The 282,907-nt window shown below is 54.0% G+C and overlaps 7 protein-coding genes across 9 annotated transcripts; 5 read left to right on the top strand and 2 right to left on the bottom strand.

The window, feature by feature from the left end:
* Positions 1 to 81,179: 81,179 nt before the first annotated feature.
* On the top strand, positions 81,180 to 94,192 carry MLN (motilin; the record flags this gene model as incomplete). The annotated part of the gene is made up of 4 exons (XM_079712631.1): positions 81,180 to 81,296; positions 83,262 to 83,378; positions 86,690 to 86,798; positions 94,179 to 94,192. 4 exons carry the CDS (start codon positions 81,180 to 81,182, stop codon positions 94,190 to 94,192), a joined length of 357 nt encoding a protein of 118 aa, XP_079568757.1.
* A 279-nt stretch (positions 94,193 to 94,471) lies between these two features.
* LEMD2 (LEM domain nuclear envelope protein 2) lies at positions 94,472 to 112,209 on the top strand (the record flags this gene model as incomplete). Of its 3 annotated transcripts, XM_079713642.1 has the most annotated exons (10): positions 94,472 to 94,594; positions 94,703 to 95,243; positions 96,963 to 97,003; positions 100,214 to 100,289; positions 103,389 to 103,465; positions 104,366 to 104,445; positions 106,107 to 106,252; positions 107,233 to 107,334; positions 107,412 to 107,514; positions 110,690 to 112,209. In XM_079713642.1, 10 exons carry the CDS (start codon positions 94,472 to 94,474, stop codon positions 110,838 to 110,840), a joined length of 1,440 nt encoding a protein of 479 aa, XP_079569768.1. In that variant the 3' UTR covers positions 110,841 to 112,209. The 3 variants fall into 3 exon arrangements, with proteins under 3 accessions (XP_079569768.1, XP_079569769.1, XP_079569767.1); XM_079713643.1 differs by having other exon boundaries at positions 94,472 to 94,862; XM_079713641.1 differs by having other exon boundaries at positions 94,472 to 95,243.
* A 31,175-nt stretch (positions 112,210 to 143,384) lies between these two features.
* On the top strand, positions 143,385 to 155,963 carry IP6K3 (inositol hexakisphosphate kinase 3; the record flags this gene model as incomplete). Its single annotated transcript, XM_079713673.1, has 5 exons — positions 143,385 to 143,571; positions 150,170 to 150,380; positions 151,518 to 151,693; positions 152,704 to 152,879; positions 155,544 to 155,963. 5 exons carry the CDS (start codon positions 143,385 to 143,387, stop codon positions 155,961 to 155,963), a joined length of 1,170 nt encoding a protein of 389 aa, XP_079569799.1.
* Positions 155,964 to 166,879: 10,916 nt separating this feature from the next.
* On the top strand, positions 166,880 to 187,741 carry UQCC2 (ubiquinol-cytochrome c reductase complex assembly factor 2; the record flags this gene model as incomplete). The annotated part of the gene is made up of 4 exons (XM_079712986.1): positions 166,880 to 167,017; positions 183,799 to 183,873; positions 184,716 to 184,785; positions 187,562 to 187,741. The coding sequence occupies 4 exons, from the start codon at positions 166,880 to 166,882 to the stop codon at positions 187,687 to 187,689; spliced, it is 411 nt and encodes a 136-aa protein (XP_079569112.1). The 3' UTR covers positions 187,690 to 187,741.
* A 1,808-nt stretch (positions 187,742 to 189,549) lies between these two features.
* Positions 189,550 to 256,659, bottom strand: ITPR3 (inositol 1,4,5-trisphosphate receptor type 3; the record flags this gene model as incomplete). The annotated part of the gene is made up of 58 exons (XM_079712515.1): positions 189,550 to 189,618; positions 190,200 to 190,361; positions 191,486 to 191,646; positions 192,289 to 192,454; positions 193,217 to 193,344; positions 193,432 to 193,536; positions 194,002 to 194,194; positions 194,865 to 195,029; positions 195,711 to 195,883; positions 196,275 to 196,400; positions 196,646 to 196,838; positions 196,930 to 197,040; positions 197,578 to 197,664; positions 197,754 to 197,855; positions 197,978 to 198,073; positions 198,545 to 198,655; positions 198,801 to 199,001; positions 199,256 to 199,440; positions 199,606 to 199,780; positions 200,988 to 201,157; positions 201,265 to 201,355; positions 201,485 to 201,593; positions 201,746 to 201,894; positions 202,437 to 202,627; positions 203,192 to 203,312; positions 205,138 to 205,263; positions 205,375 to 205,500; positions 205,751 to 206,002; positions 207,066 to 207,266; positions 207,349 to 207,471; positions 208,257 to 208,382; positions 208,769 to 208,843; positions 208,919 to 209,083; positions 210,066 to 210,231; positions 211,674 to 211,731; positions 212,254 to 212,383; positions 214,305 to 214,504; positions 215,174 to 215,315; positions 215,828 to 215,972; positions 216,060 to 216,311; positions 217,235 to 217,417; positions 217,810 to 217,929; positions 218,473 to 218,645; positions 221,001 to 221,162; positions 222,904 to 223,045; positions 223,661 to 223,821; positions 223,914 to 224,013; positions 225,271 to 225,413; positions 225,613 to 225,663; positions 226,224 to 226,319; positions 226,573 to 226,719; positions 227,331 to 227,414; positions 228,684 to 228,782; positions 228,969 to 229,127; positions 229,645 to 229,731; positions 231,587 to 231,708; positions 241,634 to 241,704; positions 256,571 to 256,659. The coding sequence occupies 58 exons, from the start codon at positions 256,657 to 256,659 to the stop codon at positions 189,550 to 189,552; spliced, it is 8,016 nt and encodes a 2,671-aa protein (XP_079568641.1).
* Positions 233,266 to 234,190, top strand: LOC307058624 (ubiquitin carboxyl-terminal hydrolase MINDY-1-like; the record flags this gene model as incomplete). The annotated part of the gene is given in 3 exon segments (XM_079712163.1): positions 233,266 to 233,639; positions 233,641 to 233,980; positions 233,984 to 234,190. Coding segments are annotated over 3 exon segments (891 nt in total). The 5' UTR covers positions 233,266 to 233,295.
* A 19,769-nt stretch (positions 256,660 to 276,428) lies between the features above and the next one.
* Positions 276,429 to 281,339, bottom strand: LOC307059605 (gametogenetin-binding protein 1-like; the record flags this gene model as incomplete). Its single annotated transcript, XM_079713684.1, has 6 exons — positions 276,429 to 276,479; positions 278,128 to 278,267; positions 279,274 to 279,421; positions 279,604 to 279,698; positions 280,100 to 280,218; positions 280,888 to 281,339. 6 exons carry the CDS (start codon positions 281,337 to 281,339, stop codon positions 276,429 to 276,431), a joined length of 1,005 nt encoding a protein of 334 aa, XP_079569810.1.
* Positions 281,340 to 282,907: the final 1,568 nt, after the last annotated feature.

The raw sequence follows: 282,907 nt of genomic DNA, 5'->3' as shown, positions 1-282,907 counted from the left end.
GGGGCCGCCACCTTGTGGGAGGGCTAACCAAGTATCAGTACTGGATAACCAGGCTTGGGGAGCTGGGATGGTGAGGTCCCAGCAGGAGGATTTCAGAATGCAGGGAGCATTTGCAGTTCACCATGATTCCCTCCAAAGCCCTCTGCTGGCTTCCTGGAGGGACAGGGTCAGGAAAGCCTCTGTAGAGGGGCAGCTTTGTGTCTTGGTTGGTACACCCTTGGCGTTAAAAGCAGAAGGCAGAGCTTCGATGGTGCTTCCAGAAGGGAATCAGAAGCTATAAACTAGGGACCAGAACTGATGGAATCTTTGAAGAGCCTGTATCTTATCACTTCTGAATGTTTCTATTTTAGTCAACTCCTATATTTCTCTGTAGATAAACACTTAATACAGCAAGGAAGTGGGGAGCACGAAGACCACCCTTCTAGCTGCTAGTCTTGAGTGGAGCCAGATCCCTCTCTAAGAAAACGGGAGGGACTGAACCCTGGGGGCTTGCTGTATAAAGAAGGAAAGGTGGGTTGGAGGAATGTAGGCAGAAATGGGTGGTCTGCCCCTGTGGATATCACTGGCGGCCGGCGGCAAGTCACAATGGAGAAACCTGGGAACGGAAGATTTCGCAAAGAGGTCTGGGCACCAAGTGTGACAAGGGAAGGAATGAGTGGGTCCGAGCAAGGCAGAAGCAGGGTCGTAATGGAGTGTAGTTTGATCTCTCCCTCCTCTGATTTGTCCCGTGAATTTGCAGACAGTCTGACTGATGCCCCAGGTAGACCGTTTGCCCCTTGGGAGTTGGGGCTTGGTCTTATTTTCCATTCCTGGTAGCCCTTTAGCTCAGTGCCTGTCACACTAAGTTAAATTTTATTTAAAACATTGAATTTGCCTTCAGTGGTATATTTGCAAGCTCATTCTTTCAGATCTCAGTTTATTCTTTTTTTCCAGTCTTTTAAAGGGATTCTCTCAGACCCTCTGTTGGCTAAGGGAATTGATCTCACAGCCCTTGAAACTTCCTTCCAGAATTCTCAGGAAATGGAGCTGACTGGCTTATGAGCTGTTTAATTCTATTCAGAATTAACATTGTCTCATAAGATGTGTGTATACACTCTGAGAGTGGGTGAAGTGCTCCACATGTGAACGATGGTACACAAAGTGGCTTTGATTATAATAGATTATTCTTTGCCAGACCCAGAAGGGTTAAATCAAGGCAAGTAGCTGGAAAGGGAGGTCCAAATCGAAGAACTAGAGTTTTACCAGAAGTTTACAGCTGGGCTCATAGCCTGGCAACAGGAAACTCACCTACTGAGTTGGGGCTGACTGGGGCCAAGATTTGCTAAGGCCAGCGGGTTCTGAAACATTACCCCAGTCTCTATCCTAGCCCCCACTGCACCCCAGGCATGCTATCTGTCTAGAAGCTGCACCCCGGGGTGGCTCAAACTCCAGACTCAGCCAGCATTGGAGCCACCTGAGCCTGCTTTCTGTTAATAATTCAGATTGCTCTTTTCTAGCTGTAACCTTGCTTCGAGGTGGTCCTTAAGAACATTACTTCCTAATTTAAGCTCAACGTGGAATTCTTTGGGGGTTTAAACACAGAGGGACCTGTACTCAAATCTTGATAAATTGTAAAACGTCTCCACCACATTTCACTGTCTCACTTCTACCCCCTCCTTTCTACCATTGCAACCTCTGGCACATAGCTTTTCAAAGTAAACATAGTAAAAACAAAGAAGAAAAGAAGAAAATGAAAAGCGTATTCTTTCTAATGTCCCCGAATGTTAAACACACACACACACACACACAATTATACACTTAGTGTATTTTACTTTTTCAGGGAGGTGGTATCCTAAGGGGTCACACGTTGGTGTGTGATTTTGTGACCTACACTTGGACTGGGAATATGGATTTATTTGAACAGACTTTGAAAAGGTGACCCTGAAAAGAACTGCTCTGACATTCGACTGGCCGGAGAGTGGAATAGAGGGCTCTCTGTAGCCCCAGGACTCACCTTGGAAACTGTACCTGTTATTTTTTGGTGGGGGGAGGGGGTTACTTTTTATCAACAAAAGTCCAGATAGCACAGTTTCAACATTTATCAGTTTATCAATAAGGTTGAGTGCAAATTCTACCAAAGTTGCCATCATCCGGGGCTCTCTCTGAGATGCAGCTGAGCCAGGAAGAGCCCATTCTGATGCACCCCGGTCTCCTCCCCATCCCCCAACCCCCAGCTTGACTTCCCTCCTCCCTCCTCTCCGCTCTGAGCTAGACAATGAGGTGAAGCACAGAGCCTACCTGGTACAATGCCCTTATTTTCCAGATGAGGAAACCGAGGCCTAGAGAGGGATCACCTTCACCCAGTCCTGCATCCTCTACACTTTTCCCTCCTGCCTTCACTCCGTATACCTTCCGGTATGAGTGACACCAACCTTGCCTCTCTCTGGTGCCATGCCACCCTCTTTTATTTGGCGTGGTAGAAAGTAGGCCTCTTTCCTTCCCCCCAGAGGCCCCCTTACCCCACCACTGTGAGTTCTGCAATGCTGGGCCCCATCTGTGTCCTTCCATTTATCACAAACTCAGCACGTGATGCTTTATCTTTTACCACCTCGTATCCACAAAATCATGGCATGAGAAAGTCATGCCAGAGAAATGGATCAGGAAAATGGTAATTGACAATTTACTATAAGAATTATATGGAACAAAAATTCTCCTCTGTTGGAATAATGACAGGAGAGACAACGTTGCTGCTGTTTTGCCTTTCCTTTGATCAGGATACAAAAAACTCAGTAAAAATATTATACCAAAGGCTCATGAGCGTCATTCAAATCTTCCCTAATCCACTGCCTTCATTTGAAAGCCAGCATTTCCTTAAAAACAGCAGTGTTGTGTGTGACACTGACAGTACATTAATTTGTTGTGTGGATCTGTTACTTTGCAAACAAATGCTTGGGTGTCCTATGTGTGAGAAGTAACCTTTCTCGAGTTACAGCTTGGCAGCCCTGGAAGGAACTCGGGAAGGCATCTGCTTTGTCCTCTTGACTTACAGATGAGGAAACTGGCCCCCAGTGAGAGGGAGAGACTTACCTAGGGCCACTAACCAGTAGTAGAACCGGGACTAGTTCCACAAAGTCAAATGCAAAGTCAGGACCCTCCTCCAACTCACCCCACTCCCAGCCCAGCCTCTCACAGTGGTAGAACCACCAGATGTTGACAATGGAAAGTATGGTGGAGGTCTTCCTAACACTTTTCTTCCAAATACAAAAAGGCTGGACCATCCACACTGAGAGGAAGCTGGCTCCCCTGAAGAGTCTGTCTTCATCAGACAGCTGCCTGAATTAGAGGCCCAGGTTCCAGGAAGAGAGCCTCTCTCTTCCAGAAGCAGGCTTGACAAGCCCAAGCACACAGTGTGGAATCAGAACATTACTTTCCTCTGGCTCATCCAAGCTACTCTAGGGCAGGCAGTAGGCTGCCCAACTTTGGTGTCACCTGCAGCAACCAGTGCCAATGCTTCCCTAGCCAACTAACAGGTGGTCACAGAAGCCTCCCAGTTGCTGGGTCAGTTACCAGGAATTTGAGGTGTTGACAGAGAAAGATAAAGACCAGGAAACTGTTTCTAATACCATTGGCCCAGAGCAGAGAATAAGTTGCCAGAAATGGCCTGGAAGAGGCTATAAAACGAGAATAAAACAGGATGATAATTTATGATGCGCAGTAAAAAGATCAGGGGAAGCCGAGCAGCCAGTGACGGTTCATTTCTCTCTGCTTGGTGGCCCTTTAAGCATGTTGAGCATTTCCTGCCCACCTCGGAAGCCCCCACATTTTGGAGAGTCCCTGTCCCTCCCCCATAGCATCCAACCCCTCCCCCCCAGCCCCCAAGTCCCAACAATAAAGCCCGCTTCCTGGTACAGCACCTGACAGATAGCAACGCGCTTTCCCACCCATCACCTCATTTGATCCTTACAGACACTCTGTGAGGGGCCTTTTACAGAGATATCAAAGGACTGGCTCAAGGACACACAGCTAGTCAGTGGCAAATTTAAGGCCTGGACCCAGGACTACCTATTTCAAGATCAAAGTCTTTTTCAAATCCACCCTATTTTCCTTTCCAGGAACAGAAGACTTGAATTTCAAGATCTAAGTGAAGGCTCTTCTCCTCTTCCAATGTTCTCCCCACCCAGAAAGATCCAGAGGCCAGAGCCCAGGCCCAGGGGGCACCCACTTTAACCGCCATTGAGCCTCGCAGTGGACTGGGGCAGCCCCAGTGGGAGGCCAGCCAACCTCCCTGGTGGCAGATCCTACAGGCTGCAATGGGGCAAGCTGCTTCTCTGCCTTGCCCACCACGCCCCCATGGATTTGGATCACCCACAAGTCAATGAGTTGGTGGAGCCCCTGGGCAGCCCCTGTTCCTAGAGGCTCTGTTGGATTTCCACAAGGGCTAACCAGGTACCCGAAGGGGCTCAGGCAGCCCTCTCCCCACTTACTGCCAGCTGTGAATTGTTCTAAGTGTTCTGATGAGTGGGAACACTTCTTGTCCCATGTAGCAACCAGCAACAGTGCCTCTGTCGCATCCTTCCAGGGTGGATTTGCAAAGCGCCTGAATGTGGAGGGAGGTGACCGGAAGCAGAGAGAGTGCTGGACTGCCTTTCATTCTAGTGACTCTCCCTTGGGGTGACTTGGAGACTCCCCATGGGACCAGCCCTTTGCAGCTGGGTAGAGGTGGGGTGGGCAGGAGGGCAAAGGGCCAGAAACGAGAACTCTGAGCGTGGAGTCTAGCGCTGACTCCATCACTAATCCATCATGTGACATCTCTTTGGAGACGTCACCTCTCTGAGACCCAGTTGCCTCTCCTTGCCCATCTCAAAGTACCCTTGGAAAGCTCCAGTGAGGTAATGGATGTGATGGGACTTTGTAAATCTCCAAGCCCTTGAGTTGTAGGATGCTGTAACTATCATTGGCTGAGTGAAGAGGTCACCAACAGGCCGAACCAGCCACCATCAGTCTTGAGGCCATTATGGTCCGTCCCCAGGGCTGTTGCTGTCTCCGTATGCCTGCCACATCAGGGACCTGCACCTTCTTGCGTACCTCACCACCAAGGCAAGTCTCAAATTTAGAGGAAGCAAATGCAACTCCACCTGAGGCCAATGTGGAGACCCTGAGGGTCACTGATCCAGAGTATCCCCCCAAGAGCCACCCCCCCACCATCCTTTCTTTTTACTCATCCTTTTCCCCATGATCCCTCAGGGGAGGAAGGAGGCCATCGGCTCTCAGGCTGGCTCTCTACCCTGCCTACCTACCTTAAGCTCAAATTGTCCTGAACCCCACTCATTCTTAAGAATGGGTGTCTGCAAGGACCCCAGCCTCCTTAGCAAGGGGCCTGTTGGCTCTGGTTGAGGCTCCTCAGCCTGGAAGCTGCCCACAGGCATTCCTGAGTTCCTGAAGACCTTCTAGGTACCAGGCTGGGGCAGCAGCTGCCCTAAACCTCTCTCCAGTGATAACTTCCTAATCCATCCCAAGAACCCCAGATTCTTCTGCCTAGCTGGCTCCCCTTATTTAACCCAACGAACCCTTGAATCCGTTGATACTTAAGGGGACAATTCTTTGTCAACCCAGAGCACAGAATTTCCAAAGTGATTTTTCAGGGGTGTGTGCAGATGCCACCACCAGGGGCTCGGGCAGCAGCCTCCCCTTGCTCTGCAGGCACACAAGTCCCCCCTCCTGCTGAACTCTTGGGTGTCCAACCCTGCCCTGCTGGTTTCCAAGAATTGCTTCTCTTTCCTCTCTCTCACTCTGCACCCCGCCTCCCTCACAAAACTTCTGTTCTTTGAGTGGGTTGGCATAGCAAGGTAACAGTTGTAAAGGAATCAAGTTTTAAAGTAATTTTACTCAGGGAATTTGGGGACCAGGGGCACTTCCCAGAGAAATGAAAATTAGCAGTGTGGTGACCTCTTTGAAAAAGCCCTGCCATGTTTAATAAACCCTAGAATGTTCACCAGGCCTGTCAGCTTCCTCCTGTTTCCTTTAAAAAACATGATCAAGGGATGCATGAGGGAGAATCCCCCCGAAATCCATCCACCTCCACAGAGGAGCCATGCTATAAGAAACCCCCAAACCGTTTCCCCTTGGTCTGGGCATATTTTTCCATACTCTCCAAGGGGAAGGACAGGGGTTTCTGTGGCCGTGTCCAGAAATGAACTCCCTGGAGTTTCCAGCCGACTGGTTATTTGGCATCCTGACAAGTTGCCCGTTCCTTTCCATCCCCTGAAGCTCTGCAAACAGGACCATCCAGGGTCATCCCAGGTGCTCCCCCAGCAGTGTGGGCCGCAGGCAGATGCCTCTCCAGGTGGATGCCTTTGGAGATGGACCATGGCTGCTTCAAGCCACAGGTGGTTCCCATCACTCATCTCCACGAGAACTGCTGGCCTCCTGCTCGAAGCCAGGGAGCTCTGACTCATTCCTTCCCTGCTGACTGCTGCCTGGCTGGGCTGCTCCCAGTCAGCCAAGGTGGGGTCCTGGCTATTTGCTGGGTGCTTGCGGCACAGTGGCACAGTGTGCTGGGCAGAGGGGGCAGGGGGGTGGCTCCTGGGGCTCCCTGTCCCAGTCTCTGTCCTCATGGAACTTACAATCTGGCCTGTGAGGTCAAAGTGGGAAGGCCTGCCTGCAGGGGACCCAGCTCAGCAAGCTCTGCAGACCCTTCTCCCCAGACCTAGACCAGAGGCAAACTTGACTCTGTGCTGGATCTCAGGCATGGCGGGTTCCTAATTAGTGGGGCCTGAATTCATGAGTCTTTCTCTCTTTGTTGACAATGCAGGTGAGGTGCTTCCTGGATGGAGCTCAGCTGCTCCCCAGACAGGGCTGTCTGGCTCTTTCCCTCCCAGAGCCCACTCAGCCCCCTGCCCCTGGCCCCGTCACCCTCCCTCTGTTTATGTTCGGCCTGACATTTCTATTGATGTATTGATCTCCGCTGGGCTGAGGAGCATTGCCACTGAAGATGCTCACTGCTTGGTCCGGGGGCCCAAGGGGCAGGTTCTGGTTGGGGAGCGGGGACAGCAGCCTCCTGCCTGGGGCAGGGACCGGAACTGGGTTGGAGATTTTGGTGGGAAGCAGAGTGATTACTCAGAGGGACAAAAGTGGGCAAAGCAGCTTCCTTTGAACACTGGGGCTGTGGCTCTCCTTAGGGGAAAGGGGACACGGGGTGGCACTGAGACGCAGGTCCACCTGACGTCTTTCTGCCCCACCCCGGAACTGAGTGCGCATTGTTGGAAGCCATCCTGGAGCCATTGCACCATGACAAAGTCATGAAGCAACGGAAGGCGAAACTGCAAGGCAGCGCCATGCCAGGAAGGTGGACTACAGCTCTGTTGTTACGTTTTATGATAATAAATTTACATACAGGGGCAATTTTCGGGGATGTTGCTCCACGTGAAAGAAAAATTCCTCTAAGGACTCCCCCTCCTGAAACTACCACAGAATGGGAAGTACCCACTAAAGCCCTGGGGAAATGGGTAAAGAATTAAGAGCCTGGAACTAAGGAGATGTTTTTATGAAAAACACCCTCTAGTATGGAGTTATGGCCATGGGCCGGAGTTCCTGATGACATAGGAAATTTATGGTTCTATTATAAAGGAAGATTAATTATAGAAAAGCAAATGCCTAGAGCAGAATTGGTTGCTAGGATAGGGAGAAAACACTCTCTCAGTTGGAGGAAACAACAAGAAAGGGCATGCAGGGTATATTGTAAATATTTTCGTGGAAACATTGTAAAAGGTTGCCCATGCAAGAAGAGAAATAGGAACAAGTAGCTCCAACTTCTACAATTAAAATAATTATATAACTGGTTGGCTTGATTACTAAGAAATAACCTGTGATTAATGGGAACTTGGGGAAATATTTTAATAGGACACCTAGAAACTAGGGGATATTTTTAAAAAAAATCTTTATAGAATATTTTGAGGTTTGATTGTGCTAAGATTGTTTGGTCATGTACCTGGTAATGTAATCAACTACAATATATAAACCTGTGATTGTAAACAATAAAGAGAGAGAGAAACATGCGATGCTGATACTTTAAGAAGTATAATAGATTTATTTCCTTCGCCGACGCTATCCATCCCTTGGGTATCCCTGGACTCGCTGGAGCTGGACTCCGGCAGCGCATGTGTCAATCTCACCATCTGCAGCGGGAGGCTTTTTTTCTCCTTGCTCATCATCCATGGTGAAGAGGAGACTTATAATATGGGAATGTGCTTTAAAACCTGTAAAACGCCAAAGGAATAACTGTAGGCTAGGATTCCTTGTTGCCACCTCCCGAGGACCCGTGAGGTGTTTAGCCAAGCATGGCCTTGAGAGCACAGTTCTCTCTGTGGCACCCAGTCAGGCCGGCAGCCGCAGGTTCAAAAAGTGGGTCCTTCAGGTGTCCAGACGGGATGCGCTGTCTCAGTTCCATGGTTCACATAGCAGCTCCAGAACCATTTCCTCCCGACTGCCAGAGTTGCCTCCTACCCTCCATCCAGTGGAATTTGGAGTCACCTGGCAAATTTTTGCACAAATCCCAAACAGGCATTGAACCAAAGGCAACATTCAGGCTGAGCGCAGAGAGAAGAAAAGGGAGCTGCTTCTTGGTCTTTATTTGTCTTTGCTCCCTTGAAACATTTCCTTTCTTTGGCTTTTTCCAGCTCTAGGCTGCTGCTTGCATGACCCCAGTCTTTCCACTCAAGGGGACCTCAGCTGATCTCGGGTGGGATAGTCTGAGACACTCCTTGGTCATTACGTGTAACAGAGTGAGGTGTTACATGAATTCTGGTGGTCAGGCACATTCATGTGCCCAGCCCTGCAAGATGTTAGCAGACTGCATGTCAGGAAATGCATGTTCTCATCTTAGTGGTGTGGGAAGGAAGCAGGGCCCTGGTCCCACTTCCAACTCTGCCATTGCTGAGTGGGTGTGCAGTCACTGATTGCCTGTGAGGCTTGGTTTCCTCCAGGGTTGGATTCCAGACCTTTCCTAGAGTCTCTTCTTTGGCTCTGACAGTCTAGGCTGTAAGAACACTGGCGATCCAGCCATCAACTTTCAAGTCAACTCCATAAAGAATCATCTAGCTGGAATTATCCACAGAGGCCCCACCTCAGCCCCCAAGTGAGCAGGGTCAGAATGAAATTTGAATTCACCTAGGCTGCCTCTCCTTTCCAAAGAGCCTTGCGCCGATGCCTGTACACACCCATGGCGGAGAACTGGGTCAACCATCAGATACTTATGATCACTGTCTGCCTCCTTGTGGCCTCTACCCCAGGCCTCGTAGAAAGAGCTGGGCTCCCCTCCACACACTGGCGTCCATCAGGCACATCTTCACACACTGTACCCCCCACCCCTTCTCCACGTGGAATGTCCTCAGGGTAACCTGGTCCAGCCACCTGGGAAGGAGACCACCCTACTTGGCACCACTGCAATCCCCATATCTGGGTGTTAATTTCTCCGAACACTTACTTCCTGGTGGGTCTAGTGTAAAGCTGTAGAAGAAGCCCAAGGGAGGTGCATCTGATCAGCAAGGGGGCAGGAAAGCGAGCCATCCCATTTCTTATTCCCCTGCATGCCCCCTACCGTGGCACCCAAGGCCCTGCTTCCTAGACCTGGCCCAGCAACACATCTGGGCCTCTTGCACCCCACCTCACCCCACCCCACGTCACGCTCATCAGCAGCAGCAAGGGAAGCCCTTATTAGACATGAATGTTGTCACCACAGAGGTGAATAGGACTAAGATTTCTGCAGAGGACAGACCTGAAAACAATTTAAAATGAGAGCATGTGATACACATTTCTTAGGGGTCAGAGTGTTCTGCAGACAAAGAGAGGCCCGTGGGTTCCGGGAAGAGTTCACAGAGGTGATGCTCGAGCTGGGTCAGAGCAGCAGGATTGGAAGGGCAGCTCCATGGACTGGCTCAGCAAAGGGGGAGGCTCTGTCTAGGAACCCTCAGCAGAAAGCCCCCAGTGGGGACAGGAGCCTAAGAGGAGGCTGGAGAGAGAGCAGCTGCTCTGGTCAGGGAAACGGATGTGCCTGGAGTTTAGCACGGTGTGGCGTATGGCAGTGACCAGGCTGTGAACCAGTGTAAGTGAGGATCAGAGGGGGACAATCGGTTTTGCCTGGGGAGGCCAGCAAAGCTTCACAAGATGCTTCATGGAGCTGGCCTGGCCAGAGGGGTCAGCCAGCGTAGGAGAGGAAGAGCGTGGGAGAGGAGCAGATCGTGGGCGACCAAATTTGAGGTTTAGATGACTGTGAGGCTCTCCCTGTAGTCTCTTCTTCCTTCCCCGGTGCCCTGATGTCGCCGTAGTGAAAAAACTCCCCTGGGGTGGGCTGGGGACCAGCACTGCAGGCTGGGGGAGTGCGGGGGGAGGTCGGGGCCCCAGTGAGCTCAGGGTGGGAAACCACCCCAGAGGAGGTGAGGGCGGGCCTGGGAGAGACTGGATGTGAGAGGTCAAACTGGCCCTGCGGGGGTGAGGGGGCCGGGGGGCGGCAGGGGGCAGGGAGGCTGAAGGAGTGAGCTTCTGGTCAGGGTGCGGGGGGCTAGAAATGATAAGCACCCACAAGAGTGAGCAAGAAATGGGCTTCCTCCCGTGCTCTGCATCCCCAGTACCTGGTGTGGTGTCATGGCTGAGGACAACTACTGTCCTTAAGAGCAGCAGGGAACACGGTCTGAGACCCCAGCCTGACCGCAACTGCGCCTACGGGAAGTGAACGAGCCTTCGCCTCTGTGGGGAGGCCAGAGCTCCAAGCCTTTTGCAGCAGTCCCCGCACTGGCACTGACCGCCCCCTCACCGGGCCTTCCTCCTGCCCTTCCTAGCTGTCCCCTGCCCCAGTGGAGAAATCCCAGCAGCCCCGTGCAGCAGAGTCTGGTCCTCTCGAGGGTCTTCTGAGGAATGAGTCAGGACAGAAGGGGGAGAAGTGCTACCTGACCCAGGTGGCCCTGAACTGTGGCTGGGGTGCAGGTTGGGGAGGGGGATTGTCCACTCCACGACGATGGCCTTTAGCCGCGAGGCAGCTTCCTCTCCGCTGCCGCCCCTTCCTGGGGAGGACTAGATTGGGGGGATGGGGTCTGTGACAGAGGCTGTATCCATGGTTGAAAGTCACCTGGGAGAGGGCCCTGTTGCCTGGGCCCCTGGAGCAGAAGTGGAGTCAGCAGAAGAGCCCCCCCTCTTGTTCTCTGCCCCAGGTCGAGTTTCGTTTCTGCTTTCCTTTCTCCTTAGCCTTCCTGGCCATGTGTTTGAAGAAGTTCTTTCTCTGATGGTAAAAAGCCAAGTGGGTGGCTCCTAATCCACCAAGGTGAGAGAGACCCAGTGTTTCTTTCAGTGTTGCCTTGTTCGGCAAAAATCTCGAGAAGCCATGTCGTCGTGCCAGTGCAAGTGGAGTTCTCAGTCACCTCTGGATTCCCCTCCTGCCTGTCCCCACCTCCCCACACGGCTTCCTCACCCAGCCCCATGCCAGCACTGGGGAAACTATAGAAACTATACCTGGTGATTATCTGTTCATGCTCCTACTGGAGCCCTACAAGTCCTTCTCAGAGCTTCTCGCTGAATCCCAGCTAGGGTAAACGATCCCCTTACCTGTCCCCAAATGATCATTCTGCCTTTGGAGCTGCTCAGGTTCTGATATCTGGGTCCTGGTTTTGAGAAGGTGCATCTACTTCTTGCCTCCATCCCTTTGAGCTTTCCTTCTCAAGGCCTTCCCTGAAGCTAACGGAAGTTGCAGCGGAAGGTTGAGCAGGGGAGGAGGGTTACACAGAAGGACAGGAAGCCGTGAGGGACACCGAGAGGGGTGGGTATTGGAGGGCAGGAGGAAGTTCCCCCTCACCTCAGGATGGCCGCGCACACACCTGTTTCCTCCTCCTCCATCATTTCCATGGTCTAGCTCCCTGTTTCCCCAGGTGACCTCTTCCTTCCAACGATTCTTTTCACCTTCAACTCCCGTTGCTATTCACCTCCTGCCTTGAGCACTTCCCAGATCAGCCTTCTGAGAAGCAGAATCCTATTGCCCTGTGTTCTCTCTTCACCCTGCCAGCCACATATCAAGTTGACTTGTCTCCATGGGCTGCCCTTAGGTCAGCTGGGACTGGGCATGCCACACAAAACTATGGCTCTCTCTCTGGGGCAGGGCAGTTGTCTTTACAAGTAACCGTGAGTACGGCAAAGCAGCAACTGGCGGGTCTATTAAATTTTCATTGACTTGACAGACGCTTATTGAGCCCTTATCACAGGCCAGGCACTGTCCCAGGCTCAGGTATACCACGAGGTCAGGGAGCCCAACCTGGCCTCTGTGCTTCTTTCTCCAGCCCCAGACCCCTCTGGAGTCTGGCAGACTCTTCCCTAAGAGATAGGAGATGGGGGTGTGTCTGCAGAGCCCAGAGAACTCATCCTGCCCCTGCCGCTCGATGCAGTCAAGGAAATGGATGTCCTGGGAAGAGGAGCCACCAAGGGCTCCCAGTGTGGTGCTGGCCGTGGCCTGTCTGTCTTCATTTCAGGGAAGTGTCCGTCAGCTTTCTCCCTCAACTTGTAGGGATTAAGGGAAGCCCTGATCTCCTGATTCTGCAATTCTTCTGTCCTTGCGGCTTCTCCTTTCCTCCCACCCATCACCCCCAGCCCTCTCCAGACTGCACCCAGTTTCAGTTAATGTTGGTGGGTGTGGTGGGGAGGGTGCTCAAGGACGGAGGGCCCCAGGAACCCCCTCCCTTGCTGGCTGAGGAGCTCAGAGCCAGCCCTTGGCCCTCTGAGAAACCACAAAGGCCTCCTCCGTGGTGACTCAGACTCCGCCACCATCAGCTCGGGTTGCAGGGGCAGGGGGTGGGGGGGGGGTGGGGAGCGTAGGGGGCTCTTCTGTCACTGCGAGTTGATAACTGAGTTTGGAACTCTGAAGGAGGTTCACTAAAATAGGACACACCCCCCAACACACACACATACTGATGCTTCCAGAAGACACCCACGCTAGAGACCTGGGCTTCCCGGCCCTCAGGTCACATGGGACTGTAGGCAGAAATGCTTCCAGGGGAATCCAGTCACTTCTTTTTAAGCCCCCAGTCATGGGTCTGGCTTCAGCCTACCAAATGCCCTCCAATTTGCTACTTCTTGTGCTTCTGTTCAAAGTTGTCTTGCTTTTCGTGCTCAGCTCCCCAGCACTGCCTACGTCCTTACTCTGAGGCAGGAGTGTCTCCTGCCCCACTCCCCCAGCACCCACCCTGTCCTTACCACCCCAGCCCGGCCACACCCACTGTGCCGGATTGACCAATAGGGTGAGAAGGAGGCAGGATTGTCTCCTGCCCCACTCCCCCAGCACCCACCCTGTCCTTACCACCCCAGCCCGGCCACACCCACTGTGCCGGATTGACCAATAGGGTGAGAAGGAGACAGAATGTGATGAGGGATCACCTCAACCGCCCACCCAGCGAGAGGGAGGCCCAGGCCTGGGCTCCGGGTCTGGACTGCAGGTCAGCACCACAGGAAACTCTTTCTAGAAACACAGGTGCCCAGACTGCCTCCCCGAGCTTTCGGCCAGCAAGTTTGGAGTGGGCCAAGTTGAGCTTGAAGGCCCTAAGCAGGGGCCTCGAGGAGAAAAGAGGAAGCTCTCCTCTTACCCCACTGCCAGGCTCCAAACGGGGGAAAGAAAAGAAAAAAGAGGTGCAGAAATTGCACGCGGGAACAGTCGTCTGTAATTGTTACCAAACTTTTGAAAAACAAGAAACAACAAAGAAATAAAAGCAGGAGATAATTAAGTACATCATTGTACGCACCACTTGTTAATTAAGCTTTTACTCCGAGAACCTGACAGAATCTGCTTATAAGGTGATAGCATGCAGGAAGGTGGCATATGGCGAGCCATCTGCAATGTGCACGCTCTGTCAAGGAGAACTTCCCTGCCCCACAAAGAGCAGGAGATGCTAAATGTGGTTTTCCGGAGCGAAGTGATTTATCTTCATTCTGTGCAGAAGATGAGTTGATGGTTCAGAGGGAGGATGAAAGAATGTTGTGAAGGGCAAGGGCGGAGGGGGCTCCGTCTGTCTGTCCATAAGGGCTGCGGTGCCGCCTCCTCCCCGCAGACCACATGCCTCCGTGCTGCGTGGCCCAGACCAGGAGCCTTCCGGGGACCCTTTGGGTTTACTTATCTGTCTGAGGGCCGATCCTTTAAGGACACATGACCCGCAGAGGAGAGGAGGCATAGCCATGGGCTCCAATCAGCTCCTCTCTGAAATGCTCCTGCCCTGGGGGTGCAGGGGGCACAGAAGGCGCAGACCTGCGGAAGGTCTTGAGAAAAGTGAATGGGTGGTTCCCTTATTTCTCAACTGTCAACCCGCTGCCTGCCATCCCACCATTAGAGCTCCTGCTCGGGGAGGTCCTTAACCTCTTCAAGCCTGGTTTCTCAGCTGTAAAATGGAGATAAATTACCTACCCTGGTCACCGCCCTGGGTTGATGTAAAACCTGGTAAGATGATGCAAAAGGTGTGAGGTTTACCTATGAATGGAATTATCATTATTAACAGTCAGCCTGGAGGCCTGCGAGCTCACACCTCTGCTTTCGGTTAACCCCTGACCCGCACGTCCAGAGCCGCACAGCGCACCAGGCCCTCGGTCCTCGGGCGGTGCCCAGGGCTCCCTTCATCCTAAGGGCCTGCCCAGCTCTGCTGCTCGAGCTCTAGGAATCTGACACAAGCAGCCCTGCAGAAACCAGCTGCTGGAAGATGGGGGGCCACCTGGGGGATGGGGCTCTTGGGGGTCAACGGGTGGCTGGCCTCTGGGAGACAGGCTTGTCGTGGATACAGCAAGGCTGGGGAGTGGATGCAGGCACAGCCCTGCCAGGTTCCTGGCTCACGTCACCTCCTTGGACTCTCCCTCCTACCCCCTCCATCCTCAGAACACATCACCACCCCAGCAGAGAGGGGCTGCTTTGGCCTCATGCTCACCCCTGGCCCTGTCACAGTGGGGTCACATAGTACAAAGCATGGTGACCTGTGTGTGTGGAAGCCTCCCACCCTTCCCCCATGGGCCCCCTAGCTCAGAACTGCCCTCTGCCCAGATTCAGGCCAGAACCGCAGCCTTTTGCTTCTAGACCCAAAAGTGGGGGGCGTATTCCCCTCCACTTCTGCTGGCGTGCATCCACTGTACTCATCAAAGAATTTTCCTCCCCACAAGGACTCTGGGAAAGTCCCTATCGGGCTGAGGAGATGTGGTTGCCCTGCTTCTGGGGTCCTCACCTCCCACCCCCTACCTGCCTCTCCACAGGGCTCCGTGGTGGGCTCACTGTCCCACATCTGCGACTGCCCTGGCCTTTTCACCAGTAGTTAATTCTTCCACACTCCTGGGAGACCCCTGCTCCTGTCACATGAGAAAAGGACCCTGTGCAGACCCAAGTCTGCTCCCTAGAAGGTAGGGCCGTGCCTGGTCGTCATGACTGAACTGAACAGACACTAATCTCCGCACTATCTGCCTGAGCCTTTGCTGACAGGGCACCTGGACACAGAGCATCTCATTCCTTTATTCCCTAGAGGGAGGTGGGCAGCAGGAGGGATGTGAGGGAGGGGGATCGGGAGCCCCGGGTTCTGGGCTGGGCTGACACATGCGTTGGTCTGGCCCCTCCCTTCTTTGAAGGTAGATGACAGTGTTGATCCCAGAAGACAGAGGTAGCAGCCTTCATACTCAACATCTCACGTCTCCATGGATTTATTGTTCTCTGCATTTTATCAACAAAGGAAACTACAACATCATCACAGAAACAGACTCTTAGCTGCAAGGAATCTTGGAGATGGTGGAGTCCGCAAACCCTCATTTTACAGAGGAGAAGAATCAGGCCCTCTGGGCAGGAGGGACTTGCCCAAGGTCACCGAGGTGCTGGGAGAACTCCCTGCCCCGGGACCCCACAGAGAGCAGCAGTGCAGGGCCCGAGCAGTGAGCACCAAGCAGGTGAAGGTGCCTTCAGTACGGAGGTGGCAGAGAGGAAAAGCCACTTTGGGAAGGTGGTGTATCAGGACAGAACAGAAGGGTCTCCGGGAGCAGGCAAATGGCTGCTGTATTTCTGAGAAAGGACCCCTGTTTATATGGCTAAGGGCCAGAGCTCCCTTCGGATATACTTTTTCTGACCAGTTGGGATGTCTTAGGAGAAAAAAGGTGGAATTAGGGCTTGGGGTGGGGTGGGAGGTGGGAAGTGGAGGCCAGAGGGCCGAGCTGGAAGGGAAGCTCAGTTCTAAGCCCAGATCCAGACGGTGGTGCAGAAGGACAGCTGAGCAGAGCCATCTGGGGGCCCCAAAGCCCATGCTCAGCTCTTGGCTGGGTAGGGTTTGCCCGTGCGGCATCCATCTCAGAGTTCTGCCCAGCTATGGGGTAGAGCTGAATCTGCACAGATCCTGGGCCGAAGTACCCAGGACATTCACAGGAGGACCCCAGGGACCACGTACCCCTCTCGGGTCCAGAACCATGGTATCTCTTGGCTGAAGGGGTGGAGGAGAAGAGCCCTTTTGCTGGCTTTGAAATGAAGGCAGTGGTTGAGAGGCGAAGATGGTGGTGGGGTAGGTGCCTCCATTCTGGGAAGGTGCCTCCAACCAAGGGAGCGAGGGATCGACAGGTGAGGGGCCCTTGCTCCAGGCTTGAGACCCTCTCCCCTCCCACCTCACCCCTGCAGACAGTTGCAGAGTCCCTCCGCAGAGGAAGGGGGAGTCTGGGGTGGCAGACAGCAGCACAGAATCTCCACTGGCCCAACCAGCACCTCGTCTCCACCCCATCCCCCCTGCAGTCCCCAAGGGACATCTCTCCAGCCAGCACTAAAGCCCCCGGAAGGCTCAGACAGCCTGCCAGAATCCCATTTTGAGCTGCCACAGGTCCTGCAGGGGCCACCCTAAAGAGAGACGGCCCTCGCCCAGGAGCTCCAGGGAGCCGGGCCACTCTCCTGGGGGTCTGCACCCCCCAGGCTCCTCTTCAGGCACTTGCCCCAGAGGCCCTCCAAGCCAGGCCTGATGGGGTGAGTTCTGTCCCTGGCAGGGCCCCCCTGGCTGTCCCACAGCTTTTCTCTGCTCGGCCAACAGGAAAGGCTCAGGTAAGAGCCCAGGGTCTGGTCCTCAAGACCTCAGCTGAGCACCACCCACCTGGTCAGCCCTTCCCAGATTCCTCCTATTCCTACTCCCCAGGTGGCTTCTTTCTCAGGCCAGCTCCAGAAAAAAGAAACACACTTATAGCCCTACTGATCCCTCTGAGCCTCCGAAAGCCTGCTGATCCGCACTGGCCACGGTCCTGCCTCGGTTCTCTGTCTCTCGCATCACCCTCCGCTCTGTTGAAGCCGCAGTGCCATCCCACTGCTCCTTTTCATGGCGCGAGGAATCCCTGTTCGGGGGGCCTCCCTCCTGTAGGCTCTCCTCATTTGCAGCTGCTTGTCATGGAAAATCTGGGCAGGTGGGAGGCAGGGGAGAAGGGTGGTATGGGGGCAAAGGAGGTGAAGCTTTAAACAATGAAGCCATAGTGGCAAATATACTCCGCCACCCCTGGATGTCAGAGATAAGTGGCCTATGCGATGCAGAGTGAATCTCCGAAGATCTTGCTCGGGAATAATATGAATTGGTCGCCCTGGGTATAGCACTCAAATGGACAGCTCTAGTATAAATACTTGTATACTTTCTTTTTTTTTTTTAAATTTATTTATCTTATTTATTTTTTACTGCAAGGAGTCTGTTGCTGCACGCGGGCTTTCTCTAGTTGCAGCGAGCGGGGGCTACTCTTCGTTGCGGTGCGCGGGGTTCTCATTGCAGTGTCTTCTCTTGCTGCAGAGCACGGACTCTAGGCGCGTGGTCTTCAGCAGTTGTGGGGCAGCGGCTTAGTTGCTCTGCAGCATATGGGGTATTCCCCAACCAGGGCTCGAACCTGTGTCCCCTGCATTGGCAGGCGGATTCTTAACCACTGCACCTCCAGGGAAACCCTTGTATTCTTTCTTTATTAGAAGGAACACAGTTTGAAAGAAGAGCTTTCAAACTTCACTCCTTGCTTTCCATGCATGAAGGGAAGATTTTTTGATGCCTTTGTTAAATCCCTAAAGACAATGTGCATAGGGATACTGGTCCTGTCACCTTCTGCTCGCCCATTGCTTTTTATCAGGTCTTGACTCTTTGGGCGTCTTCAGAGAAAATTCCCAGAAAGGGACCCAGGAAATCATCTCACCCATCCCCCTACCTCTGCTTAGACCCCAACTCGCCCCCCCAACCATCCCAGACAAAAGAGGAATAATCTTGTGCTCAAAGCTTTTCACAGCTGAGACTCACCTGCTCCCAATCCTCCCTTCCCTGATGTCTTAGTATAGGATGGCAGGCTCTCCATCTGTCCATCCATCCATCCATCCATCCATCCATCCATCCATCCATCCTATAGCATGGAACCTGGAATTTCCCAGAGAGTCCCAATTGAATATAATTTCATTTTTTAAGGGAAGGTGATATTTCAATAAGACCCTTAATGGGCTTGATCTTTTTTAAACCTTTATGTGAGGGACTTCACAAAGGCTACAAGTGTGATTGCTGCTTCTGAAGGCATGGTGACCAAGGAAGGACACCGCCCAGTGCTTGTGTGAATGGGAAGGCACTGCTGGATCCGAGTCATGGGCAGGGCCAGCAGCTGTCCAGACAGCCCCATCCTGTTGCCAGGGACTGGGACCATGTCACCAGCCTTAGAAAAACGGACCCTCGATGGCTGGTGACTCAGAAGGGACTGGGGCACTGGTTCATAGGCTGTAATCTCACAAGGGATGAATTCTTAAAAATTAGAATGCCAATTATTTATTTACATTGAGAAATATAACTGTCATGGGGACCACAGCCTAAGGTTGGACCCGTCAGCGCATTTCCCCCTGGAGAATAGTCGCTGTGGGAAGGTAAATCATAACTGAAAGTTTGGGGCAGGAATCAGACTGGAGGGGGAGGCCCTTGGAGCTGCATTTGTGTAGTTCTTTACTGAGAAAATATCAACATCAAACAAAACAGCTATGGAGGGGCTTCAGCCATCGGGCAGAGGGATGTCTGTGGCCCCAGTGGGGTAGTTTGCCCTACTTCTTAGCTGCCCAGCTTCTGAACCCTCTTCTGATGCCTGTGGACCCCTCTTCCCCTACTAGGCAGAAAGTTTGCCTCCTTTTACAGAAATGCAAACTACCAGATACTCACTTTTCACCCTCCTTTGCAGCTTGGTTGTGGCATGAGCCCCAGGCCCACCAGTGGCGCACAGCATCCCAGGTCTTGAGTGGGAGGCTGGGAGTGGGAGAAGCTTCCGTTCCAGTGACAGTGGAGGCCTGGCTATTCTGATTTCCAAGGCCAGCTGTTCTTCCAAGAGCATCCAGCAGCCCCCAGCATCCAGGCCTGTCTGTCTACTGTGTAAACCGCAGGGGCTGGGACCTCAGGGGTGACAGTCGCGGCCTCCGGACCGGCTCTGCGGCTGAATTTCAGACATTGTTCCTAGTCGACTGCCTTGCAGAGTCTGAGCTTCCCCATGTCTTTTTAATAAATTCCATTTCTGCTCACATCCACCAGCGTCATTCTCTGTGACCTGCAAATAACCCTGCCTGATAGATGACCCCTTGGCACTGCTACCTGTCAGCTGTCCAGAGTCACACAGCTGGTGTGGCACACCTTGGACAAGTCCCGAGCTCCCCTGCTCTGCTGTCAGCCCGGGGAGTCATAGGGAGCCGTGAATGCCGCGTGTGTGCAGAAGAGGGACCCATCCTTGCCAGGCATGGTGGCCACAATAGGCTTCTTGGAGACGGTGGGCCAGAAGGGTGAGTAAACTAAATGGGCTGAGAGGAAAGGGGATGGTTTTCTGGGGAAAAAACATTAAACTAAGCCTGACCACTTGGACAGTAGTGTTAGGAACTGGCTCAGGATTGGGGACGTGGCCCTTGGGCCAATATGTCACCCCCCAGCCCCTGGGCACTGAGCTGACGGCAACAGGGAACGGAAAAATGAGCCCTTGGCAACAACTAATTGCTAAGATGTAAAGAAAAATTGTTTTGAATATTAAAATTATACATGTAAAGCTATTAGGAGCATGATTCAGAGTTTATGAAGACATTAGTTATATTGATTTATTCCCAGAGCCATCAAGACTCCTTGAAAATAATTAAAGTGGACATTTCCATCACTGAAGCTAAATGTTGATATCATATAATGAAAATTATATGCTTGGGATGGACAGCGCGTCTAGAAAGCTTTAAAAGAAACACCAGCATCTGCGGATCTCCGTCTACTGCCCCCCCGGCACCCCACTTATTATGTACCCAGCCACCGATGGACAGGCCTCTGAGGCTCTTTGCCCTCTGGCCTCTGGCCCAGCCCCCAGCCATCAGGCACCCCAGGGACTCTCAGAAATGAGGAGGAGGGCGAGGAGCACGCCCAGGGCCTTGAGCAAGGATGGGGCTCAGCCAGGGCCTTGAACCAGGCAGGGGCAGGGTCCAGACAGGGAGCCAGCTCAGCGAGGTCCTGGGCGGTGACTAAGCTGCTGAGTTCCTTTTGGCCTTGGAGGAAGAAAGGAAGTTAGGGAAGAGAAGGGAGAGAGGGGAAAGGCGGAGAGTGAGGAAGGCAGGGAGGCTGAAGGAAAGGGAGGGAGGGAAGGTCTTCCTCCCAGCCTTGGGAAATTGCCTACACTTCTATGACCTCCAGGCTGGCAGCTGAATGGCAGTCTCCACCGCGCTTGAGGCAGCCCATGGCCACTGGGTTCTTCATTTGCTGACGGCTTTATAAGAGCTGGTGGTCTCCTCTCAGGAGCCGCGTCCTATGTCATCACCCCATCCTCCAAGGGCCGTGGTGCTGTGTTATCCGCCCTCCTCTCTCCACCAACCACACGGACAGCTGGCTTCTCATGTCCACTTTTACCAGACCCTAGAGCAGAGGGAAGTGCCCTAAGATGGGAATTTCACACAGCAAGATGGGGACCCATCGGTGAGTAGTGAAATCAATTTCATGGGCTGTGACCAGAATTACCACACATACATACACACACATACACACACACAAAGTAGAATATATCAGCGGGTATGGCAAGCAGTGAAGAATAAATTTCTATGAAACCTTGTTTAAGTAAGTTATGTGCGTGCATGTATGGGTCCTGTGTAATATTTATTTTTCAAAAACAATGTGAAGCCTGTTTGTTGCTCTAGGATTTTGTCCAGATTTTAATATTTCCATATGAATGTGGGTGAAAATGAGTACCTTCAACCCTATCATCCCTGTTAATTTCTATTTTGATTCCAGGATGTGTTCCTGAGGGCTATGATGGGGTGCGGTGGGAAGTAGAATCAGGTTAAACTACACACGCTCACCTACACGTTCAAACACTCACACACACATACACGCACACACTACAGACCAGCAGAGACTCAGAATTTGTGCTCTGCCTGCACAGCCCGCACAGGAAAAGTTAGTCAAAGGGACCATCCAGTCACCTGGCTTTGTGCTCACTAAAAGCCCACAAACCTGTGGATTTGCTCTCATTGGTTATTTCCATAGGCAGCAAGTGCCAAAGCAGGAGCTCCGTGTTCCTGCCACGGAACCAGCAAATCCCCTTTCTCCTGAGGGTCACCCAGAGGGTTTTTGAATAGACTGAACCATCACTGTGCAATATGGTGTGCATTCGTTCATTTTTTCAACTAACCTTCCTGAAACATCCACTGTGTCCCATGCTCCATGTAAAGGGTTGGTGATTTTGAGACATAGGAGTTAAGTCCTAGCCTCGAGTTGTCTTCTCTGATGGGAGATAGAACTGGGCAACCGTGACAACGCAGGATCCTATGGGCCCTGGCAGCCATGAGTGCCAAGGTGGGGAGGGCGGGTGCCAGGATAGTCCTGGCAAAGGGCAGCACCCTATGCAAAGGCGCAGAAGCCTCAGAGACCTGGCCAAGGGTGGAGTATGAGGAGGTCCGGCTGACAGAGGCCTCAGGAGCCCAGAGTAGGAGTGAAGTTCGTGGAAAAGCTGAGTGGCTCTGAGGGTGGGTGGGTGCGGGAGGCTCCAGAGGGAGCAGATGCTCCCCAGCACTTGCAGGGAGGCTTGGTTTAGTTCTGACGAAAACAGGTGTCTGTGAGATGCTCAGACTGTGGGTCAAGTCACTGCCCTGATGTTTTAAGAAGGGCCTTTTCATGAATGAAGGTGCCCTGCCCCCCAGGGGGATGAGGTTCCAGGAAGGGAAAGGATCCACCACGGGAGATATGTGTCTCCTCAGATGCCTGTGTCTCTCCCTCAAGCTTCCTTACCTCCAAGTACTCAGACCTGCCCTCCGCCCCCAGCTCAGGCCCAAGAATTCTAGATAAGCCATGGGAGGTGGGACCTCGGGTGGCCTCCCGTCTGGGCAGGTGGGCAGAGGCTGATAGGGAAGGATGGGGGGTTAGTGGATGTGGAGACAACACAGGTTGCCTGAAGGGCCTTTTCCCTCAGATTCTGGGCCCCTCCCTTTAGCACGCTCCACCCCCTACCCCCCGCCCCACACAAGGAAAGGCCCAGAGAGGAGAGACCCTTGGGAGTGGCCCTTGGGCATCCATGGGGAACACTGGTTCTTCCCCTCTTCCCAAGAGCCTCTGATCTCTTTGGGCGGATCCTGTCCTCTGGGGAGGCACACGCTACCCCTGAGCTGGACCACATGACCTGGGCTGAGCCAATTGTATGTCTTCTACGGTGATTGGATCAGGGCTAGTCACGTGACCTGCATCTGTCCAGTCCAGTTGGAATGCAGCTTAGGACATTGGCTACTCTTTCTCACTTTCTTTCCTTCATAAATGAATTTGGAACCACACAGACCCTAGAGCTTCTGGAAGCCATCTTGGCAACTATGGAGTGGTATCAGGCTTGGAAACCAAGCTGTGGAGGACAGGGGAGCTATGGAAAAAAAGCCTGTCTGCTGGGCCCCTCCACAGTCCAGGAGAGGGTTGCCACTCTGCAATGGGTTCAGATCCCAGTTTTGCCGCTCACTAGATGTGTGACCTCATGCAACTCAGAAGAGATGCTAATGATGGAACTTAACAAACAGGTGCAAGGCTTAAAGGACCCAGTGCAAGCACTTAGCACTTCCCTGGGCACACAAAAGAAGAGCTACATCCTCTTGTGCCACACCCTGTTCTAAAGGCTTTTCTTGCTCTAACGTAAGCCTTACACACCAGGCAACCACTACGGCTGAGGTTTAAAAGGTGAGTAGGGGGGAAAATGAGCAGGAACTAAGAAAGGGAGATGGCAAAGGCCCAGAGAAGTATAAGGTCATTGTGATTGTAGGAAACTGTGAGCAGCTCCTTATTATTGGAGCCAAGGAGAAACCCAGGAGGAGCAGGTGATGGAGCAGAGCTGTGAGGAAGGGCCCATCACAGAAGACCTGGTGTACTTGGAGTTGAGACCATTCTCTGAACCAAGGATCACAAACCCAAACGCCAAAGTCAAACATGAGACCTAACTGAGGGAAGCAGGGCGTGTATGAGAGAACAGAGAAAGCCCAGAGGTACTGAGGGGCAATAGGGAGTGGTGAGGATGGTGGCCAACTAGAGAGCACTAGGGCTTTCATGGGAGCCTCCCCCACTCAGCCCCTTTGCACTGTTCCCTGCAGAGATTTGGCTCAATGGGGCCACATCCGGTTTTGTTTTTTCAAGTAAAGCCAGAACTCCAGATTCATGTGTGAAGTCCCCTGATTGTAAAAGATAATGCACTTAAATTTCTCAGAAATACTGGGCAGGCCAGTGCCAAGAAGGTCCTGACAAATCATGGCTGCAGGTTGTGTTCAACCCACGGGCTGCCAGTTTGAGGCTCTGATGTGGGCGATGGAGACGCCCTAACCAGGAGAGCAGTATGTTTAGCTTTGTCTTTTTTTTTTTTTTTTTTTTTGTGGTACGCGGGCCTCTCACTGTTGTGGCCTCTCCCGTTGCGGAGCACAGGCTCCGGATGCGCAGGCTCAGCAGCCATGGCTCACGGGCCCAGCCGCTCCGCGGCATATGGGATCCTCCCAGACCGGGGCACGAACCCGTATCCCCTGCATCGGCAGGCGGACTCTCAACCACTGCGCCACCAGGGAGGCCCTAGCTTTGTCTTTTATAACAGGGACTCTGGCAGCTGTGAGGATAACTGCTTTAAGGGGAGCTGCCTGGTGGCTGGGAGGATGCTGGAATATTCCAGATGGGAGATAATAAAGACGTGGACAGGGATAAGGAAATGGATCTGAATTTGAGGAAGGTGTAAAAAGCACAAGCAGCTGGGCATGGGGGCCCACACCTCCCGCAGGATCCTGCATCCTCTGTGAGCCCTGGTGTGGGTACCACTCCCCTGGCACATGACCTGCCAGGTCATCCACAGCACACAGGTGTGAGACACACCAGGCAGAGTGCAGTTCCTGAAGGGCAGGGGCTGTGCTTTCCTCCCCGCTTCTCAGGACCCACGCACACCACACAGAGCACCCGGCACATGGTGGACCTGCTCCAAACATTAACCCCCTTGGGAGCAACTGCCATAAATCTATCCCGAGAGAGCCGTGCACTCAGCCAGTCAAACATGCATGCCCGGAACACCTCCTCTGTGCCAGGCTCTGGTGGAGCGCCAGGACAGCCAGGAATGTGTCATCTCAGCGAGGTGAGTGACTTGGTCGCCCTGCCCTCCTGGAGCAATGCGGGAGAGGTGGACCAGGAGCAGATGATTTGTCCAACATAGAGGGGAAAGAGACGGTGATCAGCTCCGGGGGAAACAAATCCGGCGAGGCGGGGATGGAGATGGAGCGACCAGGGATGCAGAGAGGCCCTCCTGAGAAGGTGACTTGAAGGTACCAAGTGGGGGGAACCCTGGGGGGGAAGGTTCCAGAAAGAGAGAGCAGCACCTTCAAAGACGCAGAGGTGGGGTGTAGCTGTATTGTGGCTGGACCAGAGTGATCGAGGTGGGAGAGGCAGGAGAGGAAGCACAGGGCTGAGGGTGGAGCAGATCTTGTGGGGCCCTGTGGGCCATCAGGAGGACTCGGACTCTGATGGGAGGCACCGCAGGGCTTAGAGCAAAGGAGTGGCGTGATCCGACTTGGGGTTAACAAGATGGCCTAGCTGCTGTGTTGAGTGTGGCGTAAGGGCGGGAGCGGTGAGGCCAGGCTGTTGCAGTCCGTCCGGAGAGACAGGGAGGGAGCAGCCAGACCAGAGGGAGAAGGCGTGGAGGTGGTGAGACCCAGCTCACATCTGCAGGTGGAGCTGGTGGCCAGTTGATGGATTGGGTGTGGGCTGTGAGAGAGGAGTCGAGGACAGCTCCCAGGATGGGGTCTGACCGGAAGGCTGGAGCTGCCATTCAGTGAGATGGGGAAGCTTCAGGAGGAGCAGGTAGGGTTTTTTCCTTGGTGGGGGCGGGGGGGGAGCAAGGGGGTGCGGACAGGACAGCAGCACAGACATGATAGTTGCCGGCAGGAACGGAACACAGCACACGTGTGAGGCTCCCGCCCGAGTACTCTGCAGGCATGATCTCACTTAATCCTCACAACAACCCGGGGAGGGAGGTGCTGCTTTTGCCCCCGGTGGCAGGACAATTGCTTAAGATATTGTTCTGCATTCCTCCTGCTCATTCTTGCCTCCCTAGGCCCCCTCCCCATAACAAACCAAAACAAAATATGGGCAGCCAGGTCCCAGGTAGTGGAGGCAGAGAACAGAGAAGCTGCTTGAAGGGGCTTTTCTTGCCTTTGGTCAGAGCCTGAGCTCAGAGACGAGCTAGTATCTGGTGGGGCTTGGGGAGGGGAGGCAGAGCCACTGGTCAGGCTGTAGAGGGGCTGCGGGGGGCTCTCCGTCTCCCCCAGAGCCCCAAGCAGCAGAGCACAGTCCAAAGAAACCACAAATGCCCCCATGTTACAATGAATGGAGACACCAGATACTTGCATGACCTTTATGGGGAGCCCAAGCATAACTGAGGAGTTCCCTCCCAGAATAGCAAGACTGGGTATCCAGGTCAGATTTTTCTGGTCCGAAAACCTGGCCAGCGTGGCTTACACCCAGCCTTGCGCAGAAGCTGGTCTGCAGGGACTTGCAAGAGCCAATTGTGTGCCTCTCTTCCCAATTCCATGTTCAATGTCACCCAGTTGGTAGCTTGAATCAGCCACAGTAGGAGTATTTACACTGTGGGAATCGGCAAACACTACACATCAGGACTCTCCTCCAGAATGCGTGTTGGTAAGCATTTACTAACACACTACTGCTTAAACCCTTGTCCTTAAAGTGTATTGTGACTTGTACTGGCTAACGCCACTGGGACATCCAGGACTAGGACTGACTATGGGACACCCAAATGTCATCCCTAGGGCTCAGACTTTCTCTCCACATCATGTACCTCCCAGGGTGGCAAAGTGGAGCTGGTATCTAGCTCCAGATCCTAGAAGTCCCAGCTTATTAGAGACCCCAGTGGAGGCAAAAGCTTCTCTGTCCCACAAGTCCCAGCAGAAGCCCCATAACTGAGCCTCATGGGTCCCACCAGGCCACGTGCTCACCCTGAACCAATCATAATGACCAGGAAGAAGAAAATGCTGATGGGCCCGGCCTGGATCAGGAGGAATTTTGTGTGTGCTGAGGGGACTCCTACACAAACCAGCATACTGAGAAACGTGAAGGGCTGGTTCCTCAGAGGGAAACTGGAGGGCTCTTAGTGGTAGAAGGGGTAATGGATATTGGGCGGGCAACACCACCAGCGTCTATCACACCTGCCCTAGTGACTGGCCCAAGGTCACTCAGCCAGCTCAGGATTCCTGTCACCAGGACCCAGGCTCCTTCCATCGTCCTGCTCGGGGTCAGCCATGACTACTGAAGCTCTGAGCTGTCACCCGCCCACCGAGACAGCCAAAACCAGATTCAGGGGCACAGAGCTCCACCCCTGGGCCTTTCCTTGTCAGGTGAAACCTTTCCAGAAGCCCCTCGCAAGCTTCCCCTCACATCTCATTGGCCAGAACTGAGTCACGTGGCCACCCCTCCACCAATCACTGTTCACCTGTGGGGCTGGCACTTTAAAACCCACACAACATTGGGGGTTGGTCAGCCAGGAGGAGGGGACAGTGGCCAGCAGAGTCTGCAAGGGGAGAGAGATTGCCATGTGGTCAGCAACGGCGAGGTAGAAGATCGACGAGAGGCGTCTGCACTAAGGCTCATGCCTGCTTCCGAGCCTGGGGGTGGGGAGGGGGATGGGCCCCGCAGGGTCACCACTCTTCCTGGTTTGCCCAGACACCCTGGTTTATGCCTGTTGTCCCAGTGTAACTTCTAATTGCACCCCCCCTTTCCCTCTTGGAGCAGTCCTGGGCTGGTAGAGGGCAGCCATTGGGATCCCGGCAAGACTAGGGCATGGGCCGGCTGAGGTACCTCCAGGCCAGGACACAGGGCAGGAAGTGGAGTTTTCCAGAGGTCTCTTCACCAGGCTCCCAGCCAGGCTGAGGGCAGGAGCATGGGGTTTAGGGTGGGATTTAATTCCCCACTCTGCTCTGGGAGCCTGGCAGAGGTTCCTTTATTGTGAACTGAGGCACTCAGGCACAGCTTGGCTGAAATCTCCCCCAGACAGTTGGGGACTACGCCCTGGTCCCTCAAGCCTCATTCCTGAGAATGAAGCACACAGTTGCGGCCCTCAGTCTAGGTGGGATGTCTCAGGCCAGGACAAGGCTGAGGAAAGGGAACGTCAGTGGCATAAACGTGCTGCTGCCCCCGGGTCTTGGATGGTAAAATCCATGTCTTTGTTGGGGCATTAGGAAGGCTTTGGGGGAGCACCAAGCAACAGAGAAGCCTGGGACCATCAGGGAGTATTTTCCAGCTGTACATTACCACCCATGAGTGGGAGAGTCAGTTTATGGTTTGCAACCAGCCTTTTTTTTTAGGGCGGGGAGGAAATAGGAAAGAGAGCACAAAATATCGGAGTATAACACATATAGTATGAAAAAGCATCAGTTCACAAGATTTTGTGTCAGTTCATGAAATTTTGTCTCAGCTTTAGGTTTTGTAGATATTGTATATATTTTGTCCTGATATTAAAATGCATTTCAAAAAAGTTTAGAAAATAGTAGCTCCATCCGACCCTAAACGGAGAGGCCAAGTGATCTGCCCAAGGTCACACAGCAAACCGGTATGAGAACGATACCGTGGTTTTCTGGCCACCCATAGACTCAGCGGCTGATTTTTGGAGCAGCTGCTCTATGCGAGGCACCGTGCTAGATGCTGGGAGAGGGCTGCTTGGATGACACAGACACATGAGCCATTTTAATGCAAGAGGTGTGTTGGGAGCACAGAGGAGACATCTGGGCCAATCCCCAGGCAGGGACTGGGAGTGGGGAAGGGAAGGGATGAGGACCAGGAAAGGATTCCTAGAGGAGGGGCCTGCGTGGCCAGCTGTGGTCAGCTGTGCATTTGTTCCTGAGGTTCTTTTCTAGAGGGCACAGTTCAGACAGGACGAGGTGCAATGTGCCTTTAGAGGGGCTGGCGGGGATGTTACTCTGTCTGAGGCTGGGGGTTCGCTGCCTACACTGAACTCCACTTCAAGGCTCTGCCTCCAGACTCCATTGCCCATCTCTGGCTCCGGCCGGGGAGGGGATCCCCAAACAGCCAACAACTCCGGGATGGCGTGGGCCCTCGGCCAGGCTGAGAGAAGGCATCAGTGGCAGCTTCCGTCCTGGGCCTGACCTCTGGATCCCCTGGGCCCCTGTGCCCCCTCCGCCCTAGCTCTGGGCCTCTGAGCTGCCCAGCCCACCCAGGCCCCGCCAGCCTGGGTGCTCTGGAGGACAGGGATGGTGCCACAGAAGCTAGGAGGTGAGTGGTAAACGCTGAGTGGCTGAAACCAGGCCTGGAGGGGCCTGTGCCTCCCTGCACCCCAGGGTCCTCACCCCAGGCCAGACCCCCTTCCCAGGCACCCTAGGGGTGGGCGGCCTGGGCAGGGTGAACTAGGTCCCCCAGTACCCACCCTCCATGGAGGGGTGTCTCTGCTATTGAGGCAGGAGATAGATGGGCTTCAGGCTAAGCATTTACAACTGGCCTCCTGTTCACACCTCCTAGGGTGAGAAGAAGATGGGCTCCAGGCCGGACATTCATTCAGCACCCTGTTTACATATCCTGAAGCAAGAGACAAACGGACTCCAGGACTACATATTTATGACCGGACTCCTGTCTGTACTTCGAGATCTGCACCTCAATATTAAAACCAGCAACAGAAATAGGGTAAATAACCAGACACTGGACATTTTTATGGCGGGAACAGAGTGGGACTAAACCCTGTTAAAAGATCAAGAGGTCATACATTTCCCATCCTTGGGGCTAAGGAAGTATTGCACATGCACAGAAAGGCTCCTTGGGGGGTCAAAAAGGAGGGGGCACGACCCCATACATAATATGTGATGCTAAGGCCATCCCATAGGCCTCTGGGCTGTAATCCATCTTGGAAAAATAGTTGCGCACACACGTTGGGGAGGGTCCTAAGGCAGGTCAGGTATGGAAAAAGAAACCAGATAATTGGCCAGTGGTACACAAAGACCCGGAAGAACTGCCCTGTATAAATGATTTAACCGCCTCTTTACTCCTCTTCATTGGGGAGAACGCCCACACCCTTTCTCTCCGGGTGGGCATCTCTGCCTTGCTTCCATCTTAACAAACTGTTTCTCTGTGTGCTCTCCCACTTGTTGTTGTGCTATGTCTCATTAATAATAAACTTTGTACCTGTTTTTACAGTTTTGCCTCTGTGAGAAATGCATTTTTCACTGGGGCAAGAGTCAGGGGGTGTGGTGGCTAGGATTCCTAGTTTTATCCAGGCTACCCAGGTTCAATTCCTGGGCAGGGAATTAAGATCTCGCTTCACACCACCACTCACTGTTGCCTCTCTGAGATCACTCTCTCTCAGCGCCCCACTGGAGACAATCCTGGGCTTGGGGCAAGGCAGCAGGGAGGCCAGAAGCCTAATTAATGCAAAAGGCACTAAACTCGGGCTCCCCTGTCTGCCACGAGCAAGCCGTGAGGTTTAGAGCCAGCAATTCCCCCACACTGGACCCCGGGCCCCCAGCCACAAAAGGAGAACGATGTCCAAAGTTCCTGCCAGCCCCAGAGGCTGAAGACTCTCCTCAATCCCAGCCTCTTCCTCTGGAGGTCCTTCTAAGCATCTCACCTGCAACCCACTAGCTTGCGGCAATATCCATGAGCAACAGTTGTCTCCAGGCTGAGAAGCCAGGTGCTGGAACCCAAACCCCACCCAGCCTGGGCTCCACTCAGCCACCCAGCAGCCACTCCCCCCCAGGAAGCCTGGTCCAGGTGGGCAGGTTGATGGAAGAGCTGGGGACTGGGTACTCACAGGCTGATGATGAAGCTCCGCTGTGCTGGTACGAGTTCATTACCCTGGAGGCCAAGGACAGAGGAATACTTCACAAAGCCAGAGCCGCCTGTGACTTATTCATCTTCCATTGTTGTAAGAGAGAGCCATGGGGGCACCCAGCCTGGGGGGATGTTTCAGGTGCTGCCTCTTGCCCAGAAGGACATGTTCTTCTCACTCCCACCCCCAGCCCTGGCCTGAGCCCAAGGGGGACTTGGCCAGGGTCATTGGAGGGCCCTGGGTCCCTCCCTTGCCCTCTCTAGTCCTGGTAACGCCTCTGGACTAGGTGGCATGCTCTAACACGCTCCGTGCCATGTAACCTGGGGGTGGGGCCCGGATCAAGACCTCGGCCTGCCACAGGAGGCACTAGCCTGGGGGAGAGAGTAACCCCGGGCTCAGTACAGTCGCAACCAGACCACAAGCAGGCAGCCGCACAGCACTGGCCACTGTGGGCTAGAGAGACGGGCATGGGCGCGGTGTGACATTTGCCCAACTGTCACACACACACACATACAGAGTTGCAAGCAGTGGGGGTGGGTATCAGATGCCCTAGGGATCCACCCCCAGCACTTGTCCATGGCAGTTCCAGGACCCCCAAGGGCTTGGTCGTAGCAGAGGGAAGGGATGACTAGCCTTGTCCCGAAAGCCAGTGTCACGCCCACAACCTGAGCATCCTCCACTGCCTCTGAGCCCTCAGAACCTCCCATTCTTCCGCCTAAACAACCTCCTCCTTCCTTGCAACTTCCTAATAGGAAGCAGGTGGGCGTGCAGGTGAGGGCAGCCTCCTCCGTCCCCGAGTGGGCCCCGTGCCTGTTCCTGTGTGTTCTGACCTGCCCAGAGGGCTGGGGCAGGAGTCACTCTTGGGAATGCCGGGACCCCACCCCAGCCCCCAGCCCAGATGCCCTGGAGCAGACCTGCCTCTCTGGGGATGGTCCCTCTGGCCATCTTGGTCCAGGCTCAGCCCAGGGGGTGGTCTGAAGCCCAGGCCTTTCCTGCTTCTCACCACACACAGCTCAGCCCTGGCCCCAGAGGAACCTTCCTCCACAGCACAAAGCCACGCTGCACCCCAGCCTGGCCCTGGCACCCTGGGGCTGCCTTGGACAGGAGGGGGTGGGGGACCAGGAGGGAAATGCAAGCACAGGATACAGCCAGCCTGGGGCAGGGGGCGAGTGCCAGGCAGGGAGGGGAGGCTGTCCTGGGGAGGTCTCCCACTCCTCCCTCCCCTCCCACCCAGGTTACTGCCACTGCCATTTACACAGCTTCCCTAGACTCTACTAGCAAGCTTCATTTCCAGGAACTGAGGTCCCGAGGGGAGGACACTCGGAGGTAGGGGGTGGGCAGGCATCCACCCTCAGGCCTGCTGCCTGGGACCTCATCCCCATCTCCAGCACTGTCCTGCCCTTGGGCCAGTCTCTGCCCTTCTCAGGACCTCAGTCTTCTTATCTGTAAAAAGGATGCTTTGGACTTCATGGTCTCTAGGGCCCTTTCCTGATTCTCCCTTCCCTCCTGGTGAGCTGCATCCTCCCAGCCTCTGACCTGGATTCCCTTTGGCCTCTAGCCAGCTGTGCCGCCTCAGGCAGGATTTCAGCCTCTCTGAGCTTGTTTACTCCTTTGTACACTGGGCTCATATCCCTTGCCCTACTGACCTCGGAGCCTGTTGTGAGGGTCAAATGTTATCAAGGATGGGAATGTGCCTTTAAAAAAAATTTTTTTTTATTGAAGTATAGTTGATTTACAACATTGTGTTAATTTATGCTGTACAGCAAAGTGATTCAGTTATACATATATATATATATATATATACTTTTAAAAAATATTATTTTCCATTATGGTTTATCTCAGGGTATTGAATATAGTTCCCTGTGCTATACAGTAGGACCTTGTTTATCCATTCTATACATAATAGTTGGCATCTGCTAATCCCCAAATCCCAATACTTCCCTCCCCCACCCTCTTCCCCCTTGGCAACCACAAGTCTGTTCTCTATGTTTGTGAGTCTGTTTCTGTTTTGTAGATAGGTTTATTTGTGTCGTATTTTAGATTCCACATATAGGTGATATCATATGGTATTTATCTTTCTCTTTCTGACTTACTTCACTTCGTATGATAATCTCTAGTTGCATCCAAGTTGCCACAAATGGCATTATTTCGTTCTTTTTTATGGCTGAGTAGTATTCCATTGTATACATGTACCACATCTTCTTTATCCATTCATCTGTTGATGGACATTTAGGTCGTTTCCATGTCTAGACTATTGTGAATAGTACTGCTATGAACATAAGGGTGCATGTATCTTTTCAAATTATAGTTTTGTCTGGATATGGGCCCAGGAGTGGGATTGCTGGATCATATGGTAATTCTATTTTTTAAATTATTATTTATTTATTTATTTGGCTGCACTGGGTCTTAGTTGCGGCACACGGGATCTTCATTGTGGCATGCAGGATCTTTTAGTTGCGGCATGTGAACTCTTAGTTGTGGCATGCAGGACCTTTAGTTGCAGCATGTGGGATCTAGTTCCTTGACCAGGGATCGAACCTGGGCCCCCTGCATTGGGAGCACAGAGTCTTAGCCACTGGACCACCAGGGAAGTGCCCTCTATTTTTAGTTTTTTGAGGAAACCTCATACTGTTTTCCATAGCGGCTGCACCAACTTACATTCCCACCAACAATGTAGGAGTGTTTCCTTTTCTCCACAAGGGATGGGAATGTGCTTTGAAACCATGAAGCCCCCTGCAGATGTCTGGTAGAGGGGACTGCATAATTCTGAGGTCTCCAGGTGCCAACCTGGCTCTGTTTTGTTTGGCCGGCCTGGTGTCATCTCGTATTTGAATGCCATCAGGCAGAGCACACACTGTCCGGTATGAGCCAGGCCTCCCCACCGCCTGTTCTCTCAGAGCGGCCAGCTGCGTCATATGGCTGCCTTTGTGTCTGGCCCCAAGTTTGGTGGCATCAAGTCCTCGCTCCCAACTGGAGGCTTCTGGGGTCCTGTGGGTACCTCCCGACAGGAAGATCACACGCCTGGAACATACAGCTTGTGGAGGGCCCAGCAGGCTGCCTCTGCCTCCTGCCCCCCTCCCCACAACCTCCAATGCCTGGGGCCCCCCCAGCCTCCTGGGCCCGAGGGTAGGAAGGGGCTCACAGGTTCTCCCTTCAGCCGCGGCTTATGACAAATTGCTCCCACGGGTTCTGAAATGACCGCACAGTTTTCCCTTTTTCCGATTAGAAATTTGCCAAGTCTCTCCCAGCCTGGGCACTCCCCCACCCAGTCTACACCCTGCCTGTGCTCCTCAGACCTTAAAAAATATTTAACCACCTGTTAAATGATTTATCCCATTGAAGCTCTAGAGCTCAGGGCATCTCACGGGCCTCCTGGAGAATTAACTAGAGCCATAAATCAAAGCGACATTTGAGAAATTTCCAGCTGCCCCAGACAGTAGGCAGTGGCTCGGGCCCAGACAGGGGAAATGGCATTTAGATGGGGCCGGGTTGGGGGGAAATGGCATTTAGGATGGAGAGGCAAGAGCGCTGGTGGGAAGCGGCCTCCAGGCCGGCTCTGGAGGAGATGGTGGGCCAAGGCGTTCTGCTTCCACAGGGCTCGGTGAGGACTGCGGGCGCGTCCTCTTGGCTCTTTGTGTCATATGCACGCAGCACCTTAACCCCTCACACATCCAGAGCCTGCAAAGAGCTTTCCCACCTGTTGTCTTGCCTGATTTCAGAACAGCTCAGGGAGACTGGCATGGGGAATGAGGGCAGTTAGGCCTAATGGTGGGGTTCCCGGCAGCTGCCGTCCGGGGCAGGGCAGTCCTGACTTGTGGCAGCCCAAGAGTGACAAGTGTGGAGGGACGCAGGGATGAGACAGTGACTTGGGTCGAGGCCTGGTGGCAAAAGACGATCAGGTGAGGCATGTTCAGATTCTGGTTCAGGGTTCAAGGGCAGCAGAGGGAAGGAAGGTAGGAGAAGTTGATAATGAGCGCCAACTATGTGCTAAACCCAGAGGCAAGTTGCAGAGATGAACCCCTTAAAACCCACAAGAACCTAAGAAGGGGGGGTAGTTCTTTAAACCCCATTTTACAAATGGGTAAACTGAGGTTAGCAAGTATCAGAGCTAGGAATTGAACCCAGAATGGTCAGACTTCAAATTCTGTGCTTTTCTTCCCCACTAGGAGGTCTGCTAAAAAATGAAAACTAAAATGTACCGGTCACTTGACTGTGCCTGGCATTCCACTTACCTGCATTATCACCTGGAGTCCTTACAGCAACCCCGGGAGGTTGGGTCTCTTATTCTTTCCATTTACAGATGAGGAAGCTGAGGCCCCTAAGCCCCCAGTTCTAAGACCCCCAGCCAGTCTGACCCCAGAGTCCCTGGTCTGTACCCACCACACATACGGTCTCCAGTGTTTGGAGGCTCCGTGTGGAAGGCTTGGCGGCAGTACCTTCCAGGCAAGAGCAAGCCAACTGGACCATCAGGCCCCGTCTTGGAGGGAGAGGAGAGAATTCCACAGGGAGAGGGCCTCAAGCCAGATGCTCAAAGACCAGGCTGGGGCCAGCAGAGAGAGTGCTGAGGATGGAGGCTGCAAGGAGTCCCTGGGGGTTCCATGGGCACCTGTGCCAGAGCTCTTGTCAGCAGGCCTCAGTGGGCCCCAGACACCCAGCCATCATCGGCTCCAAGGCAGAGGGGCGGGGCCGAGGCCTGGGCTCATCTCCATTCAGGAGGGCACCCCCAGGGAGGTGGCGGCTGCACCCCGCTGTTTCTCTGCAGTGGGGAGGAGTCACTCTGAGCCACTGTCTCTTCCACCTCTGGAGAGTGAAGGCTAGCGGGGGAGGCCCTCACTGCTGGAGTCAGAATCTGCAAGGAACCTGACTGTGGTCGCTGAAGCTCAGAAAGATTGAATAACTCTCCCAAGGTCAACAGTCGGTAAGGGGTGGAGCTCTGAGAAGGCCACGCCCACCGTGGATATGGAAGAAGGAATCAAGCTGTCATAGGGAGCCAAGGACATTATCGAGAGGCTCCGGTGTCATTCCTACAGGCAGCAGGCCCTGGTACAGGGACCCAGCTGCTGGCCTTCCACTCCTCAGCCTGGCTGGTCAGCCCAGGATCATCCCACCCCAAAACGTGCCCCTCCCCCAACTACCCCTTCCCAGGGTGTAAGTTCAGCCAAGTTCCCAAAGAGACCGGCGCCCCCTAGTGTCTGCTCAGGACACAACCCAGGCTCCCCAGGCTGGGAGCCACTCACCCCCTCGGCAAAAGGGCGAGAGACCCAAAGAGTGGTGAGGAGGGTGGAGTCTGTTCCAGATCCCACCTGTCCCCTCTGCGGGCCTCATGCTGCCCTCTTACCAGACCCTTCCTCTCTGAGTCCCCAACCTTCCACCCAATCACCCTCTCCCCTCCCCCGCATCAGATCATTCCCGTTTTGTGTCTCTGTTTCTCAGGCCAGATCCCAGTGGCTCAGAATGCCGGGACCAGAAGGGGCTCAGGGACCCGCTGTCCTATCGCAGATGTGAGGTCTGAGGCAACAGGGCCAAATGACGCCAAGGTCTGCATTCCTGGCACATGGTGAATGCTCCCTTGGCAGACAGTCTGCTTTCCAGAGCCCCGGTCCTGCTGTCGCTGGAGCCACTGCTGTAGCTGGGCTCGCCTCACTCATCCAGGAACCAGCTCCAGCCCCGCCCCCAGCCACCTCCCTGTCCCCAAGCCACAGGCCAGGCGGGGGCTCCAAGGATTTAGGGAGGCCCGGTTCTGCCTTTGAGGTCCCTGAGAACAGCTTTAGTAATGGATTTGTGGAGCAACAGCATTCCAAGCCAAGGAAGCAGGAGTCACGTTCCAGGTAGCTGGAGTGGGGAGGGTGCTGGGCCCTGGAGAGTAGACTCTGAGAGCCGCCACTCTGAGTGACAATATCAAAACACCCCCAGCGGATGGAAACAATTCAGGAGCTTCTAGACAAGGGAAGGGGAGGCTCATTCCCGTGTTAGCCTGTGCACGGTCACCTGTCCCTGCCAGGAGAGGGGCAGGTCTAAAGCCTTGTGCAGAAGGGGGCATGGGGTCGAGGGTAGGCCTGATGCACCCCAGACCTCGGACTCAAGGCCAGAAAGAAAGGCCCTGTGCCTCTTCATGGCTCTGTGAGTGGAGCCCCAGGGTCACCTGCCCCCAAGAGTGGCTTTAAGAGGCTGATGGGCTCTGACACCAGAATGGTAGGAGTTCCCCACTGAGCACTTATACGAGTCAGAGCCAGACCCGCTGATGTTGGCCACCATGAAGATCCCATTCAACAGCTCGCACCGCAGCAGGAAGGGCCTCTAGGGCTCTGGCAGGGGCTGGGGGAGCTGGGAGCTGTTGGGGGTGGTTGGGGGTGCGTCCTCCCTGCCGCTCCTCGAGAGACTCAGAGGCAGCTCTGGTTCCCTCTTCCCAGACCCCGAGCTCAGGAGTGGAGGAGATGCAGAGTGCAGCCAGAATCTCATGAGGACAAACTTCTGTTATTTGGGGGTGCAATTGAAGGAGGCTCATCTCCGGAGCAGCCAGCCCTGGAGACCCCACGTGCCAACAGCAGGATGTTGATCAAGTGAGCTAACGGCCTGCACCCCCCTGTCCCCATCTGTACAATGGGACCTACAGGTGCCCCAAGATGCTGAGTGTTAGCACTGGATGAGGCCCGGTTCAATGCCTGGCTTGTTGTAGGAGTTCCCTGGCCTTAGTTCCTTCCTCTGTCCCCACCGCATCTCTGGGGAGTCACCTCTGGGCAGCCCTTTCTCTCCCCCACCTGCCTCTGTAGCCAGCAAGCCCCTCAGGACCACCCACTTACCTCTTGAATCTGGCCAGAGAGGATGCCTTGTTCACAGTGGTGAGGTGTGAAGATTGATACCCTGTGTCCTCAGGGATGACCTGGAAGGCCAGTAGAAAGTGCTCAGTCTGCCCACCTCTGGAACATCCCGGTGGACCACTCAGATGTGGCTGGTAAGGCCCCAGGGCCTGTGTGGAAACGCCCAAAGCTTGGGGTAACCCTGAAGGCCCAAGAATGAGGAGGGACCCTGGGGCACAGGACCTGGTAGAGGAGTCGAGGAAGGAGCTCTCTGGCGTGGAGAGCCCAGCTGGGAGCCCGCAGTTCTCAGGGCCCAGATGGAGGAGCAGTCAGCTCTCCCTGGGGAAGGCAGAGGGTGATCCCACCAGGAGAAGACAAACGGCCAGATGGCAGAGAGAAGGCACTGGCTGCAGCCTCCACTGGGAAAATTAATTAAGCCTTCAATTAGTGCAGGCCTGCCCCTGTTGGTTCCAAGGGGCGCCCAGGGCCCTGGCTGCCCTGCCCAAGCCAAGAGTTAACAACTCAGCCTCTAAGTGAACTCAGCAGAGACAGCCAGAACCACCGACCCTCCATGTGCCTGCCTGCCTGCCTGCCTGCCTGCCAGGGCTCCAGGCTGGAAGGAGGGGTGGCGGTGCCTCTTTGGATCCCCTTGGCGACCAGGAGTCAAGTCACCTCCTAGGCTAGCTGGTGGTGGGATGACATGGTGGATCCTCTTACCCCTGGGACCTGTGTGTCCTTGTACTACTCCCAGAAAGAACCCCAGCATGTCAGGGCAGGGAGGCCCTGAGAGGTTTCAATGCAACATTTACTGTGCCTGATATGGTGTGGGGTGCTAGAAACAAAGATGAATGAGACCAGGCCTGCCCTCCAGGAGCTCATGGTCAGCTGAAGGGGCGGGGCTATGGAGGAAATAGATATGAAACCGACGCTCGCCAGACTGTCCATGGCCAGTGCTGCGGACAGCAGCACCCTCCAAAAGGTATTCAGGGAGGGGTCTCAGCTTAAGAATAGGAGAGAGCTGCTTGCAGGTGGCAAGGTGAACACATGGTCCCACCCTTTGTATTATAGGTGAACAACCTAAGAGAGGGCAGGTGACTGTCCCAAGGGCACACAGTTATTCCAGGGCAGGACCAGAATTGGAACTCAAGCTAGAACCCACCTCTGAGGCTGTAAAGAGTTTGCCTCCCCACACCGCACAAGGAAAACTGAGGCCCAGAGTCACTTAATCAGGACCTTGAATGGAGCCCTCCTGGTACCCATGCCCCACCCTGAGAAAGGCTGGCCCTACAAGGGTCATGCCTGGGAGTCCACTCACTGTCTTTTCTACTGTGAGTGCTCCGGAGAGCAGCCGCTCCCTCGGGTACACAGGCTTTTCCTGCCCCTTCCACCTCCCCATCTCCTGCTCACACCCCAAAACATTCCCCCAGCACCTCAAGCTGATGGGGCAGGCCACCAAGAACAGCCAAGCTCCACTCAACCCTCCCAGCGCTGGCCAGGGCCAGGCTTAGAGCCTGCTGCTCAGGTTCACCCAGGGAGCTGGTCAAAATGCAGACTCCCAGGTCCCTCCCAGGACCCGATGAATCAGACTCTCTGGAAATGGGGCATAAGAATCTGCACTTTCACATAAGCCCTGCAGGGTTTTTTTTTCATAAATGTTATTAGTGGATACATAGATACAGAAAAGCGTATAAGCCATAAGTGAATTATTCAATGCATTCTCACAAACTGCTCATCTGTTTAATCTACACCAGATCAAGAAATAAAACATCAATAGCCCCTCAGAAACCCCCTCCTGCCCACTTCCCACCAACCTCCCCAGAGGGTGCCACTGCTCTTACTTCTAACAGCTTAGACCAGTCTTGCCTGCTTTTGAACTTCACATGTACGGAATTCTACAGACACTTGGGTCTGGCTTTTCCCCCCCAACATTGTTTATGAGCCTCATTGTTATTGTTACATGCAGAAGTGGTTTATTTCCCCTCACTGCCAAGTAGCTTTCCAACCTATGATTGTGCCACAATTTGTCTGCATTGGTGTGCATTGGGTTGTTTCTTAGCTTTAGGATAGCAAAAGAGGGTTGCTATGAAAATTCTACTACGTGTACCCCTGTGGACATTTGTATGCATTTCCGAAGAGTGCATATCTACGAGTGGAACGTTGCATCCTGGGGTTTGCTTGTGTGCAGGTTCAACAGATACCGCGAATGATTTTCCAAAGTAGCTGTACCAATTTAGACTTCCACCCGAAGCGTCTGGGAGTTTCAGTTGATCCACATCCTCCCCGACAGTTGGTACATGTCTCTCTTCATTTGAGCCATTCTGGTGGGTGTGTAGTGGGATCATTTTATGCTTCAGCTTGCATTTCCCTGATGACTAATGATGTTGAGCACATTTTCTTCTGTTTATTGGCCATTTGGGCATCCTCTTTCATGAAGTGCCTGTTCAGATCTTTTGCCAGTTTTTTAATCAGATTGTCTTTTTCTTTATCGATTTATAGGAGTTCTGTATATATTTGGAATTCCAGTCCTTTGTTGGAGATGTGTATTGTAAATATCTTCTTCAACTTGGTGTCTTGCCTTTTTACTCAATGATATCCTTTGAACAGAGTTTTTCATTTGAATATAGTCCAAATTATCCTTTGGGGGTTTTTTGGCGGGGAGGGGTAACATTTCTTGTGTTCTGTGTCCAGGTGATTTTATACACATGGAAGTTTGAGGGGTGTGAGTGGAGCTCCTCCAGATGGACAGCAGTCCTTGTTATTGCAACCCCCCACTTCCTTCTCAGCCAGAGACACAGAATTGCTTAATTATACCAGCTACACTTACTGAGTATTTACCCTGCTTTCAGGCACTTTACATGTTGTAGGACATCCTTGTGAGCATCTCCTCAGCCACTGTCCCTGTACCATGTGTGCTGAGAACCACTCCTGAGACAAAAGGGCCACGGGGTGTGGCACCAGGGTGACCCCGGCACCCTGGCCACAGATAATTGGACGGGAGCAGACACTTACGAGGCTGAGCCAATCAGGCTCTCTCTCTAGGGGGTCGGAATTTGTCTGAGGGGCAGTCCTCTCAGTCCAGACCACAGCAAGGAAGAGATGACGGCAACTCAGGAGCTGAGGCTGCCATGGGGGCTGCAGCTGAGCACATCCAGCCCTATACCCCTGGAAGCTACAAACACGGTCTGCAGAGGAAGACAGAGGAAGCAGATGTACAGAGAGGAGCAAGAGATGAAGGGTGGAGTGTGGACACTGGCACTCCTGCTGCACCCCCGCCCCGGGGTACCCAGAAAACTCTCAGCATCCTTCCAATAAATCCCCCTTTCTGTTTAACGTGAATCATGTTCTTGCAACCAAGAGTATCTTCACCTAGATATGATTATCACCTTGAATCCTCAGAGCAATGGATTCTTCCTTTTTTTAGAGATGAAACTGAGACTTGAAAGTTGGTAAATGCTTTTCCCCAGACCTGGTTGCCACTAAGAACCAGAGCCAGGACTCCAGCCTCATCTGCATGGCTCAAAGCCTGCTCTAAATAAGAAATACTCTACAGCACAGAACCACGCACACTGGGCCTGAGATCAAGGTTTCCCAAAGTGTGTTCGGTAGAACCCAGGGCTCAGGAAATGAGTCACTGGGGGTAAAAAAGCATTTCGGTTCCCAGATCCAGCCTGGGGGACACTGGGCCAAACATATACAGTATCAAACAAAATACTTTTTACTTCAGGGCATTTCAGAGCCTTTGCTAGAAAGAAACATATTGGAAATTTATAGAATGCAGAGTTTCTCTAATTTGATCATGGAACCCCCTTTTGTAAGGAGCATTTCATGAGATTAATGTTTTCTGGAAAATGCTGCAAGGAATCAAATTTCTCCTCCCTGCCCTTGATGGCCTGGAAGGGCACGTCCTGGGCAAATAACTGGAAATGTCCATCCCACTGGGTATGTGACCCCACATTAAATACATTGAGGGAAGGAGTCTGTTTTCTGAATCTGCTTCTTAAGGGTTTGACTAAATCTGAAGCAACTCCCCTGGGCCTGTGCGTGCTGGATGAATCAGTTATAACTGAATTTCAGAATCTTCCAAGTGGCTGAAGGGCCTCACCACACTCGCTGGAGACTCCAGACCCCACGGGGCCACCAGCCCCTTCCCAGCAGGAATGAGACCCAGGAGGGGCAAAAGAGCAAAGACAAGGACAGGAAAAGGACCAAAGAAAGGAGAGAGGACCAGAGAGGAAGGAGACAGTCCCTCAAACGGGCACATTCTGCCATAGGTGCAACACTGGACTCTGGAAACCAACAAGAGTGGTGCGTACTTGGGGGCTGGCGGCACGGGGAGCCACGACCACCCGTAGACCTGAAGAGGCACGGGGGACAGCAGCCCAGAAAGGGTGGGTGTGGAGGAGCTGACCCGCAGGAACTGGCAGGGCCTGATGCTGTCAACTATAGATGCCCCACCCTCTTGCCTGCACACTCTTTGAGCTCCTGCTAGTACCTCCCTATTGGCGAACCCCATCAGTCCCACAAGGCAGGATGCCCGCTGGTGCCAACAGCACTGGGCACGTGGAGAGGGTGAAGAGCTGGGCCGAGGGGCGAATGCAGACTGTGCAGTGGAGGGAGGATTGGGAGAAACCTGTGGGAAGCGGAGGACGGAGAGGGGAGATGAAAACCTGGACCGGAGCAAAACAGAGGGCCTTGAAAGGAGCAAGAGGGGAGGGGAGAGGGCCTGGAGGGTGGAAGCAGCTTTGCTCTGCCCCACCTAGAAGCACTGGTTTGTTGCCAGTGTCCAAAGCCCCAGATCTCTGTGTCAGAACAGCGCACCCTAGGAAGCTGATATGTGAGCACGTGGTTGAGGGGGGATGGGGAGGCGGAGGCACAGGGCCGCTCAGCTCAGCCTCCTGCGCACCCGGCGACAGCTCCCACATATCCGGTAGGCGGACGGATCTCCGCTGAGATCAGCTCCACAGACCCGCCTCTGATGTGCACGGTCCTCCGTTTATACAAGCCATGAGTGCCTGAAAGGTTGGGAGCATAAATCAATGACAGGCAGAAAAATCCTCGTTTAAATTCAACAGGAAAACGCATTGCTGAGGATCCTAGAGTGAGTTCCGCTGCGAGGAGAACAGTTGTCCCTCATTCGGCTTTTGTCTAAAAGCAGATGCTCATACATTGGAGCTATTGAAAGTGGGCCCGCTCTGTCTATACGATTTCATCATGGGGACATTCTGGCCCCACCAAGATGGGTGACAGCCCCCTCTGCCTCCCAGACCCCCAGGTTTGGGTAAAGCTTGCCAGCACTCTCACCTCTCTCTCTGCTTCACCCCTGCAAGTGTTAGTCCTTCCAAGAGAGAGAAGTGCCTCTACTGATTGTGCAGAGAGGTAAACAGATGGATCAGCACTGAGACACCACTCAAGCCTGCCAGTCAGCAGCCCTGCCATCAGTGGGGCCTGACTCCCTCACCGCCTGCTGCCTCCAGGACCTGGCTGGCCGGGGACACGGGGAGAGTCACCTTTCCTGTTTATTCCAAGCACAGCAACACCAGCTCCTTCAGCAAGATGAATCCAGGAACACCGTGACCAGTCCAGGGAAAATGATATGTGAGGCTGGGAAATCCACCATGGAGGAAGGCAGTTGCTGTAGATCAAAGCCTGTTCTCTGTGCCTCTACATCATCATTAGCAGAGGGCAGAGGTGGGGGGAGGCCAGGGTTGGGGGAGGGCAGGAGCAGAGCTGGAGGAGAGACCTTTGGAGCCCTGGGGTAAAGCTGGATGGCCCAGAGGTACCCAGTGGAGGTGAGTGGGGCAGCTCCAATGCCTTCTGAGCCCAGGGTGTGGCGGGGGCCAAAGGACGGGTTCCAGGCCCAAGACATGTGCCAAGGAAGGCTTCCTGGAGGAGGAAGCATCTGAACTGAGTCCTGAGAAGGCACTGCTGATATCCAGACCCTGCTTGAGTAGGCAGGCCTCTAACTGGGGGAGTCTTCACCCTTGGAGGCTAAACAGAAAGACAAACACCACCAGGAGAAGTCTTGAATCCAGAGACCCATCATGTAGTGCCCATTAATGGGAGTATATGGATGGGCAGGCAGGGAAGGCTTCCTGGAGGAGGTGAGCCTAAGCAGAGCTTTAAAGGAAGAGAGTGGAGAGAGATTGAGACCTGGCCGACCCACCATCTCCATGTCCTCCTCAGCTGTTGTCTCAGTTTGAGGTTGTGTACACTCCTCTAATTGTTCAATTAATGTCTGCCATCCATGGACTGTGCGCTCACAGTTTTGCTCACCATTGTGCCATAGTGAATGCTCAATCAGTGTTTTCAGAACGAATGAATGAGTGAATGAATGAATGAATAGCTCTAAGTCTCATGGTGGCCTGAAGGTGTAGTGGGTCTGTCCCGTGGAGGGGGCGGAAGGCAGCAGAAGGCCCTGGAGATTTCTAAGCATAGTGGAGCCAGTATGGTTGAGCTGGGTAAAGGACAGTTTGGGGCAGGAGGACAATAAACACAGTGTTCATTGTACTTATTTCAGGAGGACGAGGGAACACCTCAGCAGGGAACTGGGAAGGGGGTGCGAGGTTAGGACTGAATACAGAACAGGTCATCTGGAGCTGTTGGGTGGCTGAGCTTGCAGGCGGCAGGCTTGGAAGGAAAAGAGGGCCCAAGATGGAGCCAAACCTCACACCATCAGCACCCCAACCCCGTGGCACCCCTCCCCAGACTCCTCCGGGAGCCACTGTGTCCCGTCTCCCATCTCCCCCACCGCCTCCTTGGTCTGATTGCGCAGAGTGATTTGTGGCCCTGACAAGGTGAATTGTGGGTAAAGCGTCCGTCCAAATGGGGAGCAAATTGGAACTGCGGCTCCAGCCGGCAGGCCATCCCTCACGGGGGAACGGCTCCGTCAGCACCTCGCTGCCCCAGCCTGGCCAGACCCAGCCCCTCACCGTGCCTGCCCCAGGGGGTGCAGGGGGTGTCTCCTCTCTCTACCTCGGGTCTAAGGGTAGACTGGGGGAGGCCTGGGCTGGGGGCCTGGTTGGGGGAGAGACAGGGAAGAGGAGGACTGAGATCACCATTCCCCACAGGGTTTACATTTACAGGGTCTGCTTTGGGCTTCTTCATAGCATTTTTATGCTGGTAAATGTCACATCAGTCTCCCCAGAGGTGTCTGCATTTACACTTTGGGAAACTGAGGCACAGTGCACTTGGGTGACACCCCAAACTTGCTCGCCATTAGCAGAAACTGGGGCTGGGAATTTGCTGCTGGGATACCTGGAATTCTTAAACAAAGCAGTCGTTTCCTGCAACATGGAAAATTCAAAAGGAAATAAACATTCCATCTGGCCAAACTCCTAGATCCTGGAGATGACACGGCAGTGACTCCATTACGGACCAATGAGGTGAAGGAACCACAAAAGCCCGGTAACACACAGACCCTGCCTTAAGAGATTTGCCACCTGTGAAGGAAGCAGGGTGTTCTGGGACTAGGTGCATCTGCTGGGCCCCCACCTGCAGCCCCTGCTAACCCTCCGAGGTGCGGTACCCATGGCTCCATCCATGTGACTCAGCTCCTGGCCGAGGCTGCTCAGACCAGAGGTGGTCACTGGAGCCAAAGGCTGTTTCCTCAGAGGCTGGTCACTGACCTTGACTTGGGGCCTGGCTGGAAAAGATCAGCTAAGCCAATGAGATTGGAGGGATTTGGAATTGGGACGCTGAGCAACCCTATCAGGTAGCAGAGTGAGACAAGCTGAAAGGCCACATGTGACCTCAGGACTCATCTTTCTCAGGGACCCAAGTCCTGCTTGGTTTCCCTCTGCCTTTCCCTCAAGTCCTAGTACAGAAAACTGTGCTGGGGGAGAAGGCAGGGGTAGGAAGCGTGTTCTGTGTCATCCACCTGCCCTGATCTCCTGAACTGTTAACTACGTGAGCCGTTTCCGTCTCCTTTTGAGGGCTGTGATTTCGAACTCGGAAGTCAGGCCAGGACTGCTTGTTTCTTTATGCTGAGTCATCCCTTCCCTGAGACAGCAGCTGTCCTGCCAGCTACTGAAGGGGAGACAGTCAAGGTCAGGATGGGGGTTACCACAGAATACAAATGAACGTTTTGACGTGTCAACCTGCCACACGAGGCCACATGTGGCCAGGGGCCCCAAACACTGAAGCATCAGGAAGGGAGAAAGTGCCACTGTGCCTCCTCCCACTGGGTGGGTGGGGGGCATTTCTGCAGATTCTACTCCCGAATTCACTTTTTTTTGGCCTTTCACAGTTACCGTGGTCCTGGGGCCCCTCGTGACCTGCTAACTTCATGCTAAAAGTCCCAACTGTTAGCACAAAGTGCATTTGTGTCTGTTTCAATCAGGGTCCAGTGCAGGAAACAGAAGCAGCCTTGGGATTTTAAGCAGAGAGGGAATTAATACAGGGAATCAGATGCCTACAAAGCCATGGGAAGTACTGTAGGAGTTGGCTCCCAGCTGGGCGTCCAGGAATGACAGGACAACACTGCTGAACTGGCCCATCAGGAAGGTGGGGAGTCCAGAGCCACCACTGGGACACAGGGCTGCAGCTGCCATCCCAGGATCTGGAAGCTGCTGTCAGCAACCTACCTGCATCTGGGCTCCCACAGAGCTGGTGACTGGACATAGGAACGCTGCTGAAGGAAAATCCATGTGCCATCAGCAAATAGCAAAAGGACCAGGAAGCTGGCTGCGTTTCACTTCTGCCTTCCAAGTCTCATGCAGGTGCATCTATTTAGCAGAAGCTTACTCATGAACCCCTCAGTGCACAGGAGTCTGGGAAACATAGTCTTTAGCTTTGCAGCCTCTGCAGCACCAGGAGGGATAGAATACCATTGCGTCCAAGCACGGATCTCGGAGCCTAATTCCAGATTCCCCAGAGACCCCACAGGCTGACTTGGTCCATCTTTTACAGCCAGTGGGGGATGACTGCCCTTGGTTGAGGCCTGGCTCCAGGGGAAGCTGTGTAAACACAAGAGGGTTTATCTGTCCATGGAGGGCAGGGGGCTGGAGAGCTAGGTACATGTCTATGATTGTGTGTGTGTGTGTGTGTGTGTGTGTGTGTGTGTGTGTACACGCACATGCCCACGCCTATCTGGGAAAGAGGCGTAGAGGGCACCTTAGGGGCTGGGAGATGGAGCCCGGCTCTACCCACACTCTCATCAGGCCTCTGATAACTGGAGCAGTGAAGGCAGTTAAAATCGAGTGGCAAAGTCAGAGGTGGAGGCGGGGGATGGGGGGAGAACCTCACGAATTCCAGGGTCTCCCTCCAGCCCTCCTGTGTCATTATAGTCATTTCTGATAAGCCGAAGTCTTTATCTCTCCCTGACCTATATTTGTTGGGGATCTCAGCGTCTCCAATTCAAAATCCAGGCCACCCAGAGCATCCCTCTCTTCAAAATATAATTGCAATACAAACACTCTGGCTTCAGGTTTCCACAGGGGGAAACTTTGTGGGAATGGAGCACACCAGCATTGGGGCTCAGGTCACCCTCTCCTCCAACAGTGATAGTGGCCAGCTCTCTGCAGGTCACTGGCCCTGGGCAGGACAGAGAGGGCGAGAGATGCCAGACCCAGGAGCTGAGAGGCCTTGTGGCAGGGGCATCCTCTGCCAAAGCCCTTGGTGGCATTGCTCTCTCTCCTGCACTTATTAAATAGTTCAGCTGCTGCCACTCACTGCTCCCTGGGAAGATGAAGGGGCCGCAGCTCCAGAGGAGGGAGGGCACACTCCAGGCTGCTGGAGGATAGGGACGGGCCACCCAGGAATGCCACCCACTGTGAGGCAGAGACGACGCACTCTCTCTACCCTCCTCCCCTCAGAGAGGGCTCCAGCTCATCTGTGACGAGCCCCTGGCCCAGGGCCGCCAGAGGAGCCGCTCACTGTGTCCCGAATGGGAAAGCCCCTCCTCCCTCTGCCCCCAAACTGCTTCCTCCTACTTCCTCCTCCCAAATGCCCTGTCTGTGCCACGGGGGCTCCCAGGTCTCCAGTCTCTGAGGCCTGTGGCTCTGCCTTCCAGATATGTCCCCTCCTCACTCCCACCCTTGGACCCTCTTGCAGACCCTCCTCTCCTCTGTGCCGCCCCCATCCTCACTCAAGCCACATCACCCATCCCCCCTCAGCCCCCTCTCTCCCATCCCCCTTAAAGCCCTGTCTGGGTCCCGTGACTCCCCTGCTCTATCACCCCTGGGGCCCTGTGGTTTCTAAACAGAGCCCCAGCACCTCAGCCCGACCTCAGGCTCTCTACAGCCCACCCTCAACAAACCTGTTCTCAAGCTATCTCCCACACAGCCCCTACATTCTTGCCAAACAGGATCACTTACTACCTCTAGAATGGTGGTTAAGACTTGGGCACCTACCTCCTGGATTCAAATCCTGCCTCCATGCTTCTGAGCTGTGAGAAATTGGGAAGTTGCTTCATCTCTTTGTGCCTCAGTTTCCTCATCCGTAAAAATGGCAATAACAACAGTACATCTGTGTCATAAGGAATCGTAAGTCATCAATGAGTTAGTACAGGCAAAATGCTGAGAATAGTGTCTGGCACATTTAAGGACTCGGTAAATGTGGGCAGTTGTTATTATCACTCTTGATTCTCCCAGTTCTGAGCCTTTGCTCACGCTGTATCTCCATCTAGAATGCCCATCAGATCCCCTCCCATCCCTGGAGGACATGCATTTTGCCTGCCCAGCATCCCATTCTTTGGGGAGCTGCCCTTCCTCCATCCCACAGTGATACCACTCCGTCCATGTGATTAGGTGGAGCTGGCTGGCCCCACTCTCCAGCTGCAAGTTTAGGTGTGTAACCCAGGCCAGGCCAACTGGAAGTCCTCTGTGCTCCGGCCACAGTGATCAGTTTAGGAATGGGCATGTGACTCCAGCTGGCCAATCAGAGCCCTCCCCTGGGATCCTCTGGTATCCTGGGCAGTAGGGATGGTATGGTAGGCTGAAAATGCCTCCCTTCCAAAGATATATTTACTTCCTAATGTTTAGGAATGTTTACAGAGCCTGTAAGCGTTACATTATATGCCAAAAGGGTGAATATTAACTTAAGATGCCAAAAGGTATGATTAAGTTAAGGATCTTGAGAGGAAAAGCTTATCTTAGATTATCCAGGTGGGCCCTAAGTGCCATCACAAGTATCCTTATAAGAGAAATCAGACACACACAGAGGAGAGATTAAACACAGAAAGGAGAAGGTGATGCGAAAACCTAGCAGAGATGGCCACAAGCCAAGAAATGCCAACAGTCCACAGAAGCTGAGCAGACAAGGAATGGATTCTTCCCTAGAGCCTCCGGAGGGAGCACAGCCCTGGCGACACCTTGATTTCAGACTTCTGGCCTCCAAAACCGTGAAAGATTGCATTTCTGGTGCCTGAAGCCACCACGTTTGTTGTCATTTATTACAGCAGCCCTAGGAAACTAGACTGTGAGCCTATAGATGCTGGCGGCCATCCTGTGCCATGAGAAGAGGGGCTGCCTGCCTGCGAAGAGTCAGAGGAAAGCAGAAGTGAGGGATGGAGAGAGGGGGCACAAGTCCCTGAGGACTCTGGGTCACCCCTGAAGGCAGCCTTCCTTCCCCGACCTTTTCAGCAACATAAGCCAACACATGTCCCTTCTTAAGCCAGTTTGAACTGGTCTGTCACTAGTAATCCAAAGACTTCTGGCTAATGCTCCACCCAATAAATATCAAGAGCCTTAAAAATAGCTCAAATCTTTGTCCCAGCTTTCTGCCCTAAGGAAATAATTCGTATAAGGACACTCATTACCATGTGAAAAAAATAGAAAAAAAAACCTATATAGGTAACCACAGGACATGGCTTCATAAATTATGACACATCCCTTTGGGGGGGTATTATGCAGCCATTAAAAATCATGTTTTCATGCTCATTATAACACGTTAAGTGAACAGCAGGACATTAAAAAAATATAGAGAGACACAAAACACCCATATACCTACATTTATACATTTATATATATAAACAGAATGATCCCCATTTTATTTTTATTCTGCTTTAGATCATTTTAAAAGAGGTAAAGATTACACATGCAGCTGAAATCCTCTGTGTACCTCTCCCCAGTTCCTTATATAGCCCCCTTCTCTCTGTCCCTCTCAGCTGGTATCATTCCCATGCATGATTTTAAACATTTACTTCCTGGGAATGTATCCATAAGTGGTACATAATATTTGTACATGTTTTTACATATTAATAAATAGCGCAAGACTTTCTGCAACCTGCTTTTTTTTCAAAGAACAGTATGTTTGTGCACTTAATCCATCCTGATAACGCGTAACATTAATTTTAACTGCTGTCGAGAATTCCATTTCTGAGTATCCCACACTTTATTTATCCTTTCTCTGGTTAATAAACGCTGAGATTATCAACAATATTTTTTCCCATAAAATATTGCAGCTCTTAGGTTCCTTGTGCGTGCACGCGCGCGCACACACACACACACACACACACACACACACACACACACACACACGTGAGACTGTCTCTGGGGATTTACGTGCAGTAGCTGAGTAGCAGGGGGCTCATCATCTTTACAAGGACTGCTGAGTGCGCTGCTGAGTAGTAATACCAAGTCCAAGTGAAGAGTTCCCGTTTCCCACATCCTTGACGGAGAGACATTTTCATTTTCGTCAATCCAACAGGTAGGAAATTGTATCTCATTGTGGTTTTCAAGTGCGCTTCCCTGTTTACGGTGCTATCATCGTTCCACGTGTGTCCAATTCACTTTGCTCTTCTGTTAAATGCCTTCGCCTACTGAGACGTTTTGAACAGGAAATATATTAGCATGAACTATACCCCAGTGTTAACAGTGGTTTAACAAGTAATTTGTATATTCTTTATAGTAATAGGACACTTAATTTGGGGAGGTGTCCCTGTCTGCATTTCCCCACCCCCAATTTGGGCAACACCACCCCGCCCAGCCCCCAGTCTTCACCGTCCCACTCGCTACCGCCATGTGGACCAATGGGAACTGCTAGCCTCTTACCTGATTCTGCCCTGTGATTGGCCTGGGCTTAGGCATGTGACCCAAGCCAGACCAATCAGAGAGCTTCCCTGTGGTTTCCAGAACTGGAGCTGGGGGAGAGCGCTCCTCTCTTCCCTGAACCCTGAGGTTGTGAGGATGTGAGGCCGTCGTTCCAGCCTCACCGAGACAAGGAGCCTGAGACCAGGAGAGCTACATGCTGAAGAGAAAAGAAGCAGTGAAGGTGAAGTGGGCCCGCCAGACATGACTAACACACCTCAGCCCTCCGGTCACTACGGTGACCCCCCCTACCTCCTGCCCCAGGGATGGGCTCCAGTAGGCGCCTCCTCACGTGCACCCGGGAGGGCTTGCGTTAACATGGAAGACTTGTCTGCGTTTTTCATGTTTTCTACTGTAGGCACATATGTTACTATGTACCATCAGAAATTTAACGCTTACTATCACTGTTTAATCTTCCTCATCTTTCACAGTTAGATACAAACATCTGTCTTCCATGAAGGTTTTCTAATCACCCAGCCAGAAGCCCGGACCAACTGCCATCAGAGCTGAGGCCTGGCCTGGAGCGTGGGAAACAAGGTCAGTAGTGGCTCCTCCCCAGGAAGGGGTCCCGATGGAGATGGGGAGGGGAGAGACAGAGGAGGGGAAGGTCTGTTAGGGAAGTGGGGGCCCAAGTGGGCCTCTGATCTCCACTGAATGGCACGGATTTGGGAGATGAGGCCTGACCAGACACCTCTCCCTGCAGCCTAGGGTTGCCAGCCTTCCTCAGGGCACCCGCCAGGCTCTGACCCGCCTAGTGTTGCGGCAGACTGCGCAGACTCTGGCCCTTTAGCTAGAAGGATGGGGAGACGCCTGCTCCAGGGGCCGGGGCTTCTGGGCAGGACCTGGGCCCGCTGACCTGTGGGGAGATGCTTGCCGAGGTGACCCTCGACGCCCACCCCTGCCCCACGGGTCTTGACACTCTCCTTCTCAGTGAGTCTAGAGGCTTAAAATGAGAAGCGTGTTCCAAAAGATGGGGCTTATGAGAAGACTTCAGCCAAATCAATTAATGATAAAACCCTTGAGCAAACACAGCTACTTCTATCATTTTAGAATGTGGTGATTTGAGCGGCAAAAGAAATTAAAAACACAGAGGTCAGGATCAGAACCCCAGCCGCTCTCGTTGGTTTTTAATCTCCTGTTAAACAATATATCTTCTGATGGCTTTTGTCAGTTTATTCAATGTAAGAACCCAGGACATGTGGCCCGCTGACCCTCCTCATTCCTTCCACGTGGCTGAGGGAGAGGATGCTGCTGGCAGCCGGTCAACTAACAAGCTTAAAGTGGGGATGGGCAGGTGGGCCAGGGTCAGCATAAATGACAGGGGGCCGCACAGGACCCTGGAGACTGGATGTCACCAGAGCTGTGATGGCAAAGGGCAGGGCCATGAGGTCCCCTGGGGCCAACTAACCCCTCACATTACAGATGAGGTACCTGGGCCCCCAAAAGCAAACGTTTTCCTAAGTCACACTGAATCAAGACTGGAACTCAGATGTCCTAACGCCCGACCCACAGCTCATTCTGTTGGACACCCACACAGGTCACCAGGAAGGGCACTGGGCTTGGTACAGGGAGTGTGGTCCTCAGCTCTCTGTCTTCTCTCAGGGCATTATCAGTGGGGCTTATTGAGCTCAGTCTGGGAGACAGAGTTAGGCTCCATCTCTGGGAAGATCCTGGCCTGATGAGAGAGGCAGTTCTCAAGGTTGGGAACTTCAGTCTGATGAGGGAGACACAACCCTGCCCTCAGAAAGCGCTCAGTCTGATGGCGACACAGGCAAATACAGACAGCCAAGCCTATAAGTAAATCGTTTTGGTGAGAACACCCCGTGACAAGACAGGGTAGCCTAGAATTTTTGATGGCTTCACCAAAGAAGGCTTCCGGGAGGAGGCTGAGACACAAGGAAAAGAAGCTGTTCTCAGGACAGCTTAGGCAGAGAATCTGAGGCAAGAGAGAGGCTGGAGCTGGTGAGGGAGATGACACACAGAGTGAGTTGCCTCTGTGAGTTGTCTGTACCCACACACAGGCACACTGATAAACACGCAGTCCTGTTTGCACACACTCGCGCCTACTTACACAGACTCCTCCACATACACTCATAACCACATGCTTGCATGCCAGGTGTAAGTACATAGGAGCTTTCTCCTACCTCCATGTGCACACACATACATGCACACATGCATTTATGTACATGTACCCATACACGTGATCATCTACAGACCTACACACTGGCCAACCCCCGGCTTTGTGCATAGCTCAGATATGCTCTGTTGTGCACATAGGTGGGGAGCCTGCAGTTATATCACCTGGGGTGGCCACACTTGGGGTCCCCCAGCAGTTATATCACCTGCCAGATGTCCCTGAGTCCCCCTGCCTGGGCTCTGTCTGCATCCCCTGCCCCTGCCGTGGTCCGTGTATCTGCTGCCTCTCCTCCGGGTCGGTGGATGGGCAGGGAGCTGAGGTAGACCTGGAGGAAACTCCTGGGGAGTCCCCTAGAGCTCCCCCTGAGCCTAGAGGACCCACAGGCCAGGGAGGAGTCTCCAGGGCCTCAGAGCGGAACTGTCTGGTTCCCTCTTGTTTACTCAGGGTCTCTGTGACAGGTCAGGCTCCTGTGAAACAGACTCTGAAATGGAGATTCGTGTGTAGATTCCTGGGAGCAGCACCTGTGGAGAGTGAAGGAGGCAGGACTGGGCAGAGTGAGAAGCTGGGCTGCAATGCAGTCACAGCCGAGGCCTCAGCCACCCCTGGCCCTGAAGGTGGTCACACACGGTGCGAGAGGGGCCGTCCTTTATGCTGTCCATTTACCAGTCACTGGATGTGGGCTGCCTCCAGAAAATGGGGTAACCTTGAGGGAGGAGGCTCCCTTCAGCCAAGAACACTCGCAAGGAAGAGGGGCTCACCTTGGAGCAGTCCGCTGCCCACACTCCCCACTGCTGGGAGAACAGGCACTCAGGCCTTGAAGGGGGGGTGTGGGCAACATGGTGGTAACCGCCATAGGCTGCAAAGGCCTATGTCCACTGCCCACACTCCCTCCCTACTGCAGGTCTCACTCCAGTCCTTCCTGCTGCAAGCGGATGCTCCTCTCCTGAGTTTTTCTGGGCCCCACTCCCTTGTCTGTCCTTCCCACATCACCCCATCTCCCTGGACTTGTGTTGACAGCTCCAGGTTGCAGGCTTCTGTTTCCCTCTCAGAAAGCAGTGGACGAGGCTCCCTCCAGCGCCCTCCTCTGCTGGGGGCCGAGAGCCTCTCCGAACACAGAACACAGGGGGCTGCGTAATCCGGGGAGGGCTGAGGACAGTCCCTCCCACTCGCTAGTCCTCCGTGACTCAGATCAGTGGGACAGGGGCTGAGGCCACCCGTTTTGCTCTGGGTTCACAAGGCAGCAGCGTGGGCTTGTGACTTTGTCATTCAGCAGGCTCTGGGGGGCAGATGGCTTCCCACTTTCTGCTGACAGGACCCCCTTCTCCACTTGCCTGGGTCCTCTGTTCTATCACCCCCTTCACCGTCTCCTCTGACACACACAACCCCAGCAAGAGTGGGAGCCAAAAGCCTTTGGATCCAAGACAAACCTTTTTTTTTTTTTTTTTTTTTGCAGTACGCGGGCCTCTCACTGTTGTGGCCTCTCCCGTTGCGGAGCACAGGCTCCGGACGCGCAGGCTCAGCGGCCATGGCTCACGGGCCCAGCCGCTCCGCGGCATGTGGGATCCTCCCGGAACCGGGGCACGAACCCGCGTCCCCTGCATCGGCAGGCGGACTCTCAACCACTTGCGCCACCAGGGAAGCCCCAAGACAAACCTTTTATCCCTTCCTTTGCAGGGAAGATGTGAGCCAGAGAGTGTCGGTTTGGAGAGGAAAGGGCTCTACCCAGACTCCACCCAGACTAGGACTGTATTTCATCTAAGATACACATGTGTTTTCACATTTTAATACCCCTGAAACTGGAATATGTCTAACAATCGATGCTTTATTCTGGTTTAATCAGTAGCATTTTTTCCCCTTCGTGGTACCTAACGTAATGGTTACTTTTTCAAGGAATGGTATCTTAGGTTTGATGCAGCTGAGAGGTGACACCCGCTCTCCACCAGAGGTGGGGGAGGGGAGGGGACTGGAGCTGGACAACCTTTCAGCACCTCCTGCGTCAGCTTTTCATGGCACAACTTCAGGATCTAGGCCCTCCCAAGGCCTCCTGCAGGCAGATGAAGAGCAGAACCAGGTTCTGGAGCCAAATAGAAAATTATTTTTAGAGACTCGGGGCTGAGGTTTGCTTCCAGGGCCCTGCAGACCTCATCTGCCGGCGGCCACAATCCTCCTTCTGAAGCCTAAATAAAAGTAGCTGGAAGCAGTTTCCGCTGCCTCGCAGCTGGGAGGATGTCAGAGATATAAACGTGGGTGCAGAATTTCTGGGGAGGAAGGCTTGGGGCTCTCTTTTAAAAATGAGGCTTTTAAAGTGGTGATGGGCCTGGCACTGTCTCCAGGTAAGAGGATCAGCCCGCTGGGGGGCCAGATGTTAAAAGCCTGGGAATCAAGAAAGAGAACGCCATGTGGAGGAGAGGCGAGGCAGGGGGAGCTGAGGGCAGAGAAGCACATTCTGGACCTCATCTGGCCACCTGCAGCCAGGAGACCCCAGAGGCAGACTCCCTGGGGATGGCCTGCCTACCGGGCCACATCTGCACCCAGGCACTGGCTCTCTCTGCCCTCCACAGCCTTGGTGAACTCCCAAATGGCCATCTGAGCAGACTCCTGGGGAAGGAGGTGGCAGATGGATGACATTGAGATCCAAGCCTTGACAGCCAGGTGAAATTTCAATGAGCAGCAGAGACTGGAGGAAGCCATTCCAGGGGCAGGGTTGAGCAAGGCCCAGAGGGAGACACCAGGTGCTGAGGAGGCTGGAGGGCCGCTGAGCAGTGATGCTCCCTCCTCGCCCTCTAACCGGAGCCAGAAGCCCCTGGCAAGGAGCCCTGGGAAGTGTAGTTCCCAGGAGAAAGGCAGGAGGGCTCTGAAAGAGCTCTGGCAGCATCCCCGCCCCCTGCAAGGCTTCCCAGCCCAGGCCAGCCCACACTCGTTCCTCCACTCCACCAACTTGTACTGAGCACCCACTGCAGGCCAGGCACTGAGTTGGGTGCTGGGGATTCAAGAAAACAGGCAAAAATCCCTGCTCTCAAGAAGTCCGTGTTAGAGATATTATCTCTAATTGGGAGAGAGATAATAAAGTAAACATATAGAATGTCAGTGCTAAGTGTCTTGGAGAAAGATGCAGCAGGATAGGGGGGTGGGGGAGGGACAGGAATGCTACTTTCTGTAGTGTGGTCACGGAAGCCCCTCTGAAAAGATTTGACTACAGCCTAAATGAAATGAAGGAGTAGCCAGGAGGGTATCTGCAAGCAGTGTGCTTTAAGCTCAACAAGCAGTAGGTGCAAAGGCCCTGGGGTAGGAGTGAAGTTGGGATGGTCAAGAACTAACAGGAAGACCATTGGCCAGAGTGGAGAGTGTTGAGAGAGGAGAAGGAATCGAGGGCAGGGAGGAAAGCAGCATCAGAGCCCACAAGGCTTTATGGGCCGTGGAAAGGACCCTGGCTTTCACTGTGAGTGAAACGGGGAGCCTGTAGAGGTTTGAGCAGGAAGGTGAGATCTGACTTCGATTTTAGCAGGACAACAGACTGTAGGGGGCAAGGGGCCGGAGGCAGGGTTGGTTTCTTGCAATCTTTCAAGCAAAAGATGATGGAGGTTGGATTTAGGTATATTTAGAAGGCAGAGCTGACAAGATTTGCTGACAGACTGGATTCAGGGGTGTTCCAGTTTTATATTGCTACATAACAAACCACCCCCAATACTTGGTGACTTCAAACTGCCACAGTCATTTATTTTGCTCATGAGAATGCAATTTGGCAGGGCTCAACAAGGAAGGCTCGTCTGCTGCATGTGACATTGACTGGGGCAGCCTGGCGTGAGGCGCTGGAGCCACTGCCAAGGTGAGTCAGTGTCAGCAAGTGTGTGCTGACGGGGCTGGGAGCTTAGCCTGGGCTATTGGCCCGAGGTCTCAGTTCCTCTTCACACCGGCCTCTTTCGGGGCTTCTCATAACATAGCAGCTCAGTAGCAAGAGCAGGTGTGCCAGGAGACCAGTGTGCCTTGTGACCAAGGGTCAAGTCCCAGAACATAATTCCACCTTCTCCTTTGGTTAAACAGCTCGCCAAGCCCAGCCCTGATTCAGGGGAGGGAGATTTGATGCCACCTTCATCTTTCAGTGGCAGGAGGACAGAGAATTTTCAGCCATCATTGATCTCCGTAGGAGAGAAAGTCAGGGAGACTCCAGGATTTGGGGGCTGGGCCACTTACCTCCTTTTGGGGGATGCTGTTTACATCCCAGTTATCTTACCCTCCAGAGACAAAGTTGTGTGACCTTAGCCAAGTCCCCTCTCCTTGCTGGACCTGTCAAGTGAAGGGTTTGGATTAGAAGACAGCTGTCCCTTCCAGCCCAGGAACACCAGCTACAGAGGCTGGGAGCTGCCTTCCCTGAGAGCTCCCAGGAGGCAGATCACCTCTCCTCCCAGGGTTGCTCCCAGAATGTTGCTCAGGAGGCCTGAGACTGGGGCTGGGCAGCTCTTGGGAGGCACCACAGAGCAGGATCCCAGCTCTCAGCCCATCTCCCTGCTATCCTGACACTGCTTCTGGGCTGGGCTCAGGTGCACTCCTCCCCTGGCACAGGGGGGCTTGGCCCAGGCCACAGTCAGGAAAAAGGTAGAAGGGCCCAGCCAGGTTGTGGTCTCCAGACATCTGCAAGCCCTTATTCATCAGGGCATAATCAAGCATCAAGAGAGTGAGGAGGGGAATGAAGGGAATGAAGGTGGGGGGGTGGGCACTGGGGGCTCGGGGGACCAGGGTATAAGAGGAGGTGGGCAGGGGAGGGTGGGCCGGAGGGGCCGCAGTGTCTCTCATCTCATCCCAAGCTCTCAGGCACTAGGGAGAAATGAGATTCTAGCTGCAACCCTTCTGGGAAACATCTGCCTTTTCATTTATGAGAAAAAAGTAGAAAAATGACCGGAGGAAGTGCTGCTACTGTTTTTTTAAGCAACGCAGCAAAAATGTCACCGCTGGGAGCGTAAAGCCCATCAGGATGGTTAAGTAATAGCCTGGCCGCCTTCATCAGGCTTAGCTGCCCACAAGCCTCCCGTTCCCTGGGCCATATTTCACCCCGGGGCCCTGCGGCCCAGACTTGCCTATAAGCCCGTAATGAGCTGCAGGATGGATGTAAAATCCCCACCCCCGTCTCACTGGCAAGCCAGGCCCTTCTGATGCAAGATCCAGAGCTCGAAAGGCCTTGGCTTTCTCACCCCAGTTCCATAACACAACTCCAAGAAGGGAAACAGCACAGAAATATACCCGAGTCCTTTCTGGACCACCAGACCTGCTCATTGTTCTGGCTTTCCCAGCCCACTCGGGGACCTGCAGGGGACCAGAGTTGTCCTTGAGATCATGGAATGACAGTTTTGGGGTCTCCTTGAAGAAAAGAGAAATGATATCTGTGCCTTCCTGTAGTCCACCCCCCAGATGGAAACTTTCTGTTTGGATTTTGCTGGAAACAGCTCTTTGTTGGGTAAGGCTGGCAGTGGGGAGGGGAAGGTGAGGCCTGGGAGGAAACAAAGGAAGGTCATCAATGTCCTGCCAAGGGTAGAGGCTGGCATCACAGGCCTCTAAGAGGTGCCAGGGCAGGGAGGTCTCTGTGCCGGCAGTGTCTGCCAAGCTCAGGTCAGGGGCTGGGGCAGCCCATCCCCTCCTGCACGGGGGCCGGGGTGGGTGGAGCAGCCCTTGCCGCACCTTGGCTCACACTGTACCTTGGCCTGGGGTGCCCTCTCCCTCCTGTGCAATTGTGAGTTTACTCATCCTTCAAGGCCCAGCCCAGATGACACCTCCTCTAGGAAGCCCACTCTGAAGCCTCCAACCTCCTGACTCCCTCCTTCCCGACTTGTCTGAAGCCAGCTCGTGTAGGGAATCCTGTCCAGGGGAGAATCCCACAGGCCCCTGAGGCCAGTCTAGTGTATTTGTCTAAATACACCAGAAGCCCCTTAAGGGCAGAGCCTGACACTCACCATGGCTCGGGTGAGGAATGTTTGGAGATTGCCGCCTCCAGTTGCACAGGAGGGGCCTGGCCTGCTGGCTCTATGCTCGGAGAGCCGCTCCCACCCAGCCCACCCCGCCCACTCTCTTCCCCTCCTCCACCCTTCTCCCCCACACTCTCTCTACATAGTTCTTTATTTGTTTATTATCTGTTTCTCCAGACTAAAATGTAAACTCCCATCAGGACAGCTATTTTTGCCCATTTTTTTTTCACTGCTGTATCCATAGCATCTGCATTAGTGCCTGGCGCATAGTAGGTGCTGAAGAAATGTTTGTTACATCCTCTTCTTTCCAAAGAGTGAATTTATGTGGCGGAGTTTTTCTTTGCCTTGATCCAGGAACACGGGCACATGGGCTATGACGGGCAGGGTGTGTCCACACTGGGACAGCGCAGGGAAGAAGTAAGCCCTTTTGTGTCACTTCCGGGTCTTGCCCCTCCCCTTGAAAATCTGGAAACTGGTGGCATCTCCCCATAAAATTCCCTGTATCTGGACCGCAAGCACTCAGAGAGCTCAAAGCACAGATTTTTGTTGTTATCGTTCATGTATTTGCTTGGGCACGTGGGAGAATATCTAGAGAGTCGTTGCCTTTTTGAGATGAGGGGAGTACAATGATTTGCCAAATCAAGTTAGTGGCCCAGCCAGAGCCCCATCCCCGACCCCAACCTGGACCCCCAGGGGAGGGCGCTGGCCACCAGCCCACTGGCTCTCTTCTGCCACCCACTGAGGCTGAAGGAGGCAAAAGACAGGAAATTAGCTGACTTGGGGTTTTGCTCCAGACTCCTATGATGGGGTCTGTACCTGCCTCACCTCCACTCCTGCCTGGACCAGGACTCATGGAGCTTGTTCTCAGGCTGGGATTCCAGTACTTCTCTCGTACAGATAGAGTGCAGGGCCCCAAATCTGCACTTCCAACAAAGGCCCACGCAGCTGGAAGGGGCACCAGCTCTGAGAACTACCAGCCAGGCAAAAACTCTCCCCTCCGTTCACAGGCTCGAGCTAGGGGTTTAGATCTGGAGGGAGAGAAGGATGAGGGATCTCTGCTTTTTATTTATCCACTTCGGTACGGTCATGGATGTTTAAAAGCCCGTAGGGGACTTCCTTGGTGGTCCAATGGTTATGAGTCTGCGCTCCCAATGCAGGGGGCACGGTTTCAGTCCCTGGCTGGGGAAGATCCCACATGCCACATGGCATGGCCAAAAACAGAAAAAAGAAAAAAAAAAAGCCCGTAGGGATGATTTTTGTAATAACTTTTTCAAGGAAAAGAAGTGATTCATGCATGGTGAAATGGCATTTATCTGTTCAACCTAACAAGCATTTATTATGCGCTTACTGTGTGCCTGGCAAAATCTTAAAGAATAAGACCCAGAATCCCATTGTCTGGACACGGAAGGGTCACGATGGGGAGTGAGACACACAGAACAGCGCTAAGGAAAGAAGGAGGGACCTCGCTCGAGGCGTTGACAGGTACAGTGGGCATGCAGGTGGCAATGAATCCCACCTGAGGCAGCAGGGACGCTCCCAGAGGGAAGGTAGATTTTCGCTCAGCCTTGAAGGACCCCAGCCAAGGGGACCAGCATGAGCAGAGCCTGAAGAAACCGGTACCTGAGTTTTTAGGGAACTGGACCAAAAGGCTGGGGTGCCGGGAGGCCTCCAGGATGGGGGGGTAGGAGGCACTGGAGGCAAGCCAGAAAAAGTGGGATGGGGGGAGGCGGCAGAAGTCGCTGTCTATGGAGCTAAGTGGCTGTGACTTCACAGAGAGCCCTCCAAGGGCTGAAGTAGAAAGGTGAGCCCCTCAGCTCTTTCAGGAGGACGTCTCAGAGGCTGTGCGGGTAGATTGGATGGGAGGAGGCAGAAAAGAGAGGCTGGAGACCAGAGAGGGGTAATGGGGCCCTGGGCTGGGGGACAGTGTGGGTGTGGATGCCTGGCCTCGGGAAGGGAGAGCAAAAAGGAGGAGCAGACATGCTCTGAGGCTCCAGCTTGGACACAGGGCTGCAGTGGTGCCACAGTCTGTGTCCTGTGACCTGGCCCTATTTCCCCATAGCCACTCGGTCCACATCCAGGCATATGATCCAATTGGTGGGGGAAACACCTGGGGGGATGGAGACCTACTCCAGAATATTCCTTTGCAAAATATGTATAATTAAGGGCTCAGCCCTGATACCCCTGCCACCCTCCTGGTCCCAGCATAGGACTGGGCCCTCAGTATGATACTCATTGAAAAGGAGGGCAGAAAGGGCGGGCGCTATCAGGGAGGGCTTCCTGGAGGAGAGAGTTGGATTTAGATGGGCAGAGGGAAGGGCAGAAGCCATGGCAGGAGCACAGGGCCAGGCAGGTCCTTAAAGGCCATCTCTCCCTCTCCAGCCCTCTCAGGAGAGGAGCCCCAGTGCAGTCCTACACCTGGGAAGGAGCTCTGACTTCCCTGCCCCCTTTGCCCATGGGGCCTGGGCTCTCTTGAGAGCAGGTCCGGCAAGGAATGTGGCCTCCCTGCAGCTAAAGAAATGAGCCCAGGGGGAGCAGCAGTTGGCCTCAAGTCAAACTTTCAGTTAGTGGCCCTGCAGGGCCTCAAATCCAGGCCTCTTTCCCCTGCGGAGGTGGTCAGATCTGGCCCAGCAGCACCACCACCATGTGGTGAAATCTCCAGCCTGTATGGGACACCAAGGACTGGCCCAGAAATGCTGAATCAGAGTCCAGAGCCCCGGGGGGCTCTGCAGACCTGAGGCAAGGCTGCCCAGAAACCCCTTCAGGTCCAGCCGCAGGCCCCTGGAGGCCGGAAGAGGAGGCTGGGGCTGGGGTTGAGGTTAGGAGACCTCAGGAACCTCAGCCCTGCCTCCATACCCCCCATTCTAGCGACCACCCATCTGGCCTGGTGGTTCTCTGAACCCTCCCTCCAGAGCGTCAGCCACAAGCTGCCAGATGCTCTGCTGGCGGAGTGCGGGAGACCTCTCCTCGGTGGGCGGGGATCTGAGTGGAAGTAACAGCATGACAGGCACCAGGCGTCCAGACCTGCAGATAGATGCATCAACATCAGGTGGATACAGGCGTACTGCAGGAGCAGAAGTAGGATGCGGATGAGTCTCCCCAAAATCGGGATTAACCCCACCCAGGCCTGGGTGGCAGCAGAAAACACTGCCAGCTCCTCTGTTTTCTGCTTCCCTCTGTACCAAACTCTCTTCTCTCCCAAACCACACTCCCCATGCTGCTCCGACTCCATCCTTCTCTCACCAACCCTGCTCCCACCCCGACTCCCCACCCCCATGGGTCTTTGCCTTCTTTCTCCCTCCCCCTCCCGCCTGTCTCTCCCCTCCTTGCCTTCCTCCTCCCTCCTCCTCCCCGGAGATTATTCCTGTGGGTTAAGCCTCACCCTCCTCCTCTGACCTCCTTTTAAATACCCCTGGGGATGTTCTCAGGGAATATCAGCCACTGCCATTAATGACAGAAAGAGACCTTGGCAAGGCAGGTCCTGGAAGGAAGAAAGTGAAAACACAAAAGGTGTGGACAGGTGAAGAACACCCCCATTCTCAGCGGGGACTCCCATTGACCCCCTTGGACCTTGCTTTGTGAATTGCAAGGGCAAGAGGAGAAGGGACAGAGAAAGGGGAGGCTGGAAGCCGAGAAAGTGTCATCCCCAGCCCGCAGGGAAGAGTCAGGGTGGGCAGGGAGAGAACTGGGCTGACTCCAACTCTCAACCCCACAGCAAGCGCACCCAGAGTCCTGTCCTGGTTGGGGCAGGCACCTGGGAGAGCCATCTTCCTCCCTGTCCCTGGGCCTGGGGGAACCTTGTCGCCTGCCTAATGCGATGCAGCAGGTGGAGTTAGGTCACACGGTGCAAAGGTGGCCCCCACTACCCACCCCCACCACACATAGTAGCCACATGTGGCAGGTCCTCAGCAGGGTCTGGCCCAGCCCCCCACCACCACATCTCTGGGAGTGCCCGAGCCCCTGGGTTTCTGTCCTCCTCCTAGGGAGCCTTGGGTCACGTCACCCTCACCACTATCCATCCCCCAAGGCTCATCCTCAGCCTGCACATCCCAGCCCCCAGGAAGCTGTCAAATTATGTCAGAGATTTCCTGCATCGCACACCAGGCAAGCACAGCCTACAGTGACCCTAATGTCCCCCATGCTTGCACTACCATTTTGATGCTATTGTGATGAATAAAACCCAAATGCATCCAAAGCGCTGTGGTGGATTATTTCATCATCTTGAACTCCTACACAGTGACTGGAAAGTACAGTTGAAAGCTTTTGTTTTCAGACTAAGTGGTGCTGTTGGTTTTTCTTTTCTTTTTTTTATAACTTATGTGTTACGGAGAATTTTAAAAAATGCACAAAAGTGCAGAGAATAGTCTAATGAAGGCCCATGTACTCATCCTCCAGCATCGACTCAGTCTTTGCATCTATACCCCCCAGCCACGCCCCCCCCAGTTATTTTCAAGAGAATCCCAGCCATAGTATCATATCATCTGTCAATATTTCACTGTATATCCCTAGAAGATGAGGACCCTTCTTTGTTTTTTTTAAATTAATTAATTAATTAATTAATTAATGGCTGCGTTGGGTCTTTGTTGCTGCACGTGGGCTTTCTCTAGTTGCCGCTAGCGGAGGCTACTCTTCGTTGGGGTGCGTGGGCTTCTCATTGCGGTGGCTTCTCGTTGTGGAGCACGGGCTCCAGGCGCACGGGCTTCAGTAGTTGTGGTGCACGGGCTTAGTTGCTCCGCAGCATGTGGGATCTTCCTGGACCAGGGCTCGAACCCGTGTCCCCTGCATTGGCAGGCGGATTCTTAACCACCGCGCCACCAGGGAAGCCCCGACCCTTCATTTTTAAACAAAGTCAAAATACCGTCATCAAACTTAGTGGTAATTCTTTCGTATCCTAGTCCACGTTCAAAGCTGTTGGAAGGGCCTCCCTGGTGGCGCAGTGGTTGAGAGTCCGCCTGCCGATGCAGGGGATACGGGTTCGTGCCCCGGTCCGGGAGGATCCCATATGCCGCGGAGCGGCTGGGCCCGTGAGCCACGGCCGCTGAGCCTGCGCGTCCGGAGCCTGTGCTCCGCAGCGGGAGGGGCCACAACAGTGGGAGGCCCGCGTACCGCAAAAAAACAAAAACAAAACAAAAAAAAAAAAAAAAAAAAAGCTGTTGGAAGTTTTTTATGTCAAACATGGATCCTATACTTGTCAAGTCAGGTTGCCACAGCCATCATGTCTTCCTGTCACTTGATTCTAACTGGGCATGCCCCTTAGTCTCCACCCCACTCCACCCCCAACAACCTCAGGCCAGAAACCAGGTCAAAATCCTCTTCTCCCCCCAAACCCGCAGGGGAGAGGCAGGTCAGGACCACCACTGAGGGCTCCACGGTGGATGCTCCATAAACACATGTTCAATTGCATTGAGCTGCACTTTTATGCTGGAACACGGCTTGGTGGGCAGTGACAAGCAGTGGGCACCCCGCCTCTCATCAGGAGCACACCCACCAGGAGAGGATCCAGGTCCAGACACGGGGTGGGGGGACAGAGTCAGCTTCCCCCCTTGCTGTCCAGAATAGGGTCGCATCCCCAGCCACTGTCCTGGGGGCCCTCACCCATTTAACCTCTCCCCAACTCCCTCAGGCCTTGTGAGAAGCTATTCTCAAGAACCCTACTCTCCACTCTGCGTCTAAATGCCACCTTCTCCAGGGAGCCCTCCAGGAGCCCACCTACCACTAAAAGCCCACCAACCTTTGTCCTCTCATCCTCTGGACTCTGCCTGGCCCACCCTTTACTGTGGATCATTCGCTGTGAGCTCCTGCAGGGCAGGGGCTGTGCCTTGTCCATCTCCCTCTCCCCCACCGTAAGCTCTTGGTAACTACTTACAGCTGAACAAATAGCAGACCCACTTTCCACTCAGATATTACTTCTCCCTCCCACCCTTACTGATTCTCTCCACCCCTTTGGCCATTTTCTCACTTTTTAAACCAGGCTTCTCACCCAGAAATCTGTTTATTTCACAAACTCTAATTAAGCACCACTGTGTGCCTGGTGCAGGGCCAAGCCCTCGGGGCTCAGAGAGAGGAGGAGGCAAGGTCAGCGGGGTGCAGGGAGGAGGATAATGTCACACATCTGTAGGCACGACTGCCGGCAGCTTCTCCAACGATCCCCACAAGGCCTGGATCTGCCACACGTCTAGGCGTTGGAGAGTCAAAGCCAGATACTCAGGCCCATCCTGGAAGAGATGACACTTAAATTGGAAAAACATTTTCACTTCCACATCTCATTAAATCTCAGGCCAACCCGGGAGTAAAGTGGGGTTTGATGGGGTTAACAGGTCCAGCTGTCGATTGATGAAAGGGAAACGGAGGTTGTGCCTTGACCAAGGGGCACACAAGGCAGGGAGGGAGAAAGCCTGGACGTAAACCCAGGTGTCCACGCTTTTTCAGCGGCCTGCACTGTTGGCCTCCAGGGACCACACTGAGCAGAGACCTGGCTCCACATCCACCATGCTTGGTCCGGCCCCTCCTATGCCCGCCTGTCATCACCTGGAAAAGGCTTCCTCCTTCCTGTCTCTGGTATCAGAGAGTTGGGAGGGGCATCCAAAACCCTGCTGTATGGCCTTCTTTTCCCCCAACTCCTTATATTACAGTTGAAGTAACTGAGCCAAGATAGGGAAATGCCTTAGCCTTTATTGAGCACCTTCCATATACATCAGACTCTTTACATCCATCATCTAATTAATACAACGCCCCAGCAGGGCAGACCTTATGATCCCCATCATTCACATGAAAAGGCACTTTAACCAAGCTGAGCCCCAGTATTTCTGCAATCTGAATGGCCAGAAGTGGGACCAAACTTCTATGTCAAAGTTGTCACCAATTCTCCCATCCATGTTGTGGAAAGAGAGCTCTTTTGTTCTGTGGGAAATAATTTAGCAGGTTTTTGGTGTAAAAGTGCAGCCAAACTTCTCTTCTTGACTAGAGAGGATAGAGCTGATGAGAAGGACATGATTTTGGAAGCAATATGGCCTTTCTGCCTCCCTCTCTCTCTCTCTCCCCCTCCCTCTCTCCACCAGCCCAGCAGAGGTCAGGGCCTAGGCTCTGGATAACAGGGCTATGGCCAAAGGCACTCTCATTAAGGGTATGAGCAGACCCCAGGGCATCAAGTCCAAGCAAAGGTGAGAGCCGCTCAGAGGGAGAGGGCTTGGAGAGGTGCCCATGGAGGCATGGGACCTTCAGACCCCAGAATCGGGGCACCTGCTAACCCATTTTACTCTACCGCTGGCTAAGCCCCAAGGAAAGCTTGCTTAAACTCCAGAGCTTAATCTTAGCCAGGCTTTGCGAATCATAGGAATTAGGACCCCGTTCCAGCCTGGAGGGGCAGGATTTGGGAAGGAAGGAATTAGCCTGAAAATGCCCACAGTGGGGAGGTGGCGGGCAGAGCACCATCCGGTAAGTTGCTGGGGGACCTGCCGCCATGGATTTGGGGGACATGCAGGACACTTTGGAGGGGAACCTGGGAAAGATTGAGTTTCCTGTGCACAGGGGAAGGGGCTCAGAGTATCGTGTGGGTGTTGAAGGAAGCCCAGTTCCTGTGGATTCCCCACAGAAGCAGGAGGCATCTGGTTACTACAAGGCTCCTCAAAGCCCCTGCTCTCCTGGCTGAAATAAGAAGGCAGCTCTCCTGCCTCAGCCCTCCCTGTTCCTCATTGGAATCAGTTCTCCCACTGGGCCAAGTGAGTGGTTGGCCAAGTTCCCTTGGGTCCCTCCCTCCTTGCCTCTCAGTCAGAGGCTCCTCCACCTGGTGAGGGGATCCCTGGTTCCTAGCGGGGTGCAGCCTGCCCGGACACGTGTCTGCCTTCTCCCTCAGCTCTGATTGATTTTTTACTTCCCCGCTTGTCCAAGCAATAATTAGGATCCCTTTTTCCATATTAAGCAGCTGCTGTCATCACCACTTCACGGTTCTCCTAATCACATTTCTCCTCTTTATCCTGGAGGCAGGTTTCTGACAGGTCTGCTTTTTCCATTTCCCTGCACAAAAAGGCAGAAGGCCGTTGGAGAGGGAGACTGGGGGTTGCAGGGGTGTGGGGTGGCTTTCTTAGAATGTGACAGGGCCGGTGTGACTTCCAAGGTAGACCTGTCCAAGATGGAATAGAAGGTCACATCCAGTCTCTCGGCAGGGAAACTAGGAGAGACATTCATGACCCCACGGCCCACAACTCACCTGTCCCTGATGCCTGAATCCCCTCCTTAGAGATTTAGCCCTTTGAAAAGGGCATGTTAAAAATACAAATATTCCGGGAGGGAGACTAAACTACCCCTGTGATTTCCAGTAGGCACGTGTGTTGATCCCTGCCTGCTTTGCCTGCCCTCTCCTGCTCTGCTCTGTATCACAGCAGCTGCCCCCAGAAAACTACATTTCCCAGGCTCCTCACCTGCTGGCTTCCTGTCAGGTTCGGCCAGTGGAAGCCTCTGGCTGGAGACTGGTGGGAGGGAGATGAGGAGAAGCCAGGGTATTTCTTCCCTCTCTCTGATTGTGGTCCCTGCCTGTGGCTGCTTATCTGGCACTGGCCACATCTCTGCTGTGTCCTCCACAGTTCCAGTTCCAGCCTGGGAGGCCCCTTGCACAACCCCTTCCCCACATCCCAGCTCCCACCAAGCAGCCCCAGATCCTGGGCTGGTACCGTCGCCTCTTTCCCTTGTACCTCTATCCTAGGCTGGGGCAGATTCCTGCCATCGGCAGTCTCTGGGTTGTTTTCCTATCTCCTGTTTTAGCTCTTCCAATGCCTCTGTAACTTGTTCTGTATATTATATTCCCTCTATTGAAACTACCTGGGGAAAGTTCTCTTTTCCTGCCTGGACCCTGACTGACACAAAAACTCACACATAAAATGTTCAGCATGGAACTATTAATTCCACCTCCCCCAACACTTATCTCTTCCTTCCTCAGTCTTCTCCAGCTCTGTAAATACCACCACTGTCCACACAGCACCCAAGTCAGAAAACTAAACACCATCCTTGATTCTTTTTTCCATATATCCAGTCTATCACCAAATCCTTTTGCAAGTATGTATCTTGAATCCTTGGTTTCCATCACCGTCAAAATCTATCACCTGGCCTGGAGCCTCCCAACTGGTGTCCAGTCTTCTTTTCTTGCCTCCTCACAATCTTTTCTCCACCTAGCACCCTGAATGGCCTTTTAAAAACAAAACTCAGATCCTGTCCCCCACCCCCACCACTGCCCCCTGCCTAAAACATCTCAATGGATCCCATTTGAATCCAGACTCAATCAGGATGTGTCCATTCATATGTAATATCGCCTGTTTCTGGATGGCTTAAGAAAAAAAGGCTCTGCTGAAAGATATCTGGGCCCTCAGAATTGATGGCAGGAGACTCTAGGTTTGGAAAACAGGCAAGAAGCATCTTTTGGCAGGAACAACCAGGACAGAGCATGCCCAAGGCTGCTAGGCCCCACATCCCCCATCACTGCCCAGGAGGAGCCTGACTTTTTCCCATCTTTGGCTACTTGAGACTCAAAGTCCAGGGCAGGAGGGAGGTGTCAGACAAACCTGCTCAAGTGCCATATCCTAGCCAAGAGAGAAAGAATCTAACTCTCTGGCTTCCCTCTCTCAGCCCCAAACGAGAGGGAGGATGAATGCTGGGCAGCCAAAGCAAAGCATGATAAATATCCACAGGTGGACTTCAGGCACTGCATGATCCAGCTCCTGCTTCCTCTTCATCCCCAGCTCATCCACCCCTCACCACCTCCCCTCTGGGGTTCACTCCACACCATGCTGACCTGTCAGTTTCTAAAACATAGTCAAGCTCTTTCTTGTCTCTATATTCTCTAACAGGGCTGCCCCTCACAGAGGAGCGGTGCCCCATGACCCCTGGGGCTGCCCTGAAGCCCTCCTGCACCCCCCACTTTCCCTGCTGGAGGGTTGTGAGGGGTGAGGGAGCTAATCCTGTGTCTGGTAGGTGCCCAGGCCATGCTGCAGTCAGCTGTGGTGAGTGATCCTAATCCAGCCTCTGGGGCAGCACATTTTCTGAGATGGGGATGTTGTCAGGGCCACTTAGAGCCTCCTCCCTGGAAGGGAGCACCCTCAGGTGCCAGCCGCACCCTCCTCCAGGCCCAGCATTTTCTCCCAGAGGCAGGGCCCATCCTCAGTGGGCACAGAAATCCGGTCCCTCTGAGTCCCTTCTCCCCAGACGCGCCTCCTTCCGCCCCCCCCCACCTCTTCACCACCAACAGCTGCAAAATTTCAGCGGAGAGCATAAAAGACAGGTGCTTGTCTTTGGCTTTATTCTTTCAAGAAGAAAAACAACGAAGAGACAAACCCTCGGAAATCAAGTGGGGGTTGGGGCGGAACCCAGCCCTGCGTTCCGGGGAAATGTTAAATCAGCGAATTGAAATGCCGGAGATGAAAGTGGGACTGCTGGGTGGAGCCTGTCACACCCGCGCTGACAGTGACAGCGTGGTGATGGTGGGGGACGCAGGCAGTGCCAGGATGTGAGGCTTGACGTCAGCGCCCCCATTCTGCAGTCTCCTGAGCTCCCTCCCCTGTGGCTCGCCCTCCTCGTCGCGCCCTCCAGCTCATACAGGATGGGTTGGAGGAGCTCTCTTGTCAGCCCCTCCCACCACCGCGCCGTGTTTAAGCCCCCTGCACCCCTCGTCATTTAGGAGAGTGCTCCCTAATGGTGGTGTGATATTGATTTATGATAATACGTATTTGGTTCCCCACCCACCCACCATTTCTGGCGCAGATCTCCAAGAACCCTTGAAATTTCCTAAGTGATAAGAGAAAGGAGAGCATCGTTTGTTATAATATTTGGCCTTTTGTCCCCTGTTCCTAAACAGCCCCCGCCCTAGCCAGAAAGGAGAAGCGAGTCTTTTTTTTTTTTTTCCTGGAGTACAATCGCTTTACAATGTTGTGTTAGTTTCTGCTGTACAATGAAGTGAATCAGCTATATGTATACCTATATCCCCTCCCTCTTGGACCTCCCTCCCCCCATCCCACTCATCTAGATCGTCACAGAGCACCTAGCTGAGCTTCCTGTGCTTCATAGCATGTTCGCACTAGCTATGTATTTCACACGTGGTAGTGTATATATGTCAATCTTGATGTCCCAGTTCGTCCCACCCTTCCCTTCCCCCCATGTCCACATGTCCGTTCTCTACGTCTATGTCTCTATTCCTGCCCTGCAAACAGGTTCATCTGTACCATGTTATTCCTAACAAGCCACTTTCGACCAACCTGAGTTTATGTTAATGAAGTGACTTTTGGAAAACCCCTAAAGCCTGGGGGCTGGTTGCTGGTTGCCAGGGGAACCAGCCACGTGATTAGAGGGTTGGAAATTTCAGCCCCTCCCTGCCCCCACTCCAGGGAGGAGAGAAGGGCTGGAGATGGAGATCAATTGCCAGTGGCCAGTGATATAACCGATCATACCTATGTAAATGAAGCCTCCATAAAAACAATCAAAAGGACAGGGTTCGGGGAGCTTCTGGGTTGGTGAATGCACTCACACACTGAGAGGGTGGTGAACCCCAGTCCCCTGGGACAGAAGCTCCTGCACTCAGGACCCTCCCAGACCTCGCCCTATGTATCTCTTCATCTGGCTGTTCATCTGTATCCTTAGACATGGAATTGTTTGCTGGTGTTGGAAAAAATACAGCTGGTGCCAAGGTGGACTCAGCAAGAAATTGTGGCCTCCTTGGCTTTCTAGAAATCACCGCTTTCAGGACCCCCCTGGATGGGAAGTGGTCCTCCTGCCCTCCTCTGTCCCAGAGAGTGTTCAGCCCTCAGGAAGTGGACTGCATTCCTGTTTCCAGAGCACCGGATACATAGCCGCCTGGTCATTGACTATGACCATGGATCTACCGGACTCAGGAGGATTCCAAGTGGATTAAGTTCTCAGAGGAAAGAAAAGTAGAGAAAGAGATGTGTGACATCTATGGAGAGGGACCCATCAGATGTAGCTACTCACCGCTAGGCTGTGAGACGGGGTGTGAGGGAGGAAACAGAGAATGCTTGGAGAAGAGAGCAGAAACCCAGAGCAGCAGCCAGTGAGATGGAGCAGTACTCCTCCCTGGGTACCTCCAGGGTACCCCTCCCTTGAACCTGAGCTGGGCCCAGGCCGGAAGCTGTCATGCAGGACCTCTGGGCAGCAGCTTGTGAGTTTGAGGAAAGGCCTGCTGCCCACCCCACGCAGTTACCACCACACCCAGAATGTTTAATCCTCTAATGAGCTGTCTCATCCCCACGCAGCATCTGCCCGTGTGGATCCGTGGGAGCCTGGCCTCACTAAGCAGCTGTGAGTCGTTTAGGACAAAGTGGGAGCCTTCTCTTTGGCACAGTGCTGAGCCTGTTGTGACGAGCGTTGAGGGAAAATGATGAGGGGACAAATTGGACCCCCCCATATGGGCCTGACCAGGCCAGAGGCTGAGGGAAGGAGCTGGGCATGGCTGCCAGGCTGGGTCTTATTTTCAGGGCTCCTCTCCCTTGGGCCCCCACGCACAGCAGGAAGGTTGTAGCAGAGCCTGCCCACACTCCTCTCCCCATCCTTCCAAATCTCTTGCTCTCCCAGCTCCCGGCAGGGCCACTCAACCCCACTTTGCCGCTGAGTACCCTTGAATGAGGGGTAGTCATTCCGGAGACGCAGCAGGGAATGTTTTTCTGCCCTTAGGGGAAAAGGGAAGTATGTCCAAGTCCATTCATTTCAATTATTCGGCCCTCCAAGTTCTAAAGCTGCTTGAAGGTGTGCCCTGGGCTGGCCAGAGAACCTGGTTAACTGGGTACGGCCTGGACCGTCAGCACCACGGACAGTGCCTCAGTCCCGAGCCACCACCCGGTGCCTGCAGGTTGGAGGATGGGGGAGGGGGGGTGGCGGTGAGAGGCATAAGAAAACCCCATCCTCAAGGCCCTGAGAGTTCGTCCTTTTCACTGCAGCTTGAAGGGACATTGGATAAGGAATGTCATCACCAGGCCCAGATGCCTTGTAATCAACCATTCTCGGTGCCCTGCATGGAAAGGCAATTAAAGCAAGAATTAAAAAGCCACAGCATCATTTAAAATCCAATAACACGGCTGGCCTGAAATGTGTCCTCAGTCTCTGGGGAGGGTGGAGGTGGCGTGTGGGGAGGTGCTGAGGACAGAGGAATGCGGCGACGAGGGAAGAGAAAGAGTCGGAAAGGGAGAAAATGGTGGCATGGGAACGGAGGTTTCTGAGTCTCACATGCCTTCCCACCACATAGCCAAAGTCTGCTCACCCCACTCCCATCCCACCCTGCCTTGGAAGCCCTCCCTGATGACTGGCCTTAAGGAAGTCCTCTCCTCTGGAGTCCTCTAGAGCTGACTCCCCTCTCCTGGTATTCAGCATTGATTCCTGGCTATTCGTCTTCCTTGTCAACCAGAGCATGTGCTTCTGTGGATATGGACTGTGATTACTTTATCAGTCCACACCCAGTGTCTTTGGCTGAAACTTTTTTTTTTTTTTTTTTTTTTTTTTTTTAGCGGTACGCGGGCGTCTTACTGTTGTGGCCTCTCCCGTTGTGGAGCACAGGCTCCGGACGCGCAGGCTCAGCGGCCATGGCCCACAGGCCCAGCCGCTCCGCGGCATGTGGGATCTTCCCGGACCGGGGCACGGACCCGTGTCCCCTGCATCGGCAGGCGGACTCTCAGCCACTGCGCCACCAGGGAAGCCCTGGCTGAAGCTTTTAACACAGTCCCACCTTTGCACCCTATCACCTCCCCACAACCCAGCAAGTCCATCCCTAAGTTGAGAATAATAAAAACCGTGATCCTCACGAGCCTGTGTGTTAAAACACAAAGCAAGTCTGGCCATTTCCCCCGCTTTTGTTGCCAGTATCTAGAAAGGGCTCATGCACATCCCTTCATGTAAAAGCTCTGAATTTGCTTTTCACCCCTAAGAGACCCAGAGAATTTCTAATCTACTAAAATGACGTTAACCCTTTTCACATCAAATAAAGCCTTCCTGCAGGTAATCTTCCTGTCACAAGCTGACTGCCTTGATGTGACTTGGAAGTGAGTGGGGATACTCGGTTCCCTTTCATTTTCCCTCCTCCTCAGTAGAACCCTAAACCGGAAGGATTCAAGTTTGATAGGAGCTATTCTTGCAATTTATGCCTTCTGTCCCTTGGGAGCTTACTCGTGTCTATTTTAAATAAATTCCCTCTTTTTTCTCTCCTTTTTACAAAGAACAACTGCAAATCTTCTCTGAGGATAGCTTTTCTTTGGGGTGGAATTCAGTCTGACAGTCAAACATTCATGCGATAGGCCCTGGGTGAATAACGATTAAACGAATTATCTCTGTGATTGGGTCTTGCCTGAGACCTGGGGGGGTGTTCCCTCAAAGTCCTGCAGTGTTTTGGGCTGCAGTTTCCCAATAACTTGGTTGCTCTTTCAAGAAAAATCATATTCTAAGAAGTGGAAAAGGAAACAGACAGATGAGTGCTCCCAGGGGCGGTGAGGGTGAGCTCTAATGCCCCCGTCTTCAGGGCTGCTCTGGGCAGCTCTTTCTTGTGTTAGGTCTAGGGGAGAATAGTTAAGGCTTGCCACTATCTAAACTGCTCTCTCCAAATTCATCTTGCTGATGTCCTGGATCCTATGGTGTGAGCACAAGATCATGCCTCTGTCTTGCCTTGCTATCCCAGCTGGGATTTTAGGACCTGCCCATTTGGCACCTCCTTCACTTAGATGTGGTGCACGATAGACCACAATGGTTCAGGACCTGAGGACCACGCTTACTGTGGTGGGAGACCAGGTCTCTGCTCATCCAGACATTCATGAAGAGGCCAGAGCTGTGAATGGCCCCTTTAGCAGCAAACAAATGCCCCCGAATTCCTGGGTAAACTCACCCTCCTCCATTGCCCCCCCACGCTTGCCCAGACCCCACCTGGCCACCCAACCCTAGCGCTGGACCACAGAGGAAACAGAATCCTCCCCCTTTCCCTGCCACTCGCCTCCAGAGTGGGCTGGTGTGAAGGAGGCTGCGTGACTGCCACAGCTGTCAACGGCAGAGGCTGCATGTGGCCCGCTGCTCCCGTTAGGAGCCGTTGGCAGCCCCCCAGATCCAAAACGCGTCAGCCCAGCAAATGTGGGAAGGTCAGCGACTGAGGTTCAGTGATGCAATGGAAAAGAAGAAGTTGGGACAGCTAACGCCTTTTACCTGAATCTACCCTGGATTAGGCTGACATTTGAAATGACTTTGGCTCCCATCCACACAGCATAAAACCTCTACCAAGACTTCTCTCCTTCTTAAACATGAAAGCACGAATTTTTCTCAAGCACCAACTTCCCTGATCATTTATGAAGATGTGTCAGCTGTCTCTGCCTCCTTGTTCTAGCACCTCGTGCCCTGGGATCAGGGAGCTGGGAGCTGCCTGCCCCGAAGGGGTTGAAGAGAAAGGAGGTGCTTCAGCTTATGAGAGGCCAAACTTTCCTTAAAATTAATTCGTCACTTGCAAAGCCATCTGCTTTCTCTTCACACACATCTATCATCTCCATAAAAATAAACACATATAACTAAAATTCAATGAAAAGGAGACCCGGTGTCATCAGTTCAATTCACAGAAGGAACAGATCTCACCAAAGTCCGGGCCACAGACCCAGCTCTTAGCACCCGCGTCCTGTCCCTGGAAGAAAAGTTATGTGACCTCTTCTTCTTAAAGTTTTATAGCAGCAGCTTTCGTGATAAACCCCCATAAATAGAAAGGGAACCCAGAAGCAAGTTGGTGACTGGGACATTTCTAGGAGTATATTAACCACCCAGGGATGTATTGACCGGGAAGTCGGCAGGAATGCTATTGTGAAACTCAGCCGAGTCCCGAAGTTCTGTGCACACTGTCAACAGTCCAGGCGGCTTAACCGAATAGATCTTATCGGATTGTTTCGGGTCCAGGTTGTGGTCGAGTGTGGGATGGACTCTACAGGAAACCGGAGACACAGGAATGTTCATTGAACATGTAGCAGATGTAACACACAAACAAGAAGCTCAACAAATTGGAAGTTAATTCTGGGTGGACCCTCTGCATGTCTGTGTTCTCCTCTCCACTGGCACTGCTTCTCTACCAGGGGTTCTTGGGCTACAGTGGTGTCTGCTGTGTATCATTTCTCAATGAATCATTTGTGTTCTGAAAAAGGACCCTGAGCCATAGAAGGAAAAGAGTAAAAATACCCCACAGGTCACCGAAGCCTATGTCCCCTGGGCCAGGGCACAGTCATTGCCTAAAATACATCTCTCGGTGCTTTGCCTGCCCTAGTTTTAAATGCCGTCCCCATGGGCTAGGAGTTTTGCCTGTGAACCCAGTCGCACACCCCCAGCTCTGTGGGGGGCATCAAGGGCTTGGAACCGAAGGGGAAGCAACAGCTATCCCTCCCCCTCCCCCACAGCTCCCGCACTTGAGAAGCGGGTTCTTTGCCTCTCCTTGGCCTTGGCATAAGGTGAGCAGTGCACGTTTAATTCTTCCCAGAGTTCTGGGCAAGCTGACCTTTGGAAACCTTTCATTTTTCATTTTGATGCCATAAGCTTTGGCACTCCCAGCAATCCCGGGCTATTTTTGCTCATTTGAACTCCGTCATCCTCTAGACGCCCTCTGCCTCTTTGAGGGGAAACAAGACAGTGTTCAAGCCGCCACACCTCCCCCCAGGAGCCCCCAGTTGCAGTTTTCCTTCTCTGCCGGCCCCTCCCTGTCACCCACATCCTCCGTGCTGTGTCCTCGGGGCCTCGATGACATATGTCCAGCAGCTCACCTGCCCGTTTCCAGCTCATAGTTCTAACCTCCTGACGTCTTCTTGCATTAGGTCTCTGTCGATCCTGATGTTGGCTACATCTCCCAATTTAGTCTCAGCTGCAAATGTAATTAACATGCCGTTGCCTCCCTGTTCCAGGCCATTAATGGAGATGTTACCGCAGTACCCCGCAAACGATATTTTCAAGGTCATGAGGAGAGGAGAGCTAAGCTGCTAATACCTCTGCCCAACACGGGGGAAAGAGGCAATCAAGTGCCCACATGTGGTTTGAGTCATTTCCTCTGGGTTTTGGGAACTTCCTTTCTCTGACTTGCGTTAGGTTTTTATGTCTCCCCTCAGCTTCAGCCGCTGCACATCCAGGGCAATTCCCATTTGGAGAATGAAGAACATCAGATTATGTCTTCATCTTATTTTTGTCCATTTTCTAGCAGGAGAAACAGCCACTAAGTGAACATTTGGAGGGAGAGACGGTGTACATGATAAAGACAAAGTTGTCGTTATCAGGCTTGTTATCCGTCCACCTCTCCATTCCTGAAGGAGTAACCGTGACAGTGGAAAATACACATTGAGGCCAAGGCACCTGACAGCTAGGGTAAAACAGGCCTGTTCTTGCTGAGTCGGTTCCTAAAGGGCCGACCCACAAGATCTGCCACCAAGAGGGACATGTCCTTGTGGCTGGTGCCGCTAACCCTGTTTGTGACCCCATAGCAGACCTTGAGCCCCCCGCCCGCCCCCTCCCCCATAGTCTACATCCCTCTCTGCATTACGAGGAGTAGCCCTTTATGAACCCCGATTTGCCTTCCTTCCACACCAAACTGCAGATACCATAGCGTAGCACTGCAAACTGCTTGGATCAGAAGTACTGAATCACAGAAGCAACTCAGGATAATGCTATTTATGCCCAGAAAATTGATCCCAGGTTATTTACTGTTTCCAGCACTTCCCTTCTCCCCATCCCTCATTGCAGGGCTGTCTCCGGTTTCCAGGCTCCTAATCATTTCTCAGACAGAGTGTCTTGAAGGTGTCTCTAGACAAGAGCCCAGACTGGCCCAGCAGAGTGTGAAGGGGCGGGGGGCGGGAATAGCTTCGCATCTCCCCCGTGCTTGGCGGACAGGCTTGCCGCGCCCTCCCACCCCCCGCCAGCTGCAGTCCTTCTTGGGTCCAGATCTGGTCTCTCCAAACCTAAGAACATACGAGAACCACCTATGCGTGTCCCAGTTGGTCATCTGGGACTGCGTCACGGTCAGATGCCTTGCCAGGCAGATGGCTTAGGGAGAGAGCCACAGGTTTGGAGAATTTGTACCTGGCCTCTGTTGTGGGCCTTCCCCAGCTGTAAACATTCATGTGCTCACTCATCAGATACTGAGAGGCAAAAAAGCACAGTAGATTCTAAAGCCAGACTCCTGAGTTTGATCCCTGGTCCTGCCATTTTAATAGCTGTGTGATGTTAGGCCAGCTGTTTCAGCTCAGTTTTCCCACCTATAAAATGGGATAGTAGCCACACCAGCCTCATAGGATGGTTGTGAGATTTTTTAAAAACATATGATGTCTGGCTGATATTTATTACGTATCAAACAGCTTTCACACTCCAGACACTGTCGAGGTCAGGGGTCAGCAAACTTTTCCTATAAGGTCCAGATAATAAATATTTTTGGCCTTGTGGGCATTAATGTCTCAACTATTCAACCCTGCTGCTATAGCCCCAAAGCAGCCATAGACAATAAGCAAAGAATGAGCATGGCTGTGTTCCAATAAAACTTTATTTATAGACACGGAAATGTGAATTTCATATCAATTCACCTGTCACTAAATATTATTCTTCTTTTGATTGTTTTAATTATTAAAAATGTAAAAATTACTCTTAGCTCAAAGTCTATATAAAAATAGAGGGCGAGCTGGATTTGACCCACATTGGCTGACCCTTGGTCGAGGCGCTGGAGTTGCAGATACTATGTCCTGCCGTAGGAGCCCATGAGCTTCCCTGAGCCTGGGAAGGGCTCCTTCACAGCCCTCAGGCTACTATGCCCCCACCAAGCTCTCTGACCTTGTCTTAAAAGTCTCTCTCAAAACGGGGACACTGAGACTCTGATCAGGCCAGGGTTAAGAAATGGCAATTCAGTTCCAAGCCCTGGCATTTTGAGCTCTAATTCCTCTAAGATAGATAAATTTCAGACTCCAGAGACCCAATGCACAAGTGTGTCACCAATCCAGCGCACTGGAAGAGGTCTAACCTTGCATCTGGAATAGAACACGGAGCCCCAGCTGGTGGGAAGCCCTGCTGAGCAGGAAATTTAGAGGTTATCTGGGTTGGGTTTGAAGCACTGCAAACATTTGTTTCTTTCAGAAGGCAAAAGCCAGAGCTGATAGAAGGACGACAGGATAGGTGTTCCTGGATGAGGAGCAGGGGTTCTGAATGTTTGGGGCAGCCTCTCTGGAAGACACTAATGGCCAACAAGGTTCACCTGGGGAAAGGCCTCTGCCCACTAGACTCTCGGGACTTCACACCAGTCTGCCCAGCCACCTCCCCACTGGTCTCCCAGCCCCGCCTCTCCCTGCTCCAACGCCTACACCCAGACACTGAGTGATCTTCCACCATGACACATTTGTTGTATCCCCTTCAAGACACCGTGAGGACCCCCGGTTTCCTCCTCCATCAAATCTAAATCCTTCTGCTTGGTTTCTAAGGGTCCCAGACTGACCCTTTTCCAACCACACAGTGGACCTCCCAGAACACCACCATCCTCTGCACCTGTGTGTGTCCTGCATCCCAGAAGCCCCCGCTCCCAACCTCTGCCACACCTGGTCACATCCAGCCTTGGCCTTGATATGAAGAGATCTTGCAGTAGGGTCACAGAAGAGGGATTTAATTGTGCTTCAGTTTCCTTATCTGTAAAACGGGGAAAATAAGAGCACCAACCTCATGGGGTTGCTGAGATTTAATTAGAACACGTGTGTCGAGCGTTCCCTGAGTGGTGCCAGAGTCGCCACTGTATTTGGAAACGTCACCAGCCAGCAGCAGCCAGTCCTGTCTGAGTGCAGAATACATTCACCTCTTCCCTCTTTGAATATTTTTTAAGTTACCATTTGAATGACACAATTACACAAAAGATTTCCAGGGTAGGTGTCCCTTCTCCCCATTTAGGCTACAAACCTTTTGTACTGAAAGCATTACACCTTCCCTGGCGCTCCACGGAGACTCTGCCTCCACGGCCCTGGGTCTGGACAGTCATTTGCTTTTCCCTAATCTATTGAAATGCTGCCACACACTCTGGTGTCCTTTCTTTCGTGAGGAGCTTCAGGGGAAAAGGCTGAAGACAAGTTATCTTCCTAGTACAGCGCTTTGACAGGCCAACAGATAATCTGATCAATAGAGCGGCCTGGAGACGGTCAACATTATATATTTAAGTAACAAAAAGAAAGGGCTTTTGTTAAAATGACCCTCTGAGAGGCAGTCGAGCTCTAAGTGGACAGGAGAGTGCCATCTGGGCGGGGGCTGGCCTCCACCAAACGCTGACTTTCACTCAAGGAAAAGGCCTTCCAGGAAAGGCCCTGACGTCCACAGCGTGGCAGGCCCTGCCCATTGTTTCCACGAGCTTCAAGAATCCAGGCTCCCCACCCAGAGCCCCCAAAGGTATGGCCAAAGGTTAATGGGCTCCAAAGGGAGGGCAGGAGGTATATAAGGGACCATCAGACCAGTCAGACACCAGCGGACAAGCAGACAGAGGCTCTGCCTGATCCACTCAGACCTCACTCACACTGTGAGTAGCCAGAGAAGGTGGGTGGGGGAGGTATCAGCAGTAGCCCGAGGATGGGATGTGAGCCAAGCTAGCCCCATCCAGAGCTCTCTGGGGTGAGCTGACCCGCTCCTGTGGCCCTCTGCCACCTTCAAATACCCACCTGGGCTTCAGACTGAGTGCCCCGAGCTGGTTTCCAGCATACGGGTTAAAGCTGCACACAGTGGGCAAGCACAGGGCTGCCCGGAGGCATGCAGGCTGGAGGGAGCAGCAGGAGGTGCAAATCCTGGCAAAAGTGAAGCTGTCTGTGGTCGGTGGTGCCATCGACTGCAGGCCGGGAACCCAAGCCAGAGCCCAGCCTGGATGCAGGGCCATCCCACTTGGCATGGGATCTTGGCTCTGGGAAGTTAAGGGGAAAGGCTGGGCCCCTAGGGAGATGACATGGCAAGACTAGTGGGGCCCAGGGTTCCTAAAGGAGAGAGAGAGAAGAGACAGGTGTCCCCTCAGCCAGAGCCGAGCGCCTGAAGCCTGGAGCCCCACTCCCGGTAACGGAAAAGGAAAATCAACAGCTCATCATAGAGTTAAAAGCCCTCGCTCCTACTCTGAGCTCCCCAGAACGCAAATGAATGTAGGTGACAAGTCGGCTGCCAGTTGGAGCACGAAAATGAGCAGCAATTGGATTTTTGCCTTTTTTTAATTTAAAGTTTTTATTGATTCTTATGGAGTGAATTAAATGTGAACACCAGAATGAAAAGGGATCCATAGCATCTCCGTGAAGGAAATGGGACACCATTAATGTGACACAGCTGTCTCCTCTGAAAGGGAGCTGGGGCCCCAGAGACTCCACAGGGAAAGGAAAGGAGGAACAGTGATTCAGAGCACCCCACCCTCACCCGGGCTCTGTTACCTCAACAGAGCACAGGGCCTCAGTTTCTGAGACGTGGTCTTCAGTGGGTGGGTGGTCCTTCCCACCCTCCTGGGAATTTGTATGCAGCCGGCATAGGGGGCTTTGGCTGTCTGAGCTCTCGTGTTCTTTCTCATGGAGTTTTAGCGACATGGAGAGACCAAGTAGGACAGGGCAGTGGGAGAGCAAGAAGACAGAGGGGCCTTCACACAACCAAGGAGACAGGCCCTAGCAGAGAGGCAGGACGCAAGCCCACAGCCTTGGAAGATTCTCTCCAAAGGGAGAGTCGAAGTTGGACCTGTAGGGAAGCTTGGAGGCCAGTCTGGGGCAGGACCTTCTCCTCCCAATGGAATCCAGCTCTCCCAAGGGCTGTGGGAGCCCTGAGGTGACCCCCAGAAGCTCTTTATCTGAACCCTGTAATCCCCCCCCACCCACTGCAGCAGAGGCTGCTCCGGTCTCCCTTCCCTGCTCCAGGGTCCTGCCCCCTGTGGTGCCCTCCTCCCCTTTCTGTGGGCAGAGGCCACATGGAGAGGGTATTAGGACGAGCGCCGGGCCTCAGAAGGCCAGGCCTCCAGCCCACACTGCCTTCAAATGGGTCCCTTCACCTCCCCAGGCCTCCTCCACTCCCTAGATCACACCTGCTCCCAGGTGGGCATGAGGAGTGTGCGAGAGAGGGCTTGGAATGGTAAGGAATCGACCAAGGCCAGCGTCCAGCAGGCCACGCCCCCCTCCACAGGACCATCCTGCCCCGGCCCCTCTCTCAAGTCCCTGCACTCCTGAGGTCCTCACGCCCACCTGCTCCCTGGTGTCTTGGCAGCCCTCCTTCCCGCCAGCCATTCCTGACACACCCACTTCCAGGATGTGGGAGGGCCTCACACATGCTCACGCTGGCACCTCGCCAGCACTGGTGGCATTGGTGCGGGTTGTTACAGGGAGGAAGTTGTTTCTGGATGGCGGCCAGCAGGCAGCTGGACTCGCTGGAGCTGGGAAAGGGTTTGTTCCAGAGCCGGTGCTGGCCCAGAGGGGTGGGAACCCTGCTCTGCTCTTAGATGCTGCTCCAAGCTGAAGTCTTCCATCTGGCTCTGCCTCCGCATGGGCAGAGGGTCTCCGCCCTTCCTCTCTAGACCTGGGGTCTTGGCCCAGTGCTCCCAGGGCAGAGCTGGAATCAGCTGGGCCTGGGTGCATCCCTTTTATCATCCTAATCGGCTCAGGGAGCAGGCAGGGCTCTCTGGATCTTGGGGCTTGGTTCTGCTGACAATCTAAAAGTTTCTTAATCTGCAGCATGGGGTCCCTCCTGCTTCATCAGCCCAGCTGACCCCAGGAGACCTCGTCAGTAACAAAGGGAAGGGCCAAGTGGAATGATTCTTCCCCGGTGTGTGCAGGGGGCAGGGCAGCCTCTCCCAGGTGCTTAGGGCAGAGAGGGGGCTCTGAGTTCCTCTGGTACAGCCCCACACCAGACCCAAGTCCAGACAGGGTAAGTGGCTTGCTCAAGATCACACAGCTCCACGTGGGCCATGGACCAGAGCTGAGGGCTCCTGCCTCTAACGCAGCAGCGTGTCCCTGTACCCTACATTGGTGACAGGAGCTCCCTGTTTTCGTCCAGCTCCAGGATGCTGTCCCGCGAGACCGTGGCCTTTCTGCTGGTGGTGCATGCAGCCACCATGCTGGCTTCCCAGACGGAAGCCTACATTCCCATCTTCACCTACAGCGAAGTCCAGAGGATGCAGGTAAGATATTCCCAGGGTGCCCGCCTCCCCAGTGTGGCCGAGTTGACCCGCAGCCCTGCTCAGCACTGAAGTCACATTAGTTTCTCTGAGGCCTGTGTCCCTTCAATAAACCCATGTTTAATCAGCTATGCCAGGGACACTGAGGCGAATATGCAAAACCAGGACCCCAGATAACCCCAGGCCCCAGCCGTCTGCACGGCCACTTCCACTCTTACACTAGTAACACAAAGGTATCAGTGGCTCCTACAGGCGACATCTTTTCCCACCCCTGCCCATCCTTCAGGGGAAGTTTTCAATTAACAAGCCAATAAATATTTGTGGAGCATCTCTGCAGCACAAAGGGCCACCCCAGGTGAGAGGCCAGACACGCAAGGAAATCTCAGAACCTCCCGTCCTCAGGGAGCTGGTTCGGGAGCCAAGACACAAACATATGAAAGATTCACTAATAACAGAAAACAAAAGGGAGATGTCACAAGGCAGGACGTGATTAATTGTCCAGTAAGTAATGCTGCTGGTATGCGCTGAGTTCAGGGCAGGAGAAAACATGGTGGGCTGGTGCAGAAGAGGGGAACCTGAGCTGAGGGCCTCGAGAGAGAAGGATGGGGGACAGGTGGGCGCAAATGTCTGAGCAGGAAAGAAGGTGCCTTTCCAGGGAGTGGTGGCCAAAGCCTCCTTCTCTTTAGAGCCCAGAAGAAAACAGGGCAGGCTTAATGGAACTCAGGCAGCGGAGCCTAAGGAAAACTGGGCTGCTGGACCTGCCTCCCTGGGCCTTTTACTTTAGACATCAAGGGGTTCTGAGTGTCTCGCCACCTTTGTTTCTCTCTTTCTTTTTTTGGCCGCACTACACAGCTTGTGGGATTTTAGGTCCCCAACCAGGGATTGAACCCGGGCCCTCAGCAGTGAGAGCACAGAGTCCTAACCACTGGACCACCAGGGAATTCCCTGTTTCTCTTTAAATGGGATGAAGTAATGGACGTTCATGTCCCACGTGTCTGAGACCAAGGCTCCAACAGGGATCCATGACTGAGTCAGTTCTCTGGGAGGTCACGTGGCCCTGAGGCACAGCCTCTGTCCCGGGGTAGGTTTCCACACACCCAGTGAACAGCATCCTTTACAGAGGCCAGGCTGGACCCAGCTCCCCTTCTTCAGGGGTGGACATGCAAAGTGATGGAGGAGATACAGAGGATCCCCTAAACCTACCTTCTTCCACCACTTGGCTCCCTCTGCAGGAAAGATAACCAGATTACCAGCTGTTCCAGAATCACCATGTCCCAGGGCAGGCCCAGAGCTGAACCCCCAGAGTGTCCTCAGAGAAACCAAAGGAACGGGGGTGTATCTGAGCTCAGTGCTCAGGGACCTAGCAAGCAGGATGCCCGACAAGATGTGGGGCTGGACAGAAAGAGTCAAACTCAGTATTACACGAACTGGCAAAATGGCAACCAAAGGACGCTTGGCATTAATCTGCTCTGTGGTTTTCCTCCTCATAATTGCCAGGCACTGGCATTTTTATGAAGAAGCTGCAAACTCCTTCCTCCATAATTCATCTCCCTGTCTTGCCTCATAAATCACCTCCCAGGGACTCCAGTTTCGGGGGCCACCCCACGGCGCCCTCACCATCTCTTTTACAGGCTCTTTGCTAAGAAAAACACATTTTCACACTTAATACGCGAGAAGGGCGGCCATTATTTTCAGCATTTTAACTTAATTAACAGTAACAACCTGGGTGTAACGTTTGAACTACAAAGGAACGGATTCCTCTTCGAGTTGACTTGTTGCTGGGCAAATCGAGGGCCATTGTCAAGCCGCTGGGCGTCTGAGACACCCTGTGAGAGGTGCCTGGGAAAAGGGATTCTTTCGGCCTGAGCGGGAGCTCTGGCCACTTAGCACTCTGGGTAGGGACTCCAAGGGGCCATATGGGTGGTTGAGGGAGGGTGAGTTTTGTACTGTTTTGTGCTCGACCCCTAGGAAAAGGAGCAGTATGAAGGGCAAAAGAAATCCCTGAGTGTACAGCAGAGGTCCAAGGAGGTGGGCCCTCTGGACCCCGCAGAGCTCTCGGAGGAAGAAGAAAAGGAAGTTACCAAGGCAAGCAGACAGGGGGGCAATGCAGAGAAACCCAGTAGGGGGATGGTCCCCAGCCACCACAGAATGTTCTGTGAACCAGACACTGAGGCAACAAGCTCCATCCTAGGAGGGAGAAACAGATACCAAAGATGAGACAATAAACCATTTTAGGCACCAAATAAGGAGGTAGAATAGAGAGTGACGGTGGGGCTGGGGGCACTGCTTTGGCTGCGGGAGTGGAGGGAAGGCCTCTCAGAGGAGGTGACATTTGATGTGAAGCCTGAAGCATCAGGAGGAGCCACCCATGCAAAGAGCTGAGAAGGAACATCCCAGAAGAAGGAGCAGGGAGTGCAAAGGCCCGGCTCAGGAAGCCCCTGGTGGGTCGGAGGCCCTCGAGGCCCAGGGGGTGCTGAGAGAGGGCAAGAGGCCAGCAGGGCCTGGTGGGCCAGGCAAGACGCCTGGGAGGCTGTTGGGGTTTCAGAGCAGGGAGGTCATCTGCTCCGACTCAGAAAGAACAGGGGCGGCAGGAGTGGAGGCAGGAGGCCAGTCAGAAGGCAGCTGTGGTCCTCAGGGAGCAGGCGACGGGGGTGCCGTTTCCTGCCCTAGACTGGAGCCGGGAGACAGCTACTGCGTCAGGACCCAGGGTCCAGGCCTTGAGCGCCCAGTGAGGATGCACAGATTGTCAGGGCTGGAGAGAGCCTTGAGTTTGTCTAGTAGGACTCTTTAATTTCACAGACTCATTTATTCAGACGGAGAACACTTACTAAGCCTCCGTTACGTGCAAGGCACGCTTCTGGGCACTGGGGATAGAGTGACAAACAAAAGAGATAAATCCTCTGCCCTCATGGAGCTCATACTCCCGGGGAGAACAGAAACAAGGTACTGGAAGCATCAGCAACAGACCGCAAACAGGGTAAATAAGCAAACTTTACAGTAGGTCGCCTGGGGATAGGTGATGTGGAGGAAAATAAAACAGGGAAAGGACATGGGGTGGGTGGTAATTTTAAATAGGGTGATCAGAGCAGGTGTCATGAGTAGATTGGTGTTTGTGCAAAGACCTGAAGAGAGGGAGGGAGTGAACCATAAGGATATCTGGGGGAAGAGCTTTCCAGGCAGAAGAAACAGCCAGTGCAAAGGCCCTGAGGCAGGAGTGGGCCCAGAGGAGAGGGGGAGAGGGAGGGAGGGAGAGGAGAGGGGGAAGGAGAGAGAGAGAGAGAGCACTTCAGCCCAGGGTGGTCATGGGGGAGGCAGAGCAAAGTGGTCAGATTCTGGAAATATTTTGGAGGTACAAGCCCACAGGATTTGCTAAAAGAATGGATATAGGATGTGAAGAAAGAGAAAAGTAAAAACTGACTTCAAGGTTTTTGGCTGGAACACCTAGAAGGAAGGATTTGCCACTTACTGAGCTGGTGAAGCCTGTGGTTGGCTCAGGTTGGCAGGAAGATCAGGAGGTCAGACTGGACCTGTGAACTGTGAGATGCCTGTTGGGCACCCAGATGGAGATGTTGCACCGGCAGGTAGATATGCAAGTCTGGACTTTAGGAAAGGTTGGGGCTGGAGACATAAATGTGGGAGTCATCAGCGATTATATAGAATTTCAAGCCAGGACAAGGCGAGATCCTTGTGGGGGTGGTGGGTGGATGGAGAGAGAAGAAGTCCCAGGACTGAGTGTGGAACACTTTCCTGTAAAGGGGTCTGGAAGGGGGGTGGGGCAGACTGGCAGACTGATATCTAGAGAGAGTGGGGGCCTTGCCAAGGTCACACAGTGGTCAAGGCAGAACAGAGCTGGACTCCACACCTCCTGCCTCCCAGTGAACACTGGCCAGTGATCTTTGCACCCCCTTGGGTCCCCACAGCATGCTGTCCACAGACAGTGAGGTCACACATGTGGCACAGAGTGTGACCTCTGTGCTGTCACTGCAGCGGAGGAAGGGGGGGCACTCCTTTCCTTCCCGCATGCTCCCTGGGTTCTAGAGGAGGGAGCCTGGGAGGGAGTCATCCGCCTGGCAAAGGGGGAGCTCACTCAGAACTGCCCTCGAAAGGCACCTGAAACAGAGTTTATGGCACTGACTCTGAGGTTCCCACGGTACAGGTTATATCCGATGTAACATCTCAGGAGGCTTGGGGTGGATACCTCTTGTCCCCTCTCCTTATCCTTAGAACCATGACATGCAGGCCAGGAGGTCCTTTCTGGGTCATCCAGTCCAGCCTCTTCATTTTAAAAGTAAGGAAACTGGGGCTTCCCTGGTGGCGCAGTGGTTGAGAGTCCGCCTGCCGATGCAGGGGACACGGGTTCGTGCCCCGGTCCGGGAGGATCCCTCACGCCGCGGAGCGGCTGGGCCCGTGAGCCATGGCCACTGAGCCTGCGCGTCCGGAGCCTGTGCTCCGCAACGGGAGAGGCCACAGCAGTGAGAGGCCCGCGTACCGCAAAAAAAAATTTAAAAATTAAAATTAAAAAATAAAAAATAAAAGTAAGGAAACCATTCCCACAGCAAGGGAACAGCACAGGCAGGGCTGGAACCGCCAGCCTGCAGAGCCGCCCCTAAGGTTGTCCTTCAGGGCTCCTGAGTCCATTTCCCATCCCCGGTGTGTCGGGTGGGCGGGGGAGCAGGCCTGGGACTCCTCCATCGTGGGTCTCTGGAGAGTTAGGGGTTCTTGGCTTGTGCAGCAAGACCATTGAACCAGGAAGCTCTGAGGGGGGGAGATCAGTTGGTGCCCCTTGCTCTGCCCCAACAACCTCTCTTGGTGGAGAGCCTCCAGACAGCTCCTCCACGGTCTCACGTGTGTCCCCAAGGTGCTAGAGAAAGCGTAGCCTATGGGTCCCGGGAATGGACCCTGGAGCCAGGCCCTCTGGGTGCACTTCTCCCTCTGCTGTTTAGTACCTGTGTGGCCTTGAGCAAGTTACTTGACCTCTTTGTCCTCAGTTGCCTCATCTGCAAAATGGGGATACTAATCCCCATTAGTGTCTCTACATCATAGGGTCATTGAGAGGCTTAACCTATGGAAAGCATTTAGAGTGACACCTGGCACCTGCTACACTCCCACGTGTTAGCTATTATCATTCAGGAGAAGGGGAGGGGACTTTCCTCCTCTGATCCCAGCTTCCCCCACCAGGGTGAGGCTGGTTGATCCTCCTCCCTCCCTGCTGGTCTCAGCAACTTCCAGGATCCAGCCCCCAGGAGAGAATTGGGGAGAGGGGCCAGAATTCCCAGAGGACCCCAGAGGATCTGGAAGAGTGGCACGGCGCCCCCGCGGTCCCTCCAACCACCTGTAGGGCACCCAGGGGTCAACGGTGCACTCTGCCTTCCTGTTAACTCTGCCTTATTTCACAGCTGACTGCTCCCGTGGAAATTGGCATGAGGATGAACTCCAGGCAGCTGGAAAAGTACCGGGCCACCCTGAAAGGTCTGCTGCGTGAGGTGTTGCTGTCCAGCCAGAACGGTAAGCAGAGCCAGGGCGCCTCCGGGTTCCTATTCCTGCAGCGTAGCCAAGTAGGGTTTGGGGGCTGTGATTTGTTTTTCTGCTTTGCTCTTGAGAACCTGGAGCTGCCTTCTGCCTCAAGCTTCCACACCCTACCCCATCTCCGAGGGGAGCCTTAATCACAGATTTGGTGGGGGTACGGGGAGGAGGCGAGGGGGCGGGCCTCGGGTGGCTGCTGGTGGTTGGGGAGGCCCAATTCCCCAGCCAGTGGCATCTCCAGGCCCTGCCTCCAGGGCTCAGACCCCTTGCCCTAAGGCCTTTCTGGCAGAGGACCACAAATGACAGCAACCCCGACCCCTCCCCCTGCACAGATCTGTTCCTTCCCTCTCCAAACGCCACTGAGGCTGGTTGGTGACTCAAATGGAAACCCTGGCGCAGTCTGGCCACAAAAGCCTGCATTTCTTTTTCCCCCATCCATTCTGCAAATCGAAGTCCTGAGCCCCATTTGGCCTTCCCCGGGTCAAGGTCGGCCTGAGTTACTTGTGCAAAGCTAGGTCTTATGTGACAAACAGCCACCAATTTCTTCTCCTAGTCCACAGGAGGAGAGGAGAAAGGCCAGGGGAAAATGTTTGGGGCGGAGGAACTGAGAGGTTAAATTACTAGCCTCAGGCTATGGAAAAAGCTAGAGGGAGAGTCTGGCCAGACCTCCCCACGTTCCTCAGACCTGCAGGCAGGTTTAGAAGGTGGTTTCACAGATGGACCTGATGACACTTCTGAGCTGCAAATTTCCTTTGCTTTTCTCCAGCAGCCAAGTGACAGGTCACCTGGGGGAGAAGCTGGATGGAACTCGGATCCCCCCACCCCCCGGGAGGCCCCGGGAGCCCATCTGCATGGCCCATCTGCTGGGCTTGGAAGGAAAACACCTTCTCCCAAGCAAATCCCCCTCCAGCAAATAAATCATGAAATATACAGAAATGACTCTTTTATTTAATATTTTAATTTCCAAAGGTCAGAGTCAGGTCATGCCATAAAGGGGGAAATAATAAAGCTCAGAGAGAGTTTGGCCATAAATGGTGCGTATATTAGCAAAGCATGTGCCTTTTGTAAGTTCTGTGTGCAAATATTAATTGAGACCCACGGAATTGGAAGATTTGCGCTGGCCCTTCCGTTCTAGGTAAGGAAACAGTCCTGGAGAGATGGCATCTTTTGCCCATGTGCTGAGTCAGTGGCAGAGCAAGCACAGGAGCTCAGGCCTCCTGAATCCTGGTCCATTTTCTGTTTACTGACTCGAGGTCTAATGGACTAGAGCCTTTTAAGGCCTCTGCGCTCAACCCCTTGCTGGGTAACTTCCAGCTAGCCCTTTAACCTCAATGAGCCTTTGCAAAAGCAAGGTGGTAATATCTGCCTTGAGATCTGGGGACGGAGGCACCAGCAAAAAGCACATTACTATTATTATTATCACCTTGTGACTACATGCTCCAGCATCTATGGCAAAATTACACAGCCAACCCATTTATTTCTGCGTTCTAAACAAAACTTGATGGGAAATTTCATTCTAATTTAATTTTACGCTAATGACTGTTCATTTATTTATAAACTGGGGCCATTTAGGAACCCAAGCTCCATCTATAGGTTACCAACAATTAGACGACAGTGCCCATTCCGTATCTCCACCCGCCCCAGCCACTTCAAGGGCTTAGCCGTGGATAACAGTCAGAACAAGACGACTTCAGCCCTTAAAAAGGACCCTCGCTTGGAGTGCTCTGAATGCCCCTCGAGGAAGCTTACACGGGACCCAGAGCCTGCACACAGCATGTTCACAGTTTCCAGTGCACGTACTGATCAACCCAAGAACAGCTGCCGGATCCCGGGAGATGCTGCCCAGACACCCGCTAATAAACGGGGAGAGAGGGTTGCAGCAGGGCACGTGAAGGGAGGAAAAGCCACAGGAATCTAGCTATAAAGCGTGCGATTGGAGCAACTGGATCCAGAACTCCTCCTCGCCCTTCCGAGTTCACCAAGTTCCTCCGTTATCAGTAACGCTCTCCAAGAAGCAAAAAAATAAAATGTTCACTGTCTCTTTCCTTGTGGAAAACACAGATTTCGCGTCTTTTCCTTGCCCTCTGCTGAGATCTGCCACTACAGTGAGACCACCTTCCCCCACCCCCAGCAGGGGGCGCCCATTTCTGGGGCGGGTGGGGGGGGGGGTGTCCCAGCATCCTCTGGGGAATTTTCCCGAAGCTTCTGAGGATTGAAATGGGTGCTATGGAGGGAAATGAGACACCTAGGAGATTTCACCCCGGATGGTTTGCATCTTTTTCAATGGGAATTGCTTCAGCAAGGACAGCACCTAGGAAGCATGAGGATGCTGTCGGTTCCGCAGAACAGCCCGGTTCAAAGCTCAGCGCTGCAGCCGACTTGTCCCCCACCCTCACCCGGTGGCCTCTGAAGTTCTTCCCAGTAATGAGCCACAACGGGGACCCAGCCACCACCTGCTTCTTTATGCACAGCGCCCCGGCTGCCTGTTTAGATATGTCGGCCCCTTTCTTCTCTCGTTTTCCTCCTCCTCCTGCCACTGGTTCGATTTCTCATCATCGGCTCAAATAATTCTTTTTCTCCAATAAGCGCCTCCATTTCCAGGACAGCAGACTCGACTGCTTACAGGACATGCACAGCCCTGGAAGAAATTAAAACTGGATCAGGGGCAGGGGGGTAGCTTGGGGAGGTTCTGAGCTGAGCCAAGGAGAAAATGACCATGTTTTCACAAAACAGAAGTAAAGAGAGACACACTCTTGATTAAAGCTAGAGGATGCCTAGACCAGGACCCAGCCAGCATCAGAGACAGGGAAAGTGCCCAGAGGAACCAGTAGGGCGAGCATGCGGCTTCTCAACATCTGGCTGAGATTTATCCAGCAAAATCTACGAGTCTCTCCAGATACCTGGCAATTAGAGAGAGTTACAGATTACCCGTTTTCATCTGGAATGTACTTTTACACTTAGGACCACGGGTAATTATAGGGCGACCTGAGCCTAGTTTCACAAGATGGAGATGATGAGGTATTTTCTTTGTAACCACGTCGGTGTGATTTTATAATTACTGAGCTACGTGGATTTGCCATGAAATTGAATACTTAAAAGCAAAGAGTAATTGCCTGATATCTGTACTCTATAATTTAGTGTAATCTAATCATGGACAAAGCCCAAAAGAAAATGTTCTGAAAGCATTACATTTTTCTTCATACACAATTCATTATTGACATTGGGGAATGTATTCCATTCCTCTAAAGGAACTCTTACCCACAGATATCAAGGTGTGAAAGTGGCCAAAAGAGTGAGAGTTTTGTTTAATTTTCAGCTGCTGATGAAAAGCAGGTAACATAACTGCTCAATAAACCCATTCTGACACTTTTTTGTGACTCTATTTGCCCCTTCATTGACCTAGAGAGATAGGGCAGGGTACTGAGATGAGGCAGCAAGATGCTGGGCAGAGCTGGGGTCGTTCCAGTCCAAATCTGAGCCAAAAATTGCACCTACATCGTCCCCCTTTCCAACCATACTCTCCCAGTGCCCCCACCACGGTGTGACGCCACCCATGCTATGGTTCGAAGGAAGCCCAGAATAGCCAAGAGAGATGCACGAGGCCGGGGACAAGGTGGACCAAGGGCAAGTCCATGGTCTGGAGCATCTTTAAGGACCTGATAAATGTGTGCAGGGCTTTTCGCAGGAAGAGAATGAGAAAGGAACCCACTAAAAGATTTATGGCTGTTATTATTATAAGGCTCTGCCGAGACAGAGAGAGGTCGGCAGGACAGCAGGCAGCATGGCAGCCCCTTGGGAATCCAGAGCATCCTCCAAGCGGCCCCTCATCTCTACTAAATGTGTGGATGTGGTTATGAAGTAGATTTAGATATTGGAGCTTGTTTTCCCTCTTTTGACTTTAAGAAATCAGGAAGACCAACCGCAGCCTGAGGTGCTCACCTTAAAAAAAAAAACCACAACAAAGTGATGAGAAAGGAGGGCACACAGGACAGCCGTTGACTTTGCAATATTGCCCTCTTCTTGGAAATGTGTGTTCCCATACTCGACAGGCCCAGCGGCAGAACTAGAAGAGACACAGAAAGGCAGATCTGAGAAGGCCCAAAGGGGCCTCGTGGGCAGCTCCCAACAGGACACAGGCAATGGTGGCAAAGAAGCACTAAGATGGAGCCCTTCGGAGGGGAAGACCTAAGGGTCAGTGTCGGAAGTGTGGGGATGGTCACGTGGATAAAAGCTGATGGGCGGGGCTTCCCTGGTGGCGCAGTGGTTGAGAGTCCGCCTGCCGATGCAGGGAACACGGGTTTGTGCCCCGGTTTAGGAAGATCCCACGTGCCGCGGAGCTGCTGGGCCCATGAGCCATGGCCGCTGAGCCTGTGCGTCCGGAGCCTGTGCTCCGCAACGGGAGAGGCCACAACAGTGAGAGGCCCGTGTACCACAAAAAAAAAAAAAGCTGATGGGCAACAAACTGACTTCACTGAAGCTGGTAAAAGTGCTTTGAGGGTGGAGAATGTTGATGGAGGACCCTGAAGGGTTATCAATCCAGGGAAGGGGTGGACTGGATCGGGGAGTTCAGGAGGAAAATGTAGAGGCCCAAGACCTGGGAGGAATGATTGACTCATGAGGTTTTATTCTTTTTTTTTTTTTAATGAGGTTTTTTTTCTTTTCTTTTTTTTAAATTTTCCTTTTTTCTGATTTTATTTTTAATTTTAAAAATTTTTTGGCTGTGGCGTGCGGCATGAAGAATCTTAGTTGCCTGATGAGGGATCAAACCCGTGCCCCCTGCAGTGGAAGAGCGGAATCTTAACCACTGGACTGCCAGGGAGGTCCCTCATGAGGTTTTTTCTGACTGGATTTTCCAAACAGATTGTGAGGCTTCTTCTTGGAGGGATGGGGAAGGGAAGCATGACTGGCAAATATGCTGTAAGTGGTGGCACATTACCCCAAAGGCCTGCTAGACCCAGCGAGGCAGAGGTGGAGCGCTGGGGGATGGGGCGAGGAAAGGCACTGCTGCAAACATGATGGGTTGGAGGCTGAAGGGAAGACAACGGGGTTCGGGTGGGGCTGGGGGAGGGCTGGGGGTCATTTGTCCTTGGGTGTATGTAGCAGCAGCCGGGACCCCAAACACAAGGAAAGCTGACAAAGCCCACACTGGGGACCACCCCAGGGGTGGCCCCGTTTTGGTATTTTTTTAAATCGCCCGAGATCCACTGTGTGGAAATAGACTGTAACTCTGCGAAATGCTGTAACATTAGCTTTGTTTAAGCATCAGTTTCAAGCCGTCTTAGAATACATGGGGCCAGTATTGATGCTGAAAGGCTCATTCTTTATATATTGAACTGCACAGCTGCAAGGAGAAGCACAAATGTTACCAACTCATTTGTCATGCAAACAGTGCTTCAGAAAGAAAGAAAATACTATTATGTGGTATATGTGTTAGGCAATCACTATATCAAATTCATGGTATTCCATGCAAACACAGGCAGAGAAAAGGAAAACAACACTTGGTGAGAGAAATCGCACCACATGGGAGCAGCTAAGTCGGGGGAGATGGCGAGGCTAACTCGGAAGCCTGACCAAGCAGAGGTTGTCATTTCCCCCGCAATGTGGCCAGTGATAAATGCTCCGTGATAGAGCAAGTGGCAGGAATGCAAACGCTGGCAGAGGTGCCTTGTCCAGGGACCCAGGGTGGGGAGACAAGGTGGGGGTGGGCAACGGGACCATAGGGGAGGAGGCGAGATTGGGGGAAGGCGAGAACTGAATTGGAGGGTTAGAAAGAGAATGGGACTTATGAGACCAGCAATAAGTGTTTGGGAAGGGCAGTTGATGATTGATGTGGAAGGAATACAAAGAGGGAGTGGGAGGCAGAACGAAGACCACAGTGTTACTTCCATTTGTCACCACTCCCCATGCTTTCCTTAGGGGTTTCTCTGTCGGGTGGGAGGTTCTACACAGCACTGACGCTGCACACAAATGGGTTAAGTGCAAACACTATGGAGCATGTGTCCTGAGCACCTTATACAAATTACCTCTTCTAATCCTCAGAGCAATCCTATGAGGTTTACTGGCCAACAGGCTAGAACTGTTAGTTGGATATGATCGCACGTCTAATAGTGGTGGAGTTTGGATTCAAGAACCCCCTACTTGGGCTTCCCTGGTGGCGCAGTGGTTGAGAGTCCGCTTGCCGATGCAGGGGACACGGGTTCGTGCCCCGGTCCGGGAAGATCCCACATGCCGTGAGCCATGGCCGCTGAGCCTACGCGTCCAGAGCCTGTGCTCCGCAATGGGAGAGGCCACAACATTGAGAGGCCGCGTCCCGCAAAAAAAAAAAAAAAACCCTACCTAAATCCACAGGTGACACAAGACTATGTCTTGGGGTCTTCTCCTACCTATCTCTCCCTATGAAAATCCCACCATCCGGCCACACGGCCTCCTCGCACAGGCTCAAACTGCCCCTAAGAGCCCAAGGGCATTTGCCTCTTCTGCCCCCACGATGGGATGCAGTGTCCTCCTCTGGCGGGAGATCCTTTCCTGCCAGCATCTGGCCAAGGGCAGGCCCTGCAGCCCCTTGGGGCTCAATGTCAGTGAGTGAACAGCCAGGAAAACACAGAGGCCTGCCGACCATGACCTTAGTTCAGACCAGGTCCCAGAGCATGCCTGGGGTCTACGCCACAACCCAAACAAAGCCCTTCCCTGAACGCATTGGTCCCCAAGCGCAGAGAGAGGCAAAGGATTCCATCTCCCCACTCTCGGCAGTGCTTGTCTTTCACCATTGTCGACTAAAATGCACAACTTAAAAGTTGAGAGTTATGTTTTATTCAGCAGACATTCTTAGGACTTCAAGCCCGGGAGAGAGCCTCTCAGATAACACTGAGAAAACGGTTCTGACGGGGAAGAGGGGCAGTCAGGATATATAGGAGTTTTTGCAATAACACGAGGTAGTTGGAACAAAAGATAGCTGTCAATAAAAAGAAAACCAGATAACTCAAGTTAAGGAATTTAGCACTTTTCTATGTATGGGAAGATGCAAGAGTCTGGGCTCACTTAAACTATTCTTTCACATGCACCTCAGCTATCTGGGGCCAGTATCCTGTGTTTTCTCATCCAGTTTCCTCAAGCTGCACTGTGGGGAGTGGCTGCTAGATGGCGGGCATCCCTTGTTTCCTTCTTGAGTTCCCTCAGGGCTCATCATTGGGGTGACTGTAACGTGGTGGCTAGATCCCTAGTTTACTGATATGGCAGGCAATATTTTCTTACCATTGAGTAATTCATCCATCAAATCAACATGACTTTATCGAGTGCCTACCACGTGCCAGGGACTGTGCAAGGGGAGGAGGATTCAGAGGTAAACACCACTTGCTCTTACAGACGAGAAGGACTGAGCAAGGTGGGAAAGAAAAAAGGAAAACAAAAATAAAACGCCAATAACCCTCAGACCTCCCCAACATGGCAGCCTTGGAGGTTGATTCTGACCTCCTCATCATGGCCCGCCCATAGGGCGGTGCAGACCTTCTCAACATGGCGGTTAAGAACGACCTTCTCAACATGGCGCGAGCCCCGCCTGCTCCAGCGCGGGCCCCGCCTGCTCCGCCGCGGCCGCCGGCGGGAACAGTTCCGGGTGCGGTGTGCGCCGGGGGCAGGCGGGGGGTGGCGTCCTGGCCATGGCCGGTCTCTCGGACCTGGAGCTGCGGCGGGAGCTGCAGGCCCTGGGCTTCCAGCCAGGACCCATCACCGACACCACCCGGAACGTCTACCGCAACAAGCTGCGCCGCCTGCGGGGCGAGGTCCGGCTGCGCGGCGAGGAGCGGCTGCGGGAGGAGGCCCGGGCAAGGGGCGAGGAGCGGCTGCGCGAGGAGGCCCGGGCAAGGGGCGAGGAGCGGCTGCGCGAGGAGGCCCGGCTGCGCGAGGAGGCTCCGCTTCGCGCCCGGCCCGCTGCGTCCTCCCTGCGGTCGGAGCCCTGGCTCTCCCCGCTGGCCTCGGGCCCGGCCTGCGCGACCACTGGGGCCTACGGCGACATCGGGGCCTCCGCCGCTTCCTGGTCAAAGAGCCGCGGCCTCACCTACCCGCCCCGCCCCGCGCCGCTCAGACGCCGCGCCTCGGTCCGGGGCAGCTCCGAGGAGGACGAGGACTGCCGGCCACTCGACAGGGCCGCGCCGGGCCCCGGACACGGAGTCCGTCGGTGGTGGGCCTCGTCTCCGGCCCCGGTGCGGCCGTCCTCCGCCCTCCTCGGTCCCGACCCGCGCCCGGGCCTGCGGGCGACGAGAGCGGGCCATGCGGGCGCGGCGCGGGCCCGGCCCGAGGTGGGGCGGCGGCTGGAGCGCTACCTCTCCCGGCTCCTGCTCTGGGCCAGCCTGGGGCTGCTGCTCGTCTTCCTGGGCATCCTCTGGGTGAAGATGGGCAAGCCCTCGGCGCCGCAGGAGGCGGAGGACAACAGTACGTCCCGGGCCGGCGCAGGGGAGGGCCTTGAGCGCGCGTGTGTCCACCAGGATAATCCCCACCCCCCACCCCCACCCCGGTCCTCTCAGCACCAGGCTGAACAGTTCCGGGGTTTGTCAGATGTCTCTGGCCGTCTTCTTCCCTCCAGACTTTGACTTTCCTTCCTCCAGTTATGGGAGGAGAGGGCTGGGATTCCTGCATCTGCAATAATTTCTGTCTTCACTTCCTCCTATTCTCATTTTCTGCCCTAGCCCTCCCTACTAAGCTCCCTTTCAACCACGTGCTGGAAGCAATCTTTCTGTGGTCACTTTTATTCTCCCTCTCCAGAGAAAGCTCTCTAACACACCCCTGCAAAGGTCCACCCCCATTGCTTTTGAGTTCTTTCTTCCCTTTTGATTTCTTGCTCTTTCACACATTAGTGCCCGTTTGAAGGCACCCCAGGTGTCACTGCTCACAGATAGGCTCTGGTTGGGGTCCCAACTTCGCAGCACCAAAAAAGCCACATACTCCACTTCTTTGGACCACAGGACCCTCATTTGTCAAAAGATTATACTAGCCCTGCCTCTCAGACAGGTGTGGAAGAGCCTTTTAAAGAGTTTAAACTGATGTAAATGATGGCATTTATCACTGCAGCACCTTCTTGGGGTGTGTTAAAAGAGAGGGTCCCGTGACTCAAGGATGTTCCCAGCCATGCTTCTGTCCACAGATAGTTCCGTGATAAGACATGCCAACAAGAAGTCTGCAGGATACAGTATGTTAACGAATAGTTAAGGGTTTGTGTTTCCTAAAAGGAAAACTTGCTTCTTCCATAATTCTGGGCTCTAGGCTAATAGGAAACAGCACAGAGACCATTTCTTTATAAATTTAAGTATAAAATGACTCTAGTTCACTGACTTTTAATATTCTTTGCAAAGAATGATTGTGATTAATACTATTCCCAGCCTCTAGCCCAGGCCACATCTTTCCACACCTATCAGGAACAGCCAAAATGCAGGGAAAGGCGAAATTATGTCTTAGCTGTTGCAGCAGATGGATATTTGGGTGTATGAACACGTCTGTGGGCACGGGGATCCCAGGCTCGTGCACACACCCAAATAATTTCTTGTCTATGAGAGCAGTTTAATCCACCTGCTAGAGAAATTAAGCAGTCCCAGGAGTGTCATGGTACTGTACTGGTACTAACTATAACTGTTTACATTGGTGACGTCAAAAAACGGTATACTGTCGTATTCACTGCTGAGATGCTTTAAGACAATAGCTCCTGGATAAATACTGGGATTTACCTGGAATTCCCCTCCCATGATAGTGTTAATCCCTGTTTAACATAACGTGTACAATTTATAAAACCATCATATGTGTTGTCTTGTTTGAGACTAAGTCTGAGTTAAGCAAGGAAGGCTTTAGTGATCCCATGTTACGATGAAGAAACAGGTTCAGAGTGGTTAAGTGAATAGTTGCCTACTATCCTGTGGCTAATCATTTTCCCCTGGGATTAGAACACAGCTGTACTAATCCCTAATCCAAGACCGAGAAGCCCTTACGTTTTTTACTGTCCGCATTTTTAAAATGCCTCATTTCGATGACATCTTTTTATATCCCCCCACCCCCTTATGTTGGTAATGTTTTACTTACCCTGAATTTTGAGAGTGATCCCTTTTTGTACCCTTTCCCACAACCCGCACTTTTAATTTCCTCTGTTTCTTTTCTTGGTCTCAGTGAAATTATTGCCAGTGGACTGTGAGACAAAAACAGATGAGGTGAGTTCGAGTTTCTCTAGCTTTTGCTCTTCCTCCCAAGGATGTCGGCCTCCATCAGGAGGTAAACTTGCCCAGAAAAACATCATAATAGGATCGCTTTCAGGAGTGCTTCCTGTAATGTACCAGAATCATATTGTGTTTTGTGATGTATGTGTCAGACTCAATTGTCGCAGTGAAGGAGTACTTGAAACAGAGAGGATTGACCTTCCAAGATCCAACCCCCGGCTTGTTATGGGAACTCTCCCATCAATCGCAGCATTAAGGACTTTGGTCTTCTGCCTAAGTCGATCTGGGGGGATGCAGTAGGTTGTGGTCAAGGGACCTCTCACGCTCCCCTTGCTTCAGGAGGAAGGGCTGGCGGCTTTTTAAGCGTCAGGAGGCCAGGTTCTCAATTCCACCTTCTCCAGTTGTACGTCTGTGGCTCTGAAAATGCTGTTGTGATTTGAAACGTCATCGGGGAGTTGTTTTAAACACATCTGAAGTGGAGTTAGCCCTCTTAGTCTGTAGATTTGTTTTATGAAGCTTTAATGTTCCCTACAAATAATATTTGGGGAAGGTGAGCAGCCCCATCCATTTACGAGTCATGAAAACAGCATTACCGAGGAGCTGGGGTGCTCCGCTACAGGTGGTAATCTGGGGAAGATACGAGGCAGTACATTTTCAGGTCATAAATCCTGCCAGGAGGAGCCTTGTGCTGTCAGAGGGCATGATTTAGTAGTCTAATTATTAAGTGTGCAACGGCCTGGCCTCCCTGAGCCCTGAGTGCACATCTCTGGCAGCCTGGGGGCTGGGAACCACCCACGGTCATTTCCAGGCCCCTGTGTTGACTCTTTCCTGTGTTAACAAAGGGGCATCCTGATGCAGACAACCGGTTTTATTTCCCTTTGGCTTCTGCTGTGTCATATTTGGGGAGTGTTTTTAGTACACGTATTTATTGCTTTCATCCACCAGATGTCTGTGCTTCCCTATTGTTTTGTAAAAACAGACTCATAATAATTATAATCTGCCTTCTATCATAAAAACTGCAGTTGATGATTGAAGGAAGTGGCCCAGAAACATGGCCAGAAGGGGGAACTAGAATTTTGAAGAGTGAAAACAAAAACAGGGACCAAAAATACGTTTTCTGTAAGACTTCTCTGGTGATGTTAGTTTCATTTGTCTTTTATTTAGAAACGGGTTCCCTGGTTTCTGTCTCTTGGTCCTTCACACCTCTGAGTGTATCAGGCCCAAGACGAATGACAGATATGCTCCGGGGTGCTCCTCTGCGCTGGACGCACCCGGCCCCACCTGAGTGAGCCAGTCGGGCACCATCCAGGTCCTCACTAAAGACTTGCTCAGCGAGCACAGACAGGCAGGGCCTGTGCCACGACATCACAGGCTCCCTTCAGTTGCAATGTTGGGCTCGGTTGAGCTGGGGTACCCTTGGCCTTCATGGTGGGTGGACACAGGAACAGGCGTGTTGGGAGGTGCTTCTCAGCTTGGGTGAGTTTCTTGCTGAGTCTCATTCCTTGTGTGGCTCAAGCTCACCCAGAACCCAGAGGGGCATTTGGGTTTCAGATACCCGCATTCTTTCCCTTCTCAGCTGACTGTGACTCTGTTTTTCTTTCTGCCTTTGTCCTGCTGAAACCCTGGGGATGGGCTGGGAGTGGGTGTGTTGTCTTAATCAGGCCGTCTCAGTTGTCTGGTACCTTCTGTCCTTTAGGTGATATCAGCCCTGCTTTGCCTAAATGTCTGTGAGTTTGGAACAGTATTAATTGCTACTGCTTTTTTTTTTTTTTCCTGGTTGCGACAATAATAGATATTTAGAAAATTTGAAAAATGTTGACAAAAATCGCTCGTGCTTCTGAGACCTAGGGATAATCACCATTAACGTTTTGGGAGCATTTCCTTCTCGCCTTATCTCTCTGTGTATGTGTGTCTGTAGAATTGGGATCTCTGTATATTTAGTTACATTTGACACTTAATTATCAACTTTTCCCATATTGTTAAATAGCATTTAAAAAGTAGTTGGGGTTTCTAACTCTACTAGGAGGCATGTCAGTTGTTTCTGGACATTTATAGTCGTGTGCGTAAATCTTGGTCGCATCATTTCATACCTTGTAAAGGCATTAGGGTCTTTAGGCCATGTGAAGGGACGAATCTTGGCCTCTGAGACTGTTAGAGACCAAATTAGATCAGGGCAACAAATGAGCCCCAAGAAGGAAAACGACCTTGGTTCCTTCTGTAGCTACAGAGCCAGGTCCAGAACCCAGACCTTCAACTTCCAGTGCAGGACTCTGCCCGGTGACAACCCCCAAGAGGCCTGGAGTTCGAGGGGTGGGGGCTTGGAGTCGACTGGCCACACTCAAGTGGCTCCACCATCTATGAACTGTGGGTTCTTGGTGGCCCACTTAAGGTCTCTAAACCTTGGACCCCTCGCCTGAGAAATTGGGGTACAGTGAGGAGAGCAGCGAGGATGCAGTGCTCCCTTACATATAGACCACTCAGCATGGCACCCGGCCTGTCGTCCACTCTCAAGGAAGAGCGGTCTTTTTTAAATGTCCCAAATCCAGTAAGTCTAGCAAAACGGTGTCCCCACTGTTACAGGTGCTGAAGGAGTGAATGTGCAGATATTCTGATTTTTTCAGACAGGTGACATTTATTTTCTCCCTACAGTTGCAAGATTCCTCGAAATTTTCCATTTCCAGGGAAACACAGTCTAAGATTAAACATTTGCATCAGATAATCCACAAAGTAGACAATCCACAGGCAGGTTGTAGACACTTGGCTCTCCAAAAACGGACAGGAATGGCCCACGGGGGAGACCAGACTGCATCGTGCAGCGTTTGCTCTTCCCTCCAAGGAGGCTGGGCTCCTGCATTTCCCCACAACCACACCGCCCCTGCTCCACGGCCCCACCAATGGCCTTATTCCAATGGGGACCACGGGGCAGAGGCCCAGGAGCCTCCAGGATGGTGGACCCTTAGTTACTGTGTCTGCTGTCCATCTGCCTCTGCTTTTACAGTGTTCTTTTCAGTCAGTTAACCCAGTTATTTATCGGCCCTATCCCTGGGCCCACCCCTTTGCAGAATTTGTTGTCATTGTTGTTTTAAAGTATGAGGTGTACCTTGCTGTTGAGTCCTTGACGGTGTAGCTGAAGAGGTAAAATCAGACAGATAGGCCCCCCTCACGCACCCCTCCTTGCTGACCGCTTGTCCCGTGCCCTTCCAGTTCTGTCAGGCCAAGCAGAAGGCGGCCTTGCTGGAGGTGCTGCACGAGCTGTACAACTTCCTGGCCATCCAAGCCGGTGAGTAGGTCTCCCGAGGCCCAAGACTCCTCATGAGCGGGTTGTGGGCTGAGATGCCGTGTCATCTCCCAGAAGACACGCTCAGAAGCCCAGTCTCCCCTTCCCTGCCTCCCCACAGATGCATCTTGTTTAAGCCTTGCATCTGGGCAAAACGCATAGGTTCCTGAAGGATCCCAGGGGTCCTGGCACGTGCATAGGTCTTTCAGCAGATGTGCCTCCTTCTCTGGGATGCCCCCCACCTAATGTTCTGGGGGTCAGTGTTGCACTGGAAGGGCCCAGGCCTCAGGTCTTCTCAGAGTCTGGGTCCCCAAACCTGGAGGGCCTCCCTGTACCAGGTGGTTGGCCCAGCTCGGTGCAGAGGCCTCTGCAGGTGGAGCGGTCTGAGCGGTGGGCCAAGCACCTTCAGGCCCAGCCCGCCCTCCTGGGCCCTAGTGTCCCATGTCCCCATCTGGCTGTGGGACACCGGACAAGTCCCTGACATCTCAGGGCCTCAGTCTCCCCATCTGACTGAATGATCTTGGGTCTGTCTTAACCAAATGAAAGCCAAGTGCTGTTCTCTAGATGCCCCCCTGAAATCTCCTCCATCCAAAAGGCCCCCCCACTGTTTTCTTTGGTAAACATGTTCCTTGAGGCCAGAGATGGCACCTGCATTATACTGTGTCCTGCCCGACACCTGGCATCCAGGAGGCTCTCCAAATCACTGATGACCTGGGTGACAGCTCAGGGCTTGTGCCTGTGTTAAGTGTACTCGACGCGAGAACCAGACGTCAGTCTGTGGGAGGCTCAAGGGGCGCTTCTCACCTGTAGGGCCAACCCTTGTCTAAGGCTGTCGCCGGGAAGTCAAGGTTGGGTGGACCTGTACTGGGCCCTCAGTCCTCAGGGCCAGTCTTGTGGGCCTCAACTCTGCCACCTCCTCCCTCCTGACTGCTGGGAGACTGGGGTGGTCAGGGAGGCCTCTGTGAGCTCCTCGGAGGAGAGGTAGGAGTTGGGGGCTCACAGCATCACAGTCATCTGTGGCCCAGGTGCTTGGCATATAAATTCTGGCCTGAGGGGGTGTTTGAAACCTTTGTGACTCAATTGTGGTCCAAGGTCCAGCAACATCAGTGTCACCTGGGAGCTTACTGGAAAATGCAGAATCTTAGTCCCATCTCAAACCTATTGAATCAAAGTCTGAATTTTACTAAGACCCCCAGGATATAAAGTTGAGAAGCTCTGCTCTTAAACCGTGGATCCTAGTAGACAGTTCTCCATCCCACCCTCCTTGTGTGGTCCTGGCTCATGCCATCAAGGGGCCTAGTACCCACCGTCTTCCCACAAACCAGGCAGGGGCAGCCCTGAGGGTATGCATCTCAATGAGACAGGCCGCAGGGGCGTGCAGGCTCTGTATTCAGCCATACTCCCTCCCCCCACCTCCTGCTGGAGGTCAGCTATGGACAGGGCACTGGCTGGCCTTTGCGGGATACAAGGTGACTCAGCCCAGAATCCTGCCCACAGGCTGCCTGTGGTCTAGTAGAAGAAATAGGCCACCTACCCCCCGACCACTGAGTGGTATAAAATGCCATTGGATGAGAACCAAGAGGCCAGAACTTCTGGGAGGCACAATGCCTTTTAGCTAGAGTGGTCAGGAAAGCATCACAGGGGAGGTGGCATCTGTGCCAGGCCTTGAAGCCCAGGTGGGATTAGTTACATATTTGTGGGGGAAAGGTGGGGCCAGAGAGGCAGGAAATTATAGGGTCAGAGATTGAAGCAGCTTTACGAGGAAGGAGAAACAGAGGGAATGGAGTTTGGAAAGGCCAATTGAGTCCCACCCTAGCTGGCCATGGTTGCCAGGCCACCAGGAGTCCCTTCTGAAGGCAGTGAGGGCCGGGAAGGCTTTTGAGCAGGGGGCTGATGGACGGAGAGCCAGGTGCCAGGGAGGCAAATGGGGCAGCAGTTTGAGTGGAGCAGTGTCAATTTAAGCAGAATCATTTTAAAACTTTGTTGATCAAACATGGATGAGAAAGGGGAGAGGAGGAAACCAGGAGACCTTGGCAGTGGTCCTGGCAGGCCTAGGCAGGGCAGGGTGATCTGGGTGGGGCAGGAGCACAAGAGAAGCCAACTGACTCTCAGGGGACCCAGAAGGATGAGATCAACTTTGAAATAGGAGGATTTGGCTGTGTTAGGGGGTGAAGGGCAGGCTTCAGTTCATTCTCAAGATTTTTAAAATATTATCTTCAGCCACTCCCTCCCCAGCACACACACAGACTGGCCATCACAGCCCCCAGGCTGTGCCAGGTCAAGGGCAGTCAGGCCGTGTATGGGGGTTAAGGATCTTGTACGGGCCCAGCCCTGCACTGTCCCTGCTTCCAAGGGATCTAGTGGTGAAGCAGCACCTGGTGGGTGAGCCACTGTGGGTGATCAAGAGCCAAGGGCTGTGGCAGGGCCCCAAGTCCAGCCGATTTGGCTAAACGAGACCCCTAGGGCTGGGGGCTTTTCAGAGGGGCTGGGCCTTGGGCCGGGCCTGGGAGCCTGGGCAGGACTAAGGGGGAGGCTCCCAGCTCCATCCTAGGTGGGAGCCAGCCACCCAGGGTGCTCAGAAGAGAGCTTTGGAGCACCATATCGGGGGCCCCAGCACATAGACACCCCTTCTTCCATGGAGCATTTTGGACATCCCTCCCTAGGGCCCCTCAAAACCTGGCATTCTACGTCACCTGCCTGTGTCATGGGTCAAAATCCCTGCAATGCAACAGCCTCCCTGCCTTTCTTTTTTCCCAGGCTGCGTTTATTTATAGTGCCATCCCAGTGCCTTCTGAAGCTGTCTGTCTGATCCTTTTAGGGATCAGTTGCAAACAGACCTTGGTATTGGGCAGCTTTTTAGTCATTTAATGCAAATCGCTGCACTGCTTTGCAGGTCAGGTTTTAATGATCTGGAATCGATCCAAGCTAAGTGGCTTTTGATCTTGCTGCAGAGTGAAGATGCCCCACAGAAGCTGGAGCCGCCGGGCCACATGTTCCGCATCAGAGCTGATGGCTTGATTTTTGCTGCAGTTTTTAGTTGGTTTCAGGGTAAATTTTTTTCACCTCTTCTTTGTATTTGAATGTGTGTTTTTTCCCTCCTAGGTAATTTTGAATGTGGAAATCCAGAGAAGCTAAAAAGCAAATGCATTCCTGTAATGGAAGCCCAGGAATATATAGCAGTAAGTAGGCTGCAGTGCGCGTCCGTTCCCGGAAGGTCCTGGTGCTTTTGTATTGATCTTTCAAGCCCTGCGTTTTTTTTTCCCTTTTTGTTTTGTGTTTGCTTTCCCTTTAAAAAAAAATTTTTTTTTTAACTCAGTTGAGTGTTAGGTTACCTTAAGTTAAGGCAGTGATGGGGTGACTGGGCCCAAGGTGAGCTGTGAGCCAGAGCCAGGCCTGCCGCAGCTCGTTCCTGACCTGCTGCTCCCTGACCAGCCGGCGTGGGCTGCTGCCGCTGCCCCTTTTTTAAGTGGCCCTGTGACTTGCTCTTCCTTTGGCTCATTTTTCCCCCTTCTCAGCAGCCTTAAGACATTTAACCTGTCATTCTCTCCCCTCAGGATTACCGTCGGGGTTGCTCTGAGTCCATTTGATTTTCAATGTGGCCTCAGGGTGACAGAATTACAGATTTTTGGAACTGGCAGAAACCTAAGGGGTCACCTCGTCCAATTTTCATTTCACGGATGAGGAACCTGGAGCCTAGAGAGGGAAGGGACTTGCCCAAGGCCACACAGCCGGGACTGGCCGCAGGGCCCCCACCCCGACACTTTCTTTCATCTCACTGCAGATGAGCTGCCAGCTCTCTGGCCTGGTGCTTCAGTCCTTGAGAAAATTACATGCTTCTGCTGTCTCAGACCTGCATTGTTTTCCTGTGTGTGCTTCCGCATCACCTCCTCTGGCTATAGCCTCTTCCCTGGTATCATCAGCTACAGGCTTCCTTCCTGCCAGTTTGCTGGGCATTTAGCAGAACAGGGCTTTGGGGCAGGTGGAGGACATGGAGAGGGCTTCCTTAATCTAGCAGCAGAATAATGTCGCTCCAACTGCTCCGCCCAGATGGAAGACTAATCTCCCGCCCCCTCCCACAGAATGTGACCAGCAGCTCCTCCGCCAAGTTTGAAGCCGCACTGACCTGGATACTGAGCAGTAATAAGGACGTGGGCATCTGGTGAGTGTGGGCGGGGCGTCCGGAAGCACCTGAGGCCCTGTCATCACCCATCAAGGTGTCTCAGGATGGGAGGTAGAGGGCAGGTCTCCCAGCCAAGTCGTCTTGGGCCAGGCCTAAAGCTGGGCAGCAGAAGGAGAAGCATTAGGAATGCAGTGTACAGAGCAGTTTCAAAATGAGACACAAAAATCCAGGTGTCAGGGGGATCGCCTGGCAGTCCAGCTAAACCTGTTTCAGGTAACTCAGTCTGTGCCCCTTTCCTTCACGGGCCCCGCACAGTTTGCTGGAGATGGCATTTTTTTGCACTTCCTTTCCTTGGTGCTAGTTTTCATTTGTAGATGAAATGATTCTGTATGTTGGTTTCACTCAGTATGGAAATTGCAAAAGGAAAGACTGGGTTTTATTCCAGCTGGGCAGTTCCGCCTGTTTCTGTCTCTGGCGAGCACGGTTAGCAGAGACAGCGTGCCCTTCACCCTCCTGAAAGGCCCTATCTGGCTGCTCTGCCCAGGGGTGGGCGGGCACCAGCCACTGCCTGATACCGGAGTCCCCTGCTGGAGAGACACTCACTTCATCGCCCCGTCCCACCCTTCAGGGTTTGTCGGGGTCTCTGTTCAGGTTACAGCTGCTGATATTAAAGCACACTCTAGGGTTTTGTTCTCTTCCTCTCTAATCTACCCAAATTACTGATTCCATCAGCAGTGCATCCAGCAGAAGCCCCTCGGGCAGCTCAGCCTAAAGCTTGATAACTGGATGCATGGCACGATTAAAATTCGTTGGCTTAAAAAAAAAAAAAAGAAACTTCCCTGAGTGGCTGAGCGATTTTCCTGTGTGTTGGAAAGGCAAAAAACACGGATTTTATCCTTGGCAGCGTGCACTGAAGCTGCTAACGCAGAGGAATGATGACACTGCCTTTTCACATTGAGGAGGGTGGCCTGTGGGGAGCTGAGCCTGGCTCCCACGACCAGTGTTAGAAGTGGGTCGTGAGACTTTGCTGTACAGCAGAAATTAACAGAACGTTGTAAATCAACTATACTTCAATTTTAAAAAAAAGAAGTGGGTCATGAGAAATCCGGACAGTTTGGGCACCAGCCATTCGGCTGTGCAATCCAGAGCAGGAGGTTGTTGGCTCTCTGGGAGAAGGTGGAGTGTCGGCAGTGTCCCCACGCGTCCTGATGCCTCCTCGCTGGGGCTGGGGTCTGGCCTCCAGGAGCCTGGCGGTGTTCGTGCTCCTGAGTCTCGTGGCACCCCACGGTCTCTGCACGTAAACAGCTTATGTGCCTCCTCATCACCGAGGAAAGGCACCCCCTCCCAGATTCTGTTTCCATTCTTGCCGTGCTGCACAAAGCCGGTGATTCCGTAAACATTTCCGTTTCTCTGTGCTGGGAGGGGGGCATCCAATTTACACTTTAATCTTCCGCCCGACAGAGGGAGGCGTCACATCAGCGGCAGGGGTTCAAGCCTGCTGCCGTCTTTAAAGTTTTATTCTTTCTAAGTAGCCAACGTGGGAAATATCTGGAAAGAGTGCAACCAGGATAGCGAGTCCATTTTATAAGCAAGTGGAGACCTCAAAGCCCCGCCTTCCTCCTCCTTCTGCTGATAGTGAGGCTTATACAGCCGCTCCTCAGAGCTGTTGAACGTGTCTACAGGCCTGTGTCCTGTTTCAGGTTGAAAGGGGAAGACCCATCCGAGCTGGTGACCACGGTGGACAAGGTGGTCTGCCTGGAGTCCACCCGCCCCCGTATGGGTGTTGGCTGCCGCCTGAGCCGCGCCCTGCTCACGGCTGTCACCAATGTGCTCATCTTCTTCTGGTGTAAGTCCCGCCACCGTCTCACCCTGTCCCTCCCACTGCGCCTCCGGGGAGCCCAGCTCAGCAACACTTCTGGGCATGGGTGATGCGGTCTCTCGGAGTTCGTTTCTGTCTAGTGAACCTGAGGTCTGTCTCACGAAACTGAGGAGATGAACCAGTCAGCCTCTGCCCCGGGTCATCTTTCCCTTTGGAAACTGGGTGGCTGGAGCAGGAAGATAACTAGAAGACATCCTGGATTTGGGGCCGGGGGCCATCAGCATCCCCGAGAGGGTGCTGGCTTGGGCTGGAGGTGGGCATTGTCCTTTCTGGCACCCCAGACCGCAGGCCGCTCCGAGGGGGAGGCCCAGCAGGAGCTTGGCCTAATTTTACTCCCTGAACAATGTAAGCACCTCCTCAGGAGCTACAGACGCCCAGTGAAAGCAGGCAGGGCCCAGGGTGCTGAGTGGCAAAGCAGTCTCCCGACATGAGGGGCTGCCTTTGAGCAGAGGCCTCGGGGTGTCTCTGAAGGCCAAAGGCCGCGACACAGAAACCACCAGCTCTGCAGAGAGCTGGGTTACAAATCACAGGCCGTCTGGGCGTGCACACGGCTCCCTCCCCCACGCCGGCAGGCACAGACATCATTATCGGCAGCAGCATCTGGAATACAAAGGGCCCGGCATGTATATATGTATGAAACGCCATGTTCTGGTTCACAAGGGAAGAGATGAAAGCCCAGAATGAGGTTGGGAGGAGCCGAGATCCAGACGGCTGGGGAGGCCTCTGTGGTGACAGCCGGAGGGAGGAAGATGATCACTTAATAGCCTGTCCTCCCTCTGCATTTCCCAGTCCTTCATTACCTGCTTACTAGCCCTGGGTCTGACACACAGTAGGTACTCAGAACCCTCTCAACCTCCAGTGCAGTGACCTGCCCTAGTGAGACAGCCAGTGGGCGCCTGGCCGGGGAAGGTGGTGTGCACGATTAACAGTGCTTTGTTCCCTCCCAGGCTTGGCCTTTCTGTGGGGCCTCCTGATCCTCCTGAAATACCGGTGGCGGAAGTTGGAAGAGGAAGAGCAGGCCATGTATGAGATGGTGAAGAAGATTATAGGTGCGTGGCCCCCAGTGAAAGGGCTGCTGGCTCCCGCCAGAGGGTCCTCACCCTAAACAGTGCCCTCTGTCCTGCAGATGTGGTCCAGGACCACTACGTGGACTGGGAGCAGGACATGGAGCGCTACCCATACGTGGGCATCCTACACGTGCGTGACACCCTGATCCCGCCACAGAGCCGGTGAGACCCGGGTCGGACCCCACTGAGTGCCACGGAAGGAGGCCCAGAGCCTCGAGTCAGTCATGTGGGGAGGGGGGCAGTTCAGCCCCAGGATCGCTGGAGGCGGGGCACCATCCACACCTCTTGCCATCAGCTTATTAAGGCAGAGTGCAGACAAGAGGTACAGAAGCATGGTCCCGCTCCTCTGTAGAGATGGCGCTTTGGGGTGCTTTGGGGAGCAAGCCCTAGGACCCGACCCCTCCCCTCCCCGCGGGGCTTTGCAGGGAAGGACCTGATGGGTTTCCATGAATGGAAGTCCAGGCACAGAACAGTAAGGGCTCTGATTCCATTGCTCTGATTCTCATGGTCCTGCCCTCTGTGGATGTTGTTGGCTGGCTGGAGTTCCTGGTGACCACAAGATGGTGGCCAGCAGCTAGCCGGAGCAACACCTGCCTTGCAACAACCAGCAGGGGAGAGACGGGCTACTTGTTGCTCTCATGAGCAAGGGAAAACATTCCCAGAAGCCACCGGGGACACACCTCTTTGAGGCTCCACTGGCCAGAATTGGTTACTTGTCTATTCTTGAATCAGTCACTGGCAAGGAGGAAGAGATTGTTTTTCAAACATTTTTAACCATGGTGTACAGTCAGAAACATATCTTACCTAAGGTGTCATGGTCTAGTTCCCATGCACGAAGGCACACTCACGTAGTTGGAAACATGGTTTCCCAGCAGGGAATGGGGTCAGCTTCCAGGGTGCACCGCTCATGGGAGGGGGTGGCAGGCCGTTGTCATGCACGACTCCAGGACCACCTTCCAAGTGGGCTGCGGATGCTGGGTAGATCCCTGACAAAACCAGGAGTAGGGTAGATTTGGGGGACAGAGTCCCAGGAGGCAGCCAGCAGGGCCCACTGCGGTGTCACCTCAGACTTTGCTGCAGTCTCCGGCCAGATGCCATCCTCTCTCGGATGGTGCTAAGCACTCACCCTCGCTGGATGCTCGCTGTGAGCTGGGCACTGCTCTGAGCCCTGCACAGGTGCAGCTCGCTCACTCCACCCTCAGCATGGCCCTCGGAGGGAGTACATTGAGGGCACCACTTTATAGATGAGGACACTGAGGCACAGGGAGGTTAAGAACCTGCTCAGAGACCCAGGGCTGGTGCCACTTCTGTGTTCCCAGTGCCAGGCTCTGTGGTCGAGGTCACCCCGTTCTGTCAACCCAAGAGGAGCTGGAAGAGTAGAGCATCTAAGGGCCCCTTTTAAATGTGAAAATGCTTAATAACTCTCATGCCCACCCCACCCCCTGGACAGTGGCAGGCAGGAAGCTTAGAGGAGACCAGCCACGGTGTGGGGCTTGTGCTAGCTGTTGGTCCCCAGCATGAGTCTGCCACACAGCCCTCCAGCTCTCAGGGGAGGCCACTGGTAGATCCAGACTCCCCCCTAATTCCTGGACCTGCCAGAATTCATCATCATGTGACCATGGGTAACGCCATGTCTGAGCTGTAATACAGAGATAATCCCACTGCCTTGCAGAGGGCTGTGTTGAAGAGAGGCCATCATTCATTCATTTTCTCAACAAATGTTTATTGAGCACCTACTGCATGCCACACTCTACTGGGTCATGGGGAGACGGGGAGAGGAAGAAGCAAAAATCCCTGCCCTGCTGGAGCATTGGTTCTGGGGAGAAAGAAGACAAGACACGTAAGGAAAATGTGTTGCCACTAGGTAGTGGCAGGTCTTAAGGAAAGGGGAGCAGGGTGTCAGAGAGGTGGCCTCCCACCTCACCGAGGCAGCACGGAGCACTTGAGCCCTCATCAAAGGGCAGCACTCATGGTCATTTTAATAAGAGCAGGAAGTGGCACTGCAGCTTATCAGGGGTTTGAGCCACCACACCTCGGCTCCTGTGCATCAGCAGAGACTGCAGGCGGGCAGCTGCCCCGCAAGGTCTGGACCCCTGTCCGTGAACCCAGGAGGCTCAGCCGCCCGGTCAGTGTAGCCGAGCTCTCGACTCGTAAGGACCCATCAGCTCCTGTGGGCCCTGTGTGGGCACACTGTCCTGTGGATGAGGGCCCACTTGTGGGAGGTTGGGGGAGATCTGAAGAGCTTGTCCAGGGAGGCACACGGGGGTGGCTTGTACATCACCTGGTAATGGGCAGCCTGGGAAGGGGGCTGGGGATGAGGCCGTGGCCCCCACATGGTGCCAATACCCCCACCTCAGGGACCCGGTGTGAGGGGCTCAGCCCCCAGGGCCTGTGTGGCAGGGCTAGACCAGCCAAGTGGGGGCTGCTGAACAGCCGTGGAGTTTGGTTGGCAGCAGGACCTCACCACCCCGGGAAGAAAGCCCCACCACCCCACTCTGCCTCCTGACACACGGGCCACCCCGGGAGTTTCCCTCCATTTGCGCTCCCCCAGCTGAACCCCCTGCTTCCACACATACCCATATTCGCTCGGCACGTGTGGGGTGCTGGGGAGTGGTCTGCAGTCAGACAGGAGGCCGGGGCTCACCAAAGCATAGGTGTCAAAGCAGCCCTCCCCCACTGCCCTGGAATCTTCCTGTCTAGTTTGGAGGGGGAACGAGGAAATAGGGGGCTGTCCGAGGGGTCCAATGCCCCGGGGATCCGGCAGAGCAGGAACTCTGGTGTCTGCGGAGGGGCCCTACCTGGTGGCTCAGGTTCCTAAAGCAGCTCCAGCGTCTTGGCCTCCCTGGTTGGATGCCTAGTTCATCCCCATCCCGAAGTGCTGTGGAGTCTGGACTCAACAGCCCAGTGGCCACTCTTTAATTAGCCCACACGAGGCATTAAATTGCAGCCTGCACTGGAAGCGGGGGTTGGCGGGGGGCCGCCTGGCCGGGCTGTAGCAGTAATGGGTCCCAGCAAGAGTCTTCCCACTTGGACACCTGGTGGTGGGGGGGCAGCGCTGCAGCCCTTTTCAGCTCCCTTTAATTGAACGCTTTTGGAGCAGAGAATGTTAAGGAATCATTTCTCTGGGGCCCATGAAATTTCTCTCCTCTGCAGGAGTCCAGTTAGTACCTGACTGCTCTTCTTCCCACAGATAAATTCTGTGTGGGCTCTTGGAGCTTTGTGCCCCCTTTTGTACAGAGGGCATCCAGAGACCAGCTTGCCTCTCTTGGCAGCGCTGGGCACAGCGGCCAAGGGCGCCGCTTGCCTGCTGAGCCTGCACCCCCATCCCTCGTTGCAGGAGACGCATGAAGCGGGTCTGGGACCGGGCCGTGGAGTTCCTGGCCTCCAACGAATCCCGGATCCAGACAGAGTCCCACCGCGTGGCCGGAGAAGACATGCTGGTGTGGAGATGGACTAAGCCCTCTTCCTTCTCTGACTCAGAGCGATAAACCCTGGGCAGGGGCCTGTTCCCAATCGGCCTGTCCCCGGCCAGTCCCCTCCAGGGACGTGAGAGGGCCACCATCCTGCTGGTGCTGAGTTCACACTTGCCTTGACTTTCACCCTCCTCCTGACCCTGGTTCCAAAGGTGTCTCTGTGAGACTCTTCAGAGACAAGCTTTCAGAAGGAAAGCGTGGGCTTCCTCGAAAGGCCAGGGGAGAAGGCCAGGTGGGCAGCTGCCCTCTGCGTTGGTCCGCTCCTCTCTGCCCCATTTTGTTGGCAGAAAGGGGAGAAGGGTTTTTCATGAAAAGATAAAAGCTCAGCAGCCATGAGCCCCTGCAGAGCAAGTGTGCAGCTGGGTGTGCGGAGCACGCGGCAGGGAGGTGGGTCGGGGTGGCGGCTGGGACGGCAGGGGTTGGGGAGCAGCTCGGTCATGTGCCTTCGGGGGGTGTTACGTGGGAGCTCAAGGGTGAGGGGAGAAAGCCTGTCCTGTAGCTGGATTGGGCCTCTTATCCCGGAGGGGTAAGGTGCTAGAAATTAGAACAAGTATTGTAGGAGAACTGTCTAGACACGCGGCCCCGGGCACACGGGGCCTCAGGTCGGGAGGAATGAGCAGCTAGGGTGGCCCCGGAGGAACCTGGAGTCGGCGACGACGCGCCCCCCACCCCCCCCCCAGAGCAGAGAGGAGGGTCGAGCCGCCGCCAGTCCCTATCTGGGTGGCCCCGCCGGAGGCGGCCTCCCCAGCCCAGGCCTGCAGCCGCGGTACGTCACCCGATTGCGCTCCAGGACCTGGGGATCCGCGCACTTCTATGGGCGAAGATCGCCTCGTTTACGGCGACCACGCCTCCCCATCCCGCGCACTTTGGCGGGAACTTCAGCCAGCGGTTTCAGTGCGCGGGGTGCGGCCGCACCTCCTCCCCACGCTGGCCGCCGGGAGCGATCCCGCTGCGCGGACCTTTGCGCGCCCGCCAGTGCCTCCCCGCCAGGCGGAGCGACCTCCGGAAACCTCCGCGGGGACCTTATTAGTTAAGGGCCGAGAGCCTCTCCATCAGAGCAGCATCTCCACAAGTTCTCGTCCGCGGCGGGCGGGAGAGGGGGCGAGCCGAGAAGACGGAACAGCTGCCTCCAAAAGGCATTAAGCACCTCTCTCTGGTCTTATTGGTTTTTTGTTTCCCTAATAAAGCGCCAGTCTTTCTCATTTGAGCAATACTCTCTCTCATTTCCTCTGATGTCTGGGTGATCGGCGGGGCTGGAATCCGAGCGCCGGCGCCGTGGCAACGCAACAGTCTCATAATCAGGCTCCAGCCAGAAGAAGAAACTGCAACAGGCTTCACTGTCAGGGCTGAAACTGTTGGATAAATAAACTATTTATTAAAAATGGATGTGTTTCTCGTCCGTGGTTCTTTTCCTCTCCCCTCAAAGCAATGTGTAAGGAGAGGCAACGTCCTGAGTCATTAAGCGCTGGCCCAGGAGAGGTCAGCTGGGAGAGAAGGTGGGAGCGGCCTCCCTGTGACGGGTTCTCGGGCAAACCACATACCTCGGAGCCTTGGTTTCCATGTTTATAACACGGTGTGACGACCTACCCTGCAGGGTGAACTCGCAAGATGCATGCCTGGTTCCTGTGGGTGGCAAGGAGTGGGGGCCAATAGAGCCTCTTTCCTCCGGCCCCATTTCTGCCTCCCTCGAGGCCCCAGAGGCTCCTGGAGGTGCTCAGCACCAGCCCTGGGAGGGGGAGGAAGGAGGAGGCGGGTGAGGTTGGATGGGGCCTCTTGGCAGCTGATGGTGTCACTGGGGAGAACAGCACAGCCCGGGGGACACATGGGGGTCCCCCACCTGCAGTGGAGGCAGGGGTTTTCTGGGAGTGCTTTGGGGGTCCTGCCGCTTTCCACCAGCACTGCCTCTACCCTGGGGTCGCAGCGAGTGAGCTGCTGGCATTGGGGGTCCGCGCCCCATGTGGCGGGGCCTTCGTTTTCTCAGCCTGGGAGGAAGGCTGCTCCACCACCCTGACGGCCCGTCCACACAGGTCCGACTGGTACGTGAGCGCCATCCTGCTATCCTCCCATTAGCTGGAAACTCGGTGGGTAACTGGGTAGTCAAGGACCCAGAAACACAACTCAGAAAAAAATGAGCCCATCTTTCCTTTTTCTGGTTTTCAGTACAAGATTTTCGCGCTGCCGTGTTTCGTTTTAAGCTGAGAAGGGAGTTAACGCAAGGCTCTATTTCTGTGACGCTGTTTGGACAGCAGGAGGGAGATCAAAATAAAGAAATAACAAAAGGCCCCCAATGTCCAGCCTCTTCCTTTATGGTAGAGAGCTCCTGGCACAAAAGCCCTGAGCGAGGCATCTCGGCTCAACTCTGCACCCTTTCTCAGCTTTGAAGGGCCAAGCCCCCTTTTCAGCGACTCTGATTTCAGAAGGAACAGCGTGGGGTGGTGGGATTTGCCCGAGGAAGGGGTCTGAGGGCATCATTGGGTGGGGGCCACTGTTGAGAAGTTTCTGCTGCCCCGCCCAGTCCCTTCCAAGGCTCCCCAAGCTGCAGCCCTGTCTTCCTCGGTGACAAACGGCCCTCTCAGACTCGGGGGGCACCAATAAGAAGCTTGAGGGCTGAGGGAGGGAGAGGTATACCCCACAAATCTCGCCCGTGGACGTCCACCCAGGAGCTCCAGGCCACCTTCCGGAGTCTCTGCTTGGGAAAAAGGTAAACACGGCCATTTGTCACTGACTTATCATAAGAACTGCTGTAGCAGCTGTTCCCCCTTAATTAATACACCGTTGACTTTGAGCCTTAAAAAAAAAAAAAAAAAAAAAAAATCCTTTCGTTGAGGCAGGTGTGTGGACTCAGATCCATTATCCTGTCAGCCGCCCCCAAAGGGAGGGATCAGGGGAGCAGTTATGCAGGAAGTCAACCCAACTGCTCCAAAACAGCCCTCCTTGGGCAGCCAGGACAGCTTCTGCACCCCCATCCCCAGAGAAAGCTCAAGAGAGAAGAGAATCTGGACAGAGTGTCCCATGATGCGCCCGGGAAAAGACAGGCAGAGGGGTGAGTAGGGGGCACGATGCTGCCTGGTGCTGCCGTGTTTCCAGGGGGTGGGGGTGGGGACACGGCATCCTCAGGACCAACTCTGCCCTTTATTGGCAGGGGCCTTGGGCCAATCAACTTATCCCTGTAGCGGGGGAAGTTACTAAGAAGGGCATGATAGGGACTTCCCTGGCGGTCCAGTGGTTGGAACTCTGCGCTTCCAATGCAGGGAGCGCAGGTTCGATCCCTGGTCAGGGAATTAGGATTTTATATGCTGCGTGGCGCAGCCAAAAAATTTTTTTTAAAAAGATGATAAAATTATTCAACACAGGATAGCGTGCTCACCGTAGCCCACTGAAGCCTCAGGATGGCCCCATGCCGCAGGTGCTGTTGTTACCCCTCCTGGTTGGGGTTGGGGGGGGAACTGAGGCGTGGCGAGGTCAGGAAGGTAATGGAGCTGGGGTTTGAACCCAGACAGCCCAGCTCTCTTCCCTTCTCCAAAGAAAGGAAGAGGAAGCAGCTCTCAAATCTGTTGTGCTGCTGTGGGTTTGCCGGAACAGAATAAAACCACTTCATTCCAGACAAACAGCCAGGACCTCACAGAGCTCTGGGAGGCTCCTCTGACCTGCCCTCTCGCTCTCCCCCAACTCGGGCCACACACCTTGCCGCCCTCGCCCTGACCAGGCCCACTCCTGCCTCTGAGCCTCTGTGCTAGCTGTTCCACCCACCCTGCTGATCCCTCCCACCCCCAATCTACACGTGGCTCACTTCCTCCTCCAGACCACCATCCCCGTGGGGAGTTGTAGCTGCCCTCCCACCCTGCACACCCTCTAGGGCCCAGTCCTCCTGTATTTCTCTCTTAACACTAGACGTGCTACATATTTTACTTCTTCATGCACCTGCCCCCTGCAGGTTACCAGCCTGTTACCTGGCTCCCTGAAGGGTCCATAGCCCCACCCTAGGGAAACACTGGCCACAGTGGGAATCGGGCTGGACTATCAGAGCCAGGGTGGGGTTCTTGGGCAGAGAAGCAGGGAAGGAACCAACCTCCCCAGACAGGAGGGGGTCTGTTTGCTGGAGTTCCTCCTGGGGGACACCCAACAGAGCCCCAAGGACCTGCCAGTCCACAGCATCCTAGGACAGAAGGAGCTGTGGTGAAGATGGTCCAGGTCCCCTACTTTTTGCCAGGCACCAAAGCAGACAAGCCCCAGGATTTGTATAAGATATTGATTGGGGATGTCCTTCGTCCAAAATGTGACTTCTCTGCAGCCCTGGTGAGTGGAGGCTTGAAGCAGATTTCATGTGTTTTCGAAAGAAAGTGATGAGATGTTTCTTCCTGCCAAGAGTGTGGGCTGATCCCTGGCTGAGGCCCCTGTGACATCTCGGGCCATCCTCTCAACATCGCAGGGGTGAGGTGAGACTCCAGCCAAACTGGGGAGGTGCTACCCAGCACCAGGGCTGGAACCGGCTGCTCAGGCCAGGCAGACGGGCAAGAACAGCTCAGAGTAGGGTCTCAGGAGCACGGAATTACTGAGCAGGCTCTGAGAAGAAAGGGTAGAAGAGGTATCACTGGTGATTACAACCCGATTTCTAAGCTGCTTCTGTTTAGTAAGGAGACAGGGGAAAGTACAGTAATTTTCTTCAATGAAAACAAGCAACAGAATTCCCTTTGCCTCATTCCCCTTGCAATTAAGCCCTTCTCTGCAAATGAAATGATTTGGTTTGCATGGGGACTAATTTAAGCACACTGGAAGGGCCGCTGAACTTTCTGATTGCAAACACCAACATGTGCAAAGCAGAATCACAAGCAGCGATGCCAAACTGGTGAAGCGGCCCTGCATGAGGTTGGGGCTTCCCTGGGGTAACGTGGGGTGAGCCCTTGGTTGGGAGTCCATCTCTGCCCCTAAACCCATGACCCTCTCCGTGTGGCTGACCCCCTTCCCCTCTCCAGCCTCCATCCCCGCATCCCAAGTAAGGAGGTTGGACCAGGCCCCAGGGGCAAATCCAGAAGCTTCTGGCACATCAGTGGATCAGGAGCAAACACCTGGTGTTGTCTTAAGCTACTAAGTCTGTATGATTATTGTAACTTCTTCATTTGAAATATTTTGACTCAAGAAAAGAGGCTTAAATAGTACAGAGATTTCTCCTGTACCCTTCACCCACTTCCTCCAATGACCCCACAGAACCATGGTACATTGTCAAAACCAGGAAACTGATCTTGATACAATACTATTAACTCAGGCACAGACCTTATTTAGGTCTCACCAGTTTGACATGTGCTTCGTGTGTGTTTCTATGAAATTTTATCACACAAAATCACTAAGTTTCGGGTGGTTTGTTGCTTGTGATAGAACAGATACAGGTATGGACAAGATCTCCAGGAGTGTGTGTTACAGTTAGAAGTGACAGAAACACAGACAAACCTCAGCACAAGGTGCAAGCATTGGCTCAGGTAAGCCAGTCCCCTGAGAGGCAGGGGTAGGCGGGTCTCAGAGCAGCTCCACCCAGGTGCAGGCGGAGCATCAGGGCCTGGGTGTGGCCACATGTTCTCAGAGGTCTCCTCCACCTGGCTACTACCGCTCTGAGGACATCGAAGGCAAGGAGAGACGGGAAGGGCTCAGACGGACATGAGTGGGGGCCCGCCTCCCAGCCAGTCACTGGGGATGGAACCAGAGGCTGCTCAGAACTGAACCTGGGCCTCCCCTGGGCCAGGGCACATCCTGTACTGAAGGTAGGAGGTGGGAGGAGGGCCTCTCAAAGGAAGGGGTGGAACACTGAGGCTGGAAGAGGAGAGAAAATACACGCACTGTAGAGCAGAAATGTGAGAGACAAGGGCCAAACCCTGGGCACACAGACCTTAGGGAGGGAGGTGTACGAGCCCTCCACGCTGGGCTCAGAGAACCAGTATCCAAGTGGTACGGTGGGAACTCCAGGGACTGAGGGACAGGAACGGCTAGTATGCAGAGGTGTCACTGAGGCCATTTGCCAAAATTCCTGCCACAAGAAAAGATCACACTTCCCTACTCTCTTGAAAATTGGGCCTGGCCATGTGACTTGCTTTAGCCAATGAAATGGAAGTGGCAATGGCCCTAGGAGGCAGAGGCTTCGAGAGCTGGTACCGACCTGCCTCATTTCCTCTGCGGTGGGGCCGCCGCTGGGGCTGCCTCTGCAGCCTGGGCCCTGGAGCAACGACGGCTTGGATCGGAATCCCCAGCGGACCCACAGTGCAGTAGTGTGAGAAGTCACCGTATGTTGGCATAAGCCACCCAGAATCTGGGGGTGTTTGTTACTAACATCAGCTGACAGATACAGGCGACTAACTTTGGCCACCTGCCCAGAGGGAAGAACGAACGGCTGGTATTGCAGTAGGGGAGGAGGAGGAGCCTGCCTGAGTCCTGTACACGCTGGAGGCTGGGAATGGACTAGGAAGATTCTGGAAGATCAGTTTAGGCCCTGGGATTATTTTCATTCTGCTAAAGCAGTGTCTGGCAGGCTCTGTAGTGAGGATCTGGATCTTTCCAAGCTGGCTACCCCTGCTATGCAATTACTCCAAAGACAAGGTCTGGGGTCCCCTGAAGAGAAGGATCACAGAGACGTGCACAGCAGGCGCATGCGAGAAGGAGTCCTCACCCCAGGGAGTTGGGCTGGCTCTACACTGACAGCCACAACCTAGAGGAGGATGTGCTGCCTGATTAGCAGGGGAGGGAGGACCACACAGCCGTCCCAGAGAGCCGAGACCCAGGCTGGCTGGCCAGCCTTGCCCCGAGCTTGGTGGAAGAGGCTGATAGGGCGTGGCCAGGTCAGAGGCTGTTTAAACAGTGGCCAGTAGAGTGAGAAGGTGTGGATGTCCCCAGAGTGTCCCATCCCCCACAGGGACATGTGCACAGTGAGTGGCTGCCCTCTGGGGCACAGGTGCCCAGTGTCCCCACCAGGATCTTGAAGGTGGCTGGACAGGGCTGACAGGACCCAGACAGAGGGAAGTGTGTGTGTGTGTGTGTGTGTGTGTGTGTGTGTGTGGACAGGCGTGTATGCACGGCTGTGCTCCAGCCACCCAATGGGAGGAGGGGGCTTCATCTGAGACAGACACTCTCAGTGTACTTTATCAAATTTGCAGATGCCACACAGCTGGGGGGGACGATGGCAAATAGGTCAGATGACAGAGCTGGGATCTAAAGGGAAGATGACAGGCCGGAGCGATGGGGTGGATCTAACGAGATGAAACTTAACAGGGACAAACATGTTTATTTTGTTTTATTTATTGATTTGTGCCCTGCCTCCATGCACGAAGGAATCCGGGAGGAATAGTGGCTCACAGGAGGAAGGCAATGAAATGCCTGCACTCAGGGCCACAGACCTGACTGTGCAGACCTGGGGGTGGGGAAGGGGCCGGGGCTGAGCTCCAGCAGGGGACTGGGGGTTTAGGGATCATGGTCAGTTCTATGGGAATCAATGGGGAGGTCGGTCTGTGGCTGCATCAATAAAGGTATAGCACCCATGATTGAGGAGATTAGCAGGGACCGTGAGTCAGAGCACCTGAGTCTGAAGCTCCATGTGGTCAGGCCGTCCCATTGGGCAGGTACCTTTCAGGCAGCTCAAGCCCAACTGCCCTCCATGCTATCCACCTGGTAATCAGGCTCCCATGTCCGTCTCTCCTTCCTATGGCCAGGGCCCCCCCAGGCAGCCTCTGCCTTCAAACACGTCCCAGCAAGAGACAGGCCAGGGACTTCCCAAAGTGGTCAAAGTAGGGGTGGGGGCAGACTCAGGTCACTTCTTCCAAGAACTCTCTCCACCCTGCACCCCAAAGCTGACAGGGCCTGGCTCAGAGTTTTGGCAGCTCAGCTGAGGATTGGGAGTGACATGTCTTTCTCCTGTCTGGCCAGCACCTCCCAGTTTCTCTGAGGGGTCTCTTACTGGCCCCCTCTCTTGGCTGTGACTGGGAGAAGATTCAGCAGGAAAATGGTCCCTTGCTCCAAACATCATAAGGGAAGGGTTAGGCTAGTTCTGATGACCCCTGAGGGGCAGGGCTGGGCCTTGTGAGCAGAAGCCTCAAGGAGACAAACCTCGGCTCTGTAGGAGAAGGAAGGCCCTTGTTATTTTGAGCCTTGGGCTGCCTTGTAGGTAATGAGCCCCCCATCACTGGAGGTATGTAAGCAGAGGCTGCAGGGGCATTCAACAGAGATGCTAGCATGGAATAGATGGATGGAACTAGATGAGTTCGAAGGTCTTGCCCTACATGAGCTGGCATGACACTAGGGAAGCTCTTGGTTAAAGCTTAACCAAGGTTATTTTGTTTTTTTTTTTTTGCGGTACGCAGGCCTCTCACTGTTGTGGCCCCTCCCGTTGCGGAGCACAGGCTCCGGACGCACAGGCTCAGCGGCCATGGCTCACGGGCCCAGCCGCTCCGCGGCATGTGGGATCTTCCCGGACCAGGGCACGAACCCGCGTTCTCTGCATCGGCAGGCGGACTCTCAACCACTGCACCACCAGGGAAGCCCTACCCAAGGTTTTTGATCCATGGGAATCCTCCTGAACGTGACACCTCTCCTCCTCTCACTGTTAGAAGATACCTGGGGAAGAGGGCTCCCTCCATACCCCTTGTCTGTCTCGGGAGGGCTTCGTGGAAGAGGAGTTAATCCAGCTGCAGGGTCTGGGGGAGAAGGTGTGAGTTTATGTGGGGTAGCGGCACCTGGCAGAGAAGTAAGAACAGCTGGAGAGAGGGGCCAAGCGGACAGTGGGGGTGGGATGGGCACATCCCTAGCTGGCAAGGGCCTGGGCTCTGGATTGGAAACCCAGGTTCTGTGACTTCCTGGCTGTGTGACATACTTAGGTGACACACTTCCTCTGGACCTCAGGTTTCCCATCTATATAATGGGGATGACATAGACACCAACTTCACAGGTGTTGAAAGGATTAAATGACATTTTGCAATGTGTCTGGCGCATAGACAGTATTGATAATGATGAGGATGATGAAAATGTATAAACAGGTGGAATTCACCAGTATTCAGACTTCAGCTCATTACAAAGAACTTGTCCAAGAAGCAGAAACATCTCTGCCCTGGAGCAGGCTGCTGCCTGGGGTGATGAGCCCCCCGTCCCGGGAAGTATTCAAACCCTGCGCTTGATGCCTGTGCAGGGAGGGGAGGCCTCCCAGGTGTGTGAGGATGGCCAGCAGGGGTCAGCAGCACAGCAGGAATAAGGGAGGTCACCACTAACCCCCCCACTAGCTGTGGGGACAGCAGCAATACCCGAGTCAGGCAGCCTTGCTTCTGGCCCAGGCTGAGGCTTGTCCAGCAGGTCAGGCCAGAGTCCTGACACCCAGTGGTCTGGGCAGGGGTGATGGGAAAAGGAGGGCTCTAAGTTTTCCCATAAGGAGCCCCGTAGCTGAACACACAGTGGACCTTAGGGGGCTCTGGGCAGACTGGGGAGACCAGAACAGTGGTGCTGGCACCCCAGGAGACGAAGCTCTGGGTACAGCCACCAGAAGGGTCACTCGGGTAGCTGACCCGGCCATCTGTTCTGATCTCCACAGTGGGGGCTGCCAGGATCCGTCATGCCCGCCCTGTGTCGAGCCCTCCCTCAGCTCCACTGGGGGCCTCCCGGGGCCAGGAGACCGAGGATGAGGAGACCAGATCCAGGGAGGGGCAGGGACTCAGCCACGTACCCAAAGATGGCACATCTCCCTTCCTGACCTCCAGCCCGCGATTGGGCTGCTCTGAGAGCGGGTAGGGAGGGGGAGCCCAATACATCCCCTGCAGCCCGCTCTGGTGCACAGAGCCCCCGGGGGGGCTGCTGGGGGCTGAGGGTATGTGAGGGGTTCATTCCTTCACTGGCTCTGCTGAGGCCTCCCCCCTTAGAGAAGGCAGCTGCCGCCCCAGACCGAGGTAGGGAAGCCAGGCCCAGGTGTCACAGCTGTCAACCAGACTCAGAGGTGGCTGGGGTGCCCTCTGCCCAGCCCCTGCCTCTCGGGAGGGCGTGCAGGTCACTCCTGGCCCCCAGAGCCCCCTCACCTCCCTCTGGGGAGGGTGTCCCAGGGCAGAGCAGGAGGGAAAGGGGCGGGCTGAAGGTGGAGCAAAGGATCAGAGAGCAGACCCTCCCTGGCTGGGGGCCCACTTGGAGCCACAGGAAGCTAATGACTCCCACCCCAGGGAATGCTCTGGTAACTCGTGGGGAGAATGACCTGTCCAGCAGCATCCAAGAGGGAGCCTGGGGCTTCAGGGTGACTCCAGGGACACAGGGAAGCTTCCCTGGCAAAACCAAACCAAAGCCAAAACAAATAAAACCTCTCCTAAGAGGAAAAGGCCTAAAATTCCACCATTAAAAATTCATTCCTTTAGCTTAACACTTTGTCCTTTTTAAAAATGCAAACCCATCAGAGCCTCACTTAAGAGTAGGTTTGTCAAAGGAAAGAAGAGAGAGAATGCATAGCATCCTGGAGAAGAAAAAATGTGAGGAGGCCAAGGGAGAGAGCAGGGGAGTGGGTTTCTCAGGATTTACTTCCCTGCCTACACAGCATTGGGTGCGGGCCAGCTCTAGAGACACCGGCAGGGGAGGGAAGCTAAGCCTCCCAGTGCTGCTCCTGGGTTCAGGGAGTGAGAACAGACAGAACAGACTCACAGCCCTCCAGCCAGACACCATTCATATGTGCGCACGTCCGCACATCCGTGGGCTCTTGTGCACACCTGTGCGTGTATGAGAAACGACTTGTGCGGACATGCTCCCACCCCCAGCTCTCCCCCTCCAGCTCCTGTGCGTGACATGGAATACAGAACAGAGAAGGCTCTGGGCCCAGATGACCCTCCGGGGAAGGCAAGGATGGAATGGTCTCTACCGTCCCCTCCCAACACCTCTCCAGGGTGGCTGCCCTGAGCTGCATCCCCCAGGAGTTGCTTTCTGATTTAGAGTTACTGATTGCAGCCAGTGAATATTTTTGGAGCGTGTGCAGGAAGCTGCTGAAGGCCCTTGTGACATCTGAGAGGCGGAGCGATTAACCCATTAGCTAGGATTAGCTTCTCACGTTGACATCAGCCTGGGACCTCCCTCGTCCCTGCCCTCTGCATCCACAGCCCCGCCCCCCCTGCCCGGATCCACCTGCGGGCTTCAGCTGAGCAAGGGCATCCACCTTGGTGCATTAGGTCGTTATGCCGGGAGGCCTCTTCCTTTCCTTTCCTTTTCTCTTTTTTTTTTATTGTGGCAAAACATCCTCCCCTCCTTTTTAAGTAAATTTAACTTTTATCAAAGTAACACATGGACATAATTGTAAAAATCAAATAGTACTTCATGGCTGATGAAGAAAGCTGCCCCTGCCCTGCCCCCAGGCCTACTTTCACCTTTGTTGGCCATTTTCTTCTGCTTCTGTCTCATTTCTACACTATGTGCAGATATTACAAATTTGTGATTTTTCTTTCTTTCTTTCTTTCTTTTACTTTTGGCTGCGTTGGGTCCTCGTTGCTGCATGTGGGCTTTGTCTGGTTGCAGCGAGCAGCGGCTACTCTTCATTGTGGTGCACGGGCTTCTTATTTCAGTGGCTTCTCTTGTTGCGGAGCGTGGGCTCTAGGCTCGTGGGCTTCAGTAGTCGCAGCACGCAGGCTCAGTAGTTGTGGCTCGAGGGCTCTAGAGCACAGGTTCAGTAGTTGTGGCGCACGGGCTTAGTAGCTCCGCGGCATGTGGGATCTTCCCGGACCAGGGCTCGAACTCGTGTCCCCTGCATTGACAGGCGGATTCTTAACCAGTGCGCCACCGGGGAAGTCCGTGATTTTTCTATTTTAGGTTTTATCTATTGATTTCTTTTATTTATTTGTTTACTTATTTATTTTTGGCTGCGTTGGGTCTTCATTATGGTTCACAGGCTTCTCATTGTGGTGGCTTCTCTCATTGGGGAGCACAGGCTCTAGGTGCACAGGCTTCAGTAGTTGTGGCATGCAGGCTCAGTAGTTGTGGCACACGGGCTTAGTTGCTCCACAGCATGTGGGATCTTCCCGGACCAGTGCTCGAACCCGTGTCCCCTGCATTGGCAGGCGGATTCTTAACCACTGTGCCACCAGGGAAGTCCCTCTATTGATTTCTTACTGTAGATTAGAATTTTACTTCCCATTAAGATTTAACTAATCTATTGCTATTTCCCCTCCCCCTCCTGCCTCATACTTCTATTGCCATTTTTATTAAATCAGCATCTCCTGTTTACATTCCTGTCACAACATGTACATATGATTGAATCTGAGTCCTATAGTGCCTCAGGATTACATTTTCTCTCCTAGGAAACTTCTTGTTTCCTGAAGTTAATAAGTTGCCTTTTGAGGCTTTTTGTTTGTTTACTCCTTGAGATTTCTGTGTAACTGTCATCAATCTATGCCAGACTCTCTGACCAGACTTTAAACCTCCTCTCAGGGGAATTCCCTGGCAGTCCAGTGGTTAAGACTCGGCGCTTTCACTGCCAGGGCCTGGGTTCAATTCCTGGTCAGGGAACTAAGATCCTGAAAGCCATGCAGCACAGAACAAAACAAAACAAAACAAAACAAACAAACAGAAGAAACATCTCCTCTCAAGGTGGTCACATCCCTTTGGTAATCTGACCTGCAAGGCTCTCCAAGCTTGCAGAACCTTGAGGCCCTGGGCCTCCCCTCCACCACCTTCCAACATTAGATTCCCTGCTTGCCAGGTGCTGGGTTGCTCTCTTTCTTGGTTTCTTTCCTCATTTTGGTAGAGGTCATCTTTTAAGAGCTTTCTGACTCAGGCTGCATGGGAATTAGATTTTTTGACCCCTTTGTAGCAGACTGCTGGCAGCCACCAAGATCTGCTTTCCCTCCTTGCACGTGCTAGAGGGGCTACCTGGCTGGACTGTGTTTCTTGCCTTCCTTCACAGTTGAGTGGCATGAAACAAGAGGTTGTCACTGGAATACATGTGAAAATGATGACTGCTTCTTCTGGACTTGGCTTTGAGTCATTGGACCTCCTTGTATTGCCTCTCCCTTGTTCTGTCTGTGGGAGCCTTGACCCTGCAGGCAGGGCCTGGTCCAGAGCCCGGATCTAGAAGTAGGACATCGCCAGCCCCTGGAGCCCAGCTGGGGAGGGGATGTGGTCTTGCCACTGCTCAGCTTTCAGCCCATCCTCCTGCATCAGGTGTATAAGTTGCCTCGTTTCAGAGGCCCCCCGCCCTGTTCCTTGTTGAATCCCTTGACTGCGGGCCTTCCCCAAAGTGGAGAAAGCTGGACATTAGTTGGTTACCACTCGTCTGTCTCTCTCCATCTCCCAAAACTGATTCTCTCCCCTACAGCCCTCTCCTGGTTCATCCTCTCTGTCCTTGTGGCTCCTTCTTTTTGACCCCTTTGCTATCACTTAGTAGGGGTTGTGGACCTAGTGTTCACTCCACCATGTGGACCAACTGCAAGGACATCTTTGATTCGTTTTTGTAAACCCCCTGAGACCCAGCCCAATGCCTGGTATGTAGCAGGTGCCACCTGGATAAACGAATGAATGAAAGGCAGAGAGACACGACCCTCTACTCTCAAAAACCTCACAGCCCCATGGGGTGGGGGATGCAGGTTGGAGGGAGGGGAAAGCAGATAGACAAATCCCCGCACCAGAACTCAGAATGGGACGGATTCTGCAGGCGGCCGTGCAGCCAACAGGCTATGGGAATTCGGCTACCAGGTCGAGCACGCCACCTGCACCAGCGGGGAGGACAGAGGAGGCATGAGAGGAGGCTGGAGGGGGTGGCCGGTCAAGGCTATCTGGGCAGCCAAGCTCCAGGCACAGGCAGGGCGGCGGGGAGGTCCAGTGCAAGGCGGACAATCGGCCCTGCCCCACTGCTCGGCCCTGCTGCAGCCTGGGTGGAGGCGTGAGGACGGCTGTGCCCGAAGAAGGCCGGGTGCACAGAGAGGATGGGGATGCCCTCCACGTGAGACGTGAGGGCCAGTGCCAGTGTGGGAGTGGAGGGGAATGGAGGGGAAGACTGGGGCCAGAAGCAGGCAGGGTCGTCAGATAAAACGCAGGAAACGCAGGGACTTGCCTGGTCTAGCCCAGCCCCCAGCCCTGCTCTGGCCCCCCAGACAGCTGGGCTGGGCCTTCGTGGCATCGCCCTGGGGCCACTGTGGCTGCCCTGCCTGGGGAAGGTGAACTGGCTTCTCACATTTCAGGCCTAATTTTCTCTGCTTCCTCAGAAGGGCTGGAAAGGACACCAGAGGAACAAAGCCCAGAGGGCCAGAGCTTTGGGGATGAGCTGGCCCAGGCCTACAAGGGCCTCCTCCTGCCTCAGGACGTGGGGTCCAGTCTTCCGCCCTGGTCTTGCCCAGAGGGACAGGCAGTAGGTGGCCAGCCAGGCTGAAATAGGGCAAGAGGTGAGGGAGAGAAAGCTTACGGGGCCCTGTGGGATCCTCGTAGCCAGGCCCCTGCTACATCTCACCTGATCACTGCTGTAGCCCCCCATAGGGCCCCCCAGAATCTCAGAGCTTCTCAATCCAGGGCCAGGAGTCAGGAGCCAGAGCTTCAGTTTCCTTACCTGTGCAATTTGGGCATAACAATAGCACTTCCCTCATACGGTGATGGGAGGATTAACCGGAGTTGATAAAAATTAGTGGTTTGAACAGTGCCTGGCACTTAGCAAGGGCCTTACACGTGTCTGCTGACATTGCTGTGAAAATATCATGATTTGAACCCCTGTTCTTGCCACCAGGCCCCAGGCATTCAACCTGCCTTCCTGGGTTCTCCCAGGCCCCTCACTGTCTGTAGCAGCCTCCAGGGCCTTCCTGGGGCAGAGAAGCGGGCCTGGGGAGCGGCTGCCCAAAGAACAAACTCCCTGACCACCAGCCTCCCTGGGCCCTGCTGGCATGGGGTTGGCTGCCCAGGGACAGATGGGGGCAGGCCAAGGATGGATGGCTGCTCCAGCCTCACTTGCCCAGCTCAGCAGAAACCAGGGCCAACGGCAATGGGCTGGCGGCCCCCAGCTGCAACCAACTTCATTTTCTGCCACAATTAAATGATCGCCCACATTTGCTCATGCTCACTTATTCAATTACCTTTGCGGCCCTGAAGGACTCGCGGAGAAACAGCCATAAATAATGTGCGTCAGCCATAAATAATGTGTGTCAGTCGCCCCCCCAGCTGTCACCCCTGCCCATCACTCTTACAGGCCCAGCCTGGCCCTTCCTGCAAGTCCTGCACCATCACCCTGTGCATCCCAGTTCTCCAAGTAAATCCTCCCCAGCTCCCACCACCCACGTCTGCTAGTCAATCCCTGGCCTGAGAGCGGGTGGATCTGGGCTCCCACCTGGCTCTGCCCACCCAGCTGCGGGTCCCCAGGAGGCCACCCGCTCAGTGGGCCTCTGACTCCTTATCTGAGAAATGACAGAAAAAGTTCGTGTGAGCTATGAAGGGTTGCCTTTGCCAGGAACTATGGTCCTGGCTTCACAGTCAAAATGCAGCACCCCTCAAAGTGGGGAGAGACGAAGGGTCCTCTCTTCACTGTCCCCACCCCTACTCCAGCCACTCTGAAGGCTTCTGGGAACGCCATGCGCTTCTAGGCCTCTGAGCCTCCGTGGATGCTCTTCCCCTTGCTGTTCCCTTCATTCACTTCTCTGCCTGGGGACTCCTATGCACCCCTCAAGGTCCAGCTTGGATGCCTTGAAGTGCACCCCCCAACGGCAAGCCGACTAATCTCTCCCTCCTTACACTCCCACAGCACCTCGTATGTGCCTCTGTGGTACCCATGCACTGGGGGAGCAGCCTAAGATTCAACTATTCTGGGCCACTGTCCCCATATAACCATGTCAGGGCATGAGACTGAATTCAGGGTTGGAAAGTGTGGCCACTGTGGTTCCCCTCCCCAACTGAGGCCCAGTTCACACGAGGACTTGCTGGCATTTATAATAATAATAATAGTCAACATTTTGGGGGGGCCTTTTGTCAAACACTGTGCTAAACATTTTTTTACTTGTACTACGTCATTGCAATGTCACAATAACCCTAACAAAATTATCCCCACTTCACAGATGAGAAAACTGAGGCTCGGTGAGGTTAAGATGCTTGTCCAAGATCACATCACCAGGAAATGGCAGAGCTGGAACTCCGAACTGAGGTGTGTCCACATCTCAGTCCACACTCTTCACCAGCCCCCCATCGCGTGCAGCGCGGGCCGAGGGTTCAAGTCTGGCTCCTCCACTGGCCGCTGTGTGACTCTGGGCAAGTCCTTTCATCTCTCTGAAGCCTTGCTTTTTCTCTCCTCTCCTGTAAAATGAAAAGGTTGGCCGGTGACCTCTGAGGGTCCTGCCAGCTCAGATGTTCTGAGAGTTTATTTCTTTCTATAAAGCATTGCTCTGACCAGCGGAACCAACAAAGTTGTGAAAACTAAAGGCACGAATAGTGGGTTCACCTCCTGGGGAGCTGCTCTGGGGCAGGCCGCCCCCTGGTGCCCCTCCCCTCATGCCCAGAAAGCAGGTGGCAGCCTGTGCCCTCCAGGAGGGCAGTCCTCCACCCTAGAAACGGTGGCAAAGTCTCCGGGCTTCAGGGCAGGGCAGGGCATGGTCCTTCCTCTGATGGCCTTTGATGTCAGCCACCGGGGAGGCCTCATAAAAGTTAAAGGGCAAAGGAGGCAGATGCTGCAGTCCTGACGTGTAACCGGTTTCTCAGTGCTACTCATTGGCTCTTGCTCGGATTAACAGCCCACAAGAATCCGCCCCCCTGAGCACTGTCTGGCGAGGGCGTCCTCACAAAGTCCCAGCCAGATGTGAGCTGGGGACGTAACCAGCCCTGTGCCAGGTCCCCTCCCTGTGTCCCCATGGGGGGACCGGATGACACCTCCCTCCTTCCACTTCCCCAGCCCAGACCTGGCTCTGGGCTTGGCTGGGGAAGTGGGGGGATCACCCCGGGTATCCCCCCACCGACGGGGGATGAGTTCCTGCACCACGGGTGTGTGATTGTGGGGCTGCCTGGTGAATAAGATAGCGGTTGAGAGCGGGGGACCCCAGGTTCAAATCCCAGCTCTGCCACTTACCTGCTGTGTGCCATGAGGCCTCTCTGGGCCTCTGTTTCTCAGCTGTAAACTGCTGTTAATAATGGCCCCAACCTCACATTGGATGTGAGGGTCAAATGAGGTTACGTGTGCGTGTGAAGAGCGGGTGCCCACCGACTGCTCCTGCCCCTGCTGAATGGTGGCCGTGCTGGTGGCTCCCTCAACGCTCTCCCCTCCCACTGACATTACTCCCAGGACTGGTAGGTAACACCCCTGCTGTGTCCTGGTCAAGGGAGCCCAGCCTACTGACAGAGGGCTTAACACCTGCCCTCCTGTGTGCAGTCTCCTCAGATTCCAGGGTTCCCTGGGTCAAGTGGAGGCTGAGGAAGTGGAGTGGCTGCCATGGCCTGCGGCCCTCCACCCCCAGGGGTCATAGCTCATCAGCCATCTGGGAGCCCAATAGAAGCCCGGGCAGTCTCTGATGCAGAGCCCGGGATGGGATCCAGGCTACAAGTTCCCAGGTGGGGTCCAGGAGCTCAGTCAGGCCAGCACAGACCCAATCCAGGGGGAGTCACCAGCTGCCCAGCGTCCTCTGACAGCGAGAAGCTGCCAGTGACCGGTGACCTTTCTCAGCGTGTGGTCCATCCTGGGCTTTCTAGGGAGGGAGTGGCAGCTGATGGAGGAGGTGGCGGCCAAATCCCAGAGGGCCCAGCGGTGGTGGCGGGGGAGGGGCTCTGGACAACTCAGGGAGAACTGGGGAGGCAGGTGAGAGAGATCCACACGTCAACCACAAAGGAAGCCGAGGGGCTCCCTGCCTGGGACCTTGCTCTGCAGTTCCCTTTGGAGCACCCAGGGCCTATGTAATGTCCCTCAGGGCCCAAGCCTCTGGGCAGAATCCCATACCCCTGTCCTCCCCAGAGCAGCCTATCCCAAAGGCCCACTAATTAGGACATACCTGTTCAGCCCAGCGTGCTCCCCCACCATCGACGTGCTCACACACCCACATCTGGATGCTCACCTGCACCCGCCGGCATGCACACTCACACACATGCACACACAAATACACACATGCACACTCACACTACACTCACATACGGCCTGAACACAGCAGAATGAGAACAAGAAGTGTCAGCAGAAACAGAAAAGGTGGGGGCTTCCCTGGTGGCGCAGTGGTTGAGAGTCCGCCTGCCGATGCAGGGGACACGGGTTCGTGCCCCGGTCTGGGAAGATCCCACATGCCGCGGAGCGGCTGGGCCCGTGAGCCATGGCCGTTGGGCCTGCGCGTCCGGAGCCTGTGCTCCGCAACGGGAGAGGCCACAACAGTGAGAAGCCCACATACGAAAAAAAAAAAAAAAAAAAAAAAAAAAAAAAAAAAGAAACAGAAAAGGTAACAAGAGAATGCAAGAGAAAAAAAGAAAAACCAGAGACAGAAAAAGCCAAGACAGCCCAGGTAATAACCGACAGGCAGGAAAAGGAGGGAGACAGAGAGAGACTGTGGAGGGGATCACGCAACTGAGGGTGCTTCTGCTCTGAGCCTCGGCATCCTGGCCTGTAAAATGGGGCTCCTCACACAGAGCGGGGGCGGTGGGTAGAGGAGGTGGTCTGCACACTTGTCTTGGAGGCTCCCACACGACCAGGGAGGGGAAAGGGGAAGAAGGGGAGGGCGGTATGCCAAGCCTGGGTGCAGCAAGAGGGAGGAGGGGCTTTTGCTGGAACCTGGGCAGCTCGGCAGCATCTGTGGCCGCCATGATGTTTACCCTGTGGGAACGGGGTGGTGACATGTCCTGGAACACAGAGGGTTGTTGTCGTCTCTAGAACAAGAAACTGGGTCATGAGGGGAGCTGCTAAGGAAGGATGTCACAGTGACCAGGCCAAGGACTCCATGCCTGGGGCCAGGAAGAGAAGAGGAAATCCCCGAAAGCTCATGACTCCACACACCCCCAGCTGTGAAAGCCAGAGACGCAGAATGAGTTCATGCATTCATTCATTCATCAAACACATACTGGGAGGCTGGCACTGTGCCACATGCTGGGGACATAGTGTGAAACAAAATGAGCCAAGTCACTGTCCTCAAGGAAGGGAAACACACAGGAGCAAATAATCACACAAGTAAGAGTGAGACCACATCTGGGATAAGTGCTTCTAAAGAAAGGTACTGGGTGGGTGACGGTGTTGGAGAGGTCAGGGAGGGCTTCCTGGTGGAGGTGATGCTTGAGCTGGCATCCGAAGGGTGAAGAGGAGTTAACCAGGCAGAGAGGTGGAGGAAGGGCATCCCGGGCAGACGGGACAGCAGATGCAAAGGCCCTGTGCAAGGTGTGGTTGGACCACAGAGGCGAGATGGGGCTGGGGCCCTGGGCCCTGGGAGGCATTTGGACTTTATATCTTAGGACCAGGAGCCACTGAAGAGCATTAAGCAGGTAAATGACATGACCCAAATTGTTCCAAAACATCAGTCTGGAGAGAATGGCTTGTGAGAGTTGAGGAGAAGGGAGGACAGCACGAAGAGCTACTGAAGCCATCGTGCCGGAGACAGCAGGGTGGTGGCCACAGAGATGGAGCAAAGGGGACCAATTTGGGATATGAAATCCACAAGATGTGGAGCTGGATGAACTGGTGGGGAAGGGAGCAGTGCAGGGATGGGGGTGGGGGTGTCCTAAAAGGTCAGTCGAGTCTGTGGGGGGGGAAAGGTCAGGAAGGGACCAGCCCACCCCTTTGCCTTGAGGATGGGCCCCAAATAGTTGGAGTATGCTTATGAGCCCCAGGCATTTTCTGCCTTCAAATGGTGACATCTGAGAGCGAGTCTGGAACGTTCAGTGCACGGAAGAGCCTGGCTGCTGGTCAGGACTGATTTCCTGGAGGAGAGTTAAGAGCCAGACCCAGTGTCACAGGGTCCCAGATGGGGTGGCATTGGAAAAATGCGGAGCAGCAGGCATCTTGCAGGGGAAGCCAAGCTTCAGGGAAATGACCATGGAGAGAACTTGGATGCAGTCAGAAAACAGAAATAGAGCAGCGTATCCAATTGCGTAACAGAAAGGACAAGATCATGGGTGCTTTTGTTTACTGCTGTGTGTTTCGGATCATATACTGGGGGCTCAAAAATTGGGTGAATGAGAAGTCAGCATGGAATCTTGCTCTTTACAACAGCAAAACAAAAACAGAAACCAGGTACTGGCAGGTGAACCGACCCTCCTGAGGCCCTGGGTCCACCCAGCGTCTGCCCCTCACCAGCCATCTTGGGGGGAGGTCCCTTCCCCTCTGCCCCACTAAGGGCCTCCTGCTCAGCCTGTGGTGGCCCTAAGTTTCCCAGAACAGGGATCTGAGTCCAGCCAGCAGGGAGAGGGGAAGTGGGGGAGGGCTGGGAGGAAGGGAGGTCACGGCCAGGTAACCAGAGCCCGGAGCATAGCTGGGCAGTGAGGGGCCAAGCACGCTGGAGGCTCAAGAGGCAGCCTGACCGTCTGCTTTCCCTAGTGAAATGGGATCCGCCGGCCTGGGCTGGGCAGCAACTGGGGGTGCACGGGATCCTCACTCCACTTTAAACCAGGCCTCAGGGCGCCCTGGGAATCCCTGTTCTGTCCTGCCCTGTCAGGGGGAGGACCCGTGGCAGGAAGGGGAAAGGAGGCTGGCCACAGGAAAGGCAGCTGGGCTGTGGACAGCCAGCCCCACGCCCCTTCTTTTGCCTACAATACATCTATTGAGCAGCACGTGCTGTGCCAGGCCCCAGAGTGGGTGCGGTGGGCACTGAGTGGACAGTGACCTAGGGCACCTCTGGGACAGGGACCAGGAGACCAGGTTCTCGTCCTGCCTCCTCTCCGTGCTCACCTGCTGCGTGAGTGAGCAGTGAGGGAGAGACTGCCCCGAGTGCGTGCTCCACGGACGTGTGGAAACTCGGGGAGGGGCGGGGCAAGCCACGTGCCTCAGTGCTGCAGCAACAGATCTGTAGGGGGGCCGGGGGTCCTTGTTAGACCAGGGGGTGGGGGAGGGGACCCTGGGGAATGCGGCCCAGAATCAGAGAGAGGCCGGACGCCCCCAGGGGGAAGTTGGCAGAGGGGGCCGGGCAGAGCCTCTAGCCCCAAGGCTGCTGCGGAGCCTCTGAAAACCGAGCACCCGCACATGGAGAAGCCCCGAAGGGACAGGCTGGGGTCAGGGCAAGTGGGCTGCTCAGCGCCCAGAAGAACGGCGGCCAGAAGTGCGGGGTAGCTGGAGTCACCTGAAGGGCGGACGTCAGACCTTTCTAATACTTGGCCCAGGGTCACTTAGACCTGAAGCCTGTCCCTTGCTGAGTCTCTGCCCTTTGCCCCCACCCCACCCCATCTCTCACTCGTCATCAGACCTTATCAAGCCTGCCTTCTCAACACCTCAGGGACCTTCCCGCTCCCTTCCACCCCACTGCCCGCTCTCCGCACCAGGCTGGGACTCACCTGGAGGACAGCACCTGGGGTCTCATCACCTACCTGCCCACCTGTGATCCACTCGTCCCCAGTCCGCTCTTCTCAAAGCGGAGCGAGCCCTCTAAGCACACACCGGGGCCCGGCCCTCCTCCCAACCCCTGGCATAAAGCCCTTGAGGGCCTCCCAAGAAGCTGAGGACAGAGAACTGTGAGGCCCGCCTCCCCACCCCCTCCCACCCCCCAGCCTCATGTGTCATCACGCCCCACTCCCTGCCTGCTCCAGCCACCCTGAGTGACTCCACCTCCCCGCCCCCCACCTCCACCCTGGCTGCCTCTGGGCCTTTGCATGTGCTCTTCTCACCACCCTCCCCTGAACCAAACCTGGATGACCCTCCTTCTCCTTCAGGTCTGCACAGGTCACTTCTCCCAGGATGCCTTCCCTGCTTCCCCCAGGCTAGTGAGGGGCCTCCCCTAAGCCCACTGTCCTCCCACCAAACACTTAACCTGGAACTGCCCTTTGACTTGCTGAAGCCCCGGACTGTAATCTCCCAACAACAGGCACTGTTCTGGCAGGTTCCTGGGTCAGCCAAGCAGAGTATCTAGCACCCACAAGGGCCTCAAAAAAATGCTTGATTGTCCTCAAGCTGATTGTTGATTAAATGTCTTGCTGCGAGATTTTCCTACTCTCCAGCAGCCACTGCTTGGGTCAAACTGGCAGTGAGGTTGTAGGGAGTGGGGTGGGGGCAGGGAGACGGGGAAGGGAGAACATGACCCCCACCCCAGGCTTACCCCCTGAACAGGAAATCAAAAACTAACCAGGGGCCTGGGGCAATTGGCTCTTGGTGCACAGGGCCTGACATCCATCCAGACAGCGGGCAGAACCCTCCTCCTCTTCCTCCTCTTCCTCCCCACACCCTCCCACCCTCTGGCTCTGCCCCAGAGCCACCCAACACCAGCTGACAGTTGGCCATGCCAGCCAGCCCCTGCAGGCCCTTCCTGAGGGTCAGGTGACCTCTCCTCCCCAGGCCTCTGCAGCCCAGCCCTCTGGGCAGACCTCTCCACCAGTGCTATAGTGGATGGTGACTTCTCCACGCTGGGACCCTGGGAAGGGCTTTTGCCCAACACCACAGACGGCGGGCACTGAAAGAGGAGATTACTTTCCACCGGACCCCCTCTTCCACACATTCCCACAGCCCCGCCACTAGTGAGGCTCTGGTGAGTGCTGCCTCGGGGGATAGGGATGGGCAGGGAGGGCCCTGATGGCGCCTGAGTGAGGGGAGAGAGGGTCTCACGGCCACAGGGCCTGTTCAAACCATGGGGGACCGAAGGGATGGGCCTCATCTCTGTCCAGGACCCCATGACTAGAGGTCCGCTCTGTGGAGGTGCCAGTGTGTCTGTGTGTGTCTGTGCTTTGCGGTGGGGGTGGGGATGTTGGCACAGTTCAGCAACATAGAAATTCTGTCCTAGGCTCTTCCCCCATCTCTCTCCTCCTCTCTCTAGAATCATTCCTACCCTCTGCTTCCTAGGATGTTCTGGAGTCTGGAACTTTGGCTCCTGCATGAAGGTGGGAGGGCCTAGGCGAGCCGGGACTATAGGGGAAATTGTGGGGTCAGGTGCATAGGTTGCAGCCATCCTTTCCACACCACTCTGGGTTTAACCCTTCACAGAGGCAGCTGTCCCAGGAGAACTGGGCAGGATGGGCCCTGGGAACAGCATGTCTTGTCCCAGCAGCCCTACCCTTCCGCCTGAGAGGGGCCACAGGGCTAGATGATGTCAGCACCTACAGGCAGTGGCTGGGGCCTGGGTGCGGGCGCCCCCAGTGGAGGGAGAGTGTGGATGAAGGCCATCAGAGATGTGTAACCACCAGGGGCCCCCAGTGTCGTGGGCAGTGGCAGAGTCTTTAGGGTCACCCTCCCCATGGGCTCTTCTTCCCCCACTCCAGTAAAACAGACTTGAAATTGAGCCTGCCACGGTCCTCAGACTCTCTGGGGGCCTTGAAAACATCCATGGTGTGCCCCTCCCCAGGGATTCAGATCCCACAGGGCAAGACCTGGGCTTCTACAGTTTTTAAAAGCTACTGGTTTATTTTTTAGCCTTTTTATTGTGAAAGACTTTAAGCCTACAGGAAAAAATAGAGGGAATGACACATTGAAATGTGCATAACCTGAGTCTGGATTTTCACAGTTGTTTGAGTTTTGCCATATTTGCTTCACTGTATTCTCTAAGGCTAAAGTATTTTGAAGTAATCTATGGACATCACCTCACTCCCCTCAAAGACCTCAGTACAGGCCCTTACATAACCCCAGTGCCTTACCTCACTCACAAGATGATTGGCTCTCCAAAGACGGCCACATCCAGGCCACATTCCAATTTCCCCAATTGCCCCCTAAATAGTTTTTAATGCTTTGGACCAGGATCCAATCAGGGGGCATCAGGTCAGTGTGTCTTCTGAGCCTCTTTCAATCTGGTAGCATCTCTGCCAGCCTCCACTCTCCGCTCCCCCATTCTCCCCCCACCACAATGACTTGCTGAATTGAAAGGCCAGCTGTCCCATGGGAGGGTAAGAATAGGGCTGGGTCAGCAGCTCTCACTACAGAGAGGGAAACTGAGTCCTGGAGAGGAAGGGACGGGGAGTCTAGGCAGAACCGCGTCTCCTGCCCCCACTGTGCAGTTTTCCTGCACCCTTGCCCCGTAGTGCTCCCACAAGGCCGGCTGCTTATCAGGGATCTGAGAAACTCCTCTTCTGCAAAGGGGCTGTGGTCCCTGGGGCCGTCCCAGTGCTCTGTCCCAGGGCATCCTGGGGGCGGCAGGCCGGGCTGAGCCCACCCATGGCCGGCAGCCTGCCCCTGCTTTCTCCTGCTCTGAGCAGAGTCCCTAAAGAAATCCTTCCCATGCGGCTGCTATCTTGTTCATCAGCAGCCGCCAAGGGAACAGCAATCAACTTTGTGTGCATCAAGCATTGGCTTGTTCAGGGACCTGGGGGTAGGGGGATGCTGGCCCAGATGGCCAACGAAGGGGGTGTGGGGTCCACCCACCCTCAGGGGAGGAGCTGGTGGGTTGTAGATGCTGAAGACCACTTCCGCTCTGCTCGGATGGACCCTCCATCACCCTCGCCCCACCTCCTCGGCAAGCCCCTGTCTCCGGTTTTGGGGTCCCTCCCCTGTGAATCGAAACTGGCACCGCACTCCTCAAAGTGTGCCTCACCCATGTCAGGAAGCTCCCCGGCCCCTGCCAGACAACCTTTAGAAAAAGCAGGTAGGTGACAGGAAGAGACGGGAACGTGGGGGGACGTCCACCTTGATGGTAACTTCTAAGCTCTTTAAAAACAGCCATCTGGGACAGGCAGGGGCACTTCAGCCACCGTCCAGGCTCTCTGAAGACAGGCCTGGCAAACCCAGGGCAGTTGGGGAAAGTGGCCCCTGATGGCTGGGCCAAGGTGCTTGCTGGCCCAAGGGCCTCCTCTCTGGGAGGTTCTGGCCCGTCTGCTGCTGCCCTCTGCTGGGCAAAGGCTCACCCTTCAGACTTGACCAGCTCAGCCCTGTGGCCTGTGGTGACCACACACTCCCAGACACACACACACACACACACACACACACACACACGCCTCTCCACCCCACTATTGTGTTTTGACCTTAAAAAGCTGTTTCTTCTTAGAGTCCTAAAGATGCCATACTAACCACTGGCAAGACCGTCTATCTCTGGCTCATAAGGCAGGTGGCTGGTTATGTGACTTAGAGAAAGGTGTGGGGAAGGATATCAGAGGCTGGGAGATGTGCAGGTCTGGATGTTTAGCAGTATCCAAGACCCTGGGCACAGCTTCCAGGTGGAGAGGTCCCCAGGAGCCAAGCCTGCCTGGGAGGGGCCGTTGGAGTTGTTCCCAGCCATGGCCAGGGGGGCCCAAGGTCCCAAGGTCCCAAGGTGCCGTCATGAGGTCTGGCTCTGTCAGAGTTGGGAAGGGAGAAGCCCTCCCCCGGAGCAGCCCTTCCAGGGCCCTCGGCTTCTGAGTCATTTTTACACCATGCGTCTCCCGCCCTGACAGCAAGCTCAGAACATCACTGCTGCGGCTAAGGACATTTGTCAGGAGATGAAGGGCTTCTAAACTAATAATCGCTGTATTAAAATCGCATTTGGTCCTCAAGCTGGAGGAACATTGGAAAATTTTAAATGTTAAGAGAAAAGGAGAGGGGGGAAAAGAAACCTTCCCTCAAAGGATAACATCGGCTTGGAAATAAGTCAGGAATATGAAGTATTGCTCTGTGATTCTGGAAATCAAGCCTTCCCCAGGAAATAGATGCTCTCCAAAGCCTCATCTTTCAGCCATGGCTGAGAAGGTGATGTGTGAATTCCCCCAGCGTTCAGTATTGATCCTACTGGGCCGGGACTGTGCAGATGGAGGAGCTCACCACCCCACAGCCCTTGAGTCATTCATAGGATGGATTTTAAAACTTGATTTTTTCCCCCCCAGAAAATAATCTTGTGCCTTCCAGGCCCTGATGGCCCCAGATGATACACAGCCCTCTGCTGTATGAGAAACTCCAAAATTCTCCTGCCCGTTACGACCTCAGCAGTTTTAAATGGTTTTCTGGTCCTCTCGTCTCTAATAGATTAAAAAATGCTCCCTTGGGCATTACAGATACACTGAATGGTACTTGTACCAAACCTCTGGCTCTGAGCTACCTGCAAAACGTACCTTAGAGCTTCAGAGGCGAGAGGGCAGGCCATAAACCATGCTGCTTCTGAGTCTGCAGCCCAACACATTTTATTTTGCAGTCTTCTTTTGCTGCAAGCCGCTTCTCAATTATCTCCTCCCCAGAACGCACCCCTCCCCCTCGGATGTACTGGGATGCGGTCCCGAAGGCTTCCACACCTTGGCGATCTCAGGCAACCCCCCTCCTGCCTAGACTGATGAGGGGGCCAGACAGGCACCTCCAGTCCACGTGGCCCAACCTCCTCTGCACCCACTCCATGCCCAGACCCCCAGCAGCATTCACCTCGGCCTCCCCACTCAACCCTCCCTCTAGTCCCGTCTCCCTGTCTGTCCTTGCCTTTCCCTGTCGCTCCCTGCACACACACGCCCCCAAACAGGCCTTCCTCAAGTTCCCCCAGGCTGAGCCTCCATCTCTCCCGTATCAGACCCCTTCCTGGACTGCCCACTCCACCCCTGTCTTGGCCAACAGCAGTATCTCTTCTAACCTTTTCAACTAAGACTCACTTTTCAACATAATTTGTTCCCTATGAGTCCCCCTGCAATACTCATTAGACTTTTAGTATCTGTTGATTGAGAAAACAGATGATGATAAAAAAAAGTACTAGGAACTCAATAACGCCTTTAAATCAATTTGTATTTTGGTAAAAACCAAAGCATTTCGATACATTTGAGAAATGATCGAGCTCCGTGGGTATTACTTTTCTAGTCTGCAGATAATGCTGGTGGTGGTGACGTGGCTTTCGGTCAGGGCTCAAGAGACCCACGGATGGGAGCCCTCCACCCACGGCAGGTGAATCCACACTACCCCCCGAGGGTGGCGCTCCCGCCGCCCAGTCAAAGACAAGTCTCCCATTCCTGATGTGCACAGCTGAGACACACAGCGTAGAGAGGGCCTCAGACAGGACCCTGGCCCCCACTTAGGGCTCAGGACTCCCAGAGGGAGCCAGAGCAGCTGCCCCTCCCTTACAAGGGAGACTGCATGTTGGGGGCAGAGCAGTCATCGGCCTTAGAATGAGACAGACTCACTATGGCTGAATCCCAGCACCAGTGCTCACTGGCTCTGGACCCCGGGAAAGCTCTTCTACTTGTCTCCATCTGAAAATTATTCTCCTGAGAAACAGAGATGGGCATTGTAAGGCCAGTGGTCCATAGTAGATGCTTCATAGGAGTAACTATGATCATAGAGGATATATTTGTGCAGTGAAATATTTGAGTGCCTGAGGTTGCTCCATACAGGGCATCCGGCTGTGAGTTGGTGAATTAGTCAGGATGGACTAGGTTGAGCTGCATAACAAAATACCCCCAAACCTCAGTGCCTAATATAGCCCAGATTTTTTTCTCTGTCATGCATAGTCACTCAGGAAGTGACTGTGCTTCCAAAATCACCTTGGCCAGGGAAAGAGGATTTAGGACACTGCTTTCTCTAAAAGCTCCCACCAGAAGTGGCATATGTCACTCCCCTCCATGCGATGTCGGCCAAAGCAAATCACACTTTGGCCAACGTACCTTCAAAGGGAAGTGAAATCATACCACATTCCCGTAGGAAAAAACAGAATATTTGTGAACAGTCTTGCCAATAACCACAGTCAACCAACTAGTTTCCAGATATAAGGAGCTGACAGCCTCTGAAAAGATAGAGATCATGACTCATTTAGTCCAAGCTGAACCCTTACAAGTTTGATTTGTGGTTTCACCTGCCACCTTCCCTGAAATGGGAGAAGCAAGTTCTAAAAGAGGTGTATCTTCCGTAATTTTTAATGAACTCTGGTTTAGCCTGTGGGGAGAGGTTTTATATACAGAAAGGATCTCAGGAAGAGGAACTAAGATGTGCCGACTGGTGGTGACGAGCCACAGTGCCTTCATCCACCTCAGCTTGATGGGTGACATCTGTCACTGCGCCTGACATCCCTGGTACTGTCATCCGTCCCCACTCTGGGAGCCAAATACAACTGGAGGCCCTGCTGTCCGTGACCCTCCTTTCAAACCAGGGAGTGTCTTGCAACCCAGCGCAGGCTGGCTGTCACTCAGACCCCGCAGGGCTGCACTGACACAGATGGTCCAGGGCCTTATTTAACGACCAGCCTGATGGCCGGGCCCCATCAGAGAAATTAGCCCTTGAGTCTCCTGGGGTGATGCCCAGAGTCATTTCATTCAGGACATGACCCAATGACAGGGCAGGAGGACACAGGGATCTGGGGGCATTTGACAACTGTTCCCAGGGGAGGGGGCACTAGGCTGAGCTCCTCTGGCTGGGAGCATCTCATCCTCCTCCCTCCCTCCTTCATCCTTCCTCCCACTTCTCCCTCTCCAAGGAGCACTAGGGAAGGATGCTGGCCAAGAGGTCTGGGCTGTGGGTCTGCGGGAGGAGGCATGGGCTGGAGAGAGGGACATTTGTCTCCCTTCAAAGCACTAAAGGGGGCCCTTCAGTGTGTCAGAGGGGGTGTGAGATCCTGTCTCTGGTGACCGCCTCACCTGACTTCCCAGCACCCAAGCTGAGTCACAAGGGTCAGTCCTGAGAACAGCCCACACGGTGACAAAGCTCAAGTGGTAGAGATGCTTGGGAAGAGGACTCCACAAAGGAGGGCTGTGCATTCTGTCATCTGAGCGTCCTGACAAGGCTGTGGCAATGGGCGGTAAACCAAGACTCACTAAGACAGTTACCCACCTCATCCCAGGGGCCTCAGCAAGCTGGTGGGGACGCCTGGAACAGACCCAGGCACCTGACTCCTTGCCCAGTGTTCTTGGGAAACAGAACGGGGCCCAGAGGCATTGCTCAAAGGCCAAGGCTTGGGTCAATGACAGGAGTGCCTACGTGTGGCAAAAGGAAGGTCTGGGCTAAGAAATGTCTGTCAACCTGAATTATTCATTTGGGACTTGGCAGGAAGGATGGGATGAATGGAGGTCTTCTCTAGCTCAATCCCACAGCAACAGACAGGAAACCTCAGATTCCTTGGGAATCCAAGGTCAGCATCAGTGCCAAGGGGAAGCCGCAGAGTGCTTCTCCGAGCAGCAGCAAAACCCACCTGCCTGCCTCAGGCAGGTACCCCGGGGGCTGAAGCCACTGCCCACCCGTCCTCCTTCCGCCCTTTCCCACTACCTGCCTCAGAACCTCAGACCACACAGCTCTGGAGCTGAAGGACCTTCAGATATCCCCTAAGCTACACCCTAAGATGACCCTTGAGTGGAAGGGCCTCACTTTCCCCAGATTCAAGTCCAGCTTTTTTTTTTTTTTTTTTTTGCGGTATGCAGGCCTCTCACTGTTGTGGCCTTTCCCGTTGCGAAGCACAGGCTCTGGACGCGCAGGCTCGGCGGCCATGGTTCACGGGCCCAGCCGCTCCGCGGCATGTGGGATCTTCCCGGACTGGGGCACGAACCCATGTCCCCTGCATCGGCAGGTGGGCTCTCAACCACTGCATCACCAGGGAAGCCCTACCCCCAGCTTTTTTAAAAGTACAAACTGGTTACCCAGCAGACACCCCACCAATGCCAACCCACACCAAGTCTGGGGCAGGAGAGTTTACGTTGCTGTGTGTGAGCCGTCTCGGAGGCCTGGGGTCTTCTGGCTGATCCTGGCTCCCTGAGAAGGTTTGGCCAGGGCTCCTGAGAACATCCGACACTGGGGATGGCAGGGATGGGAGGCGGAGGCGCTAGGAATGACAGTGCCTCTTGGGTCTGGCTGACACCCCCCCAGGCAGAAAGCTCCAAGCAGGTCAATACCAAGGCCCAGCTCCAGGGGGGCCTCACCTGACCCCTCACGATGGCTTCTGCAGCAGTATGGATCCCAGCCACCACTAGGACATGCACTCACTGTCATCAGGTAGCGGGAGGGCAGGCCAGGGGGCATCAGGGTAGGAGAAACCAGGCCTGGGGACAAGAAAACCTGAGTCCCTGTCCCAGCACAGCCAGTGACTTGCGGGTGACTTTGGCCAAGCCCCAGCCTCCTTGAGGCTCAGTTTCCTGACTCTCAAAGTAGAGAAACAGCAGCCCCCAAACCCTCTGCATCATGGTAGGTAAGCATGCTCTGAGCTAGTGTGCCTGGGTTCAAATCCCTGTTCTCCCCCTAATAGCTGGGTACACACAGGCAAGTTACTTAAGCTCTTTGTGCCTCATTTTCCTCATCTGTAAAATGGGGCCGATAACTAATTACCTCATAGGGCAGTTGTGAGGCTTACATGGATTCATCTATGTAAAACTCCTGGAACACTGCCTGGCTGTGTGTTTATTACCATTTATTGTTATTTTCTCCCCATGCCACCACTGGTAGGTGACATCCATGTCCTTAGAGCTCCTCGGGGGGACAGGGGGTGTGGGGAAAGAAGGGCGGTGGGCCTCCCAGCACAGCAGCATGAGGGCCTGACTGGGACGCTGCCTGGACGCCGCCAGAGCTGGGCTTGCAAAGGTGAGGCCAGGCCTGGTTAGCGCCAGGCACTGGGGAGACAGCGTGGTGCATGGGGCCTCGGCTCCTTCCAGGAGTGGCTATAAATAAACTTTACAACCTGGCTGTCCCTCTGCTTACCAGAAGTGCCTCTTCCTCCCTGACCCGGGGACAGGTGAGCTGGCAAAGTCTGACACACAAGTGAGCCCGGTCAGAGGAGAGGTGTCGGGCTGCCTTGGTTTTTCTCTTCCTTCCTCCTTCCTGCTTCGGCCAAGTTTGCAAGGAGGATTGGGTTTGCCAAGGAACTGTGATGTCTTGTCTCATAACCAGACTGAAGGTATCAACTCATCTTAGGGCTGAATCCCGATTTTCCTCGCATCTAGATGCCTCCCAACTTCTTTCCTCAGCTCCTGGGGGCAGATCCCAAGCAGGGCTCACCTCTGGGTGGTCTCAGAGCAGGGCTGGGGGGAGCCCCTCACCATCAGGCTCCAGTCCTCCTCGCCCCAAGGCCGCACCCCAGCACCCCCAGCCTCCCCAGTCACGCTTCAGCCACGCATCCAGCAAAGCAAATGCACACACCAGGCAGAAGCCACCCCCTGTCCCTTCCTAAAGGGGGGCTCTATGGCCTGCCACAGAGTAGCCAATTCGGGAGCGGCACCGTGGAGGGCAGTGTCGGGCCGGGCTGAGGCTTTCAACTCCGCCTGGTGCTGGAGGTCCAGGTGGGTGGTGGGAGCTTCTCTGAGCTGGAGTCCTGAACCAATTGACAGGTACTGCTGTGTGTGGAGCCAGCCAGCCATGCCCATGGTCTGGACTGAAGGTCAACAGAGGGTTAATCACGCCCAGCACTGCCCAGCCTAGTTGCATCCTTGGCCGGCCAGGAGTCCAGCAGAGAAGAGAGTATTAATAACTCCATGGTGACAGGCACCACTGCGGGAATGTCCTCTCAAACAGGATGAATACAACAACAAGAGCCTCCCCTTGCAGTGTCTCCTTGGCACTCTCCTGAGACAAAGTCAGGATGTTGTTAGGGGCCATGTTTCCAGCCCAGAGTTCCAGCATTTGCCTGAGGTCTGGCAGGCCCTCTCTTAGGGAGGGTGAAGGATGCACACGTGGTGGGGGACCAGACGAGGAGCCCCCGCTTAACTTCTGCCTGTGCTCCTGGCCTGAGGTGGGCCCCAGCAAGCCATCGAAGGCCTTGCTTTCCTCATTTGCAAGCAGCAGGGATAAAGTCGGCCCTCCCAGGGCCAGTAGGAAAATATGACCACCATGGCAATAATGCTAGAAATAATCATGATAAATCACATTTATTGAGCACTTAGCTCCGGGCACTGGGCTAACCTTTTCATGGGCTTATATCTCAGTTCTGAACCCTAAGTCCATGAGATGGGTATCATAATTATCCTGTTCTACAGATGGGGAAACTGAGGCCCAGAGAGGTTTAGTAACTTCCCCAGGTCACACAGCAATGATGTTGTGGAGCCATGATGGTGCACAGCAGATGTATATGCAATATTAAAATGAAGCATTCCTGTACCCCTCCAGCCCCTGCAGGATGGTGAGTCCCCACCAGCAGGGACTCTGTTCTCATTGGGTTGGGATCAAAGTTCCCAAAGGAAGGCAGGCAACGGGACATGAGAAGTTCAGACACATTCACTGCACTCTGAAAGCTTACAGTTTCAGGTATTGTTTTTTTGTTTTTTGAACGTTTTAATATTAAATTTCAAAAGGCACAAAATGGTGTTTAGTGAAAAATCTCCATCTCAGCCTTGCTCCCCAGAGGCAGTAACTGTTACCAGTTGCTTGTAACAGATTATTCCAGAAGAAATCGATGCCTATTTACAGTCTTGTTTAACTACCTGGGGGTCGTGGCTGGCGACTTCAAGTGCTGCCCCCACCAGCACACCACCTCCCTCACATCTTTCCCCTTCCTCCTCTGCTTTCCAGGGAACCCCGCCAAGAGCCCTCAGCCAGGAAGACACCTGTGCTATGACAGTGATAAAGGCCAAGAAGGAGAAAGTTGAGGACTGCTGACAGCCCCGCCTTCTGTCCGGGAGCTGCTACCTCGACCTCGGGCCCTCCCTCCTCTTGTGGATTTGCGAGTTGCCCCCTTCCCACGCTGAAGCATGGTGGTGCAGGACAGCATGGACACCCCTGGCGTGCCACTGGAGCCCTTCCTGCACCAGGTCGGAGGTCACCTGAGTGTACTGAAGTATGATGAGCACACGGTGTGCAAGCCCCTCATCTCCCAGGAGCAGAGGTTCTACGAGTCCCTGCCACTGGCCATGAAGCGCTTCACTCCGCAGTACAAAGGTGAGTGTCTGGGCAGTCCCCTGTGCTCAGTATCCCCGCATGGGGCCAGCACGGGGGCGGGCGCCCACACCTGCCACCTCCTCAAGCACAGTGGTGTGTTGAAGTGTTGCCGTGGAGACCTGCCCCTCTCCACAGCCCAGCTGGCCTTCACAGCCCCAGTTTCTCTGAACTGTTTGAGGCTCCAGGCCTGGAGTGTTATGCCATTTGGCGTCCTACAAATTAGCTCAAGCCACCAGGCTTCGAGGAATTGAGAATGGGATAAAGTGATTCCCCAGCCCCACCCCGCCTTGATGGGGCATCCTGGTCTGTGCTTTGGGAGTGCCATGGCTGGGTCCTGTGACTGTGGTTGGTAAACATAGGACAGGTGGAGACCTCCTTCACCTCCCTCAGGTGACCCAGGTGCATGGCAGGAGCCTCGGGTCTGAGACAGGTTATGGAGGGGCTGGTTCACAGTGTGTTTGGGAAACCAGAATTCCCACCCTCATCGAGGGGCAAAGCCGGGGCGTTTCCGCGGTGTAGCTGGCGAAACGGTGCACGGAGCAGTGTGTGTTCTGGATCTGAGCACAGAGTGGGTTCTGGGCAGAGAAGGCCGGTGGGGGGAGGGCTGCTGTTTGCTGGCCTCCGGACAGGGGCACTCTGTGGGCTGCCAGCATCCGCGGGGCAGGCTGTTTTGTTTACATCCAGCCTTCGGTAAAAGCGGTTCACAGGGCTCAGGGCAGGACTCTGCCAGCCGCGGGCCCATAAAGGGATACATACTCAGAGAAAAGACCTCTTTTAGAGGATTTTAGACCTCTAATAAGTCAGTAAAAAACTTACCTGCATTTCAGTGATGTGGATAACTGGGAAGGATGGGGCCTGTCTTCATCGTTGTTTCTCAAAGTGGGATGCAGGATCAATCAACTTTACCAGAATTGCTGGTGTGTGTGTGTGTGTGTGTGTGTATGTGTGTGTGTGTTTAAATGCAGGCTCCCAGGCCCCATTCAAGACCTCTGAATCAGAATCCCTGGGGTCAGGGCCCTGGAATCTGTATTCAGCATGCTCCAGATTCAGACCCACTGAGAGGGGCCGAAGACCTTGAGCCCTGGGCATTGCTTCAGTCATGGGTTGCCAGCACCTCTGAGAGTCTGAGATAAGACAAATGAGAGACAGGAGTGGATGGCTGGTGTACAGCCTTTGCAGGCCTCTCCGGGGGGCCTTCTGGGGCCACAGGCCAGTGCTGTCCATCAGCTGTGGATCACTGCCCATCTTGTCTGAGCACCCGCTGGAACTAACATCTGGCCCTCCACAACTGAACTCAAGCCAGCAAAGGGGCAGCAGGATCTCGGGTGGGGTGGCCTCCTGCCCACAGCATTTCACGCTGGTTCAACACAGCTCTGGAGCTGAGACAGGCTGCCAGGGCAGCCCCAGGCAGAGTGGGGAAGTGAAAGAGGCCGGTGGGTTTCCAGGACCACATCCCGGTGCCCTCCCCGTTCCCTGTCTGCACGAACCATCCTCCATTTTGGGGGGGTGGGGCGTGGGTGGGTTAGGACCCCACCACTCTGGGGAGTCTTGGGCACTGTCGACTCTCCAGACCCCTCCTCTGCCCTGCTTCCCTCTCAGGTTGGGCCCATCCTGGTACCACCCGCCTTGGGGCCCTGCTAACTTGCTAGATTAATTTGAGTCATCACTTCCTGCATCAGTCTTTGCCTTGGGGCTTCATTCAGGAGATGATGTTTGCAAACAAAGTCGGGAGGGGCCGGGTCAGGGAACCACAGGACATCTCTCAGGTGAGACCACATAGCCTGGCCGAGGGTGAGGGTGAGGCTGGCGTGACAGGAGGTTTCGATGATGCAGAAACGCTGATTCCCTCACCTGCCCGAACACGATCCACGTGGTGCCAGCATCCAGGCACCACCCAAGGAAACGTACTTCTGAGGACACACTAGAAAGGGCTCAGAACTGGGACCCTCAAGCCCTCAGACGCCAGGGGCAGGGAGCTGAAGTCAGGTTTGGGATGGGAAAAGGTCCCTCGAAGGACCTCAGGCTGTGCGGGCATCTTGTTTCACCAGAAAAGAAAAGTAATATCAGCCAACCCTTAGTGTTCACTCAGTGCCAGACACACTGGAAGCAGTTTCCCTGACTGACTCGTTTAATCCTGACAACAGTCCTCTGAGGAAGGTATTTCTATCATCCCCATTTCACAGGTTAGCAAACTGAGGCACAGAGAGGTTACCCAACTTGCCTCAGGCCACTCAGCTAGTGAGGCAGGGCCAGAAAGCAAGTTTGGCTCCCAAGTGTGGGCTCTCGGCCCCCGAGGCCGGCTCCACCCGTGACTATCACTGAAGAGACAACTCCTCAGGTGCCAGTGCTCAGGGGTCACCCAGCCCAACGTGGGAGGGGATGTGAGTTGCCCAGGGTCACTCAGCTAGTGACTGCAGGTCAGGGGAACTCAAACACCCACAAAGCTGCCACAGGGGTCTCCCTTTTCTTTCTGGTGGGAACAGCCCAGAAAGAGGGGCTGTTCCTGACGTGGCCGCCGCATGCCCCGGAGCCCACCCTCTTCCTTCTCACTCCCTGCACGGTGATGGCAGCGGACTGCTGGGCAGGCACGTCGTTCCCAAGGGCAGCCTCCCTGCGCCAGGAGCTCATCCTGGACCCCTTGCTGGGTTCCTTGGGCATGACAGCGTCTTGAGGCTGTGTCCGTCTGCCTCCCAGTCTGCCCATCGGCTTTGGGTGAGTGAGGACATACTCCTAGGTCAAGTTGGTAGTGGATGAGCCAGATTCATATTACAGATAGTGGCAAATAAATGTTCTCATGAGCTTAAAAATAAATACATGACAGAATATTCACGGAAGCTGCTCGGCCAAATCGAAATTGCTGAGATGCTCTGGGCACGTCAGCCAAGGCAGTGAGCACTCATATCTGCCCAGCTGACATGGTCACAATGGAGGTGCTTGGGGGGCTAGTGAGTAGGCAGACAGGGCCGGGGTCCCCCACTCTCCTGGCCAGGCAGGGGCAGCAGAGTGTTGGGAGCCCGTGGGCCGCCAAGTCCCCATGGACACCCAAGGCAAGCTGGAGGCCAGGCTGGAGCCAACAAGGCTCTAGACTAAAAGAACAATCCAAGCCCCAGGGAGTCTGGATTCAACTGACTTGCTGCTCTTGTCAAGGGCAGGCAACCCGAGATTGTTTGCAAGGCTGCTATGTGCTATGGTCCCAGGTTTCAGAGGGAAGGGCTGGGCTGAGCCGAGAGTGTGTGAGAGGGAGGAAGACAGACCAACGGAGACACAGAGCCAGGGAGAGGCATGCAGGGAGACAGAGCGGGAAGGCAGAGACATGGAGTCTTGCTGGGTAGCTCTAACAATATGAGAAATAGAAAAGACTTTCGTATCTTATTGGTTTGGGGTTATTTGCACCTCTGCTTGCCTCCATCTATTTAGACATTCAGAATGGATTAGATGAGACAAGAGCTGGAGCCTGGAGAAGTGGGTGAAGGTCACATTTCTTGTCCCTCCAGGGAGGCCTCCTGGGCCCAGGGCTCCCCAGGACCGTGGTTTCTGGCAGGCCTGTCACCTTCGCTTCACAAGTGGGAAAGGCCAGGCGGCCGCCGGAGGGTAACTTGGACTTAACGAGATCCAAAAGGGCCTTGTCTTTGGCCAGAACCCCTTCCTGCCTCCCCAGGAGCCAGGAGGCTCCAAGCCCCGCAAGGACAAGCACAGAGGCCAGCCAGCTCCCCCTCTTCTCACACCTGGAGGGTAGGCTCTGGGGCCTGGGGGTGGTTCCCAGGTCAGTCCTCCTCCCTGGAACAAGCACAGCGACCCTCCCACCAAGAAGTCAAGGCTGGAAATGTAACACCGTATCCTTGGGCTTCTTGGCGCTTCTGGCCCTCGGCACTCTCACGAGGTGGTGGCATCGTAGCCTCTCCGTTCGCTCCTGTGGAACAGAATGACCAGAACAAATGTGACTGGGGACACAGCAGGAGTGTGCCTCATCCACACACGGGTAAACATAGCGTGATGACACAGGAGTCTCCCGATTAAGTCCCAGGCTCAGTGTGACAGGCTGTTCCGTCTCCCATATTCACGGCTGGCGTGGCCTTCATCCCTTACCAACTGTGTGACCTTGGGTGAGTTATCAATCTCTCTGAGCCTCAGTGACCACAGTCAAGTGCCTTGAAGGCTTAGTGATCAACAAAATGCACATAATGCTGGCACACAGTAGGTGTAAAAGACCAGGTAGTGGTTATTACTACTGTACTTGTGTCCCTGACCTGCCATCAGCCCCCTGCTCTCATGAGCAGGACAGCCCTGGTGGGCTTGGTCTAGGGATGCAGGCTACTGTCCAGGTAAACTACAGAATGCCAGGTTCAAGTGCGCTGTTATGGTTACTATCATGATTACTTCACGGGACACTGGGGCCTGGGATGAGCTAAGGAAGAGCAGAGTTTTTTAAGGAACTGGAGGGAACCGAAGGTCACGCTCAGGCTGCAGAATTAGGGCACTGGGAACCTGAGATGACAGGCCTGGCCCAGGGAGACCACTGAGCTAGGCACAGACAGGCCTGGAGCGTGACTCGCTGAATTATAGAGCAGCCCTGAAAATGAATGTCTGCTCTGAGCAGCCCAGGAGAGCTGGGCAGGGCCACACGAGGGGAAATCAGCTGCCTTGGCTGCTGGTTCAGCAGAAATGACCACTTAAACGCTGAGAAGGTGACCAAGTGGCCGGGGGAGGAAAGCAACACCTGGGAGGATGTGACCACAGACAACCCTCCCATCTGTCAGGGTCCCAGCGGAAAATGAGCAGTACATGCCAAGGGAGTTAAATAAAGAGAATTTTTCAAGGGACTATTTACAGAATTGCACACAGGATTAAGGGAACAACTGGGGAGACTTCCCTGGTGGTCCAGGAATTAGGACTCCATGCTTCCACTGCAGGGGGCAGGGGTTCAGTCCCTGGTTGGGGAACTAAGATCCCACATGCCATGCAGCGCTGCCAAAAAAAAAAAAGGGGGGAATAACTGGGGATGGTGAGGCAACCAGGGAGCGGCACGTCTGGAAGACTGTAACCACCCCCAGGCCTGAAGGGCCGAGGTGAGGGCATGGTGGAGCTGAGCAAGAGGGAGGCTGCAGAGAAACACAGCCACGGCAGAGCCACGCCGCAGCAGGGAGGGAACAAGTGGGATAAAGCCCCAACCTTTCTCCTCCCCTCCCCCCATCTCCAGCCAGTATCCTTCATTGGCCCAAATGTCAGGCAAAAGAGCCATTGGTGCATGCCAGAGTCAGCCCCCAGGCACAAGATGGATGGAGAATGGGTTGGTAGAAGAAGGAGCAAAGAGAGGGTCCTCACGGCATCAGGTGCAGGAAGAACAGGGAACAAAGGACTCTGTAGAGAGCCGGTTCTCTCAAAAACATTCGTGTGGGGCTTCCCTGGTGACGCAGTGGTTGGGAGTCCGCCTGCCGATGCAGGGGACATGGGTTTGTGCCCCAGTCCGGGAAGATCCCACATGCCGCGGAGCAGCTGGGCCCATGAGCCATGGCCGCTGGGCCTGTGCGTCTGGAACCTGTGCTCCGCAACGGGAGAGGCCACAGCAGTGAGAGGCCCGCGTACCGCAAAAAAAAAAAAAAATTCATGTGGCCGTCTCCTGGGCCACAACCATGAGTATCTTCCACCTTCATCAGAACTCTGGCGAGGCTGGGCACCCACAGAGGGAGGGCTGGACCCTGCCACCAGAGCGAGAAGTCCAAAGAACACCGCAGAGCCATTAACATACAGGCCAGAGCCAATGACCTGACCTGGTCAATGTCCTAAAGGAGAAGCTCGGCGAGCGCATGGGTTCATTGGGTGTCCTCACATCCTTCTCTATCACAGCCAGCGACTGGAGTCGGATGTCATGCCTGGATTACAAACACCGGTGGTTAGGAGGTACCACTGGAGAAATCTTACACGCCTTCTGTTTTCTATCAAAGAACCACATTCTGTCCATAATCTTCACGTGCTGTGCGTCTAACCAAAGGCAATGGCGAGCGTCAGTGTGAAAGCCAGGGATGCGGGGGAGGATGAATGAAGGGGCAACCTGAGCACCAGGAGGCTGTTAGAGGAAGGCTTCCTGGAAGAAGCTGCTCAGATACAGGTTAACAGAGGGGAGAGCCAGGGTGTCGAAGGAGGCAGAGGACAAGGGGCAGGAATGAGAGGAGCCCCCGGCTTCCCTCACTGCCACTCAGAGGCGGGGCCCCTCTTTGCAGAGGACCAGCTTGGATGCCCCCAGGTTGGGCCCCGGTGGGGTGCTGCGGGGTGCCTGGGTGGTGTGCTCGCGCACAGAGGAGTGGAGATGTGAGGACAAAATGTACGCGGCTGCTTTGTTTCAAGCATTAAGGGGCAGGGAGAGGTGACGAAGCAGAAGCTGTGCCAGCATCCATACGAGGCCATTTTCTGCAGGCTCCGCAGCTCTGAGCTCATTCTGGAACAGGACCGGGTTCAGGCCAGTCCCCGTAGCTCTTCCTTGAGAGACGAGTTGCGGGAGGGGGGCGGTTGACCACTGCCATTAAACTATAGTTCAAAAGGACATCACACTGCATCCACTCCGTAAATGTCATCTGGTTTCTCCATCCCTCCCCTTCTGCAGGCACCATCACAGTGCACCTCCGGAAAGACAGCCGAGGCCATCTCAGCCTGGTTGCCAACCCACTGAAGGAGAGCCGGGGCCCCTTCAAGGTCTCCACGGAGTCGGCGGCCGTGGCCATATGGCAGACCCTCCAGCAGACCACCAGCGGCAGCGGTGCCCTCCCCCTCCCCCAGTGGCAGCACACCCAGCTGGCACACTCACTCAAGGAGAGGTGAGGGCCACTTGGCGGGATGACAGAACCCGGGCAGCACGTCCCTAGCAGGGACCAGCACTGCTCCCACCTGTGCCCAGGCCGATGGCTCCCCATTAGGGCCAGAGCCGAGAAAAGGAGAAATTCGGATGAAGGCTCTGTCTAGAATAAGTCAGGTGACCAAAAAAAAAAAAAAAAAAAAAAAGGAATGCATTTTCTTTGGTGCCACTTCTAGAGGGAGGATTTCAATGCATTTCATCTCGGAAGTGGATGCACACGCCGAGTCCTATACAGAGCAGACATTCAGTGTATATTTGTTTCATCAAGTACCTGTTTCACTGAGACCATGAGGTGTCTCTGGAGGGGGAAAATGTGCAGAGCAGAAACCCCAGAATAGTTGACATAAAGGAAAAGTGTGGCTAATGCCTCTCTAAAGTCATCTTCCTTAGCAGTCGAGACTGGAGAGATGAGAGGTCAATTGCAGTGCTCCGTGGGGCCCTGGAGGCTCCGGCGGCTCAGGATGCCCAAGGTCCTTGGAGAGTTCTCGGATTAGCTGACCTTTCTCAGATGAAAAGGATCCCTGGGGACTTTTTTAAACACTCATGGGAAACAAAAGGGAGCTAATACAATGAAAGTACCTCCCTTCCCCAAGGATCTAATTAAGCCTCCTGGCTTGGCGTCAGGAAGCGGTGCATATTATCTCCATGTTACAGACGGGGAAGCCAAGATGCAGAGGGCAGGAGAGGGTGGACCAAAGACCTATGATTCTTCCCCCCCGCCGCCCCCCGCCGTGGCATCTGAAGCCACAGTAACAGCCTAATCCCCAGCCTTCTGATTCCAGGCAGGGTCGCCGCCTCTACACTGTGTTGCCTCCATAGGGAGGTAATGACCCAGGTCATTTACAAGTGAATTTAAACCGCCTCAGCCCCGTGAGGAGGTGACATGCTCCGGTGAGTTATTCCGGAATTTAGAGAGACTGCTTCGAGGCCTGCAGCGTGGCCTGATCTGGTGCCCCGGGGCCTGAGCAGGGCCGGCAGGGCACTCGGAGGTCCTGCAGGCATCCTGAGAGTAGCCAGGGAGAGTCCACATCAGGGTCCAGCCAGGAGAGCCCAGCCAGTCACAGGGGCCCTGACTGTTGTGTGCTCCCCTTGCCTGCAGCCCAGCCACAGCGCTCCTGAGGTCCGAGCTCCACCTCAAGGCCCAAGTCCCCTCCCTGGTGGAGGTTGTGAACGGGAACCAGACAGAGAGGAGAAGCTTTAACCCGTGGGGCCTGCACTGCCACCAGGCCCACCTGAGCCGCCTGTGCGCTGAGTACCCTGAGAACAAGAGGCACCGTATCCTTGCCCATGACCCGCCTGCCCGCCCAGCCACCACTTCGCACGGTGCTGTCAGGGGCGCGGGGCGGTGAAGGGGGTGATAGACAGACGTTTGGGGGCAGGGCCAAGGGAGGCATGGGTAGGGAGAGAGAGCCTGATGTGAGGGAGAGTGGGAGGCACAAGCCCTCCCACCTGGGACCTAGGAGAAAGCAGATCTCTCCAAAAGAAAAGCCAGAGGCTGGGGAAGGAGGACTGGGGGAAAAGCTGAACAGAGTGCCCCTGTTTGGGCCACTGGCTGTGTCTCTGCCACCTGGGCAGTGGGGATGGGCAGGGCTGGGGTCTCTGTGGGCAGATAGGAAAGATGACTGCCATACTGGGTGGGGGTAGGGGTGCGGGTTCAAAGGGTGGGTGGGTCCCTGCGCCCAACCTCCCTTTTACACCTCCCACAAACTCAGTGAGCAAATTCAGGCTTGAAATGCCCCCCTTTTGTCACCTCTGGGCTCCTTCCCGCAAACCGGTGGCTGGTTTCTCTGTATTTACTAAGACACATCTGCAACCCTCATCCCTAAGAAGCTTTTGCAAGGTAATTACTCCGCTGAAATTAATATTCCTGCAACTCATCTCCGAAGCTAACATCAACCCACTTCTCCCAAAAGGTATTGGCCCATTCAGTGACTCGAGGTTTTAGCCTTATGATTTTCTGCCATAAAATGTAAATTGGGCATGGCCTGCCAGGGATTTCACTCCTGCATTTAAATTACAATCTCAGAGCAAAAAGGAAAAGGAAAAGAAGCTCACATTCTCATCAACTCCCACTAAATAAATGGACTTATGAAAGCAGCCTGCAAAGCTAATACCTTGAATTCTTCACAGCGACTGACAGGCTGGTCTGTAATGAAAGAAATGGGAGTGAAGGGGTGGGGCTCAGAGGAGGGAATCTCCAGCTAGCTTCAGAGGCCTGCTAACCGCCTCCTGTGGGGCAGTGGCCTTTATGTCCTCAGAAGCCTTCCTTAAAGTAGCATGACCAGGGTTCCTGCTGCTGGAAAACGTCGTGTCACAGTACAAGCATCCCTGCATCTTAGACCTGAAGATGGGGACCCGGCAGCACGGGGACGATGCGTCGGAGGAGAAGAAGGCCCGCCACATGAGGAAGTGTGCACGGAGCACCTCGGCCTGCCTGGGTGTGCGCATCTGCGGCATGCAGGTAGGTGGGGGACATCTGCGGGGCTGGGCAACCTGGCATGCCCGCTAGGGGCAAGGATGTCTCTCATCCAGATGCTGCTGCCCCCCGCAGGACCCTTCATTTTGTGGGAGCAACAGAGACCGCGGCCAAGCACATCTTTCACCAAGAAAACGCGTATCTTGGTCTAGGACACACTGGGTTTTTTAAAGAGTGCCTTTCAGGATAGTGATATCAAAACCCCACCATTTTGGAGGAATGTAAATTGGTGCAGCCACTATGGAAAACAGTATGGAGGTTCCTCAAAAAACTGAAAATAGAATTGCCATATGAAAAAAAAAAAAGAATTGCTATATGATCCAGTAATCCCACTCCTGGGCATATATCCGGACAAAACTGTAATTCAAAAAGATACATGCACCCCTATATGCATAGCAGCACTATTTACAATAGCCAAGACATGGAAAGAAACTAAATGTCCATCGACAGATGAGTGGATAAAGAAGATGTGGTATATATATATATACAGTGGAATACTACTCAGCCATAATAAGAATGAAATAATGCCGTTTGCAGCAACACGGACGGACCTAGAGATTATCATACTAAGTGAAGTAAGTCAGACAGAGAAAGACAAATACCATATGATATCACTTATATGTGGAATCTAAAATATGACACAAATGAACTTCTATGAAGCAGAAACAGACTCACATAGAGAACACACTGTGGTTGCCAAGGGGGAGGGGGTGGGGGAGGGACATTTTGGGAGTTTGGGATGAGCAGATGCAAACTATTATACATAGGATGGATAAACAACAAGGTCCTACTGTATAGCACAGGGAACTATATTCAATATCCTGTGATAAACAATAATGGAAAAGAATATATATAACTGAATCTCTTTGCTGTACAGAAGAAATTAACACAACATTGTAAATCAACTGTACGTCAATAAAATTTTAAAAACCACCATTTTAAAACTTATCTCAGGGTCTCTGGCAGTTGGAACTCTCCATGTGACCACGTTGGTCCTGCCCATGTTGAGAGCAGACCTTTGATGGCAGTGTGCAAGCAGGTCTGGGAGAGAACTGAGAGAAAGTTTCTCTGCGTGCTCCGTTGGTTTCTCGTTCTCTTGAACCATGAAGCTGAACCCTCTCCTTCTCAGATGCTGGCAGGCAATCTGCTCTTTGAATCCTTATTAGCCATTCCCTGTTCTTTCTCTGCCTTTTCTGCTGCTTCTTGCTACCTCTTCTCGTTAACAAAGTGGGAAGGTCGTAACCTGCATAGCCCAGCAAAGGAACGGTTAATTTTTTATTGCCCCGACTCCACACTTCATTTTTGCTGTTCTGATGTGGCTTATAGCCAGGGCTGCAGGAGAACAGGAGGAAATAAACTTCCTCCAGTGGCTCACTCTTAGAGTCTATCTACTAAAGCAAAACCAGACACGGATTTGAAGGTAATCGTTATCGCTTTCCTTAACTGAAACTGCCACCCCTTGAAGCTGGAAGTTGAGTCTATAAATGTGTGGCACAGATGTCCCTAGGAAGGCTTGGAATGCAGTCCTCAAGAGAATGGAGTGTGACAATTTGTGGAGTACATGGAATCTCTCTCTGGACCTCAAACCTTCTGAAATTGATCTGATTTATTTAGAAAGAGATGCCTGTCTTATGCTTAGGACGGCTAATTGTAACAGATGATCTCCAGCCCTCCAAAGGCAACACCAAGTCTGTGGTACCTTTCTGATTTTTTTTTTTTCAATTCCTGTTTTCTGTAAACATATCATGTAATCTGAAGGCAGGGAAGACCTGAGAAACTGTCTTGGTCAGGTACGGGCAGCCCTTCCCAGGTGTGCCAGGCAGAGGTGTGCCAACTCACCCTCTGGTCATGCCAGCCACTGACCTCCGTTCAGCCTCTGCCTGCCTCTGCCATCTGAATGAAATGGGAGCGGCTGCCACTGTCTCCCCCCTCAGCATCTCTCCTCCATCTGCTCCCTTCCGGTGGCCAAGACATGACAGGGGAGGGGAGAAGGGCTGATGCTAAGGAGAGGAGCCACCCACCCCACAGAGCTGCTGTGAACCTTCCCTGCTTCATCCAGGCTCCCCTCAACCTCACTGGCTGCCTGAAAACTCCATCCACACCTGATCTAGCCTGTCTTTTCATCTCCAAACAATTCACCCCACTCTACCCCCAGAGCCATTATGGTTTTCTTAGAATCTGCAGAGAAAGGACTTCATAAACTTTGTTGGGGGAAATTTTAATCTACTTGGCTTTCCAAGGCCATTGGCTGTGATTTCAGATTCCCACTAAAGCTTTCTCGCTTGGGTTTGCTAATATTTAAAGAGGGCCAGAAGCCAGGGTTTAAATCATGGTTTGGAGGTTGGCATTGGAAATTCACAAGAAAGGAGATCCAAACCTTTTCCTGGTGGGCGGAGGGTCACCTTCATAGGATGAAGGATCTTTAGACCTTGGATTCCTATTAAAGGCTTGCACAGAAAGCATTTTAACATGTAAAAGTTACACTGGTGCTTGATGAAACATCATCTTGCCAGTCATTGCAGCCATTCTTGCCCTGCATCTCTAGAAATCTGTTTATATATTAGGTAGCTTGTGATGCTGCCACTGTAGCAGATGTGATTTTTTTTTGTTTGCAATTCTTCACATTTTCTATCTTCTTTTTAATGTAAGGTTTATCAAGCCGATAAGAAGCACTTTCTCTTCAAAGACAAGTACTATGGAAGAAAACTCTCAGTGGAGGGCTTCAGACAAGCGCTTTATCAGTTCCTGCACGATGGGACCCGGCTCCGGATGGAGCTGCTAGAGCCCATCCAGCGCCAGCTCCGGGCCCTCCTCTCAGTCATTAGGAGCCAGAGTTCATACCGGTTCTACTCCAGCTCTCTCCTCATCATCTATGATGGGCAGGAGACTCTGCAGACACCCCACGGCAGCAATGTCATCAAAGTTGACATCCGGATGATCGACTTTGCTCACACAACATACAAAGGCTCCTGGAATGAGCACACCACCTACGATGGACCAGATCCAGGCTATATCTTTGGCCTGGAAAACCTCATCCAGATCTTTCAGGATATTCAAGAAGGAGAATGAGGCTTGTTGGGCCCATCCAGATTTTTCTGGAGGATAGTTCTCTAAAGGGGCCTGTTGGTAGCTAGGGTAGCCTACACACCCCTGAGATGTGTCTGTAATAATTATATCTACATTCAAAAGTCATCTCTATACATGGCAGGCTATACAAACAGCTGCTAAGGAAACCAGCTCTGGAGGTGATTCACATACCCTGGCATCTTGCACTCATGCCAGTCATCGTAGGTTGCACAGCAGGATGAAATGGTGCCTTTCTGGAGTAACGGGTGGGGTGCAGAAGAGTTAGAGGCCAGCATTACAGTGAGATTCTGGAGTATTTGCATTTAAAGATGCTTTCTTGTTGTCATGCTGCAGTCTCACAAGCTGTAAGGCAAAAAAACAAAACAAAACAAAACCTTACTTGAGGAAGCCTGGAAGAATGAGTTCCCTAGTTATCGTTTTTCTGCTCACATGGGCTGCTGGCTCCCAGGGCAGACAGAGCTAACGAATGTCTCTTACCTTCCTCAGAGGCACTGTTGGTGGGGCAGGTTGAACTGGGACAGATCTGCCCATCTCACCAGCTTTGTCCCCAGGTTCTGAATGGACAAGGACAATCCCAGTCACAGTACTGGCAAACCAAGACCCCAGCTTCTCCATTTTGGCCCGTGGAGAGGCGGGTCCTATGGGAAGTCATGATTTTGTCAGATTCTGACCTTGAAATGCAGCTTCCTGTGGGGGTGAATTGCGCATAAGAAAGATGTAAACTTCTACTCTCCGCTTTCTATTTATTTATTTAGGGGGTGGGGTGGGGGAGTCCGAAGAGAGGAGCCTGGAGGACCCAGGAAACCAGGCAATGTTTACGAGACGGGTGGACAAATGTAAATATGGAACTGAGAGCAAACGGTTCTAATTAATTCCTTCTTCTGCAGCGTGGAGACCTATTATAATGCCCTCGAGTCAAGCACTGAGATACATTACCCAATTAGGCAAATAAATTTGTTAATAAAATTGCTGAGGTCACCAGTGATTATTTGGTGTGCATTATTACCCTTTCTGTTTGTTGAGTCTGATCATCTTACTGTATGGTAATTCCAATTTATGGGTGATTAAAGTATACACAGCAAGAACACGTCACCGATTTCCTGTAATCCTTCAGGGAACCTGGGTGAGAAATGGTGGCTAATAAAATATCTGCATGTATCACAAGGTGGGCACCAGACCTGAGAAGTAAATGGTCCTTTCACGTAAACCTTATGCAGTGCAAAATGAAACCATTTTTGTATTCTCATAGCTAATTATCATCAACTTTCAAAAATCCACACCAAAAAAAAAAAAAATCCACACCAATAGAAGGAAAGAATGCCTGCACAGTAAAAACTTCTGTTTAATTTTAGTTTACATTATATGGATTTCCAAGCAAGGTAACTTACCTACTCATGATTGGCTGAGGTAGAGATGTGACTAATGTGCATGCCCTGCATCCATGGTGGAGAATTGAGTCAAAGCACGCTGAGTGGCAAAAGCAAGTCAGCCGAAAACAAAATATTTGCTAATGACAAAAGGGAGCCCTAAATATTGCTTTTTCTGGGTCACTTCCTTGCTTGAGAACCCGGTACCACATCAACCAAGTCCAAAGCTCCCTGGCTGAGCTTCTGATTTCTGTCCCCATTCTCTGCCTTTTGTACTGTGGGAGCTGCCTGAGGCTGAGGGCAATGTCAGCTGGAATCTAAGTCTTTTAGGACTGGCCACCCATGTGGCTAACGATGCTGCAATGGCTCTCCGTGGCTGGCTCCTCCTTCCTGCCCATGTGATGACCCGCTACCCCTTTACCCCACGGTGCCCTTCACGGGCGGCCTTCTTCCTCCTCTGCAAATCTTCCGAGGCTCAGCCCAAATGATTCTCTCCTCCTCCTGAAGATGTCACCAACAATAGTGCAGTTTGTTGCAAGGGACAAAGTTGGCTACCGTTTTAGACCATTCTTCCTAGACTCCTGGACTCAGAGGGGCAACTGTGGTCTGGAAGCTTGTGTGAGGCTTTGCAGATTCAGCAACTTGGCTGAATGAGTCCACCCAAGTATTGCAAATCTGGGTAGAGGGAGAAGAACAGAAAGATTCAGAGAGAAGAGAAAGTGATGGGTGTGTATGTGTTTGCTCTCCAATCTGAGTTTACTGAAAAATGGCAAAAGGGTGAGGGAGCCTCAGGTATCCAGCAATCGGCAAGCGCATCCCTGTCCTGCTCAGCTGTTCCCTGCTGATCTCTTCGCTAAGTGCTATGGATGATCCAGCTCTTGGGAGCTTAGATTCTAGTTGAGGAGGCAAAAAAAACCCACAAATGAACCGACCACAAACCATACAGTACCCAATGATACAGCGGATTAATCCACATGGTACAGAGGATCAATCCTGTAATAAAGTTGAACAGGTTTGCGGAGAGCTGAGTCATCACAGAAACTTGGAGGAGGTGAGACTTCGTCTGGGCCATGAAAGGTGACAGGAGTGGGAAGGGGCTGGGGCATTGGTGAGGGGTGGGAGTGGAAGGAGGGGAAAATCCAGCAGGCTCGTGTGAGTCTGTTGACAGACCAGCCCAGTCAGAGTGGGGGGGTTTTGTGGCTGAGAGTAGAAGTGAGTAGAAAGATGGAGTGAGCCCAGATGGTGGAGACCCTTGGAAATCTGGCCAAGTATCTAATTCATTTGTTCACAATTTCATTCATCTGTCCTTCCTTCCCTCCATTCATCCACCCAGCAGATATTTTCCAAGTGCCTGGTACATGCCGCACAGTGCCAGGGCCTTATAGGAAACCAGGAAGTGTGAGGATTGTGGTGTTATCCTTAAGAACCTTATGACTTAATGAGAGAGTAAAGACCCTCATGTGAAAATATCACGGGTGCTTCAATGGGATGGAGGCCGTTTGCTTAGCAGTGCAGAGTGCTACACAGGAGAGCAGAGGCAGTGAGGACTCCCTGCCACATGGGGTGATCACAGAGGTGAAGATGAGCCTTGAAAGGGAGGCAGGTCTGAAAGGTGATCAAGAAGAGCGGGTGTTCCAGGAAAAGGATCAACAACCACAGGAACGGGGAATCAAGCATTCTGCTCAGGGCACAATGAGTGGCCTGTGTTGACCACAGAAGGATGATGTACGGGGCACCGAGGGAGATTAAGATGGAAATGGAGAAACCCCAGAATGTGAGAGTTAGAAAGGGCCTCTGAGCCTTCCACCTCTACTGCTAGCTCTCACCTGGAACACTGCAAGAACCTCTCCTCCCCAGACTGGGGAGCGCTCTTCTTTTTTGAACTGAGAAGCACACAGGTAGTAGTCAGAGGAGGATAACTATTTGCAGACAATCTCCAAACATCAGTGGCTTCACATTTCGATGCACTTGGGTTGGCAGAGAGCCTCTGCGCCACACAGTCATCCAGGGATCCAGGATCCTTCCATCCTGTGACACCACCATCTTCAACCACAGTCCTGAAATTTAGACAGCATGGAGAAGGCAGCCCTCACATCCCATCCTGTGGCCCTACCCAGATGGAGTGGGGGGTCTGAGATTACTTTAATTGTGTGCACAGGATGAGGAAATGGGTTTGATGAGAACCTAGTGTGTCTCTACTGTAACCTCTTTCTCCATAAACCTCACGTCAAATTGATACCTGACTTATGGGGGGAGAAACAGAGACATAAAGAGCAAGTGGGGGGCGTGTGGGGTTAGCAGGGGACTGGCAGCACCAGAACTGTGGGTTCTGACCCAGATCCTCCCCCAGGCCGTGTCCTCACACAATGAGTGTGCCCAGAGTGCTGGCAGATTGACTTAGCCTCTCCCCAACCTCAGTTTCCTCATCTGTCCCATGGGACCTCTGACTCGGTCCTCAAAACAAATGATGGGGAGGAGCAGCTGCTCCTGACAACCCCCCCACCGGCTGGGGCGCAGGGACAAGGACAGCCTGGGAGACAGTCAGCCAGCCCCAACTCTGTCCCTCTGGAATCGCCTGTGTGATTGAAGAGGAAGCTCACAAGCAGCGTGTTATTACAGCTTTTCCATAATGCAATGTCATCAGGAAGGCCTGGGCCTCTGGGCAGCACCCTGGCAGCCCCATCACTCTTCCCAGCTGCACGGAGCCTTTTAGACCATGCTGGAAAGGGCAGGAAGCAGTCTAATAAAACACATGGCAAGGCAAGACCACTCTCAGCAGCTCTTCAGAATGATCTAAACTTTGGACTTTTGATTTAAATCTGCATCCTCTGTGGCCAAAACATAAAAGAGAAGATGAGGGAAAGAACAAAAGTGAAAGTGTGGGTGCCAAGAATCAGAGGGGAGGGAGGGAGGGAGGAAAGCAGCTCTGGGATGACACCAAGTCAGGCGCTGGCCAGACAGGCTGACTTGCACCCAGGTTGGCTCCTTTCCATTAGGCATTGCTCAGAACCCCTGTCACTAAGCTGCCCTGAGATGGGACAGGAAGTTTGAGAGCTCATCCTAGAACAAACTCCAGAAATCTACCCGCCCCCGATTTGCCCTTCACCTTTCTTCCTCAGACCTCTAAAGAGGGGGTGGGAATGTTCATTGCAGCTCTATTTACAATAGCCAAGACTTGGAAGCAACCTAAGTGTCCATCGACAGATGAATGGATAAAGAAGATGTGGCACCTATATACAATGGAATATTACTCAGCCATAAAAAGAAACGAAATTGAGTTATTTGTAGTGAGGTGGGTGGACCTAGAGTCTGTCATACAGAGTGAAGTAAGTCAGAAAGAGAAAAACAAATACCGTATGCTAACGCATATATATGGAATCTAAAAAAAAAAAAAAAAAAAAAGGTTCTGAAGAACCTAGTGGCAGGACAGGAATAAAGACGCAGACATAGGGACTTCCCTAGTGGCACAGTGGTTAAGAATCTGCCTGCCAATGCGGGGGACACAGGTTCGAGCCCTGGTCCAGGAAGATCCCACATGCCGTGGAGCAACTAAGCCACAATTACTGAGCCTGTGCTCTAGAGCCCGTGAGCCCATGTGCCACAACTACTGAGCCTGTGCTCTAGAGCCTGCGAGCCACAACTACTGAAGCCCATGAACCACAACTACTGAAGCCTGCGTGCCTAGAGCCCGTGCTCCACAACAAGAGGAGCCACTGCAACGAGAAGCCCGCGCACTGCAACGAAGAGTAGCCCCTGCTCGCTGCAACTAGAGAAAGCCTGTGAGCAGCAACAAAGAACCAACACAGCCATAATTTAATTAACTAATTAATTAATTAAAAAAAAGACGCAGACGTAGAGAATGGACTTGAGGACACAGGGAGGGGGAAGGGTAAGCTGGGATGAAGTGAAAGAGTGGCATGGACTTATATATACTACCAAATGTAAAATAGATAGCTAGATTTCATATATATGTGTTAGCATACGGTATTTGTTTTTCTCTTTCTGACTTACTTCACTCTGTATGACAGACTCTAGGTCCACCCACCTCACTACAAATAACTCAACTTCGTTTCTTTTTATGGCTGAGTAATATTCCATTGTATATATGTGCCACATCTTCTTTATCCATTCATCTGTCGATGGACACTTAGGTTGCTTCCATCTCCTGGCTATTGTAAATAGAGCTTCAATGAACATTTTGGTACATGACTCTTTTTGAATTATGGTTTTCTCAGGGTATATGCCCAGTAGTGGGATTGCTGGGTCATATGCTAGTTTTATTTGTAGTTTTTTAAGGAACCTCCTTACTGTTCTCCATAATGACTGTATCAATTTACATTCCCACCAGCAGTGCAAGAGTGTTCCCCTTTTCTCCACACCCTCTCCAGCATTTATTGTTTCTAGATTTTTTGATGATGGCCATTCTGACCGGTGTGAGATGTTATCTCATTGTAGTTTTGATTTGCATTTCTCTAATGATTAATGATGTTGAGCATTCTTTCATGTGTTTGTTGGCAGTCTGCATATCTTCTTTGGAGAAATGTCTATTTAGGTCTTCTGCCCATTTTTGGATTGGGTTGTTTGTTTTTCTGTTATTGAGCTGCATGAGCTGCTTGTAAATTTTGGAGATTAATCCTTTGTCTGTTGCTTTGTTTGCAAATATTTTCTCCCATTCTGAGGGTTGTCTTTTGGTCTTGTTTATGGTTTCCTTTGCTGTGCAAAAGCTTTTAAGTTTCATTAGGTCCCATTTGTTTATTTTTGTTTTTATTTCCATTTCTTTAGGAGGTGGGTCAAAAAGGATCTTGCTGTGTTTTATGTCATAGAGTGTTCTGCGTCTGTTTTCCTCTAAGAGTTTGATAGTTTCTGGCCTTACATATATGGAATCTAAGAAAAAAAAAAAGGTCATGAAGAACTTAAGGGTAAGACGGGAATAAAGACAGACCTATTAGAGAATGGACTTGAGGATATGGGGAGGGGGAAGGGTAAGATGTGACAAAGTGAGAGGGTGGCATGGACATATATGCACTACCAAACGTAAAATAGATAGCTAGTTGGAAGCAGCCGCATAGCACAGGGAGATCAGCTCGGTGCTTTGTGACCACCTAGAGGGGTGGGATAGGGAGGGTGGGAGGGAGGGAGACGCAAGAGGGAAGAGATATGGGAACATGTGTATATGTATAACTGATTCACTTTGTTATAAAGCAGAAACTAACACACCACTGTAAAGCAATTATACTCCAATAAAGATGTAAAAAAAAAAAAAAAAGAGGGGGTGGGGACAGGTAGGCTAGGAGACCTTGGTTTATTCTAACATCCTTTCTCTTCAGATTCCTTTGGTGAGAGATGACTGTTTGCCAGGAACTGTTGTCAAATAGTGACTAGTGCTTGGAGGGAAAAGGGGACAAAAACTGATAGGGCTGCTACTTTGGGGACCAGGGAAAGCTTCTCTGAGGTGGCATTGAGTAGAGAGCAGAGTGAAGGTGGGGAGGCAGGTCCCTGGGGCAGATGACAAGATATCTCAACAGAACTGAGGGGTCTGGATGTATGAGGCTGAAATTTAAGACTCCAGCATCTCCCAGCACACCTCCAACACGTACGTATCTTGAAAAAAAGCTCACCTCCAGAAAAAGGCAGCAATCTGCTGCCAGCATGACCCTTCCAGGGGCATTAAATGACTTGGTCCTCCAGTGCAAGTCCAGACCCACTTTTAATGGTAACATATCTGGGTACTGCAGCCGATCATTTCCTCCAGTTGAAGAAGCTGAAAGAAGAAAAATCAGGCAATCGTGCCCCACAATACAGCTAAGTATTTAATTCGTTTTTAATGTTTACATTATTAACAGCAGCATTACAAAATGATATTTTTACTTTCAAGCGATTTAAATGTGCGATTCTGTGTTTCAATGACTGGGATCATTATAATTTGAAAAACTGAAGCAGCGCTCCCTCCCTCTGCTCTCCTCCCCCTGATGGTGCCTGGCTTCTATAAAGAGCTAGTAGGGCTCCATAAAGCCCAAATACCCATCCTAAATGGATACGGAGGTGCAGCCCCGCTGGGGTTTTTCAAGGAGCCAGGGGAGGCTGCATTCAGTGTGGAATGAGCGACAGTCAGCAGGTGGGTGTTAACATGGTCATCAACTCCCGGAGGGGCTGGCACTGCCAAGCCACATTCCAGGCAACGCCTATTAATGTGCACAGAATGGCGCCCGGTGACTGATAAGCCAGTGAGCCCAGACTCTGGCTCCAATCACCCACACGCATGGGGGGGCGGGGGTGACAAGGTAAAACAAGGCCAGAGAAGCCCCCAGTGCCCACTGGGAAAATACAGAAACACACCATGCATGCAGTTCACAACGATAATGCTGCTCGGAGGCCTGAAGAGGCATCTGATGGAGGGGTAAGTGCACAGGCTCTGGAGTCAGTCAGCTGGGGTCCAGGTCCAGGCTCTGCCACTTACCCACCCGATGACCTCGTCAAGTCCTTGTCCTTTCTGTGCCTCAGTTTCCAACTCTGTAAAATGGGGATAAAAGTGATACTTTCCTCTGAGATCCACTGTGAGGACCAAATGAGTCAATAGGAAGGCCTTTAGAACAGTGCCAGGCACACAGCACTCAGTACGTGTCAATTTATCATTATAATTCCCATTTTAAGATGACAAGCTGAGGCTCAGAATGATTAAATAGCCCACCCAAGTTTGGCTGCTCCAAAGGCCTTTGCCTTTGCTGACCCTCTACCTGGAAGTCGCTTTTGCCCCTCGTGTGACTCAGATCTCTCTCAAACACAAGCCCCTCCAGGCCACCCAGACTCCACCCCCACCCCAATCACTGTGGATGTAGCACCCTGACTTGACCCCTCCCTGGCACTTATCACATCTGAAATTATCTTGTTCATTTACTAAAGGACTGAATACGTATAAAGCATTATGATTATTATTGTTATGGTTATGGTATGCTTGCTTGGTTGTTTCCTCCCACTTAAATGTAAAATCCGTGGGATCAGGGCCCTCACCTGTTTCGTCGACCACAGGGAAGGAGCTCAGGGCTGGCTTCGTGGGTTTGTGATCTGAAGGCAAGCCCCCCCCCACCCCGTCCCCGGGTTAATGCTATGCTCTTACTGTCTTGAAATTTTTCATAATTTTTTAATAAGGAGCTTCACATTTTCATTTTCCATTGGGCCCCCACAAATTGTATAGATAGTCCTGGATGAATGAATGAATGAATGAGCGAGTCCATATTCCAACCCACGTCTATCTGCCTCCACAGCCTCACTACTGAACCATCAAGTCAGACAAGCCTGCAGTGGGGGGAAGAGAGGTGGGCACTGAACAAGGGCAACCACAGGCTGATCCAGAAGATGCTGTGCTGGGGAAAGGAGAGCCCTAGACAGAGGCACTGGTTCGGGTTTCCCCTGCTCCACTTGTTCTTCTCAACCTCTCCTTGTGCTTCTGCTTGTGCCTCAAGTTAGGTGAAAGCCATGTTACTCTTTCTCTTGCTGAAGACAGAGGGACCTCTGTCCCTGCCTCCCAAGACACCTGTTGGCCAGCCAGGTGCTCTTCAAAGCCACAGCTGTGATGGGGCCTCAGGCAGAACGACAAGGCCTCGGGGCACCCAGCACAGCCCTAGGTGCTTGGAGCTTGATACTGATAGTAAATAGATGTAACCCTCCTCTTTGGGCCTCGGGACAGCCATCAAAACTATGTGGTTATAAATATGTTACCCAGTCCAAGCTCACTGCATGACAGGCCAATAAATCGAGAGACGAGTTGTTGGGGCATGGAACGGTGACTTTATTCGGAAAGCCCGCAGACTGAGAAGATCGTGAAGTAGTGTCCCAAAGAACCACTCTCCCAGAGTTAGAATTCAGGCTTCTTTTATACTAAAATGGGTGTGGTTCGTTGCTGCAAACTTCTTGGTGCCGGAATCCTTTGTTCTTGCAGCTGTCCACATAGGTCCAGTCGTAATGTTCCTGTAAACCTCCAACAAGGCAAATGGTATTCTCTGTTCTGCAACTTTTTATCTCTGTATGAATGGAAAGTGTTATACCTTTAAAGGTCAGAGCCTTGAGAATGGGCTATCCTGTATATCTCAGGCTATAGGCAACACTCTTGTAGCAAAAGCAATAGATACAAAGGTTAAAGTAAAAGAAACAGATCCAATGTGGACTCAGATTTGTTCTTCCCTATTACAAATACAGCTGTGGTGAGAGTGGAGCAGGTAGGTACTGCTGGGCTGGGAATGCGTTGGGGGTGCCCTTGAGCGCCTCGTTTTCCACTCCCCCTGAACTCACCTCAAGTGGGCATCACACACCCTGGGTCCCCAAAGGTTCTCATTCATAGGTCTTTACCCTTAAGGACTCCAGACAGTTCAGAGCTGTTCTCTGTTAAAACCACTCACTGATTTTTCCTCCTCCCTCTTCAGCTCTCCCATTCTGCCCCAGGCCTGGCTCTTGCCATGGAAGGAACGTCCCTCCATTCCCACTTATCCAAATTCTAACCATCCTCAAGGGCCAGCCCAAATGCTATCTCCTTCGGAAGCAATCCCCGATCTTCCACCTCCTAATCTCCTGAACAGCTAGAAGTACTAGTTCTTTCTCCAAACTCCTAGTATTCCCTAACACTTCAATGAAAGCCCTTGTCACTTTTAACTTTGTGTTTTGGTTATGTATTCACTTCCTGACTCAGGGCAGGAGTCTCCTGGACTTATGAATTAGGCAAGGTGAGAAGGAAGAGGTTTGTGGAAAGCCAAGTGTGTGCACAGGATGGTCCTGGCTACATTCAGGCAGTAAAGATGCAAAAGGGGGCTGAGGCTTTCTTAAGGAAAATCTGGAAGGTGGGGGTATATTTTGAAAAGAAAAATCAGAGCATCCCACATGATATGCAGCTGGAGATGTAGAAGAGAAGGCTTGGTAAGACAAGTTTTTCCAGGCTGAATCAACCCAGATGACGTTGCTCAAGCAGGGAAAAGTAGCTGGCTTGGGGAGGGGGTGCTCAAAAGGATACTGATAGAAGCTGGGGAAAGAGGAACAGAGCTGAGTAGCACTAAAGAAGGAATTGTGGCAGATCACCAAATGGTAGCGGCAGGTACAGGGACTGCGAGAAAGGGGAAGGGGGGCTGCGAACCACGTGTGCATGCTACGTTATTAAGTTCAAACACATCTTCATCGAATAACCACTTGTATTTACATGCAAATGTATTCGCTTATGCAATTAGCAGAGGTCTCAGAAGAGGGTTTTTTAGTCTGGAGCTTGTGCAGTCACTGAAAAAGAGAAGCCAGCTATCCCCGGTATACTCCACGACTGACTTCCCCCTGGGAACCAGTCTGGTTCCAGGAGGACGAAGACTGAATCAGCTGGCCCTGCAGAGACAGGGGAGAAGCGGCCATTCCCAGAAAGCGGCGGAGCGCCGGCTAAATGGCGCATGCTCACTCCTCCCTCCCACCCCACCTCTTCGGGAAGCCGGCGATGCTTAGTGCGCAAGCTCCATCTGTCCCCGCCGACTCCTCCCTCAGGGGCGGAGACAAGCAGGGCCCAAAATGGCGGCTAGCCGCTACAGGCGTTTTCTTAAACTCTGTGAGGAATGGCCAGTGGACGAGACCAAAAGAGGCCGGGACTTGGGCGCTTATCTGCGGCAGCGGGTAGCGCAGGCCTTTCGGGAGGGAGAGAACACCAAGGTGACCAGACTGTGGGGTCCGCCTGCGGCGGGGAGGCGGTTGGGGCGAGGGGAGGAAAGGAGGAGGCAGAGCGGGGCCCACGAGCGGGCTGGCAGCGGGGCCCCGCGCATGCGCGCGCCTTTCCTCCGTGGCCGCGCGTACCCGGGGACCCTCTTAACGCCCGGGGAAACTGCGGAGAGCGGTGATCCTATCTTCTACTCAGTACTTTCACCTGGCTGCACGTTGGAGGTTCCTGAGGAGCTTTTTAAAAATCTAGATACCTGGGACCATACGACCTTATTGAATCAGAAACTCTGGGGGTGAGGCCTTCGCCTCAGTGTTTTTAAAAGCTCTCGATGATTCAGGGTGCAGCCAGGGTTGAGTCCCACAACACCAGTCCTAGGTGGTGACAGTCATAGGCTTATTACTCCCCTGACATGATGCCATAACCTCGAAGTGTTGTGCAGTGATTGAGCTGATGCCCAAGGACCTATGCAGGGTCCCCACTAAGCCTTGGTGTGCTTCCCGGGCCCTTGTAAGCCCGTGCGACAGGTTTGAGTCCTCACCCCGTGCCCATGTGTGTGAGTAGTAGACCTATGTTCTTGCTCTCCTCCAGGTTGGTGCTGCACTTCTGGGATTTGTTCATTCATACAGCACATACTTATGGAACACCCACCATGTGCCAGGAACTGTTCCAGGTGCTGGGGAGACAGTAGTTAATTAGATGAGGTCCTGCCCACATGAAATTTAAGTTTACGTCCTAGTTCAGGACACAGTAGGCAAGTAGACACACATAGGGCAGGGCAGAGAAGTACTGTGATGGATATGAAATAGAGTAGCATGGTAAAAGGGTAATATTAGTTATGATAGATAAAGGCTTACTGAGGAGGTGACACATAGATGAGACCTAAGGGAAGACGATGAGCCAACAATGAACACTTGGTGTTCTTTCAGGCAGTGCAGTGGTCCTGAGGCAGGAAGCAGAAAGCAAGCCCAAGTGGCTGAAGGGTAGTGAGTGAAATGCCATTTTCTAAGAGTTGAGTCAGAGGAGGACAGGAGTCAGGCACGATAGGGTTTTATAGGCAGGCTCTGGTTAGGGGTTGGATTTTATCATAAGACCAGTGAGAAGCCTCTGGCGAGGTTTAGTGAGGGGTTTGATGTGACCTAGTTTACTGTTGTTTTTTTAAAGATCACTCTGGTTGTACCAGTGAATGGATTATAGGGAGGCAAGAATAGAAACAGTCACTCTGGTAGCCCAGGCAGGAAATGGTGGTGGCTTGGATGAAGATGGCAGCACAGGAGATGGAAGTGGCCACATTGGGGTTGCAATGTGAAGGTTGCATCAACAGGACTTGCTGATGTATTGGATATAGGGTAAAGGGCAAGAGGAACCAAGGATAACACCTAGATTGTTTGGGCCTGAGCAACTCGGTGCAAGGTGGTGCCGTTTACTGAGATGGGGAAGACGAGATGAGGAACAGGTGGGGTGTGGGAAGAACATCTTTAGTTTGGTGTTAAGACATGTTAAACTTGAGATGCAAAGTGGATTTACTTCCAAGTGGAAATGTCAAAGTAGACAGTGGGATATTTGAGCCTGGGGCTCAGGCAAGAGGTCAGACACCCGAGATGTGACACATACACACACAGCCTGAAGAAATGACTTCTGCGAAATTTGGCCACAACCTGTCAAAGCAGGAACATGGCTTTTCGACAACTTAGCCCAACTCAGACCCAAACCAGCCCACCTGATGGAGCAAGAACAACATGCCCAGTGGCATCATCGAAACCAAGTGCTGACTGGGTGGTGGGCATGGACGGAGTGTCTGGCTCAGGGCTTTGTTGGGGGGGGGTTGGGGTGTCACACAGCACTGAGGGCCTTCACACTTCTTACAGTGGTCTTCACTGGCCCGTAGTATAAAGATCTTGAAGGCAGGGGTTATAGTCCCAACTCTGCAAATCCCGTCGCATATAGACTTTCTAGGGCTATGCTCCCTTCATATTTTCAGTGTGAGCTTCCTGAGAATAGAGACGGTGCTATTTTTATCTTTCTCCCCACAGTGTCTAGCATAGTTCCTGGCACATAAAAGACACTCGGTAAATGTCTGAATGAATGGGTAAATAAATGATTGGTTATGGCTCATGAGACAAAAATCATTTGAATATAGTTGCAGATGTAGCAGAACTAGATGGAAGGAAGTAGTGAAGAGTGAGAAGGGAATATTTCTGTGCCTTGAGTGGTGAGAATTAATTTGTGAGCTTACTCTGTGTGGGGAATTGCAGGAACTACAGAAGAGGGACATAACCTGGTCCTTATCACCAAGGAGCCTACAGTTGGACAGACACGTGACTTGCTTTAATGAAACTCGGATGGTGAAACCAGCCAGCAGAGAAGCTGACAGAGGCTAGATCCCTGGGGAGGTGAGAGTATGACATTCACCTACTTGACTGTTAGTGTAAGAGGAGCCAGAAAAGGAGGGTAGAGCTTTCTCTTTTGGAGTTGTCATCTTTTGTCGTCACCTAGGGAGATAGTTCTGATGAGTAGAAGGCCCACACGAATTTAAGTCATGGCTGCAGATGCAAGTCATGGCTCGGTTGATGGTTCCAGAGCAGCTGATGAATGCATCTCTGGTAGAGTGAACCAGTGCATCATGATGGCAGCAGGCACATGACTCAGGACCACTGTTGTGGTACCTCATCCTGATGTCATCCAAGAATGCACCTGGGCTTAGTAAATCTTGGTGGTAATTTTTAGAAGGAGCAGTCCCTTGCTGGAATTGAGAACAGTGCTGTGAGTCACTCCCACTGACACCCCCGGATCATTTATAAAGAACTTGAGAAAGAAAGGTCGTTCATTAAGCTGGCAGCCAGGGGCAGGCACTCGACCCAGTCAACTGATGGGTGCGGAGCTCCCCCTCGGTTACGCCACGTGCCAGAAAGACAGGGCTAGAGAGGGAGGCAGCTCTCCTCCGCCGCGTGTTTGCTCCTGTAGAGGAGAGGAGCAGGCAGTCCTGCTCTCGGCCTTGTGGCTTCCTGCATCTGAACAATAACGCTGAACGCATGCATGGCACACTTGCATGCATGGTCTCATTTAGTCTATTCCTTAGTGCAGCTGAGTTGAGGTCACCATCGCTGTTCCCATTTTACAGGTGAAGAAACAAGATCTGAAAAGAAAAACAACTTATTCGGGGTTCCCCAGGAGTTAAATGGCAAGACAAGTGAGCGTTGTCTTCTTTGTGCCTGAACTGTCCTCAGCTCCCATTCCTCCCAAGTTATTTCTTCTTGTTAGAAAGGCCTCTTGTTCCGTGAACTTCAAGCCCTCCCTTCCCCTCACTTCCTGCTCAAGACCTCCTTGGACCATGGACAGTTATGGCAAAGAATTAAAGATCCCTCTGTTTACCCACCTGCTTTTCTTTGGCCCAGCCCCTACCTACCCAGTGTGGATGGGGAGAAAGATGGTCCTCAGGTGGGACACCAGCACAGAAAAGCCAGAACCACTAGAAAGCAAATTAATCATTCAGACTTGAAAACAGGGTACAAAAATAACTGCCTCCATTTATTCCACCTCAGATTGCCCTTTGGGGAGTCTCACAGTCCACTCCACACTAAACCCACCAAGAGGGAGGTTGGAAGCAGAAACACACTAAACACCTCTTACACCCTCTATCCTATTGTGCAGTTTTTTAAAGCTAATGTTTATGGATTTTGCTCCCTTTCAATTCAGTTTCCCTAAGAGAACGCGTGTTCCCTGCAGCCCCAAGAGCTTAATAAAAGAATCACAACATGGGGGAAGGTGGCAAAACAACAGTAATTGTTGACTTAAGTACAGGGGAAGGTGCAAACTCTTCTAATGAGTTCATTAGATGCACAGGCAGCTTCCTAAACGGTCCCTGGCAGCACCCACTTATCCAGCACAGGGCACAGCTCTGAGGAGCCGCCCAGGAAGGGGCTCGCCCACCAGGGAGTTCTTGTATTAAATACCCAGGTTGAAATAATAATCAGCCCCGTTTGAAAGGAGTTGAACTTTGTCTTGGATTGGCAGTAATGTAGGTGATACGTCCAACTCCTCAGAGGGGAATTCAAAGGTTTTCTGTGATTCTGTTCTCTCAGTCATCCAGTTGGGGCCTGGTCTGTGGCTCAGTGTGGCGGGGTGTAGCCCTGTGTGTGTTGGCAGTGGTGATGCCATCCAGCGTTACCCACCCCCGTGTGTGGGTCCTCTGAAGTCCAGTTTTTGAGGAAGGGCCTGAGAACAGATTATGCGATTTTTAGTTGTAATATTGAGCCCACTGCAAAACAGCTGTTGTGAGGAGAATCATGTCAGAGAGGGAACGCAGGCATCTCCATCTCTTTTTCTCCCCCAGTTCCGGATGGAGCTGGAGGGAGTTAAGGTAGTGTTTAGACCAAGGCATGGCAGTTTTCTAGGCATGTTTAGAGATGTAGGTGCTCCTCCTGGAGGGCTAGATTATCCACGACTTTCAGTGGGTCACCACCTAGAGATCTTTGGGTCTGCCTGTTGCCTCCTGGAGTAATGCAGCTTTGTGAGGCCTTCACTGTTGTCTAATCCAGCCTATGTCCCGCCCCCTCACCACACCCCAGCGTGTGCCCTGGCCCCAATGAGGGCTTCTTCTCATTGCCTCCCAAATTGGTCATAATGTGAATTGTTCTTTTTTTTTTTTTAAGTATATTTGATTTATAGTGTTGTGTTAGTTTCAGGTGTACAACAAAGTGATTCAGTTATATTGGGTTGGCCAAAAAGTTCATTCAGGTTTTTCTGTAAGATGTTACCTGTTACCCCCTATATACTATATATAAACTATATACGTATATACTATATATATGTTCTTTTTCAGATTCTTTTCCATTATAAGTTATTACAGAATACTGAATATAGTTCCCTGTGCTATACAGTAGGTCCTTGTTGTTAATCTATTTTATATATAGTAATGTGTATCTGTTAATCCCAAATTCCTAATTTATGCCTCCCCTGCCTCCCCTTTGGTAACCATAGGATTGTTTTCTATGTAGGTGAGTCTGTTTCTGTTTTGTAAATAAGTTCATTTGTATCATTTTTTAGATTCCACAGATAAGTGATATGATATTTGTCTTTCTCTGACTTACTTCACTTAGTATGATAATCTCCAAGTCTATCCATGTTGCTGCAAATGGCATTACTTCATTCTTTTTTTATGGCTGAGTAATATTCCATTGTATCTATGTACCACATCTTCTTTACCCATTCATCTGTCGACGGGCATTTAGGTTGCTTCCATGTCTTGGCTATTGTAAATAGTGCTGCTATGAACATTGGGGTGCATGTATCTTTTCTAATTAGAGTTCTACTCTTTTCCAGATATATGCCCCTGAGTGGGATTGCTTGATCATACGGCAATTCTATTTTTAGTATTTTAAGGAACCTTTGCACTGTTCTCCATAGTGGCTGTACCAATTTACATTCCCACCAGCAGTGTAGGAAGGTTCCCTTTTCTCCACACCCTCTCCAGCATTTGTTATTTGTAGACCTTTTGATGATGGCCATTCTGACTGGTGTGAGGTGACACCTCACTGTAGTTTCGATTTGCATTTCTCTAATAATTAGTGATGTTGAGCATCTTTTCATGTGCCTATTGGCCATCTTTATTTCTTCTTTGGAGAAATGTCTATTTAGGTCTTCTGCCCATTTTTCGATTGGGTTGTTGTTTTTTTTTGTTGTTGAGGTGTATGAGCTGTTTGTATATTTTGGAAATTAAGCCCTTGTCAGTTGCATTGTTTGCAAATATTTTCTCCCAGTCCATAGGTTGTCTTTTTGTCTTGTTTATGGTTTCCTTTGCTGTGCAAAAGCTTGTAAGTTTGATTAGGTCCCATTTGTTTATTTTTTCTTTCATTTCTTTTGCCTTGGGAGACTGACCTAAGAAAACATTTGTATGATTTATGGCAGAATGTTTTGCCCGTGTTCTCTATTCTAGGAGTTTATAGTGTCATGTCTTATATTTAAGTCTTTAAGCCATTTTGAGTTTATTTTTGTGTATGATGTGGGGAGTGTTCTAACTTCATTGATTTACATGAGGCTCTCCAGCTTTCCCAACACCACTTGCTGAAGAGAATGTCTTTTCTCCATTGTATATTCTTCCACCTTTGTCGAAGAGTAATTGACTGTAGGTGTGTGGGCTTATTTCTGGGCTCTCTATTCTGTTTCATTGATCTATATGTCTGTTTTTGTGCCAGTACCATGCTATTTTGTTTACTGTAGCTTTGTAGTATTGTCTGAAGTCAGGGAGGGTTATGCCTCCAGCTTTGTTCCTTTTCCCCAGGATTGCTTTGGAATTCTGGGTCTTTTGTGGTGCCATATAAATTTTAGGATTATTTATTCTAGTTCTGTGAAAAATATCATGGTTAATTTGATAGGGATTACATTAAATCTGTAGATTGCTTTGGATAATATGGCCAATTTAACAATTTTAATTCTTCCAATGCAAGAGCATGGGATATCTTTCCATTTCTTTGAATCATCTTCAGTTTCCTATATCAGTGTTTTATAGTTCTCAGCATATAAGTCTTTTACCTCCTTGGTCAGGTTTATTCCTAGGTGGTTTTATTTTATATATATATATTTTGATGTGATTTTAATAGGGATTTTTTTAACTTTCTCTTTCTGATATAGAGAAATGCAACTGATTTCTTTATGTTAATATTGTATCCTGCTACCTTGCTGAATTCATTTATCTACTCTAAAAGTTTTTGTGTTGAGTGTTTAGGGTTTTCTGTATAGAGTATCATGTCATCTGCATATAATGACAATTTTTACCTCTTCCCTTCTAATTTGGATACCTTTTATTTCTTTTTCTTGTCTGATTGCTGTGACTAGGACCTCCAATATTATGCTGAATAGAAGTGATAAGAGTAGGCATCCTTGTTTCATTCCAGATTTTAGTGGGAAGGCTTTTAGCTTTTCACTGTTGAGTATTACGTTGGCTGTGGTTTTGTCATAAAGAGCTTTGATTATGTTGAGATATGTTTCCTCTGTACCCACTTTGGTGAGAGTTTTTAATCATGGATGGATGTTGAATTTTATCAAATGCTTTTTCTGCATCTGTTGACATGATCATGTGGTTTTTGTCTTTTCCTTTGTTTATGTGGTGTGTCATACTGATTGATTTGCATATGTTGAGCCATCCTTGTTAACTTGGGATGAATCCAACCTGATCATGGTGTATGATCCTTTTTGTATGTTGTTGGATTTGGTTTGCTAGTATTTTATTGAGAATTTTTACATCTATATCAACCAAAGATATTGGCCTATGATTTTCTTTTTTGGTGGTATCTTTGTCTGGTTTTGGTATCAGGGTGATGGTGGCTTCATAGAATGACTTTAGGAGTGTTCCCTCCTCTTCAGTCTTTTGAAGAAGAGTTTGAGAAGGATCAGTTTAAGTTCTTTGTATGTTTGGTAGAATTCCCTAGTGAAGCCATCTGGTCCTGGACTTTTGTTTGCAGGGAGCTTTTTTTTAAATTACAGATTCTGTTTCACTTCTAGTGATCAGTCTGTTCAAATTATCTATTTCTTCTTGGCAATTCCCTGGCGGTCCAGTGGTTAGGACTCGGCACTTTCACTGCCATGGCCCGGGTTCAATCCCTGGTCAGGGAACTAAGATCCCGTGAGCCATGCAGCGTGGCCAGAAAACCCCCAAATTATCTGTTTCTTCTTGATTCAATTTTGGTGGGCTGTATGTTTCTAGAAACTTGTCCATTTCTTCTAGGTTGTCCAGTTTGTTGGCATATAATTGTTCATAGTATTCTCTTATGGCTTCTTGTATTTCTGTGGTATCAGTTGTTATTTCTCCTCTTTCATTTCTTATTTTGTTTCTTTGGGTCCCCTCTTTTTTCTTCTTGGTGAGCCTAGCCAGAGGTTTGTTGATTTTTTTCTTTCAAAGAACCAGCTCTTGGTTTTATTGATTTTTTTCTATTTTTTTAAATCTCTATCTTATTTATTTCCTCTCTAATCTTTATTATTTCCTTCCTTCTGCTGACTTTAGGTTTTGTTTGTTCATCTTTTTCTAATTCTTTTAAGTGGTAGGTTGGGTTGTTTATTTGAGATTTTTCTTGTTTTTTTGAGGAAGGCCTGTATTGCTATGAACTTCCCTCTAAGAAATGCTTTTTGCTGCATCCCATAGATTTTATATGGTTGTATTTTCATTGTCATTTGTCTCAAGGTATTTTTTAATTTCCTCTTTGAATTCATCATTGACCAATTGGTTTTTTAATAACATGTTGTGTAGTCTCTGTGTAATCGGTTTTTTTTTCTCTTTTCTCTTTCTGTGGTTGACTTCTAGTTTCATGCCATTATGGTCAGAAAAGATGCTTGAAATAATTTCTATCCTCTAAAATTTATCAAGGCTTGTTTTGTGTCCTAATATGTCGTCTACCCTAGAAAATGTGCTATGTGCACTTGAAAAGAATGTGTATTCTGGTTTTTTTGGATGTAGTGTCCTGAAAATATCAAATTAAGTCTAACTGTTCTCTTGTGTCATTTAGGGTCTCTGGTTGCCTTATTGATTTTCTGTTTGGAAGATCTGTCTCTTGATGTCAGTGGGGTGTTAAAATCTACTTTTATTTTATTCCCATCAATTTCTCCCTTTATGTCTGTTAGTATTTGTTTTATGTATTTAGGTGCTCCTATAGCATATATTGGGTTCATATATGTTAATGAGTGTAATATCCTCTTCTTGCATCAATCATTTTGTCATTATATAGCATCCCTCTTTATTTATGGCCTTTGTTTTGGGTTTTGTTTTTCTTTTAAATTTATTTATTTATTTATTTTTGGCTGCGTTGGGTCTTCGTTGCCGCACACGGGCTTTCTCTAGTTGCAGCGAGCAGGAACTACTCTTCATTGTGGTGTGCGGGCTTCTCATTGCGGTGGCTTCTCTTGTTGCATAGCACGGCTCTGGGCATGCTGGCTTCAGTAGTTGTGGCACACAGGCTCAGTAGCTGTGGCTCTTGAGCTCTAGAGTGCAGGCTCAGTAGTTGCGGCTCATGGGCTTAGTTGCTCCACGGCATGTGAGATCTTCCCGGACCAGGGTTCAAACCCATGTCCCCTGCATTGGCAGATGGATTCTTAACCACTGTGCCACCAGGGAAGTCCCTATGGCCTTTGTTTTAAAGTCTATTTTGTCTGATATGATAATTGTGACCCCCTGCTTCTTGTGATTCGTGTTTGCGTGAAATATCTTTTTCCATCCCCTCATGTTCAATCTGTGGGTGTCCTTCGCCCAAAAGTGGGTCTTTTGTAGGCAGCGTGTTGTAGGCTTTTGTTTTATTATCCAGTCTGCCATTCTGTGTCTTTTGGTCAGAGCATTTAGTCCATTGACATTTAAGGTAATTATTGACAGGTATGTATTTATTGCCATTTTAAATCTGGTTTTCCAGTTGATTTTGTATTTCTTCTTTGTTCCTTTCTTTATGTTTTTCCTTTTGTGGTTTGATGGTTTTCATTTGTATTACACTTGAGTTCTCTTCTTTTTGTTTTTTGTGAATCTGTTGTATGTTTTTGATTTGTGGTTACCCTGGTTTTCAAGTATGTTAGCCCATTGCTGTATCTGCTTGCTTTAGACTGGTAGTCATATAAGCTTAAACACATTCCAGAAAATCTACATTTTCTTACTCCCCTCTCCCAAGTAAGAACAATATGGTTCTGACGTCCTATTTTACATTTTCATGTTTATCCTTTTGCCATTCATTGTAGTTATAATTGCTTCCACAAATTTTTTTGATTTTTTTTTTAAATGTATGTTCTGGTTTATTTAAGTGATCTACAACCCTTTCATATATTTGCTTTTCCTATTGTGATTTTACCTTTCCTATAGATTCTTTCTTCTATTTAGAGAAAACCTTTCAGTATTCTTTTTAGGTTAGGTCTAGTATTGCTGTATTCTTTTAGTTTTTGCTTGTGTGAGAAATTCATTCTCTCTCCTTCTATTATAAATGATAACCTTGCTGGGTAGAGTATCCTAGGCTGCAGGTTTCTCTCTTTCAGGACTTTGAATGTATCTTGCTACTCCCTTCTGGCCTGCAAAGTTTCTATAGAGAAATCAGCTGATAGCCTTATGGGGGTCCCCTTGTAACTTACTCTTTGTTTTTCTCTTGCTGCCTTTAAAATCCTCTCTTTAACTTTTGCCATTTTAATTGTGATGTGTCTTGGTGTAGGTCTGCTTGGGTTCATCTTGTTTGGGACCCTTTGTGCTTCCTGTACCTCGATATCTGTTTCCTTCTTTAGGTTTGGGAAATTTTCAGCCATAATTTCTTTAAATACATTTTCGATCCCCTTTTCTCTTTCTCCTTCTGGGATCCCTATTATGCCTAGATTGGCATGCTTTGTGTCCCATAGGTCTTTTATGTTGCTTTCATTTTTTTTTTTTCATTTGTCTTTTTGTCTGCCATTCTGATTGGGTGATTTCCATTATTTTGTCTTCCAGATCACTTATTCATTTTGCATTATTTAGTTTTCTGTATATTGCCTTTAGCTCAGTTTTCATCTCGGCAATTAAGTTGTCTGATTTTGATTGCCTCCTCTTTATAGTTCTTAGTTACAGTGATCTGCATTACTGTCGATAGCTTTTCTTAGCTCCTTCAGCATTTTTGTTACCTTCTTTTTGAACTCAGGGTCTGGTAGACTGGAGAGGTCTGTTTCATTGTTTGTTCTTTTAGGGGATTTCTCTTGTTCTTATAATTGGGAGTGGTTCCTCTGCTTTTTCATTTTACTTATATTACTCTGACTCTATGAATTTAGGGGAAACAGTTATCTACTGTGGTCATGAAGGGCTGTTTATATGTGGAAACACCCCTGTGTACCCTGTGTGAGTCTAATATTTTTGGTGCAAAGGCTGTTTTTGGTATGGATGCTTGCCATGTCTTTCCTCAGGGTGTGCTGGCCCTTCTCCCCTTGATGAGGGGTGTGATTGGTGTTGTGGTGACCAGAGCCTGCACTGGATGTTGGGCAGGGCCTCCTCTTTGCTCTGTGGTTGTCACAGCCCTATCAGGGGCAGGGTCTGCTCCCCAGTTGTTGAAGTAGAAGCCCTCAGATCCGGTCCTAAACTGTGGTGTGAGGTAGGTGGGACAGGAGCGCTCCCACTGGGAAAGGAGCTGCTGTGTATTCCTCCCCAGGAGTTGTCTGCCTGGACATGCACTTTGTACCATCTCCTGTCACCTGGTGTGCATGCTCAAAAAGTACACTGTTGTTGACACTGCCCTCGGCTCCACCTCTGCTGTGGGAATACCAGTAATCAGCTCAGATATCAGCCCTGCTTCTGCGTGTGCATGCCCACAAAGTTTGTTGTTGCTGGCACTAGACCTGCCTCAGCTAGGGGAGTGCCAGTAATCAGCTCAGATGTCCTGTAGAAGCTGCCGCTGGCATAAATTTGCTGAAGTCACGCACCTGCCAGGAATCGGTTCTGATTTCAGCCCTACCTCTGCGTGTTGGCAACCCACTGGCGCTTGTGTGCTCCCAGAGCTCATAATGGCGGAGCCGTGCCTGCCATGAGCACCCAGAGAATGAGGCCGCTGTGGTGGGGTCACGCCCCCCCGCTTCACACGCACGTTGACAGTAGACCTGGGCTCCATCCTGCGCACAGCACCCCCAGCCTCGCCCTGGACCACACTCCAGGCCCTTCAGGCTGTCTCTGCGCAGCCAGAGTGAGTCCTCTGAAGCCCGAGTTCCAGCCCCCAGCCGCTCCGCACACCAGCAGGCATGTGTCTTGGGCTGGGAAGTGCAGCAAGGTAGCGTGGACTGTCTGTGCTGGTCTCCTTCTGTCCTGCCTGCCACAGGCCGGCTGCTGTGCTCTCCTCTGAGGCTCCCTATCTGTCCCAGTGGACCTCCCAGTCGGTGAAGGGGGTTCCCAGGGTAAAAGAACCTTTCCCCTTTGAAAGCTCCCTCCCGGGGCACAGGTCCCGTCCTGATTCCTGCTTTTTTTTTTTTTTCATCCTATCCGGTTATGTGGTGATCTTTCTTGCAGCTTTGGTTGTATGAGATCTTCTGCCAGTGTTCAGTGGGTATTCTGTGAGAATTTTTCAACATGTAGATGTGTCTTTCATGTATTTGTGGGAGGATGTGAGCTCCACGTCCTTCTATTCTGCCATCTTGATCTCTGCTCCCAGGTTCTTAACCTTTGAGAACCTAGTGCACTGTGGACCAAAGCCCAGACACACAGCTTGTCAAGAATCTGGTGGCTTCCCAGGCCTTGAAGCACTCCTTGGTGCAGCTTGAGACCCTGCCTGCCTGGACCATCCTTGTCCCTCTGCCTTTTCATGCCTCTTTCTCCCAGTCCTTCCTCTGATCCCCATTCTGCCCAGCTCTGAAGTCTACACTCCTCAAAGTAAGGGACTCTGACTCCCCATCACTCTGTGACCTGTCACTGCAGTGAAACGCAAACCTGTCCTGTAAGGGAACCACACCTGCCATGTGAGCCAGGCCTGGTAACTAGCTCCTGCTTCTGATCTCCTGTAACTCTTGGCACTCAGTTACACTCTGTCCTGGTCATTTTTTATTTTTAATGTGTATGTATCTTGTCTCAGCTTGATTGCCAACTTCTCTGGAGCCGAGGCTGGGTCTTTATGTCCCCTCACAGCCGCCTAGCAGAGCTCTCTACATAGTAGATGCTCAAGAAATAGATTTTCAGTTGAATTCAAGGGAATAGACTCCCATAATGGAATGAACTCATTTCGGAAGTTCATTACCAAGCCATGAAAACCTTTTCTCATAGATTCTCCTGGACTGAATCCAGCTCTACCTTAATTAGCGAAGCAATTTGCAACACTTTCCCAAAAGTGCTTATGCATCCCTTTGTGTGACTGGAATAGGGGCCGCTGTACCAATTGCTGTCACCACCCAAAATTCAATTTTGAAAATCAAAATCAGTGCCTGTGGCAGTGATGTAGATTTGTATGTATAAAAGTTTAATACGGTAAAGAGAAATTTACTGACTCCTGAGTGGGGGAAATGCAAAAGCAGCCAAAATAGAGCCAAAAAGGACACGTTGTCACTTGAACATCTATTTTATTCACATTTAGGGAGCAGAGCTGAATTTTTCATAACATCCCATTGCTGCCTTTTTTAAACCCAGCTTTGCTATTCGTCCTAAAATGTCCATGATCTCATTAGGTGTGAATGCAAAATCAGGTAGTTTAAAGCTTGTATATAAGAATATTTCTAAAAGTGCACAGTACACTTCATTGGGAAAACTGTATTTCAAAATTCAGCGATGTTTGCACTGGAGTCTGAATAAAGTATAGGATGTAGGTATGTGGTGAGGCTTCCGGAATTAGACAGGTATTTCTACTGATGTACTTTTAAGTAGTAAATAAGACTATTTTGTAATTGCTGAGCTTGGATTGGGTGTGACTAGGAACCCAGAATTGGCCTTGGCTCCATCTCTGCTTAGGCAGTAATAACTTGGCTTGAAGTTGCCGTACCTCAAACTCTCATCACCTCCACTGAGCTACTTTTACAGCCTCGTACAGATATCTTCTGACCTCAGATGAGAAATTGGGTGACAAGGTCATTTTTTGGTGATTTGTTATTTATAGGTGCTTCTCAGATTATTCTTTGAGGCTCCAGGCTTTATGGAAAGTATCTGGGAGACTGTCTCTTTAATACTGAAGGACTTTTGAGAGGTTCAGGGAACACAGAGGGTCACTTTGGTTTTTGAGCAATGCTCTGTACGGTGACCCCATCCTCTCTCTCTGTGTCCCTCCCCTCAGCCCTACTTCTCTGTCGGAGGTGGGAAAAGCTGGGCAGGAATGAGACACCCTGCTCACCCCACCGAGGGTACAGACGGAGGTGGCTGAGCAGCCCTCCTGCCAGCTCTCACTGTTAGATTTGGAGGAAAGGCAGGAGGGGACTCCTTTTGGCAGCATCTCTGAAGGTGAGGATCTGGTGGGAGCGCGGGTCTGGTGAGGACGCGATGTGTTGTTGGTGGTCTGCCGGCAGTGAGGGAGCCCGGGAGAGAGGCGCTGGGCAGAGTCAGTGCTGTGAATGCCTTTCTTAATTAAGAGCTGGGTTGGGAGGGTGGTCGGTGGTGGTGGGAGGGGAAGGTTGGGTTGCACGGCCATCAGGTGGAGGACAGGTGCTGCAGACAGCCACTCGCTTGGCAGAGACCAAGGGTCAGTGCGTGATCCCCGCCAAGCTGATCATGAAACACTTGGGGACCACTGAGAGCCATCAAGCTCAGGGCCGGAGGTCCAGTCAGGGACAGAGTGAAGCTTCGGTGATTTTCCATCCCTTCATCACTTCCACCTCCAGCCATACCCTGCAGTCACACCAGCAGCACTGATCTGCTGATATGTCCTAATTGCTGTCCCCTGGGCGTGTGCATGAGCTGGTCCTGTGCCTGGAGAGCCCCCACGTCCTACTGGTAACTTCTGCCCACCCTCGCCATGACCCTTGGCAGGGCTTCCTTGGCTCCGCTGATGGTGTCAGGGGCCCTCCACGCACCCCTCATGCCGCTGTCACCGGGATCATCCTGAAGTCTTCTTTCGCCTTGTAGTTAGTGCAGTAAAGGCCTGTGTTCACGATAACTGTTTACTACTAATAGTAACCAAGACTAATCCCTCACATTCATCAGTGTTCCTGGCCCTGAATTCAGAGCAGTCCAGGCATTACCTTACTTATCCTCACATCGCCCTCAGAAATAGGGACAATTATTATCTGTTCTTTTAAAAGAAAAGTTAAGTTGGCCAGTATGTTTCAAAAATGTCAATGCTGGGAAGACAAAGAAAGGCCGAGGAGGTGTCCCGGCTGCAAGGAGAAAGAAACGTGACAGGTAGTGCAGGAGGCGATCCTGGGCCTAAAGGACTTTTTTTTGCTGTGAAGAGTTTTACTGAGACAATTGACAGAGTTGGAATATGGACAATGGAACAGATAGAAGTGTTGTATCAATGTTAAATGTCCTGAATTTGGTCATGGAACTGTGGTTATATGAGAGAATGTCGTTCTTAGGAAACATACTGAAATATTATATATATATAGATATAGAGAAGGATAAAGGAAAAGTGGGAAATTTTTTTTTTAAGTGTCAGGGGCAGAGGGAGATGGAGTGATTTGCCCAATACCCCTTAGCTGGTAAGGGATGAGATCCAAATGCAGGCAGTTGGACTCCACAGCTCCCCACAGCTATGCACACCTGCTCTGACATGGGCCGGGCACACTGTAGGTTCTCTTAAATTTATAAGCAAACACATCTGTACAGGTATGAAGAGGGCAAGCAAATGATGAAATGCACAATTATCTCTTGATAATCTACATAATATTCTTTAAAAGTTTGGCTGGTGTTACCCTCTTTTTCCTTTTGCGTCTTGTGCCTTCTGTTCGTCTGTCGTCTGGTTAGCTCTTAGTTTTGCATGCCCTGCTGAAGACAGAACATTCAAAACGCTTTACCCCAAAGTGTATGCTGCAGAATTCTGTTCCAGCTGGACTTTCCTTGGAAGTGCCGCCCGATGGGGAGTCAGACTCATGTGTTAATATCCGTTCTTCTTTTTCAGCCTGTAGCCCCAGTGCACTCAAATAATGCCTTTGATCATTAGTCAACAAACACTGGCTGCCTCCTCAGCCCGTCACCCTTTCTCTTCTGATGTGGCTACCTGGGCGTTCTCATGATGGGTGGCCTGAACCTGGGGATGGATTGAGTAGAACTCAATGACAGGATTGTCTTTTTTGTTTGCTGTAAAGTGGGGACCTTATTTGACATGCACACGGAGGCAGAAGTGGAGCTGCCTATTAAAATGCTTAACTACTGATTTATTTATGCTCTGCCTTCTTCGAGAAAGGATTTAAGTTGGAAAAATCCATCATTTGAATTCTGGGAAAAAAACATTGAAGAGAAAGTTTCATTCTGGGGAGCTTTCAGAATTCTTGGCAGAATAATGTAAGGAACTGTAGCTAAATAATGGCAAAGGCAGAAGGAAGGGCAAACTTTTTAAGAGGTATGAGAGGGAAAAACCCACCTCTCATCTGCATGTTGCCCGCGTTCCCTGGAATTTCCAGCAGGGCCATCCGGAGTATTGCTTTATTTCCCCCTTTCTATTTGCAAGGCTTCCTAACAGGACCTAACTGGATTCTCCCTCTTGGTTCTCCTCAGTTCACCTGTTTCATCCTAAAATACTACTTTCTTCATGTTTCTTTCCTTGTAAAATTCAGCAGCTCCCCACTTAACCACAGATGAAAGCTCAGATGATTTTTTTTTTGCCTTTCATAAAAGAATCTTTATTTAATACATTTCATATTGAAGGTTTAACTCAAAAAGCTCTTTCTTTTTCTCCCACCCAGGCTCTTTTACCTGCATGTTCAGGCCCTCAGCCAGATGGTCTGGTGTGAGGCATAGGTATAGCATCCCTGCCTCCTCTGCCCTGCTCATGCGACCGCCCCCACCAGGAAGGCCCTCTCCACTCTCCCCGGCTCCTGTGCATCCTTCAGAAACCAGCTTAGTCTCACTTCCATGATCCACTAACCTCCTCTGACTTCTTGTGGCCCACATTGCCCCTGGCACTCCTGGAGTGTTGTGTTTTTACCGCGGGGCTTGCTGGTTCACAAGTCACAGGTGTTCAGCAAATGTTTGTTTGCCAGTTGAGTTTTCCTGCAGGTTGGGGAGCTGCTGAGGTGGAGCCATTATTCCAAAAAGGTGATTTCTGACCGTGGGACCTGTGGTCAGAGAAGCCAGCTCTGAGCCGCAGGCCTGCTTCCTGTCCTTCCTGGAGGCATACGGTACAGACCCGTGTGGGGGCAGGGCTCATTTGCTCACTTTCTTGGAGGTTTTGTTTTTCAGGTTTCAGAGCCTGAGGCCTGTGATCAGATGTACCAGAGCTTAGCACGGCTCCATGCAAACTACTACAAACACAAGGTGAGTGGGCCACAGTCTTTTGTGTCGTCCCCAGCCCTTCGACTGGAGATGACCAATAAGAGTGAGTGAAATCTGATTATACGATGTTCTGTAAAGAATTGTGGTTTTGCTACTTTCAAATGTAACCAGTAATTTCAACCAAGCCAACTAAGGCACCTGGTAGAGGCTTTTAGGTCACCTAAATGAAAGCCGTTTTTAATTTTGAAGAAAAGCCATGTGTTTTATATGCCAGTGGGTGCTTCCGGGTGTGTCTGACAACTCTTGGATTTCACACATATTTTCCCACCCCCTCTGACGGAACTGGTCTTCCCCACACTCTGGTGATAAAGATGGGGTGACTGGGAAAGTCCTGTCAGACAAAGCTGGACCTCTCCTCGGCCCTGACATGATTGCTGTCAAATTCTGTTTAGTGTGTTTTTTCCCCAGGCTTGGAAAATGTGCTCAGTAACCACAGATTTACATGGCCAAATGCCTAGTCTGTATGAAGAGGGGATTTCTTCTAAATCCTCACTGCTCAAAGTGTGGTCCGTGAGCAGCAGCATGGGCACCACCCGGGGGCTGGTTAGAAATGCAGAATCATAGGCCCCACCCAGGCTCCCGAGGCCCAGCCTGCATTTTCCACAGGGTTCAGGTGCGTGTTCAAGTCAGAGCCGCCTCTCCAGACCAGACTGGTTTGGCCTCCAGGTGGCGTTGCGCTTCTCCTTCTGGCCTCCAGACACCCATGGCCTGTGAACTGCAGTTAGAGCGTGGCTTCTCTCCAGGATCATCCAGTCCCAGGTTGTGCTGCAGAACTAATCTTCTCTCCCCTCCCTCTCTCTTTCCCCTCTGCCCCGTGTGACCAGTACCCTCGCCCCAGAGACACAAGTTTCAGTGGTCTGTCCCTGGAAGAATACAAACTGATCCTGTCCACAGGTATGGAAAGCACAGCTGCTGCCCTTTCTGGTTGGTTTGCAAATGAGTCTTTGTGTTTGAGCGGCCAAGGGGAATTGTCTAATAAGACAGTTTTGCTTGATGGAAAGTCTTGTGGAATAGCCCACAGGAAATTCTGAAGCTACAGGGCTCATGCTTTTTTGGCCACAGAACATGGAGAAGGTCAGAGGCATTATTTTAAAAAAGCAAATCCATCTTTAGAGCTTTTAAATTCAAGGCTGGGCAGCAGGGAACAAGGGAATATGTATTTGCCAAATGGAAGTAGTTGAAATCAGGATGGAAGGAAAATAATTTTATCTTTATGGTCCTAAGGGGGCTTTATAAACACGAGGGTTTTAATTAAAACAAAAAGCCATTCAATAGACGTGTATGGGGATATCCGCCTAAGAGTTATCTGACCCAGGGGACGTGGTCTGTGGGTTAGATATGGGTTTAACTAGGTATGTTTTGGAGTCCTTGATAGACCCTGATTAACAAGAAAGGAAAAACCCTGTCTAGCCCGGCCCCTCCTTACTTCCCCATTCTCCATTGTCACTGAAGGGGGATGTTGGGGGTGGTGGCAGGGGAAGACTGGGTTGAAACAGGCAGGTTCTGGAAAATTAACTATTTTTATTGCCAAGGATACCACATATAAAAATAGGCTAACCTTTTCTGGGAGGGCATGGCCCTGAAACATTGCCTCCTGGTACTCTAGAAATTTCTCTTTCCTATTCCTCTGGCAGCCTTCAGCAACTAAGGTTTGAGAATTTAGGCTTCCAGAAAACTCTTAACCTTCTGAACAGATTAAAACCTGGTGGTGTCATCTGCTATTGTGGGTTGACTCTGATACTGTTTTTATATTTACTCTCTGGAAAACTGGGGTAGAGATATTTTGGCCAGGCAGAATCACTTTATTGGCAATTTTTTAGAAAAATGTGTGTGTGTGTGTGTGTACACACCCACGTACACATATAAACAAATGGTACCCCCATGTCCCTGGGCCCATGTAATTACCAGCATCAAGGCACAATGTCATTGTGAGGACCCCGAAGAGTTTGAGCAAAGTTTGAACTTGAAATTAGAATGGAAAGAAGTTCCAGAGGCTCAGCCTCTGCCTCTTTGTTAACGCTCGGGACGGCTGAGTTCGGAGACAACGGGCCATAGCCAAGGAGTGGGAGATGTACGACTCCCCACCACTGGCCTGTGCTGCAGCTTGTCCTGGCTGGGAGTTCAGCCTTAGGAAGGAAATTAGCTGATAATTTGCTTTCACAGCAAGCCTCTTATTTTTGTTGTGACTCTGTGGAATAAGCTTACTGAGTGTTTCCTCTGAGGGCAGGACACCTTGCAGTGTTTGTCATGAGGATTTGAGGGCCTGCCAAGTCTGAAATGTGGCTGCAGTCTACGTCCCGAGTGTGTCCATCCTGGCTTGGGGTCCCGGGAGTCTCTGAAGGAGGCCTCGGCATCCTGTTTTGTGCCCCACGAAGGAACCTGCACTTCTGGAAAAGTCCCAGGGTGGAATGCTGGCCGGGGTACAGTGCGTGTCCTAATTTAGTCAAGAGCCCACTGACAATAAATGTTAATAGATGATGTGAGTTACCTTTTTGTTCAGAAAAGCTATTCTTTTTCTCCAGAAGTTTTATTAAGAGATGAAAATCCAGGCTCTGAAATTTAAATAATGTGAAAATCTAAACTTAAAATACAAGTAAAATTAGGTATCATAGAACTTTAGCCCTGGACAGACTTTAGACCAGTGGTTCTCAACCCGGGAGCGATTTTGTCCCCCAGGGACCTGTGGCAATGTCTGGAGACCATTTTAGTTGTCACAGCTTGGGGGGGAAAGGGCAGTTTGCTACTGACATCTAGTGGGTAGAGGCCAAGATGCTCCTGCAGTGCCAGGTCAGCCCCACAACAAAGAATTATCTGGCCCCAAGTGTCACTGGTGCTGAGACTGAGAAACCCTGCCTTGGTTCCTTTAGGGGGGAGGGGGGAGGGGTGGATGTATGTTTTTAAACAGAGGCCCCACTGGCTCCCACCAGCTCCTGCTGCCTTCACGCCTGTGAAGATGGCTACGTTTTCTTGAGTGTGGGCCAGGTGCCAGGTACGTCACCTCCATTATTAAGACTCACAACTTTTGAGGCAGGTGTTTTGATCTCCACTTTGCAGATGAGGAACCCGAGGCTCAGAGGGTTAACCGATTGCTTGAGGGGATCCAGTGTGGAAATGGTGGGCAGGGATGGGGGCCCAGGTCCAGCTCCCTCCCGGGTGCCTGCTCAACTCCACAGCGTGGGGTGGACCCAAGTGTCTGGGGTCAAATCCCAGCTCCACCACTTCCTAGCCGTGTAGCCTGCTCAAGTTCCTTAACCTCACTCTGCCTCAAGTTTCCCCATCTGTAAAATGGAGACAGTAAGGTCTGTGTGGCTCAGGCCAAGTTTTGAGATAATCCTCTGGGCCTGTGGGTTGTGTAGCTGATGCTACAGTGCCTTTTCTTTGCTCACGTGGAGCACAGCGGAGAGGGCCCTGCTTAGATGCTGAATGATGATTGGATGTGAACAGAAGCCACTGTAAGGACGGTCTCTGGTACACAAGTGCTCATCCACACTTGCATTTATTTGTCTGTTACTCTGCCTGATTTGCTGATCAGAAGTTGGGGCTATACTTCCCTTTCTTAGCAACATACTGTGAAGAGCGAGACATGCCTGTGTGGCGAAAGCCCTGTGGGGCCAACCTGTGTAATCATTTTAGACTTCAGCCTTTTTTTGTCGTCTTCTCCTTTTGCCAGATACCTTGAAAGAGTTTAAGGAGATGAATAAGGGCATGTGGAAGAAACTGCAGGAGAAGTTTGCCCCGAGGGATCCCGAGGAGAAGCATAAGGCCTGGGCTCGGGCCTTAGCACGCCCACGTACCTAAGCGTAAAGTCATGGACGTTGCCATTATCAATAAAATGCCCTGATTTCCCTGTCCTTGTAGTTCGGGAATCTCATCTGGCCTTCACAAGAAAGGAAGCCCTTGTTGCTGTAAAGAAAGCTCTGGTCTGAGGAGGGACGCCAGTTGAGCATCCGCCCGCCCAGAAAGCTCTGGTCTGAGGAGGGACGCCAGTTGAGCATCCGCCCGCCCACCAGTCAGGCTAGGATGTCCTCCAGGAGAGGAAGTGCGGGTCTCCGTCTGGGCCTGAGAAGGGAAGGTGACGGGGCCTCTGGGCAAGGTGCTTCCTGCATGGCCACAGGAGCCCCACCTGCCAACAGAGGTCTGGCTGGCTCCTGGCAAGATCCACAGGCTCCCTTTTGTTGTAGGAGCTCCTGGGAGAGAGCCAAAAATAGCGGTCAGTACTGAAGAAGGCGTCCTGTTGCAAACAGAAAGCAGCAGGAGTTGTGTGACAGGGATGAGAAAAGCCTGCTTGGCCCTCCTCCCCACTGACTCAGAAGGCCAGAGCTCGGTCCTCTGCCCCTGACCTTGCAGAAAAGCCATGTTCCAAGTTGGCTTAAGGGGCAGAGTAGAGCTACCAACAGGCCAGGCAGGGCCTCGGCTTGAGTCGGCTTCAGCACTCGGGGCGGGTTCTGTGGGAGGCCACATGGCAGGCCCCCTCCCCTGGCCGGGGACACGCACAGGGTCACCTTATTACTCCACGGAACCTTAGCTCTTACCAGTAGACGTTTACATTCCCTACTTCAGGTTTCTTGTCAAGAACAGAGCTGAGAGAAGGGGTAGGGCAGGGCCGACAGCACCCCTTGTTGGGAAGAAGTGGAAGTGGGTTCTTAACCTCATTGTACCTGGTCTGCTCACTGTGTTTGGAAACGCATAAAATAAAATTCATAGGATTATGATAGAAACCAGTTATCCCATAGTACAGTTCTGTCCCGGAATCGCTGCAAGACAGGCTGGCATTCAGCATCTCCCACGAGCCCAAGGTTAGGCCAGCAGGCAGGGCTCGTATTTTGTCCTCTGCCAGCGCCACGTTACCACCCACCCCAGCCCCTGGGGAGCACGGGAGCCAGCCTCCCTTTCTAACGGACTAGATTTATTAATTTATTTAAGGTAATTAACATATTAGTTCTCGGGCCAAAGGATTTGTAAAACATTACACCAAAAGGAGAAAACACAAGCAGTCAAAAAACAGCCCCTGTTAACACGCCCCAGCCCTGTCACCTGGGCGTGTGACTCTTCCCCATGAGGCCCAGGAGGAGGCTGGTCTCAGGACCAAGCCTATGGTCACCAGTCCAGCCGGGGCCGTGCGGAGAGGGTGGCGTGGACTTGGACACTGAGGTCTACGCACTGTATACGGCAGTTCTGAGGCACAGGGGGGCCACACGGCCCTGGCCAGGGCTGAGCCTGGCACCGTGAATAAGTTAAATAACAAAGCCCTAAAATCACTAGCGACAGCATCACTGTGCCCCTCCAGAGGCGGCAGTAACCAAAATGTAGTGCTTGGAATAAAATGGAGACCCCACTCCTAATCACCCACCAGGAGGAATACAAAGGCACATCAGTCATAAGGGACAAAGCAATAGTCCTCTAAGAGGACTTAGACATTAAGGTAAGCCGAGTCCCACTGAGTTTCTGAGGTTTTTTTTAAGAGCTTGGTCTGGGCAGGACTGTCAGCTCTAGTTTCCCCTCTAAGCTGGTCAGAGTCTACATTGGCCTGGGGCGGGCTCTGGCAGAGGTGGAGCTGGGGGTTGGATGGGCACCTGGCCTTGAGGGGCTGAGGGGCGGTGTTCCCACTCTCAGCTCTCCAGTGTCGCACGTGGCCTGACGGGCCTTCCGTGGCTCCACTCAGCGGCTCATGCAGTTCTGGACATCCACGAAGCCCAGGCGTTGCCTGCGTTTCCGCTGCTCCGTCATCTAGATTTAAACAGATGCCATCAGGTTGGATCAGGCCACCCAGAGTCCACCCTCCCCCCAGCTGCGGTTCAGCCCTGGCGGCAGGCCAAGGCACCCCCAGGGTGTAGCATGGATGTCCGCCCCAAACCCTTGTCCTCAGCGCGTCACAAACCACTGATTTGGTGCAGCTGGGAAAGCACCCCACCTAAAAGAGGGGCTGCCGATGTCAGTTAGTCACTGCCAGGTGGAGCGGAGGATGCTCTGGGCAAGAGGGGATCTTTCTTGAGAAGCGGAAAGAAGCCTTACCCAGCCATCACCAGTCAGCGCCTGAGGGGGACTCGCTAAAGCAAGGGAGGCCCCAACACCGGCACGAGGTTCCGCTCAGCCGTCTTTCTGGGGCGCAAGGATAGGGGCCACGACCCCGTCTAGCTTTCCACAGAGGGGAGAAGTGTGTTTGGAACCTGTCTTCCACCCCAGACCCAAGAACAGGAGCCAGCAGGAAAGGGGGCAGGGGGAGCGTGAAGGCCCCAACACCCTCACCCGTGCCACCAGGCAGGCCCTGAGGCTGCCGGTGTGCTGCCAGGACAGGGCCAGGGGCACACCTGCTCCTTGAGCTCGTTGAGCTGGGCAGTGAGGTGGGACACCAGCTTCATGGTGGAGCTGAGCTTGTCCTGAAGAATCCGGATCTCGTTCTGCTCCCCCTCCCCCTCGTTGCTCACCAGTGACATGGCCCGCATCCGGGGGAACCAGTCCAGGTTCTTGTTCTGAAAAACATCACCAGTGGGGTGAGCAAGCTTGGGTCCAGCCTAGGAAGGCCTTGTTTAGAAAAGCAGTTGTGTGGGGGGAGCTTTCTACCACACCCTTGGCCAAATTAATCCCCAGGGATATGTCACGGGAAAATCTGAATTGACCTGGGTCCTCCCCGGGGCCAGAGTGAGCTGGCAGTGACCCTGAGGGGGCGGGGAGGCCACAGCACTGAGACAGGCCAACCTCGGTTAGACAGCCCGAGTCTCTCCCTGGTACCAACACCACCTGTTTACTCTCCTAACAAACACCCTGCGAGTGGTGGAAGGCAGGCCTCTGCACCCAGACCCTGTCTCTCCTCCCTCCCTCCCTCCCTTCCTTCCTCCCACCCCGACAGCACGCCCCACACCCCAGGAAGATGCCAGTCAGACAGATGGTGCGTTGAGGGAGCAGGGCTCTGCCGAGGGTGGCTGGCATCTGACACGAGGCGAAGCCACGTTCCCCGGGACAGAGGCAGAGCGGGAGGGGACACCGAGCAGCTTTCTAGTTCCTTGTGGCAAGCTCTGAATTCTCAGATCAACAGATAATACCTGCGCTCAAAGACCAATCCAAATACAGACTCAAAAGATGCATAGAACCTCCTCCCCACCTTTCTTTCCTTTTAGGCTGCATTTTCTCTAATGTGCGATAATCTAAAGATGCACTGCGTCTGACGGGACTGATGGGCATCCTTTACCCTCAGTGCGCCCAGACCTTTACTCACTGCCTTCACTCCCTTCGCCCCTGCATTGGAGTGATGGTTGATTTCTCCTAAGTTTGACAGTTTAAAGTTCATCCAGGCGCCCTCTTGGCCTGCGACCACCCAGGCTTCAGCAAGCTGCCCTCCCTCTCGCCCAGCTAGAAAAGGCCCCTCAGAAAGGGCCACTGAGCAGCCGCCACAAGCAGGGCCACCTCGCATCAGGCACCCACAGGCCCCGGACACCACGCACGTCCTCTGGGGGCTTTTTTCCGGAGGCCCCTCTGCAGCACAGCAGCTGGCGCGGCTCCCGAGTAGCCGAGGTCGGCTCCAGCTGTCCCTTGTCCCCTGCTGCCTGTTAACAAGTGTCCACAGCTGTCCTGACCACCCCCCTGCCCGGGCCCACACCTTGATCATCTGGGCCACGTAGCTCTCGGGCCCCGTGTAGTCCGTCTTGTTCTTCACACGGACCAGCACAATGAAGTACAGGTAGTTCCACATGTTGTGCTCGAACTTGATGTGCTCCTCAAATGACACCGTCTTGTTGTCAAACTTGTCCCTCTCCAGACCTGCGGAGGCAGCAGGTGGGGGTGAGGGTACACCCCCTCCCCCGCCTCCAAGAGACCCGGTGGGCAGGCATGGCCTCCCGATGCAGTGGGGACATTGTTCTTGGGCTGAAAGTTCTGATGAATGCAGGCGACAGCCCACTCTGGGCTCTTTAGGTCACTTCTGTTTAAAGCAGCAGCCACACAGCCGTGGAGCCCCTGCCCTGCCGCAGCACAGAGGGGACCATGGGAGCAGACGCCAGGATCCCGGGGGCCGGGGAGCCGGAAAAGCTTAGATGAGGGTCCTGTCCTACAGGGGCCCACCTGCTTCTTTGCGGTGGCTGTGAGGGGACCTGCACTTCATACCTAGGGGGTGGGGAGAAAGGCCCTGGCCTGAGACCAGAGGTTTGAGGCCACTGACCAGGCTCGTTTCCTCATCTGAGACCCAGAGAGTTTAAAGGGAGGATTTCTGAGGCCCTTTCCCACGCCCTTCTATGACTCCAAGTTCAGGTAGGGTCCTGTTCTCCCCAGTTCTGGGATGAGTGAACAGCCACCAAGCCGTCGGCCCCAGGGCAGGGCTCCCCGGCGGCCACAGGAATCTGGGAAGGGCCAGACTGAGGCCGACGACGACGGCCACGGCCTCCTCAGGCAGGAGCCCAGCCTCACCACAGATGAAGCACGTGGTCTTGAGAATTTCTTCCTTCTTCTGCTTCTCACTGCGCAAGTCGGCAAAGGTGTCGATGATCACCCCAAAGATGAGGTTCAGCACGATGATGATGACAATGAAGAAGAACAGGAGGTCGTAGACCACGCGGGCCGGGAAGAGAGACTCCTACGGGGGGAAGGCAGGGAGGCTGGGGTCAGCAGCCCCCATCAGAAAGGAATAAGGGCATCTGGCTCCCAGGGCCCTGAAGATGGCAGAGAGGACCCAGCCTCACTACACAGAATGAGAATCACAATCAGAGGCCCTGAGTGTGGATGAGGACTCAGCGGCCGGGACGAGGCCCTCGAGGAGTCTGGGGTGGGGACATGGCCCGCCCCTGACTGCTGGTTAAGGGAAGAGCAGCTCTGAACTCCTCTGCCTGCCCTCAGGACACCTGGTCTCACTCGTTCTAGAAACCCTCTGGCCAAGGAGAAGCTTCTCACCCTCGTGCCACTAGGGACAGACTGCCATTCTGAGAACGTGGGGCTGCCCGAGCCAAACCCTGAGGCCTCCTTACGGAGCCAGCCCGGCTTCCCCACCCTGCCCACCCTGGCTTCGGGCCAGGGCTCTGCCTCTCAGCTGAAGCCGCTGTGGCCGGGGACCCGCCCGCTGCCTGACTCACAGCTTCCCTAGCCCGGGAAAGCCGGATGCCAAGGTCTTTCCTCAGAGCATCTACAGTGAGCTGGTGGGGATGCCTGGGTAGACAGGGGCCTGGATAGCTCAGCTACACCATAACCGCACGGGACTGCGAGGGACAGCGGGGAGAAGGGGACGCAAAGGTGCAGGGACTCGCAACCCTGAAGATGGAGGGAGGCCAAGCTGCTCTGCCGGCCATGACCTGAGGGCGGGGCTGGGCCCCCGTGGACTGGGGAGGGGGCAGGGGGCGCTCACGTCTTTGGAGGGCTTGCGGAGTATGTCGCCCACACCGCCACCATTGCGCAGCCCGTGGTTCATGACGGTGACGATGCACATGAGCAAGGTGTCACAGGCCCGCTCCGTGCTGTCCAGCTCCTCATCCTCTGCAAGCAGGGCGCGTGCTCAGCCCCGGGCCAGGCCACCTGCCCCTGCCCCCACCGCACCTGACTCCCAAGACGTACTGCCCTCACCTGCCAGGACCTCGGGCACCACGACCCCTGAGACACAGTCCATGTTGTCCCCACTGCAAGTGTCCACAATTGTGGCAGCTCCATGTGGCATCCCCAGGGGGCTGGCTGGAGGGGACAGGATCAAGATCAGGAGGTCCAAGGACTGTCCTCATCATCTCCCCAGTTTTGGGCCCAACATCACATCCTCCAGGAAGCCTGCCCTGATCCTACCAGTTCCCCACTGCCTGGCTACAGTGAAGGGTCTCCATGTACCTGCCCCCGCCGGGCTGTGCTCCAAGGGCCGGGAGGGGGGTCTGCACCCCTAGCCCTGGTGCACCGGCAGCTCCCACAAGTACCGAGTTTAACATGAACCACAGGGTCTTCAAACAACAGCGACCCAAGGCGCTCCAACTCCCTCAGTCTGTCCAGGGAAGAGGGAGGCAGTGAGCTAGACCCCCACCCAGAACCCAAGAGGAGAAACTGAGGCAGGAGGCCTGGTGGGATAAGCGCTTCCAAGCCCTGGTCCCAACTCCAGCTACTTGTGCAGGCCCCTCATCCCCACACGCCCGCCCAGGAGAGGTGCCCCCAGACCTCTGGAGTGGTTGCTGGGCAGCCGGTCGACCTCGAGAATGAAGTCATCCTTGAGGAAGAGGAAGCCAACAATGGAGAAGAGGTAGACCAGGATGAGGGCCAGGAGGGCGGTCAGCAGGATGGAGCGGCCGTTGCGGGTCACACTCTTGATGACATTGAACAGCGTCTCTTCGCGGTAGATGAGGTCAAAGAGCTGCAGGGCAGAGATGGGGCCGCCGCTGGACCCACGGGCTGCCTGCCTACCAGTGGTTCCCCCCGCCTCCCCCAGCGGCGTCTGCTCTTGGGCAGGTGGAACCAGGCTGGCGGGCCTGTTGGGGCCGTCGTCTCCGAGGAACCTGGAGTTCCAAGGCCCAGGAAACGGAGAGGTCCAGGAGAAGGCTAGAGGGTGGAATGGGCAGCGCATACCACAAGCAGCAGGAGAAAGATGGCCAACACTTACGGTGTGCTTGCTACGTGCCAGGACACACTCTACGCAACTGTTGCGTGTTAGCTCACTTCATCCTCACAATTATTCTAAAGGGCAGGTGCCGTTAATTATCCCCATTTTACAGATGAGGAAACTGAGGCACGGGCAGTTAAGAAACCTACCCAAAGTTACACAGCTAGGAGGGGCCACACTGGGATGTAAACCCAGATGGTCTGGCTCAAGAGTCCAGGCTTGGACTCCCACTGTACAGGGGAGATGGGGCCATGAGTAGATATCACGGCCTTGAAGGCCAGGATGGGGTCCAGCGGAGGAGGACACTGGAAATCCACTCCTCCCAGCCCAGCAGCAAGAGGCCTGGGGATGGGGAACTGTTAGCAACTGGCAGGAAGCCCCAACTGCCTGCCCCTGCCCCTGCCCAGCCCCACTCACGCCTCACCAGGATGCTGTAGAAGAGCTCATGGGCAAAGAGGCCCAGGACACTCGTCAGGATGTAGCCCACGTGGTACAGGAACTCCATGTCCATGACCATGGCCTTATAGCCCCGGATGAAGGTGCCACGGTTGCCCACGAAGCTCACCACGAACACGATCTTGTTGGTCAGCTGTGGGCAAGTGCAGGGCATGGGGGTCAGTGCCCTACCACCCACCCTGAATCTCCACCCCTGTTGCCAGGCCCAGCCGGTGCCTAGAGCAGAGGCGAAGGCTGGGTCTTCAGGGGAGTGATCTGAGCTGGTCCTGCTCAGCCTGGCAAACACAGCCTTAATGAAATGCTTCCTGAAATGCATCTGGGCTTCTGGGACTAGAATAGAGGAGAAGTCCCTTGGGTCCCCAGCTCCAGGAAGAAAGTGAGATGCAGATAAAGGAGAACGGGTCAGAGAAAACCGTCCTTAGCCTTTACAGTGACTAGGTAAGTTAGGAAAAGGCACCCCCCACGTGCTCGAGACACTTTATTTCTACCTGTCAGGAAACTGTCATAACACATAAATCTTTGATGTCCGCAATACGCCTTCAGGCAGTGCACAACTAACACTGGGAACCCAGCAGCCCTGAAGCTGGTGCTCCAAAGCGGCTCCTGGCTGGCTGGCTCTGAGTGCCTGCTGCCCCGAGTTGTCCAGGGGAAAGAGGAGACACAGAGTGGTCCCAACCTCGGGTCTATAATGAGCTTGGGGTCCCAACACGGGGACCAGGGGTAAGGGGCAGAGCAGCGGGCCAGCTTCAGGTCCAGCTGCGTGACAAGCCCAGGAGGGGCTGGGGGTGGGCGGTGGGGGCCCTCTGGCACTCACGTTGAGGGCACCCAGGATGTTGAGCGTAGGCCCAATGCCCAGGTAGTAGATGGAGCGCAGGATGAGCGCCACGATGAGGGGGCGGATGCTATAGCGCTTGGTGAACAGGGCCGCGATGGAGAAGCAGATGAGGATCCAGAACAGCAGCGAGATGAGGGGGGAGCCCAGCACACCTGGGGGCCAGGGAGCAGGGACAGGGCGGCTTGCTCAAGCCCACCCACCCAACGGACCCCAAGAAGCTACCCCTTTCTGGGAGCCTTCCCTGTAAGTTCCTGCTCGCCTGGCTGTAGGGCCCTGCCCATCACACCTGCATCTGGAGGCCTAAGGTAGGAGGCCCTCTCCACCTGCTGCTACCGTAACTGGTCTCTGCCTTGTATGTGTGTGTGCTGTCTCCAGAAGTCAAGGACCCTATCCATCCCCGTGATGAGGTGCAGAACCCAGAGACCAGTGAAGGGGGTGCTTCTCCCCACTCTGCATCCAGTCCCCTCAGAGCCTGGCCAGCTCACATCAGAGGAGGGAGCATGGAAGGCTCAGGGCCGCCACCTGCCAGCCCTGCGTCCTCACCTGTGGATGCGCCCTCCACGTAGGGGTAGAAGAAGGCGATGATGATGTTGATAAAAACCGCCAGGTTGAAGGAGATGCTGCCCCACAGGGTCATGCGGCGGGAGAACCAGTAGATGAGTGGCATGCCTGGGGGAGGAGGTGGCGGGGCCAGGGTAAGGGGGGGCCCTGATTAACACCATCTGCCCACCCCATACCAGGCCGCAGAGCCTGCACAAGCTCCAGGTCCCACTTCAGGAGGAAGAAAACGTGATCGGAGCCCTCCTTGGGGCAGGGGTGGGACTCCCACCAGTAGGCGAGGGAGGCATCAGGGGCATCAGGGAGCAGCTCCAGCCCCCCACCCCCGCCCTCCTGCCGGCCCGAGGGGTCCTCACTGCGGAGCTTGCGCTGCCACTCCATCTCGTTGTGCAGGAAGGAGGACTGGTCGAAGAAGTCGCTCACTTTGCTACCCTGCTCATCCTGCTCGGTGGTGGTGAAGAGCCGGTGCTTGGTCTCCTCCGTCAGGAACTGGCAGATGCCGGGCACCGGGAACACGATCTGCTCCATGCTGCGGTCCTGCCGCACGATCTGGACGCACACGGGCACCTGCTCACATCTGAGCCGTGGCCCCCGAAGGCCCAGCCCTCACTCCTGGCCCCCAGCTGTTCTCAGGTCCCACCTCTATCTGAGACGTGTGGTTCTCATAGTAGGCCAGGGGGTCCTCCTCTTCCTCCTGTGCCGGCGCTGAGGACTTGAGCATCTGTGACAGCTGCTTGTTGTTGAGGCTGAGCTGGGGGCGGGGGTGATGCCGAGGTCAGGCCCGCCCCCACCTCCATGCCGGCGCCCAGCTCTGAACTACACCCCACTGAGTGACCCCCAGCTAGACCAGACCCAGCCCCAAAGTGGGAGACAATCCTATAGGACAGTCAGCACCCTCCACAGTCCTGCCCAGGTGCACCCCTAGGTCCTGCTCCAGGTGCCAGACGCCCCAGACCCACACAGCAACCTTGCTCCCACTCCTCTGTCCCGGTGACATCCCTGGCCACCAGGCCGGCTCCCAGCGGTCCTCAGCCCCGCCCCCCAACTCTGAGCTGGCTCTTTACTCAGGTTCAAGCCAAGGCCTTGGGCCACAGGTCTGCCCTAAGTTCCTGGCCCCGCCCCCAGCCTCATCCCAGACTCCAGCCAGGATCTGAGGTCTCAGCTCTGCCCTCAGCCCCGCCCCCGAGTCATAGTCACGCCCTCCAACTATCCCATCCAATCTCCCACCCAACCCCGCCCCTAGATCTAAGCCCCGCCCCACGCCCAGCCCTATCCTCTGGGCCCCCACCATGGAAGAGATGCCCTCGGCCTCCTCCTCTTGGATGCGCCTCACGGGCTTCAGCAGGTGCTGCAGCTGCTTGTTGTGTCTGGAGAGCTGAGTGAGATGGCAGCGCAGAGTCACTGGGTTGTGATCGCCGGTGGGGGCGTGGCCGCTAGGGCGGGGCCGTGGGGTGGGGCCGGTACCTGCAGCGCCAGGATGTAGATGTTGTGGCCCACTTCACGAGGGCTCACGTCCGAGTTCTCACGCTCCTCCTCCTGCAGGTAGGCCTTCTTGATGACGTCCACCTGCCAGGGCAGGGGCTGCTGAATGCCCTCTTCCTGGGGCGTAGGGCGGGCTGGGCTCTGATGCCCAGCCCCGCACACCCCACCTGGTCTGCCTCCCCACCTGACCGCCAGCCCAGCCTCACCAGCTCCTGGGGCCGCAGGCTGATGAGGATGCGCTCGGCGTTTTCACTGTCGTGCCGGCTCTCCATCAGAGCCAGGAGCAGCTTGGAGGCGTTGTCCTGGGGGAGAGGAGGGAGGGACGGGCCACCGTCTGAGGGCCCCTGCCACCCCCTCCACTGACTACTCCGTAACAGCCTCTCTTGGCCCGTAAGTCCCGTGGCCTTCTTGTTCCCCACTTACCCCCAGGGCTTGCTGTGAGAAGGGTGCTGCGTATCCAGTCCACCCACAGGCTACCTTCCCCCACCCTGTGCACCCCCCAAACAGCAGACACGGACACAGGAGGCCCTCAGATAAACCCAGAACATGTCTGCTTCTAGAGCAAGTGTACATCCAACACGTTTGCTCACACATGCACTTGTGTGTACAAACATGCACACATCACACACCTGCACATCACCCATGCTGGCACACACGATGCCCACACCGCACACACACACACGATGCTAACATCATACACACCAGCATGTACACTCAACATACACATCACATGCACACCCACGCACGCTCACGTGGGCTGCCAAGGGCCCTACCTTGAGTTGCAGCACCAGGTCCATACGGTACTTGCACAGGGGACTGATGTCATTGAGAATCAGCGCGGTGATGATGTCTATGCCATTGGACTCGTGCGTCACGATGCAGGTCTGGCGGGAGGCAGGGGTGGGGGCTGACACGGGGCCTGGGCCCCCTCAGAATCGTGGCAGCTCCAGGGGCCACGGTCTGTCCCCTGCCCGGCCCGCTCCATCCTCCCCCACGTCCACGCTGCCATGCGCCGCTCCGACGGCTCACCTGGTTCTCGTGGCAGGGGCCCTGGCAATACTCGGTGAGGGTCTCCAGGGTCTGGATGACGAGGCCCACGTTGTCCTCGTTGATGTAGAGCCCCAGCAGCCCCAGACCGCCCGTGGTGCTGCCGCACATGATGTCCAAGAACTGCAGAGTCTCGCACACCAGGTTGTAGTTGGTCTTGTTGTTCTGGCAGCGCAGGAAGTTCTGAAGAGCACAGGAGGGGTGGGGGGGGGCGTGGCACCGCTGCAGCAGGGAGGGAGGGGCCGGCCTGGGGACCGCGATGCTGCAGGCTGCAGGGGTGGGGGCCTTGCCGGCCTCAGAGCAGTGGTGCCCAGGCCGGATGCGGGGCACAGAGTATGGGCGGGGTCGGGAAGTGGGGCAGGCCCGGGGAGGCGCGGCAGGTGTTGGGAGGCAGGGCTGGGAACCGGGAGGCGGGCTCAGGTGGGGCAGGGCCTCACCTGCAGGTCCCGGTTGTGGTTCTCGCACAGCAGCTGCAGAAAGCGCAGGATGGGCTGCATGATGAGCACGGACGTGCCCATCTCGTTGCTCTGCACGCGCTCGCCCACCTCATGCCCCTGGCGCAGGCTGGGGCCCAGCGAATAGCGGGATGAGGAGCTGGGCATCCAGAAGGAGGCCACGCGGCCTGCAGGGTGAGGCCTGGTTAGGCTGGGGCTGCTGGGAGCAGCCAGACCCTCACCCTCACCCTCCGTTCCCACCCTCAGTCCCCAGCCTGCCCACCTTGCCTTGTGCCCACGTCCTCATCCCTGGGGCCCGTGACCCCACTCACCCTGCACCCTCTGAGCCTGACCTTTGGCGGCGGGGTCTGCTGGCTCCCGGTCCTCACGCGGCTGGCTGCCTAGGTCGCTCATGTTGACGGCCACTGTGGACTTGGTCTCCTGCTGGGCCCGCTTCATGCGGTCGTGCAGCACCTTGAAGAAGCGCTCTGACTTCTTGTCGCTCGTCATCAGGTTGTAGAAGGATTTCTGCGGGTGGACAGTGAGACGGGGGGCAGCCTCAGCACCAGGCCTGGCTCTAAGCAGCCCTCGGTGAGAGCCGGGGGGCTCCATGCTGTGCTTCAGGGACAAGGTGGTGGAGACAGAGACGCCCCTGTGCCCTGCGCCTAAGGCTGGGGTGGGGGGCAGTCAGGACCAGCAGAGGTGGAGGAGGAAGGGCCAGTGCCGGTGATGCTGGAGGCCTGCACTAGCTTCCTACCCACCTGCATCTGCCCTTGACCTTCCGGCAGTTCCCCACACAGCAGCTAGAGGGGTCTCTCTGAAGTCTAAGTCACGTCCCTTCTCTGCTCAAAACCCTGAATCTTCCCCCAGGGGCAGGCCTGGGCCCACGGTGCCCACAAGGCCTCGTGATGGCCTGCCACCCCCCTGACCCCAGCTCCTCCCATTCACCCCTCCTCCACCCCCTCCAACCACATCAGCCATCTCCCCTTCACGGCCTTCTGCTGCCCGCTCTGCCCCGGGCGCCCTGCCCCACTTCACGTGCTCACTTCCGGGTCCTCACTCAAACGGTCCACTCTCAGGGGTCTTCCCCATCACTCCTTCTGAGATACCCCTGGCCCAGAACTCCTGAAGCCCCCTGCCTGAATTATCACCAACCAGCATGCTCTCCGTATTACGCAGGGACTGCAGTTCGGGGCTGTTGTCCCCACTAGGATACGAGTACCAAGAGAACATGGGTTTTGTCTCTTTCCTTCACTGCTGAATCCTTAGCGCCTAGAACACTGCCAGGCACATAGAAGGTACTCACTAAATGCAGACTTACGGGAAGAATGAATGAGTGAATAAATAAATGAGTGGAGATAAAATAATCAGAGAGGGCTTTTGGAGATAGTAGCCCTTTACTTGGACACCAAAGGCTGAGGATGTGGAAGAGGAGGGAGGAGACCTGAGCAGAGGCTGAGAGGCGAGAATGGTGGACTAATAGGGGGCAGGATGGTGGGCGACAGGCCCAGGCCCGGCTGGAGCAGGGCGGGGGTGTGGGATAGAAAAGGGCCACGTGACACGGGGGCAGATACGGGAGGCAGAGCCTCCCACAAGTAGCCGGACTCGCACTGGCCGCCAGCACCCAGCCCTGCAGCCCCACCCCCATGGACTGGGGACTGGCACACTGTCCCCCTCCTGAGCAGGGGGCACCACCCAAGGAGGTGAGCCCCTGGAGCCCCGCCCCCCTCCACACCTGGATCTCGGTGTTGCCACCGTCCAGCAGGCGGATGGCCAGGCCAATGCTCTCCTGGAAGATCTTCTCGTTCTTGGTGCTGGTGATGAGGTCACACACCAGCTTGGTGGCTCCCTCCTTGTCCAGCCGGCACTGGGTGGCTGCGATCGCTGACCAGTCTTGGTCCAGGCCTGGAGTGGGCAAACTCGCCTAAGGGGGAGCAGGTGGAGGGAGGGGAAGGAAGGGCCCAGAGCGAATGGGCCTCCCGGAGGCACAGCAGGGGAGATGCGGTACTGACCGGTGCCCACGGGGTCTGGGAGGTCCCCCCGCGAGCTGGACTTCCGGTTCTGGAGGTAGTTTTGCAGCAGCATTTTGCGCAGCTGGTTGCCCTGCAGGGAAGGGAGCAAGGCCTACAGCAGCCCGTTTCACCCTCTACCCCCCAGCCCAGCGGTCCTGGTCCTGAGCCCCTGGACCTCATGGCCAGGCCCACCCGGCATCCAGCCGACCTGGGCACTCACCCGGTCCCCGTACTTGGTCTTCTTAAGCAGCATTTGCTGCAGCGTCCTCAGCACCTTGACACACAGCTTCTCCTCCGACTCCATGAGGTCCTTGGTGTGCTGGATCAGCCTGGCCGGCGGGGAAGGAGGGCACACTTGGGGTGGACCCCTCCCCCCTCCAGCTGCTGTTCCTGACCACGGCCCTCTGACCCCATGGGCTTTCCCCGTCCTGGGCCGCTGTGTCCCTGCCGCCCCCATGCCCCGGCCCCGCATCCCACTCACTTGGACAGGAAGCCTCCACTCTCACAGCGCTGGTGGGCCTCAGTGCCCTCCAGGAAGAGCAACTCGGGCCAGTGCAGGACGTCCACCAGCACGGATAGCTCGGCCTGCACTAGGGGCTTCAGCCGCTCCTCCAGGGCTGTGATGATGTCCTGGGGTGGGTGGCGTGGGGAGGGCAGGGTCACCGCTGGGCGAGGTGCAGGCCACCCAGGCCCAAGGGATGACCAGGGCGTGACTGCCGTTCCCCCCACCCCAACGCCAAAGCGCCCCACGGATTGGCCTGTGCCTGTCTGAGGGGCCCTGGGCCCACGGAGCCACCCAGGACAGAGCATGATGTCTGTCTGCTCAGAGCCCCTGGGCATACCCTGGCTTCCCTCCCAGCCCCTTCTCTAGCTCTGTGTGACCTTGGGCAAACCCTTTGCCCCCTCTGGGCCTCGATTTTCTGCCACATGGGGATAGTAATTCACCATACCCCCTCTAGAGGCCAGTGAGACAGTGGACAGAGTGTGTTCTCTAAACACGAAGGTGCTGTTGGGAGCGAGGGGTGTACCGGCCCCCTTCACGAGCACCAGCCCTGGAATGGTGCCCCTCAGTCCCCTGCCCCTAGCAGCCCCCAGGAGTGGACAAGCTGACCAGCCCCTTCCCAGAGAGCGTGGGCAGCACAGGGAGGGCCACTCCCCAGCCCCACACCCACCTGCAGCTTCTCGATGATGTTCTTGTAGTCCCACTGGTTGGGGGTGGGTGTGACACGGGGGAAGGCCCGTGGGGCCGTCTTGTAGTTGGAGACGTTCCGCTGGGCGGCAGCTGCACAGCTGGCACCACTGCTGAGCAGCGAGCTGATGTGGGCATCCAGGTCCATGGGCAGCAAGATGGCCCGGCCCTTGGCTGAGGGGAGAGCGGACGGGGCGCTGGTGGGGGGTGAGGGCTCAGCCAGAGGGGCCAGGCTCCGCGTCTGTCGCACTGGGGGACAGGGCCTGGGGTGCAGGGGCCCCCACCCCGGCCCCCACTTGAAATGAGGTGCCCTCTTCCCTTTTTAGGGTAAGAAGAGGGAACTTTTGCCTCTTCGTTTCCACCCTGGCTCCACTCTGACCCCTGCCCCCTCCACTCTCCCCTTCCCTAACTCTCCCCTTCCCTAACTCTCCCTAACAATCTACTGCCTTCCTCCTGCCTGAGACCATTTGTAAGCCCAAGAAACTCTGCTCGGGGGAGGTCACCCAGCACTCTCCTCCGGGAAACTGCCTCAGAGGAGAAAACAGCCTTTTCTCAATTGCCAAGACGCCAGTGAGACACCAAGAAGGACTTACTGAGCACCACCTAGGAGCAGCTGATGGGCGAGCTTCGGGATAAGGTGTTTACTGTGAGGGCGGGCATCCCGAGGGAGGAGAGAGAAGGGGAGGGGAGGAGAGAGAAGGGGAGGAGAGGGGCTGGCCAGCGCCCCGGCACACTCACCCACCATGGCGAGGGTCCGGATGCAGGCCTCCACGGAACCCTTGTGCTGCTGCTGCAGCCACGGACACTCAAGCAGCCGTGTGGTGGACTGCAGCAGCTGCACCACGATCGTCTGGTGTGTCTGCAAGAGGCAACGTGCCTGCTGCCACAGCCCAGCCCACACTCCACCCTGGGCGGCCCCAGGCCGGTGAGCAGAGCCTACTGAGTCTGGGCGTGGGCAGAGGGATAAGGCCTCCAACAGCTACCATGGGCTTTTGTGCCCGTTGGAAAAAGGCACCCCCTTTCCTCTCAGCAGTGCACAACCTGCGCAACTATACATGGCAGCCCTGTGAGAACTCCCCGAGGTCCAAGCCTGGGGCTTATAACCCTATTGCTGACCCTTTTCTTCCTTTAAAAAAATTTCAAATAAATTAATATTGTGGAAAGGGGATATATTTACATGGTTCAAAAACCAAAAGGTTATAAGAAAGAATACTTCAAGAAGTCTTGGGGGCTTCCCTGGTGGTGCAGTGGTTGAGAGTCTGCCTGCCGATGCAGGGGACACGGGTTCGTGCCCCTGTCCAGGAAGATCCCACATGCCACGGAGCGGCTGGGCCCGTGAGCCATGGCCGCTGAGCCTGCGCGTCCGGAGCCTGTGCTCCACAACGGGAGAGGCCACAACAGTGAGGCCGGCGTAGAAGTCTTGGGACTTCCCTGGTGGTCCAGTGGTAAAGAATCTGCCTTACAATGCAGGGGACTCAGGTTCGATCCCTGGTCAGGGAACTAAGATCCCACGTGCTTCAGGGCAACTAAGCCCGCGCGCCACAACTACTGAGCTCGTGTGCCTCAACTAGAGAGACTGCGTGCCACAAACTACAGGGCCCACGTGCTCTGGAACCTGCGCGCCACAACTAGAGAAGGGAAAACCTGCACTCTACAACTAGAGAGAAGCCCGCGCGCCACCACGAAAAATCCCACACGCCTCAAAGAAGATCCTGAGTGCCGCAACTAAGACCGAACACAGCCAAAAAATAAATAAATAAATAAATTAATAATAAATAAATAAAATCTTAAAAAAAAAAAGAAGTCTTGACCCCGTCACCCCCATTCTCCCATGCTCTACCCTGTGGCTAATGAGAGGTGGGGAAAGCTGATACACATCACCGGAGTCCCAAAGGGGTCCCAGGGTCCAAACACATATGTGTCAAAACAAGCCCATCCTGGCTGGGAGGGTGGGACCCAGTGTTTTTTCGCTCAGAAGCACTATCCCCGCTCCACCCTCAGTCCCTCTACCTATAGGCAGCCCTTTGATTGGTTACTTGTGTGGCCTTCCAGTGTTTCTTTATGAATTAGGTGGTGTAGCAGGGTCCTTCCTCAAGGGAACCTGGGTCTCTTCCTTTCAAGGGGCTCTGAGCTGTGACCTGGCTCGAGTCTGGGAATTTGGGGATTCAGGGGCTGTGACTCTCAGGGATTCAAGTCCAACACCTGTTCACAGCCTAGAGCTCTTCTGCCTCTACAGATAAGAAAGGCTTTAAGAAGACTGTCTACCTCTTTCAGTTCTGGGGACACCACGACCAACTAGCCAACACTGATGACTCTGTGCATCAGATTCTCCTGCTTCGGCTCTGCCATCCACTGCAGTAATTGCCACACTCTGTCTTCAGTGCATAAGGGCTGCCAGGTGTCCCCGGCCACCCTGGGACCCATCATACCAAGTGAATTTAGGAATTCCTGTTCTATGGTAATTTCCCCTGTAATTCCCAACCCACGGAAACCGTGAGATAATAAACGTTTGTGGTTTTAAACTGCTATATTTGGGGATAATTTGCTACACAGCATTGATAACTAATACACGTTTATATTCTTCTGCTGTATCTTTATAAGCTACAAGCAAATATGAATCTATATATTCTGACTCCCGCCCCCCCACCCCGCCCACATAGAAGCCGCCAGCAGCTGGAGCTCACCTGCAGGGAGGTGCTATTCTCAGAGAACGGGGAGCTGAAGAAGGCGTTGATTGTGTCCAGCACGACGGTCAGCACATACTTCTCCAGGGTGGGGTCAGACAGGCGCTTCTCACGCTTACTGCAGACCTGGGGTAGGAGAGACTGATGCCTGGGGGCCCCTCCACTCCCACCCCCTGGAAGGCCGCTGCACCCCCCGCCATGGTCTGCCTGCCAGCCCACACCCCGACAGGCACGGACCCGAGCCATGTCCAGGGTGAAGTTCTCAAAAAGCGTCCAGATGTGGTTGCTGGTATAGATCTCCTTCATCTCCACCTCTGTGTCCACGTAGCAGTGGTTCACAAAGTTCACGTAGGCCATTTTCACCTGGGCAGGCGGGGCCGGGAGGTCAGGGCACGAGCCGGGTCTCCCTCTCTGCGCTTCCCTGATTCCTCCCGACCCTCCCTTTGCTCCTCTGCCCGAGTCCCCACCACCTCCCCACCTCCCAAGCCCTGTCCACTTCCCCCACTTTCCCTCCCTCCCTCCCCCTGCCCCACCCAGCAGGGCTGAGGGGCTGGCTCCCCACCCCCACACCCTCCCCCAGCCCCCGGGATCCCCATGTGCACACAGACCCCACCTCGGTGATGCAGTCCTCGTGCGTCACCACAGACACCACATCCTCCAGGGGCAGCAGGGACGTGCACTTGATCTCGGTGTAGACGTTCTTGCCCTCGGCGCAGGCGGCCAGCAGGTCCACCAGGGAAATGTGGTACATGAGGGGGCTGTGGTCCTCCACGCCATGCCGGGCAGTCTTCATCATGTCCAGCAGGTGGGCCAGCGAGGCCTTGTCGTTGTAGAACACGACCACATCGTCACCTGCATTGGTCAGCTGTGGGTGGGAAGGGGGCACATCAGACCCCCTCAGTCCAGCAGGCTCGGGGCCCCAGCCCTCTCCTGTGCTTCCCAGGGAGAGACTGGGACTCTGGGACTCTGACTCCAGCCCTCACCCGACACTCAGGAAAACCCTCCCCTGCTTGAGTTTCTGGGGTTCCCTGGCCCTTGGGGCCCCAGGCTGATGTCTCAGGCCCTCTGCTGTTAGCTAGGACACCGAACCCCAGACTCAGGAAGTCCCCCCTCCTCTAAGGAAAGAAATCCCACTTGGGCTTGTCTCAGAGGCGCCTCCTCCAGGAAGTCCTTTGTAATCCCACCCTCTCCCGGCTTACCCTCTCTCTCCCCTGTGCTCCCATAGCTGTAATTTAAACCCTCGAGGAGCATATACTGCATCCCTCTGGTGTCGACGATTAGGTTAGTCACGGTAATATAATAATAGCAATTAATAATTGACACTGCACAGCACGTCCAGACACGACGTCTCATTGATAAGTCCCTCGTCTCACTTGAGTGTTTGCTCTTTTCTCTCCCTGCTCCTTCCCACTCTGAGATGCTCCAGAGCAGAGAGCATGTCTGTTCCAGATTTAGATTCAGCCCTTCACCCCTCCACTTGTTTACTGAGTACCTACTATGTGCCAGACCCTGGGGCCCTAGCAATGAGCACAAAAGCTGTGATCCCTGTCCCCCTGGGCACACTGCCCTCGGAGCTTTCATTTGACTGATTTCCCCCAGGGATACATGGTCCTTGGCACATAGCAGGTGCCTCATGATTTGTAAATAAATGACAATAAATGATAAATGAAGGAATGAGTGTTTGAGTTCTCTCAGGCCCGTTATCTGAGTTCTACAAGGCGCCTAATTTCTCCTGGGCCTTGCTTGAGTCCTGTTAGGCCGCAGCCCCAGTTCTGCTAGACCAGCCTCTGTGTCCTCAGTTCTCCCCCAAGGCCCCTCCACAGCCCAGCACCCCAGGGCCCCTCTATGACCCACTGTCTGACTCCTCCAAGTCTGGGTCCTGCCTGCCCGCTGCCCGAGCTCCCCGAGCACCCCTCGGCCGCCCTCACCTCTGTCATGATCATGTCCTGGCACTTCTTGACGTACTTGCCCTCGGCCTTGATGACGGTGTGCAGGAAGTCCAGGTACTGCACGTGGCGCCCGTGGGTGGCCAGCAGGTGCACGAAGTGCTGCAACACGGGCTCGCCGATCTCGGAGCACAGCTGATAGTTGTTCAGGAAGATGTGCTGCATGGTCTCCGCCTCCAGCAGCTGCAGGCGGGCAGGGCATCCGTCAGAGAGGGGGATCGCGCAGCCCAGCCCTGCCCTGGAGTCCCGGGCCCCGCGCCCTCACCCCTGGCGTGAGGAAGAGGTGCAGGTGCTTGTGCAGCAGTGCCTGGTTGCCGGTGTTCCCAGCGCAGAACTTCTGCAGGAACTGGTGTGTGTAGCGCAGGATCTCCATCATCTTGGCATCGCCCTGGACGCAGACAGGAGGGGAGAGGGTGCCGGGGCCGCCACAGTGTGAAGGCCAGGCTGGGTCTGGGGCCAGAGCGCAGATGGGTGTGGGGGTGGGTCAGGGCTCAAGATTGGGACCCCAAGGTGGCCAGGTTCAAGGTGGGTCAGGATATGGAAACGTGTGAGGGACTGAGGGTCAGAGGCTGAGATGAGGCCGGAGTCGGGGAGCAAAGCTAACGGGTCAGGGTCAGGTGAACACCGAGGGGGTGTCAGAGTCAAGAGTGGGGTGAAGCTGGAGAAATATCAAGATCAGTCAAGGGGAGGGGTCCATGGTTGAGATGAGGCTATGTCTGGAGTTACGGGCCAGGGTGGGCTTGGGGACAGTCAGGGTAAGAGGTCAGGGTGAGGCTAGGGTATAGAATCCAAGTCATGGGCCAAGGAGAGACTGGAGTCAGATTAGGGTTAACATAGGTCAGGGTAAGGAAGTTGAGGGTCAAAGGTTAAAATGATGCTGAGAGTATGAGGATTAGACCAGAGAGGGAAACAGAAGCTGGGGTCAGAGTCAAGAATCAGGGTGAGACTGGAGCCAATTCAAGGTCAAAGTGGATCAGGATGAGGGGTGGAAGGTCAAAGGTCAAGATGACACTAAGATTGGATTCAGGGGTCAAGGAATGTGGGGCAGGCCAAGGTAAAAGGTCAGGGTGAGGCCGGGTTAGGTCAGCATCAGGGGTTAGTGTGTGGTTTGGGTTGGGTCAGGGCTCAGGGTGAAGCTGCCCTGGGGAGTCAGAGGTCCGAAGTCGGTGTCACCTTGTCATAGGGGATCTGCAGCAGGTCCAGCATGACCTTGTGGGCGTCCATGTTCTTGAGCAGCCGCTGCTGTTTCTTCCTCATCTGCTCCCCGACGCCACACATCTTGTTCAGCCGCTCCAGGATCTGGGGGAGGGGAGGCTGAGCCCAGGGCCCCTTCCCACTTCCTCAAGCTTCCCCTCTGCCCGACCCACCCCTCAGCCGACCACAGCCGAGCCCCAGCTCACACCGGGGACAGGAAGAGGGAAGGAGGCCACGGCCGCTGAATCAGATCCCTGCAGCAAGGCAGGAAAGAACTAACAGCCCGATTCCACCCATCAAAGCCAACAGAACAACATGACTGTGAAATGGAATTTCATTAAGTTCCTCCAGCTTTAAAATAATTCCATCTGGACCTTGGCAGAGTCATTTTCAACACTCAAGGAAAGCTGGAGGATATCTTCCAAGGCGGCGGGGAGCGGAGGCGGAAGAGGCCGGCCCGCAGACCCACGCCCGAGGACCCGGCCACTCACGCCCTTGACGATCTGGTAGTTCTCACTGCTCTTCTCCCCAGGCAGGTGCAGAAAGCCCTCCTCGTCCGCGGGCCGCTGGGGGCAGAGGGAGCGGGGTCAGCCGGGCCCAGCCCTCGCGGGGGCCCTGCCCCCCTCCCGCACCCTGCGCACCTCCTTCTTGTCTTTGGCGGCGCCTGCCTCCACCTCCTCGCCCTTGCCGCTGCCCTTCTTGTCCACCCACAGCTCCGACTTCTCCACCATGGTCCGCAGCCGGTCCAGCTCCGACTTGATCACCTTGTAGTTCTCCACGTCCTGGGCTGAGATCAGCAGCTGCACCTGAAGGTCAAGGACAGGCGTGCCTGGTGAGAGAGCATCCCCAGGTCCACTGCCTCATAGAGACTCCCGGCGCTGCGCTAGCCCAGCCTCTCTGCTCCTGGCATCTCCACTCTACAACTGCTCCTCTCCACCGAGCCAGATCCTACTCAGAGTTTATGGCTCTGTTCTAAGTCCACTGCTTCCAGGAAGCCTTCCCTGATGGTCACAGGCTTCCCTGAACCCCCGGTCATGAGCTGCGTCATCATCTGGCTTCAGTTATTCACGGACTCGTGTCACGTGCTGCTGTGGCCTGTCAGTTGTTCACGCAAAACCTGAACAGGGCAGGGCAAGGCATACTGACATCACTGAATGCTGGGAACTGAACCCTGACTCCGATCCCACCTTACCCGCTCTGGGTCAGTGGGTAAGGGAAGAAAGCTAAAGCCCCCTGGGCCTCAATTTCTCCCACCTGTAAAACAGGAATGAGAGTAGAAACCACACTGTCGGGGCTGCTTGGAGAATTCCATGAATGCAAGCCCAGTGCTCAGTGCCTGGTACACGGCGCTCACTCATTAAATACCACTCCCCTCTCACAGGGAGCGGTCGAGACCACATGACATCACAGTGACAAAGCCAGTCCCCTTGGTGAAGGCTGAGTGCGCACTAGGCATGATGCAAAGCACTTATTAGCAAAGGTGCACGTGATAGAGTGTGCAATCTGTAAAGTGCTGTCCACCTCATAAGACACGACAGGCCTGGAGCCAAGCTGAGAGGAGATTGAGGTGGCCAAGACGTAGCTCCCCCTTTAAGGAGCTCGGCAAGGCCAAACACCCCTGGGAGGCATCTCGAGCTGCCCCTGGGCTGTGAGCTGCTCCGTCCTGGCATCCCCCGCTAGCGTCCAGTCTGTGGCCCGCCTGCTCGGTGCCTGCTGGCTCCCGAGAAGCCCCCTCGAGCCTTCCTCCCACTCCCCAAGGGCCGGGCGCTCTGGCAGGGGAGCCAGCACCTGCTCGAAGGTGTGCATGGCCTCCTGGCGCTGGCTGAAGTGCTTGAAGAGCAGCTGCAGGGCCCCCGAGACCAGGGGCGCGTAGTCATGCATGGTGAGGTGGATGAGCACGCGCAGGAGCATGCGGCCACCCTCGTCGTCCACCTCCAGCATGCTGCTCGTCCTCCTGTGTGGGGGGGGGAGGGTGATGGGGGGCATGGCCGGCGCCTTCCTGGGACCCAGGGGTCAAGCAGGCTCCCTGCCACCCATTAGGTAGCCGTGGTGCCTCATGTCACGCTGGCTAAAAATATTGATATTTCCTCCTCACTTTGCAAACAGCTGCCAACCTAAGCACCCCAGGGATCCCTGTGTCCCCTGAGGTCCCACACAACACCCCTCGATTAAGCAGCTGAGGCAAGGACTCTTCACAGGGGACCCACAGACACCCCCAAGGGATTCGTGGCTAGAGGCTGGAGCTGTGAACAGAGGTGGGGGGAAACCTCCATCTTTCTTTTCACCAACTTCTCACCAAAATGTAGTTTCCTTCAGTGAGAAAAAATTAGCGGTATCTGTGACTTTGTCACCAATTAAAAAATCACAGATGTTTTCCCATCACCTAAGAGTTGCTATAGAAATTGCAAAATATTGTTTACAGTCATCACGACTTCAAAGTAGTGGTACTAATTACACCCCAGGCACAGATTGTTATTTAATGTGCTAATAGAGAGGCACACATATATAACTGTCACTTCAAATTTTTTTTCTCCAGTATTTTTTTTTTTTGCGTTATGTGGGCCTCTCACTGTTGTGGCCTCTCCCGTTGTGGAGCACAGGCTCCGGACGCACAGGCCCAGCGGCCATGGCTCACGGGCCCAGCCGCTCCGCGGCATGTGGGATCTTCCCAGACCGGGGCACGAACCCGTGTCCCCTGCATCGGCAGGCGGACTCTCAACCACTGCGCCACCAGGGAAGCCCTTTTCTCCAGTATTTTGATAACTGCATCTCAGTGCCATTGGTTTCCTTTATAATTTTGTGTGCACTATTTTATGAATTTAAAAACGCCATTCTGGGAATTCCCTGGTAGTCCAGTGGTTAGGACTCGGCACTTTCACTGCCGTGGGCCCGGGTTCAATCCCTGGTCGGAAAATTAGGATCCCGCACGGCGCAGCCAAAAATAAAAAAAAAATAAAAAATAAAAACGCCATGCTGAGAAGGGAGCCAAAGCCTTCACCAGATGCCAAAGGCATGGCACAGAAATAGTTAAGAGCCCCCAGCTCCTGGGGTGACCCTCCCCACCCTGCTCCAGCCCTCTGAAGAGCAGGCTACCGTCCCTGCTGTGGGACACAGGGACATCCCTCCAGCTACCTGGCCCAAGTCCTGACACACAAAGGCACAACTTCCCTGAGGGGAGGCAGGGGGATGACCAGGATGACAGTGGGGCCCAAGTGGTCCCGATATCACTGGGCCTGGGCAGGTAAGGGAGGGTCAGAGCGCAAAGCCGGGGCACCCCACCCCAGAGCCTGGTAAGCGTCTGCAGGAGGATTAACCGAGGGGGGAGGGGTCTCAAGCCTGTGTCGGCATCACCCACCCAACCCCATCCACAACCCCCAGCCTCAACCCTGGCCTCACCCCACTCCAAACATGGCCTCCGCCTGCTCCCCGATGCGGTCCAGGTTCATGTTGGCAGCTGTGGGGAGCAAGAGGGCGCAGATGAAGGCAAGTGGCTGGTCCATGTCCAGGAAAGATGGGGAGCACTGGGGAGAGGGGGCAGGGAGACGCCCAAACCACCCCCTCCCCACACTGGCTGGTTGGCAGCCCCTCTGCCTGCCTCTTCTGGTGGCAGAGGTGGAACCAACCAGGGCAGGGACCAGAGCAGCCACCCTGCCCTGCTGGGGCGAGCAGAGTTCTGGGCTGGGGGTGCTGGTCCGGCTCAGCCTCTGACCAACTGTGGCCTTGGGCAAGTCCCTGCCCCCCCGTGGGCCTCAGTTTCCCCATTTAGGAAATAGAGGGGATGACCCCTGCCCCGTGCCCTCATTGGGGCAATTAAATGAGACAATGGAGAGGAAAGGCCCTTGCAGACTGGGAAACAGGGGCAGGGCTGGGGAGCTGGCCCGAAGTGACCCCAGGCCGCAGCCCACTGCTGTGTACACCTGGGCGAGTCACACAGCCTCGGCATGAAGTCAGGGTGAAGGGAGGGGTGGGGGCTCACTGGCGGAGTCAAAGGCCGGGGCTGTGCCATCAGCCCCGTTGTCCTGCATGGGAAACACCTCCACAAACTCCTTCTTGAAGACGGACAGCAGGTATGAGATGCGGTAATCCAGGCGGACGTTGAGGATGAACTGGAGAAGGAGGAGAGGATGGGGTGAGGACCGGTCTGAGGTCAGGAGGCCAATCTCGCTCTAGGAAGAGTGAGGGGCCACCCCGACTGAGTTCCAGCACTCAGGAGGCTCAGCATGGCTGTTCAGGACCCTATGGGACAACACAAACAACAACATCAAGACTCCTCTCCCCAGGGAAGGCATGCTGGTGCAGCCACCGTGGAGAGCAGTATGGCGGTTCCTCAGAAAACTAAAAATGGAGCTGCCGTATGATCCAGCAATCCCACTCCTGGCATATTATCTGGACAAAAATATAGTTCAAAAAGATACCTGTACCCCTATGTTCATAGCAGTACTATTCACAACAGCCAAGACATGGAAACAACCTAAATGGCCATTGACAGAGGAATGGATAATGAAGATGTGGTACATATACACGATGGAATATAAGCCAGCCATTAAAAAGAACGAAATAATGCCATTTGCAGCAACATGGATGGACCAGGAGATTATCATACTAAGTGAAGTTAAGTCAAACAGAGGAAGACAAATACCATACAATATTACTTACATGTGGAATCTAAAATACAATACAAATAAACCTACCTACAAAACAGAAGCACACTCACAGACACAGAGAACAGACTCGTGGTTGCCAAGGGAAACGGGGGTGTGCGGGAGGGAAGGATTGGGAGTTTGGGATGAGCAGACATAAACTATTATATACAGGATGGATAAACAACAAGGTCCTACTGTTTAGCACAGGGAACTGTATTCAGTACCCTGTGAAAAACCATAATAGAAAAGAATATTTTAAAAGAATGTGTATATATGTATAACTGAATCACTTGCTATACAGCAGAAATCGGACACAATGTTGTAAATCAACTATACTTCAATAAAAATAACTCCTCTTCCCAGGGAGGTCCAGGGCGCCCTCTCCCCAGCTCCTGCCTCAGTGATGGTGGATGGTACCTCCTCTCAGAATGAGGCAGAGACCCCCGACTCACAGCCCACTCAGTCCCTCTTTCCCAGGCTGGACGCTGACAGGGATGGGAAGGCAGCTCCCCAGGTCCAAAGGCCGACTCTTGTCCTCCTATCCTGCTCTGCCAAACAGACCCTGGGGTTCCTGGGCGTAGGAGGGAACCAAGGACTACGGGGGAGCAGGAGAGGTGGGGCTGGGGGTGAGGACACAGGGTTTGCAGACACCCTTGACTGGCCTCTATCCTCTGTCATCATGGGGCACAGAGCCTCTGGCCACACCCAGGACTCAGATCTGGAAGCCCCCAGCGCCCAGAATGAGTTAGAAGTCCCCTCTTCTGACTCCCCTAAACAGACCCGGCCCAGACTGGATCCCCAGGGACATCACTGCATTACCCTTCCCATCCTCTGGTGGAAGCACAGCAAAAGCAAAGGGTCCTTATCCCTTCTCAGGACCCTATAAAGCCCCTTCCCCAAGTGCTGCTGAGGCACCTCAGACCCAGAAGACACCCAGAAGAAGGATGACTGTGTCCAGCCCACCAGGAAACAAGCTCTCAAATCTCTAGCTCTGCTTCAAAACCTGTGTGACTGCAGAAAAGTCCCCTCCCCACTTTCCCTTCCCTCATCTGTACAATGAGGGCACAGCGCACGCCAGAACCACTAGGAGGGCTTGTTACCGCACAGACAACAGGTCCCACCTCCAGTGTCTCTGATCCATAAGTCCCAGGTGGGGCCCAAGAACCTGCATTTCTAAGTTCCCAGGTGAGGCTGATGCTGCTGGTCGGAGGACCACACTTTGAGACCCACTGGGCTACCCACTGGGCTAGATGGCTCATTGTGGAGCCTCCCAGCACTAGATACTATGATCTGAGGGGGGTTCACCTCACCAACCTCCCCATACCTGCCCTCCGTTCTCCTGCCCTGTTCCTAACACCTCCCGCCACGCTCCTGGCCCAGCCACCTGCAAGATTTCCAGGATCTTCAGTTTGGTCTCCATCACCACAATGTCCTCATTCTCCTCAAACTTGCTTCTGTCCAGCGGCTCAGGGGCACCAGCACCGGGAGGCAGGCTGGGGGTGCCAAAGACAGACTGCTTGCGGTTCAGCACCATGGTGGACATAATGTGCCCCACGCCCTGGATGGACCGCCGCACATTCTTGCCTGCAGAGCGGGGAGCAGGAGCGGGTCACAGAGGACACACAGCAGGGGCACCTGGCCTGACGCTGTCTCTCTCAGCTGCAGGGCAAAGCCACCCTAAGGAAGGGGCAGGGCTTCCTCCACCCCAGGAAGACTTCCTGGGGGAGGTGAGTTTTCAGCCAAAGCTGGGAAAAGAAGGGAGGGCCAGGGCAAAGGTGAACTGTGTGGGGAGATCAGTGAGAATTCTCTTGTGGGAAATCACGAGAGCTGCTACAGAGCACGGGGGACTCAGGCGACACTGTGTGGAGAGCACTAAAGGCCAGGGGTCAGCCTCCGTGCACTTTTTGTTTGGATGAGTTTATGCCACCAGTGGGTGTCCCTGACAGCTGGGCTGTTTCCTCTTGCTAGCAGGGTGTGTCCCCCCATCTGACTGGGTGCTCCCCCGCAGGGCCTCATTATCTCCCTCAAGACCAGGCTATGTAGGAAGGCAACTCGCCCAGACTCCAGGGTCTCCACAGTGCCCGGGCAGGGGGCCTCTCTGGTCCAGCCAAGGCTGGAGGAGACTGGGACCTAAGACACTCACTGGCAGAAGAGCCAGGAGGCAGGATGCACAGGAGGGTCGATGGGAAAGGTAAGAGGAGACTGAGAAACGCTAGGGTGGGTAGCAGATGGCCCGGCGGAGCAAAGCCTCACCGCCTGGGTCCTCATAGACTTGCAGCATGGCCGGGGGGCCCTGCACGCAGTCGATGATGCCCAGCAGAGTGCGTGTGAGCCGCAGCAGCTCGCTGAAGCTGTAGAAGCCAAAGTAGATGAGGTTGTGCGCCAGGCTGACCACCTGCGGAGAAGGGGTGGGGCCGAGGTGAGTGTGGGTGGGGCCAAAGTGTGGTGGGTGGGGCCTCATAAAGGGCGTGGTCTTGTGGGGGTGGGGCCAGCCCAGGGAGAATAATGAGGGACAGATTCCTCAGGAAAGGCTCTAGGATGTCAGGGCTGCATGGACACAGAACCAAGGGTCCCAGACAAGGGCAGCCTGACCCAAGAGGGTTACCGGGGAAGAGAGGCCTGCAGAGGAGGCAACTGTGGGGAGGACAGGGCAGAAACGCAAGAAGTGGCGAGTGGCTCCTGCCAGGGACCCGTGACCCAGCCCTGGGCTGATGTGGTGAGTGGACGAGGGGGAGGCAGCCCTCTCCGGGGCATCAGGAGAGAAGCCTCCCTCCCAGCAGTCTATGAGGTCTCCCTGCAGTGGCGGGGGCACTGAGGGAAGTGAGGTCGTATACCCCACACCCTACCCTGGGGAGTGACCAAGACCCAGGAGGGGGCAAGCCAGCGCGCTGCTGAGCCCCAGCCCACCTCAAAGGTGAGCTTGTTCTTCTCCTCATTGGCAAAGGGCACGGCCTCGCTGACCACGTTGTTGAGGTAGTCCTCCACGAACTCCATGGTGCTAGCAAACTTGTTCTTCTTGTCATCTCGGGAGGCGTTGAGGTTGGAATCATAGCTGGGGGTGGAGGCGGTGAGGCATGAGGGTCCCCTGAGATCCTCCCCCTCCAGCCGAACCCTGCCCATCCTCCTCCACCCAGCTCACTCCTTGATGGTGATAGCCGTGGGGATCTCAGTCCAGAGGCGGGCGAACTTGACGGGCGTGACCAGTTCCTGGGGGTCACGGTCCACGTGCACGTGCAGCATCAGGTGGCAGAAGGAGGCACGCAGGTCAAAGGGCAGCATCTCGTCCGCCATGCACAGGAAGATCAGGTCAACGCCCAGCTGCTGAGAGATCTCATCGATGGCCAGGTACTGCCGGTCCAGGCACATGCGGGCAAAGAGCTTCAGCTGGTACCTGCAGGGCAGGGAGGACGGTGAGGACATGGCAGGTGGGCTCGCAAGGGCTGCTGGCACAGGCCTGGGCCTGCTGAGGACTTGAGAAAGTGGCAAAGGGACTTAGGTTAAACCACGCACCAGCCACCGTAACAGGACACAATTCTGAGCAAGCCAAGTGGACAGAAGAAACAGTCTGGGATGGAGTAATGGCAAACCTCCCCTCTTTGCTAAGGAGGAAGGTGCTTCTGGCTCAGCCAGGACAGGACTTCATGGGAAGAGGGATGGCATGGAGAAAGGCTGGGAGGGGGAAGGGAGGAGAGCTCGGTAAGAGGAACCCCGCTCGGGCAGGGGGTTGAGGGCAAGACTGGGAGACAGAGGAGGGGAGGGTGCAAGACCAGGGTGGAAGAGCTACAGAAATGAAGGCTGTAGGAAGCTTTGTTCTCCACCGAGTCATGCCCTCTGCCTCCTCCTCAGAGCCCTGCATTACCTACCCCAGGCTCCATGGCCAGACAGCCTGGGTTTGGATCGTGGCTCCCTGCTTACGGCTGTGTCACCTTGGGCAAGTTCCTTTACCTCTCTGTGCCTGTCTCCCCAACTTTATAATGCGAGTAATGATAGTCTCTATTTCACAGGGTTGTCGTGAGGCTGAAATGAGTGATTGGGTGAGTGTTTTGACCAGTGCCCAGGAGACAGTGAGCCTTTGATGAGTGTTATCTAGTATTCTTATTTTTTAAATATATATGTATGGAGACAGGTGTGGGTTTCTTTCAGGCCTCATCACTGTGCTGAGCCTGGCCTCAGGCCACCCAGTGCTCCTCGGGCCGCCCAGTCACCCGTCACTTAGCCTTCCTGGTGAAGGCGGAGGCAGGAGCCCCCTCGAAGCTGCTGGGGCTCGTCCCGGGGCAGGGCCTGGCGAGGCCCCATGGGAGGACCATGAGGCACCTGTAGTAGCTGAGCACGTTCTCATCATGGGCGTTGCCGGCCCGTGCCTCCTGGGCCAGCTGCCTGATGCTCTTCTCATGGTGCTCGTTGTTCTTGTCGGTCCACATGAGCCACACTTCCTCCTCTGAGTACTCGATGCTCAGGTACTCAAGGGACTGCGCCATCTCCTTCACGGGCCGAAGCCTGCAGAGCAACGGAACCCATCACAGGGAGCGGGGCCCAGAGCCCTCCCCGAGCACCCCTGGCCACACAGACCTCCCCTCCCAGAGCTGGGCTGAGGGCCAGTCAGGCTGCCTCCCCTGCGGGACCCACCTCCAGCTTGCGACCCCAGACAGACCATGAGCTTCTGGAAGGCAGGAGCCTTGGCTTGTTCTCCTCTGTGCCCCCATCCCCTTCCCCACACAGTGCCGGGCACCGAGCTGGCCACACAGCAGGTACTGGGTATCTGCAGAGAGCCTGCAGGTTCTAGTGTGAACCCAGACAGGGCCCCAGCTCTAAGGCAGCGGGGGGTCCGGGCAGGGTGGAGCCCTGGGGGGAACGTGAGCTGCGGGTAGGAGACAGCGCAGCCGGCTCACTCGGTCTGGATGAGAATGTCACTGTTCTTGGGGTCCAGCACACACTTGCAGATGAGCTCCTGGGTGACGGGGATGGCGATGTGGTTGGACACACACAGGTCAGAGAGGTAGTCCAGGAACCTGGAGTGGTGACAGCAGGGGTGGGGTGAGGGACTCAGAGGTGGCCCCCCAGTGGGGACAAAGCCCACCCTCCTCCTTCCCCAGCTGGCAACACCAGCTCCCTGGCACTTGGAGTTTGCTGCTCCTGCAACCTTCTCAAAGCTTGTAGACAGGGATAGGGACTCCCGGCTGCCTGGGGAGGGATGACCCACAGTCATCACCCTGGGGCTACATGGGAGTCCAGGGGGTCAGAGGAAAGGAGACACAAGGAAGGAGTGATATTCAAAATATTTAACTGGTCCAATGCAGGCATTGACTTGGCTGCTGGAGAAGGGTCTGGGGGCCTCCTGCTCTACCAGGAGTCAACCCCCTTGTTGCTAGGTTGGGCCAAATATGGGAGGGGACATAGGGAGGGGCTGGGGGGGCCAGGACCTCAGAGAGGTGGCAGTTTATCAACAAGTGCAGAAGGATTTCAATATTTAACAGGCAGCACCAGCAGCTTTCTTCCCCGGGCAGCAGTGGGAGGCGGGGGCGGTGGTGGTATGGTTGGGGAGGGGGGCCCACCTGGGTTCCCGGTTCTTCCGCACCAGGCTGACGAAGGTCTCCACCTCCGTCTTGGTGATGTGCTTCTCCAGAAGCTTGCGGTTGTTGTGCAGCAGGGCCGTGATGGTGTCTTCGGCCAGGATGTCGTAGCCAATCTGGGACTGCATCATCCCGAACTGCTTGGCGATGTGTTCCTGGGGGGCGGCCAGGCTGGGGGTCACAGGGAGCCCAGCTCTGCTCCAGAACACTGCTCCCAGGGCCCCAGACAAGGACCTGACATCGGCAGGAGACCCCGACCCTAGGAAGCTAAGGGATCCAGAAGAGGATGCCAGCTCCGGGCAGAGGGTAGTTTTATGTAATATCGTTATTTAGCTCACCATCCATCTCCCTACCAGAGTGAAACCCCCATGAGGGAGGGACCCTGTCTGTTTGGCAGGGCCAGCTACATGATTGGTGGGGCCCAGTGAAAATGAAATAGTAGGACTCTTCCCAGAAATAAGCCCATACACCTACAGTCAATTACTCTTCAACAAAGGAGACAAGAATGTACAATGGGAAAAAGAAGTCTCTTCAGCAAGTGGTGTTGGGAAAGTTGGACAATGCATGTAAACCAATAAAGTTAGAACACACCCTCTCACCATACACAAAAATAAACTCAAAATGGCTTAAAGACTTAAATATAAGACATGACACCATAAAACTCCTGGAAGAGATCATAGGCAAAACATTCTCTGACATAAATCGTACCAATGTTTTCTTAGGTCAGTCTCCCAAGGCAAAAGAAATAAAAACAAAAATAAACAAATGGGACCTAATCAAACTTAAAGCTTTTGCACAGCAAAGGAAACCATAAACAAAACGAAAAGACAACCTACAGAATGGGAGAAAATATTTGCAAATGATGCGACTGACAAGGGCTTAATTTCCAAACTACACGAACAGCTCATACAACCCAACAACAAAAAAAACCAACAACCCAATCAAAAAATGGGCAGAACACCTAAACAGACATTTCTCCAAAGAAGAAATACAGATGGCCAACAGGCATATGAAAAGATGCTCAACATCACTAATTATTAGAGAAATGCAAATCAAAACTGCGAGGTACCACTTCACACCAGTCAGAATGGCCATCATTAAAAAGTCTAAAAATAACAAACACTGGAGAGGGTGTGGAGAAAAGGGAACCCTCCTACACTGTTGGTGGGAATGTAAGTTGGTGCAGCCACTGTGGAGAACAGTATGGAGGTTCCTCAGAAAACTAAAAACAGAATTACCATATGATCCAGCAATCCCACTCCTAGACAAACTATATCCAGACAAAACTATAATTCAAAAAGATATGTTCACCCCTGTGTTCGCAGCAGCACTATTTACAATAGCCAAGACAAGGAAACAACCTAAATGTCCATCAACAGATGAATGGATAAAGAAGATGTCGTATATATATGCAATGGAATACTACTTAACCATAAAAAAGAACGAAATAATGCCATTTGCAGCAACATGGGTGCAACTAGAGATTATCATACTAAGTAAGCCAGAAAGAGAAAGACAAATACCATATGATATCACTTATATGTGGAACCTAAAATATGACACAAATGAACTTATCCATGAAACAGAAAGACTCACAGACATAGAGAACAGACTGGTGGTTGCCAAGGGGGAGGGGGTTGGGGGAGGGACGGAGTGGGAGGTTGGGCTTAGCAAATGTAAGCTTTTATATATAGAATGCATAAACAACAAGGTCCTACTGTAGAGCACAGAGAACTATATTCCATATCCTATGATAGGACTGCCCTGGTGGAACAGTGGTTAAGAACCCGCCTGCTAATGCAGGGGACACGGGTTCGAGCCCTGGTCCGGGAAGATCCCACATGCCATGGAGCAACTAAGCCCGCATGCCACAACTACTGACGCCCACGTGCCTAGAGCCCATGCTCCACAACAAGAGAAGCCACCTCAATGAGAAGCCTGCGCACTGCAACGAAGAGTAGCCCCCGCTCACCGCAACTAGAGAAAGCCTGTGTGCAGCAACGAAGACCTAATGCAGCCAAAAATAAATAAATAAATAAATTTATTTTTTAAAAAAATCCTATGAGAAACCATAATGGAAAAGACTATTAAAGAAAGAATGTATATATATGTATAACTGAATCACTTTGCTGTACAGTAGAAATTCATACAACATTGTAAATCAACTATATTTCAATAAATAAATAAATAAACTAGAGGTAATATTAAAAAAAAAAAGAAATAGCAGGACTCTTGTTCAAAAATTAAGAATTTCAAGACAGCCACAGTGGAGCATTAAACCCAGCATGAGGTCCCTCTAAGGATGGAGCCAGGTTGTGTGCTGTGAGGATGGCCCTACTATCTGGTTTGGTTCCCTGCAGCATCATCACCCTTGGGGCCTGAGATGGCGCTTGGCACACCACGGGTGCGCCTTGGTGAATACGTGCTGAGTGAATGAGAGCAGGAGTGAGGGAGGGAGTGAGCCGGCCAACAGGTGAAGGGGCAGCAGTCCAGGGCGGCGGGCAGCCCACCTGGTTCTTGCGGTAGTCCTCCTGGGAATGGCGCAGCACACGGTAGCACAGGCGAAACATGTGCTGGTAGGGGGCGTTCTTCTGGTCCGACAGCTCCTCCAGCCGCACCAGGGGGCCCTCACCCCCCTTGTCACGGAACGGGGTCTTCAGAATGCCAAAGATCTAGGGGGGCAGGGAGAGTCAGGAGGGATCCCCACATCTGCCTGCACACCTAATTGTCCCAGGAATCCTAAGCCCCAAACAGACCCTGCCTGGAAGCCACCCTGACATTAACCCTGAGCTGATTCTAAGCTAGACCATGACCCCCGCCCACCCCTTACTCACTCCCCTCTCCTGGCTGGAATCCCAACGCTGGCCTCAGCCTGTGCCTCCCCAACGTGAATTCTAATCCCAACTCAGATCTTGGGCCTGGCTCAGCCTCTGGGGGAAGAGCTGAGGCTCACTGCAGCTCAGGGGTCTGAGGCTAAGAGAAAAGCCAGGCCAGGCCTGTGTGGCCAGAGCTTAAGAGACCAGACACAGGCCTGCCTTGTCGAAAAGGATGGATGTGGGGATGTAGGGTTACATAAAGCCAGGCTGGCAAAGTGGTAACAAGTGAATTCAGGCAGTGTTCGGTGTACTATTCTTTCAATACTTTCTCAACATTTGAAAATGTTCATAATAAAAATTTAGAAAATTTTTTTTTAAAAAGCACAAGTTTGGGCTTCCCTGGTGGCGCAGTGGTTAAGAATATGCCCGCCAGTGCAGGGGACATGGGTTCGAGCCCTGGTCTGGAAAGATCCCACGTGCTGCAGAGCAGCTAAGCCCGTGCACCACAAACGCCAAGCCTGCATTCTAGAGCCTGCGAGCCACAACTACTGAGCCCGCGTGCCACAACTACTGAAGCCCGCGTGCCTAGAGCCCATGCCCCGCAGCAAGGGAAGCCACTGCAATGAGAAGCCCGCTTACCGCAGCGAAGAGAAGCCCCCGCTCGCCACAACTAGACAAAGCCCATGCGCAGTAACAAAGACCCAACACAGCCAAAGATAAATAAATAAAATAAATAAGTTTATTAAAAAAAAAAACAAGCTCAAGTTCTCAGCCTGATATCTGAGTGCAAATCCTGGCCCTGCTGCTTCCTAGCTATGGATTCTTGGTCAAGTTACTCCAACCTCTGCGTGCCTCAGTTTCCTCACGGGTAAAATGGGGATAATGATTAATAAATAAGCTCTCCTCAGGTTGAGAGGATCAAATGAGTCGATTCATGTAGGGCACTTAGGGCAGTGCCTGGTACATGGTAAGAGCTCAATGAATATTGCGGGTGTTTTTGTTTTTTTTTAAAGAGGTGATAAGATCAACCATACCTCCATTTTTTAAAAATAATAATAATAGGGCTTCCCTGGTAGCGCAGTGGTTGAGAGTTTGCCTGCCGATGCAGGGGACACGGGTTCGTGCCCCGGTCTGGGAGGATCCCACATGCCGCGGAGCGGCTGGGCCCGTGAGCCATGGCCGCTGAGCCTGCACGTCCAGAGCCTGTGCTCCGCAATGGGAGAGGCCACAACAGTGAGAGGCCCGTGTACGGCAAAAAAAAAAAAAAAAAAAAATTATTATTATATATTTTTTTAATTTTTAAAAAGAATTGATGAGAAACATCAGGGAGACTACAGCTCAGCTGGAGATGGGAAAAGGCAAGCTCACGTTCACAAGACGTCCTGTTCACAAAATTAAAAAAAAAAAGGACTGGACTTCCCTGGCAGTCCAGCAGTTGGGACTCCGTGCTTCCAATGCTGGGGGCACAGGTTCAGTCTCTGGTCAGGGAACTAAGATCCCACATGCCACGCAGCCAAAAAAAAAAAAAGTGTCCTGTTCCCTGGTCACTGGCCTTTCCCCGAGGCCCGCCCACCCCCCCATGCATGTGCACGGCCACCTGTTTGAGGATGTTCTGCTCTCTCATCAGCTTCTGCCGCTCCCGGTTGGGCTTGGTAACCATGATGTCCAGCACGTTCTGCCCGTTGTTGGGGACGTCGCTGACGAAGAACACCAGGTCCTCCAGCAGCTGGATAACAAATCTTCACGAAGGGACACCAGGGGTGACGAGTGTGAGGTGCCGACCTTGGGCACCCCCCAGGACCCCCGTCACATGCCCCCTGGGGCAACCAGCTCTTCCGCACATGCCAGCCCTGCTGTCACAGCACAGAGCCCATCATCTGCCTTCCATTTCTCTCCCAGCTTCACCCCGAACTACTTTCCAAACACACCCCTCACCCCACCCACCCTGGATCCAAAGTGCCCTCTAGACAAAGAATCTCAGGATACTCCGATCTGGAAAGAACCAATAGGGCACAGGCAGGGTGTTTGATGTGAAGGGCTCTGCATTTCCATCCACCACTTACTAGCTGTGTGACCTTGGGCAAGTCTCTTAACCTCTCTGAGCCTCAATCGCACCATCAGTAAAACAGGGGTAATGATGGCTCCATCACAAGGCTAGTTCTTGGAGTATGTGAGCAGTAAGGCTGGGGCCCAAGGTCAGCCAGGGCCCCGCAGGGACCAGTCCCCACCTCTGTCACCCTGCCCCCACCCAGCCTATCCAGATTCTGCTTTGTGACTCCTTTGTTTGTGAAACACAGGCCCCAGGAGGACACAGGCTCTCAGGAAACCTCGGCAACCCTGCCCCTGAGGCCCACCTGCGGTCATTCTGGCTGATGAAGCCCTCGCTGAGTTTCTCCACGGCACTGGCCAGCATGGAGCTGGCGTCGTTGGCAAAGTCCAGGTCTCGGATCTCGGACACAGGAACCGACACAATGGCGAAGGCCTCCTTATCCTCCTTGGTGGGGCATGTGCCCAGCTGCAGGGACAGAGGTCAGCGGGGCACTCAGGGACCAGCCTGGGCCCCAGCCCAGCCCCCAGCCCAGCCCCCTAGCCCCGGTGGGCCCACACCATGAGCCGGATGGGCCGCTCCTCCTCAACATCAATGGGCACGTTGGTGCTCTGGATCCACGTGTTGGTGCAGAGGTGCCGCAGCCGGACATATGAGTTCCTGCAGGCAGGGGGGCGGACACAGCAGGGGGAGTGCACCACGGAGCGTGACCCAGCAGTCTGCCCGCTCTAACCCCTGGGGCTTCCCATCTTCCACCTGCCTCCACACCCAGCAGCCATGGGACAGGGGCACGGGTCCCCTCCAGGTGAGGAGCCTGAGCCAGAGCAGAGAGACCAGCAACACGGCCCCCAGGCCCTGTACTACGTGCTGTGCTTTCCCAGGCCCACATGCCTTGCCCACTCTCCCCAGAACCAAGCTCTGAAAGCCCAGGCTTAATTACAAGCTCAGGACCCAAATTCATCGGAACAAATGAGGCTATTTAAACTATCCCATTTAGGGCTTCCCTGGTGGCACAGCGGTTGAGAGTCTGCCTGCCGATGCAGGGGACACGGGTTCGTGCCCTGGTCCTGGAAGATCCCACATGCCGCGGAGCGGCTGGCCCCGTGAGCCGTGGCCGCTGAGCCTGCGCCTCCGGAGCCTGTGCTCCGCAACGGGAGAGGCCACAGCAGTGAGAAGCTCGCGTACCGCAAAATAAATAAATAAATAATAAAAGTACTTTTAAACTATCCCATTTAGTGTCAACACTCATGCGTTTCACGGCGGAAATACTCATGTCTTTGACTATGAAATACAATTAACATTCAGAAATGAAAAATAATCTGAATCTCCAAATACATCTGGCCCCGAGTTTCCGATAAGGGATCGTGGGCCTACAGTGACTCAATTAATTCTCCCATCAGCCCTGCTGACAGGCAACTTGATAGTCTCACTTCACAGGTGAGGAAGTTGGGGCAAAGTGACAGAGTCAGCTGCCTGAGATCAGCCAGCCAGTCAATGCTAAAGCCTGCCTTACACCCAGGAAGTTTCTTGATGTTACATTTTAGAATCTCGGGGTTTGGGGGGTCTTAAAAGTCAGGAGGTCCAGCCTTCGCACCCAATGCGCCCTGGACAAGCTGTCACGCCACCTGTGCCTGAGCCCCAGGCCAACTGGCTTTAAAGAACACTGGAGCAAAGGCATTTTGATAAAGAACTAGCACAAGGCGGCACCCAGGGTGCAGGGCCCAGGGCGGGGCACATGGCAAACATTCAGTGGTGGTGAGCTGCCTACAGACCTCAGAGCTGCATCCCCAGAGGGGAAATTCATGGCAGGTCCTGAGGCCAAAGAACCTCAGAAAGACAGAGGAGTGGGGGGCGCAGGGAGTACAGGTGCCAGCCTGGGCACCCCCGCCGGTGCCCAGGCACACGGCGCCTACCTACCGGGGCACGAAGGAGTCAGTTTTCTGCAGCGTGGTGGGATCCAGCTCAAAAAGAGAAGCAATGTCGTTGCCGTGGGGCACAGCAACCAGGCGGTATTTGATCTTCTCCCCAGCGTTCCGGCGACCTGCGCGGCCCTGGGCACCCTGTGGTGAGGACCTCAACTCAGGCAGGAGCCCCTCCCTCCTCTCAGGCCCCCTGAAACCACCCAGGATCCCACCTGAGAGGCCGTCTCCCTCCAGCCCACCTCCCAGGGTTTCGCGGCCTCCCCAGCCCCACCCCCGCCCACCCCACAGCTGTGCACAGTCACTCTTCCCGGCCCTGGAACCCTCCTTTGGTCCTCACCGTTCCCGCTGCCTTGGGATCAGAGGCGTCACCCTTGTAGCTGGGGTTCTCCTGCTCAGAGATACAAGATAGGGGGGCTATCCACATGACCCCCACTCCAAAATACAGTCTACATATGGCCCTGGGTTGGGGCAGTCAGGAACCCCCCCAACCTCCCAAGGGTGCCCATTCCAGCCCCAAAACTCATGCCACTCCTTGTTGACATGGAGGAGGCACGAACAAGAGCCCCAGGCCCTGCCCTCCACGGCCCCTCTCCAAAGACCCACAGATGGACACGGACACACACACATGAATGCCCCAATATACACAAGCCTGTGCATTACGGACAGACATGGATGTGGAATGTAAGTTCCACAAGGGCTGGGAGTCGTGCTCACTGCTGTATCCTCCGTGCCTAGAATAGCTCCTGGCACATAGTAGGAGACACAGTCATATTTGTGAGACTTATTCATAGTCATGCACGTCTTTGACAATATTTGTTAAGTAGATGCATGAGTGCAGAGAAGCCAGGGTCCACAGACACATGTATCTCTGTGCAGACGTGTGCCAGGCACACATGCTTGTGCACGCATGGCCAGAGCTCCCTGGATGCCCTCTGCCTCCCCACTCACCTCAGCAGCCAGGTAGTTGCCCGTGGCCAGGTGCTTGAAGCGGTACAGGCCATTCCAGTGGCCAGCTCCTCCACGGCAGGGGTCATGGTGGACCACCTGGCGGGTGCAGGGGTGTCAGGCGGGAAGGAGGGGCTGGCTGGGGAGGGTGAGGCATGGCGGGGGGGCACCGCAGGCCTGGAGAGCTCTGGGTGGATGGCTCTGGGACCCTCTCTGGCCCCTTGGCTGCAGAGGGGCTCAGAGGAGAGACGGATGGGGGTGGACCTCCCACCCTAGAGGGGGAGGAGGAGCGGGGGAAGCCCAGGGCTGCAGAGGAGGGCTGGGGCCCAGGCGCCGGAAGCAGGGATCTGACCTCCACCTCCCAGAGGGCATTGGAGCTGGTGGCCGAGGTGGCGGACTGGCGCAGCGTGGTGCGCAGGAACACCTGCAGCTTGCCCTTGTACTCATCGCACGTCAGGAACTTCTCCTGCTCCGCGTGGAACAGCCGCACCACGTCTCCCTGCAGGCAGCGGGGTGTGGGCTCAGGGCGGACAAGGACCCTCCCGGGGGAGGAGCCCACCTGTCTCAGATGCTGGCGCAGCTCCTTCTTGAGCCAGCAAGCCAAGGGTGGGGTGCACACCTAGCCCTCCGAGAGGGCGGCCCCTCCTGCCAACCCCTTATGTCCTACAGGCCCCGACCCGACAGCCTCGCATCCTTGCCCAAGAGGGCACAGGGCAAAGGGCAGGGGGCCTGGAACCGTGGAGAGCTGTCAAGGAAGGCACAGGGTGCTCAAAGAATCTGGGCCCACCCCACGGTGGGGGAATGGGGACCCCCAGTCCACTGCCACCCCCTTAGCAAGACAGCAAAGCGAGAGCAGCCAGGACTGGGAAAGGATGGACAGGGGGGTTGTGAGGCCAGAGACAAGAGAAGGGGAGGACTGGCTGGGGCCGCTGGGTAGGGCCCTGTGGGAGTGGAGGGAGGCCGGATGGGGGTGCAGAGGCAGAGAAGGGGCAGCATGGAGGGGAGGGCCAGACAGGGAGCAGAGCTGGGTGCTCGGAAGGTGGGGGCAGGCAGGCAGGGGGGCATGTGGGGGTGGGGCGGGGCTGCTTCCGGGGAGTTCCCAGTCCTTACCCCTTTCAACACCTCCTCCAGGTGGTCTCGGAACTGCATAAACAGGTTGATCTTCCAGCTGGTGTTGCAGTTCACAGAGTTGACCTGCGGAAGCGCACAGAGACCCGTGAGGCCCGGCAGGCCCCCGGCCGCTGGGGAGTGGGCCGGAGCTTAAGACCCGAAGCGGGTGAGGGGAGGCCGGCCCAGCCCCCATTAGGGCACAGGGGGGTGTCTTCTCCCAACCAGGGCCCCCAGACCCCAGCCCAGCTGCCCTGAGGCCGCCACCCAGTGGGGTGGAGAATGTGGGCAGACACTGGGAGACAGGCAGGGAGCAGGGAGGCCCACCCAGCCCCTCCAGCTGTAGACAGGACTGGAGGAAGCAACCCTGAGGGGCGGGGGTACATGGACACCCATCCGCTGCGGGCTGGCCCTGTTACCAACCAGGGTCCTTGGACTCTAATCAACAGAAATTAATAAGAGTCCAGATGAAAAATTCAGGCGAGGCTTCAGCAGGACTCCTACTTCAGCACTAGGGAGGGAAAACAAGTCACAGGTGGCCCTGCTCACTCTTCTTATATAGGGTGGGGGGGGCGGATTCATGGGTGGGGCCAGAGGGGTGGCTTAGGTGGCCTGCCCACCCCCTTGGTGGTGTCCGGCGCAGGGATCATGCACAGTAAGTACCCTGCTTTTGCTCCCAGCACCTCAGAAATGGCAGTTGGTTTTTTTGGCCTTTTTGTACTTTACTGTTCACAACTTGCCCCAACTGTGCACGCATGCAGTTCCTTTTAGTCTCTTAGAGTTTCTTTGTATTTTGTTGCCTGGGGAGATGTTTGTCCAGGTGCAAGGGCAAGCACTCCCATAAAGGGTCCTAGGTCCCAGCCTATATCAGCCCACCACCCTGTTACCGACCCAGGTCCTTGGCCTCTTTAATCAGGAGAATAGATAAGAGGCCAGATGAGAAATTCAGGCAAGGCTACAGCACGAGGAGTGAAAACAAGGAACAGGTGCCCTTGCTTGCTCCCTGAGGCCAGGCAAGCTGGTCCCTTAAATGGGCTGAGGTCAGGGGCGGATCCATGGGTTAGGTCGCAGGCGTGGCTTAGGCGATCTGCCCGCCCCCTCGGTGGCGCCGCCTTGGTGGTGCGGGGATCATGTGCAGTACCTGGCTTTTGCTCCTGGGACCTCAGAAGTGGCAGTTGGTTTTTGGTGCTTTTGTATCTTATTGTTCATCGTTGCCCTGACTGTGCATGGGTGCGGGTAGGTTTAGTCCCTTACAGTTTCTTTGTATTTTGTTGCTTGGGAGACATTTGTCCAGGTGCAAGCACTCCCGTGAGGGGCCCCAGACCCCAGCCTATCTCAGCCCAGCGCCCCGCTCACCTCCTTGCAGCCAGCATTGTCGCTGAGCTCATAGTTGCTGGCATGCAGAGGCTGCCCAGCGTTGACAGGGTTCAGGATCACCTTGTCCCCCACAACCACCTATGGGGATAGATGGAGCAGAGTGAGGGTGGGGACCGCTGGGCCCCCAGGCTTCCCTCTGGCCAGTCTGCCCCCTAAGAAACAGGCATGAGCTCATGCAGCCCCCACACCAAAGACCCTGGAGAAGCCCCCCTGGCGCTGTGGCCTGCACCTTCCAGCAGGCCCCACCCCCAGCCCCGTCCTCACATTGTCCCCATTGCTCCGCAGCTTCCAGAAGGGCTGGATGAAGAGCCAGGAGCCCTCGTTGCCCGTGGCATCCAGTGTCACCCGCATGGCGTTCTTCTCCAGCAGGGCCGGCAGCCGCTTGTTCACAGTCAGGTACTTGTTACTTTTCATGTGCAGGAGCTGCGAGGCGGCGGGGGGCCAAGCAGTGGCGGGGGGAGGTCACCCCAGGAGGCCAGCCCATCAGAAAGGGGGGGACTGGGGGGCACACTGGACCCTTGGACACACAGACCGAGACAAACATGGCCACACGCACAATGACACACCCAGTCCAGCATGCGGGTGATCACACAAAGAGCTAGCGCTGTTCTAAACACCCTACGAGTATTAGCTCAAGGAACCTTACAGCAACCAGAGGGAAGTACTATCACTGGCCTGATTGTCCAGTTGGGGAAACAGAGGCCCAGGGAAGTGAAGTAACTTGCCCAGGTCACAGAGCCAAGATGTGAACCCGGACCTCGGGGCTCCAGAATCTGTGCTGGTGGCCACAGTGCTGAACACACACCCGTGCACACAGCCATTCAGGCCACACAGCAACGGGCACACATAGAGGCAGACGCGCAGTCACAGAGACAGTCCCAGGTTGGCTGGTGCCATGGCACTGGCACCCCTCACCCCCACACCTGCCCCGGCGTCACACCTGGATCACACTGCCGTACTTCACGACGTCCCCATGCACCTTCTTGTTCTCTGTGTCATTCTGCTTCTGCTCCATCTGGGCCGCATGCTGCACAGACACACACAGAGGTGGAGGGCGGGCCCAGAAGCCTGCTCCTGGAGGGACACATCTTCCCACCCCCCCACACACATGCAGGTCCTGGCACTGCACCCAGAGTGACCCTCCTGAGGCCATCTGGCCTGGTCCTCCCACTACCGATGAGAGAATGAGGCTCAGAGTGTGTATAGCACGCAGCCCGCGGCACCAGATTCCTCCCCTCGGGCCCCTCCTCGCCACCTCCCTCTGGAGGGGGCAGCCAGCGGGCCTGTGAGCCCCCTACGCCCCAACACCCCCAGCAGATAACCTAAGGTTGTGCCTCACTCCCCTACCTCACCAGACTCCTGGTGCCCCAACAGGGGACCCCTGGCCCAGCCCAGACGCCGGCAGGTGTGCTTGGCGTCATTTCCTCCTCCCCTCCACCCTCACTCCTCTGTGACCCTCCCTCCCCAAACTGTGTGTGCTCCTAGCCCACTGCCTCCAGGGAGCCTTCCCTGACGAGCCACATCCAACTCTGACAGATCCAACCCTGAGGCCTCCAGGATTTGGTTTGCATCCCACTGAGGACACCATTTTAGGTTCTTCTGTCCCATTAGACCGGAAGCTGCCCGAGGATACACTGTGTCTCCTCCATCAGATTGGGGGGTCCTGGAGGTGGGGGCTCCGTCTCCTCCATCAGACCGGCTCTCTCTGAGGGCAGTGGCCCCTCTGCCCCTTTCATCTCCTCAAGTCCCATTATCTGGGCCTCATGCCGGAGGCTGGTGGGAGGATGACTGCTGGGGAGCCATGCCAGGTACCATGTGACTTTCCACAAACCTACAGTGTACGGCTGTGTGACCACGTGTGGTTCTGAGTGTCTGCACACAAGTGAATGCCCTACGCCCAGCCAGATCCACAGCTCAGCCTGGGCCTGTGGCGGCAGCAGGAGGAAGCTGTGACAGCCCCCAGCCCAGGATGAGAGATGGCCTTATTTATAACAGAGTTCAGCAGCCCACACCCAGCCCCCTCTTTCCAGCCCAGTTCACAGCTGTGGGTGGGGCCCACCCGGGCCCACTCTTTCCCCATTTCACACCACCTCCTCAGAGAAGGGGATACCGGGAAGCAAGGTCTGCCTGATGGGGGGCAGGGCCCCAGGTCCGGGGGAGGGTCTCAGAAGCAGGCTGCAACAGTTGCTGACCACAGCCAATCCTCCCACTCTCTTTTCCATGGGGATTGGGCTGGACGCCCTGAGCTCTGTCCAGAGAGAACCGCCCAGGATGTAAACTGCGAGGCCTGAGAGCAACCACCAGGCCCTCACACCACACACCAAGGTCGGCCAGAGACCCAGGGACCGTCTAAGCCCCACTGCCAACTCGTAGGATGACCACAATGGCCCAGTCCCCTTGAAGGGCCCCACGCTCCAACTCTATAAAATGAGGGGTGAGGTTAAGACTAGTTCTTTTTTTTTTTTTTTTTTTTTTTTTTTTGTGGTACGCGGGCCTCTCACTGTTGCGGCCTCTCCCGTTGCGGAGCACAGGCTCCGGATGCGCAAGGCTCAGCGGCCATGGCTCACGGACCCAGCCACTCCGCGGCATGTGGGATCCTCCCAGACCGGGACACGAACCCGCGTCCCCTGCATCGGCAGGCGGACTCTCAACCACTGCGCCACCAGGGAAGCCCAAGACTAGTTCTTAAATCAGGTTCACTGGAGCCACTGTCTCTAGGAGCCCCTGGTAACTCCATGTACAGCTGCACAGGTCGTTCACTGCACTGTGGTGTCCAGCTGAAGGCCTGGCTGGCAGCTGAAGTGCAGGCCACAGTTCACTGAGCCATGTGCCCTGGGACAGGGCACACACACCTGCGCGTGCACACACCTGTGCACACACACCTGTAACTTCTGCAGCAGCACCACGTCGGCAATCTTCTCCTTGTCCTGCTTGGTCTGCTTGGCCTTCCAGTACTGCTTCTGGGCCGAGTAGCGGTTCATGGGACACACCTTGAAGAGGCAGTCTGAGGAGGGAGGGCAAAAGGAGGGAGCTCGGTTCATGCGGGGCTCAGGGGAAATCCCTGGCCTGCAGCCCTGCCCCCAAAGCCCAGCTCTGCTCTCCCCACCCCTCTCCACCCCACCAACCCTTCTTGGGTAGAGAGGCAGTGGTCAGAAGACCCCCGTGGAACTCGGAGCATCCTGGTTTGTGCTGAGTAGAATGGAGGGGCCCAGAAGCAGGTCTGAGAGTGGGACCTCACCTGGGAGGCGGACGCATGCCCTCTTCCCCACGGGAGATTTATCAGAGGCCCTTGGGCCACCACCCCATGCCCTGTCTGTGTCCAGGTTTTGTGGACATTGGCAGCTGACCATTCACATCAGCATCCTTTCTCTGGCCCACCCCCATCTTGCCCACAGATGCCTGGGAAGTTACATTCCCCCCAGCCCCCAAGGGGTGTCCTCCATCCACTGGCAGGAGGAGGGGACCGCCTGCAGTGGTCCCTGTGGGATCGGCCTGAGGCCTCTCTTCCCCCAAAACCACCTCCTTGCTCGGCGCCCTCACACTCCTCCTGGGACCCCTCCTCAATAATTCTCCCATTGTAGACTCTGCTTCTAGGGAACTCAACCTAAGAGAGTGCCAATCAAAATTCCAGAAACAGGTTCTTTATTACCTGATTTTTATTCTGGACACAGATAAAGCATCAGTGATTTTCATAAGCCCAAACTCCAGAAAGGATGTCAGATTTTTCTACTTCTGGAAAGGAGGCATGAGCTGGAAAATCCTATTCTAAAGTGTGATGTGAAGGGATAGAGGATTCTGGGTCCCGGTGAAACGCTGGCACGGGGACTGGGCCTGACGATAGCATGAGCCGTGCTGGGAGGTAGTGAGCTCCCCGTCACAGGAGGGAATCCCAGGAGGGCACAGGGCTGGGCTCACAGCCTCTAAGACCCCTCCCAGGCTGCAGTGCCTCCACAATCAGCAGTGCTCCCGCAGCAGAAACAAAGGAAGACTATTGTGCTAGGAACCTGGACAGGGGCCCCTGGGGGAGCAGATCACAGAGACAGGGCCCTGCCTCATGCCTCCTTTATTTATATGTCACATAATGCTTGTTGATCCCACTCCTGGGCTTATATCAGGAGAAAACTCTAATTTGAAAAAATACATGCACCCCAGTGTTCATAGCAGCACTATTTACAATAGCCAGGACATGGAAGCAATCTAAATGTCCATCAACAGATGAATGGATAAAGAAGATGTGGTATATATACACAATGGAATATTACTCAGCCATAAAAAAGAATGAAATAATGCCATTTGAAGCAACATCGATGGACCTAGAGATTATCCTATTAAGTGAAGTAAGTCAGAAAGACAAATACCATACGATATCACTTACATATGGAATCTTAAAAAATGACATAAATGAACTTATTTACAAAACAGAAAGAGACTCACAGACACAGAAAACAAACTTATGGTTACCAAAGGGGATGGGGGGGGTTGGGGGGAGAGATAAATTAGGAGTTTGGGATTAACATATACACACTACTATATATAAAATAGATAAATAGAAGCTCCACCTCAGAAGGAAGTGATCACATCAGAAGAGGTCATGGCCCATCTTGGAGACTGCCTTCTGTCCATCAAGCCCCAGGAGAAGTCAGAAGGACTTCAGCTTAATTTTCAGCAGAATGTGGACGATGCAATGACAGTGCTGCCTAAACTGGCCACAGGTCTGGATGGCAATGTGCTATTCACAGGTGTCTCTGATTCTGAGTATACACCTGAGTGCAGTGTCTTTGACCTACTAGGCATACCTCTGTACCATGGCTGGCTTGTTGATCCACAGAGTCCTGAGGCTGTGAGCGCAGTTGGGAAACTGAGTTACAACCAACTGGTAGAGAAGATCATCACCTGCAAGCACTCCAGTGACACCAACCTCGTGACAGAAGGCCTGACTGCAGACCACCGCCGCACAGCTGACCGACCATGGTCTGTGTGAGCTAACAACAGCTGCCAAGGAGGACAAACTTAGCGTCTTTTTCCGGAACAACCACTTTAGCACTATGACTAAGCACAAGGGTCACTTGTACCTACTGGTCACCGACCAAGGCTTTCTACAGGAGGAGCGAGTGGTGTGGGAGAGCCTGCACAACGTGGATGGAGACAGCTGTTCCTGTGACTCTGACTTTCACCTAAGTCACTCCCTGGGCAAGGGACCTGGAGCAGAAGGTGGGAGTGGCTCCCCAGAAAAGCAGCAGCAGGTGGACCAGGACTACATGATCGCCTTGTCCCTGTAGCAGCAGCAGCCATCGCGAGGCACATTGGGTCTTAGCGACCTGGAGCTGGCCCAGCAACTTCAGCAAGAGGTGTACCAACAGCACCAAGCAGCCCAGCCCGCGTCAGCACGGGCCCTGTCACCGCAGGGGAGAGGAGCCTCATTTGGACGCCCAGCTGCCGAGTGTTGGCAAAGGCCGAAGCAGGAGTCCGCCTGTGTCCTCCTGTAGCCCCGCTCAGTTCCAGACTGCCCTGCCTCCGCTTTCAGAGGTTGGGGCTATTTTGCTTGCTCCCCAGCTCAACTTGAGATATGCAGGGTAACTTATTTATGGAATGTTGGGGATCAGAGCAGGCAGTAAATGCCAAGGTCAGACTTGGTGACGTCTTTGCCCTCACGTGCTGCCTCCTCTTCCTCCCAACCATCTCAGGCAACATTGTGGGTGGGTGGGGTGAGGATTTCTGATTCCCAACTCCCCTTCCCCAGAACAGTCACATTAATATACAGACTCAGGCTCCAGGGTGAGGTCCCCGTCTAGAACACATCTCCCCTACTTTCTGCTCCTGCAGGCCCACCCGTATCCAGCCATCTGTTTGTTTCAGGGTTTAATTTGGGTTTCTATCTCCATTATTTGTAATGCCTTCCTAGGGGTTTGGAAAGAAAACTTCTTTCCTGAGAAAAAAAATTAAAAATAAAATAGATAAATAACAAGGACCTACTGTATAGCACAGGGAACTATATTCAATATCTTGTATAACCTATAATGCAAAACAATCTGAAAGAGAATATATACACACACACACATGCACGCACGCACGTTATGTATAACTGAATCACTGTGTTGTATACCTGGAACTAACACTACATGGTAAATTAACTATACTTCAATTTTTTAAAATGGTTTAAAAAAAAGAAGAGAAACACAAGTCAAAAAAAAAATGCTTGTTGAATGAATAAATGATCTGAGCCCTCTAAAATGTTTGTGGCCCACCCCTATGAGCAATGCACATCTCCATGCTTTTACTCTGCTGTGCTCTTTGCCCAAAGGCGGCCCTGTCCAAAACCCAAGAGGGGCCAGAACCTTCCTTCTCGCAAAACCGCGGGGCAGAAGGGAAGAGAGGAGGGAGGGTGAAAGGGTAGCCAGGAGACCGGGCCCACGCAGGACCAGCAGCAGCAAAGGCCAAGAGAAAAGTCTGGGTCCAGGGGCTGTCCTACCGTAAGGACTGTGTGTGCTGGGGGGAATGCACCTGTGGGTGTGGGGGCACAGGGCTGGTGAGGCTGCAGACAAGAGGATATTCCTTTATCAAAGTCAGCTGACATTCCCCGAAACTAAGGTATGCAATACTCCAAAACTCACTACCACTGCACAGAATCATCAGGGCGGGGGAAGATTTAAAAAATACAAACTCTCATGGGCTTCCCTGGTGGCATAGTGGTTGAGAGTCCGCCTGGAGATGCAGGGGACACGGGTTCGTGCCCCGGTCCGGGAAGATCCCACATGCCGCGGAGCGGCTGGGCCCGTGAGCCATGGCCGCTGAGCCTGCGCGTCCGGAGCCTGTGCTCCGCAACGGGAGAGGCCGCGGCGGTGAGAGGCCCGTATACCGCAAAAAAAAAAACAAACAAACAAACTCTCAGCTCCCCCATAGATCTTGGCAGGGGTCAAGGCCTGCAGATATGCATCGTGAAAGGCACACCCCACCCCCACCCCCGATCCCAAATGGTTCTGCTGCCCAACCAAGGTTGCAAAGCACTAGCAGGGGATTGGAGACAAGAAGAGAGCACAGGGAATAAAGTTATCCAGCCACAATTATACATAAACTCTGTATAAATCATGTAAACATCTGTTTCTAATCTTTAACATTTAGACTCAACTTATAGAACAACGCAGGCTCCGTTGCGGTTACAGAAGAGAATGCAAAGCTTACTCAGTCTTGATGTAAAACTAAAAGGGCGCGTGGTTGGTGGAAGGCAGACGTGAGGCGGAGCACTGCAGGAGTTGACAGGATGAGAAATTAAGGTGCGACTATGATACTTGGGTTAATAAAGGTGACCATGGAGAATCTACAACAGCGACAGCATGCTGCTGGGGGCAGGGGGAGGGGAGAAAGTGGAGGGATGGGCTGAGAGAGAAACTCTCCCGGAATAAGCAAAACCTGGGGTAGCAAGCAGAAGAAACGATGAGAAGGGTGAATGAGTTTGCTTTCTCCTATTACACTGTTGGACAAGGCGCAAGACAAAAGATCAGAGCCACAGATGCCCCCTCCCTTGGACACAGCAATCTCCCCACGGGTCCTTCATTCCAAGAGCACAGCTGCATTTGTACAAAATGACAAGGGACAAGGGTCTTCACTGCACTGTCAGGAATGATAAAGATTAGAAACAGCCCACGTGCCCATCAGAGGGGACTGGTTAAATAAATTACGATGGAGCCACATGAAGGACAGCTATGGAGCTGTGAGGGGGGTGGTGGTCAGAAACCCTGACACAGGCTGCAATCCGGGTAAACCTTGAAGCCATTATGCTAAGTGACATAAGCCACAAAAGGACGAATAAGGTACGATTCTGCTCATGTGAGGTACTTAAGACTAGTTGGATTCATATAGATGGAAAGTTGGACGGTGGTTGGGGTGAGGGATGGGTTGGGAATGGGGAGTTATTATTTAATGGATATAGAGCTTCAGTTTTACAAGAGGAAAAGCAGCTCTGTGAATGGACGGCGGTGATGGCTGATGAGACTGCTTAATGCCACTGACCTGTATACTTAAAAGTGGTTAAGATGGTAAACTTCACGTGGCTATTCACCACAGTTGAAAAAAAATATTTTTGAAATGCTTAAAACTATGTAAACCATAGGAACACTGTTTTCACAGTTGTCCAGGATATGGACAAAATGAGTTTTTAAGTGAAAAAAAGAGAGAGAAAGAGAGTTCAACACCTCTATATACTAATTTAGAAAGCTCTCCAGTAGGATCTATCCACAGTAAGACTCATAAAGTAAAAACAGCAAAGAGGAGCTTCCCTGCTGGCGCAGTCGTTGAGAATCTGCCTGCCAATGCAGGGGACATGAGTTCGAGCCCTGGTCTGGGAAGATCCCACATGCCGCAGAGCAACTGGGCCCGTGAGCCACAGCTGCTGAGCCTGCGCGTCTGGAGCCTGTGCTCTGCAACAAGAGAGGCCACGACAGTGAGAGGCCCGTGCACCACGACGAAGAGTGGCCCCCGCTCTCTGCAACTAGAGAAAGCCCTCGCACAGAAACGAAGACCCAACACAGCCAAAAATAAATAAATAAATTTATTAAAAAAAAAAAAAACAGCAAAGAATAGAACAGTGCATATAGAATGCTACCCCAGTGTAAGAAAATCAAGGAAGTCTGAACATATGTTTGCAGTTGCATTAAGGACCACGGGAGGATGCTTAAGAAACTAAAGAAAGTGGTTACCTGGAGGGACAACAGTGGAGATGGCAGGGGGCAGTGGGAGCAGATTCTCGATGGATGTTTGCACAACGTTTTGAGGTGTAACCGGATGAATAAACTACCTAGTCGGATTCTCTAGTAGGGTTGTCCCAGGAGACGGGGACAGGAGGTGAGTGAGGATGGGGTGGGATGCTCCCATCTGGATCCTAGAGCCTGTATTTGTATTACTTTTATGAAGAGGAAAAAGAAAAGATGAAGAACAAGATTTTAAGTGGCCCATAAACATATGAAAAGATGTCTCACTAGTAGTCAGAGGAATGCAAATTAAAACCACAGTGAGGGCTTCCCTGGTGGCCCAGTGGTTGAGAGTCCGCCTGCCTGCTGATGCAGGGGACACGGGTTCATGCCCTGGTCCGGGAAGATACCACATGCCGCAGAGCGGCTGGGCCCTTGGGCCATGGCCGCTTAGCCTGCACGTCCGGAGCCTGTGCTCTGCAACGGGAGAGGCCACAACAGTGAGAGGCCCGCGTACCGCAAAAAAAAAAACCACAGTGAGATGGGCATTTCACACCCAGCGGGCTGGAAGACATTTAAGTGGGACAAAACCAAGTGTAGCCAGGATAGGGGTGCAGCAAGGGCACCCCCACCCCATGCACCCACAGTCTGGCAGGGGTGAACGGGGGCGAGGAGTGGGGGTAAACACAGCCCCCGTGGAAGGCGGCAGGGCCGTTCCTAGCCAGACAGGAGAGATGCCTCTCACCCAGGTCACCCTCACTTGGAACACACCCAAGAAACTCTTACCCACGAGCCCAGGGAGACATATGTGTACAGGGTGCTCACTGCAGCATTGTTGGCAATTACCAAAAACTGCAAATGAGATAAACGTCCATCAGCGGGGGAACCAATAAAAGGATTGCAGTTTACTCACTCAGTGGAATATTACGTAGCAATTAAACAGATGAACTAGAGCCACGCGGGTCAATACAAATAAGTCTCAGAAACAGTGCAGAGGACTTTCCTGGTGGCGCAGTGGTTAAGAATCTGCCTGCCAGTGCAGGGGACACGGGTTCGAGCCCTGGCCCAGGAAGATCCCACATGCCACGGAGCAACTAAGCCCATGCGCCACAACTACTGAGCCTGTGCTCTAGAGCCCATGAGCCACAAAATGCTGAGACCATGTGCCACAACTACTGAAGCCCACGTGCCCAGAGCCTGTGCTCTGCAACAAGAGAAGCCACCAATGAAAAAAGTGCAGAAAGATTTGTACAGAAGGCTACCTTCAACATACAGGGTTGGAAAAATGGAAAAGAATACCCTATATAATTCATCATAGAAATATCTCTACGTATTAAAGCAAAAGCATAAAAACAGGCCCCTGAATGAGGCATACCAATTTCTGAGAGTGTCTGCCTCTGGGGAGGGGGAAGAGAAAGAGGTCAGGGGAAGACACAGGGGGCTTTGGCTACATGCATAAGATGCTATCTCTTTAAAAATGAAAAAGACCTGAAATAAACACAGGAAAAAGGATTTGAGAGAGCTCAGTAGTGGGTGCATGGGTGTGTGTTATCTTTCTCTTTACTTTTTCATTTTAGTAGTTGAAGCAGATCTTAATAAAAGTAACAATAAACCGGGCTTGGAAGACGGGCAGGTAGAGCAGAGGCATGAGGCTGGGGGCGGAGGGCACCCAGGGTGCAAGCACAGGGAGGTCCCCTCATCAGCCCCCTCCCCGGCACCTGCCGCCCACTATGTGGGTAAGTGACTGCTACACATTTCGTGGGGTCGCCTTAGCCGGGGGTGTGAGCACTGAGCTTCCCAGGTGGATGGGGAGGTGCGTCCTTCTGCAGTGGGTCTCCCGCGCCCATGCTGTGGGAGGGGACCTGCCCAGACCCGGCCCGGCCAGGAGAGCAGGATTCTGAGCAGCCATAACCCAAGACCCCTACAACAAAGCGGAGGTCAGGGAGGCTAGGCTGGCGTGGGGTGCCCTACACACTGGGGCACTGGCAGCCTGGGCCTCCCAGGGCCCTGCAAACTCTGGAAAAAATTCCCTGAACATGTCGGGGCTTGGGATGGCCTTGGAAGGTGCAGGAGCTGAAACCACAAACAGGGAGCTAACCAGAGGCTGATGGAGGCAGGGCGGGGGCTTCACGGGCTTGGCCGACCCAGCCTGGGGGCCTCCGGGGTCAGCAGGTGAAGGAGGCGCGAGCCATGTGGGGAGAGAGGGAGACACCACAGTTCCCAGCCAAGGCCGGGCCCACCCCAGGGTGGCCTCAGGACACCTTGGCCATCTCTGATGAACTCTGACCAAGTTCTAAAATGCCTGCCATGGTCCCCATGCCCTTGCTGGGACCTCCCTCCAGCGCAGGGCTGTTTGCAGGAGAAACACGGAACAATGAGAACCGGGACTCCAGGGTTGGAGGCCAAGCTCAACCTTTCTTCTCTGGGCTTCAACCTCAAAGCTGAAGAGGTTGGAGTCTGTGTCTCTTGTCCCAGGTTCTCACACTCCAACTTACTCGCCAGCCAAGGGGCTGCACAGAGACCTGGTTCTGTCCCAGAAGGTGGGCTCTTCTCAGGTCCACACTGGGCCACAGGGGGTCCAGAGGGGCCTCTGCCCGCCTCACCAAGACACCCAGGCCAGGCCAAGAGCAGGGTGGGTGGGGAGGAGGCTGGAGGCTGAGCCCCTCTGGCATCTCCCGGAGCTGGTGGGGCCCAGCACAGCCTCGGGGAACACGGAGCAGCCCACGATGCTGGGGTGGGTCCTGCTCACAGGCTTTGGGAAAATAAAGAGGAAGAGAAAGGAGGGAGTGGGAGGAGGACAAGAAGTCAAAGCAGCACTTGTTCTGCTAAGTAGCTGTTTTGTTGTCAAAAATTGGCCCCAAACTCTGTCTACCGGAACTCGAGGGCAAATATTCCTCTGCCACACCCACCTCCCTGTCACCACCGATCACGCCACACAGCTGACTGCACACGCCGAGACACACCACCCACCTTCTCCTTTCAGCCCCGGTCCCCTCCCTGCCCTGGCACAGCCCAGCCTCGGGACCTCAACCACTCTCTTCCATTCTAAGTTCTTCCCAAGAATTCACCCAAAACCCTCAGCTAGAGCAGAAATCAAAGCTCTCCTATTCCTGGCTCCGGGAAAGTGCCAGAGCTGTGCCTCCAAGCAGGCAGCCCACACGACCACCCGAAACCTCCATCTTTACCCAGAGCATGGCTAATAAACGTGAGGAAAAGCAGCGGGCCTGGTGTGGCTAGAGGGAACAAGGGAGCGCCAGGGGTAGGGGATGAGGTGAGAGGCAGTGTGGCCAGATGGGGCAGGACAGAGGGGTCGGCGGTGGTGAGGAAGGTCCAGTGCCAGAGGCGGGCCCCACAGAGCCAGGCACATCCTGACCTAAGACCCCACTCAGAGGCACACGATGGAAGCAGAACAGTAGATGTGGGGCCCCCCTGCAGCCTGGGAGAAGCCCTTCTATCTCCTCCACACTCCGACAGATAAGCAAGGCCCCCAGCAGACAGAGAGCGCCAAGGATGCCACTCCCCTCCCTCAACCGCATCCCTCTCGAGGACAATCCCAGCTGATCTCTCCCCATAGGAGCAGCCACGTGGGCAGCCAAGGTGGCACAGCCTAGCATGTTCCTGCCTGCTCCCAACCTGCCCACCACGCCCAGGCTCCGTCTGCCTGTCTGTCTCAGCCTCACAAGTAATCACCACAATGACACCTTCTCCTGCGGGACGCAGTGACAGCAGGCTATCATTTCATCCTCACGAGGGCCCCCGGGCCTGTGGGGCGGGGCTGAGGTGCGCACTGACCTCGGAGGACACAGAGAGGGAAGGCACTTGCCCGGGGACCATGGGGTCCAACCCCCTCACCGTGCGGCACAGAGAAGGGCCCTCACCCTGGGCCTCCTAACACCTGAGGAGATTCTCTTTTCCTCCCCTGTTCCCTCAGAAAACGCCCAGTCACACAGACAAAGAAAGCCTTGTGGGTGGTGGGGAAGTCAGGGGAGAACGGGCCCCCAGCCAGAAGTGGGTGTGCCCCTGAGAAGTGGGGTGTGGCCCCCGGAAAATGAAGGCAGAGGCCATCCTGCTGAGATGGCATCGTTCAAGCCGATGGGGGTTCCACAGACAGCAGTGTGAGGGGGCTGTGGGTGGCACCTTGCCTAACCCGCCCACTGGGCCCCTGGGTTGAATGGGTTCTGTCCGAGGTCCAGGACTCAGCACCAGGAGGGGGAGGGGAGTTAGTGGGGGGAGCAGAGGTCTCACCTCGGAACTTCTTGGGCGGGTTGTCCAGGTCCCCAGCCGCGGGCTCCACGACACAGCGGTCATCCACCAACCTGGGGGACAAGGCAGCTGGGTCAGCAGAAAGAAGACACCCACCTCCCCAGGCGTCCCTCCCTCAGGGCAGGGGGTTCCAGGGCACCAGGGAGGCCTCCAAAGAAACCTCTCAAGGGATGGAGTGGGAGGCCGGGGTTCGAAGATATAAGCTTTTATATATAGAATGGATAAACAACAAGGTCCTACTGTATAGCACAGAGAACTATATTCAGTATCCTGTGATAAACCATAATGGTAAAGGATATGAAAAAAGAAAGAATGTATATATATATGTATAACTGAATCATTTTGCTGTACAGAACAAATTAACATAACATTGTAAATCAACAATACTTCAATTAAAAAAACAAAACAGGGCTTCCCTGGTGGCGCAGTGGTTGAGAGTCCGCCTGCCGATGCAGGGGACACGGGTTCGTGCCCCGGTCCGGGAAGATCCCACATGCTGAGGAGCGGCTGGGCCCGTGAGCCATGGCTGCTGAGCCTGCGCGTCCGGAGCCTATGCTCCGCAACGGGAGAGGCCACAACAGTGAGGGGCCCGCGTACCACAAAAAACAAAACAAAACAAAACAAAACAAAGAAACTTCTGCATCACTGACAACCCCCTGCCATCAGGTCATCCCCTTTCCTGGCACCACTGTTAAAAGGCGAGGTCTCCTGGGTGGGGATGCGGGATACCACACAAAAAGTTCAGAGACACACCCAGCCCACCCCCCCAGCTGGAGCCATCCCATGGGGATCTGCTGCCAGTCTGGGCTGTCACACACTGCGGATATAACTCCTGTCATAGCCCTGAGACCCTGCCCAGACCTGAAAAGGCAGCAGGTGATGGAGGAGGAAGAGAGAAGGGGACCGAGAGACAGAGACACAGAGAGGAAGGGAGAGACAGAAAAGACAGAGTCAGAAAGATAAACAGGATAAGAAACAGAAGCAGAAAGAGATTAGAGAAAGACGAACAGATGAGAGACACCAAACTACGGGGACAGGCCTCCGGGTCTCAGAGACAGGACAGTGAACCTTGCACCTTCCCGACCTCAGTCAGGACCATTTCATACTCTCTGCTTTGGTCACCCTTGGGCTTGAAATTCCTCCCTTCCAGCCATGGCTGAGGTTAATCCTGAGTCTCTGGAGGAAACCCACTCATCCATCCATCCACCCATTCCTGCATTTAACATTCTTCAATGCCACCCCAGCCTCTAGGACAAAGTGATGATGATGATGACCCACCATTTCAGAGGCCAACTCTATCTCAGCATTTCACAACCACTTCCTCTGAATTCTCACCAACTTCCCCCAAGGGGCTAGTCATGAGCACCATTTTACAGAGGAGGAAACTGGGTTTGAACATTAAATAATTTGTCTGAAGCCACAGAGCTAATTCGAAAGCCTCCTTCTGCGCCTCCCCTCCTTGGATTGGCCAACAAGGCCTTTTGTGATCTGACCTCCACCCACTCCCTAGCTAGCCTCACAACCTCCTGGTCCCAGCTGTGCTAAACCTCCGGTTGATCTCAAGGTCCCTGGAGCTCTCATCTCTACAGAGGTGGTCCCAGCAGCATGGGGGGGCGGGGGTTGCTGTGGGGGACCTCTCCGTGACAGGGAGGGGAGGGGAGAGGGCAGCTTGCTGCGAGGACTCACTTGGTCCCCTTCCCCGTCCCCAGCCTCTAGCTCAGTCCTTAGCCCTCTCCCCTTCTCCATCAGCACTGACCCTTGGTCATCTCGGCCACAAGCTTGGGTTCAAAGCACCACTTATACATTCACTGATGACTCCCACCTCCACCTCTACCATCCCTCTTCCCCCAAACTCCAGATTCGTAGATCTAACTGCCCACTCCACGTCTCCACTTGGATGTCCACGGGCATCACAAACTCAGCAGGTTACAAGCTGAGCTCCTGCTCTTCTTGAAGTCCTCCCCATCTCAGCTGATCCATCCTCCCAATTGCTTGGGCCAAAAACCTTGGGTCAATCCTTGGTCCTCTCTTCCACTCACCCTTCAAACCTAATCTGTGAGGAAACCCTGTGGGCTTTATCTTCAAAATATGTATGGAATCTGACTTTAAAATATGACACAAATGAACCTATCTACGAAACAAAAACAGACTCACAGATATAGATAACAGACATGGTTGCCGGTGGAGGGGATGGAGGAGGGATGGACTGGGAGTTTGGGATGAGCAGATGCAAACTATTACATATAGGATGGATAAACAACAAGGTCCTACTGTATAGCACAGGGAACTATATTCAATATCCTGTAATAAACCATAATGGAAAAAAATAGGAAAAAGAATATGTATAGATAACTGAGTCACTTTATTGTACAGCAGAAATTAACACAACATTGTAAATCAACTATACTTCAATAAAATTTTTAGAAATATATACATATGATGGGACTTTCCTGGTGGTCCAGTGGTAAACAGTCCGCCTTACAATGCAGGGGACGCGGACTCGATCCCTGGTCAGAGAACTCAGCTCCCACATGCCGTGGGGCAACTAAGCCTGCACACCACAACTACTGAGCTCGCGCGCCTCAACTAGAGAGCCTGCATGCGACAAACTACAGAGCCCACGAGCCCTGGAGCCTGCTCGCCACAACTAGCTAGGAGCCCGCAAGCCACAACGAGGAGCCCGCGTGCCGCAGCTAGGACCTGAGGCAGCCAAAAATAAAAAATTAATTAATTACTTAATTTAATTAAATAAGTTAAAAAATTAAAAAATATATATATGTATGGAATCTGACCTCTTTTCATCATGCCACCACCACCACCCTGTCTAGGCCCCCACCAGCTCTCACCTGGATGTAACTGCCTCCCCATTAGTCTCCTGGCCCCCCCTCTCATCTCCCTACAGCCTGTTCCCCACTTAGCAGCAAAGGGATCCCTTTAAAAGGTCAGTCAGGGCTTCCCGGGTGGCGCAGTGGTTGGGAGTCCGCCTGCCGATGCAGGGGACACGGGTTCGTGCCCCGGTCCGGAAGGATCACACATGCCATGGAGCGGCTGGGCCCGTGAGCCATGGCTGCTGGGCCTGCGCATCCGGAGCCTGTGCTCCGCAGCGGGAGAGGCCACTACAGTGAGAGGCCCGCGTACCGCAAAAACAAAACAAAACAAAACAACAACAAAAAAGGTCAGTCAAATCAGGGCAGTTCTCTGCTCAGAACCCTCCAGCAGCACCCATCTCAGAGAACCACCCACCCAAGAACTCACAATGGCCTGAAAGACCCCACATGATCTACCACCTTACCTCTCAGACCTCATCTCCTCCCCAAGCCCCTGGCCCACTCTGCTCCAGCCCACAGCCCTCCTCCAGGCTCCTCAAACATTCCAGGCGATTTGACCCTGGCTTCTCCCTCTGCCTGGAACTCTCTGCCCCAGACACCCTCCTGACTCCCTCTCTCACCTCCTTCAGATCTCGCCTCAAATGACCCATTCCCATGGACACCCTCCCTCCCTATCCTTTTAAAAACTGTAAACTGTTCTCTCCCACGCTTCTCCTCTTCCTCCCTGTTCTCCATATCACCACCCAGCCTGCTATATATTTTATTTATTTTGGTTCCTATCCTCCCCAACCTGAGATGGAAGATTCATGAGGACAGGGATGTGTCTGTTCTGCTTCCTCCTGTATCCTCAGCATCTGGACCACCTGCCTGGCACAGAGCAGGCACACATGACATACATATTGAGTGAATTAATCATTTTACTAGCTGCTGTGGGAAGTCCACAAGAAGCAAAAGATAAGGTCCCTAAGAGAGTTTAAAATCTCATCAGGAAGACAAGTCACATACTCCAAAGAGTTCATGATATAAGGAATATGCATTGGTGCCAATCTGTGGATTTCGTCCAGGGAAGGGAGAGGTCAGAGCTTGGTCAATCAGACAAGGTGTGAAAGAAGGGGCAGAAGCTGTGCAAAGCCTTGAATAATCCATAGAATTTCTTATAAGCGATTAGTGAATCAGATTAGCTGGTTGTCTCTTGGCAAAGCCCTGAGGGGAGGGGACACAGGATGGGTAAGTTTTGGTAGGGAAGGGGAGGAAGCCTCGGCCAAGGCCTGGCACCTGGCACTGCTGGGGGTGCTGGACAACCACAGGGCATCATGGAAGTTGGTGCAACTGAGGAGAGGCTGGCGTAGTCCCCACAGCCGCCATCTTGACCAGTGCACAAGGCCCTGTGTAGGCCACCTCCCCAGAGACTCCCTGTGTGAGGAAAACCCATCCTCACCCCGACCCCTCCATCCCTCCCCTGGGTCACAAGTGCAGGAAAAAGACATGCAAAAGTGGATGCCTGGCGTGCTTTTCCTAATCCCCCTGGCACCAATCTGCCTGGTCATTATGTGGATGTCCTTCTGTCCCCGCCCACCCTGGCACAGCTTCTGAAACCCTGCTGTCTCCAACTCAGCCCCTCCCCAGTGCCCAGTGGTTTACAAAGCAGGGCACTGCTTTGGGAGCGCAAGCTGAAGCCACTTAGAAAAGGGGAGGGGCTGGTCAGGAGGGGAGCATGGGCTCCAGGAGGAGAATTTCAAGCAAGGTTGGGAAGGAAAACATCCCAGACCTGCAGCCAAGAGGGGACAGGAATGGTAAGAACAGAGAAGCAAGCCACGTGGACGGTTAAAAAAAAAAAAAAAAAAAAGGCAGGGGGCTCCCGCAAGGTATCAGGAAAACAAGGTCAGGAAGATGGGACTTTCAGAACTTCCTCCTGGATCCAACATTCCACCCCCTCCCTCCTCCAAGTGTGGGTTCTGGATGAGCAAAATCAACTTGCCTGGGAACGGTCTGTACCCCTCCCGGGCAACCTCTAAGGGATGGCGCCTCGCCCTCCCCCTCATTTCATTTCCTAGCTGTAGCTTAGGGCAGCCCTCCACCAAGTCCGTAGGCAAAGAAGGCAGCCAGCAGCAGGATGTTTAGAGAGTCGCAAAGTGTCCCCAAGCGCCCCCTCACAAGCCTCCCCTCCATTCCTCTGAACCTACTCCTTAGGACTGAGGCATCCCAAGACGGTGCTACTGGGCGGGAGGGGATGGGAGGAGTGTCCCGCGAAGCCATTAACAGATAAGCAGGAAAGCCCTTATCAGATGGGCTGCAAGGGCTGGGACAGCAGACAGGTAAGTTTTGACGGAGGAGGAGCCTCAGAGGGCGCGGCCGGGACTTCTGTCCCTCTGGGGAGAGGGAGCGGCAGCGAGGTGGTCGCCGAGCGCCCCGCCCCCGCCCCTCCGAAACCCCGCCCCGGCCCGCCGAGACCCAGCTGACGCGCCGAGGCCGCAGTGAGCTTCCCGCCCGCCCGAGCCCCGCCCCCGCCGAGAAGCGAAACTCGCCTCCCAGTGTGTGGCCGTCGCCCCAGCCTCGTCGCGCAGGGGATGCGAGCGCGGCCTCGCCCCGGCCTGCCTCCGACTGCAAGCCGCTGCCAGGACGCTGGGCCTGTGCCAGGGGCACCCGGGGGCGGTGGGAGGCGGGCGCGAGGGGCTGGGCGCGGGACGAGCCACCAGCGCCCGCGCTTTCCTCCCCCCGCCCGGGAGCCCGCGGAAGGCGGCTCCGGAAGACCCCTCCCCACCTAGTGGCACCTACATCCCGGGCCGTAGCTCCCCCGGTTTTCCTTAAGGTGGGGGTATCTGTGTGGATTGGTGTCCGGCTTCTGATGCGCACCTGGCGCTGTAACCAGAGCCAGGTTCTCCTGGGAGAAGTTGCCGCGTCGCTTCACTGTCCCCCTCCTCTCCTGAGCGCGTCCATCTCCGCCCAAGGTCCAGGGAAGGGCCTACTCCCGCGCCCCGCCAGCCCTCTGATCTCGCTGTCCCCGCCTCCACGCCTCTGCACACGCAGAAGCCCCCTCTGAGTCCTGCCATCTTCAAGGCCGCGCTTAGGCTCCTGCAGAGCTCCCTGCCCCGTTTCCACCACATGAGGCATCATCCCTTAACTAAAGGCACCCCAGCCAAGATCATCTTAGAAAAACCGACGCTCCGATGTGCAGAACACTTAATTTATAAATTACACCCGATACCTCGTTCTATTCTTACCACAGTCCAGTGTGACTTTCACTGAGTTAAAGGGACCACTGGGCCACACAGCTGGTCAGGTGATGGCACCTATACAATCTAGGTCTCCATCCGTTCAACAAAATCTTACTGCAAAGGGATTATGTGCTGGGTGTGGTCCCCACCCTCTGGAAGCTCACGTCCACCATGCTGTGTGCTGTGAGGACAGGAGCCACGACCTTCACCTGTGCAATCCACCCCCCAACCCCCACCCCCCCAGCCCAGTGGACACTCAGGAGCCCTGAGGACAGTCTGCTGTAAGCCTTCTAGCCATTGGGTGACACAAGATGAGTTGGAGCCTGCACTGTGCAGGGCCCAATAGGGCATCAGTAGAGTGGGCACGGGGAGGGGGTAGTAGGGGTAGGGAGGGTCGGGCAGCAAGCCTGTGGGCAGTCCTGCCCTGGACCCTCTGAGCAGGAGCTGGTGGACATCTCTGCTCTAGAAAGATGTGGAGAAGGGCGCTGTCCCTGAAATGCCCCTGGGGTCTGCACCCCAAGACCTTGGTCTGAAGGAAGAGGGAAAGGCACATGCATCCAGGGGCCTGGCTGGCCCCATTCTGACCAGGGTGGACTTTGAGATCCAGGTGGAAGCCATGGAAAAGGCAGTGGGGCGGGTCAGTGCTGTCCGGAAAGATTAGATAAATAGGAGGAAGAAGGGCGCTAGAAGTGGGGCAAGTGACTATCAGACAATCAGCCAAGGGAGGAGGACACCAGACTAGGGAAATCCCAAAGGGTCCCCAGACTGCCCCTCCCTGATCTAGCGTGGAAAAGAGGGTGGAGGGGGAAACTGACGAGCTCAGGTCACACAACAAGTTAAAGAACAGCCAGTTCCAGACCCCAGATCTCCTGACTCCCAGCCCAGGGCACTGGCCACCACCCCACAGATCTAGGCTAGACCCACAGAAGGCCACTCCCAAAGCAGGCACTGTCAGAACACTGGGAATGGCTGGTGGAGGATGGGGGCCTTGGATTCCCCCTCCCCAAATAACCAAAGTCACATCCACTAGGTAGAGGTGGGGAGAAATGTTGGAAGAGGAGCCCAGGTTCACTGGCTGGGATCACTGGCCCGTTGGAGAAAACAACGTCACTTCTGCATCCCTGCAAAAGCATCCATTTACTTGACCTCTACAGGTCTTTGCCAAGCATCCACTTTGAGCCACCGGAGGGACCAGTATATGGAATTTAAAACAAGCATGGCTCATCCTTTCAGAGAGCTTAAGTCTAGGAAGGACAGTAAGCCACACACTCAGGGAACCCCCAAGAGCCTCTCCAGTGGGGAAGAGAGGCAGCAAAAGTGACTAAACTTGGCCCGACAGAAATAAGGGCCCCTGGCCAGGGCGCAAGCCTTCGGGGTACTGCCTCTGCCTGCAGGCCTGGGTTTCTGGCTCTCAGGACTGGGTGGGCTCTGGCGAGTCCTGGGGTCTCTGTTAGGCCAAGGAGAAGAGGGATGGGGAGCAGGAGACACAAAAGAGAACTGAGAAAAGGCCGAGAAGAGGGGCAACCCTGGGCCACCCAGCCCACCCTTCCCTCACAGGTCGGCCTTGCCCTGCCCAGGCCTCTCTCCTGCTCTCCATGCGGGGACTGGGCTCTCAGTCCCGCAAACCTGACATAGTAACTGAGGCTGGAGGAGTCTTAGCAGGGCAGCCCTGAAGCCCAGGCCGCCCTCCTCCACACCCCTGCACGGCTCTCTGGGAAACAGAGCAGCAAAGCAGCCCTGATGACTCCAGAAAGTGAGACAAGTCTACAGCCTTCCGCTTATCGGGGGAGGAAGAAAGAGGTGGGGGCCAGGCGTTGCTTTAGATTAAAGGCGACTTAAGAGACATAAGAATTAAATCAACACGTGGACCTTGAGTAGATCCTAATTTAAAGAAACCAGCGGTCAAGGCTAGACTGAGAACAACTGAGTGTATGGGACTATGGATTGGGTATCGGACGCTATTAGGAAATTACTAATTGGTATGATAACAGCACTGTGGCTACACAGGAACATAGCCTATTTCCTGTAAAATGAAGGATGTAGAGGTGAAAAAAACACAATGCATGTAATCTACCATAAAATACTTTAGCAAAGAAGAAACATAGCAAATAGGGCAAAATGTAAACAATGATTAAGTCTAGGTGGTGGGTATATGGGTGTTCTAAATGGTTCTCTCTCTTTTTTTTTTTTTGGCCGTACCACGGGGCATGCGGGATCTTAGTTCCCTGACCAAGGATCAAATCCGTGTCCCCTGCATTGGGAACATGGAGTCTTAACCACTGGACCACCAGGGAAGTCCCTCTCTCTACTTTTATAAATTATATATATGCCTCCGGTTGGTGGTAAGGGGTCAAAGGGACAGCACAGGCCAGAGCTGTAAACACTCGGTGAAGTCCGTCTATCGTCAGCAGCAGCATCTCTTGAGACACAGACTTAATTCTCCCTCGCATGACCTCTATCACCTCCATCACCCATTTCTAGACTCGGACCCTGGAGAGCCGGTTCTCCTGCAGGCTGGAAGAAGCGGGTGATGGCTGGCTGGCTGGCTGAGTGACGGGAGAGGGATCTGTGAACCAAATATGCACAGGTGTCTGCCTCAAACACCTGCAGCTGCCCCTGGGCTAAGATTTATGTTCACTGTCTCTCCTGGCTCTGCCCACTTGCCAGCAAAACAAATATGTACCTTTACACACCACTGTAATCATTTTACTCCCCCACTCAATCCCCTGCAAGGAGTCCCTACTGTCTGTCTCCTCAGGTGGGAAGCCCTCTGCAGTGTGACCTCCCCGCCCCCCCAGCCCACACCCCAGGCGCACTGTGCTGTCAGCGCCCAGTCTCATCTCCGCCCTGGTGTGAAGAGTCCTGCAGCCTCCTCTCCGGTGGCGCACGGGGCTCCTGCTGGCTTACAGCCCCCACCCCCACCCCAACCCCCAGCAAATCGCTTAGCCCCACTAAGCCAGGGAGGGGTCCTCCCTGCAGCAGGCTGGCTACAGGCACAACTGCTGGGAACCATTGCCACTACTGGGCATGACCCGCGTGACGCACTTGGGGGAGCTCAGAGCTGACATTCAGAGGCCTGTGATGAACTTACTGGAGATTTGGGGTCTGCTCTCCTCCCCCCCTCCCAGGCCTCCTTCCCACCTCCCTCACAGCCCCCCACTTCCAGGCAGGAGACCCCCAGCTCCACGTGGGGTGAAGTGTGGCGAGCAGGCGTCGGGGTAGACTGCAGGAGACGTGTGCTCAGGGGTAACTCAAACCCAGACACCTGCCCCTAAACTGACAGCAGAAAGCTCCTGTGACCCCACCCTAAAATCCAGCACAGTACCCCACCTCCAACCCAAGCCTCCACCCCACAGCCCCACTGGGCCAAGTCAGGAAAGGGAGGGGAGGGGAGGGGATGTGGGGTCAGGAACGTAGGGCAGGACAGAGTGTGAGCAAGTGGCTACAGCAGGATTCTTTAAGGCCCGGGAGCTGCATGCAGCCTGGGTCCCTGGAGTCCCTCAGTGGGAACTTGGGGCTGATCCTGTCCTCTGGCAACCCACACACCACCCATCTCTCTACTTCACCCCCTCCCCACTGCAGCCGCCACGCCCAACCTGGCCCAACCTCGAGGGCAGAGGCTGGTATTACTCCCCACACCCCTAGCACAACTCTCTCAAACTCGTGATGTGAAGTGGGCCAGACCTCCAGGGGCGCAGGGTCCCCGTTTCCCCCTCCTCCGCCACCAGAGAAATGTGCAGTTAGAGGGAGCCAGAAAGGTAAAAGATGTGCCTTGGGAATTCCCTTGTGGTCCAGAGGTAAGGACTCTGAGCTCTCACTGCTGAGGGCCCAGATTCGATCCGTGGTCAGGGAACGATCCCAAAAGCCACGCAGTCACGCGGCGCGGCAAGAAAAAATAAATAAATAAAGATGTGCCTTCCCTTTGATCTCAGAATTCCACTTCTGGGAATCTATCCTGAGAGGATAACTGGACAAGTGTTCGGGCATGTATGGACTAGGATGCTCAGGGCAGATTGTTTGGAACGGCAAAAAATTTAGAGACCAGCTGAATGCCCAATATTAGAGTTGCTTAAATAAATGAAAGTACATCATACCAGGGGATGCACTGTGGCCACAACAGTCATAGGCTGGCACGCATGGGAAAATACAGGTTAATGTATTCCCCCAAAAAGACAGGATACAAAGCCAGATGTGCAATGTGATATTGTTTTGTAAATCTTTATTTGCGTGCATAAAAGGCTAGAAAGCCCATATAGAGGCTGTCAATATAATCACAGTGGTATTACAGATAATATGTTATTTTAGTTTTTCAAGTTTTCTCCATGGAGCATATATTATTTTTTAATCAGGAAAAAAATATGTATGGGAATTTCCTGGCGGTCCAGTGCTTAGGACTCAGAGCTTCCACTGCCGGGGCCTGGGTTCAATCCCTGGTCAGGGAACTAAGATCCCAAAAGCCACGGGGCGCGGCCAAAAATTTTTTTTCATTTAAGAAAGAAAAAAATATACATTTTCCAAAAAAACATGAGTTGTATGGATTGGCCAGTGGAGGCTGAGACCCTGCCTTGGGGCACAGGACAGGGCTAAGTCCAACATCTCGTTCCAGCGAAATCACAATTAAGTGAAAGCCAAGGGCAGGTCTGAAATCTGCCAGTGGAATGTCGTCTGCACGGGAGGGGCAGCGCCCCCTCCTGAAATCACATGAGTCTCAGGGACTTAAGGCACAAAGGGCCCTTAAAGACCATCACTCCCAGCTCTCCGCTGTACAGACTGGAACAGGCTGGACTCTGTCTTGGTTACCACTAATTCCTCAGTGACTAGAACAGTGTCTGGCACATAGTAGGTGCTCATTAGATGTTTGTTGAATGACTTAATGAAGTCTGATGAAGGCTAAGAGATGGGCTCTCTGGACCAAGGGGCAGGCAGACCCAACAGCTAGGCTTCCTCACAGCCTGTCAGCCTGAGAGGGCCCTGAGAAGGGACCCCCCACCCCAGGTACACATTAGAAGCACTGGGGAGCTTTAAAAATCCAAACCTCAGACGCCCACCCCTAGAAATGTTACTACAGTTGGTCTGACATGGGACATGGGAGCTGGAATTTTTTTTAAGTACCCACAGGGAGATTCTCGGGTGCAAACAGAGCACCTTAGAGGACAACCAGGCTGATAGAAACAGACTCTGAGAGGGAGGGCCTTGCCAAAATTACCCATCCAGTTAGTGACAAAGCAGGTCCTGACCCTGGGGACCTGGGACTTCCTCCACATTTACCTCCACGTTTTCTGGGTCCTGACCTTCAATTACCACCCTCCTGGGGAAGCAGATCAGGCTGGAAGGTAGACACGGAATCCCAAGGTCATTTCTGACCCTACTCCCTGAGATCACCCAGCCCTGGGTGACACAGGTCCAGAGGCCCTGAGAGCCCCCAAATGGTGCTCCAAGGCCCAGTCATGTGCAGGCAGAGGCAACCTGACAAATCTTGGGAGCTCAACTGCAAGACCCAGTTCACCTGCACTCCCCAGCTTATCCCAGTGGTCTGGGGGCCGCCCCTCTGCGCACTCAAAAGAGACCTTCTAGGACCTGGACATGAGACCCTGAGGGGTCTACCCTGCACGCAGGGCCGGTTCCCCACAGTCACTGGCTGGGAGCCATAGTAAATCCTTCACCTGAAGTGGCCCTGACCCGCCGCTGCAACCCTGGCCTCTGCTGCCTCCCACCTGGAGTGAGGGATGAGGCAGTGTCCCCGGCCATGCTCTCCTCCCAAGAACAGGCGTGGGCCTGCTTTCCCTCCCCGGCTGAGGTCTCAACCTGCTCCAGGATCCACTCCCCAGACCCCTCCCATCCTCCCAACCCAGAGTTAATGTACAATCTCCACCAGGAGCTGTAATTACGCAGGCAGCTCTAATTGGCCTCCTCCACTTGGCTCTGCAGAGCCTGGCTGGAATCTGAAGCTGCCCCAGACTCCCTCCTCCAACAATGCCCGCCCCCGCAGCTGAGCCAGTCTCACTGTCCACCAAGGCTGCCCCTGTCCTCATCAAATTCATTTTCTCCAGCCCTTACTGGGCACCTCTTGGGCACCAAGCATTGCGATCGCCTAGGAACTCAGTCAAATCAGCCTCCAGGGTTCGCAGACATGGGCACCAACAGCCAAGATGAAGGCAAAGGGGACCAGAGCTGAGGATGGAGGCAGAAAGATTACGGTGAGGCTGGAGCAGAGAGAGAATCACAAAGAGCAATGCTTCTCTTTAAGGCTCCAAATCCCCTGGGGCTCAAAATGCAGATTCTGATTCAGCAGGGCAGGCAGGGGTGTGAGATTCTGTATTTTCTTTCTTTCTTTTTTTTTTTTTTTTTTTTTTTGCAGGCTCAGCGGCCATGGCTCACGGGCCCAGCCGCTCCGCGGCATATGGGATCCTCCCAGACCGGGGCACTAACCCGTGTCCCCTGCATCAGCAGGCGGACTCTCAACCACTGTGCCACCAGGGAAGCCCTGAGATACTGTATTTTCTAACAAGCTTCTCAGTGATGCTGATGCTGCTGGACCAAGGACTACACTTTGAGTAGCGATGCCTTATGGTGTTTAGAAACCATTCCTTCACTGAGTGAAGTTCTGAGAAGGTGCCCAGCACAGTGCCTGAGTGGACGAATGGGGTAACTAATCAGTCAATCCTGGCAAAGTGCCCAGTGTTAGAGGGCCCTACAGAGAAATCTTCAACTAATTGTAAAACAACACAATTAACACCAGAGAGGAATGTGTATAAAGCAGTGTGAAGCACAGGGGAAAAGGGGTTAATTCTGCCCGGGTGGGGGAGGGGGGTTGGATCTCACAAAGGAGGGCCGCTTTGTACCAGGTCGGAGAGGGTGGATCAGATTTACTCAGGTGGAGACTGGCTGAAGGGCAGAGGCAACAGGAGCAAAGGTAAAGAGACCGAGACAAGACCGCAAGAGCGTGGGGAAGGTTCCAGGAATCCCAATCCAGGTGGTGCACCCGGAGTGTCAGGGTCGTGAAGGGGGTGGTGAAAAAAAAATAGAAAGTTAAGTTGGGGCCAGCACATGCCAGTGCTAGAAGGCCAGGCTGGCAGGGTGGGAGTGCCAGGAGGGTGGGCGTGCATGTATCGGTGGAAGTTGGGAGCTCCTGGAGATGTTTGCACTGGGAACCGGCCCCTGGAGTAGAATGGCTCTGGGCGGTCACCAGGCCCTGCCTCAGAATCAAACTGGACTGGAGGAAGCAGCTTCCTGGGGCAGGAAGGGCCAGGGCGGGAGGGAGCTGTGCTAGGAAGCAATAGAGGGAATCCCTAGTGAGGGGATGAGGCCTGTGTGGACGGCCTTGGTTCTGTTAGATCCTCACAGGTGCTAAAAAAGCCCCCACAGTGCGCTCAGCCCTGAGCCTGGCACTCAGAGCAACAGAGAAGAAGGTCATTTCCCAAAAGCCCCCAGCACTGTTCAGACACCAGGCAGGCGGCCACCGTCTGCCCCTGCATCCCCCACGTCCCCATAGTCTCTGTTCCTTCCCTCAGCGCTATCAGACGTGTTTACTATGTGCCGGGGATGCAGCTCACCCCATCCTTTGGTAAACTGAGCAAGACAAGTCAGATGTAGCAGGGAGGAGATGCAGGGCTGGGGAGTCCACATCTGAATGGGGAGGAGAATGAGAAGGCCTGGAGGGTGCTGAGATAAGGAGCGCAGGTATTCTGGAATTCCAAGTCGGCATCCATTCCCCGTTGGCTAAGCCAGACCTCCAACCCTCCCGATCTTTCCCACAGGACTAAAGCTAAACTCGCAACAAGACACCAAGGGAGCCAGGTGACTCCCACCTCCCCAGCTCAGGGCGAGCCAGCCCTGGGTTGAGAGTGCCAAGGCTGTCCTCCGAAGCCCCCAGGGAGAGGACACCTTGCAGCTGGTTGGCATCCAGATGAGGCGAGGGTCAGCAGAAGAGGTGGGTTTACCCTAAAATAAAACGGCTAGGTGTGGTGGGGAAGATGAGACCATTTAACACAAGTCCCCAGACTGAAAATGTGACAGAGGTAACAGGCCCTGCCCTGAGGCTGGAGAGGTGGAAAAATCAGTCTTACCCCCCATCCCCAGCGACTCACTCAACTGCTCTCTGAAGGTAAAACCCATTCGCTCTAATTCTTGCCTGCCCTATGCCAGCTTCAGGCCTGGCTCTCTCCAGGGACTTGAATTGATTCCTTGCTTATCCAGACCCTGGGGGGTGGCGGCCAGAATTAATTAATGTTGGTAAAGTGCTCCAGAGATACTGGGACCAGGGACCCAGAGGCGCCAGATGAGCTACTCAGGAAATTGACAGGGAGAGGCGGGGAGAAGGGGGCAGCCGGCAGAAACCTGGGACGCCTGGAAGGGGAGGGCTGCGAAGACACTCCTAGTGATGGGGGCGGGGGGGCGGGGTGTGTGCGCAGGGCAGAAGAGAGCTAGGAGGAAAAGATGCGACCCTTCAAAGGTGCGACAGGTCTGTTACTAGAGGACTCCGGGCTGAGCCTGCCCACACCCCCACGGCTCCGCCCCACCCCAGAGCCGGTCACGTCCAGGCCCGGATGCCTTTCCCCAACTAACGCCCCAGCCACCCACCTGCCCCCGCACAGGGACCACCTGCAGAGGAAGTCTCTGCCTCCCCGCCCCTTCTGAAGAAGAGCGAGAGCGCCAGGGTGGAGGCTTCGCGAAGGGGGGCGCCTCCTGACAACTCAGGCTGGGCGCCCGACTTTACCTGGGCAAACATTTCACTTCCTTTCTCTGAAAGAAGGAGGCGAGCCGTTCCCCCGCTCCTTAAAGCTGGGAATGTCCAGGTCCTCTGTCGGCGGGAGGCAGCAGGACGCACGCAACTAGCACCAGGGCCCACCGCGACCCCCCGCCCCGAACTCACTCACCCCAGAGTGCTGATGAAGCCATTGACGGAGCCCTCGGCGTACAGGGAGACGATGTCCCCGATGTGGAGGAAGCTGGACATCTCGCTCATGGCTGCGGCCCTCCGGGGAGCCTGGGCGGTGGAGGCGCCCAGGGGCGCGCGGCCAGGCTAGGTGCAGAGGGCGGAGATGACCGGGGAGGCCGAGAGGGGCGCGCCCCCACCTCGGAGCCGTGCGCTCGGCGCGGCCGGGGCGGGCTAGCAGCCCCCGGGGCGGAAGGCTGCACGGCGCGGCCCGGGAGCCGGCGGTGGCGTCTGGGTGAGGAGGTGACCGCTTCTCGGCTCACCCGCCGCCCGCCCGGCCCAGCCTGCGCGTACCTGCAGCGTAGCAGAGCAGGAAGTCTGGGGCCGCCACACACACATGTAAATCTCGCCCGGGAGGCGGAGAAGCCACACCCCGCCCCCCACCCCGCACCCGGCCGCGGCCCGCCCGCCGGCACCCACGTGTGCCGGCCCTCCTCCCGTGCCCCTAGCGCGTCCCGGCCCGGTCTCCCGGACGCCGAGCCGGCCTCCTGCCCCCAGCGATTCCGGGGGGTCCCGGGGCCCCAGCGGGCTCCCGGGACAGGTTTTCAGTTCCGGCGAGTCCCCAGCCAGACTCGCGGAACCGCCATCCCCAGGAGGCCCAGCCGTAGTCGGGGCTCTCCGCCCTCGAGGTTCCCCGAACTATCTACTCCTCGGCCCTCGGGTCGCCGAGAGCCGTGCAGCAGCCCGCGGAAGGGGGAGTCCAACGACCCCGCGGGCGCTACCTTGAGTCGCGCGCGGAGGACGTGCCTCCGAGCGCCCAGGCCGCGGTCGCCTTGCGGCCACCGCGCCGTCTCCGCGCCCAGCTGAAAGCCGTCTCGCGCCGAGAGGCGCGCTCATTCCTTCGCAGCGCAAATCGGGATTCATTTTTCTCAACGTGAAAACCCTTTTCATTGCACAACAGAAAATGCTCGGGCTTGGAGGGGAAATGAAGCAATGGGGTGGGTTTTGTTTTTTTCTCTCCGCATTCCTGTGTACAAAGAGATCCAACTTCCGAATCAGTTCAGCCGTTCCCTCTCCAGGAGTTGGCTCCAAAACTCCCGGCTTCTTCTTTCTTTTCTTTTAAGGGGGCGAGGGGGGCAGGAGTGAAAACTACCTTCGCTAGTTAGTTGCGTACCCGAGCGCCAAAAAGGACAAGGCCAGTGCCGGCCCCCTGTGAGTGACCCGCTGCGGTGTCACCGCTGAGTTCTTGCTCACGAAGTCCTGCCTTCAAACGCACGTCCCCAGCTCGCCGCCTTTCTGTTCTGTTCCCGGGTGCTTGGGTGTTTGCTTCCTAGTCCTTTATTTTTGCTTCTGTAATAGAGTGCTCACTGCCCTCCCCATTCGATCACGTTTACTCCCTTCCGACCCCCCACCCCACCCCACCCTGACTTCCTGGGAAGGGGGAGGCTTGTCCCTGGGAGAAAGGGAGGAGGGGACTGAGGACTGAAGCAGGAAGGAGAAAGACCCGGGGAGGGGTGAGGCAGCGAAGAGCAGAGAGACAGCTGCTGACACGCAGGGGGAGGGAAAGAAGAGCCCCTGGGCCTGTGGCTTTTTCACAAAGACCCCTAGAATGTGGGAGAGGAGAACACCTCCGGGATTGCTGAATTCAGTGTCTTACAGTCTTTTCACCAGGATCCACACACAGTAGCAAATGAGTTTTACATCAGACCAGTCGGCACCTTCATCTATATATAAGCAGAACAATAGTTTCACAAAACAATACTTACCCTTATGACCTGTGATTGCACTCTGATATTTTCTGTTCTGTTTGTGTTTTGGTTTGTTTTTTAATACTGATTGTGAACCACTAAATTGCTCTTTTAAACGTACCAAATGGGTTGCAAATTGCAGTTGGAAAAACCTCACCCAGGCCACTCTGCCAAAAAGAGATGAGCAAAGCCCAGAGAAGGATGAACCAGACCTCTAGGTCATACAGCCAGTTCATGGTAACTGGAGCCAGAAGCCCAGCCCTTGACCCCCAGCTCCTGACTTCAGCCCAGTACTCTCTCCACTGCCTTACACTGCACTGGAGCCTCAGCTGTCCATCCCCGGAGCCTAGCTGGGAAGGGCCAGCCACTGGAACAGCTTCACTTGCTCCTAGAAGTCAGGCCTCCACTGCATTTCCTGCGGACGGAAGGGAAATATATGCATTTGTTCCATAAGCATTTATCAAGGGCCTAGTATGTGCCGGCTTCTGCTGGGCACCAGGCTCTGATCAAGCCACCGGCCTCAGCCCAATTGACTTTCCCATTCCCCAGACAGTGATGATGAAGAGAAATGTGCTGGAAACACTCCTCCAGTGGCTTCACTCTGCACACGTGCCTTCCTTGCCCCAGCCATATCCAGGGGTCCATGTCCTTCCTCTCCTAAGATTCAAATGGATGGGGACTTCCCTGGTGGCGCAGTGGTTAAGAATCCGTCTGCCAATGCAGGGGACATGGGTTCGAGCCCTGGTCCGGGAAGATCCCACATGCCGTGGAGCAACTAAGCCCGTGCACCACAACTACTGAGCCTGAGCTCTGGAGCCCGTGAGCCACAACTACTGAGCCCCCATGCCACAACTACTGAAGCCCACGCACCTAGAGTCCGTGCTCCGCAACAAGAGAAGCCACCGCAATGAGAAGCCTGCGCACCACAACAAAGAGTAGCCCCAGCTCACCGCAAGTAGAGAAAGCCCAGGCACAGCAATGAAGACCCAACGCAGCCAAAAATAATAATTAAAACAAAAAAGATTCAAATGGATGGTTCCATAACTCAGCCAAGGTCTTACAGCCAGGAAGTGGAGATCAGGCCTATCTTGCCAAAAGCACATGCCGCTGGTTCTCCCTCCACCCCCAGATCTGGAGCGCTCTGAGCCTCTGTCCCTCCACCAACCAGAAGGACTCAGAGGAGGGGAACACAACTGTCATCCAACTGAGAAACCCTGGTAGGGATGCCCCTGGCAGCCTCCTACCACACACACTGCTTCTGTGTATTCCTCGGAACCACGACATCCATGCTGTGTTCCCAGAGGAGCCACCCCTGGGCTCTAGACCCGTGGTCACCTGCCTCTGCAAAATCAATTCCACTGTAAGCGCTTTTATGTATCTGGGTTCTGAGTTAGAGTTTGTTTAAAGAAAGGTTCAGGGCCTCCCTGGTGGCACAGTGGTTGAGAATCTGCCTGCCAATGCAGGGGACACGGGTTCGAGCCCTGGTCTGGGAAGATCCCACATGCCGCGGAGCAACTAAGCCCGTGTGCCACAGCTACTGAGCCTGCGCGTCTGGAGCCTGTGCTCTGCAACAAGAGAGGCCACGACAGTGAGAGGCCCGCGCACCGCGATGAAGAGTGGCCCCCGCTCGCCGCAACTAGAGATAGCCCTCGCACAGAAACGAAGACCCAACACAGCCAAGTTGGTCAAAAAAATAATAATAAAATTTAAGAAACTGATGATACAGCTCCAGTGAGTTCACTGTCCTGCTCCCCTGCTTGAAACCTTCCTGCATTTCCTCATCACCCACAGAATCAAGCCTACAGGCCTTAGCTCAACACACCAGACCCTGTCTGTCCCCTCCCCTCCCCACTCTGGCACCCTCGGCAGACACAAAGGTCACTCCTCAAGAACCAAGCTGTGAACTGTGCAGGCTTTGACTCTCATAGGCCTGGGTTAGAGGCCCAACTCTGCCATTTTTCCAGAGGCAATTCTCTCAGCCTCCATTTCCATCTGTTAAAGGCCTCTGTTTGCTTGTCTGTTAAATGGGGGAGAACATTGTACCAACATGTGGGGGAAGTGGGATAAAGCCATCAGCACAGCATCCCCCAGTTAAGAAGAACTGAGTATGTTCAACCTCATTTCCCTAGGATCACGTCCAGTCCCACCTCTGTAGCCGGGCTCCTGGGGTTCCCTCCACCACCCCCCTCTTTGTATTCCCAGGGTCAGAAAAAAGTCTCCTTCCCTGATGTCCTGGAGCAGCAATCTTCTAAGTCTTATTATGAAATATTTTTAGAAATACTATTAAATTTAAAATAATATATCAAAAATACAGTGAGCGCCCTGTACCTTTCCTCCAACTTTGTCAAATCTTAATATTTGGCAAAATTTGGTTCCAGTATATATATTTTTAAACTAAACCTTAAAAATTCAGTTAAAAAGTGAAAAAAAAGGGCTCTCCTGGTGGCGCAGTGGTTGAGAGTCCGCTTGCCAATGCAGGGGACACGGGTTCGTGCCCCAGTCCGGGAAGATCCCACATGCCGTGGAGCGGCTGGGCCCGTGAGCCATGGCCGCTGAGCCTGCGCGTCCGGAGCCTGTGCTCCGCAACGGGAGAGGCCACAACAGTGAGAGGCCCGCATACCACAAAAAAAAAAAAAAAAAAAAGTGAAAAAAATTCAGCTGAAGTTCCTTATGGATGCCTCCCAACTACACTTCCCTCCAGGAAGAACCACTGTCCTGATTTATGCTTGTACCAGGTACAGATGTATCCATAAACAATGTACCCTGTCACTCTTCAGGTTTTTTACCTTTTAAATAAATAGTATCACCCCATGTGTATCCTTTGGTACTTGGAGCAGAGGTGTGACAGTCCACTTCCTGACCACATCACAATTTATCTATTTGGTCGGTGACCATGAAAGCCCTATCTAGGTTTTGGCTATTACAACTATGTTGCAGTGAACATTCTTGTCTCCTTGTGCAAACACATGAGTGTCTCTAGGGCAGAGTGTTTCAAACTATGGACTCAGATGTATTCGTGGGTCATGAAATCAAGTGAGTGGGTAAAGATCAGCATTTTTTTAATTAATTAATTAATTAATTTTTGGCTGCATTGGGTCTTTTTTTTTTTTTTTTTTTTGGTGGTATGCGGGCCTCTCACTGTTGTGGCCTCTCCCGTTGTGGAGCACAGGCTCCAGATGCGCCGGTCCAGCAGCCATGGCTCACGGGCCCAGCTGCTCCGCGGCATGCAGGATCCTCCCGGACCGGGGCACGAACCCGTGTCCCCTGCATTGGCAGGCGGACTCTCAACCACTGCGCCACCAGGGAATCCCTGGGTCTTTTTTTTTTTTTTGGCTGCGTTGGGTCTTTGTTGCTGTGCCCAGGCTTTCTCTAGTTGCGGCGAGCAGGGGCTACTCTTCGTTTCGGTGCACAAGCTTCTCATTGTGGTGGCTTCTCTTGTTGCAAAGCATGGGCTCTAGGCACGCAGGCTTCAGTAGTTGTGGCACGGGGGCTCAGTAGTTGTGGCTCATGGGCTCCAGAGCTCAGGCTCAGTAGTTGTGGTACACGGGCCCAGCCGCTCCGTGGCATGTGGGATCTTCCCGGACCGGGGCACGAACCCATGTCCCCTGCATCGGCAGGCGGCCTCTGAACCACTGCACCACCAGGGAAGCCAGGATCAGCATTTTTTAAAACTCAAAATTGATTAGAGGGACTTCCCTGGCAGTCCAGTGTTTTTTCCCTGTGTGCAAAAAAAAAAAAAAAGATTAGAAAATAATGTGCATCACATGTCACTGGAGTCACCATTGGGGTGAAAGGTGTGTGTGGCACATTCTGGATCACAGTTCATGCTTATTGAGGATACCTGTCCAAAAGTTTGAAAAACTCTACTCCAGAGTGAGAACTTAGAAAGTGGACTTGCTGGGTCACAGGGAAGGTGCATGGTCAACTGCCTAGGAATCACCAAATTATGCTCCAAAGTGGCCTAAGTCACCCTCTCACCGGCCACTAGAAGTATGCCCACTGAGCCATGCCCTCACCAACACTTGCTATTGTCAGGCTTTTTAGCCTGGAATTTCTTTGTACCCCCAGTATCAGAGAACATATCATGAGCCATCTTGAATTGTAATGACCTCTCTCCTTTTTGGCCTCCCCCTCTAGACCATGAATTCCTGGATGGAGGAGGCTGTGTCCATTTCACTTTGTGTCTCCAGACCATGCCGGACATATCATAAGTGCTCATTAAATCTGAGTGTAATTGAACTGTCAAAGGAGCAGGAAGATGGGGAAAGTATATAAATTATACCAGGGGATAAAGGGAGACTGTGGGAGTCTCAGCTCAGGGTATCAGACACCTGGGTCCCCAGGTGGGAGGTGGGAGCTTCCAGGGGTGCTCTAAGCAGTTGGAAAGGAGAACCGATGGGCCGCACCCCTCCTGAGTGGCTTGAGTAGGATGCTCTTAAGCTGGGGCCAAGTTCAGGCCCAGAAAGGAGGCCACCACCATCCTCATGGCAACTGGTTCAGGCCCCAACCTCCATGACTGGGTACCCCCAGCACCCTCTCCCAAGGGAGGCCTCTTCTAGAGGGAAAACAGATGGGATGGGACACTCTGGTCAGAAATTCCAAACTCAGGATTCCCAGGGAGCCAGTGACTGCAGGGGCCCCCAGGAGGGGGAACTGAGGGGCAGGGGCTGGATCGTGGGGAAAATTCCTTTTCACCGTATCTCTTTTTTCAACTTTTGAATTTTGGACTATGTGGATATTTAACCTATAACCAAAACTAAAGAGGTTCAAAGTCTCACTCCCCAAGCTCCAAGCGCCCGCAGGAAGACCTACAGGAAACCCATCCCTGTTCTCCATCCAACCCAGACCTGAGGGGTCAAGGGGGGTGGCGCTCAGACCCTTCCCCTGGAAGCAGAGGGAACTTTGTGTGTGTGTTGGGGGCAGGGGCGATAAGACAACTGGAGGGTGTGGGGGGGCTGCCAGCTCTGAATCCTAGGCCCCCTTCATCAGCATGCTCCCCACCACCACACCTACCTTCTGGAGACTTCTCCCCAGCTCTGCTGTGTGACTTTGCAGAGGGTACAGACCTCTCTGGGTCTCCAGTTCCTTCTTGTAACCAGAGTTCACATCACCTTCCCAGATTTCACCCTTGGTGCTGACTGTTCTTTGAGCTCTTTCTGGCCCTCCCTGCCTGGGATTGGGAGGGGCAGGAATGCCAGCCCCATGCTAGCTGTGCCATTTCATGGTTTCGGGCAGATAACAGGGAGTTTGCAGGGCTTCCTCGGCCCCTTGCTCCTGATGTGGCAGCAGGGCCAGGAGGGGAAGGGTGGATTCAGGCCAGAAGGGCTGATTCAGTGCTGCAGCCACCCTGCCCGCTGCCGGGGTTCCCAGAGAATTCCTTCCCCATGCCATAAGCTGCCCTGGGCGGGCACCTCAGTCCTCAGCAAGCACTCAGCCACAGCCAGGGCTGCTGGCCCCGCCAGCCTGCACTCCCACTCACACACACACACACACACACACACACACAGTCACCCTCTCAGGGAGTCTGAAAGGAGACAGAACTTGCTCTGTTGGCCTTCCCCCCACCCCACCTCCCAGTCATCAATGCCATATCTATTTATTTCAGACATTCGCTGACCACTGACCACATGCAAGGGCCTGGAGAGGAAACGGACCGGAGGAATGTAGCCAGCTAACCTGAACACGTGGTCCTGGCCTGGTGAAGAAAGAGATCAAAGAATCTGCTGCTGCCCTTCCCACTGGTCGCAGAAGAAAGAGTGATCCCCTCCCACTGCTAATTTTGGCCTCTTGAGAGGGAAACCCCCTGGCTCCGGAGTCCTGAATCCAAGGGGCCCGACTCCAGGTCTTTCCTCTTCCTCTGCGCAGAGGTGTCGGCTGGAAGGTAAGGGGACCCCGCCCTGGGCACCTTCACAAACAGTGAAAAGCAGAAGTCCTGGAGCAAGACCACGGAGTGCAGGCTCCAATCGCTCTATAGAGAAGCTGCCCCCCCTCTCTGGGCCTCAGCGTCCTTGTGTGTAAAATAAGAATAGAGAGCTGTGTTGGTGAGATCCTGGCAGGAAACTGGCAACACGTTCCCAGTGGGTGATTAAAGACAGAGGTTAATGAATGGATGGAATTGCAGAGGTGTGGACGGGGCTAAGGGCCCCAGCCAGGGGCGATGCAGTGCCTGGAGCTAGGAACTGCGGAGAGCTGTTACCAGTCCAGTCCCAAAAAGGAGCCAATGGAGCAAACACCAAACCTCTCTCCCCTCCTGCCCTCCAGTCTCTTTCCAGTGCCTCCCATTGGCTCAGAGGACAAGGGAGCCTGGGTAATTCAGGGCATAGAGGTCAGCCTCCCAGGACACAGAGCAAGCACAGAAGAGTGGACAGTGTATCCGGAGGGGTGAATGGAGAATATCTAACATAAGTAACTATTTTGTAAAACATTTAGCTCGAGCAGCAAATATACTCTATAATTGTCTTTGTTGGCATAGTCCTTAGGGTTCTCAATAAAGAGAAGTGCTTGTAGATCTAAAGCAGTGACAATCTAATAATGGAATTTTGTTTTATAGGATGACCAAGGAGGGGACATTTATGAGACAGAAGATTTTATCGAGATTTCCACAAAGCAGACCTCTGAGTCCCCTCCCCAATAGAGTAATCAGCTATTGAGTACATGCTGGCCAGAAGGAGGAAGTACAGGGGGCTAGGTTGGCCTGCATGTGCCTTCCCCACCCCCACTCCCACCCCGTTCTAAGTCAGAGTTGAACAGTGGTGGAGGTTCAGTGGAGGCTGTCTGATTATAGTTCCCAGTCGCCCTCCGAGGTTACCCGCCTCCTGATGCCCAGGTCAGGACCTTGGCAGGAGCCCTGGAGAAGAGGGAGGCCTCTGGCAATTCTGTCTCTTTTCACACTCAGGAGGGGGACCCTGCCCCATGAGGGGAAGCTGCACAGGCCTCTACACCTCACCTGCCAACAAGGGAGGCAGGTTTGGAGGAGGGGGAACATCAGCATGGTGATCCTGTTGAGAAAGGGGACCAGAATGAAAACCTCCCTGGGGCCAGGGCCAGGCAGGAGCAGCCTTTGTCTGGCAGGAGACGAACAGGATGATGTCAAGTCCACCTGGGCTGGGCCCTGGCCTCCAGTTGCGCCCCACGCCCACCTTGGCAGGACTGAGGCCTGCGAGCCTGGGCTGCCCAGCCACAGCTCGGAATGGCTGAGGGTTTCACCCAGCAGACATGACCTGCTCCTACACCAGGTTTGCCAGCCTTTGTTTCTAGATCTTTCAGAAGGAAGAGATTCGTGCAGAGAGGGGTGTGCCGTGCCCTTCGGAGGGGGCAGGGAGGGGTCATGGTCAAGGCACTCCACTCTAGGGGGAGAGGGAGAGAAAGGCCTGCTGTTTGCCTGGGAGCTGAAAAGACACTGGGGCCCTTGTCCTGGGGCAGTGGGGGAGGCTGCTGGCCAGATGGAGAGCAGGGGGGAGTGGGGGGCGGGATTCCAGGGCCCAGCTATCAGCCTCTTCCTCCCACACCCCCACCCAGCTCCCTGGCCTGTCGGGCAAGAAGACAGGAGACTTACTGAGACCTGGTGAAGCCCAGCCCCCATTACCACCCAGACACAGAACCTCCGAAGGCAGCCCTGGTGTTGAGCAAGGTACTGCCTTCCTGAGGCCCGGATGCTGCAGGAACCCACTGAGCCTGGGCCCTCGAAGCTGGGCAGGCTTCTCTCTGGAAGGGGCTCTCCTGGTTGACTGTGAACAAACCCGGCCTCGGACCTTCAGGGCAGCGTTCTGGTGAGGAGGGCTGCATCCGGCCACCTGAAAAACATTGATGGAATCTGTGCTGTGTGCGGGGCCCTTTACAGGGCAGGAGGGCAAGGGCTCCCCTGGCCCCAGCAGACCCTTGACCAACAGGGGTTGGGCCCAGCTGAACCAACCTCAGCAACTCCCTCCTCTGGCTGGTACTGCTGTTGTTCTAGGCCCTCTTTCTAAGCGTAGCCACTCCCAGGAGTGGCCCCCAGCTCATCAGCCGGCCTCAGTACTTTCCCAGGGTTGGCTGGGGGAGCAGAGAGGAAGACCCCCCCAAGGCTAGGCGCCTGGAACAGGAACCACAAAGGGAAACAGTAGCAACCACTCACTGCCAACACCTGGTTCCCACCCCTAGGTGGCGCTCTGGCTGCATTAGTGCACCTAGCCTGCCCTCAGCCCTGTCCCCATTTCATTACTGAGGAGGAAACGGAGGCTCACAGGGCTGAGGGTCTAGACAATCAAACAGCTAATGGATGAGGAAGGGAAATGCTGTTACCTAACAGGTCGGGGAAGGTTGTACGGCTACTAAGTTGTCTCCATTTTGCAGATAAAGAAAGCGCAGGGAGGTGAAGGGACTTGCACAATGTCACACAGCCAGTAAGTGACAGGAGGTGGGACTCAAACTCAGGCCTGCCTGACCCCAGAGCCTGTGTCTTAATCTTCACCCTGCAGAAGGGTCACAGACAGGGAACCTGGGAGGGGAATTTGTTCACTCAGGAATTATGCCTGGCAGCGGACTGTTCCTTTGCCCTCGCAGACCCTGCCCCAAATTCCTCCTTGGTGGTGGCCGGGGGGACCCTCGCAGCTGGCACAGGGACCCCGCCAAGGCCTGTGCCTCCAGCCTCCACTTCCGGCTGCCGCCTAGTTCTTTCCTGACTCCACCTTCCAGTGGGGCCTGGCCTGGCTCCCTCCATCCTAGGCCAGGTGGGCCTCCTTGCCTCGGCACCACAGTCTGTCGTCCACGCACAGGCTGCACCTGCCCTGATTCCAGCAGATTCCAGCGCCAACTACCACGATTCATTAGCTCCCCCTTTGTCCCGACAGACAAAATGCACAGCAGGAGGGAAAGTGGTTCGACAGCAGGGAGGACCTCCAGGTTGTCGGGGATGGGAGATTCGGGGATTGGGTGCCAGAGGAGGCGGGGTTCTTTAAAAGAGGAATATGCTAGGCTGCCTGAGTGAGAATCCAAATTCAGGGGTTCCAGACAAATTAACTTCCTTTGGCTCTTCCAGCTTCCTCCCCTCGAGGCCCAAGTGCTGGGAGTGGGAGCTGGAAAGTTGCCTCCAGAACCTGTTCAGACCTGCAACCAGGACCACACCCACAGTGCACACTGGTCCCATTCAGAGGCAGTGGGAATTAGCACTTACTGAACACTTACTATGGTCCCTTTATGTCTCTATCAGCTCATGTAATCTTCAAATAGCCCGAAGAGGGCTACGGTCATTATGGTCATTATGTCCACTTGACAGAAAAGGAAACCGAGGCCCAAGGCCTTTTCCAGGACTCTCCATCTCCCCAATGTCTGTTCGTCCTTCAAGGCTCAGCTTAAATGCCCCCCTTTGTGCCAAGGACCTCTGCCCTCTGCGGGGCTGCCCACGCACAAGGACCAAGGCTAATCGGAGCTCAGGCTCTCCAGGCCAACCTGCCACTTCCTAGTTCTTGACCGTGAACAAACGACTTCCCTAAACCTGTTTCCTTATATGTCAGATGGGTCTAATGAAGCACCAACCACAGAGGGTGGTGGTGAGCGTTCAACGAGATAACACACACTGTGCCCTATAACCAGTCCCTGGCACAGAGGGGGTGCTTAACAGAGGCAGGTTTTCACTCCTAATTTTATTATGTACACTTTCTTATTGGCACCTCACCATCCTAACTCTGCTGATTTCACCTCTCAGGCCCGATTGTAAGTTCACTGAGGACTCATCTCAACACCTCTGTCTTGGTTTGGGTTCCCCAGGATGCAGACCCTGAGATTCGGGGACACATACCTGAATGGAGGTGACCAAAGTGAACTCCAGTTAGAGGAGTGGAGAAGTGAGGCAGGGAAGGGACAGGTGTCAGTCACGGAGGTATTGTCTACCAGTTCCCAATGTGGCGCCCAGTCCCTCTGGGGAGCTCGGGGAGCCAGGTCCGTCTCTGATGTACCCTTCTCACCCTGTCAACCTCAAACCCCAGCCATGTCCCAGGCCCCAGCTTTCTGCAGCTCTGAGCCCTGGTGACGGGCTCTCGTGTGCTTATCCAGCTCCGGCTTTGTTCAGCTAACAGATTGGGGCAGGAGTCCAGGCCTTAGAGACAGGGGTTCCAGGGGCTGAGAGCAGAGCCTGGTTGAGGGCCAGCATGGGCACAAAGATAGGCACCAGGGACACCCTGGTCCTGGCTAAACAGGAGGGACCGACCAGGGTGGAGGTGCCACCCAGAGGCTCATCTGTCAGATGCTTGGCTGGTCACTGCTGTCAGGGTAAGTCAAGCGCTTCCTCGGGAGAGGGTGGGGAGCCTGCCTCAGCTCCCACTTTGCATTCTCAGAGCCCAGGCCGCCATCTCTGAGGGCTTTGAGTCCAGACCAGGAGGAGTTCAGCCTGAGAGACAAGGTGGGAAGAGAACTAAGAGAAGAATTGGGAAAGGTTTGGGGACAATATTCTGATTACTATTGCTACCTAACAAAATTTCCAAAACCTAGTCGTGTGAAACAACAGCCATTTCATTTTGCTCACAGTTTCGTGGGTCAGGAATTCAGAAGGGCCTGGCTAGGTGGTTGCTGCTGGGGGTCTGTCGTGTGATTGCTGTGGGGGTCAGACGCTGGCTGGGGCTGGAGTCATCTGAAGATGCAACTGAGCTGTACGTGCACGATGGCTGCTCCCTGCGCGGCCGGCAGGTGGTGCTGTCATGGCGGCGGGTGGGGGGGTGGAGCTCATCTGGGGCTGTGGATGAGACTGACTATACCGCAATGAAGAGTGGCCCCCGCTCGCCGCAGCTAGAGAAAGCCCACGCGCAGCAATGAAGACCCAACGCAGCCAAAGATAAATAAATAAATATATTAAAATAAATAAATTAATTAATTTAAAAGGTTGCTAAGGAAAAAAAAAAAAACTAGCACAGGTGACATCTCAGAACGGGTCTCTCTCCCTGTACTACCTGGGATCTCACAGGTTACAGGCCCTGGGGGACACCAAGAGACCTCAAGCCAGCACCCATCTTACAGATTCGAAGACTTGGACCCCAAGAATGTAGAGCCTGGCCCTCAGCACCTGCCTCAGCCCCATCCTGCCACCTGAGACAGTGAAGGCCAGGGAGCCCTCAGGCCCTGAAGCTCAGGGTGGGTCAGCAACCTAGAGAGGTGTGGGGGGCTCAGGGGTACATGTGCCCGAGGGGTATTTGAGTGTGTGCGTGTGTGTGCAAGGACTCACGCATGGAGCTGGATGTGGGAGGGTTACCCTACCCCCTAGAAGATACTGTGCTCCATCACCAAACTCCCCTCCCCGAGGACCCAGTTTGTGCAGGGATGGGAAAGTTGAGGCAGGACCACGGGGAAGAAAGGGCTTCAGGAGGGAGGGGCTGAGCAAGAAGGAGGCCCTGGGCTGGGAGGGGCTGGGTGGGGCTGGGAGTCTGGTTCTGGGGTCTCAGGTTCAGGGCTCTCAAGAAGCTGGTGACAGTCAATCATCAGAAACCACTGACAGCTTCCTTTTGGCACCATCAACCATGGAAACACCTGCAGAGATGTGGGGAGGGGGACTTGAGGGGATCAGGGAAGTAGGGTAAACCCGTCACCTCCAGCTCCTCCCCGAGCCAAGAAGTAAAATGTCCCTTCAGCACCCCACCTGTCCCCACTGTCCCCAGGGCAAGGTGCCCAAGGCAGGCCAGCGCCCCATGTGTGGCAGCCTGTCACCCAGTCTCTGCCATTCCTCATCCATCCACACCAGGAACACTTGTTCACAGCTGTGCTCCCAACAGGCTCGCAAGAGAGATTTGTTGAATGAATGAGAATGAGGAACGGGTGCGAGCTTGGGGTTGGTGGTGGGCAGGGGTCTGCCCGGCCGCTGCCCTTGCTTCTCTGCTGGGCCTCTGGGCAGGGCGGCTGCTGCAGCGGCCCCATGCCCACTCCAGAGGTCCACCCAGGCCCTCAGGCACTTCCTAAGCAGCAGGATATGGCCTTCCCTGAGTGCCCCTGGAAGGAGGCAGCTTATCAGAGGGGAAAGGACACTTCGTTCAGGCCTGGTCATCTGCCCGGACTGTGTGGTGGTGGTGTGTTCAGGGCGTGGCAGGTAGAGCCCAGCACTGCCTGCAGGAGGATCCCAGCGAGTACATGGGGGTGGAAGGCCTGGGGAGGACAGACGAACAAGGCTCCGTGCCCCAGACTGTGACACGACCTTGGCCCTTCCAGAGGTCCACTTGGGCCCTCCCTTCCCCTCCACAATTCTACATTCTCTCCATTCCCTTCCCACCTCTCCGAGTCCTGGTGGGGCTTTTCATTCACTCTGTTCATTCATTTAAGTAATGTTTAAGGGTATTTGGAAGGTACTTGTAAGATCTTAGACCCTGGGGACACAGCAACAAACAAAACAGGCAACAGTGCCTGCCCTCCTGAGGCTCACGTTCCAGTTGAGAGACCATAAGCACATAAACAAACTAAATACATGATGTGTTAGATGATGAAAGTTCTCTTAAGAAAAATAAAGCAGGAGAGGGGCACAGGGAGAGAGCCAGTTGGAAGAGATAGATTTTTTTTTTTTTTTTTTACATAGGGTGGTTAAGAAATATCCCCCGAGAAGGTGACAGCTGACAGCTAAGGAAAGACCTCAAGGACGTGAGGAAGGGAGCCATGTAAATTCCTAGGGGCAGAGAAACAACACAGAGGGAACAGCAAGTGCCAAGGCCCTGAGGCAGGAGCAGGCTGAGTGTGTGCAAGGAACGGCAAAGAGGCCAGCGTGGCCAGAGCACCCAGAGAAAGAAGCAGGGCAGCAGGAGATGGGGTGAGAGACGGAAAAGGACTGGGTGGTGAGGGGCCTTGTCAGCCCTTGGAAGGACTTGGCTCTTACTTGGGAGATGAGGATTCAGTGCAGAGCTTTAAACAGAGGATTTTTTTTTTTAACAGTTTTTTTTTTTTTTTAACTATTTGGGTTTTAAGGATTTATGTTTTAAAATAACAGTAGCTCATGTTACCTAGTGCTTAATACGTATCAGTCACTTTTCTAAACACTGACCATGTATTAACCCATTTAATCCTCCTAATAACCTTTACTAAAGATGAGGGGGCTGGTGGCGCAGTGGTTGAGAGTCCGCCTGCCGATGCAGGGGACACGGGTTCATGCCCCGGTCCGGGAGGATCCCACGTGCCGCGGAGCATCTGGGCCCATGAGCCATGGCCGCTGAGCCTGCGCATCCGGAGCCTGTGCTCCGCAATGGGAGAGGCCACAACAGTGAGAGGCCCGCGTACTGCAAAAAAAAAAAAAAAAAAAAAAAAAAAGATGAGGAAACATAGGGAGGTCTGTACCCATGAGTTGCTAGTAGGACCCCACCCCAAGTTGTGACAAACCAAAAATGTCTCCAGACATTGCCAAATGTCTCCTGGCAGACATAATTGCCCCGGTTGAAAAGCACTGCCCAAGTGTCCTCCTGTTCACCCCATCTGCCACTGTCCCAGCTCAGGCTCACTCATCTCTCTCACTACAACAATTGTGACAACTACCTAATTGGCTCCCTGCTCCCTCCACTCCCCCCTCCACTGTACATCTTATCATGCTACTTCCCCCAGCTCTATAGCCTTCTATGGCTCCCACTGCCCTGAGGATAAATGCCAAGCCACTGAGGGTGCCAGACATGGCCCTGTGTAATCTAGCCCCTACCACTCCAGCTCTGTCCCTGAGCCCCCTCCTCCCACCTCCCCTCCCTTGCTTGTTCAGTCTGGCACCTTGTGCTAAGCCTGCTCCGTGCTAGCCAGCACGTTGGACACTGCAGACATGGGGACAAACCCCCCCAGGGCCTGCCTTCATAATGTGTCTGTCCAGGCTAGAGAGCAGGAAAACACATAGATCCCATTAGTCCCATAGCCAGGGAGCTGTGAGGACTCCAGGAGAAGAGGAGGTGCCAGAGCTGAGCTGTACAGGATAGGCAGGGGTACGGGGATAGCAGGGAAGACCTTGGGGGACAGCAGCTTTGAGGGCTTGGGAAGCTGTGGCTGTGATTTGGGGCCCCAGCAAAGGCACTAGAGTGCAAGTTTACAGAGGGATGGATGGCAGGGAGTGAAGGTCTTTTTTTTTTTTTTTAATTTATTTTTGTGCCAGGTCTTAGTTGCGACACGCGAGATCTTCGTTGTGGCATACAGGATCTAGTTCCCTGACCTCGGATCGAACTCGTGTTGCACTGGCAGGCGGATTATTTATAAATTTATTTATTATTTATTTATTTATTTATGGCTGCGTTGGGTCTTTGTTGCTGTGGGCTTTCTCTAGTTGCGGAGAGCAGGGGCTACTCTTCGTTGCGGTGTGCAGGCTTCTCACTGCGGTGGCTTCTCTTTTCGCAGAGCACGGGCTCTGGGCGCGCGGGCTTCAGTAGTCGTGGCGCATGGGCTTAGTTGCTCCGTGGCATGTGGGATGTTCCCCGACCAGGGCTCAAACCCGTGTCCCCTGCATTGGCAGGCAGATTCTTAACCACTGTGCCACCAGGAAAGTCCCTCCTCCTTCCTTCCTGATCTCACCCCGTTACTCCTCCTCCCACTCTATCCTCCAGCTACACAGGTCTCCTTCCTGTTTCTCAAACACCCCAGGCCTTCTCCTTCCTCAGGGCATTTGCACTTCAGCTCTAATGTTCTTCCCCGACATCCCCATGGTTCCTGCTCTCACTTCCTGGTGGTCTATGCTTCCACTTGACCTCCTCAGAAAGGCCCTTCCCATCCCATCACTCTGAAAGAGTATCCTATTAGCCAGCTTCTTCATAGTACCTGTCACTTCCTGATACATTATCTGTTCGCTGTCTATCCTACTAGCAATCATAAGTGCTCAAAAAAGTGAAGGTTTTGTGTGTCTTGTTCACTGCTCTATTTCCCCGGTGTCTAGAACAGAATGCAGTAGGTGCTTAATAATTATTCGATCCCTGCCAAACAGCACTTCATTCAGCCCACAAGAGAAGCCTGTGATTCGCCCATTTCAAGGATGTGGAAACTGAGATTCAGAGAGGTCAGGGACCTGCCAGCAGTCACGTGAGCTTGTCAAGCTGGAGCCTCGGCTGCCACCCAGCTGAGTCTTTCCCCCCTGCTCCTCTGCGCTCCAGCTCCCTTCCCACTTGGAGAATAAGACAGGTGGTTCTGCCCTTCCCTCACCCCAGGGATAGGCAAGGCTGACAACCAGTGCGTCTGAACAGGGCCCGAGGTGGCATCTTCCTCAAAGGCTATGCCCAGGAGCCTACAGGGAGGGAGACCCCAGTGTCTCCCCAGGCAGGCAGGCCTGCCTTTGACCCTGCCCACACTTCCCTGGGACCACCCACCCTGCTCCCCCCACCACCACCACCTACTGCCTTCCTTTCAGCCACCACTATCCCCCACATACCCTCAGAATGGATCTGGGGGCTGCTTTTCTCACCTCTATCCCTCCAGAGATACAGTAAGAAAGAGAGAAAAGAAACAGAGGCCCATATGTAGCTACCAACAGAGAGAGATGGAGGAAGATGCGGGGGGTGGAGGCATGCGGGGCGCGTGGAGAGAAACCTGGAGAGGGGCAGAGGCTTGGCAAGTTCTAACATAACAGCTTGACTTAAACCTGCAGGACTGACCAGAGCCACTGCCCCCCCCAACTGGCCCTTTTGAGCAAATGAGAGAGAGGCACCTCTTGGGGTTTCAGAGCCTTGTCACCCTTGAGCCTAGTGCCATGGTGCAGGGCCCAACCTGCACAGCGGTGCACGCCACCACCCCACGACCACCCCACCGCCCCGGCTGTCTGCACACGCTGGAGGGGAGAAAACTTTAAATGCCACCCAGTCCTCAGGTCAGACCCACAGATGCATCGGCAGTGTTCCCTTGAAGCCTTTCAGAAACTCCTGGCCTCTGTCCACACGTGCGCCGAGCCTGCGCCCGGCCCTCTGCACCTGCCCGCCGCGCCTCCCCACCCGCCGCAGGTCCCTGGGCCACGTCACCCCTGTCTTCACCACTCATGAGTGTCAGGCCAGGCCCATCCACAGGAACCGGCCCAGGACCCTTCGGGGCCGGGGAGAGACCCCACTCCTGTTCCCGCACCGGCAGCCGCACCTCCCAGCCTCACAGACCTTCCTCCCTGTGGTTCACAGGAACCCTGGGGGAGGGGGGGTGGATGATGAGGTGCCATGACCCTCACTTGACAGAAAGGGAGAGAGAGGAGCAGACAGGTGCCCGCCCCCCCACTCCCCAGCAGCCCACTCTCGTGGGGCCCAAGGATGAGATGCTCCTGTCCCTGGGAGCTGAGGCGGCATGGCCTATGAGTGCCCACTTGGCTCACATGAGCAGCCAAGGAGCCTGAGTGCCAGCTGGGCCCAGTCTACCCCGACCCGCTGTGGTGCCTGCCTGTGTCCAGGGGCTGCTGGCCGGCCCCACCCAGAAGACAACGGGGGGAGAGGTTAGAGCTGTGTCCTGGAGTGCTCTGGGCCCAGGGATCCTCCTGCAGCCTAGGCATGGCTGGCACCAGGTTTGGGGGCCTATCAGGAAGGGGGAAGGCAGAGAGGTACCCCCTCCGTGAGGAGTGCTATGTCCACACAGGGAACACCAGGGGTCCACGTGCACCCAGAGAGCCCACAGGCTGCCCTCCAGGGCCCCCACCCTTCCCAGCAGCCAACACTCTGAGAGGAAGTAATTAGGGCCCAGGTGAGTCATATGATCACAAGGCTGCCTCCCAGCTGACTCAGGGGGACAGTCCAGATGGGCCCTTCCACGGGCCTCAGCTCAGGGCCTGAGTCAAGGATTCCAGGAGGTGGGGGGCCTGACCAGGAAGCCCAGGAGAAAATAAAGCCCCAGCCCACTTGTGAATCACTAGCCAGTCTTGTTTCCAAGCTCTCCCCTGAGCCCAGGCTCGGAGGTGGGAGGAGGTGGGGCTCCCTACTTCACTGGGCTGGGGGGGGCTGGGGCAGGAGGCCAGGTTGCTGCAGTTTCCCTAACCCCACCTCAAGCACGCCCATCCATCCAACAAACAGCTTTTGTTATCAATCATGATAACTATTCAGAGTGGCCACCATGTTCTGACATTGAACTTCAGCTCTGCACAGGCCTCAGGCTGGACACAGTGGGGGCCCCATGGAGAAGGCCAGACACGCATCTGTAAATAGCAGTTACGTTGATAAGAGTTGGGCAGTGTGAGCTCTCTCTCACACGTGTGCTGGGGGCTCAGCCAGGACCAGCACTGAGAGGGAAGGAACCAGCGTCCTACCGGGAGCCAGCTGGACCTCCTGGCAAACAGCACCTCCTGGTGTCCAAACTGGGCCTGGGCCTCCCTCCCATTGGATGCCCATGAAGCCAGGTATGATGGTGTGCCCTGCCACAGCCAATAACTCAAGTCCATCCTTGCTTCTGGGATCAGATAGGGTTGGGCCTTCTAGATGTCTGGACCTCCCTCCACCCAGGACCCCCAAAGGTGCTTGGCACTGAGCATGGCCTAGTGGGCCCCGACCAGGGGCAGCAGGATGGAGCCCTGCCCCCCACCCCTGTAGCACCTCTCCATCAACCCCAGGGCCCCCTCACCTGCCCCCTAGCCCAGCCCCTGAGGCAGGTCCCCATGGTCCCAAGGCTGCTTTCCTGGCTTTGTCCCTGTGATGGCTGGGCAGGAACTTCCTGCTGGAGAATTCCCGGATCCTTCTAGGAGGCTGCAAGCCAGGCCTGGGAACTTAGGAGGGAGGGAAACCAGGGCTGCTCTGACTATGAGGGGCAGGTCTGTGGCAGCAGGGGCTCCCCCGGTGCTCACTCTGGGCCCCAGGTTCTTCCCCACCCCTGGGTCAGGTGCATTAAACCTCCCGTCCTCCAGCTCAGATGGAATCCAGGGCTCTGCAGCTGGGGTGGCCTGGCAGCCTGCAGGCATGGACTAGAACTAGACTGAGAACCCTGAGCTCGTTCCTGGGTGGAGGATGAGGGGCCAGGTCGGCAGACAGACAGGCAAGGAGGCCAAAGTCAAATTGAGTTTTATTAATAACATCACAGGCCTGAGTCTGAAGAGTGGGGACAGTGTGCCGGGCAGGCCCACCCTGCAGACACATGGACACCATTTATTAAAGACCCCTTGGCCCCAGGGGCTCCTTGAGGTGCCCTAAGAGGAGGCGGATACATCTCTACACGGGCTGCAGGGACCCGGGGCAGGGCAGACTCAGGCCAGCACCAGCTTCACTCTGGAGGCCAGTTTCCCATCGCATCCATCTCCTCAAGGAGCAGGTGGTGGGGGGCGGAAGTGGGTGAAGGAAGATGCCTTTGCATCTTTGGGCTCTCCTCTTCCTGCTCTGTACCCCCAGAACCGTCCCACCTGCCCTCAGAGACAAGCACCCCAAGGCCACCTTTCCAGACTCTCCCCCAGGTGCCCACAGCAGGCCAGGCCCACTAGCCCTGAGCCATCTCCCTCCCATAGAATGGAGGCACCCTTCTCCCTCCAGCTTGGGGGATTCCTGGGAAGCCCCTGGAGCCAGGCACCCCAGCCAAGCCCTCCCCTCCCTCACCTCTATCCTAGACGCCACACCAAGGGGGCTCTGCACCCTTGCCTCCAGCCTAGGGTGGTGCTTCCGGTGCCTCAGCACCCCTCCCCCAGGTCCCCAGCATTCCCCAAAGGCTGGGGGGCAGCTTCCTTCCCCCTCAGCTTGGTGTCTCTGAGGGCAGATAAGGAGAGAGTGGGGGTGGTGATGAGGACAGGACCCTTGTCACACCCACAGCAGGAAGATATGCCGGAGGCAGCTGGTCCTCCACTCCAGAAACTCCCTAGGGGCCTCCAGTGCTGCTCAGGCTACCCTAGGACTGTGACCCCTGGGGCTGGGGCAGGCCTGCTCAGGGGGTGGTCCTGGAGGGGAGGGGAGAGGGGAGGAGAGCTCCCTTTAGCAGGAAAAGACAAAAGCAGGGGCCCTGCCAGAGTGACCACCTGTGTGGTTTAGGGTGAGGTTCCCCAGAGCACAGAGGGGCGCCCTGACACATAGCCTGCAGGCTCAAGACAATGAGAAGGCTGCCCCTCAGTACCCGGTAGGCAAGTATTTCTGGTATTAAAGACCCCCAAGGGGTGAGTCATAATCCCTGACACTGGAGTGCCCTTTGAAGTTGAGGGCTACACACTCGTCAGCTCATTTGATCTTCCAATGGTCCCCTTTTCAGGTAAAGAAACCAAGGCCCACATTCAAAGTCACAGAGCAAGTCATGCCAGGTCAGAGACTTCGACTAAAGACTTTGCTCCTTCCTTTTGTAAACTACACACACCGGCAGGGGCAGATGTCCACTGAATGAAAGGATGAGCTGATGAATGAGTGGAAATTAAGCCAAAAAGGACATTGACATATTTTTCATCAACATATCCATCAATGTGCACTCAGAGAAGCTGGCACAGGCCTAACCTTTAAGGCCAATGTCAAGTAGGGTGGGCTGTAGGTGGTCCTTGGTGTGACCAGGTAGGTAACTCCCCCGCACCTATGTGTGTTTGTGGGAGTTGGTGTGGGTGTGAATGGGAGAGAAAACAGAAAAAGAGCAACATTATGCGAATGACAGATGTGCAGGAAAGCCTTAAAGCCACCTAGACAAGTCCCCTCAATGTAGAGATGAGGAAACTGAGGCCCAGAGAGGGGAAGGGACTTGCCCAAGGCCATACAGCAAGTGAATGGCAGTGAAGCCTTAAAAATGGACTCAGGTCAAGTGAGAGAGACTGATGGAGGAGTGTGTGTGCAGGGGGTCAGGATCCTGCTCTCAGAGATACCACCACCAAGAAGGAGTTAAGCATTTCCTGCCCAGCATGGGGGCTAGAGCCTGGGCCAGCAGCTGCGGAGAGGGGAGGCCTCCAGCCCCAGTCTCTCCAGGGCTCTCAGGCAGAGGGTGGGGGCGGGATGGGCAGGCATACCTGGCCATCCACTATGCCTGCCTCCTCCAGGGTGATCTCTGGCTGGGTCAGCAGCTTCCGGCCCTCGTGGCCACCCATCTTCCAGAGGCGGGACTCCCGTTGCACTACCAGAAGCTTCTTTAACTCCGACTCCACGAAACCTGAGAGCCAGAGAGATGGGCATGGGACAGGCAGGAGAAGGGTGGACAACCTGCTGGGGATCGAAGGGAGAGGAGGTGGCTCTGGCTCTCCAAACCTCACCCAGTCCTGTGCAGCCCCTGGTCACCCCCAGCTGGGCCCCTTCTCCATCCAGTCCCTGGAACCAGCCAGACACCACCTCCCCACTGCCCTGCCCTCCCCAGGACACTCGCTTTCCATGGGCTCCCTCCTGCCAGCTTGAGTTTGAGTCTCTTTACTTACCTCCTGGGGACAGCATGCAAGGGGCAGACATCTGCCCTACCCCACCCTGCCCCCTCCAGCCACCAATTCCAGAGCACAGATCTGGAACAACCCAAACCGCCTGGGATCAAGTCCCAGCTCTGCCACTTACTAGCTGTGTGATCTTGGACAAGTTACTTAACCTCTCTGTGCCTCAGTTTCCTCACAGTGAAGTGGAGACTATAACAGGACCTACCTCAGAGTTATAATGCAGTATTTCATGAAAAGTGCTTAGAGGAGGGTTTGGCCCATAGTAATGGCTATGAAAATGTCAACAGTGATTTTATTGGAGTATGTTGTTACCACTAAGCCATCTGCTCACCATGTCAGGGCGGCAAGGGGGCTGCAGTGGGAGGGGGTGTCTTCTGGGGTACTGTCACAGCAGTGCACGCACGATGGGAAAACCAGGGATGGAGGTGGCCACTGAAGGAGTTAGAATTCCGGGCTGGGAAAGGGTGGTGCTCAAGGAGCTGCAGTCCCAGTCACAACCCGCCCCCGACCCCTCCACCCTCTGCTCCCTCCCGGGCCCTGAGGGAAGAGGACCCTTGCTAGACCCAGCTCAGCCTCGGGACCAGCCACACACAGCTCCCCCAGCCCGGGCAGTCATCTTAGGTCCTCTGGTTCCACCTGGTGGTCAGAACTGGTATCGCATCCATGAGCCACTGGCCAAAGTGGGGCTCCTTCTGTGGCGGGACTGGCTGGGTGGGGAGGTGGGGGCACCACACTTACCTACTGTATCGGTCGACCTAAAAGTCTTATGCAGCGGCGACTGGAGGGCGACAATGCCTGGGACACAGAGCTTGAGTGAGCTGTCCTCCTCCTCTGTTTCCTCTTCCCTGCCTTTCTCCTCACAGGGCAGGCCTTCCTTGAGAGGGAACTGAGGGTGTGCCCATGACTGAGCAGGTGAGGAGGGTGGGGCCGAGCCTGCAGCCCCCACGCCCACGGAGACCCAGAACAGAAAGCAGGAGGGAACAACGGCTCTCAAGAGGTTCAGGCAGGTGGCTGCCCCCCTGGGCCCCACCCAGGCCGCACCCTGCACTTCCAGCTGGCCCCACAGACCTTGGCCGTGGCTGATTTCTGGAGCTGCTTGTACAAGCTGAGGAGACGGTTCCAGGGAGTTGCCCCCACCTGGGAGGAGGCCAGCCTGAGGTCTCCTGTGGAGCGGTAGTGGCCACTGATAGCTCACAGCAACGAGAGGCAGCCCAGGCCCAGGAGGACAGGGCCATCAGGAGGCTGAGCTGAGGGCCAGGTTTCCTTGTTTTCTTTAGCAAACACCTGCTACATGCTGGGCACAGTTCTAGGCACTTCACAGAGAAAATCTCACTCAATCCTTGCTACTGCCCTCTGGGATAGGTACTATTATATTCCCATTTTGCAGATGAGGAAACTGAGACACAGAAAGGTTGAGTGACTTGCCACCGTCACACAGCTTGGCCTAGTGGAGCTGGGATTCAAACTCAGGCAGCCCGCATCTAGCGTCCCCTCAAACTGCCCTGTGTCCTTCCCGGCCCTACACCCCTGGCATGTCCCCCACACCTGTGGCCACCACACTCACCATCAGGCAGACACTCCTTCTCCTCCTCCCTGGTGAAGGTCTCGGGGCTGATATCCAGTGGCCCCATGGCCCTCTGCAAGCATCCTTGCTCCACCGCCAAGGCTTGGGCAAAGTGGTCCCTGATCCCAAAGCATAATCAGATGGGGGTGGCAGGTGGGGCCCAGAGATGTGGTGAAGGCCCCCTAAACCACCCAAGGCTCTCCCAGAGGCCCTGCTCAGCTTCCTCTATCCTCCTGCTCCCAACTACTCCCTGCTCAGCCCTCTGGGGTCTTCATCACAGAGGGGATGATCCCTCCCCAAAAGTAAGGTGAGGAGGGGTGTGGGGAGCAGAGAGAAAAGTGGGCCCCGTTCCTCACCAGGGGTGGGTGCCAGGTCCAAATGGGAGTGGGAACCAGGAGGGAGAGGTGTGGCCCAGGAGGGAGAGAGTGGGGAGGGAAGGTGGGGGGAGTGGGGCCCAGGAAGGATCTGGGAAGTAACAGGAGCCCCGGCTCACCCCAGAACATCCCCCTTTCCTTTTGGTGCCTCCATCCACAACCACTCACTTGCGGGAGGACCCCCATCTCTGCCTCACCCCCCTCCCCACATCTCCAGGCTCCTCTCCACCCCTCACACGTCTGTCCAGCCATGCCCACCTAGTCCTCTGTCCACCCAAGGAGTCCGTTCCCGGCCCCTCCCCAATTTGGGTCCTCCCATCTCAGGCCCACATCCTTCCCCCTTCTTACATCCAGGCCTCCCCCCAGTTCCTCCATCCCAGGCTCCTTCCCACCATCCAGGGCCCAGCCCCTCACCTGTCTGAGGTCCCTGTATCCCCTGCTGCCTCCGTCTCCTCCTCTTCCCTCTCCTCCAACTCAGACAGGTTGCCCAGCACCTCCTGGCTTCCTCTGGGCAAGACTGGCTTCACCTCTATACCCTGAGCCAGAACCCTCAGGACCTCCACAGGGGTGGGGGTCTGGGCCCCTGTGTCCCCCAGCCCAAGCCCCGAGGGATGGGGCTGTGGTAGGGCCCCAGAGAGGGTGTAGGGCAGTGCGGCAGGAGGCCTGGCCTCCCGCCCTGCTCCTCCCTGGCGATCAGTCATCAAAGGGGTGACGCTCTGCTCTCGAAAGGGACAAGACTGGCCCCCCAGCAGGGGCTTGTCTGAGCTCTTTGGGCTGCCCTTGCTCCCCACCAGGCTACGGAAAAAGCGGAACATGGAGGAGTGGCCCAAAATTCGGGATCGAGGGCTTGAAGCTGGGGCCTCCATCCTGACAAGGACCCTGACTCAGAGGGAGGGGCCACAGCAGCCACCTCAGGACCAACTGCTTAAGAACAGGAGGAGTTTTCAAATTAAAACCTCCAGTTGGAAACTTCCAGGAGTTCTAGAAGGCAAAGGTGGGGGAGGGGTGGTGGGGAGAAGGTAGGGGGGGCTTAGTTGGGGGCAGAGAGTGCAAGGGGTTGATGAGGCAGGGGAAGGAGGCCTGGGGAGCCAGTCTGAAGGGGGAGGGGGTTGGCGAGGCTCCAGGAAACACCAGGATGGGGGGCAGGCAGAGGTGGCTGGAGGAACCCCAACTCTGAGAATGGGGTGGAGGCACACAGCTCTCTCCAGGCCTGTCCTTCCCTGGCTGCGGTCGCTTCTGTCCTTGAGAACCATTCATTCCCTGAGGCCAGAGAGTCTCTGTCCTCCCTCTTCTCTCTCTTCTCAGTATCCAGCTGGCACATGCCCAGGCGGTAGCACAGACCCACTGTGTTTTCATCTGTTTACCTGCCTATCACATTCAGGATTTGTCTCTCTGGAGGTGCTTGGTGCACAGGTCTTAATTGCCCGTTGAATCTCAATTTAGTATTATTATTCCTCACGGCACCTACAGACCTGATTATAAACCCAGCTCAGTGACCTTGGGCAAGGTTCCTTAAACCAGCTGAGCCTCAGTTTGTTCAGCTCTAGGATGGGTGTGGTCCACTGCACTTACTTCGAAGGGTTGTTCCAAAGAGGTTTTAAAGTGCCTGGTACACAGTGGCGCTTAAGAAACCTCGCCATCCTGGCTTTTTTATTGACATTGATGGAAGCAGGGGAAAGATCAAGGATGAGGACTGGGAATCAAGGGTGGGAAAAGCAGTGGGGGAGGGGGAGCCACTCTGCCTGGGTGGGAGCCGCTCTCTCCGCTTGGGAGCCCTGTAGGCTGGGGCATCTGCATCCGGCGGCCACAGAGCAACTTCCTCTAGAGGGAGCTGATTGGAGCCGGGAACCGCCGGCACCTCTATGATCGCTGCAGCCTCGCGGGTCCCTAGGGCCGTGCTGGGACCAGCAGAGGCTGCATCCAGACACCAGGAATTCACTGACGCCCCTTCCTGGGAGCCAGGCCTGGGTACCTGACCCTGGGAGCAGCCACTGGCCCCTCAGGATCTTCAGCCTCTGCCCTGCTGAGCCGTCTCGGGCCTGGGCCAGGGTCCGGGCAGGTAAGCCGGGAGGGTCCTGCCCATGCTCCCCACTCTCGGCAGCCCCAGGCCCAGGGTGAGACAGGGAGCCCTCAGGGAACCCGGTGGGGAGGGGGAGGCCTCGAGGCTTGTCTGGGCAGCTCCACCAACTCCTGCTTGGGGCCTGATCCGACCGGGGCTCCCTCTGGCTGCTCCTCAGACAGCTTTCCCTCTTGGCCCGGCCCTGGTGCCAGAGAATCGGGTGCTAAAGAACCAGGTTCTTTAGCAGTCTGGGGGATGGGAGTGGAGGTCAGAGCCAAGGTCAAGGGCAGGGGGAGAACTTTCACAGCACTTCCTGCTGTCCCAGGAGCCCTAAGACTAGGTCTGCAGCAGGGCTAGGTCTGCATCTCCCCCCCC

Source organism: Hyperoodon ampullatus (genome assembly GCF_949752795.1).
Source record: "Hyperoodon ampullatus genome assembly, chromosome: 10".
Lineage (NCBI taxonomy): Eukaryota > Metazoa > Chordata > Mammalia > Artiodactyla > Ziphiidae > Hyperoodon > Hyperoodon ampullatus.
This window is presented reverse-complemented; position numbering and strand designations above follow the sequence as displayed.